Source organism: Amblyraja radiata, chromosome 29, assembly GCF_010909765.2.
Source record: "Amblyraja radiata isolate CabotCenter1 chromosome 29, sAmbRad1.1.pri, whole genome shotgun sequence".
Classification (NCBI taxonomy): Eukaryota; Metazoa; Chordata; class Chondrichthyes; order Rajiformes; family Rajidae; genus Amblyraja; species Amblyraja radiata.
This window is the reverse complement of record NC_045984.1, coordinates 22,260,228-22,475,939: the sequence shown is the minus strand read 5'-3', so window position 1 is coordinate 22,475,939 and position 215,712 is coordinate 22,260,228. Positions and strand designations below refer to the sequence as shown.

General features: G+C 39.5%; 2 protein-coding genes across 17 annotated transcripts; both read right to left on the bottom strand.

The window, feature by feature from the left end:
- Positions 1 to 6,171: 6,171 nt before the first annotated feature.
- Positions 6,172 to 175,477, bottom strand: unc13a (unc-13 homolog A). 10 transcript variants are annotated; one of them, XM_033046858.1, is made up of 43 exons: positions 175,282 to 175,477; positions 150,753 to 150,782; positions 149,309 to 149,408; positions 142,661 to 142,778; positions 139,876 to 139,999; positions 138,369 to 138,442; positions 136,469 to 136,523; positions 130,669 to 130,704; positions 125,517 to 125,739; positions 102,489 to 102,842; positions 99,943 to 100,036; positions 96,713 to 96,768; positions 91,773 to 91,851; positions 79,674 to 79,679; positions 78,187 to 78,258; positions 75,764 to 75,983; positions 73,921 to 74,148; positions 65,902 to 66,043; positions 65,091 to 65,260; positions 57,797 to 57,912; positions 55,696 to 55,859; positions 53,572 to 53,722; positions 51,744 to 51,812; positions 48,848 to 48,937; positions 47,724 to 47,858; positions 45,628 to 45,761; positions 43,974 to 44,059; positions 43,068 to 43,194; positions 39,287 to 39,383; positions 37,296 to 37,439; positions 36,182 to 36,259; positions 35,328 to 35,405; positions 34,290 to 34,378; positions 31,985 to 32,137; positions 29,673 to 29,796; positions 28,816 to 28,821; positions 24,129 to 24,158; positions 23,931 to 23,987; positions 22,412 to 22,492; positions 21,202 to 21,349; positions 11,106 to 11,198; positions 9,951 to 10,110; positions 6,172 to 8,688 (listed from the first exon to the last, which is right to left on the bottom strand). In XM_033046858.1, exons 1-43 carry the CDS (start codon positions 175,301 to 175,303, stop codon positions 8,403 to 8,405), a joined length of 4,899 nt encoding a protein of 1,632 aa, XP_032902749.1. In that variant the 5' UTR covers positions 175,304 to 175,477; the 3' UTR covers positions 6,172 to 8,402. The 10 variants fall into 10 exon arrangements, with proteins under 10 accessions (XP_032902749.1, XP_032902747.1, XP_032902750.1 ...); XM_033046856.1 differs by lacking the exon at positions 91,773 to 91,851 and adding an exon at positions 91,523 to 91,610; XM_033046859.1 differs by lacking the exons at positions 24,129 to 24,158; positions 91,773 to 91,851 and adding an exon at positions 91,523 to 91,610.
- Positions 175,478 to 189,650: 14,173 nt separating this feature from the next.
- Positions 189,651 to 209,377, bottom strand: hmg20b (high mobility group 20B). Of its 7 annotated transcripts, XM_033046849.1 has the most exons (12): positions 209,220 to 209,377; positions 207,419 to 207,551; positions 206,923 to 206,970; positions 204,557 to 204,608; positions 202,176 to 202,320; positions 200,419 to 200,628; positions 199,988 to 200,108; positions 197,579 to 197,616; positions 196,788 to 196,866; positions 193,610 to 193,825; positions 191,934 to 192,066; positions 189,651 to 190,952 (listed from the first exon to the last, which is right to left on the bottom strand). In XM_033046849.1, the coding sequence occupies exons 4-12, from the start codon at positions 204,592 to 204,594 to the stop codon at positions 190,940 to 190,942; spliced, it is 993 nt and encodes a 330-aa protein (XP_032902740.1). In that variant the 5' UTR covers positions 204,595 to 204,608; positions 206,923 to 206,970; positions 207,419 to 207,551; positions 209,220 to 209,377; the 3' UTR covers positions 189,651 to 190,939. The 7 variants fall into 7 exon arrangements, with proteins under 7 accessions (XP_032902740.1, XP_032902745.1, XP_032902742.1 ...); XM_033046854.1 differs by lacking the exon at positions 204,557 to 204,608; XM_033046851.1 differs by lacking the exon at positions 207,419 to 207,551.
- Positions 209,378 to 215,712: the final 6,335 nt, after the last annotated feature.

Sequence of the window (215,712 nt, the reverse complement as noted above, 5' to 3'; positions counted from 1 at the left end):
ATTTCCCTCTATTCCTTGCATGTCCATGTGCCTATCCAAAAGTTTTTTAAACACCACTAACGTATCTGCTTCAACTATGTTACAGGCACTCACTCTCCCTCTGTCTTTAAGTCCTTGTCCTGCACATCTCCTTTAAGCGTTGCTCCTCTCTTAAAGTAATATCTCTTGTATTTGAATTTTCCATCGGGGGGGGGGGGGGGGGGGGGGGAGGAAGAAGGAAAGATTCTGATTATGTATGCCTCTCATAATTTTATTAACTTCTATCAGGTCTCCCCGTATGTATGGGAATTAAGATTTACAATTAAGTTCTCTTGTATGTTGCCTCACGGTTCAACACTTGGAATTGGAATTGTTCCACTTGAGCAGACAGAATATTGTCTGTCTTTAAAATTGTAGCTGAATAGTCTCTACATTTCAGGTGCCTCTACACGTGTGGGAACTCCTGGATCTCAAGTCAAACTATATGTTGGAGCTTTTATATTAACTATTTGGAATTAATGCGGCACTTTCTACAACTGCTACAAGCAGCTATGAATAACAAGATGAATTTGGTGAAATTCTCATAATTGTCGAGATTATTATTACTGTTAAAGTACTTGCCGAGCTGTTCAAGATCCTGCTATAATTTTTGATAACTTCACTATCTGTGATACCACCCACTGTCATCTGCAAACTTGCTATTCATGCCTTGTACGTTCTCATCCAAATTGTTGATATGAATCACAAATAGCAACAGGCCCAGCACTGATCCCTGAGGCATGCCACTGGACACAAATCTCCAGTCTGAAAAAAACAACCTTCTACCTTCCTCTGCTTCCTTTCTTGGAAACCTTTAACCAATTGGCTAGCTCTCCCTAGATCCCATGCGATCTAACCTTCTAGAGCAGCCAGCCATGTGGAACATTATCAAATGCCCTGCTAAAGACCTGTAGATAACATCTATGGCTTTGCCCTCATCAACCTTTGGTTATTAAAAAAAAATCCTTAGATTTGTAAGACAATATCTCCCACATACAAAACTATGCGAATTACCCCATATCAGCCAATCTATTCAAATGTGCATCCTTGAATAGAAACATAGAAAATAGGTGCAGGAGTAGGCCATTCAGCCCTTTGAGCCTGCACCGCCATTCAATATGATCATGGCTGATCATCCAACTCAGTATCCTGTACCTGCCTTTTCTCCATACCACCTGATCCCTTTAGAATAAATTGTCCACCACAGATGTTGGGCTTATGGTCTATAGGTCCCAGGGTTTAAATAGAGGCATTACATTAGCCACCCTCCAGTCTTCCAGCACATCGGTGTCTAATGATTTGTGCATCTCAGCCAGGGCACCTGCACTTTCTTTAACTTTCCACAGCTCTACTCTCACATGGACACTTAATTCCACCCCATCTTCCATCACCTACATTCCTTCCTCTGGCTTCACAATTTGCAACTCTCATCCTCTGGTCTCCCCCCTTATCTTTTCATCTCTGGCCTTTGTCTAACCATCTGTTCATCAAAAGCTCCACTCGCCTGTATTCACTTATAACTTGCCATGCTTTGTCCTGCCCCTCGTCACCTATCTATGTTCTCCAGAGATGCAGCCTGACCCAGAGTTAGAACCTAGCACCTGCACATCCTTGTTTCTGCTCTTTAAATGCACCTGCTCTGTCACGTTGATGCAAAGTTTCTTGAAGCTTTTATGCTGACAAGTGGAAAAGTAAATGGTTCCAATATCATAATGGCATTTTTCCACGGTGAAATCAGATGAATGCTCTTGCTTGCATATTGTAACTATTATTTATTATGAACCCTTAAAACACTTCCCTTCTCCCTGCCTTCTCTTCAACTTTTAACTTTGAGCAAAATTGCTTGAGTTTCACTTTTATTCCCCTTCCGCCTCTGCAGCTGAACAATACAGAACTTGCTCTGGCACCACTCCAAGTGCTGAGTAGCTTGTGAATATTTTTACACATTACAAAGTGACATGCTGCTTTAGTGACACATGGCTTAAAAATATACTGATATGTTAACTACTGGTATTACCTTTTTACAAAGTAGATTTTAACAAAACATTCTAGGATGCTTTTCTGTTTTATAAATTGTTTTCATTGTGGCAAAAGGTGCAGTTAGAAAGCAGATTGAGGCTGTACTGGTGTTGAATATAGACACAAGCTGGAGTAACTCAGTGGGACAGGCAGCATCTCCGGAGAGAAGGAATGGGTGAAAAATATTCACAAGCTACTCAGCACTTGTAGTGGTGCATGGCTTCGGGTTAAGACCCTTCAGACTAGTTGTTGGTGGGGGGGGGGAGAAAGGTAAACGAGAGATATGGACAATGATGTAGAGAGATCGCAGAACCATCCATTTTCCTTCTACAAACGCTCTACCTGTTGAATAAACAATTTGCACAATTCCTATTAGAAACATGTCCATCTAAAACGACTCGCTGCCAACTGTCACCAAGCCAATGATAGACACAAAATGCTGGAGTAACTCAGCAGGACAGGCAGCCCCTCTGGAGAGAAGAAATGGGTGACATTTTGGGTCAAGATCTTCAGACATATCAGGGGAGAAGGAGAAGCATAGATAAGGATGTGTAAGGTGTTAAAACAGGACAAAAGGGAATAAAGATCAAGGAACATGTAGAATAGATCATTGTTATCATTGTCAGCTGGGAGAAGGTCACAACAAAGCAAACAGAGATAAAATGTAGTCTGAGACAGTAAGACTGGCCAGAGGACTGGGAATGGGGAGGGATGGAGAGAGGGAAAGCAAGGGTTATTTGTCATTTGAGAAGTCAATGTTCATACCGCTGGGGTGTAAGCTGCCCAAGCGAAATATGAGGTGCTGTTCCTCCAATTTGTGCTGGGCCTCACACTGACAATGGATGAGGCCCAGGATTGAAAGGTCAGTGTGAGAATGAGAGGAGGAGTTAAAGTCTTTCGCAACCAATCACCAAGCCAATGTTCGATCCAGTTCACTTGTATCCTTTGTGCTTTAACCTTCTGGACCACAGTGGCGCATTCGTTGATTAGATCTCATCAGTGAGCGTCTAGGTTACAAAGAACGGGCAGCATCTCTGGAGAACGTGGATGGGTGAGGTGAGACCCTTCAGATTGCACGTCTTCAGGTTAGGTGTTGGTGTCGGCACTAGTGTGTTAATGTTGCAAAGGGCACATTTCCATATGAACTATTGGCATTCTTGTAGTCTTGCTCTTGCCTCTTGTTCATTAGCGATGCATCTTTCCTCACATAATCTTGGTACTTTCACACATCTGTGGCAGTTATAACATGTTGCTCTATCCCTCCTGTGCAAAGTTTGTCTTTAAGGGTTGGCAGCTAATTAGATTGCTGCGCGGAAATGTGGCAGCAGCTGTGATAAATTTAATGCATCCATCTGGTGAAATTATGCTAACGTTGCTACACATTTGTTTGCGGACAATTTTATGATCTCTATGGATGACCTGATATGGAGCTGGTGCTACATGCAACATCCTGGTAAAGTGCACCAGAAATTAGTTGGTTGTTATCATTCAAACCCAACCCAGGCTGTTTAAGAGGAACAAAAAGATCCTGAATGTTGTGATCAGTGTTGTGAACTGTTGTCACACATTTCTGGTTGGAAAGAGTATCGTGCACACCTACACCCCATATGCCAAATATGCATTGTAAGAGAATCGATGTAAAATAGTGGGTTTTGTCCCACAACCATTCAAAAGCCATGACACAAAAGCCACAAAGCGCTGGAGTAATTCAACAGAACGGGAGTCATCTCTGGAGAATATGGCAAGGTGATCATTTGGGTTAGGATCCTTCATCTGACTGCCATCCATGTTTTCCAGAGATGCTACTTGACCTGTTGAGTTACTCTAGCATTTTTTGGAATAAACCAGCATCTGCAGTTGCTTCCTACACTGACACGAGTTTATAAATTCATCTGCAGAATATCAGATTTGTTTTTATTTATTGGAGAAATGAGGAACTGCAGGTGCTGGTTTGCAAACGAGACAAAATGCTGGAGTAACTCAGCGGATCAAGCAGCATCTCTGGAGAACATGTCCAGGTGGCATTTTGGGTCGAGATCCTTCAATTGACCCACTGAGTTACTCCAGTACTTTGTTTTTATCTATCATTCAGTATGTTGGTCATTTTGGATGTGGGATGAAAGACTGTATCACCATTTTTGAATCATATACTTTAACATTTAATCTGGTAGTGTAGTTAACCACCTATGCTGAGGATGTTGAGATGTGACATTGATACCATGGTGTCCTGCATTAAAAAAAAAATATATCCATTTATGCCTTTGTTTATTTTGAAGCTTTTGAAAAATGCTATTATATACTATCAGATTAATCCAATAAATTGAAACCAGTTAATATGTGAAAAGAAATTGGGTTAAAAGTTTATTTTAAGAGGATGCCAAACTTGGTTGTATGGCACAAATTCCATATCTGCTAACCAATAAACAAATGTTTATACTTTTAAAATACAAACTATATAAAAGAAAAACCCATGTGCGAAGACTTGTTCAGAATAGGATCTTAAACATGAATGTAGTAATAGTGCAAATCATGCCACACAATTCATCTCTGAACATCAGTCACGTGTTGCAATGAAATTGCCTCTGTCGTATGTGCTATATTATTTGGAAACTATTTTCAGCATGCTGGGTGCTGAAAACTTATCAAAAACACCATTTTGATAAATGACTTCACAAAAAAAATTATTTCATGCTGTTTTCCCACATCTTCAATAAAATAATTATTCAGCCATAAAGTGCCATATCCCTCATTGAATTTTACTGTCATGCACTCCCTCAAAAGAAAACAATTCTTACACTTAACTTAGCACGTAAGGCAGCAAAAACAAGTGTCACCCATTGTGAACAGGAGAATACCACATTTGGCACTGCAAAGTGGTTTTAAACCAAAAGCAAAATTTATTTTGAGGTCCCTTTAGGATTAGACACCAGTTTTTTTTTTCAATACATAAGATCTGTAAAATAAATTGTGGCGAACATTGCTATTTTTCCATGATCCTGATGTAAAATTAACTAGGATAACTTGATCTGTGATGAGGTGACATTTCTGCTCCTATAGAATGCTAACCGTATCTATAAATGATTCTAACTTTTATTTCCTTGACCACTAAACAAAAGGGCAGTTTTTGCCTGTGCACTGAATGGGGAGTGCATGACATCACTAAAGGTAAGAGATATTAAATATTTAATGGTCTTTGTTCCTGATCAAGAGAGCCAAGAGTGAATGTTTAGAAGTGGGTATGTATTTTTGATAAAATATAATGAAAAATGGCAAGGGGGTCAAGATAATCAGCATCTGACTAAAGTGCCCTTTCAAATCTGATCAATTTTAATTGTGCTTTGCCTTGATATTGTTTCCAACATTAAGTAAATGTTTGTGTATGATTTAATCAATTTAATGGCTGTAATCAATTACTGATGACTGAAAAGTTTTGACTTGGGACTTTGCCCCTTGCTTATAGAGATAAAAATAGAAATTGTGGTTTAAATTGGAGATATTATATATTAAAGCTTGCCAGGGTGTTTTACTCTGAAAATACTTTCAATGTTGACTTGCTGCTCTTGTTTCAAGGTGGTACATGTGCAAGCAGATTGGATCATCATTGTGTTGGACAGGCATTGTGGAGCAACAGGGCTGTTACTTTGCTGTTCCATATTCTATCAAGATACTGGCCTGGGTTTCCCCCGGGGGATCTGATTCTTTTAACATGACATTTTCCTTGTAACTTGTACTGGGAAATCTACATGCTGAGCCTGGCTGAGTTCAGCAGGGAGCGTGGCTGAATGTTAAAGCAGTTGTAGAAAGAACTTGCCCTTTACAGTTGTTCAATTGTGGAAAGGGCTCACCAGAATGGAGTCAGCTGTGTTACTAAGTATGGATTGGTCAGTGCTCGATCTTTTTAATCTTTTGTGTTGTCTTGTAATCATTTAGTTACTTTAGAGATACAGCGTGTAAACAGACTCTTTGGCCCACAGAGTTCAGCGATCACCCATATACCCTAGCATTATCCTACACACCAGGGACAACTTACAGAAGCCAATTAACCTACAAACTTGTACGTCTTTGGAGTGTGGGAGGAAACCGGATCACCTGGGAAAAACCCACGCGGTCACAGGGAGAATGTATAAACTCTGTACAGACAGCACCCGTATTCGGGATTGAATCTGGGTCTCTGAGGCTTGTAAGGCAGCAACTCTACTGCTGCGCAACTGTGCCGCCCCATAATCTTGTAATCTTTTGTTGCATGTATATTTCTACCAAAAGCAACTACAGTAAAACTCTCCAATAATTTGCTATCCCCCAGCTTGGAGATCCTGATGGTTCAGTATCTTGCTCATTGGGGCCTCATTCCCACGTTCTCCTTAAGTGCACCATGTTCACTGGAAAAATGCATTATAATATTATGTAATATCTTAAAAATAACATGTTGGGGTACAGTATATAAGTGTAGTAGCATTCACTCTTGGCCAGTGGTCTGGAACATCTGGCAGATTAGCACTGCTGGTGCTGCTGCATTAGTTTTACTGTATGCCTTGGAATTTGAGTGGAGCTGTGATATTTTTGCATTCCATAACTACCTGATCCACATCAGGAAAAGTAATCTTGTTGGAAGGAGCTTGTCTTGAAGCTGATCAATGGTAGGACAATGTTTGGCATGACCCATGCATGACCTTGTTCACAGCACTCCTGGGGAAATGCAGGTAGGGAAACTGCTTGCCACAGCCATAAACCCAGCGTTGTCATCTGTCAAAGCTATCAACATTTTTCAGTGCTTCTGAATATTTCTGATATTCAGATGCATTCAAAACTTAAATGTTTTCATTTAAAAGCCCTTTTAATTATTTAAATATTATTGCAAGCAAATAACTTGTCATTAGAATGTTTCCTTGTAGGTATGAATTCTGCATAGAAATGAATAGGCTTATAGATCTTGTGCCAGGTCAAATGAGAGTTGATATCCCAGCTCAAGTGCTGTGCTATTCCAGCAAGCTCCTGCCACACCATTGAGGAGTGCTGTGAAAGCTTGGTCAAGGAAATTCAAGACTTGTGCGTTCACCAGGTCTCCTACACTTGTCTGTAGAAATGTTGGCTAAGTCCAGGCCAATGGAAGTCAAAAAGGAAACACTTGGGAGCTACAAGGAGTGTGTACATAAAGATGTAGTTAACTTGGGTATAAATATGAGGTTATCTTAACAGTCTGTGTAGCAAACCGTCAGTCATTTCAGCACCAATTGTTTACAGGAAAGCGTTTGGTTATAGTAACTCCAAATCCCAATATGTATACATGTTGGTTTTCCTTCTCTTGTTTTGTATGTGTGGCAGGGGCAATTGTTTCAAATGTAAATAGAATATTAGGATCACTATCTTTTATTACTAATATACACTCCAAATGCTTCATGCATCTACTCATCTTCTGAGCCTTGCATCTAAAGCTCTCTTTAGTCCTTGGTTTCTATATAAAAAACAAATAAATCTATAACTAATTAAATGTCCACCAATTTATCTCTGGCAGCACAAGAAATGGATGTGTTGAAACAAATGGTAAGAGACGATACGTGGTGGCTTACATTTGTAAACCTTTTGTGGATATTATTACAATAAGTTGGTCATGCTTATTACAGTAATTTTTCAGATTGCATGAAACAGCTTGTCATGATGACTATTCCCTGCTACTGGTTCAAGAGTTGATTAGCTTGTGGATATTTAACTTCGCTCACATTCGTCACATCGGAGTTATTGTTTTACAGACATTTTGCAAAGCAGTTAATTAAACCCCAAAACTTGTGTCTAATCTTAAATGGTACGTAAAATACTGAGCCTGTTTGTGAATACAGCTCACATTAACAATCTATTCAGGAAATACTGTGGAATGTGTCAGAAATTAGTTACACCTGTCAATATAAAGACACTTTGGCAGTTTGGTGTTGAAGAGAAAGGTTAACTGAGGCTTTTCACAAGAGGTATACAAGTTCTTTCAGCTGTAGGTCTCTCCACAAGAACAGGATCACAGTGCTCATTGTACACAGGCTCAGTAGAGTCATGTGGGATTTATTTACTCGAGTGACATTAACCATTAAAGTTAATCCGGTTGTAACTCCATAAGAATACTCTGACTTCTCCGGGGCTGGGTGCTGCCTCTCATGAACAAAAAGTAAAATTAATTGTCCACACTGGCAAAGAAAAAATAAATTAACCACAGAGACATGCACAGACCAAAACTTAAATCGGGCCTCCTGATTTGTTATTTTTTTGCTTACTTAATTGGGGCATGTGGCTTCATTAAGATGAGAGAACTGAAGCTCCAAAAGCTTAAGACATTAAAGTTTTTAATTCTGATCTACCTTTCTGATTTTTGGCCACCTTTTTCAACTGCCTTCTTCAGCAGATCGTATGTCAGATTTCAATTTTACAAATTCCTTTGCCACCTCATCATTGTTTCTTTGTGAAAGTATCCTGAGGACAGTTAATCCTGTCTCATCCATGTGAATCCTGCGGCCCAGAGGTAACCAGCAGGCACAACTTCCCTTCTGGATAATATCTCGCAGCTGCATCATGGCGATACCAACACTCCGATCTTCTCTTGCAAAGCAGTAATCTTTCACGCAAATCTGGATCTCATAACATTCTGGACCATCCTCGGCACTCAAAGTGCTGCAGAAGAAAAAGCAATTGGTTGAGTGAATGATATAAATTTAGAGGCGATGTATGCATCTCATTATCCTTCCCGCACGTGATATACAGTATCTCGCTCATATTTTATCTATAATTATGATTGCAGTTGTAATAACTTGCATGCATAGACAAAATTACTTTAAGTTGAAAAAACTGAAACCAGATTTGGGAGAAAATATAATTTTGATGCATAGAAATTAGACCCATCTGCCTGATTGTGCCAGATATAATCCCAAATTAAACTAACCTCATACCTGTGTGTGATCCATGTCCCTCCATTTCCTGCATATCCATGTGCCTATGTAAAGGGCCCTTAAATGCCACTCTTGTACCTGTCTCCACTACCACCCCAGGCAACACTATCCAGGCACCCACCGCGTTTAAAAACCCCCCAACTTACCCTGCACCTTAAGTTTGCCCCCCTCATCTTAAAGCAATATCCTCTAGCCTTTGACATATCCACCTAGGAAAAAGGTTCTGACTGTCTACCCTATCTATGCCTCTCATAATGTTGTACTTCTAGATGAATTATAATAATGGCTGTAATAACATGGACTTTCTGAAGACTAGGCGGATATATGGGAAGAGGATAACACGTTAGATAACCACCATAAATTAGTTGAACAAAGCAGTTATTTTGTATCTGAGCAAAGCACAGTGCTAGAGGAACTCGGCAGTTTAGGCAGCATTTGTGACGAGATGGACTGGCAATGTTTTGGTTCGGGTCTGAAAGAAGGGTACTGACCTGAAACATTGTTTGTCCATTCCCTCCACTGGATGCTGTCTGACCTGCTGAATTTCTCCTGAACATTCTTTTGCTCAAGATTTGAGCACCTGCAGTTTCTTGTGGATCTAATTTGTAACTAATTTCTATTTCATTTTGCATGCATCTTGAAATTTCACTATTTCTGCTCCAATGATCCCTGCGTAGGTTAAATATATGACCGATTCCTGTGAATAATTCATGTGGGGAAAACAAAACTACAAAAAATTCACTGTTGACTGAAGTTGAGCAATTGGGGGAATAAGGTGAGTTACTGAAATGGCTGCCCACTACTCAAACAAGAAATGGCTACATTTGACATGCTTTTCAGAGTAACCAACTATGGATCACGGGACGTGGATCACACACAGGTATGAGGTTAGTTTAATTTGGGATTATATCTGGCACAGACAGGCAGATGGGTCTAATTTCTATATTAAATGGCCCATTGCTAAAAGCAGAATAAAAAGATACATACAATTGAAAGGTTTCATTAAACTTTGGAGCCCAGCTGTTGTTCTTGGATTTAGTGGCAAACCTCCTCTTCTTGTCACTCAGGTGAGGGCCAATCATATTAACTTCGACAAATGGACGGAAGATACCAGTTGTTTGCCACTTTAGATCATTGGCAGCCACAACTGCAAGGAAGGAAAAGAGATTAAGACTAGAGTATAGATTTAATTGCAGTATAGATATGGTTATATTAAATGTTTTTTAAACCAGGCTGATCAAGAATGAACATGATAAATGTATATTTCTGGTAAAATTATCAAAAAAAATACTAAAAAGTCTGAAGCAACTGGGCTGTTGCATCTTCTAGTGTCCAGGAGCTTGTCCTATAAAAAGTGAGTTTAAGCCTATACGCACTGGACATTACAAGAGTGCAAAATGAATTTACCGAGATGTGGAGGAGAACTGATGGGATAGATGCTGAGATTTATTTCTGTCTAAAACTTTAGAGTATAATTTCAGGATAATTGGGAAAAGAAGATTTTCTCTCTTCCCCATACATACACACACAGATGGTTGTAAGCCTGTGCATTCATTCAGTATATTCAAGGCCGAGATCAAAAGTTGCACAGGTATTCCAAAGATGTGGGTATTGGGTGGCAATGTATGCGTTAAGGCATATGATCCATCAGTGGTGGGACAGGCTCGAGGGATGGCGTGGCCAAGTCCTGCTTCTGTTTCTCTCATTATTATGATGAATGTATTTGCTGAGAAAACCTATAATTGTTTTTGAAGTGGTAGCATAGCAGTAGAGTTGTAGCCAGAACTCCTGCTACAGCACCAGAAACCCGGATTCGATCCTGACCACGGGTGCTGACTGTACGCAGTTTGTACGTTCTCCTCGTGACCGTGTGGGTTTTCTCCCACATTCTAAAGATGTACAGGTTTGTAAGTTGATTGGCTTTGGTTAAATTATCCCTGGTATGTGCAGGATAGTGTTAGTGTGCGGCGATCGCTGGTCGACGTTGACTCAATGGGCCGAAGGGCCTGATTCTGCACTGTATCTCTAAACTAAACTAATCAATGCCAAAAAGCTAGGATGTGGATGATGTTCATGGATTGTTGGCAGACCAATTTCCCTCTGGGGATGAATAAAGTTCTATCGTATTGTATTGCAACCAACCTTTCACTGTGATTTTGTGCTCTCCAGTTCCTGGATGAGTGAAAAGCTCAACGTGGATAGATACTTCTCCCACCGGATCATCCACACCAGATCCTATAAAATTATAAAGAAATATGAAGGCCCTCTTAATTATGATTATTAACTGTGTGTAAAGCATTCAGTGCAAAACTCACTGTATGCGAAGTGAGCCCCAGTGAACGACTAATTTATTAAGTGGGATAGCCATGAGTGACATGCATAAATCTAACCAGTTAATATTTCCTCTCCCTCCAACCCAGTGCAAGCAATGTTTCAGCCACCATAATGCCACTGGTTCTGTTCTGGTGAGTTTGATGCAATTAAAAATAACAGACACCAGTCTACATTCGAATCTGCATGACAAATGCTTTAATTCAGTTTGTTGGGAGCTTAAATCCAATTGGTGTGACTTCAAAAATTAGACTATGTAGCCAAGCAGTGATATTATCAAAAACAATAGATTTTGTAAATCTTCTAAAAGCTACTATTCCTCAAAAGATATTCAAACTTTTTTTTCTCTCCTTACAAACTGAATATTATTTCAGAGGAAATTCCATTTCAGGGTCTTGCAAAGACCTTTTCTTTAACCCAAATGAAAAAATCCTCCCTAATTATAAATGTAACAAGCAAATCACTACTTTGTGTGTTGATTATCTGTAGAAAGCTGCTTGCTGCAAAAACATGCACAAGGACTGCTCAGTTTGTGTTGCTTAGTTTTAGATTCTTTTATGCCCCACTTAGGTATCAACTGAACAGTTGTTTCAAGCCCAGACATTCTAATGCTGCCATTAATGGCAACATTACGCTCAGACATACCCTTTTCAGGATAAACCTCCTCGCTATGGGTAAACCTAATACCCTTCCCACCATGCACTGAGTTGTGATATCAAAGCCAGACGGCAGGCGACAATGTAAAGAAAAAGAAATTGGAGTGAGAATATGCACAGAAGACAGACATATCAGTTGACCTAAGAAACAGATTTAGACACAAGATTATTGGAAAAAAGTACATTAACTTTTGAGCTAAGAGCTTGTAGAAATCAAAAACAAAGAAACTGAAATTTCCGTTACCTTTCAAAAAATCACGTTATGGATTTGTTCATGTAGTTGTGTAAGAGATGAAGTAATATTTGAAAATGCTAATTCAGTATATTTGGCGTACAAAAAATGAGACACCTGTTTTCTGGATATATTCAACTAAATATTATCCTGAATGATCTCAATGTTTCATAAAGGAGCCAGATGTTCCAAGTCTTACCACTATCCAACACAGTTAGCATTAGTCTGAGAAAACAATGCAGAGAATCCAATATACATACCGATATTTCAGATTATATATATCGATTAAGATATTCAAATAGTATACAATAATTTTCATCCACATCTTTAAGAACATTAACTGATATAGAAAATCAAATTCACTATTTTAGATTGGTCTAAAATCTTAAATTTTAATTAAGATTAATCTTAATAATCATTGGATGTGAGCATAACAGGTGGCTAATGTTTATTATCCCTGGTGCCAGGCTGCTGTGTTACTTCACAGGGCTGGTAAAATTTAACCATTTTATTGCAGATCAGGACTCTGTTGTAGGTCAAGTGCGAATAAAAATAGCAGATCCTTTTACTTAATTACCAGAATGTGATTTTCCTAGCTTCCCTAATGAACTGTTAATTAACCAGAGTAACCGCAAAGCTACCACACTCTTGATTCTTGTTTTACCTGGTAAATTTAGGATGATTGTGAAAATGTAGAAGGGAGAACTTATTACTAAATTGGATTAAAAACATTAATTTGAATTAATTGCTAACTAAAATATGGATTTATTGCAAATGTCCCACCAGCTTTCATCTACATAAATTCTGTTTTGTCCATTTAACCCTCATAACAAGAGGATTTCAGTGTAGGAGTAAAGAGGTTCTTCTGCAGTTGTACAGGGCTTTGGTGGGACCACATCTGAAGTATTGGGTACAGTTTTGGTCTACTAATCTGAGGAAGGACATGCTTGTGATTGAGGCAGTGCAGCGTAGGTTCACGAGATTGATCCCTGGGATGGCGGGACTGTCATATGAGGAAAGATTGAAAAGACTAGGCTTGTATTCACTGGAGTTTAGAAGGATGAGGGGAGATCTTATAGAAACATATAAAATTATAAAAAGGAGTGGACAAGCTAGATGCAGGAAAAATGTTCCCAATGTTGGGCGAGTCCAGAACCAGGGGCCACAGTCTTAGAATAAAGGGGAAGCCATTTAAGACTGAGGTGAGAAAAAAAGTTTTCACGCAGAGAGTTGTGAATTTGTGGAATTCCCTGCCACAGAGGGCAGTGGAGGCCAAGTCACTGGATAGATTTAAGAGGGAGTTGGATAGAGCTCTATGGGGCTAGTGGAATCAAGGTATATGGGGGGAAGGCAGGCACGGGTTATTGATTTGGGACAATCAGCCATGATCACAATGAATGGCGGTGCTAGCTCGAAGGGCCGAATGGCCTCCTCCTGCACCTATTTTCTATGTTTCTGTTTCTATGTAACCCCTATTTTGAAACAAACTAAATTCTTGGTTTTAAAATAAAGTAGATTTTGAGTGGAGAAACTACAAAACCTTCAATCATAACAGCATAGGACAGATGAAAACATTTAGACACTAAAACATTCCAATTGTGTTTTTACCACAGTCATGGGATGCAAACACTTTAATGCCAATTAAGACAGAATGAAAGGTGGTTTGTGCTTATAAATTACAAAAATACAGTGACTACCCAACCCCATTTGAATCCAAGAAAGAAAATATTTATCCAGAGGCAGATTGTTGTTACAAATGATATTTAAATGATCTTGCCATTGTAAACTGGTTTCTAATTATTTGTTAGAATAATTTGACATCATTTGAGAAAGTTTCAACACTTCTGTTATCCAGCAACATGGGATTGCATTCTCATTTATCTGCAATAATCAAAGAATCATCTGCAATTATTTTTTCCTGGTCCTGCACTGGTAACTCTGATGTTTTCTAGAAACTAAATTTTCCCCCTTTTTTTTACAATCCAGTTGCTACCACTAACATCATCCAAACACACATCTGGTTCATACATATGATGGCATCAAGCCTCAACTTAAGCTTACCCCTCTCAAACTCTCCAGTGCCTAATTTATCACTTTGTTTGCCTGACATTCGTTCCTGGAAGAACTGAAAATTATTTCAATTAAATCACACTCTCACTCCTTGGCAGCTGTCCAAGGCTGAGATGACCATTCACAGCCGTATCTTATGAACCAGCCATGAATGCCAAACTACAATCTCTAACATCGCCTACTTACACCTCTAAATCATTGTCCAATGCTGCTCCACCTTCACTCATCTTTAACTGAAACTCTCCTCCATGATTTAACACCCATTTAACTCGTCTAAAATTCTGTAACAAGTTCCTTGGATGTATTTCCTCATCCTTCTAATTCTAGTCTCTGACTTCCTGATTTTAAATCCTGCCTGGGTATTACGGCTCTGACATTCCCTCCTTGAAGCTGTCAGGTAATTTGTCTTTCAGATTAGAATGCTTCTTTGCTTGCTGCCAATTATGTTTGATAAAAGGTGCTCAAACTGCAAATCGTCTTTCTTCAAAATTGAGCAGGGTCCTACTGCAACTTATTAAATCACCCAGTACCATACCTTTATTAATTTAACTGACTAGCTTCTAATTAGATTTCTATTATATTTCACAAGAGTCTTTGAAGCTGCATGGTAGATGTTCATGTAATTTGAAGAGTACCATGCAGCTGTTTAAAGCGATGTTCATAATCAGTTTCAATTTGAAGCTGTTGAGTAACTGAAGCTTTATTCTCCTCAATCACATTTTGTTACTGGTTTTGTAGGGAAATTTAAAAAAAAATTACTCAATTCAAAGCTGGAGTAGAATAAAATATCTTAATATCAGGCCTAACCAATCTTAGAGTTGATTGTATTATAGGAAGGATGTGGGGTTTAGGGAGGGTGCAAAAGCAATTCACCAGAATGCTACTTGGATTAAGGAGTGGTGGAATCAATATGAATTGTGTTCCACTGGGCTATCAGAGACTGAGGGGAGACCTTCTTCCCTCAGATAGAAGTATAAAATTATGAGGTGTAGATAATCAGAATCTTTTTTCAGCAATGTCAAATACCAGACAGCATCAGATTAAGGTGAGATGGGGGAAAGTTTAAAGGCAGGTATTTTCTTGCATAGTAAGTGCCTTGTATGTGCTGCCAGATGAGGTTATAGAAGCAGAGAGAATAGCAACATTTAACAGGCATTTGCACAGGCACATGAACAAGGAAATGGAGGAATATGGATAATATGCAGACAGATGGGATTAATTAGACTGGCATTGTGGTTGTCACAGAAAGTGGGGTGCTGTACCTTTCTGTGGTCTCTGTTTCTATATAAGGCGAGGGAAACAGGGAAGCATTGAGTTCAGTCGGAAGAAGGGTTTCGGCCTGAAAAGTTGCCTATTTCCTTCGCTCCATAGATGCAGCCGCACCCCCTGAGTTTCTCCAGCACTTTTGTCAAGCATTGAGTCAATGTTAGCTGGCTCAGGGCTGATAAAGCCCTAATTAACAAGACCAAGAAACTCTACCAAAGATTAACAATAAACAGACTACCTCTGGAACTGTGACAAAAAAAAAACCCATAGTAAGGGCTGAAGCCACACTATGTATTCTTGGGGAAAGATTAAATGAGTTAATGTCAGGCATGATGTTGCAAGCCTTGAATATGAAATCTTTGCCCGTGGACAATGCAATCAATATCAAACACATAATGAAATTAAAAAGAGCTTGCCCACAATGAATGCCATTACTATTAACCATTTTTACCAACAAGCAAATGGTATTCTAATATGTGAATGGATGAAATGTGGAAATGACAAGTGTACCTATGCTGACAACATGCCAGCACCAATTTTCAAGACCCTTCTGCACTGCTCATCTTGTTCTGCGCCCCGTGCCACATTCACTCGTACATTGCGCGGCAGACCACCATCATTCTGGAGACCTACTGTTGTGTAATAAAGAATACCTTCCGATTGCTCAAGGCATCTAAAGCTGATGGTTTGCCATGTTCAAAATGGCTATCACTCTTATTTAAGAAAACAGCTGCTAACACTGTTTGAAGACATGACGCAGATGGAAGGAGAATTGCAACAGGCATCATGGCAGCAATCCAAATGTTGTGCATCCGTACAGAAAGGTCTACTTGCCCTGCTGTTTGGTGGATTGGAAGCCCTTCCACATGATAAGAATTGCTGTGTGCTCTGAAGGAATCCCCATTACACTGTATAAGCAGTCAATAAGCACATACACTTGCACTGATCAAGCCAGAGCTTCAACTCTAAATGGCCACTTACTTCAACTGCAAACAGTCAAAACAATTGGCAATGCTAGGGCAGAAAATGACAATGGTCACTTGTCTGATGCAAAGGTGCACCACTGCCGAAAAGGTGAATTTGGCATGGACTAGAAGGGCCGAGATGGCCTGTTTCCATGCTGTAATTGTTATATGGTTATAAGTATATTCCCTGTTGGTGCCCCAAAAGGTTCCAGGGGCAAAATAGTTAGGAGTAGCATGATGCTCACCAAATGCTTCATTAGGGAGATCACCCAAGCTCCATATAGCAGAGGGAAAGAAGACATCCATTTTAACTCCGGTCCAGACGATACACAGAGCACTCACGGGAATTTGCTAGTACTGCAAGCTTCCACAAAAGGTAAACACTCATAAATTGCAAGAAAAAGTGCTGGAGTAACTCTGCAGTCAGGCAGTATATCTGGAGAGCATCGGGTTGGGATCCTTCTTCAGACCGAATGTGGGGAAGGGGTGGAAAGAAAGCTGAAAGAGAGGAGGGGCAGTTCAAAGCCTGGTAGCTAACAGGTTGATACAGGTGAGGGTTTTCTTTGATAGGCAGATGGTAGACAAAGGCCAAAGATGAAAAGATAAATGGTTTGAGACAAAAGGATTGAAGAGTTAAGAGTTGTGATGCTAGAGAAAGATTTGTAAGTGGAAGGGGAGAAATCGACTAGTATGTCAAGGTGGGGGAGTAGAAGTGACAGGGGGAAGGGTTTGTAGTTACCAAAAATTGGAGAATCATTGTACAAACCGTTGGGTTGTAAGCTACCCAAGCGGAATATGAGGTTTAGTTCCTCCAGCTTGTATGTGGCCTTACTCTGGCATTGGAGGAGGCTCAGATCAGAAAAGCCAGTATGGGAACGGGAAGCACAGTAAAAATGGTTAGCAACCGGGATATCCAGTAAGCCTTTGCAGACAAGTGTGTTGGACAAAACAGTCTATGCTTGGTCTCGCTGATGTAAAGAAGGGAACATTGGACACTAGATGGAGGTGAGGGAGGAGGTATAGGGATAAGTGTAACAACTCTTGCAATTGCAGGAGAATTAATAAATTGTACTCATTTCAGTCAGAAATGTACACCACATAGAAACAGGCTCTTTGGCCCACCTCAACCTAGAAACTGTGATGTATACGTACATTAAAACCATTAGCTTACGTTAACACTGTTTCCCTCTATGCTCTTTCTAGCCAAGTACCTACCAAAAGCTGATTCTATTAATTACAACCCTGGCTAGCTAGCCGCTTTTACAAGTGCCTGGCTGTCTGAAGTCCTTGAGGATCTGTGTTGCTCCTTTGTACAAAGAACACATCTCCTATGGGTAATGTCTCCAGGTCCTTCCACGCACTCGTCCCTTCTCTCCTCACTTCAGTTCTTGAAGAACCAATATTCTCCTATTTGTGGAAGAGTACTGCTTATATTGTTCAGTTCCCTTTACAGGTTGCCTCCTGTGCTGCAAAGCTATGTGCCAGCATCTATGTAATCTTGCAATAGGTCAAAATGATACCACATTCTGAAACTGATACATCACAGTAATGTAAAATAAAGTCCAATAAGAGTGTTCTTGGAACTTAGAAAATGTTGATTTGAATTGTCACAACACTTTTAAAACATGATTAAGGCAAAACAAAATGCTGTTTAATGCCATTAGATAATAGGAAAGGAATTACTCGACAGCTATTTATTTTCAGATTTACAACTGGCATTTTCCAGCTACCCAGGAAACCAGTTAATATTGGTGTTGATAAGTCCAATTGCTCCAACCTTCCCTCCCTTGTGTCATATAGCACTAAAACAGGCCTTTGGCCAACTTATAATTGCACCTGCCACTACCCCAATTTCTGACGGATCTTTCCATGCACGTACCACCCTCTGTGTGAAAAACTTACCCCTCAGTTCCACTTTAATCCTAACGTGGAAAAGAAGACTGTGACTATCTACCCTATCTTTGCCCTTCATATTTCATAAGCCCTTAGAAGGTCACCTCTCTGCCGTCTATGTTCTGGGGAAACAGTTGCATATATTTCATCCATTTGTTCTATATCTCTCTGCATCACTGTCTACACATCTAGTTTTCCATTCCCCCGACTCTAGTCTGAAGAAGGGTCTCGACCCGAAACATCACCCATGCCTTCAAAGATGCCACCTGTCCCGCTGAGTTTCTCCAGCATTTTGTGTCTATCTCCAGCCTAACCAATCTCTCCTCATTACTCAACCCTCCGGTCCAGGGAACATTCCTGTGAATCATTTCCGCACCATCTCGAGCTTAATCACGTCCTTCAAGTACCTTATAAGTTCACAAGACATAGGAGCAGAATTAGGCCATTCGGCTCATTGAGTCTGCTCCACCATTCAATCGTGACTGATCTATATTCCCCCCTCAATCCCATTCTCCTGTCTTCTTCCTGTAACCTTTGACACCCCTTACTAATCATGAACCTATCAATCTCTGCTTTAAAAATAACAAACACTCTGACCACTGTCTGTGGCAATGAAATCCAGATTCCCCAGTATTAATTTATCAATGCTGTCCTTTCAAAGCAAGGTCAGAAGTAGGATTTTGCACTGTGTTGAAATGCCTTCAGCACTCAGATCATCCTTGCCTGCAGCTAGAAACATTCAACATGCGATAAAAAGTGGGAAATAACATTGGCACTAGACATGTCTAACCATCTTCTCCTGACATTCAACAATATTTCTAATGCACATATATCAAGTTAAAACCTGGGTACCCCGAGGCACAAATTGCTACTAACAACTAAAGCCATTCCATCAACTATAATGAATGCACAAGTGCAGTGGAATATTTCCAATTTGATCAAATGAGTGCAGCACCATCTCAAACAACCAACAGATAGGGTACCAAACCAACACTGCTAATCATTCATTTCCTCCACCACTGCAACTCCAGGCTGCAGCTCGCACTTTCTACAAAGTGCACTACAGCAATTTGGTAAGACTTCAAAAGTAGCGACCTATGATCGCCTTGAAGTAGAAGTCCAGTAGCCATGTGAAAATGCCACCACTTGGAAAATGAATTGCAAATCATTCAGTGTTGCTGGATCTAGATACAGGCAATGCCCGACAAAACCTTTCTCTTGCTCTTGCATCCACAATTTATGTGGCAAATGACTGTGCAAATCAATATATTTTACACAAGTTGCTTTGTTTCTCTCTTAATCAATCAGTGTCTGATGTGCTGAGTATTTTGCAACTTTTTGCTATTTCTATTTCCAATCTGTGCAGTATTTTTGCTCTAGCATCATGGAGTAATTGTTTCTATGTTAGATCGCACTGCTTCCATTGATTCTTGGTCAACCCTAGACAAAGAATTCTTCTCCTATTAGCATTATTGATTTCACATTGGTTAGAATAAAGTAGAGGATACAAAAGGAAGATACAAGCAAATGATGTAAAAATGTTGTTAGCAAGTTAGATTTTTGTCAAAAACTGATGAGCACAGTATAATTAAGATACGAACATCCAGATGAATAGATATTGTATGAAATTGACATACTGTGTAAAATAAATCTGACAGCATCTTAAAATCTCTAAAATATAATTGTTGCAGCCTTCTCAAGGGCACAATGACTTAGATACACTGGGACCTCGATGATCATAATGTTGGCACCACGTCTATCAAATATCAGGTTTGGATTATCAATCGGTAACATTATCTAAGTTTTCCTCACTCCAGAGGGCATGCTCAACATTTCCAGCATTTTCTTTTTAGATTTCCGGTTTCAATAACAGTTCTGGCGTGCATTTCAGAACTTTAATAGGTCCCTTTGTTTTCTGTCTCTCTCTTATTGCACATTAATTTATTCACTAGATAGTTCATTAAACATTGGGATCTCCTGATTACACCCTATCAATGATAATCTCTGTGATTATGCAACCCCATCTCATCTGCCAAGTGACCCTCTCTGTAACCCAAAGCTAATGTGTTTTCTCAGCTTCCTAGTTTTGATGAAGGAGTCACAAACTGAAAAGCTTATTGTGCTTACTGGGTTTCTCCTTCCACGGATGTTACCAGACATGCTGAGCAATTTCCGATTTTTATTCATATTCCCAGCACGTGCAACTTTAATTTTCTATTACTGTCGACATCCAGTGGTTTTCCTAATGAAACTAAGCTTTCTCATCTTCCATAAAGGTGTACATTAGTTGGAATTACACTTACTCCACCCATCTGCCATCTCCACCCTGTATCCATTTAACACTTGCCACGCTTTGCCTCCACTTCTCTTTTCCAGGTTTCTCCCCCTACTCTAATCAGTCTGAAGAATGGTCCTGACCCGAAATGTCGTTTGTTCCAATTCCCTCTACAGATGCTGCCTGACCCACTTAAATCCTGCAGCACTTTGTGTTTCAGTCAAGATTCTGGCCTCTGCAGTTTCACATTTGTCCATATTTATTCATATGTTTTGTTTTAACTTTACTTTTGTACACACTTTGCTGGTAAAGTAATAATGAATACACCAGTACAATTTTGTTAGATTTTCAAACAGGAACAATGATAAACAATGGGATTTCAACTATTTATGTTATGCAATCAGTTATATAGATCAAAACAATATCTACATTAATCTGAAAATATCCATATGCTACAGAATACACATTAAACACAGAATAAAACTTGAGAAGATAATGCCAGATAACATGCATCTAGCATACAGGAAGGAGTCACCAAAGCTGTACTCACCCTGAGATGACTGAGATTGGATGAATGTTTTAATGAGGGTGTCAGTGGCCTGTGTATACAGCGACAGAGCATACCGTAGAGATTGCAGATCAAGGCTCTTTTCCAAAAAGGTCTTTTTTAGGCCAACTCCACCAGCATGGAAATATTGCTAAATCATGAGAGATTCTCAATCAGCTCCACAAGACATCAGAACTAAAATTTCTTCCAAGATACAATGCTAGGTTAAGTCAATTGCAAGATCACCGTGTGAATTAGGTAAACGTATGGAAAAAATATTAATAATGCGCAAGCAAGAAAATGAAATTACGGTATAGAGTTATACAGTCTGGAAACAGCCCCTTCCACCCAGCTTGTCTATTCTGACCAAGGTGCTCTATCTACACTAGTCCCACCTGCATGTATTTGGCCCATATCCCCCTAGACCTTTTCTATCCACGTAGCTGTCTAAATGTCTTTTAAATGTCATTATAGTTTCTGCCTCAACTATCTCCTCCAGCAGATTATTCCATATACCATCCATTTAATAGATTCCTATTAAATCTTTCTCGTCCAATCTCTGGTTCTTGATTCCCCTACTCTGGATAGAAGACCCTATCTATTCCCCTCATGATCTGAAACGCCTCTATAAGATCACCTCTCATCCTCCTATGCTGCAAGGAATACAGTCCAAGCCTGCCCAACCTCTCCCTTTAAGCTCAGGCCCTCAAGTCCTGGCAACATCCTCGTAAATCTTCTCTGCACTCTTTCCAGCTTAACAACATCTTTCCTATAGCAAGGTGACCAAAACTGAACATGATACTCCAACTGTGGCCTCACAATGGTTTGTACAGCCATAACATAACATCTGAAGTCTGAATGTATTAGATTGCAACACAATCTTAATACATGCCCTTGTCCCAAATAGTGCCCTGACCCACTGAGTTCCTCCAGCACTTTGTGTTTTGTTCAAGATTCCAGCATTTGTAATTTATTATGTCTGCAATATAATCTCAATTTACCACTCCAACTAAATGATATGTAATGATGCACAGTCTGATACTAGATATTTCACCAATATCTCATGTTCCTGAACATCTAACATTGTTAATTTTACTTTTCTCTGTAGAATTTCTATATTGAATAGCGCTGCTTCGAAAAACTTGTAGTGTAAGAACGTCTACACATAGAAACTATAAGGACAAATTGTTTATGAAATACAAGTATTGATTACCTTAATAGTATCAAGTGCAAGCTCCACTACAGCACACTGTTTGGGGGAAAGACTTTTGGCTTCTTCTCTGACCATATGATCCTGAAAAGTACAATCAGACAATAATTTATCATAAAGGACAATAAAGCATACATCAAAATAAAAGTCATAAAACTAATGGAATTTCTCATTAATTTTTGCTATTTCCTTATTTTTTCCAATAATTTTCCTATCACGTTAAAATGAATAAAGGTACTTGAATTAAAGTACCACATTTCTTGCCCTCCAGTCACAAAGTACCTCATCTGCAGCTAGTAAAGTGCTAAAAATCTATCGTGGCCTCACCAGTCCTTTCTCTTGTCTCCCTTATCAGCAGGTCAATACGTCTCATCTGGCACTAGGGATTATTTTACTATAATGTCCTTCTCCTTACTGAATAAAGATGAGAAGTATTAATTTAAGACGATGGCGCAGCAGGTAGAGTTGCTGCCTCACACGCCAGAGACCGGGTTCAATCTGACCTCGGGTGCTTACTGTGTGAAGTTTTCATGTTCTCTATGTGACCACGTAGGCTTCCTCCGGGTTCTCCAGTTTCCTCCCACTTCCCAAAGACGTGCAGGTTTGTAGGTTAAATGGGTTCTCTAAATTGCCCCTAATGTGTTGAGAGTTTATGAGAAAGTGGAATAACATAGAACGTGTGATTGATGGTCAGCGTGGACACGGTGGGCCAAAGGGCCCGTTTCCATGCTGTATCTCTAAACTAAACCTCACTTACGTCCTCTACCTGCGCACACATAATACTTTGATCCCAAATGGGCCTTATTCTATCGAACACCACAACAAAACCTTCTATGAGCTTTTAGGAGATTCTTATAATTGAATGATCAAAAACAAGTTAGCAGAATGTGTATTAAAATAGACTAATAGGATAATATTGGAAAAGTCAGCAGTTGCAAAGAAAATTAAGACACGATAGCACTTCATTCTTACATTTAGTTTTCGGTCTCGAAAACAACTAAATCTTTGGAAGTTTAGACTTACAACAAAATTGTGTGATAAATAATAATAATAATAATAATAATAACTTTATTTATAGAGCACTTTAAACAACTACAGTTGCCACAAAGTGCTGTACATGAGAAATCATGAACAAAAAGCTATTACAAACAATTAAAAACCATTAAAAACCGTAAAACGAAGGACTATAAAAAACACACTAAAAATTAAAAGCACTAAAAACAGGAGCAATGCCTCAGCCAGTGTCGAAAGCCAAAGAATAAAAATATGTTTTTAGGGAGGATTTGAAGATGGACAGTGAGGGGGCCTGTCTGATGTGCAACGGCAAGGTGTTCCAGAGTGCCGGAGCAGCAACAGAAAAGGCTCTATCCCCTATAAACTACACTTGTACTTAATATAATTTAAAGTACTGGTTGGAATCACATTCACTAAGCAATAGAAATATTAGAGTTTATTTCATCTGATGGATGCTTGCCATGGTTACACTGGCAAAGATATAGATTAAGATGCACTGTACTCCTACCTTTAGTTTTGAAAGTTGCCCGAGTTCTTTTGCAGCGTTGAAAATAAGTTGCGTTCCCTTTGAAAAAGAAACATATACAATGAATGCCAATACTCAGCTGAAATAATAGTATTAAAAAAAGCTGTAACAATCTTGCACTTCACAATACTTTTTCAAAATACAGTCACAGACACATTCAACACCAAATGATTTTCTTACATCGCTGTGACAGACAAGCTTCACCCTTCCCTGAAAAGAGAATATTTATTACCTTTTCACACATTGCTCATCTATTTATTGCAGAATGTTATTGACAAAAAATATATAATAGTAACCACTTATATATAGGGAGAGAATTATTTTAAATTAAAACATGAAACGGCTGTGAAATCCATCTTAAATATCTGATAAAGATACATGATATTATTATATTCAAACTGGAGTTGAGGTTCTACAATACAAATGTTTAAAACAGCAGCTGATAAGATTGACAGACATAAAACTAGGCAGGAAATTCAGGCAAAGCTATGCTTAGGTTGACTTCAATATAATAGAACAATATGCGTATTGAGAATCTCAAAAACATGATGTAGCAATACCGTACTACATGAATGAACTGAAGAACAGTGACATGCATTTATATAGCATCTTTAACATAATAAAATATCCCAAGGTACTTCACAAAAGGACTAGTAACTAAAATTTGATACAGAATCTTACACAGAGGTAATGTGCTGAATTGTGCTGACTGATATTTCCAAAGGAAAGGAAACTGCTGATTATCCATCATTTTGAATTTCTGCGCATGTGTTAGTCACATGCAGAACTCTGGCATATGCTAAAGGTCATGGGCCAGCACATCAGACTGTCTACTATTTGGCTGCAATCAGCATTTTGCCCCTGTGCAAAATAAAAGTGCAGAGAAAGGCTTTACTTATTCATTTTGATTTAAATGTTTTAATTACGTATTGATATTTTAATTACATTTTGATCATTATAAATTTGTTTTTAACTATTAATAATTAAAATGTCTATTAGTTGTAATTAAAAGCCTTTGACGGCTGGTGAACTGCATGGGGTCTGAACATGGTGTCTGAGATATAATGCTGCTTCAAGCCTGCTGCCACACTGGACGTTTACTGGGTGTAGGGGCTCGCAATCAGTATATGAACAGGCGTATGGGTCCGCAGGCAGACGGTCCAGTCAGAAGGCCTGGTCTAGCCTGATCTGACCCATTAGAGCAGGTGAGCAAAAGCTTCAACAAAATTGCATCTGAAAAGTATAGTATAGTATATCTTTATTGTCATTTTCCTGGGTACTCACATACCCTGAGGAAACAAAAAAACGTTGCTCAACCAGTGTCCATTCAGTGTGCAGTAAAAAATAAATAGAAATAAAAATACATATATCATGAACAAATGAAACACTCTACTCTCTACTAAACATCACCAGCGTTCCGATCGGCAGCGGCACGACAGTGGCTCTGCTGCAGTGTGTCAAGGTTGGTGGTTGGTGCGCGATACTTTGGCAGGGGGCAAAGTCCGTTTATCAGTCTTATAGCCTGCGGGAAGAAGCTGAGGAGCATCCCGCTGGTTTTGCAGCTAATGCTCCTGTACCTCTTCCCAGATGGTGCAAAGTACAGAGGTGAAGAGACAGGAAGAGACAGGAAAGGAATTAATGGGTAGCCATCTTGAGAGCATGAATTCACAGCTGTCCAGAATGGAACAATTAAAAATCGGAGCTGTGCTAGAAATCAGAAGAGGCATAAATGTCTCAGGGAGGAGTGGAGACATTAGCAGAGGTTTGAAAAAACAAAGAACACAAAATGTAAAATCCTAGCAGTCCTTAACCAGGAATGAGTGTAAGTTCGGAAGATAAGGATGATGAATAAACACAATTTGAATGAACAATTGCCCAAATTATCCTCATTTAACACACAAGAACAATTAGATGCAAATTTTAGACAGAGTGGCTCATGTCTGCCTGATGACAGAAATGTAATGGCACTGTTGTTTAGATTCCATGCCAATCTATACCAATTTATCCTCTGTTCTGTCAGAGAATCTTCATTTACATCACAATATATATTTTTGGCTTGCCGACTTAAATAATTGAGAACTGAGAAGAGACTCTGTGCTTTAAAATGTTAATGAACATTTAATTGTACCTGCTATATATTCTGTGATCTGACAAGGCAACTTTATCATGTTGTGAATTTAGTGGTAACTGGTAATTTGTGTAAACATTGGAAACAAAATAAATGTTTTGTGGGAGAAATGTGTTGCTGGGTACTCACACAAGCATATCTATTTTCACCACATAATTGTAGAAGGCATTTGTATTTTTTTGGAATAAATTTGTATTAAATCCTCTGTGTGCTCAGGATGGTCGTGACTATCTTCCACACTGTTTATTTCATCTCCAGGATATCGCTTGTCAGAAAAAAATAGACAATGGAGATAACACCTAAATTAATGGCTGTTATTATTCTACAGTAAAACACAAAGTGCAGGAGTAACTCAGCAGGTCAGGCAATATCTGTGGAGGGAATGGATAGGAAACATTTTGGTTTGAGACATTTCGGGTTCAGATTCAGACCGATTTGGATCTCGACCCTAAATGTCGCCTGTTCATTCCCTCCATAAATGCTGCCTGACATGCTGCATTTCTCCAGCACTTTTGCTCAATTTTATGGTGCCTCAGTTTTACACTACAAATAAACAAAGGGAAGTGCAAACAAGAAACTATAGTTGACAGACGTCTGGGTGAGAACATCGGTAGCAAACCTGGGTCTGAGGAAGGGTCCCAGCCCAAAATGTCACCTCTCTAGGGGTCCTCCAGAGATGCTGCCCGACCTGCTGAGTTACTCCAGCACTTTGTGTTCTAAACATAGGGAAGTTATTGATCATAAGATCCAAGTTATACCAATTCAGAAGAACATGAACTGCAATGACACTAATGGGCAGCAGGCGTACGGGAAGACGTTCCCTTTGTTCCCGATGCTCCCTTTCCTTTTTTGCTATGTGATCATCACTGGGTCTAGATCGTAGAACTCCTTATCCAACAGAGCAGTGAATGTCCCTTCACCAGAAGGACCGCAGTGGTTCAAGGCAGTGGCTTAACCATCTCTACATGGCAGAGGGATGAGCAATAAATGCTGACCTTGCTTGTGTTGCCCAGATCCCCGAAAACAAATTAAAAGTTCAGATTATCTCAATTAGAAATTAGATGGAATACCTAACATTTTATTTCTTTCATTCTGCAACATCTATCTATCTGCGTTTAATTGTGCATGTGTGTGCTCTATAGATAATGACAGATTGCATCCATTTTAATGAAAAGGTCTGCTTTCTCACAGTAATTATTCATTACAAATTGCAGACCATAGTTTCAGTAGGACAAAATTATGTTCGGTATGTGGTTCAGCCCTCTGGACTAATCTCAATCAAAATTAACATGTCTAGAAACATTCTATCACCCGAGTCTGACAACTAGTCTCAAGGAAGATTATGCTTAAGGCTAATTTTGCAATATCCTTTCATTCAGTCCATGAATATTAATAAAGGTAATAGAATGTTGGAACATTTTCTGAAGTTAGCTGTTCTTAGAGAAAATTAGTAACAAATAATAAATCTCTTCTTTGCGCTTAGCCACTACTTACGATCCTTTAGATTATGCTATTTTAGATGCATTTCTATTGTGTTGAACAGGAGCTGGCAAAGCACCTCAACATTCTTTTGGTTTATGTGTCGCATAGAACTCAATTTATCTTACAGTCTGGATCAGAAATGTTAGTATTTTCCTAATTTATTTAAAGTCAAAAGAAGCGCTGCTAAAGATCCTATGCATACCAGAATACACCATTTAATGTACAAAAATAAAATTATTTTGCATTGTGACCAAATATCAAAACTATTGCTTGTAAGAGGACATTTTAATTTGCAGATTTTCTTCCTAAAATCATTTATATTTGGTTTAGTTAAGAGATACAGCATGAAACCAGGCCCTTTGGCCCACTGAATCCACGCTGATCATCAAAAATACGCTGATACAACAAAAAAAACACACTTTAACAAAAAGTTATCAAACCATGGTTGAAAATATCCAAGGAGAATCTGATTTCACAATTGCAATTTGTACCCAAATTGGGCTGTACACAAGCGTTGTACTCCAATGCATTTTTTGTTTTGAATTTTTTGTCAAACTTATATTTATTATCCATAGTGCTTGCTTGAAGTAACTTCTTACAAAATTCAAAATTACTCGGTGTTTGTGAGCATCAGTTGTAAAAGGATCCTTTAATCACAAATAACCTGCATATGTTCCCTGCCTATCACCTAATCTTGCACCTCCTCAATGATCAAAGCAAATAAGAGGTAAACGGTTATATTCCGACTGTACTTAAAAAACAATTTTAGATTAAGATTGCAGCATTTTTCATTGTTGCCAGCTCTTATTACAAATAATGAATAAAACATAATTGCAGATACATTTCAGACAGGGCATCTCTTGCAGAAAAAGAATCAGCCAGCAGTTTAAAACACATATACCGCAGCTATTAATTAAATAGTGGTAGCAAATGATACACAAAATACCATTTCAACAAATACAAGCAGTTAGCTTTTACAAAGATAGACATTTCCTTGATGTACACATCCAGAATTGAGCTGTAAACATACAACACACTTTTGACAGATTTAAAAATAATCCAAAAGAGCAAACATTTAAGTGACAAAACAAGGGGAAATTTCAGGTATGGGAACCCAGCAGAGGTTGTTATTATTAACCAGAGTCAGCCATGTGCACCAGCTTGTGGCAGCATACACTAACGAGCGCAGCCACACACATTACTGACTAATTCTATTAAACGTACAGCAGACAGACAGACACATAGTGCTGTACTTACAATCATCTGCCATAATCAGAGAGCAGAACAATTAAAGAAAACGATAATCAGACCAGTGTACTTAAATTACTTTTCTAGTTTTATGCAACTTTTTAAATTAGTTGATTTTATAAACATTAAAAAAACTTATTAGATTCTGTGGCCCTTTGGTAAATTGCCAAATCTTAATTATTTAAAAAAAAAATCAATAAAGGCACTGTCAATAAAGATCAGAGATGTAAATATCTGAATTACTTAAAATATATTCTTTCAAATGGATCTTAATTGCACTGCTTTAAAAAACATTTACATGGTAAAGAATGTAAAATTCATCTGTGCACATAATGCTTTTGTAACAACATTTTATATTTTAATGATGCAAAAATGCCTAAGATCCTGAAAGAATTAAGCAATTACAACAATGATTCACATAACGTTTGTTCCCATTAGTTTTTAAAGCTAGCAAGATATCTAGAGCAAAGGAATTTCATTATTTTTCTCCAGCTCAGGCCTTACTTAAGGAACCTATATAATGTAAGGAACAGTCAGTTTTTCGTTTTTTTTCCATCATAATTGTGGCATTACCAAGTAAGAATAATGTTTGGAAGAGTATTTTAATTTTACATTTATCAATTCCTTAACTGAGATAATACATTAAGAACTATCAAGTCGGCAACCCAATCCACGTGGAAGATTTTCCTCCTATGATGCATCTAAATCATGATGTAATAAAAAGCATTAACAATACATTTGACATGAACACTTGCACAGCCATTGCAGATCAATCCTGCAATTGGCTGAATTGGCCCCTGCATGAATTTGTTGCGATATCGCACTAAATCACAAACAATGATTGAAATGTAGAAATTGCTGCTTACCGTTTGATCGGTTAAAGGTGGCAGGACAATAGTTTTCTCCATTATGTTCATTACAATCTTCCACAATTCTTTCAGAACGCGCTTCAACACTGTTTTCTCGCAGATCTTTGCGAACAGGGTCAAACTGGAAGAGGAAGCAAGTGTGTGCACCAGTATTCAAACTAACACCTAGTCAATGACTTTTTACGTAGCACCTTCAACTCAGCCACAGTATACGTAGTCTGCTATTACGCATTAGTTGTGTTTCTAAGTAACCTTGTGTTATATAAAATAGCGTTTTAAAAATCATGTCAATGGTGGGGGAGAAAGGGGGTTAGTGGCTAGAGTTTCATATTTGCCATAACAAAATTCGTTTTTTCATGCAGGATTTAAAAAAATGATGGTCTTTTCAATAGCAATACATTTATTTTTGTTATTGTAAGCTAAAACTACTAAAGGCTGAATGTTATATTGTTTAATGGAGAAATTGCCCGTGTCAATAGAAGCGATTATGTGGCAATTTTAATGGGCAACTACGATGAAACTAGTGTTCTAAAGAGACAATGGTGGGTCGTTTCTGCGGGGTGGTTACAGGAAAGGTTTTTCACCTGCTATACTGTTTAGAGGTGCAGAACTTCTAAAATGAAACTTGATACCACCGGTCCAAGGCAGGTGAAAGTGCAAAGATGTAGTGAAGCAATCAGGATTGTGCAAAGCCACACTTGGAGATGTACAAAGAACACAGAGAAAGGTTGGGTAGATAAAGTTAAACGGACAAAAGACAGGAGAGACAATGGAAATATTTGAACACAAAAATGAGTTTTAAAATTTGAGAAAGTGAAAGCCTGAGAGCTGCTGAATGAGAGAATGTATTCTGGAATAAAGAATTTTGGATGAGATGTAATGTAAATTTCACCCTAGATTAGAATAATTGAATAATTTCAGCAGTTGGCTGAGCTGGGTAAAATCTGTGCAACATCTGGAAGGTAGATGAAGCTAGTGCTGGGATCAGAAAGCCTTTAGATCTATCGAACAGCAGTTTCTGCCACTAAAATATATAACTAATTGATGCTGTTTATGCCCTTCATTGCCATAAAGAAGTTAAGCAACACATTTATACACTGATTTTCTTGATTTCAGAAAAGCCCTTCATGAATGGCTTTTTTTCTGAAATATAATCACAGTTATAATCCAGGAGACAAGCCAGATCAGTATAAACTTATTAAACAGTGGAGCAGGCTTGAGAAATTGAGTGGCCAACTCAAGCTCATAATTCATATGCTTATAATAGCAATGCGATCATCTGGCTTTTATGATTTTAGTTGAGGAATAAATATTAGATTAATTATTGAGGAGCATATCCATGATCTGTGCAAATAATGATCACCTCAGGGACAGATGCAACTTTGGTTTAACATCTCATCCAAAAATCAGCATCAGCAATGCCACATTTCGTCAGAACTCTATTAGAGTGTCAACTTAAATTTTCTGCTCAAGTCTTTTGAGTGGGAGTCCACAATCTTCTCAGTGGGAGATATCAGTACTACCGCTGAGACACAGCCTAAACCTATCAGAGTATATGCATGATACATTGCTTATATTTAAATATAATTTAGAGACTTCTCTTTTGCACTATTTCATGCATTATTCTCCCTTTGAATATATTGTGAAAGCTTCAAAAGGATAGAATCAAAGTAGATTTCATGGTTTTTTAATTTCATTTTATGACAACTAACATGTAAAAGTAACCACTTGGGTCCTTTGGATTCTAACTAACTTTAGTTCATTCAGTTTTGAAATGCAGATGGCATGTGGTATAATGCCTTTCTTCCCCAAGATCGCCCTGGTAACTTTAACCTTTGGTAACAGTAAATAAAAATGACAATGTCAATTTTGCTCGCTGTGTCAACACCTCACTAGATTTTTATTTCCATTGACATCAAGAAAGCAAAGATTGCTTTTGATTGATCGATTGATCGATTGGAAGATACAGAATGGAAACGGGCTCTTTGGCTCACTGAGTCCATGCTCACCATTGATCACCCTTTCACATTCGTTCTGCGTTATCCCACTTTCACATGTTATCCCAATCCCTACACCCTAGGGTCAATTTTACAGAGGACAATTAACTTACAAACCCATGTCTTTGGAATGTGGGAAGAAACTTTAGCACCCAGAAGAAACCCACGCGGTAACAGAGAGAATGTGCAAACTCCACACAGATGGCTTCTTTTACATGTTAGCTTTGAAGGAGGAGAGTGCAGTGCAGGTTCAGTGTCCATGCCGAACTCAGCAAACATGCTAATTTAAAAATTGAGAAAATGTTGACTAACTTGCTATCTAGTAAGTCCATGAGTGGCTGGAGAACATTGTCAGCATCCTGGGCCACACTGTTGCAAGTACTGGCAGGCACATTTCCAGTTCCTTTCACCTGGCTGAGAATATCTCCCATCTGCTTTACACATTCCTCAACATGAGGCTGAAAACTGAATATAAGCAAGGATGTTAAATACAGCATTAAACATAAATCATTCTTTAAGAAAAACAAAGGCATAAAATGTTGCACATTTGCCCTTTTTGATATACTATTGCCTTTGTAACTGTTAAAGTAAAAGTTAAATACCAAGAAAATAATATGAAATAAATGACCAGTAGCTCTCATTGAAATATTATTGATTGACTGAATGGAATGGACTAAAATGAGTTAGATCCCATCCACACGACACACTCCTGCCCGCACTTGCTTGATTAAGATGCAAAGAACCAATCAGGTTGATGTATCTAGCTTGGGAGATTATATAACTTTTTCAATTAATTTTGCAATTAAATAACTATACAAGCCAAATTCTGATGCTTATGATTTTTATCACTTATCACCCGATTAGATGGTTTTCTGATGTCCCAGGTTTTTGCAGCAGCCTCTTTGGTCACGTGTGAAATGTGTCATGTGTGAACCGTTTTTATATTTATTGTTTCTTTTTTTATTGTTTATATTTTGTGTTTAAGCTTTCCATTAAAATACTTAATATTGAACAATGAATAGAACTTAAAATCATGAAATAAAAATCTAGTTTGCTCGCCTATTTTAGCGATGTCTCATTCTGTAGTCCCTCCCATTGTCAATGCTATTCATAGCGCTATAACGGGGTTTTTTTGCACTCGTTGCGATTTATTTTTTTAATTTAAACAATGCGATTATATTCAATTCAATTCAACTTTATTGTCATTGCACAAATACGTGTACAGGTACAACGAAATGCAGTTTAGCGTCTGGTCATAGTGCAAGATAGTAGAAATAAAAATACTGGTTAACAATGTGTGGACTGTGGATGAATTAAACTGGTACATAGGCAAATAAATGTATACAAATGGGAGAGTCTAAAGATAGCTAGCGACGGGACTGTGAGTTCAGCAGTGTAATGTTGTTATTGAAAAAGCTGTTCCTCAGCCTGCTTGTGCGAGACCTGAGGCTCCTGTACCGCCTCCCTGATGGGAGGAGGGCAAACAGTCCATGGTTAGGGTGAGAGGGGTCCTTGATGATTTTCCCGGCCCGTCTCAGACACCATTTGCGGTGGAGGGCATCCATGGCAGGGAGCGGGGCACCGATGATGTGCTGTGCGGTTTTCACCACCCGTTGCAGTGCCTTCCTGTCAACTGTGGTGCAGCTGCTGTACCATACCGTGAAGCAGGTGGTCAGGATGCTTTCGATGGTACAGCGGTAGAAGTTGGGTCTGGGGGGACAGGTGAGCTTTCTTAAGCCTCCTCAGAAAGTAAAGGCGCTGCTGCGCCTTTTTGATCAGTTTGGTGGTATTGAGGGACCAGGACAGATCCTCTGAGATGTGTACCCCGAGGAATTTGTAGTTGGAGACGCGCTCCACCTCAGTTCCGTTTATGTGGATGGCGGTATGTCTGCCACCTCTGGTCTTCCTGAAGTCAACGATGATTTCCTTCGTCTTCTTAGAGTTGAGGACGAGGTTATTATTGGTACACCAGGCTGCCAGGTTCTGGACCTCCTCCCTATAGGCTGATTCGTTGTTGTCCCTGATCAGTCCTACCACCGTGGTGTCATCGGCAAATTTTATGATGGCGTTGGAGCCATACTAAGGGACGCAGTCATGGGTGAAGAGGGAGTAGAGGAGAGGGCTGAGCACACAGCCCTGTGGCATGCGCGGTGTTCGGTGTTAGAGTGGAGGAGGTGAGGTTGTTGATCCTAACAGACTGTGGTCTGTTGGTGAGGAAATCCAGTGTCCAATTGCAGAGGGAGGTGGTGATGCCAAGCATTGACCCTGGCATGAACTAGGGGCCACATGGTGGGTTAGGTGCTGACATTTTGTAAGGGAGCTTCAAAATCAGTAAGTGTCCCATGTCTTGTTAGTTTTATAAATTAAAAAAAAAAAAATTCAAATTTTGTAAAATATTAAATTTTGGTCAAATTTTGATCACAAATTGGCTCAAAAGGCCCATTTTTATTCCTGTGATATTTCATTGTGTTTTAATAACTTTCAAATTTGGCCAGGTTGGCACCCTTATTTACAGAAACACCCATATCTTAAATATCTTTGCCTAAGTTTCTTTATATACCCGATCATGATTAATTGCACGTGTACCTTAAATCCTATAAGATTTTGATATCCCTACCTTAATGCAAACACTCTGCTGAGATCATCAAGCACATTGTTGAGTTTTATTTGCAGCTCTTTTAAAATGTCACTGGCTTCTGAATTCAGCTGCAAATACAGACATGCATTTACAGTACACATAGCAATCATTCTGAAATACAGGCATGCATTCTGAAAACCATTAGCCAAGCTGAACATGGTGATTCAGCGCACTGAACTAAAATAAAGAATGAAGTTGAATGTCAAAAGCAACTATCATAATGAGCTTAACCGCATTTAGTATACTACTTTCTTAGTGTTTTACCTTCTTCATAAATGTACAAGCCTATCAGGACAATGCATCCATGCATGGACTTGTATCTGAAGCACTGTTCTGGAATGAGCAATGTGCATTATTTATAGCGATTACTGGTGCAAGAACCATTAGAAATCACATATCAATCAAAGGAAAGTGACAATAGTACAGTAACATTAAAAACAAATGATACCATGCTAATGGTATCAACACTAACAGTTGTCCTCCAGTTTAATTTAGGTCAGTTATATTTTGATAGTTGGGAACACTCCAGCTGAGTGCGTGTTCATGTTTTTGTAACATTAAAAATAACGTACATAGGAGACAATATTTTCTTTCTATGGACCAAATATACCAAAAGGGACCCGAAGGACAACTTGTTCACATAGAGCCAGCACGTACGGTACTATTATAACATTTAAAAGATTCTTGGCCAGGTAAGTGTATTGGAAAGATTTGGCGGAATATTGGCATTGGGCAGGCAATTGGGACTAGCTCAGTGAGAGAGCTTGGCCAGCATGGACAAGTTGGGCCGAACCACCCGTTTAGCCAATGAATGCTTAATTCATCAATCAATGTCATAGACGGTAGAATTTGCATGGTAACACCATTATGACACTCGCAATCTTTGGATTTCTTTTGACACGTGAACTATTGTGGAACATAACAGGAGATTAAAGGTTGATAAGAAATGTAATTCGTTAAATTAGAAACCATAAAAGATTTAAAACTAAAAATAAATTAAGAATTTCATAATCTTACATCTTTTCCTCCCATTGCTTCAAACATCTTCTCCAGTTGCACTCGTAGCTGCTGAATGTTGTTCATCAGGATACATGGCTATAAAATGTTATTGTATTAGTAATTATTTCTATGGTTATAGGCTTTTAGCTTTACATAAAATGCCATAGATTGGCTTACAAGTACAATCAATGTTGGCCTGCCCCGAACAAATAACAATGATATCTAAAAATGCATTACAGTTCTATTGAATGTGTAAAAGGATTATAAAACTCATGCGCATTTCTTAAGGATTGAGAAATAACTTAAAATATGAAATGGCAGAACACTAGCAAGGTGTTGGAGACTTTATTAGAATAGTAGAGTCTACCTTACTGGTGTCCCCATGATCATTTTTAGGGGCATAAAGAAGTGGAACTATACCAAGATACCAATGATCGAATCATGGATTTCTAATAGCTTTCTACATTTTCTATTGCTGAAACAATACTTTTAAAGATAACATTTGTTGAAACTTCTGCAATATTTATTTCCTGGCCCAAAGTGAGTCCCAAGAGAACTTTCAGCCAATTTTTGCTGTTGAATTTTGCAAACGTTCAAAGAAGAACAGAGGGATGACTTTTTGTCTTAAAATGTCTGGCATTAAGATACAACAGTGCCATTTTATTAAATATTAGTAAAATTAGCACAACATTTTAATACTAGAGTGGAAAACATTAAACCAAACATTCAAAGAGGAGAAAGGTAAGAAATGGGAGAAATAATAAAAACGAAATAATTTCTTCTCATAGATGCTCATACAAGTGCAGCGTTTACCAATATTCCGACTTCAATACTATAGTGCTGATAGGTTACAGAATATTAGAATAGATTACCACTTTCTCCTTTGAACAATACGATGCGTAATCCTTCGCTATTATCTCAGAATACTGCAATAGCACATTGCTAATTGTCTGAAAAATAAAATTTATATTTATTTAAAAAATTGTTTTCTTTGCAAACAAACTATAAAAATACTTTAAAAGGGAGATAAATGTTGATATTTGAATAATGAACCACAGTGCAATTTGTTTATCATATTCTTCAATGAATATCATGCCACCTAACATTTTTGGATGTACAGATATTTAAAAGGAATCATCAGTGTTTGTACCAGGCATCTATCATTTCTAAGGGCAAAGAGAAGGGATGGGCGTGCATGAAATTTAAAAGAATATTATTGCTGGTACATTAATTATATGGTGATCATTTCCATTAAGCCAGGCTTATTATTTAAGAAATAATTCTTAGTTTAATTTAAAGATACAGTATGGAAACAGGCCCTTCGGACCACGGAGTCCACGCCAACCATCAACGGTACACTAGTTGAATGTAATCCCACATTCGCTAGGGTCAATTTACACTAGGGTCTATTTACAGACGGCATTTACCCTATAAACCTGCATGCCTTTGGAATGTGGAAGGAAACTGAAGCACCCAGAGAAAGCCCACGCTGTCACAGGTTGAACATACAAGCTCCGCATAGACAACACCCATAGTCAGGATCAAACCCAGGTCGCTGGTGCTGGGAGGCAGCAGCTCTACCGCTGCGTCACTGTCTTATTATTGTAGCTCCAGAAATCAGAGTCGAAGTGTCAGACAAAAAGAACCTACGTTACTCTTCTCTACCCCAATCTGAAGCAGTTTGCACAATGGCACCAGTATAAAATCAGGAGCTTGCATTAACAAGATGGCAAGCTTAAACTAAGATCCATGGGGTGAATCTTCTGAGAGACAAACAGATGTATCATGCTCTACAATCAGGCAGTAATGCTAGTAAAAAATAATAAAACTCTGGCCAATAGATATCGATGATATACAGAAATATTATTGTAGGAAGAATGTAAGTCCTTGTATTTGATAAGGAAAGCCTCGATAGCAGTGAGGCTGAAATTTGAATATAGTTTGATGTCTTTTCACCTAATATGTTCATAAAGACTCATTCTTTACCTTGGCAAATCTTCTCATGTAATGTCCCACTATTTTAGGATCAGGGCATTCTAGCTTCTTAATAATTTCAAAACTCTGGTTCAATTGCGAGAACACATCCACGACAGAACAGGAGAAGAGGGCATGTTCTGATGTTTGCTGGAACTGCGGTTAAAAATAAAGGAAATTAATTTTGATTTTCATCTGATCATTTGATAATAAATCTATTTACACAGCCTGCTTTCATTTTGGATGGAAAATTGGCTAAGTAACTTGAAACAGATAATAGAATTGAACGATTGTTCTCAGAATGAAGGAAAGTATACATCAAAGTTCTCCAGGTGTTGGTACAAGTACCTCTGCTTTTGTTAACTTATTAACTTTACTTTAGAGTTGGGACTACGGAAAGCAATTTCTAAATTTGTTGAAAAATTACTTAAAACTTGTATACATGGTGAACTATGAAGAAGAATGTGATAAATGTCAAAGAGATATACAAGATGGTGAAATGGGAGTTGGAGTGATGGGAAGATATGAGAAAACCAGACTATTACATTTTGGTGGGAACAATGAGAAGAGGCAATATAAACAGGTGGATGTAAGTCTATAAGAGGCACAAGAGAGAAATTTGAAGGTACAGTTTGTACACTGTTTATGGAAAATGGAATCACAAATTAAGATAGTGCTTAAAAAAGCTTACACGAACAACTGGACAACAATGGAGGTTTTAACAATGAAAGTTAAAAATGCACAAGAAGTAGAAGGTTGGACACAATAATGGTGGCCTATGTGTTGGCTCTATGTGAGTCTGTGGATGTGCATTTCTGGATTTCTGGAACAATTACAGCAAAAGAGTGGCCATTTGGCCCAACACATCCATGCTGGCTCTCTACCAGAGCAATTCACCAGACCCACCCCACCTGTCCTTTCTCAGTAACCGTACAATTATTTTTCCACCTTTTCCATTTTAATTGAACCTGCTTCTATGACATCTATAGGCAGTGTGTTCCTGATTCTAACTTCACTTGATAATTTCATTGAAAATAAAGTTATGTTCTTTTTTTAATCTGCTCACTTCTTTGTGGGCATTACAGAAAGCAGTCCTGTCAATATTCATAGAAACATAGAAAGTAGGTGCAGGAGTAGGCCATTCGGTCCTTCGAGCTGGCACCACCATTCAATATGATCATGGCTGATCATTCAGAATCAGTACCCTGTTTCTCCTTTTTCCCCATATCCTTTGATTCCGTTCGCCTTAAGAGCTATACCTAATTCTCTCTTGAATACATTTTAATGGATCCTTTCCAGTTTTACACAACCTACCCACATAGCTGAGTAAACTCGCATCTGACAGTCGTAATGATCTTGACTGAACCGAGACCCATTGTTTTAACCATTGGTATGTCCATGGCGATTGGTTGCCATTAAGGTAACAAAATTAATAGTGAAAAAAAATCCAAATTCCTTTGAGGGATCTCAGATGGCAGCAAGAGTTGGTCTACTTCCATTGGGGTAAGGTGTCACAATGATACCCCCTCTCTCTGCACACCTCTGTAATGCTAAAAATGGGTGGTGGGTTCTCATTAAAGCCATTTCAAGCCGCTTCAGATAACATGAAGAGCTAATGTTGTTGTTTTGATGTTGATGTTTTGCCTCTTGTCAGATCACTTATCACAAAGCTATCACAGCAATTTTTAGATTACGATGTGAACAAATATTGGTGATGAATACATTTTCATATATTTAAATTGATATCTGGATTATTTTTCTTTGAAAAGCATTCAATAATAACTTACGAATGGACATTACATAAATATATGAAGAGGAAGAAGCTTTAGAACAGTGGTTCTAAATAGCAGGTGAGTGGAACCTCCTGGATTGCTCTTTCAACAGGTATGAGTAGAAAGGCAGTTTCTGACCTGTGTGTTTTTACTGCTAAATCAATATTCTCGCAAATGTACAAGATGTAGAAACAACTTAAGCCCACAGTTAGTTAATACAATAAGCCTTACCCCATCCTTCTTGTCACGTTCTAGTGCACCATGCAAGAAGTCTCTAGATACCTCTTCATTCTCATCCAACCATTGTATAACAAATGGTTCAAACCAACTGTGGGGAAAAAGGATCAAAGTTTAAACTTGTATTTTAGAAATATATTACATCCATGCACAATGTCATTGATAAGCTTTCTTCCTTAAGAGTAAGGACCCAATTATTTTCTAGATATAAATTAATGATAAGTTAATAAAAGTAATTTATGCTCAGCATAAAAATATCAAAAAATGCAGCTTATATCAGTTCAATTATTTAAAGAGATGTCATTTTCAATGTTTAACTATTTCAATTAAGAGACTTCCTACTGAGTACATGAGCGGGTGAATATTAAGCAAAGAAAAAAGCATATTGCAAATATATAGTGGGTCAGATAGTATCACAAAAACTGAACAAAACATTTAATGAAATAATTGAATAGAACAGCAAAACCATTGCAATAATAATGCTTTGCATCTAACATATGATAGCAAACGAAATAATGAACGAACAGCTTGGATTTTTCCACCAGCCAGCAAATCTGTTGATTTTGCAACCGATTTGTGGGTTTTTAAAGCTAATGTCGAGGAGCACCCATCGCTGAACCTTGGGTTGACATAATTCTGCAGACATTTCGGCCAGGCATAATTACAAAGGATCTACAGTACAGATATAGATCTTTTGAATCAATCAAATCGTGTCTGCCTATGTGGCCATGGCCATGAAAGATCACCAACCTGAAATCTTAACTTTTTCTCTCTACAGATGGAGCCCACTAGGCTGATCATTGTCAGTATTTAGCTTCTATTCCATATGCCCAGCAACCAAAGTTATTTTGCTTTCACACACTTGGACATAGATTGGATTAGTTGTATGATACATGTGCATGCACACTTTCATATAAGAGCACTAGCTTGAGATGCACACACCCTCATCTGGACCTTTGAGTGCTCTGTTTTGCAACAAAGTGGGCTTACTGTTTCAGGGAATAGTAGGTAATTGAAAAATTGTCAGGGACAGTGGGTATCTAAGTGGAGGATATGGTCAAAGTAGGTTCATTTCTCACCTACTGCAATTCGTATCCATGTGCTGCCTCGTTTTGAGATGGTAGTCTCAGCGCACATGCAGATGGAGTGGTCTATGGCAGGGTACTTATCAGCAAAGCCTAAATTACATTGTTGCCCATGGGTATTTCAGCAGTCAAAGCAAGAACGTAAATAGTTGGCTCAATCTCTGCTAAAACAACACAGATTGGATCACATGGCAGTGCCAGAAAGTGAAATAGAAGAATAAGCGAAAAGAGAAATAGCATGCACGAGTGTTCTTACAGAGTATTTAGTATATATTTTGACTGGCATAATAATTTTTTTTGTGACTTGTTTACTTTTTAATGTGTAGTCAATGTTGCAATTTGGTATGGTAACAGCATTTACCGTATAGGACAGGGACATAGATAGGAAAGGTTGAGAATGACATGGTCAGATGCAGACCAGTGGCACGTCGTAGTCCTCCTAGATAAATTGAGCTGAACGGCCTGTATGACTATGTAAGTCTATGAATGGTCTTGAGATCAATTTGTTTGGGAAAGGGGCTAGGGTCTGAGGTTTTGACAAAAACCTAGACTTATGTAGAAAAATAATTTAATTTGACCATTTAACATAATAAAATTGCCAACCATGCAAGTTCCTTGCATGACTCATACATTCAGATTATGAAGTCGGTGGAATGGAGAAAGCTTCCAGATATGTAGTCACTTTCACTGCAATTAGAATTCAGCCTTAAGTTTAATGGTGTACAAGTTTAACACTGCCCCAGTAAGCTTCTGCATTTCAATGAGCTTTGGTAGTAGTTTGATACTTCATAGCTTCATCAACTTTTATTACTACATTTAATTATTTATGCGCTTACATTTTCATTTGTCTTTACTGTTCTACCTTAACTCTTAAATAAATGACTAATTCTCCCACAAAATGAACCATTTCAATATATTGAAGTAATTTGTCTTCTATCCACCAATCTTTTTGTACTTTATTGCACTCCTCAACCTTATGTGCACTGCTCTGTCATTTGGTAACAACTGTCTTCTGGTCCCATTTTCTGTTATCCTGTGAACTTAGGGTAGTTATAAAACAACTGTTGAAAGGAGTTTACAGTATTTTTGATATTAATAGTCTAACTTGGGGAATGCTTATTGACTAAAATCTGCTGATGCACATAAGGCATGTGGTTTATTTTGTGATTCTATGACAATTAACTTATTATATGTATACTGATTATTTTCAAGTGTAATATTAAAAGTCAGCCCTGAGATTGGAAAGGCAAATATAAATTTTGTTTAGAGATACTAAACAGGTTAATAAATAGGTTTTAACTTTTGGCATCATTCATCAGAAGTAAAATACATTTGAATCCACAATGTATTTCCATTCTGATAAGCAAATGCCAAATGTTGAAGTATATTTTTTGTGGCAAAATTAAAGAAACATTTGACTAAATTGTTTTTGATAAATAAAAACTGAATGAAAACTAAATTCTATAATTACATAATAAACACTATTGTTCCAAAAGTAAATTGTGAATACCTATTATATTACTCATTTGCAACATGATTGTAAGATTTGATATTACTGAATCATTGTGAATGTGTGAATGAGAGAAATTAGCAATTTCTAAATGCCATTTGGAGATATTCGGATCATTGTTTAAAGACACTTTTTCAGGTTGCTAAATTTCTTGGTGCTCTTTAATCCTATGCTAATCCCATTTATTGTCCCCATATTCCCATCAACTCCCCTCAAATGTTACCATTGGCCTACATTCTAGGGGCAATTTATAGTGGACAATTAACCCATCAACCTGCATGTCTTTGGGATGCAGGAGGAAACCCAGAGGAAATTGGTGTGATCAAGGGAGAATATGCAAACTTCACAAACAGCATCAGCAGCAGGATTGAACCTAGGTTCCTGAGCAGAGGATGCAGCTCAATTAGCTATACCACTATGCCGCCCTAACCAAAGAGAAGTACCAAAGAGAAAGTTGTGCACTTCCACTAGAGCTCAGTCCTCCTGAAGATAAGGCCCCATGCAAAAGGGTCTTCAGTAGAAACATAGAACAAAATAGGTGCAGGAGTAGAATATATCTTGAATATATCCAGTGAATTGGCCTTCACTGCCTTCTGTGGTAAAGAATTCCACAGATTCACAACACAAAGTGTTCCCTCATCTCAGTCCTAAATGGCCTACCCCATATTCTTAAACTGTAATCCCTGGTTCTGGACTCCCTCAAAATGTTTCCTGCATCTAGCCTGTCCAATCCCTAAAGAAATTTGTATGTTTCTATGAGATTCCCTCTCATCCTTCTAAATTCTAGTGAATATAAGCCCAGTCGATCCATTCTTTCTTCATATGTCAGTCCCACCATCCCGGGACTTAACCTGGTGAACCTTCGCTGCAATCCCTCAATAGCAATAATGTCCTTCCTCAAAATAGGAGACTACAACTGCACACAGTACTCCAGGTGTGGGCTCACCAGGGCCGTGTACATCTGCAGTAGGACCTCCTTGCTCCTATACTCCAATCCTCTCGCTACAAGGGCCAACATGCCATTTGCTTTCTTCACTACCTGCTGTACCTGCATGCTTACTTTCGCTGAAGTACTGAAGTACTGAAACTTTAGTGTCAACTAAGTGAGTGTTTCTTAAAAATAGCAATTGTACCCAAATACTGACCACACTGGGAGATCAATTATTAAAGGAACACTTACGCTGGGTACTCTGGGACAGAATTCTTGAAAGCTGGGAGGTCTTTTACATATTCATTATACAGCCACTTGACTTTGAAGTGTAAATTCATATAATCTGCACTTTTGCAAAATCTTTGTTTCTCATGTTCTGAAAGACAAAAAATGATCGCAATGTTTGTGTCGTGCTTTTGTCATAAGAAAATGAAAATGTTGTACATAATTAGAATCGTTTTTCTCCAAAACTAGAAGTGTGTGATGCCTTACGTATACAAGTCATATTTTAATGTGTAACAATGATTATGTAGGCAACAATCACATCTTGCGAGTGCTATATATATTCAGATGCAATAGATAATACATGAAAACATTTTATTAATCAAAAAAACATGTCATTTAAGACTTACTGCATTGTTTTTAGTTTCCATTTAAAGTCCAGTTAGTATATAAACAAACTAACAATATTTTTTTAGCACTGAATGCATTTTGTTTTGAAAATAATCAAAAGGTATCAAATCCTTAGCCAACCATAATTATATTTTGTATGTTTTTTTATGAAATCCCTAATACTTTGGTTTCTCTCTTTGGTAAATTTGCAACCAAGAGGTATTATTTTTCATTGTGATGATTCTGAAGTAGCAACTAATTCAATATGAACCACAGATATTGATTGCTCCCATTTTGATATTTGTCTGATATGTAATAATTTTTTTAAGCCACAATTTACATATGGAAGTTACTGAACAAAGATCTCAGAATTAAATACAATATTTAAATTGAATATTACACATTAAACAAATTATTTCCCACAACTAAATGAGAAATAAAATAATATTGTGGCTTGTATGCAGACAGAAGATTTTCATAAATAAAAGAACAACTTGCACATTGCCATCTTGTAAGCCATAAATATTAATCAAATAGTACAACCTTCCATTGCATATTTCATGTCCTGGGCAAAAAGGTTCCACATTACTTCTGCACTTATCTTTCCCACATTCAATTCCTGTGGAAACCTAAAAACAACAAAGAATGTATGGCAGACTTAAATGATAAAGGGTGAGACTCTATTAGATATAGTATTGCATCTTTGTGTTTGCCAATTTAAGATCAATTACTCATTGTATATTTCTACACTTGTAACATAATTTAACTTTATACAAATACTACAAGAGTTAGTCAGCACTTCTTCTAAATTGAATTGGCCTACAAAAACATGAACACTTTTCATCCCCTAATTGTTCTTTCTTTCAGCTGTAGCCATTAACGTGATGGGAATCACCAGCGGATCATTCACTGGTAACTTCACCAGGTTCCCATCAGACAATAAGGAAGGTCCATCTACATGACTGCTGCTGGATAAATTACCCTTCAAATCTCACAATATTCCACCTTGTAAATAATTGGCTAATCCTATATTGGATTAAAAATCAAGTCAGGAGTGTTTAAATGTCATATATATGGACAAGGAACAACGTAATTCTTATTTGCAGCAGCCTAACGGGCCTGTAACACAATACACATAGATAATATACAATAAATTAATAACCCGAATACTTGTGCTAAAAAAAAGTCCAAAGTCTTTTGTGCAACCCAAGACAGTCCATAGATCATTGGTTAGTGTCATGTCGTCTTCAGGAGCCTGATGGTTGTTGGGAAGAAACTATTCTCGAACCTCGTGGTCAGAGTTATCAGACTCCTTTACCTGCCGATGGTTGGCGTGAAATGGGAGCGTGGCCAGGGTGGTGTGTGTCCTGGAACACTCTACCCAATGGCACAATGGGGGTACATTCACCTCAAGGGCTACAACTGGTCTAGAATCAGCTCATTTCACCATTTTTCACCACTTAAGAGATTTGCAATAAATGTTGGTCTTGTCAGTCAAACCTCTGAAACATAGCCAACATTTTTCTGCAATCGTGCCTCTTGAGAAACTTGTGGCATTTATTTTTATATGCGGATGAATACTTTGTCACATGTGACAAGTCACAGTGAAATTCTTTGCTTGCATACCCAAGGTGTGCAAATAGTTGCCCATAAAGGGCTCTTTCAAAGTTACAAAGAAAAGTTACAAGTCCCCCTTTGTTCTCCGCCTTCCCCCCCTCACGGCAGTCCCCCCCACGTCAGGTCCTCCATTGTCCTTCCCTCCCCTTACGATGGTCCCCCCATGCCGGACCCCATTGTTCTTCCCCCTCCCTCATGGCGGTCCTCCCACGCCGGGTCCTCCTTCATTCCTTCCTATACATAGGAAGGATATTATTTAAATGTGCGCTGCCAATAAGTATATAAAGTGTAGATAAAGTAATTGAGCAATTAAACAGAGGGTTTTCTGTTATCTCTTAATTTAAATATTGCTGCAGCTGAATAGCAAAGATGTTTAGCCCAGATTGCACCATCAATATTTTATAGACAAAAATCACATTTATCACTTCCTGCTGATTTTTAATATGGCAGATGGCTAACTAGCAAAAACTATCATCTGAGGCTAGCAGGCAATTCAACACCTACTTTAAGATCCATACATATTAAATATTTTATAAACAGCACTTATTTTATCTGTAAACTAACAAAAATATGAACTTACTGATTGAGGCAGTGAGTGTATGAATTCTTGTCCTCTTCTATGATTGAAACAATCAGTGTGATAAGTTTGGACCAAAAGTCCAAATTTCTGGTGCTAGGCCCTTGCTCTTCTGGGGGAACCTCTGCCTTTTTATTCTGAAGAATCAAACAGAATCAGATGGGTATAAAAACACCTTTTTAAGCCTGATAGATTACCAATCTAAATACACCCATGAAATAAAACTTCCAATGTGGTGAATATCATGTTGAAATGCGAGTCTTACATCTTTCTACTCTTTCAATGATGTGGAATTCTAATTTTAAAGTTGCCATAGCTACCCAAAGATTGGATTTTTCTATTCCTACTAAGTATCTAAATATATTGGAATAGAACATGAATAACACAGATGGCTTTTAATTAACACTTGCACTAAAATCTTTGCAAAATTATTTTTATTAGATGCACTACTTTTGCAAGGACTCAGGATTATTCATTAGTATAGCTACACTTTAGTTATATTATATTGCCTAATAAAGAAATCCATTTCCAGATTCTTGCCTAGAAAAGCAAAAAAATATTCTTTATTAAAATGCTATATAAATCTTTTCGTCATTTAGTTTAGAGATACAGCATGGAAACAGGCTCTTCAGCCCGGCGAGTCCACGCCGACCATCTTCACACTAGTTTCCAGGTTATCCCACTTTCTACGCACTAGCGACAATTTACAGAAGCAAATTAACCTACAAACCTGCACGTCATTGGAATGTGGGAGGAAACCGAACTACCCGGAATAAAGCCACACGGTTACAGGGAGAACGTGCAAATTCACATCCAACGTCAAGATTGAACCCGGGTTTGGTGCTGTCAGGCAGCAGCTCTACCACTGCGCCACCCCTTCTTGCATTAATTCAATAGATATTTGCCTCCCATAGCTGAACTAATAAGTATAAACTTACGGATTGGCAGGCATGAAAAATGCAGAATTCTATTCAGTTATGTCATGCAAAGATCCTAGTACCCAAGAGAAATGCTAAACTTATGCAACAAAGATTAAATTTTATGCAAATTGTACATTAAATCAATAAGCAATAATCAAAAAGATAATTGACTGTGATTGACTACCCCTTACTCCAATTTGGTCGACTTGAACAAGGTGGGCCGAAGGGCCTATTTCTGTGCTATACAGCTCTATGATTCTGTGAAATTCTATAAATAACCAAGAGAAAATAGATGTTAAAAGTTTGGTTTATTATCTTCAGCCAATATTACCTCAAGATATTTGGGATTCTCTTGTATTCTTACCTTTCCTTTCCTTCTCATTTTCTTGATACTGCTGAATTCTTAAATATTCCCAAATCCTTAGCTTTACTGCTCATGCCTCATACCTTTATCATTTGCTTTGTTCAAATTTAAGACCCTAGTTTCAGATTGAACCAAGTCACTTTGAATCTTTATATACATTTGACATTTTAATCATTGTTTGCTAAATGCCACACATTATTAGATTATTAAGTAACAGATCTGTACTCACAATTGCTTATCAACTAACAATGCGATCTTCCAATACTTCTTACTGATGCTGTTCATTAGATAGACGGCATTTGGCACATTTCATGTGATAAATGTTCTGGCATGCACACTGTACTAAAGCTGTATGCTCTGAAATTGAATTTTAGGCCCCGTTGCATTGAACTATTATTGATGTGTTATATGCAGGTTCAAAGTCTAAGGTTATAAAGGCAGCCTTAAGGGAACTTCAAACATTATAAAGAAACCATCTAATTATTTTTTATGTAATGAGGCCAAACCACCACAATCCTTGAAAGTAAATGGCCACTGCTGCTAATGAGGTATCATTTTATTATTATGAGCTTTCCAAAATATCAGTGTATTTTAATAAGAATACTGCAGTAAATTAATTTTATCCAAGTTCTTCCATAGTTAAAAATACAAGTATGGGCTGAAAGGATATGCACCTCTCAGACTAATAAAACCTAATTGCATTTTAAAGTGTGTACCTCTGGAAACATGAGCAGTTAAGGCTAAAGTGGTGTATCAAATCACACAAATGCTGATATAATTTCTTACTCTGTATCAAATAACAGATATAAACTTACTGGATCTGTCTGGTATTCTCGGCTGTACAGTTCATGACAGTTGTTGAAGATGTATTCATAAGTTGAATTCAAGCAAGCCTTCACACAATCTTTCACAACCTGACTGGCCCTTGGAGGGCTCTGCAATTCCTGGACCTATGAGAATGAAATATGTTTGAAGATTTCTAAGATTGCTTTTTGTCCTTTTAAATACCTTCATCAAACAGCACTCTAATAGTGTTGCCCTGTAGATATTCCATATGTATAAGAATCATTTTACAAAGTTCAAAACCTTACTCAGCAGCATTTTATTTGTTTTAATGAAAACCTTTTTTTCTTACATTGAAAAACAGACATAATTCAAATCTATGTTCTCAGTGGGCTGCTCTGATCTATTTTAAGTATATAATTAAGAAACCACAGCATGCTAATATCGTGAAATAGCTATTCATACAAAATGGAGCTGATTTACCAACTTTCATTTGGTTTTCTGTTCCTCTCCAACCTGAAATTTGCTTAAGATAAACACAAAATGCTGAAATAACACAGCGGGACAGACAGCATCTCGGGAGAAAATGGATCGGGTGATAGGTTTTCAGACGCAAACTGCTTAATCGTCCAAAAGTGAATTCTCTTAAATACCCTTATTTTTGCAATTCACGTCGAATCGTCATTATATAAATTTGTCCCGAATGATTCAAATATTTTATCCTCACCAATTATAACATTATCTTTCCAATTTAAAAACAAGATCTTTCCAAAGATTCCTATTTGGTTTCTTGTGCTTAATTTTGAGAGCATCTCTTCAACATCCTATAATTGGACAGAATTGCAATGTTGATTGATTCAGTTAAGGGATCAGGCTACACAAAATTGCGGGGGAATCAGGCTAGTTGTTTGGGCAGATGGTATTCCAACAAAAGGTTTTTAAACTAGATTAAAAGATCACATAAACATTATTTAGAAGTTATTTATGCTTGATATTCATGACCTTTGTGCTAATTGGTCAACGTAGGGTAACCAGCCTCTAATCAGCAATAACTCCAGATGATACGTCTTAATCTATAGGAATGCATTTTGGTCGACTTTCACTAGTTTCAAACTACAAAATCTGTATTCATTAAATATTAATTCTATTAACCTACCTTCATCCTAAAGAAAGTAATGCTGGTTAGAAGATCAACAGTTGACTTCAAATCTTGTAATCTTTCAGGACTGCTTGCTGGGAAGTTATTCTGGTTAAAAACAAATATTACATCTCCAATTTCAAAATTACAGCCATAAATGCAAAAGAACAGACCATACAAATATGATTGACCTTGAAGAATAGAATACAATCTAATGAAATAAAATATGTTAGATTGACATTCCAGTTCTATGGTAGAAATTTATTCTCAGTCATTGAATTGAATTGAATAAATGTTATTAGCCAAGTATGTATACATGCAAGGAATCATATGCTCATTGTACTCCATTCTTAAAATTAGATTCCAGATGGAACTAACATGTACGCTCAGGAAGCATTATTAGAACATCCACTTAATGGACTCAGCAGAGGATGAATTTTCACTTAAATATTCAAACTAGGAAATTAATTTAATGTCATTTTTAAAAAGGTAAATTCTTATTGGTATTGAACTCATCCCAGCATTTTGCTCTCTCCAACGTGTTGTAACACATGCACATAAGGAAGTTATGCAAAATCTGAAAATAATATAATTTACTTTCAAATTTCGAACTTAGCTTTACCAGCCAATTATATTTCATTCCTACCACTAATGCATGGAACAGGTGACATTAAATTATATGGCAATATTATAAATTTATCAGAAACCTTGCTTCTGTGCAGACATCATTGTTTATCAATATTCTATGGTTCAGTAGATTCAGTCATAGAACAAAAAAAATCAACTTTTATAGTGGTAGAAGGAAAAAGATTCAACAAGGCAGTAGGACTGGAAATTGATCTCTGTTGTGACCCTTATTAATCAGCAAAACCGAGGAGGCTTGAAATACAATCAATTACAATTTGTGCAGAATAGACACAGTCCCTTGTTAAGTGTTAAACTTCTTTCAAGACAAGTTCACAAAATAACTTACAACCTAGAATTGACTAGAGTTTTACTTTTGGTGTTTCAGCAGCAAAACCCAAGGGTTTCCTGCACTTATTGGAAACACTGGGGCAATCAACAAAACCGATTGATTGAATTGAGTGAAAGATAAAGCAGAGAGACAGACCCTTCAGCCCACCGAGTCCACACTGACTATTGATCACCTATTTGCACTAGGTCTACGTTATCCCACTTTCTCATCCACTCCCTACACACTAAGGACAATTTCAGAGGTAAAATCCACACGGTCATAGGGAGAATGTGCAAACTCCACACAGACAGCACCCAAGTCAGGATTGACCCGGGGTCTATGGTGCTGGGTGAGGGCAGAACTACCAGCTGGTGCCACTGTGCTACTATAAAAAAAACCTTTATGTGGTGCTGGAAGGAATGAGAGTTCCCCTGCCTCTACTGCGAGTGTTAACAACTGCAGTGAGCTGTTGCATTAGTTCTCCTCTTCCTGAACTTAACGATAACACCAACACTCACCTCACCACAAAAGTCTAAACAGTCACTGAAAGCACCTGCCGCAAATTATAGAAACCCAGGCTGGCAAGTTTTTGACTTCACGACTGTATAATCAAAAACGTGGATTTCAAGTTTAATTTGAGAACTTCAAAGTAATAGATCTACCTCATGGGATAATTGATAGATAAACAATTGAACAAAAATACTAATAATGTACTGCATTGCTGACTTAAAATTGAAGTGCAACATTAATTTTGGCTCACACATTGTTTTCCGCCTGCTATGTTAAATGGAACGTGCAATATGGATAAATGATTCTAGCCACTGACGTTTTTTGTTATAAAATACTTCCAGCTGCCATTTTCCACTTATTGACAAAGAAGATTTTTAATGACCCTTTTCATTAATGATAGTCGTAAAGATTAGCTGAGGGTGGAGTAATATTAGCCTTTTGCACTGCCACCAAAATGTTGCAATTCAGTGAATAGGTGGAAATTTAGATGCAAAGTACAAGCTGGACAACTTGCTCAGTACTTGAGAATTCTGTGTCTGTTTAGTGATTACAGTGGATAATTCTGTAATGAAGAGAAAATTGCACAAATTGAAGCCTAATGTGCAAATGAGCATCCCATTTTGTCGGCCAAACTCAAGCTCAAATACTAATTTCGTCTTTGCAATTATACTTTCCGTTATTACAGCCTTCACATTATTACGAATTAATTTACAAAAATAGGTAGATTCAAATTTGAGTAAGTTCAACAAGGATTCCCATATTATTAGATTAAAGGCAGTTCTGCTATAATTCAATAATTATGGTCTTAACAAATCCTGTGTTATAGAAAGTCGCATTATAAAAACTATTGTAAAGTGGGGAGAGAGGGGTTAGGGGATAGAGCGTTTCAGACTCCAATAACAAAGGTTTTTTCGAAGGATTTTCAAAAATAAAGATCTTTGCAAGAGCAATACATTTATTTTTTATTATTGCCTACTAAAAATACTAAAGGCTGGATATTACATTGTTTAATGGAGTATCATTGCACGATTGCCAACGGAAGCGATTGGTCGACAATTTAAATGACCAAATTTATAGTTTGTGATACTATAAGTGGCAACTGTGTTCTTAAGAGACAATTGTATCTGATTATTATGACAACACTATCAGAAACAGTTTTTTTACATGTACTATCATTTTCACAAGGCAGCTTTTTTTCCCACTTGCCAAATTCAAAGTAATTTTGAAATGGTTCTCTCATTCCCAACTGAAATCGTGTTACATCCAATTCGGCTTGGCAATCCAAATACTGTTCCCTAATTCATTAGTCTTTATATTCAATTTGCGCCATGGAACTGCATTATAGCAGAACAACCAAACATCTAAGCATGCCTTTAATTCAAACTTATATTTACGACTTCATTTTCCCCAGGCTTCAATGAGAAGACATTACTTTGTGCAAAAACTCACCCTATACATTGACAGATCAATACGAAGGGAATTATGCAGTTGGTCCAAGAGTTTTACAAACCTCTCTTTCTGCAAAAGATAACAAATAATTTAACTTTCTTTCATGAGAGTGAAAAACATTTAAACATATATGAAGGTAATAGATTATATTTTATAACATATCTCATCACAAAAAAACTATAACAATTATTCTGAACTGAATATGAATTCTATTTTATTCCTCTATGGCATTTGTCACAATAAAACAATTAAATAACTAGAATCACACTATTAAAAAATGTTTGCCACACCAGCACGGTGGCATTGACATGTTTGCAGTTTCCTTAAATGTGTCACACCCAAGTCTATTAGGAATAGCTGAACATTAATCATTATCTTCTGCATCAAAATGGACCATGTTCTTTTAGAAGCATTTCAACATATATCATTTATTATGTCTCAGAATTTTAAATATAGATTTATCAATTTCAAAACATAATTAAACTTGCATATTTGTTACATATTGTATCTTTAGAGTAAAAAATAAAATCACAAATCATCCAATTTGCCTAACGGCATTCACTGACAATTGATGGATTGAATTGAAGCATACAATGTGGAAACAGGCCCTTCAGCCCAACAAGTCCACTGGTCATCGAACACTAGTTATCAAACTTTCTCATGCACTCCTGACAAATTAGGATCAATTGTCAGACGCCAATTATCCTACAAACCCACATGTCTTTGGGATGTGGGACGAAACCAAGCGCCCGGTAGAACCGCACACAGTCATCAAGAACATGCATACCACACAGCATTCAAAGTCAGGATTGAACCCTGGTCTTCTGGTGCTATGAGGCAGCAGCTGCGTAACAAGATAACATAATTTATCTTACCTGGCGTCAAATATTTCAAATTGAAACCCTGATTTAACTAATTTCGGATCAAACATTTTTAAACAGGCAATAATCAATTCGCCCATGAAAGCACATTTACACAAATAAAAATCATGTACTTAAAAAAAAAAATACACACCTCCCGAGTACATGAATATGCATAGTTTAATTGTTTTGAAATTGATAAATCTATATTTAAAATTCTGAGACAGAATAAATGATATATGTTGAAATGCTTCTAAATTCTTCAGCAAAGCTCAATAGCCAATAATGGGATAACATCTCATGTTAATTACATGGATTCAAAATAACTTACATTGAGGAACCCATTGAGGAAGCTATATTTAATTACAAGCTTTCTAAGTTGTTTAGCTATGTGTAAGAGATTGGTGCCCAGATACTATAAGACTTGACACATTTTGCATAATCAGTAAGAGTGCTGCATTCATCTACATGACAAGCATGTTCTTCTATTGCAACTTTCTGGAGAAGAAAATAAAGTTTCAAGGAAGCTACTTCAGCTACCATAAATACCTATATATTCATTTTGTCATCCTCAGTTCAAATGAGCGCCAAAATATTCATGCGGCAAAACTAAAGTATTATAAAAGGCAGCTCTACAATTTTTAGCCAGCACAACTAGCAATGCAGAAAGATTCCGATCCATGGAAGAATCAAAATGACATCAGTATAAGGACAGGACATATTGACTGTCTTAAGTTGCCACAACAATGGATTCATTTTTTTGCATATTATACAAATCATGCATTTCAGAAACATCAAAGTATGTATGTATTCTCCCAATGCTTGGATTTTTCTGCATATTTTGCTTAATTTATTAATTAAGGCTTTATATTTTTCACAATTTTTGTTCAAATTTCATAATGTCAACATTCCAGAGAATCAACATGAAATGGGAGAGATTTACTGCAATGCTCTATATTAATACATACCCCAAAATTGGAGGCTGAAAAGCGATCAGAGGCGGAAACATTGGTGGAGGCAGTGGTATGCGCATAGTAAGCGTTGATATTTGCCAAAAGAGTGCTCATTACAGCAGGTACTCCAGGGCACATATACTTTGAAGAGAGGCAGGCAAAATGTCTACAAAAGCACAAAAGTAGTAGCAACATTTCAGTAAACTTTAAATTGTAATTTATATAAATAAAATTCACTCGAGATAAGTGCACCTCGAACAATACTTTAACAAACAAATAAGTTAGCTAGCTGAGAAGCCAAAAACTGCAAATGCTGAAAATCTGAAAGAAAGATGGAAAGTGCTAGAAAAAGAGATGCTGGTTTACAGAAAAACACTCAGCAGGTTAGTCATCTGTGGAGGAGGGATAAATAGCCTAACATCTCCTATCCATGTCATCCAGATATATGCAGCCTGACCCACTGGGTCACTCCAGCACTGTGCTGGAAATAATCAGGTGGTCAAGCAGTACCACGAAGAGAGAAATCAAGCTTTCAGGTCAATGACACTTCAGCACGATTGGAATATAGAGGAAATAAGCATTTGTGGGGACACTGTGCATATGAAGCACCAATTCACATCTATTTCTTTAAATCTAGTGTATCACATTTGGCTTTCAGAATGTTGTTTACCGAATGTAAATCAGGTGACTTCAAGAGTTACTGCCACAAGGTGCCTCATCTTCCTTATCAGGAGTTACTGCCTCATCTTTTATCTCGTTGCAGCCTTTGGACTTAATATTGAAGTTGACAATCTTTGCCATATAACCTTTCCTATTTGTGTGAGATATGCCTGATTCTGATATCTACCTCAGTTTTTCTCTGCATAGATGCTACTTGAACTGCAAGGATTCCCAACATTCTCATTGGTTTGAGATTTCCAGCAACTGCCATGCTCTGCATTTCTTGGTTATAGTGTGTTCATTTGGTTATTTTCCCCTCTATGTACCCAGTCATCTAATAACCAGACAGCACCAAAAGTATTGTCATCTGCATCCAGACCCGATCTCCACTCTATGTACTGCCAAAGATATTTCTTTAAGTTCTCTATACTGGTCTCCTCTTTGTGCAACATAAAATATACCTGATTTTTTGTATTTTCAATTCTGAAGAAGGGCATTGACTGATATTTTAATGCTCTTTTACCCCTCAAGAGATTTTTTTAAACCCAACTTTCTGCATAGTTATACCATTACTTTAATTTTAAATAAATGACCTACATAATGGACCTAATAGGTCCCACTTATTAAAAATGTTTTAAAATAATACCATTTGTATCTGCGACATATGGTTCCACACATGGCCTCATTGCTTTTGGTTGGAGTACAGTGATAACTATGCATTAAAATCTGTTGCACTGAACGGGAGAAAAAAAATGTTCAATTATATTCCACGGTTTGCCCAAACTTTTCCCATCCATTGTCCCTGATTTATCTCCACTTTACTGATACCCACTATCACAATAATAATGATGGCTAATTCAGCAAGAAACCCAAGAGTAGCTTGCTCACAATTCTCCAAGTACCTCCTTCAAAACAATTATCCAGTAGAGCTTAGATGCCAGGGAATGTTAAAATTAAAATATAACCTAAATTGAGGGATAGCAACCAATGCCGAGTAGTTGAATGTTCAATTACTATGATGTGAAACCAAGGGATCCAAGGTCTTATTTAAAGCACATACCTTGGCTGTATCATTTCCATTATGTCAAAAATTCACATGACAAAGAATAAACATCCCCTTAGCGCCATTCCATAAAAAATCCTTGCCAGCCAATTAATTTATTTTTAGTGATTTGAAGTGATGTTGCAGGTTACTGTTCTTTTACTGGAGAACCTAGTCTGAAGAAGAGTCCAGACCTGAAACCTCACTTATCCATGCACTCCAGAGATTTGCCTGACCTGCTGAAATACTCCAGCTCTTTGTCTTTTAAAAAATATATAGAATGCAATATTTATAACAATACTGGCCAGAAGTACCAGTTTAAAATGCTCTTCCTTATATTAACAAAAATAATAAAATAATATTTGTGAAAACGCTAATGTATTTTACAATACATACGGTATTCAACAATTCATATTACAACAGCTGCATGAACTTACGTCATAGCCTGATAAATGGATTCTACACCAAATCGCATTGCAAACTCATCCACAATTTCTTGTGCAGTCTCATCAAAATAAACTTTCCAAGCGTCATCTCCTTTTGCATCTGCGATTTTCACAACTCCGTTGTTTTGTATATCCGTCAAGAAATGAAATAAATTCTAATCCATAAGTACACAAAATCAGAACATTTTAGCAGAGTCACAATCAAAATGCGAACATTTTACTATAATTAATGCAATGACTATTATTGGATCTTGGTAATATATTGTACATGCGTAATTTAAATAGCTACAAAATGTCTGTAAGGCAGGTCAAAGTATTTGTGGAAGAGCATGAGAAAACAGGCTTTTTTGTTCCTTCCAGCCTGCGAAACACTCCACAGAATATAAAATGGAATACTAAGGCAGTTTGATGATGGGTTACAACCGTAAATTGCTAACTCTGTTTTCATCTACATGAAAGCTAACTGGCCAGAGAAGAATCTTCAACATTTTCTGTCTTTACGCGTCGAAGATAATATTCACCAATGACATTTTTAACACTGTCATTAATTGGCTGTGATACAGGTTGTACTCATAGAGAGTCACAGAGTCATATAGCATGGAAACGGGCTCTTCAGCCCAACTATTCCACGCTGACCAAGATGCCCCATCTAAGCAGGTTCCATCTGCTTGCGCTTGGTCCATATCCCTCTTCTATCCATCTACTCTAGTTAACTCAAAAATGAAATGCACTAAAAAAAATGCACAATTTTCTGCTAAAGAAAATGGAGGTTAAACTTTTCCAAGAAAAGCCAAGTTTCAACAGCATTAAAGTTAGAATGGCCTAGAGCATTACTGTCAATCAAAAGCAATTACTGTACTGAATAATGTCAACAAATAGAGAACAATCCAAGCAATATATACCACCAAATCAATTTATTACATTATAGTTTATGAATCCTTCCTCAAATACCAGAACTCTTCCAAGTAACTACTTGGAATTTATGGTCATTCACTGTAATGTAACCATTTTAACTTTACCTGGTTACAGCTAATTGTAATAACAAATACAAATGTAATATAATTACAATTATATAAGCAAACATTTCAATTTCATGCCTATTTAAAAAAAATACATATGCATAAATAATCCCATTTCATCAAAGTATGTTCAAGGTTGCTGATAATGTGAGTTTCAAATGAATCAATCCATATTACCTTTGGAATTTAATAAAAAAACCTTGTATGCAAAGAATGAGACTTGCAGAAAAGATGCCATCTTAAACAATGCTATATATCCAGAATAAATACACACACAGACACAGGTAGAAACACTGCACCACAAGGCATTAATCCTGGATAGATACTTTCAAAGCAGGTGGAATGTGGAGATGTAGGTGACAGTCGAGGTGGTTAAGACAGAGGCTATTTGGCAAAAAATATAAACCTGGAAGCTTTAATTTGTATGGAACCCATTATTTCCTATTTTCAAAGGAGGTGACCAATTTTCTTCCAATTTAAATATTAGTAATATTAATCATTATAATTATATAAATATATTATAATGATATGAACATTAAATGTAAATAAACATTACCATATTCAATATTAACTATATTAAATATTAAATGAAGACATCCAATCAGAAACCCAGGATCATCAGTTAACCTTACTGATCACCAACTTCTCCCAAGCCATCAGTGGGACCAAACATTTCTTCTCACCAACCACTGGATTCCCACATGTAACATTTGCTCACCCACTCCTTCAAATGGAACTGCCCAACATTTGCAGCCTCAACAACACACCCTTCCTCGTTATATCTAGAATACAACCCTATGTCTCAATGATCAATCCCACTCCTACTTACTTGCTCTACTAGTCATCAGCCTTAGGAAACACGTCCCATTCATTTAGATTTCCCATGCAGATTTAATCCATCTGCAAAGCCCTTCCCTCCCAAAGGCCCCTTGGGCTTAACTATGGTAGGACATGTAAGAAACCATTCAACCAAGCTGGATGATCACCGCAGCCCACAGTTCATGTCAGTGGATTGATTCTTCCTGAGGGAGAATGCATATATACCATGTAATTACCAGTGCATAACCAATTACCTCATGTAGACATGTATACTGAACATGGTAGGGTGCTACTTTCTCTTCTCCTTTTATCTCCACACTGATATGTAATCGGATGGCACCAGATACTGCAGATTTGTCAGTACGTTTATCTGGATGTGGAAATTATTATCAGAGAAAAGGTAGTTAAACATGACATGAAATTCTAGTTTACAGGCATTTATTTGAAAAAATACACTAAATAATAATTTTATCTCTCAACTAGACTAAGAATTTATAATTTCACACTGAAAATTATTGGAATAATATTGGGAAAATTCATCCATTTTCAATACTTTAATATTTTTCTGGAGAACTGTTTTTAGTCTTTTATTAGGTTACTATGTTGGTACATTTTTTTTTAGATGTGCATCCTTGAAATAAAGACACATAAGAGAAATACAACAAATTTCAATAATGGAAAAATAGCATTGTACACTTCTAGCAAGGTCCAGATGCATGAAGATTCATGGTCAAAGACAATGCGATCCTTGCCCTTCTCCAAGCTTGTAGATGTGGCTGCTACACATAGAAATTTCAGTAAGGATGCCATTAATGAAGCACAAACATCTTGTCCATTGCTTCTTGCTGAAGTTGGAGCACTTCCTGGTCACATATGGCTCCCGTTGATTCTCATCTCTACCACTCAATCCCACCCCTCAACCCCATTCCCCATCTTGCAGCTTGTTCGACTTGCCCAACCCCTGCTCATTCTTCCATTTTTACTCTTTCTTGGAGGACTACTTATGCATCACCCACACCACCCACATCACCCACACCAAATCCTGGCATCACATCACTCCAATCCTCAAACAACTTCACTGGCTTCCCATCTCCCACCGGATCACCTACAAAATCCTGGTCCTCACCTACAAAGCCCTCCACCATCTGCCCCCCCCCCCCCCCCCCCATATCTCACTGACCTCCTCTCCCCCTACCAACCCTCACGGTCCCTCAGATCCACATCAGCCGGTCTCCTCTCCATCCACAAGTCCAACCTCCGCAGTTTTGGGGACAGAGCCTTCTCCAGGGCAGCTCCCAGGCTCTGGAACTCCCTCCCCCAACTGATCCGCAATTCCGTGTCCCTCACCATCTTCCAGTCCCGCCTCAAGACCCATCTCTTCACCTCTGCCTATCCTTAGCCCCACGTCCCCCTCCCTTTTCATCTGTGCTTGAATTGCCTCATATTGTGTTTTGAATTGAATTCTGTCTTTAATTTGTGTACTAGTCATGTCTCTACTATTTATTTCATTCCGCTTACATGTTTTTCCTCTACTTGCTAAATTTTTGTAAGGTGTCCTTGAGACTCTTGAAAGGCGCCCATAAATAAAATTTATTATTATTATTATTATCATTGTACTCCCACCATTGGGTGCAAACATTTTTTATAGTTGAATTGACATCAGAAGTCTTTCAAAACCTGCTATATCCCGACTTCTTTACCTTGAAACAACCACAGCATTTACCTTGAAACATACCAGCACCTAAGGCATGTAGAACTGTAGCAGCTATCAGCCAATCAACCTATAATTAGTATGATCCATTTAGATAGTGTTACTGGCATGGGCACATGTTCAGCCATGCAAGATTGAGTGGGTGCTTGCTGGAGGTGTTAGCTACAAAATGGCATTGCTAGCAATACATCAATGTATATATTACTCAATGGGCAGGGAAAATATGGTCCCCTTCAGTTTGAAAGAAGTCTAACATTTTGATCTTTAGTAAAATAGCGTGGAAAATAACATTTAATATACTGTCAATATATAAAAGCTACATTTGGACCACCACTCATTGCAGAAGTCACCAGCTTCTGAAATTCCAAAAATAACCTGGATTACACATTTGGTTGATAACTACATGAAAAGAATTAAACTGAAGTGTTTATTACAACACAAATTCCGCACTTTGGAACTCTGACTCTTTTGCCTGACCATTTCCCATCAGCGGCATGGCAGGCATGATTTACAGAACATCTTTGAATTGGGTTGATTCAAAATTACTCTATATTACGTTGTACAAACAGACATTTTATATTTATTTAAGATGACACTATGGGCAGGTTTACTTAAAATTAAACATTATTCAGGTACTATTACAACAAAGCACTTAAGAGTGTAGCTCAGTGCACTCATAAGTATATTTATTCCAATTAAAGTTTGGGCATTGGAACAAACGGAAAATAAAATTAAGAATTTACTTTTACAGAGCATCTTTTTCTCAAGTTTACATCAGCGATTGTTTTTATTGTCGTAATACTCAAATAACATGTCCTCATATTGGTTTCTTACTTCAGAAATAAAGTATTTCCAAAAGCATGGGCCAAATGGCCTAATTCTACACCTATAACTTGTGAACTTGTGAAGATCTAATCAGAGTTTAATATTCCCTATGATACAGACAGATATCAGCATTAATATTGCTCTTGGATAACTTCAGGAAGATGTTTATTGTGACAATTTAGTACTCAGATATCATCTAGTTCATTACCAATTTCTAGTGTTTACAGTTTCCTTTAACTGTAGAAAGAAAACCCATATCAATTTCAAGTGCTAATTATTGACTTTCTGATACAATTCAAAGCAGCAAAACTGATTCTAAGATTTAGTGCACTGAATTATGGAAAGCGACAGAATTAATTGATTTCTTTCCACATGAAACTCTGAGTGGACAGGTAATCTGGGTTTACATAAATTTCTAGAAATGTAGATAAAAGTTAATGTCAAGTTAATAATATCAAATTAACAAATGTATCAAGTGCATTTGTGTACTGTATTTGCTGAAACATAAATGATTGTTTACAGTTGTTATTCCTTCTACTGGTAGATATTTTTAAACTTTTACTTCAGGAACCTCCGGAGCATTTCTATCATGGATCAACAAAAGCAATACAATATCAATTACAATGCTATCAGATACTTATTTCCACAATGGCTTAACTATGCTCAATTAGGTACTTCTGTTTAAATATTAAACAAAAGATGATTTTAGGACACGGTATGAGCTGTGAAAGACAGTAGGCAAAATGCACTTAAGCAATGAAAGAGTAAGTAATTAATGGAGCAATAATTATGCGCTAAGTGGTTAAAAAAAGTAAACAACAGCTCCATTTAAGCATGAACACTGAGCAACACCACAACCTAATTAAAGATCATATTTGCTGACAATAACATATTGACTATTTTGGTATTCATTAAATGTTATTTAAAAGCATCTGTTTGAACAGTTACAAAAGTGAGGCAACATTAATTATTTGGTTGGCTACCTTCCTAATTTGCCATTATATCATATTTTCCAAGTATGTGGTATGCAGATGCCAAAAACAATAAATTACCCCAGATTCATAGCAAAACTTGTAACTAGACCCTAACACTGATTTATAACATCAGAAAAATGTGATTAAATGTCATTAAATCAGCCACAGAATTTAAAAGAAAAAAATGTCAGAACCTCTTTCTATTAAGGGTCCACTAGATAATTTGATATCAGATTTTTCCTGCTGGACAATTTCCCATCAATTCAGCAAACCTCATACCAAATTTGGTTTAATAACATGGTAATCTTTTGCAACACAGTACAACTGTGTGGCAGAAAATATTGTTAATACTGTGGAGTGAAAAAAAAATTTGATTCACCAAACATGACTATCAACATAATTAATTAATGGTCATGGAATCATTAAGAAATTTACAACACGAGATGGTAATTTGACCCACCGTGTCTGTGCAAATTTGAAAATAAAACTATATGACCTAATTCCATCTTTCAGCCTTAGCCCCATATCCCTATAGACCATGCCTCTTTAATAATATATGCAGGTACTTTTCAAATATAATGAGAATTTCTGTACCTATCACCTTTTCAGTATGCAAGTTCCAAATCCTTATCATCGCTTAAGTGAAAAAAAAGCTGTTCCCCTCAAATCAGTCTTCCATGTCCCCTAGTTATTGGTCCATCTTCCTATTAGTCTACCAGAGTCTTTCACAATGTCATACACCTTAACTATCTCATGAGGATATTAAATTATGGTACAATAAAATATAATCATGGAAAATCAATATAATGAGCAAAAAACAAATTAGCTCCTAATTGTTATTCCCTAACAATTTAACATATGTAAATAAAATGCACTACACAGTGGTGCCAGTTTCATCATAAGATTGTGAAGCAACTAATCAGTATCTAAAATCTATTTAAGGTACTTCATTTTCTGTATGCCCAATATGATTACAGAGGCTATTTTACAAGCTATCAATGCCAACCAAACATTCGCAAAAACAACCCAGTGGCTATGCCATCAACCAGTAATGACATAACATGGTTATAAAACACACTGGATTTTTTGTCCAGTTTTGGCAACAATTCCTTGGTAACGGCATAAAGTTATCATTATTAACTCTGCTCACAGCATTGACCATACATTTCAGTCTTCACTGAACCTTTAATAGCTTCCATCCTAGAAATCCTTGCATTCCAGAGCTCGATTCAATGTTTGGCCTTAATTTTTATTCTTCTGCTCAGATGCTGCGAGGCTCACCTCGGGGTCCATGCCTTTCTGCCTCCAGTGGCCAGGTAAGGGAAACGTGACCCATTTTACACCTGTTGTCCAGAGGGCTTTAATTTTGTTCAAATTCCCAGATCTGTACAACTATTCCACAACCCCCTTCTGCATTGGGAAATGTCTGTTGCTATTCAGTGCTTTCCCCAAGCACCCTATTGTGAATCAAAAACTCTCAATTGGAGAAATTCAACGATACTCCTACGCAGCACAATGCGTGAATAGACAAATATGCTAACTACAAAAACTAACCCCGTGACCTAAAAGCGCTAACTTTATTAATTAGTTGAATTATTTAATATAACTTGCATTTTATTTATTGATTTACACTCATATACATTCTATTTATAGTTACCTCTCTAATCTGTTATTATTTTTCTGTATTTCAAGGATATAGATTACATTTTTTATAAGAGATTTAGTAACACAGATGCTTTTGTTCATAACTAAAAAGATAAATAAAATTATTACAATTCTATGTCAATAAAACTTAAGATGTTTTTGATGATTTTTATGTTAGCCAGAATCTGTTGAATGTTGTTTAGGAAATACAGACAAGCATATGATCTTTAATTTCTCTAAGCTTGTACGCTACAGACACACTGTTTAAAATAATAAAAACCTGTATGGTAATGTATCTCAGGTCTTGTGGCATTTTCTTTTGACTGCCTTCACACCAACATTCAGACTCTTAAAAACAGTAACTGAAAAAGGAAATGAAAACAAAAGATTTAACAAACTTTTTCAACTGCTCAACTCTGAAATGTGTAAGATGCATTGTGCACAACTGTTTTTTTTTTAATTGGTTTCTATGGAGAATTTCCTTACAATTTTTACACTTTCGTCTGAGATGTCCCCCATTCTTAGCCATCTCAACTTTTGTTCTAATCCACTGGAAGGAGCAGATATTTAGTTTTCACTAGTCACCATCACATTCCTTGGTATGGGGGTAATATTGTGCAATTATCACGATCGGATTTGTTGGGGTAAAACTAACGTGACAAGAATTTTCTGGGTTGTACCTGAGTACACTTTTCATACAATTAGTTTTAATCTAATAAATAATAACAATGTGATTAATCAAATTCTATGAAATCAAGTGGGACCATCAGCAAATGATAATGCAGGAGAACAATTAAGAAACATCAGCATAAAATAATTAGGTTCAAGATAAAAACATATTAAGAAGGAATCAATGGTAAAGGGAGAATATCCAAATGAATTGGGAAGTATACAGAAGACAGTGGAAAATCAAGAGACACAACTGAATTTCTTCGTAAGAGATAGAGGGATGCAGAAAAATTGCTCAAATTACTAAAAAATTCATGATAGAGAAGTGATGGAATTTCAACATGATTGTGTGAGTGTGTGTCTGTTCGTAGGATTAAACTAAAAAATATAAAAAGTTAGTCATTAAGATCTTTTGCACAATCCTAATCAAAGCCCATCCGGAGAACATCTTTGAGCCTTGTACCCGAGCTCATAGGCTCACAGAAGATAGACTGGAATTTTTCATCTCTTGGCAGATTATTGGCCTGACCCTGGGCTCCTTTCCTCCTTGTTAATCTGTTAGAAGTAATCCCTCTTTAGTTACTATCCCCCAACCCAATCCCACACCCATCCCTAGATCCTGCCTCCAATCTCAAATGCAGAACAGGGGCTGATCCAGCCTATGGTTACTGGTCACTTTGCACCTCTGAACCTAACTTCACTCCTGACTTCCAAATAGCACATTAACACTTTTACAGGTTCTGATGCCTTGCAACAAATGCTTGTAACCGTGGACACGGGGGTCTACTGGCAGTTGACATTCTATTGCAATGCCCAATTGGATACACTAATATATCTAGAGCACAAGGTGCTCAAAGTTCAAATGGTAGGTTCACAATTTCACTTCATATTAGCTTGAAAAATGTTGCAACTTACACATTTCTGAGAATGATCACTGCAGCAATAAATTAAAATAAAGCCTAAAGCAGTTCAGCAGCATAATGGCAATGTTGATTGACCTCCTCTGTCACAGCTCAATTTTGACCTTAAATGTTATGTGGAGTTCTTCCTCTGACCACATGGGTCTCTCCCGGGGGCTTCAGATGTGCTGGATGAAAGGTTAATTGGTCACTGTGAATTGTTCTGAGTTTGCAGATGAGCAGCAGAATCTGGAGAGAGTTGAGTGGGAATGTGAGGGGAATAAAATGGAATTAGCATAAATGGGCCTGTGATGTTCAGTACAGGCATGGCAGGCCAAAGACCCTGTTTTCATGCTGTTTCATTGATGTGTGTTGTTTAAATTTAAATGTGGTGGGTACGCAGAAGAGGCTATATTCTTACTGATGATAGATGTTGGATGGATTTTTAGTGATATGAGAGCAGGGATGGTAAGAGAGGAATAGCAGATAACATTTTCTAAACTACAGGAAAAGCTCAATTTAACTGTGGCTGTCTTTTCTGGTTATGCAAATATTTGTCATTTATCACCCTGTGTATTTCTGCTTACATTCACAAAAAAGACATAGGATACATTTAAAATAAAATCTCAAAGCTGTGAAAACAAGTTCTAAATACAGCTGGGTACAAGTTATTTTTGAGAATGTTAGATGATGTAATTGCTATAAGATATTCAGAAATGTGGATAGACGTATTGGAGATGTGGCTGCTTTGCCCTTATTGTAGCATTACTAAACGTCTAGAGGTAAAACAGCATTCGACAAAACAATGATAACTACTGGAACTTACCCAAGTTATACCAGACATCCATTTCACCACTTAGTGTTCGAACTTCAATAATGGTCTGACCCAAAAAGTCATCAGATTCTCTTTTAAACCTTTGTTTTACCCGTGATTTGATATCATCATCTTCATCCCATACTCGTACTTTTATTCGATCAGATGAATTATGACATTCACTGAAATAGAACAAATGTTATTTTCTGAATCAATATAGTTCTGTTTCATTTTTAACCTTTGCTAACTGATGGAACCATTTTTTAATGTACTCATAATTGAAGAAAAAGTACACACTCTCTTCTCTGTTCTCTTGGGGATGAAGCAATTTAGATGCACACCACACTTTTTAGATTTTTGTTTTTGTTTCACAGGCACTGAACCAGTTCTGAAGCCGTATTACTCCTTCAATGTTGCAAAATGGGCATTGTGTTCCACCAAACAATACCACAATGGCTAACATATCAGGAACACAAGGTTTAGAGCCACAGAGTGATACAGCATGGTTGATCTGATAAAAACAAAAAGGAGCATTATATGCATGCTATGGAAATACCATAGGATGAATTTAGAAAATTGGGTAGATGATGTGGTCAAACGCATTAAATACTGACAAATACTTTGGTCTGGGCTGCACAAAAGGATTTGACAAGAGGGCTGGGGATTTGTTCTGCAAGTCGATACGAATGACTCATTGAACATTTTTGCCTTTTCCTGCAAATTTCTACATTCTGTTATAAGTGCTTGGGGATAAATGCCTCGATCAACTACAACAAATTTGAAAGTAAAATGTACAGTATGTTTGAAATTCAGAATTACTTACAAGTTAAAGTTCTCCTCCCAGATTGGATTAAGGTTCCCATAGATAGTCTTAGTACGTTTTTTAGTCTTCCCAACTTGAACTGTAACGTAAGGATCACTGGAACCAGTTTTATCCTTGGCTTGCAAACCTTGGGCACACACCACTGTAAGCAAAGATTTAAAAAAATATCACTGGAATTGCAAATGAACATTTTTAATTATGGTCTCAAAAATGGTCTCGACCTGAAACATCACCTGTTCCTATTCTCCAGAGATGCTGCCAGCTTTTTGTGTCTATCTTTGGTTTAAAAAAGCATCTGCAGTCCCTTCCTACACATTTTTTACTTTTATTTTGATATATTTTAAGCCAGAACTAAAAGACAAAAATGCCTTCTCAAATACAATTTACATAACGCTAAGATAAAACTTTGAGGAAAAATAAATTCAACAAAATTCTGAAATTTCATAAATGATTGATTCAATTCTGAAATGAGAAAGGCAAGTCTCAGAAATGTTGGCTATGATACTTTTATCATAATTTTCCAAGTTATACTTGAAAAGACTATCTTGACTTTTTGTGCTGGCTTATTCACTTGCAATCTATTTACAGCGGACCAGTGTTCTATGACAGCCTGTCCTTTATTTACACAAATATTCCATTCTAGAATAAGATCCATCTATCACTGTTTATGAACGTAGATATGGCTTGTTTGGCTTCAAACATCTGATTTTTCCTTCATTGTCATTGTCATACTCTTTTGGCTCCAGTGCATACAAGGCTAGCCGATCCAACCTTTCCCCATAACACAATCCAGCCATTTCACAAACTAGAGTATAAACAAGACACTGAAGATGTTGGTTGACAAAGATATAAAGCACTCAGCGGATCAGGCAGCATCTCTGGAGAACATAGATAGGTGATGTTTCAGGTCGCGACCCTTAAGCATTGAGTCTCTATAAAGGCGAGGAAGCTTCTTATAGCTCATCAGTTTCAACATAATCCTGGAATGGAGACATCATTCATCAATCTGACAATCTTTTCAAGGAATCATTTAAGTAAACACTAGTACTCCTACACAGTTAGTTAACTGTACGTAATTGTGTCTCACAGAATGCTAATAGTACCCTCTGTCAACTTCGCTTCAGTTTCTTTTTCCAAAGGCAATATCATTAAAATAAATTCTAAGACTTGTTCATCCACATAGAAAATCCCTTCAGTATTTTTATCTCTAAAATCGACCCCGGAAATTCCAACCGCGGAGGTCTGCGGACTTTAATAACGTGGAGCTCGGGGTCCTTGGTTAGGGAGCGGCTTCGGGAGCTCTAAGCTGCAGGAGCTTCGACCGCCCCAATCACGGGAGCCTTTATCACCCCGACGTGGGAGCTCCGATCGCCAGCTGCGGGAGCTTCAATCACACCGACTGCGGATGGTTCGACTCCCCCGACCGTGGGAGAAAACAAGAAGACTTTATTGCCTTCCATCACAGTGGGGAATGTGGAGGAGCCACTGTGGTGGATGTTTATGCCAAATGTTTATGTAGTTGTGTGTCTTGTTGCCTTTTTGGTATGACTGTATGGCAAACCAAATTCCTCGTATGTTGCAAAACATACTTGGCTAATAAATTACGATTATGATTATGAAATGGAGACACAATATAGTGACCTGTAATTCAGATGGAATTCATATTTCTGTACCATGACTGAAAAATAAAACACAACAATATAATGCCCAGAGCTTATTTCAGTATCTACATAGTCCATTTATGGTTGATATTATTTACATCATCTGATTAGAATCACATCAGGACACAGCAAGAGACATATGAGAAATGCCCCAAAGCTCAATATGCTTAAATAATCTATGAGAGATAATAAGTTGTTTTATTAGATAATCAGATTTCACGCTACTATGGAAATATATTGTCTCAGATTTAAAGAGCATGAGATAATAGGCCTGACCTTGCTGGCAGGACCTGCTGCCCACAATTACTCACGTGGTCCTGATGCTTATACTCAACTAAACTAGATGCTGATTTCTTTAAACTAATGATATAAAAAACTCAAATTAGGAAGTACTTAAACATAGATGAATAAAGACATAATATGCACAATTTAAAAAACCAACCTCTGTTCTCTGCAGATCTAAAATCCTCATTGAAATCAATTCCCCTTGAGGAGTTACATTAAGTAGCAAAATGTCTTGCTATAGATCTCACTACTGCCAATTGAATTCAGGATATTGCGATTGACTGCATGAAGTGTATCAGTCCTGAAACTGATTCTATTAATGGATAATTTCTAGCTGATCCATTTGGAATCATTGGTTTAAATCCAATCTGTGGCTGTTCCTTCCAGAGACCTTTAAGTATTTGTTACATTGGAACAGTCTTATTGCAACACTAAATCTGCAATATTAATGCAGTCATTAACAAAAGACAAAGGAAACATATCCTCGGCATCCATTTCGTCAAGACATTGAAGAATTTCAATGAAATTACCTCTCCACTAACTCAAGGGAATATAGCACCATTCTATTCAATCTTTCCTCAAGGGTCAACCCCACTCTCCCAGGACTCAACCTAAATCATTATTCACTCATGGGATATGGACAAGGTCAAGATTTTTATTCGATGTAATGGCCCTGCCCCACGGTACGAGTTTATTCCAAGAGCTCTCCCGAGTTTGCCCTGATTCGGACTCGGAGATTAATGGCCCTGTCCCACAGTGTGAGTTCATTCCAAGAGCTCTCCCAAGTTTAAAAAAAAATCTAACTCGTGGTAAGCACGAAGAATGAACGTAGCGGGTACGTCGGAGCTCGGGGACGTCTCTTAGCGGCTCGTAACACTAACGGCAGGTACTCTGGAAGACTCGCTAATGGCAGGTAAGCTCGGGAAGACTCGTGAAGATTTTTTCAACATGTTGAAAAATGTCCACGAGAGCCCCGAGTACCGACGAGCGGCCATTACCGTAAATCTTCGAGTTTGAATCAGGGCAAACTCGGGAGAGCTCGTGGAAAGAACTCGTACCATGGGACAGGGCCATTGCATTAATGGCCACTCGTCGGTACTCGGGGCTCTCGAGGACATTTGTCAACATGTTGAAAAATCTTCCCAAGCTTACCTGCCGTTAGCTTACTTATCATCAGCAAGTTTGAATATTCCCATTTATACACTCCTCTCATTTATAAAAAGACTAGACCAAGTGCAGACCCGTTGGGTCTGTTCCCCCAACGTGCGGTTGTGGGGGGGGGGGGGGGGGAGGCGGCATGCAGCATCACACACACTAACTATCCCCCCCGCACTCACGCTAATTACCCCCCTTGATATTATATTAATATTATTAATTTGCTCCTTTTACCCCATAACCACACTATCTACTGACGCATAGCCCCCAACTTGCAGTCACATCTAGAGAGGGGGGGGGGGGGTAGAGAGTGAGGGCAGAGAGAGAAGGGGCAAAGACAGAGAGAGAGACAGAAACAGAGAGAGGGGCAAGAGGGAGAGGGGGTGGAGAGGAGGAGAAGAGGAAGGGTGGGTGACGGGGGAAAGGAGAGGAGGGGAGGAGAGAGAGGGGTGAGAGTGAGGGGGGGGAGAGGGGGTGATGAGAGGGGGGTGAGGGGGAGAGGTGGGGAGCAGGGAGGGGGAGGGAAGAGGGTAGGGGGTGTGGAGGGGAGGGGAGGGGATTTAGGGGAGGGAGGGAGAGAGGATGGAGGGGAGAGAGAGAGGGGGGAGAGAGGGGGAGGGGGGAGGAGAGAGGGGGAGAGAGGGGGGAGGAGAGAGGGGGAGAGGGGGAGCGGGGGGGGGAGAGAGAGAGAGGGGGAGAGAGGGAGAGAGGGAGAGGGAGGGAGCGAGGGGGAGGGGGGGAGAGAGGGGGAGGGGGGAGAGAGGGGGAGAGAGGGGGAGGGGGGGAGAGAGGGGGAGGGAGGGGGAGGGGAAGGGGGGAGGGAGAGGGGGAGGGGGGGGAGGGGGGGGGGGGTGGAGGGGGAGAGGGAGGGGGAGGGGGAGAGAGGGGAGAGGGGAGAGGGGAGAGGGGAGAGGGGAGAGGGGAGAGGGGAGAGTGGAGAGGGGAGAGAAGAGGGGGGGAGAGGAGAGGGGGGAGAGGAGAGGGGGGGGAGAGGAGGAGGGGGGAGAGGAGAGGGGGGAGAGGAGAGGGGGGGCGAGGAGAGGGGGGGAGGAGGAGGGGGGAGGAGTGGGGGGGGGCGAGAGGAGGGGCGAGGGGAGGGGGCGAGGGGAGGGGGGGGGAGAGGGGGGGGGGCAGAGGAGGGGGGGGAGGAGGAGAGGGGGGGAGAGGAGAGAGGGGGAGGGGAGAGGGGGGGATGGGGAGAGGAGAGGGGGGGGATGGGGAGAGAGGGAGAGAGGTGGGGAGAGAGTTGGGGAGAGAGAGGGAGAGAGAGGGGGGGAGAGAGGTGGGGAGAGAGGTGGGGAGAGAGAGAGAGAGAAAGAGAGAGGGATAGGGAGAGAGAGAGAAAGAGAGAGGGATAGGGAGAGAGAGAGAAAGAGAGAGGGATAGGGAGAGAGAGAGGTGGGGAGAGAGAGGAGGGGAGAGAGAAAGAGAGTTCCTTTTTACTTCAACCCAAACCCCCCAAACAACCATTTGCAGGCAGTGCTCTTTTATTTCAAACTAACCATATTTTCATTTTCAAACCACATTAAGGGTACTTACTCACAGGTGTGAAGAGATTTGTTCAGTGTCATTCAGAGCTCAGAGTGACAGAGACTAATTGGCAGAGCTCCATCTTGAAGAGAGACTGATTGAGGCACACCACTTCCTGGTTTTATAGTCCCTCCCCCTCCCTCCAGCAGGGGCAGCAGAGAGAATGGGGAATTTTGTAAAAACATTAATATCTCCGTCATTTTTCATCGACTGGAAAAATCCTCGGCACACATGCGGCGAATTGGGGCTCTGAGCAAGGTGGCCAAAAATGACGGCCGTAGGTGGCGGCGTTCTCTCGGAAAACACAGCACAGAAGGCCAAAAGCGGTCAAGAACAGAGATTTAGTAATATAGATAGATAGATAGCAAATATCCAAGCACTAATCCTGAAGGCAATTAACCAGCTGCATCCTGCCAACCTGAAAACATCTTGTCTGCTTTCTAAGCACTAATTAATTCATAATGATTGTTAATATGTTACACACCATGAACCATGATTTTGCAAATTTTTCAAACTTTAAAATATTTTAAATCCATTGTTGACCCTCAACCCTGTGACATAACTTCTAAATATTAACCCGTTTAACAAACCATCTTCTAATTCGATAACAGTTCTGCTCAATGACATTAGGATTTCTAATAATATTAGTAAACCTTGTTATTATATCGCTGACACCATGTTCTAGCATTTCCTGTGCTACGATGTGTTGGAACGAGTCTGCAGCTCTCTACCGCTCTCCTTTCTCCAACTCAATGTCAAGTAGAGATAGAGCCTTTTCATATCAAATCTTCAGAAAAAGACAATGCTTTATTTGGCTGTTCAAAGTCCTTATGAATATGGGATAAATTTACAATAGTGGACATAATCTACAATTATCACAGACTGATAGAATAATGCTGTGAGAGGTCCTAGAGGAAGTGGAATTGCCATCCAGTGGCTTCCCATCTCCCACTGGATCACCTACAAAATCCTGGTCCTCACCTACAAAGCCCTCCACCATCTGGCCCCCCCATATCTCACTGACCTCCTCTCCCCCTACCAACCCTCACGGTCCCTCAGATCCACATCAGCCGGCCTCCTCTCCATCCACAAATCCGACCTCCGCAGTTTTGGGGACAGAGCCTTCTCCAGGGCAGCTCCCAGGCTCTGGAACTCCCTCCCCCAACTGATCCGCAATTCCGTGTCCCTCACCATCTTCCAGTCCCGCCTCAAGACCCATCTCTTCACCTCTGCCTATCCTTAGCCCCACGTCCCCCTCCCTTTTCATCTGTGCTTGAATTGCCTCATATTGTGTTTTGAATTGAATTATGTCTTTAATTTGTGTACTAGTCATGTCTCTACTATTTATTTCATTCCGCATACATGTTTTTCCTCTACTTGCTAAATTTTTGTACGGTGTCCTTGAGACTCTTGAAAGGCGCCTATAAATAAAATGTATTATTATTATTATTATTAAACTTTGCAACACCCCATTCATAGTGACTACCAAAATCATTACATTTGACTTTAGAGCTTGCATCGCATCTGTAAAGGCCATTAAGAGAGATTCTATGACATGGAGAGTGGGGAGATGGAATGGGTAAAGGGGAGGAAAGGAATAAATTGCAGTAATGCTGGAGCTGACCACTTTGTGAATACTAGATTGTTGGAAAGGATGTTCTTCAAGCTCCACACTCAGCCATGAGAAGTGTTAAAGTCAAGCACCTCACAAGGTCGGCAATCAGACGTCTCTGACAGCCTGAGAGCAAACATCTACGTAACTGTGAATACTTGCAAACCTAGTGTGCAGTCACATCCTAGCCCTGTGCCTTGCTCCCTTTGGATTTATGCCCAGTGATTCACCTCTCCTAACCTAGCTCCTGAAATACTTGTGGTGCCAATATCCAAATATGAGCGAGAAAAATTGACAAGGAACCTTCCCGAAGATTGGCAGAGAAGCTTTCACATGTTCAATAAAATGAAAGGAGGAAAGGACAGAAAGAGAGGCAAACTTGGCCAAAGTATCTTAACCGTGTCAGCCAGTATATATAAACTGACACACATGACAGAGAACTATGTATGAAAATAAATCATGCACAAAACATCTTCCACCATTGCTAGCTGCCACAATAACCCTTCCCTGCCTGTTGTTGGAATACTTTCTCTTCTTACATGGCTGTACCGTGCAGAGCATCTCCAACCTTCTGCTAAAAGGTTGCAAGTAGTGAGAATATGGAGAGACTTAAAAAAAACTTTAAAAACGGTGAACTAAAGGTAAACTGCCAGGTGGAGAAATAGGAATAGAAATAATGAAACTGAGGTGAGTTGGAGTGAAAAATGTTGAAGTTATTACTTGAAGTGCATTGTAGAGCAAGGAATGACGGTGCTGTCATGGGAATGAAGAGTGTGAACAGACAGCATGACAACAACATTCTTGCCATAACAATTTAGGGCACTGACTGCCAGATCTGTCATGGAAACACATTTGGTAATGCCTTCTCACTATCGCTAGATTATTCTTAAAGAGCTTCTTAAAGGAGAAAGAGAGAGATAGATGACATTCCTCCTTGTTGCTGCCTGTAGCATGATTTCCAAGGCAGCAAGTGTGAACTAATTGTATTAATGCACAGTATATCTGATGTGGCATCAGGAACGCTGCCAAGTGTGACAGTGACCACACCGACACTCGCAGATAGGCACCAAATGCTGGAGTTACACAGCGGGTCAGGCAGCATCTCTGGAAAAAAGGAATAGGTAGAGGTTCGGGTCAAAACCCTTCTTCAGACTGATAGTGTGATACAGACTCAGTCTGAAGAAGGTCTCGACCTAAACATCATCTATTCCTTTTCTCCAGAGATGCCTGACCCGCTGAGTCACTCCAGCATTTTGTGCCTATCTTCAGTGTAAACCAGTATTTGCAGTTCACAAGGTAATTGTTAACAATACACCCAAATTATCTTCAGTTGAGTTCTTGATAGCCTGGAAATAAACTAAAAGGCAAGATTTGGTTATGCAGAAGGAAATTAAGCTATCCTAGTAATAGCAGAGAGAAGAGAAAATTATCTGTTATCATCTTCCATCCATTTAATCATTGATCTGTTATTTTCCTGACATCTGCAGAATTATTGCATAATTTGTTTGGAAACCGTTATGAATCCAATGACGTGACCAAGAACGCAAAATAAAATAGGTAAGTGCAGGCAAAGACTTTGTATCCAAATAATATGAATCTTAACACTTTCTTCATTGCAATTGTTAACAGAACTTACTAAATCTGCAATATATTGCAACTTTTGGAAAACTATAATATCAAAGGACATTTATTAACTGTGATAAAATGTCTATTACTCGAGTGGGAAAATAAAAAAAATGGTCAAGATGTGTCCGACAACTAAATTTAAAAGCCTACCAGTGATGTTGATTTTTGCTGACCATTTTGATGTGCCATCCAGGACACTTTGCTTAACCGCCTTCATCTGTTGCACGTGTCCTGACTTTGCAAGTGCAAACACCTCCTGGATAAGTTCAAAGATTTCTGGCTTATTTCTCTCTCTGATTTTCATTCGATCTTTCAGAACCATAATAATATTCTGTGTTCTATCCTCCGCTCCATGTTTTGAACTCTTTTCAGCAGCCCCTGAAATTAAATTGGTGATAGTGGTATTAAATTTAACAAATATTTTAAATATAATGTAAAATTAAATCATTAATCATTCAAATGAAGTATAATCTTCATTCCATCACATCTATTCTTCCACTATAATGACATGGTCCAACTTGTAAAATCAGTTACAATCACTGATTTAGCGAGAAGTGGTGATTTATTTTATTGAATGGTGTTTTCCCTTAATGGGAATAATCAATGAATCATAAATGCACAGAAGCACAATGAAGGTAATAGAACCTCTTGACTTGGAACATTGTAGACTTATGTACCAAAACATGGTTTCAGACTAATAAGGTCCAGATTTGCATTCATGGTTTTTCAAACAAGTTACCCCCATTGTCAATGTCAATCAGTGGAAACAATGAGTTGAAAATATATCTGATTCAAAGGTTAAATAAGATTATCAAGTTCTGCATCATAGGCAATCCCTTGGAATTGACAATGACTTGTTTCTATTCTGTTTTTGTCGGTTCCAGGAGGACTGATGAAGTAAAAGTGGAAACGCCAGATTCTTGCATTGATGGGAGAAGGTGGTACCTGATGGGTAGTTTGTGAGGTGGTGAGCCTCAATTGCCATTTACATAGGGCACACGTTCCACAATGTCATCTTTTGTCAGTAGTTGTCTTGCTATGGGTGCTGTTAGAGGTATTTGTTGTCCCTCACTTGGATCATGATCAACCAGTGCCAATGATTGGACCAGGGGTTTTGTCATGAGCTCTTGATCTTTCTCATTGAAGAAAACAGGATATTTGTCTACGGAAAACTAAGCTGCACATTCACTGAATGACATGAGCGTTTTTGCTATCACTACACAATCATGTGCAAGTAGATTGTGCATTAGTAGATTGGCATTATGCAAAAGGCAATGTGTAGGGCATCAGGAAGCTAGATCACAAGGAAGGGAACATGCAACATGTAATTCTGAAAATCCATAAAAAGGACCATATTGTGGACATGCAATCTTGACATTTCAATAGATTTTTCTAGAATGTATCTGTTATTAATGATATCAACCATCATTGCCACCATTGTCAATAAATAACTCATTAATGTAGTCAATTTTCTCCAAACTCAATTTCAATAATTGCACTTTCCATTTCTTATAAACAATAAATATCTGTACTTTTAAATAATGATATTATTTACTCCATACTACTGTTTGACCCTTCAATTTAGCACAGTAGAGCAGCTGATATTTTTTAATCTACCAAAAGCAATTTGTGTCCCAGCAATAATTTCAACATAAATATGACATTCTATAAAGGACTACTCAGCAGTCCTGTGTGGAAGCTACATATTCTATCTCAAGAAAGAAACAGCTGCCTCATCAAACCGTTAGCATTAATATATATTCCATTTAGCTTTGAATTACACTTAGTTGTTTAGTTTAGTTGGGTTAAAAACTATGTCATGGCATACTGCCTGGGAGTACCTTCACAATACTAAGATGAAATGCACCTGCATTGTGTTGTACGTCTAAAAATTTATTGATTCAGACAATCCATCTATTTGAATACCTCCAGTCAAAGAACATCAAGCATTAGGCAGCTCCAAATGAGGGAAGCTTCCATACAAATAACTTACGTTGTAAACAATCTGCATTGAGAAGATCCTGGCACTTTTCGTGACATTTGACCCCGCATTCAGTGCAACGCATTCCCTGGCGAGCAATCCCCCACAACAAGCCTTCACATTCGTAACAATAGGTGGGAGTGGTTGCTGTCCACACTTCAAAATTGTGTGGTGTTGTGCAAGAAATTGGGTAGATTAAGGCTTGCAGGGTCTTCTTGTAAACATGGTTTTTCTAACAAATAAAAAAATTCACTTTAGTAATCATTTTACAGCATGAAAGATCGTGCCAAACTTTGTTTCGGTACTGCATTAAAATAACTTCATCTCTTCTCCTGGTTGTTTTAGCTAGACCCTCACCTTAGCTTGATCCAGAATTTAACTGTTGCAGTGAGTGATCTGATGCCAACTCTGGGAAATGAACTTCTAAAGTCTTTCAAATGAAGTATAATCTTCATTCCATCACATCTATTCTTCCACTATAATGACATTAAACCAATTAACTTCATGCATGGTGGGATAATCTAGTACATTGTTTGGCTACCCTTGCTTTATATTGAAAATCTATTTCACTTCCAGCACTGAAGCTTGAAAATAATATCCATATTATGCCACAATAATTTTCTGTTTAACACCTCAGAATGGTATACAACAGTGGAACTATGATAGTGGAAAAAGACTCAGCTCATCTCAAGCTTGCTGAGCTAGAATGCCCATCTACATGTTGAATTTGCCTACATCTTGTCCCATAAGTGTTGGATTTGCTAATTTTCTGCATTTTTGGATATCACCCCAATTAATACACCCATTAGTTTTTTGTAAAATGTTGCACTGTAGTATGATACATTCTTCATCAAATCTGATCGTTTTAGAGACCACTGGAAAAGGAGCCTTACTGAGTTTAAAGGAATTTAAATGGTGCCCTGGTGAGCCGTGCTTAATCACTAGCATTTCGGAACAATAGAGTACAGAATTATTGGAGTTTTACAGTAAATCATTAAAATCAATGCAAAATGAAATAGGTTACAATAGTTCACCAAAAAAATTGGATTTCTAAATAGATACGAACTATTTCTTTGAATAATGCATTCTGAGTGCTCTGACTTCGGCTGTAGGAAAAACTCTGTGGCATTGAGTTGGAGCGGTAGCTGTGGGAGACAAGGTTCGGTGCGTTCACGGGATGACGTGCTTGCGTAGATGTGTTGGTGGAATGGGCCTCTAGAGGATCTGCAGCAGCCGGATGATCGTTTGGATCAGACGCCGCTGGAGTTCCCACAGAGGTTGAGTGCACAGATCAGACGTAGCCTGCAGCAGTATGTAGCGGCGAAGCAGCGGTGGAGAACATGGAAGTCACCGACCACAGCGCCTAGCCTGGCCGACTCTTGAAACACCCACCCAGTGCCACCGCCAGGACATTGGGCCTTTAAGGCCCAGTTAAATTCTATATTTTTAAGGACTTTGAAACTTGAAAGATACAAGATGGTGCCTGAAGTGTGGCGACTTTTGCGTACTACCTCAGTGTACTCTTGCATTTAAGTAAGACTGTGCTTATGTGTAGTAAAATATTTATTGAATTGTATGAGAAAGAAATTTCACTATACCGAAGTGTATGTGACAATAAAGTACCATTGAACCATTGAAAGGTTTTGTAAATGACATCTCTTGGTAGCAGATTGGCTGTCTATTTCTTTGAAACTGATTGGGTGTGAGATATGTTACAGTCAATGATTTGATTTCTAAAGACCCTTTAAAGGAGTAAAGCATCTTATGGCACCACACAGAATTGTTATCAAACAAATCCTGTGAAAAAAATTGATATCAAAGAGGTAAGTTCATAGTAGTTTCTCGAGCAGGAGAGAATGATAAGAAGATGAAAAGACTTTGAGGTGTTTAAAGAGGGTATTCTAGAGATTAAGCTCTTGGTTGTGATTAGAATCAGAGGTGCACATGAGGGCAGGTTTAGATAGCGGGGGGATCCTAGGATTAGAAGCAGTTTCAGTTAAGGAAGGTAAAAGTGGCCATGGAGAGATTTGAAAACAAGCATCTGAAGGTTAAAACTGGGACAATGCAAGATCAGAAACCAGTGTTGGTCAGCAAGCACATGGTCATGAATGCATGGGGCTTAGTACATATTCTCATTTAGACAGTCGAGTTTTAGTCCAAAGACAGAAGGATCAACCAGGGAGGATTGAAACAGTCAAGTGCAAAGAAAGCAAAGGATTTTATCGAGGTAACATTTTAACATCCCACTCGATTACTTTTTTAGTTCTGTCATCTTCTTAATCCTTTCTTGTGCTACATAATTTATTTTTCCAGTAGAACAACTGAACTGATTAATTGCCCTTCTATATCTTGAAAAAAAGTTGTATTCATTATTCAAAGATCACAACTTTAAAACAAAAATATTTAGCAAAAAATGATGTAGAAACTCATCTTACCAGTTCTTCATCATTAAGAGTACGAGTTGCCAATGCAGAGGTAATACCAGCTTTCCTTGACTGCACCAAAGACTAAATAAATAAAGAGATAAATTACCTGCATAATACACGGCAAATGTTTTTTGGGCAAATAGTACATTTTTAATAGCTAGAATTACACATAAAAATATTATAGGGAAACCAATTACCATCCTCACCCTTAGTTCACAACCAGGAAGCAACACTGCTTATTGAACAAACAGCAGAATCATAGAGCCAACAAAACAAAGTTATGCATTTAAAGGTGTAAAAAATTCTATATCAAGTATTGCAATTTCACATTAATGCATAAAATAATCTTGTTCAATGGATTTTTAAAATAACATGGTACCTATGACACCGGGTGTACTGTTATGTAATGGATTACCCAGAGATGGAAATAGTGACTCATTTTCCTGTAATCAGCTAAAGGAAACCTGGAGGCAGAAGATTGAGGCATTTTCATAATTCTGCATTTGGGATATGAATATATTTCTATTAACTATTTTAAAAAATTGGGAAGAATTCAAAAGAGGCTAGACCCAAGGTAACTGGAGTTGTAATAAGAATGCTTCTTGACAATTTCAGTAATTATAAAAACTGTTGTTTTGGAGTGCAAACATCAGAAGCAGTTCTTTGTGCCAGGGACATCTGAATTAACAGTTTCTGGAATGAACTGCATTCTAGAAAGTATACCACAGCAGAATATTGTGGGTGAAACAATGGATGGTGCAAGGTTTGATCAGTCTTGATTCCTACAAGTTCTAGCAGGAATCAAATATTATTTGGCACATCACAACATACACACATTTTGCAGTTAAAATAATGAATTTTAACATTTGCTATTACTTAAATCACATTTAAACAGTATATTTAAACAGGTTCACTGGCACTTGCTCAGTCATTGTTGAAGCAGTTTTGCTGCCCGTATTGATACAATTTAATCCAAAAATATTTTACACAAAAAATATGGCAAAAAAGATGCAACTAGAATTGGTAGTGTATGAACCCTGAACCAAGATGATCCAATTAACAAGAAATATAATTTGATATAGATCCTCTTACAATAAAAGTTTCAATGTGTAGCCTCCTTCAAGTCAGATCATGTGTTCATTATATCTCATAGCTCACCAAATAATAAAAAATTCCATTGAACGATGTGTAGCTTCATGAGAACCATTTTCTAGCTCTATTCTAAAAGAATAGACTTTCAGCATTTTGTTATAATAGAATTTGGATCAGATATTGGCAACAATATATTTATGTTTATGAAATTTAGCATCCAAAATGTATTAGGCTCTGAATTACTATGCTGCAGTAAATCTCAAGTGTTGTGACTAAACAATTGCCAATGGGGATTCATAGCACACTTCATTATCTGATTTAGTTCAATTTACTTTGGTTCATTGATTGTTCATCACTACCAGATCTTCATCAGACCAAGAATAGACCACATATAAAGCACTTACCATAGCCTGCACAAAGCGAATGCAATGATGAAATAAATTACAAAACATTAATACATGGATTAAAAAAATACCAAAGGCTTGACATTGTAGGACAAACCACAAGGTCAGTTATCATGGACATCATTGGCAAGTTAGAAATACTTTTTGTATGTTCATTTAAATAAACCGAGGCCAGTTTTCACTTTCATAGTCAACATGCTTTTGTTTCTATTTGATAATTATGGAACTAAAAGAAAGAAAGTTTCTCTAATTATCCACTGACTCGTTGTAGAGTAGTTCTTTATTATATTATGGATAACCCATTTCATTCTTTATTTTTGACTTAATTTGTTATATTATACCTTCTTTAATATTTTGAGTTTATTTATAACCTCAACCTGCCCGTTTGTTATACCAGAATCAAGAATCATTTGAATAACCTAAAGGCTTTGTAGGCTTAAATTAACAAGTGCAACTACTAATACTGCTTTCCATTTGGTATGGAAGAAGGTTCTCTGAAATAGGATTGGGGTAAAGAGTGATGAAGGTGATATTGGAGGGAGGAGGAGAGGGGAGTGGAAAGGGAGGAGGTTTTGATCTTGTAATAAAGTCATGATTTGTCAGAAAGACAGCTTTACCAAATATCCTGCAAAATTGAACTCAACAATGAAAAAAATAAAAATAGAAGTCCTAATCAGAAATAGCCTGACTGACAGAACTGATAGATATATTGGGCCAGACATCTGCAAAAACAGATAAGTGTATTGGAGAATGTGAATGATTGTTGGGGTAGGAGGAACAAATGGGAGTAATGTTAGTCTGATTACAGCAATGAATGTGTCAGAGGTGCACAGCTCAGAAACAAGTTCCTTCAGCCGCACTCCTCTCTGCTGACCATTATGCCTGCCTAAGCTAATCCTACTTGTCCGCATTACGCTCATATCCATCTACTCTTTTTCTCAATGCCAAAACCATTTTTCAACTCCTCTGGCAGCTTGTTCCACATAACTACCACCTTCTGTGTACAAAACCTACTGTTCAGATCACCTTTAAATTTCTCCCCTCTCATCTTAAAACAATGCTCTCTAATGTTAGACTTTGGAAAAAGACTATTTGCTATCAACTCTATCCATGCCCCTCATCATCTTGTAAGATCATTCTTCAGTCTCCTATGTTCCAATGAGAGCAAACCCAGTCCATCCAATCTTTTCTTGCAACAAAAGCCTTCCTTTCCAGGCACAACCCTGGTGAATCTCTTCTACGCTCTTTCTAATGTTTTGAATAGCAGTAACATGACGCTCTAACCCTTACTGGCTTATAAAGGCAAGCATGTCAAATGCCTTCCTCACTACCCAATCCACCAGTGCTAATATTTTTCGGGAATTTTGAATTTGCAACCCAGGATCTCTCGTTACATCAATTCACCAAAGGTCCCACCATTTACTGTATATGTCCTGTTAGTATTTGATGTACCAAAATGCAGTACCTCGCACTTGTCTGGAATGAATTTAATCTGCCAATGTTCTGCTCAATATTCCAGCTGATCTATGGCCCTTTGTATTGATCCATGTTCCTTGGTATTGATCCAAGTTCCTTGTTTGCTATCTATAACTCCACCAATTATGTGTCATTAACAAACTTGCTGATCAGACCGGCTACATTCTCATCTAAGTCAACGACAAACAACAAAGATCCCCATACAAATCATTCTGGCACACCACTGCTCAGAGACATCCAGTGGGAAAAATCATTTTGTATCTAGTACACCAAATCCCCTTGGACATCGTGCGCTTTAAGTTTCTGGACCAGCTTATTAAGTGGGACCCTGTCAAAAGTCTTGCTAATGTCCACATCTACTATCCTGTCTTCATCAATTTCCTGGGTGGAGAAGTGGTGAGAGGAAGAGCGGAAGAGTCTAATTGATCAGATAATGGTGTGGACTAGCAGTCACATCCTAGGGAATTGGATGTGATAAGACATTTAATGACAAGTGTTGTGCCTGGAAGAGGCAATCCTGTTTCCGACAGCCCACAAACTGTTCTGACAAGCACTTAACTCCTGGTCTGCCTTCAGCTGCTGGTTTCCCTTGCAGTCTTGAGATAAAATTTTGAATAATTGTTTAAGCCTGGCAGCAAACTTAATTATAGTTAAATGACCAAGCCTCTCCAAGAGCAAATGGTCACCTAAATCTCACACAATCTGTTAAAACCAGAAATGCCACTTGAGGTAAACACAATTCCAGTTTCAGATTTTGGAATTTCACCCCTAATGACAGTATTCTGTATTACATTTAAAGTATTTTCTATAAATGCATAACAGTATAGTTTGGTTACATTAATTCATTTAAAATTAAATTGTCAACTCCTTCAATTGATAAAGTATTCTCCTTGACTATCTGATATTCTCTACTGTCCAGTTTAAAAGGATATCATCAGCCTTTTTATAGCTTTACGAATCATTTTGCTCGTGGAATAATGAAATGTCGCCATGAAACCTTTCTGGTGATATTACGTCTAAATCCATGGGAAAACATCCTTGGTTGTTAGAACTAAAAGTGCAATGCAGTAGAAGCTACAGTATGTGCTTCTCTCTGCTTCCACAAGTCAGTTCCATTAACTTCAATGGAGTCCAATTTCAGGAGCAGGTTTATATACATGGCTGCTACAGCAATGCACATATACCAGCATTGGGCGTAATTGAGTACCTACTTCTTGCTAGTTTTCATTGTTCTACAGCAATTTGGTTGAAATCAAGTGTAAAGTAGTCATAATCTTGTATTCAATAGATAGAATCCTTTTGTGTTCAATCGCCATCCCAACATACTATTGTTTGATTTGTTCATATTTTACCTCAGCTAGAATGTTTTCAAAATTGTAACAGTCTTTTTTTATGAACAATGAAATATTTACAATTTCTGCTGTTAACTTTACTTATCCAAAAACATTGATGTCAAACATTTAAAAAATTATGATTTGTAAGTAATATTTGTATTTTATCTTTAGTGCTTTCATTATCAGTTTTAATCATTTGAGGAGGTAGGAATGCCCATGAGAATGACAATTCTACAACCATCACAATTTTATGCATCTACATTAATCAACTCAGCCAGACATTATGCATGAGCGATCTAAAGAGAAGCATATGAAAAAGCTACATTCAGAATTTGAGTATAAGAGGATGGCTCATGGAGTTAGACACAAGTCATGAATAGTCACAAAACAGGGCATTTAGCACCATTATATGATGATAGCATTATTGTGAATTTCTTGTGCATTACATCTTATCCACAGTTAATAAAATACAATAATGTCAACTATCATGCCCTACTTAGTAGAACACTCCTCTTATCTCCTTATATTTGAATAAGTGTTTTTTCAGTAATTAACATACCATGGAAACAACTGTTCTTTGGTGTCATACACTGAAGCCAAGTATGATAATCTTAATTTTACCATATCTATTTAGAAAACAAGCATCTCTAACTGTATGCAGTAATATACATGCGTATACAATTTACATGTTTTACTATCAAATGCCAATATATTGAGATCATTAAGCTAACATGCATAAACGACTTCAAAGTTCACACTTATTTTTGTACTGAACCAACAGTTTTTTAGTTGAATCATAAAAGGGCTTAATTCTCACAAACTGTAAATATCTATCATCATTTAAATTTTGCTAAAAGTACACTGACTTCAGTAGACTATTAATGTCTAATTCTACAGGGAGCATTTACAATAATTGTCCTCAAATTAAGTGTGACTTTACTGTGGTCAATAACTTGACCATCCTTTGAACACTAACTGATGTTTCACTTTATGCACCCGCGTGTTTGTCCTATCAACATGAGCCAACCTTGCGATTAGTTTTATAGTGCAGCACACATCTGGTATCTTCCAAACAGAATTTTTGTTGAAATTTTCCAATAAACTTAATCACAAACATTTGATATGTTAAAACATTTGTTTAAAAGGGTAGTGCAAATCTGCCAACTGAAATTAGTTTCCAATAGCACCAAAAACATTTGTTTGTAGTCTGTATCATACCATAATATGACATACAAAAGATTTTATTCTATCGAAGTAATTTGTCTCATTAATTTACTGCACCATCGATTAGTTCAGTCTCTCATGTCAATTCCCAGCCCTACCATACGTTAATTCCTAACCTATGGTCATAGGAGAGCTCCTAAACGTCTCCCTCTGGCCAGATATTATAACAAACATGTATATCACCCTGAGGCATCTATTTTTCTGTACATTGTAAAGCTACGAATATTGTGTCATCGATCATAGTGCTGTGAAACCTCATATTGTAGGTGAAAATTTTGCTTTACTTCTTTACAACTTTAAAATCAAAAATAACGATATTTTAGCTAAATATACATTTCAAAATGTTAATCGTTAATAATACTGACTTCAAAATTCAATGATGTGATTTAAAGAGGTCCACAAATGGAAATCTTTTGAATAGTTAAATTAATTAGGTATTGGATTTAATTCTGAAATTGACCATGTGCAATAATTACATTTCATTATCAACATTATTACTTTGATCTTCTTGAGTTATATCCGAATTTTAGTGCTGTGATCTGACACTTTGATTAAAGAACTATGTATTATTTCTTGCTATGCAGTGAGCTGGTGCAATTGAAAAAACATATAACAATGCTCTGAGAAAATAAAACTGTTCAGCACATGTAAATACAGGTTATAATGCATTGCTCAGTATTAAATAGAATAATTTAAATTCCCATCTTACGTACACACTTGACATTTTCAGAGGAGTAAATACACATTATATTTGAAAAATGTATTAATTACCTCAGTGTTTAATTACCAGACGTTATAAAGTAAAGGTTTTGCATTTAGCCTCTCAATATTAGTAGGAGAATGTTTAGGGATAGGGAAATGTATCAGCTTGGCAATCACCATAAAACTGGGGAGGCGGGTAGTTCAGTATACCCTCCGGCAAATTCATCATGCAGAAAAGCTTCACTTGTGGGGTTTTTTAAGCTGTGGATCCCAACAGGCTGCTGCAATGATGTCTGCTTTACTTTTAATACACCCTGTAGGAGCAATCGTTCCAAGATAACTGCTTTCAACAGCAAAGCTAAATGGGCCTCGTTAACTGGATACTGACTTTTAAAAGATTGCTCTTCTGTTCCTGTTGGCGGTTGCTCACTGAATATGACCTTCTGATTTGTTAATATTCTGACCTTATCAAAAATCCCTTCAGCCCAACTTGCCCATGCCCCATCTGCAAGCTGCCCGTGTTTGGCCCATAACCCTCTAAATCTTTCCTATCCATGTACCTGTTGAAATGTCTTTTAAATGTTGTTATAGCACCTGCGTCCTCTGGTAGCTTGTTCCATATACCCACCACCCACTGTGTGAAAAAGATGCCCATCAGGTGCTTATTAAAAAAATTTCCTCTCTCACCTCAAACCTACGTTTTCTGGTTCTTGATTCCACTACTCTGGGTAAATGACTCTGTGCATGCACCCTATCTATTCCCCTCATGATCTTATACACCTCTGTAAGATCAACCCTCAGCATCCTGCACTCCAAGGAATAAAGTCCCGACCTGCCCAACGTCTCCCTACAGCTCAGGCCAAGTCCTGGCAAAATCCTTGTAAATCTCTGCAATCTTTCCAGCTTAACAATATCCTTCCTGCAGCAGGATGACCAAAAACAAACAGAATACTCCAAATACAGCTACGCCAATGTCTTGTACAACTGTAACATAACATCCCAACTTCTATTCTCAATATCCTGACAGATGAAAGACAATGTGTCACTGTAATTCCACTTTCAAGGAACAATGTACCTGCACTCCTAGATTCCTTTGCTCTACAGCATTCCTTAGGGCACAACCATTCACTGTGAAGGCCCTGTCCTGGTTTGACTTCCCAAAATACAACACTTTGCATTTATCTGCATTAAACTCTATTAACCATTCCTCAGTGCCATTACAGTACCATTCAACAGAAGTCCATTAGGAACTAACATGATCCCCTTAAATAACAGAGGTCAAGGGTGTTCTTGTAGCTGAAACATAGAAACATAGAAAATAGGTGCAGGAGTAGGCCATTCGGCCCTTCGAGCCTGCACCGCCATCCAATATGATCATGGCTGATCATCCAACTCAGTATCCTGTACCTGCCTTCTCTCCATACCCCCTGATCCATTTAGCCACAAGGGCCACATCTAACTCCCTCTTAAATATAGTCAATGAACTGGCCTCAACTACCTTCTGTGGCAGAGAGTTCCAGAGATTCACCACTCTCTGTGTGAAAAAATGTTTTTCTCATCTCGGTCCTAAAGGATTTCCCCTTTATCCTTAAACTGTGACCCCTTGTCCTGGACTTCCCCAACATCGTGAACAATCTTACTGCATCTAGCTTGTCCAACCCCTTAAGAATTTTGTAAGTTTCTATAAGATCCACCCTCAATCTTCTAAATTCTAGCGAGTACAAGCCAAGTCTATCCAGTCTTTCTTCATATGAAAGTCCTGACATCCCAGGAATCAGTCTGGTGAACCTTCTCTGTACTCCCTCTATGGAAAGAATGTCTTTCCTCAGATTTGGAGACCAAAACTGTACGCAATACTCCAGGTGTGGTCTCACCAAGACCCTGTACAACTGCAGTAGAACCTCCCTGCTCCTATACTCAAATCCTTTTGCTATGAATGCTAACATACCATTCGCTTTCTTCACTGCCTGCTGCACCTGCATGCCTACTTTCAATGACGTGTACCATGACACCCAGGTCTCGTTGCATCTCCCCTTTTCCTAATCGGCCACCATTTAGATAATAGTCTACTTTCCTGATTTTGCCACCAAAGTGGATAACCTCACATTTATCCACATTATACTGCATCTGCCATGCATTTGCCCACTCACCCAGCCTATCCAAGTCACCTTGCAGCCTCCTAGCATCCTCCTCACAGCTAACACTGCCCCCCAGCTTCGTGTCATCCGCAAACTTGGAGATGTTGAATTCAATTCCCTCATCCAAATCATTAATATATATTGTAAATCGCTGGGGTCCCAGCACTGAGCCTTGCGGTACCTCACTAGTCACTGCCTGTCATTCTGAAAATGACCCGTTTACTCCTACTCTTTGCTTCCTGTTTGCCAGCCAGTTCTCTATCCACATCAATACTGAACCCCCAATACCGTGTGTTTTAAGTTTGTATACTAATCTCTTATGTGGGACCTTGTCGAAAGCCTTCTGAAAGTCCACATATAACACATCCACTGGTTCTCCCTTATCCACTCTCCTAGTTACATCCTCGAAAAATTCTATAAGATTCGTCAGACATGATTTATCTTTCGTAAATCCATACTGACTTTGTCCAATGATTTCACCACTTTCCAAATGTGCTGCTATCCCATCTTTAATAACTGACTCTAGCAATTTCCCCACTACCGATGTTAGACTAACTAGTCTGTAATTCCACATTTTCTCTCTTCCTCCATTTTTAAAAAGTGGGGTTACATTAGCTACCCTCCAATCCTCAGGAACTACTCCAGAATCTAAGGAGTTTTGAAAAATTATCACCAATGCATCCACTATTTCTGGGGCTACCTCCTTAAGTACTCTGGGATGCAGCCTATCTGGCCCTGGGGATTTATCGGCCTTTAATCCATTCAATTTACGTAATACCACTTCCCGTCTAACCTGGATTTCACTCAGTTCCTCCATCTCATTTGACCCGCGGTCCCCTGCTATTTCCGGCAGATTATTTATGTCTTCCTTAGTGAAGACAGAACCAAAGTAGTTATTCAATTGGTCTGCCATGTCCTTGTTCCCCATGATCAATTCACCTGTTTCTGACTGCAAGGGACCTACATTTGTTTTAACTAATCTCTTTCTCTTCACATATCTATAAAAAGATTTGCAGTCAGTTTTAATGTTCCCTGACAGTTTTCTTTCATAATCTATTTTCCCTTTCCTAATTAAGCCCTTTGTCCTCCTCTGCTGAATTTCTCCCAGTCCTCTGGTAGGCTGCTTTTTCTGGCTAATTTGTACGCTTCATCTTTTGTTTTGATTCTATCCCTGATTTCCCTTGTTATCCACGGAAGAGCTGAATGTTAGTTCAGCTCTACAAGACTGAGAGAAGACATCATCTGGTATACTGAGCATCAAATCACTGCACTAGCATCAAGAACAACCTCACAAACTGCTTGAAATAATGATCTGAATGAACTCCATGCTCCCTGTAGGAGATGGGCACACACATGCCGATGTTCTGGGAAACAGAGCAAGTAATGTGACCCCTACCACAAATGTGGGAGCATGTATTGAAATTAATTTGGCTTCTATGTGTGCCTGACATAAACCACAAATTGAGCCAACGTTTTCAGCCGAAAACTCCCAAGACGTTAAGGTTTTTTAAACGGATAAGTGTAGCAGTTCCTGATAATAGTAACCAATCAAAAATTTCTTTCTGAAATCCTATTTACTACTTGACTGATTAAGGATTGTTTACTGCTGCACCAGAGATTATTTTGAAGTTCCAAAGATTACCCTCCTTCCTGAATGGAGCTGCGCATTGTTGGGCACATCTGCTTTGTGCAGATGTTTGGTATAACAACTTGAAGCCCATACAGGACCAAATAACTCAACTCTTAAGACTAAAGCTATAACAGAAGGCGAGATGGTGACAGTTTTTGTGCTGCATCGCTACTGCAGAACTAGCAAAGGAGAAACCTGTTTGTTTGTTTGCAAGCCCTATTCTTCTGCATAACTACCTTTGGCCTCATGCATAGTAATTTTTTTGAGCACTGAACCTGTAATGAATTTGTTAGCTTATAGTGTATTGCTCATTCAGTGCAATTTTCTAGGCACTGAAAACTTTCTAAACCTCATGGAGAGTCACCAGCTATCTGCGGTGTATGGATCAGTGCATTCCTGAATTCTGTGGCTGCACATTCTAACTAGGGTAGGGGGAGGACAATGGATCCCATGCTGATACATCTAATCTCCCATTGCACCATCTGTAAAGGATCTTAGTCCTGCTAAACTGAGGGGCTGGATACACTTTGTTACTGGTCCCTACTTTTATGCCATGAGTACATGTGCTTTATGTGGCATTACATTCACAGATTAAATGATTTTTTTCTTCTTCAGATTTATTATCTGTTTGATTAATTTCTTCACGTGTTTTATCTATACCTATTATTATTTTAAAAAAAATTTATTTTTAGGTTTAATTATATCCATTTCAAATGATCTCCAATGATCAATATAATTTAGCACGAGCTAGGGTGACATTTGACCACATGAGCTATCAAAAGACCATCAGAGCTGCCAGGGGCAGGGTCTCAAGATCTGCCGCCTGATAACTTATTGCCTCCATATTCAGCTGACTAAGTACTACACCCCTGCTTAAAAAAACTCAATACCAGTAACAATAAAGTTCACTACTCATAAGCATTTTCCTTGTCTCGGTAGAGTTGACTATAGTTAGTTGGCACAGCTTGAAAAGTAATAACTCTTGGAAATGCACTTAATTTTGCACATGTGCCATTTCAAAAGCAAGATGAGACTGTAATTATACTTTGCTGTACTTGGTAAAGCATTCACACTCCACCAGTTTAATGTCAGCGTGAAGAAGAAATGGAGTGTGAAACAGGCATGCAGGATCAGACTAAATTTGAAGCCACAAAGAAATACAACTGAAAATGTTGGAAATATTTAGCAGGTCAGGCCATATTGTGGGAAAAGAAACCGAGCTAATGTCAAAGACCCTTCTTCAGAACTGGGAAGACAACATAAAATTCAAGGAACTGCAGATGCTCGTTTACGAAAAAAGATGCAAAGTGCTGGAGTAACTCAACAGGTCAGGCAACATCTCTAGAAGACATGGATTTTCTTCATGTCGGGACCCTTCACAGACTAACTGACAGAGGATGTTTGTTAAGCTGTAGGATGGGTAAGGAAGGGGTAGTTCTCTGATCGACATCCAACCAATAATGAGCTTCATACTTCTTGCTCCCAGTTCTGTTAAAGGATATTTGACCTGAAACATTAGCCTTTGTTTCCCCACAGATACAGTTTGACCTGCTGAATATTTCCAGCATTGTGTTTTATTTTGAGATTTCCAACATTTGCAAATTTTTTTTTTTTTTCAAGAAAGAAAATTGCATCTTCCAGTGATAATCACCCAGTTTTCTTCCAGTTTGAGGTCAAACAACAACCCTGTACTCTGATTGCTAGCTGGAGCTTGGTTGTACCACAAAGCCACTTGATGATAAGACTACTGCTAAAGTATGAATATGCCATTACACGCTGGTGTGGTTTTCTCAGAGCTTACCCATTCACGTGATATTTCAATGTAGATTTATCTAGTCCATTCTGGGCCATTATAATACTAATTAGTCCATCCAGGATATCCAAGTTATTGCCAACTTTCGTGATAAATCAAAGCAGCCTACTGTTATAATTATTTTACTATTACACCTACCATTGTTTATGACAAAATTCAGTGCTGCGTGTTGCCAGAGAATCATACCTGTCATTGCCAATTGTCTTGAAATATACCATACATTTTTCAACATAATTGGCAACTTCTACTGATATTTGCCAATTATTATTTTTCTGTGAAAATATTATTCTACTCAATTTAACATGCTTTGGAAATGTTTGCTTTGTACTTATATTCTTCAGTGTACATTTGTATTTCATTAGAAGATGCAAATCTGCACAAATATTCTTTCATGTGTAAAATTTATCATGGTGCAATACCTTTTAATGACACCTCTGAGAGTACATTGTGGTTTAATTAATAAAACATTGCGTTTGGCTTACCTTTAGTCTTCAGAACACTGCACAGTTTCTGGTTATTCTCTCACCTTGTATCATTATTAAAGTAAACTATTTTAATAGGACATTGAGATGCACATTCATCCCTACTTGTACCTCCTGTTCTAAACATGCAGTTCTTAGATTAATTTCATGGCATACAATCTTCAAACAACAGATGGCATTCTCCATTATTTTATTTTGATATTTTTCCTGGATTTTTAAAACTGGCTTCCTGAATTAAAAGTTCCAATTTTACTATGCAAATTCCAATAAGATTTAATTTTCGCTTTTTCCACTATTAAAAAAAACACTATCCATTATTGACTGTTTCAGATTTTACATCCTAGAAGACTTCAGTTGGCAGAGATGCAATATAACATTTTAAAAATTATTCTGATAATGATCAGAGTTTAGAAATCTTTAATATCTATTCATTCAAGTATCTAAACTTGAATAATCCTTTCACACCAACTTTACAAGAGAAGGCTATTAGGGCTTCAGGGGTCAGACTGGAGGACCGAATAAACAAATCAACAGGCAATACAGAAGTCTGAAAGGGCCAGCATTGAACAGAAAAGGCAAAATATATTTGAAAAAAAAAAATCAGAAAACAATAGAAAGTGAAGCTAAGCTGTGGCAGTAATATTTAAGAACTTTGGTTTCTAATTTGCTGCTTGTATTTGTTAATTATTAGATCATTGACATTTTGTACAATTACATTATTTTAAATAAAACAAGCCAGCTTCATACTACAAAATGCATTCACCTACTAGAACGTAAAACAATTTGGAGAGAAGCTGGAAATGGAATTCGGCATTTATTTAATATTGCTTTTGGGAAGACTGATTGGAACATAGATTTTACACACAGGCCTGGATTAAATGATTGCCATATCCAGATATTATTTGGTAATTAAAACCGTGCCAAAATGTTAGAAACCAAAGTCTTTCGGCCCAGTACTGAACCCAGAAGCCTGTGTAATATTGAAGAAAACTAGTTGCATGTGAAATGGTATTGCCCTCCCTTGAATATAGCAGTCAAGGATTTTCTCACCAGGTCGCTGACCAGTGGGAGGGATTTACGCCGTGGCTTAATATCAGGCATGCTGTCAATGCTACGCAGAAATTTAACGGCTGCTCCCCTACAGTTACAAGTGAAACAAAAGACAAAAGAAAGAAACCAAAAGTAAACAAAAAAAATCAGAGAGAATTACTAGCAAGCAAGGCAACAAGCAAAATTCCTTAACCATTAGATGCCTCAGAGCATAGTGGCAGGTCACTGTGGGAGAAAAGAGATGTCTCACCAAATCACTAACAAGATTTTTGGGTTTTTTCTTTCGAAGATCAGGCATACTGTCAATACTGTAAAGCCCACCGCCAGGCCTAGAAAAGACAGCAATAGCAACGTGAAGTACCATTACACAGTGGGGCAATGATCTCCTTGAGGCCCTGGTATTGTCTTGAACAACAGTAATTCTGTATATTATCTCACAAAATACAAATAATATTCTCGATGCTGCACACGTCATTTACTGAGGTAGAAAAATGAAAACATCAATACTGGTTGTCACTCTTTACATTTTTCAAGGGCATTTTGTGAATAATTGCTTTGGAATCTCCTATTTTCTACAAGGAAAGGCACCGTTTTAGAAACTCCAACAAAGTCAATAACATTCAACAGGAATTGTGCATTTTTAAAAGAATCATCTTACCACAGCTGATTGGAATTTGAGACTTGTGTAAAGTTATATTAAACAAAAATACAATTAATAGTAACTGGACGGTTTTGGTGGTCTTACGTTTTCATACATTAACTCCTTAATCATTTACAGTATATGTCCATTTTGAAACAATTAATGTGTGGTAGCATTTAATGCAATGGCTTTATTTCAATAAAACTGCCTATTTGCATACCAAACATGTTACATAGGTAAATTAAACATTTTTAAAAATAACCATTAATCATATTACCAATTACTTCCATGTTAACTAAATCTGCCTCTAATTTGGTTTATTGTCCGCACAGCATAAACTTCAGAACATACTGCAGTGGCTTGGGGCACATATATGTTGTTATAAACCATGTTGTAAAGTTTTGTTACATGCAGTGTCTACATAAACAGAGTCTTTGTGAATGGGTTATCTGCTGAATCTGGATTTGTGCTTCCCAGACCAAGCAGAACTTCCTTCAAATTAGAGTAAGCAAACACAGATTGGGTGTATTCATTTTAATTTTAATTAACTTCTACATACACCCCTCCTTTCCTTTCTCTTCCAACCCCTTCCCCCTTCTTTTTCCCTCGTCCCCCCCCTCCCCTGAACCCTGTCTCCCCTCATCCCCCCTCCAGCTTCATAATTCACAACTTTTCTATCCTCGAGCTTCACAATTTGGCAACTCATTATCTTTATGGCTTGCACCATTTTTTTTCACCTTTTCCTTTGTCCAACAATCTGCCTTTCAAAAAAAACCCTCGCCTGTGTTGACCTATTGCTGAACACGCTTTGTCCTGCCCCTCCTCTCTTCCAGCTTTCTTTCCCACCCCCTGCAATCGGTCTGAAGAAGGGTCCCGACACAAAACATCACCTATCCATGTTCTCCAGAGATGCTGCCTGACCTGCTGAGTTATTCCAGCATTTTATACCTTTCTTTGGTAACCCAGCATCTCCAATTCATTGTTATTATAGATTGGGTGATTGTTTTATGGATCACTATGTTCAGTCCACAAAAGACTCTCACGAGTCTGAAGAAGGGTCCCAACCCGAAACATCACCTATCTATGTTCTTTACAGATGCTGCCAGACCAGCATTTTCTGTATTAATAATACCAGGGTGTCATCTATCGAGTAAAAGTGGTTACAGTGGCTCCATAATATTAGAAGAACACTAGCTATGTGACAACTACTTCCAAATTTCACAATATAAAGAAGGCTTGGGTTAGTTACTCATACACCTGCCTTTATTCCTCTCTTGACAAGCCACATTTGTACAACAGTGTCAAATGTGGCTAAATGACTTTCAAAGTATCCCTCAAGTAGTACATTCAACCCATTCCCAAATCAAACTAAGTTAATGGTCAATACAATGGCTGTGCTGATGCTTATCAACAGTAAACCCTTGTACAACAACTGTTTATTGATCTTTCTCATTACCTACAATGGTTTGGTTACCTAGTATTACTGACAATTTATGGTATTATTGATTATTGTATATTTATGTGTTGTGTAATTGCGTTAATGGGCCTGTAAAGCTGCAGAATGTGAGGATTTAATTGTTCTGTTTATGGGCGCATATGATAATTAAACACTCTTGAATTCTCTTGAACTATTGACCCCCCTAAAGAATTAAATTAAGTAATGACTTCACACTGTCCATGAACAGAAGACAGAGGTAGATTGCAATAGAGAAAGCAATCTACCTTTTATAGCTATCAACTTAAAACAGCTGATCAACTGGTCTCTAAATTTGCTAATTTACCACCACACTTCAAATTATTTATTTTAAAATCTGCGTGCCCTGTGTGAAAGTATATGTTATACATGTTAAGAACCCTCTTAATTTGGATCAGGAGGCATGAGTTTGGGTCGTCATCAAAGGCTTCATAGTTTTGCTACATTAACTAAACACTAAAAGGCCAAACCTAGAGGTGTTCTATCTAAATGCATGTTGCATCCACAACAAGGTGGATAAATTCATTCCACAAATAGTCACAAACTTGTATGACACAAGCAACAATACAGGAACATGATCAAAGCTATTCAGAATTATCAAAATTTATGAGTGTCTAGACAAAAGTCCAAGGAGATGGGGGTATCTGGTTAAATGAAGGATAACATCGATATACTTCAAAAGTATATTTGCTCTGCAGGTGGAAATAAACAGTTTAGGTGAAGCTGAGAAGCAATTGAGTCAGAAAATACCTTTAGAGTGATTGATATATAGGACCCCATTCAGTGGTGGTGATGGAGGGTATGGAATAAATAAGGAAATTGCTCCAATTACAACAGGGATAATATAGTAATCATGGGTGACTTAATCATGGGAGTTAATTAATTATCCTGTTCAAAAGGGGCCCTTAGGATAGAATGGCCATTAACATGGTTGCATTAAATTCAATAGTGATGTAGTTCAATCTGAAACGATTTTCAATGTAAACAAAGGAAACTTTGTATTTTCTTTTACAGGAATAAATGGAGCTTTCTCAGTTGGAAGGAAGAGATTGCTGCTGAGGCCCCAAAATTCACATCTGTATTTGTGTAGATGGTTGACATGATCAGATGTAAAATTTCCAAGGTTGTTGATGATACAAAACTAAGTGGGAATGTGAGTAATGATAAAGATACACAGAGGCTTCAAGTAATGTAGAAAGGCTAAGTAAGCAAATGGGTAACAACAAAGCACATGAAATGCAATGCGGCTATTCACCACTACGTATGCTGGGTATTTTGATTTTAAATAGTGAGAGGTTGGAAAATCTGGATGCCCTTGTACCCAAGTCTCTCAATGGTAACATAATGATGCAATAGGCAATTAGGAAGGCTATTGCCAGAGGATTAATTTAACAGGAGTAATGTCTTATGACAATTATATAGGTCCTTGGGGAGACCACATCGGAGAGCTGTGTATAATATTGGTCTCCTTACATTAAAAATAATAGAGGGAATGCAATGAAGATTTACTAAATTGGGTCCTAGAAAGGCTTGTCTATCATGAGGGGTAAAGATCGAATAGGCCTGACCCATTTCCTAGAATTTAAAAAAAATGACCTTAGTGAAATATATAAACGTTTCAGAGTCCACCTAATGGATACAGGGAGGATCCTAGTGTGAACAGGTGATTGATGTTCGACATGGAATCGATGGGCTGAAGGACCTGTTTCCTTGCTGTATCACTAAACTAAACTGAGATCAAGAGAATTAGACAGTGTGGATATAAGACAGGAAAATTGTGTTGAGGTGATCTTGCTGAACAAGCTAGAGAGTACACATGGCAGACTTCTGCTTTCTGTTTTTCCAAAGTCGACATCGGTATTAACTTTACTACAAGAATTATTACTTCAGTTGCTATTGTATGATACCTGAAACAAATGGCAAAACTACTGCCTGATTTTATACAACTATATTTGTCTATCAAGGGTAAAATAAAGCTCTGTTTGCAAGACTTCAAACTATCAGAATAATTACCCTTTGTTTTTATGCCCAAACTCCCGCCTTTCCAGCCCTTTTGATTTTCACATTCAGCAATAAAACACAACCCACAACAAGATTGACATAAAGAAAATATGCACTTTACTGAAAAAAAACCTATTCTCTTGTGCTGTGGAGACAACGATAATATTTAAATCTGATAATCAGGTCCGTTGTTTAAAGTTCAGAGTATTCATTGCCGATGCATTCAATTTTGTTACTGGACAACTGTACTAATCGACCCAATGAACTGCTCGGAAATGGGAGAATGAGAATCATTGCAAGTATTTTTTGACAGATCACTTTCTGTTGAATCATTTTATCAAAATTTGGCCAGAGAGAACCATGATATCCCTATGCATTATGACTGATGGATAACATTCAGCTAAATAGTGAATTTTAATTATTATTTCTGAACAGGAAATAAGGGAATATGTATAAATCAACCTTCTGCTACAGATGGTTGTTTTCCTATTCATGTTAGGTACTAGACTAATATCTTATATTAAATGATCGCAGATTAGTGAATTTGGAAACTGCTCAACACAGTTGATGATTCATTCCAGGAAGATAATTAATATTTAATATTTAAATTTAATAACATTTAATAATAATTAATTATAGTTTCTATGCAGCTCTACAAATATTCTCAAAGCAATAACATCTGCAGCTCCCCATAGCAGTAATACAACTGGGTACATTTCCAACTTTTCATGTTAAAGAGTAATTGTTGATTGACTTTTCCATTGATGACATGCCCAAATGTAATTTCCACTAGTAAATTAAAATGAAACTAAGATATATTTTTTTAAATCCAGAAGTTCCTATGAACTCTGGCTAGTCCACAAGCCCCACAAGTTTTATGCTGTCATCTGAAAATCTGCCTGTACGTTTAAACAGTTGAGCAAAATTATTATTAAATAAGCTAAAAATTGAACTAACTTGAAGGTGTAGAGCAGTACAAACATTTTAATACAATGTAAATGTATTTTGTATTTTACAAGGTGTAGTAATCAATAAAATATAGTTTTTGCTACATACATTATGACATTGTACTTACCCTCCTTTAAACCAAAGTGGTTTTGGCAGATCACCAACTCCTTCCCCAAGTTGTGCCTGGAGAGAACACAAATTAATTGCTAAATTTTAAACACGATGTTATTTCCACAACAATTTCTCCAAAACTCAACAATTCATATTGCAGCTGATTTAAAAATCACCAATATTCTTTAATTACACATTATCAGTGACATTGATTTGTCACTTAATATCGTTAAGTGGCTTTTACTTGAATAATGATGCTATGGAAACACATTATATTTTAAAAGTTAAAGTAATAAGATACTACTGGAAGTGGGTGGGCGGCGCGACTCAGGCCGTCTGTCTTTTTATTATTTTTTGTCTCGTTTGAATGTAGTTTTTATTTTATTTTTAACTAGGTATGTGTGTGGGGGGCGGGGGGTGGGGAAACTTTTAAAATCTTTTCCCTGTAAGGAGAACCCGACCTTTTCTCTGTCGGGTCTCCGTTGTCGTTGGGGCCGAGCACCGTGGAGCGGCCTCCAACCGGAACGACCTGGGGCTCCAGTCGCGGAGCTGCGGACCTACTTACCATCGTGGACCTGGCCGAATTCGGAGCGGGAGGAGCTATGGTGGCGCGCGGCTGCAACCCGACCCCGGAGATTCGGAGGCTTACCGGAGGTCTGGTGGACAGTAACACCGGGAGCCCGCGGGTCCCTGCTGGGAGACCGCTTTTCGGGGCTTCCGCAACGGCGACTTCTCCCGCCCGAGTTGCGGGGTTGAAGAGTACCTGGAGCGGGGCCTTACATCATCGCCCGGCGCAGCTTTGAATGGCTGCGGGACTTGCTAGCGCCCGCTGGGGGCTCCAACACCAAGACCCGGAACGTGGCCTTGCATCGCCCGGCGCGGCTTTAATGACCACGGGCCACTTACCATCGCCCGCCGGGGGCTTTGACTGACATCAGGAGGAGAATGGGGAGTGCAGGGGAGAGATAAGTCTTTGCCTTCCATCATAGCGAGGAGGAGATGCGCTGTGATGGATGTTTGTGTAAATTGTGTTGTGTCTTGGTTCTTTTCCTATTTCCTTCGCTCCATAGATGCTGCTGCACCCGCTGAGTTTCCCCAGCAATTGTGTGTACCTTCGATATTCCAGCATCTGCAGTTCCCTTTTGAACACTTTTTATATATAATTGTTTGATGAAACATGCAGAGTAGCTTAATTCAGACATAAGAAACAATGTTTAGAAAGTGGAAGCGTACATTTGTCAAGCATTATCTCAGTGTGTACTTCCCTTCTGTTAGATATATGCTGATCTGCTAATACTTCAAAAAAGCAGTTTGCTCTTCATTCTTGTAAAACTCAATGGGTAGGAAAAAACTGCAGATGCTGGTTTAAATCGAAGGTAGACACAAAATGCTGGAGTTACTCAGCGGGACAAGCAGCATCTCTGGAGAGAAGGAATGAGTGACGTTTCGGGTCGAGAACCTTCTTCAGACTGACGTCAGGGCTGCGAGCTCCACGATGTTAAGACCGCAGGTTCCCGCAGTTGATGCTCTAAAGTCGATCCCTGACAAGGGGATCGCAAGCTCCATGATGTTAAGCCCGCAGGCTCGCACGGTTGGAGCTCCCGAAGTCGATCCCCAGCAAAGGGTCCGCCAGCTCCACGATGTTAGGCCGCAGTGCCGATGGAGATATGATACGGAAAAAGTCGCATCTCCGTCGAGAAACGAGATTAAAAAAAGTTTCCCTCACCTCCCACATAATACAAAACTAAAGATACACTAAAACATACATTTAACAACAGACTAAAAACAACAAAAGAAGAAACGGACGAGACAGACTGTTGGTGAGGCCACCATCGTAAGGCGCCAACCTTTTAAGAATTCTGGCTGGCTGAGATAACTTTCCAAAACAACTTTTCTCTAAACTAACCTAAACTAAACTAAACTAAACATGTCTTAGTGACTGGAAGATTCTATACAGTGGTGTTCTGCAGGACTTATTACTAGTTTACTTATAGTGAAAAGAAAGTTGACTTTCCTCCTTTAGTTCCGTTGTTATCGCTATTTCTTCAAAACCCCTGAATCTTTCTTCAATCATAAGGTCCCTTTAATTCCCTGTCTCAAAAGGTAGTGGAGTCATAAGCCTTCATGATTTTTATAAGATTCCAGGAGGATCCATAATGTGTTTATCTGTTCTGTGAGTTTCTATGGTCTAAGACAGAATTGGGAAGATACTGAAGTACAAGTGAGAGGCTTTCACAAATCACTTTTTTAATCTTGCACAATAAGTTATGAGAGCTTGTCTTATTTTTCATGTGCTCATGTCTTTTCTGGATTCCACAGATTGTGCAACATTTATGATCACAATAACAGGGTAGCAAAGTGCTTTCATTGACTTATTTCAAGCAGAAAGAAGCATTAAAAGTAACATATCCTAAACATTTTTTCCTCTGCACAGGAATGTACTTATGCTCTGTTCAAATTTTCTCATACATCTAAGAAAGAAATCTATCTCTGAAATACTATGGGTTGGGAGCAGTGGGAGTGCAGTGACAAGCCAATTTATTACCAGGCTCAGACAGTGCCTGAACTTAAATTAGCTAATATGGAGAGAAAAAACATGCACAAGACAAATGCATTTTTTTTAAATTACAACTGTCGGCATGCATGGATTTAATTTAGTTTTGTTTCCATAATCAATTTGTTTTTCCATTTGTGAGCTTGTCATCCATATTACACACATATACATTAGTAGCATGTAAAGGAATAGGCCATTTAGTTCCTCAAGCCTGCTCTGTTATTTAATGTCTGATCTGATTGCAACCCAATTCCATATTCCCATCTACCTGCAAGAATCTCTCATCGCGGCTTATCAAGCTTACGGTTCACCCTTTGTTAGCAATATACAGCTTCTTTAAAGAATCCCGATAAAATGGTCAAATGTTATTTCCTATTTTCGATGCAGGTTGACTTTGCTCAATTATTTCGAATTTTTCTAAGTGCTCTGCTTTAATGTATTTCAACAACAGCTTTTAACATGTTCCCTTAATGGGTATTAAGCTAACTGGCATGTGTTTTTCTGCTTACTGTCTTTCCGCTCTCCCTTTCTGAATAAACAGGTTACATTTGTTCGGTTATTTTTCAACTTTATTTAGCAATAGTTATAAATGTTTTAAATGTTTTTAAAAATCATTTCCAATAGATGTAACAGTTATTATCTTCAGTATAATTTGTGCTTAAATATTTACTTTGTGGAAAAAATAGACTTACCTCTTGAAGTTGCATACGAACTTTGTTAAAAGCTCTAAGCCAATTGGCTTTGGCCCTGGACATATTAGGATGCCCTTCCGCTTCATTTCTGTAACTAAAGACATGAAAATACATCAGACGTTAAAATAATTTTCACAAATAAAAAGTCTTATTTAAAATTTCTCAATAAATTCTGCTAGGAAATATAGACACGTTCATCGCTTTAGGACTCAAATGCTAGCGACAGCTTTGGATATTTTGCTGTGAAATTTTTTTTCTCCTAATTTCTTCCTTTTATACTTTTGTTAGGGCATCATTCAGTGGGAACGTCAAATCTCCCTGAATTTACTTGAATGGATTTACATACGAGGATTTAGAGAGTAATATTATACGTGGAATAGACACAAGTAACTTGCTGGTTTACAAAAGTGAGTATTGAAATCAAATCGAGTACACATGAGTATTGAAATCAAATACATTTCAAGATGAAACATATCCTTTATCTACTTAACAAATTAGTAACAGTAAAATCCTCTTTACTTCTATCTGACTTTTTTTTAACAATCCAAATTACTGTATCTCAGAAGAGGAGGAAACTGAATAAAGTTTAAAATTCAGCATAATTGCAAGCTTTATTTATGCTTTGGTTTTTATTAAAAAAATTATTATACTCTTGAAAACTGAGGAAATACTTAAGGGGCTGTCCCACTGCGGCGACCTAATCCGCGAGTTCAGAAGAGTTTGCCCTCGATCCCCTCGCAGCATGGTCGACACGAGGTCCTAGGAGGTCTTTGTAATTCTCCTTCATGCTCGAGAGTAGTGCCCGTGACCTCAGCTAGGTCGCAGCATATTTTTCAACATGCTGAAAAATACCCACGAGTAAAAAAAGGTCGTCATGGAAAAAATCGATATTTTTTTTACTCGTTGGTTTAGTCGAGGTAGGTCGTAGTAGGTCGCCATGTTATTCGTAGGTAATCGAGGGTAGTCGAAGGTAATCAAAGGTAGTCGTAGATAGTGTTCAACATAGTCGAAGGGAGGTCGAAGGAGATCGAAGGAGATCGTCTTCACTCTCCATTATGCGGTGTCCAATTTTCCCGAAGCTAGTCGAAGCTAGTCTTCAACATAGTCGAAGGAGGTCTTCCACATAGTCGAAGGAGGTCTTCAACATGATACTTTTTCAAACTCTCCTAAATTCTTCTAAACTCGCCAATTAGGTCGCCGCAGTGGGACAGCCCCTTAACAACTGAATGATCTTTTCATAAGCTAGGATACAGTCCCAATTCTCTACCCTATCTCTTTCTCTGGAACTGTTACACTATAATGTTGAAAACAACATCCTGCGTTTTGGTATCTTTCTCTTCATTCTACCTTTTATATGTGTTTGGCTCAATTGTACTCATGAATAGTATTATCGAATTTGATTGGACAGCATGCAAAGAAAAGCTACATACAGAAAAAAATGTCAAAAGGTCATAAGTGAGAGGAGAAGAATTAGGCCATTTGGCTCATCAAGTCTACTTTGCCATTCAATCATGGCTTATCTACCTCTTCCTATCTAACCCCATTCTCCTGACTTCTCCCCATAACCCTAGACACACGTACTAATCAAGAATCTATCAATCTCTGCTTTAAAAGTATCCAATGACTTAGCCTGCACAGCCTCTGTGGCAAAGAATTCCACAGATTCACCACCCTCTGACTAAAGAAATTCCTCCTCATCTCGTTCCTAAAGGAGCATCCTTTAATTCTGAGACTATGATCTCTGGTCCTGGACTCTCCCACTAGTGAAAACATCCTCTCCACATCCACTCTATCCAAACCTTTCACTATTCGGTAAGTTTCAATGAGGTACCCCCTCATCCTTCTAAACTCCAGCGAGTACAGGCCCAGTGCCGTCAAACGCTCATCATATGTTAACCCACTCATTCCTGGGTTCTGGGTATATTTGACAGGGTCTTTCAAAAAGCTGACTGAGAAAGGGTTGGCTGAATCCTTGCATGGTGTATGACTCTCACTTGTGTTGTGCCAAAAAATAATTGATTTGATTCAACAGCATGGAATTATTTTTCCCTTAGCTGTTTCATTAACAAGATGACTTTTCTCTCTAATTATGAATCCGTTCCATTTCGCTACCTATATTTTACTCGTTACATGTAGTTAGCTTAGGTACATGCTGTTATAGTGAGATCTTAGCATGTTAAATTATTGCAACATAAATTGAAGGGAATTGGAAAAGGACTTCATTTTGTTAACAGAAATTCAAACAGTGAGTGGGTAATACTATTGTAATTTTAGGTGTTTAATTTCATGAAGCAGTGAAGCATATATTCTGCAGAATGTATTCTGCCATACTACATTTTTAGTGATAACATGACTGTTGAAGATGTAGCAATGCAGAGTACATTCTGCAACATATATTTTCCAATGCTTCATGAAATTAAACACCATAAATTACAATATTATCCACTCGGTATCAGTTGCAGCATCACATCTATATTGAGTCATTTAGGAAGTGGGCTCAAAGTGAAAATATGCAACAGTATTAACAAATAATTTAAAATCCTTACATTTCCACTGGTTTGACTTCAGGTTGCTCTGGTGGAATCTCTGCTTCAGGTGGAGCTTCATCTGGAACAGCAATTTCTTCCTCTTTTGGTTTTTCCTCAATTATTTCTACCTCCTTCTGAAGCTCTTCAGTTTCATTATTACCCTCCAATGGCTCATTATCTTCTTTTTCCGAGTCCACAGGTTCTTTCTGACAGCTCACTGAGCTGTGGCAAGAGTGATAAGAATCACCATCGCGTTCATCTTCTAAATCCGAGGCTTGCAGACTCTCGTTATCTTGGTCAAAGTCCTCACTGAGCTGGGAGCTACCCTGGCTCAGTTCTGCAGATGAGGCATATCTGCTGCTACCTGTCGGACTGCAAACACGGAGAAACATTTAGGCTTCCAAATTCAAAAAATATATATTTTAGAAAGCAGATTTTTTACAGAAAGCAATATCAAACAACTAAAAAACATATAATGTAAATTTTGACTGACAATCTGTCCTATGCAGACTGAATGAGAATGACATAACAAATCATACACACCTTAGAGATATAAAAGCACATTAAAATATCTAGAAGCTGTTAATTTATTTTGTGTTCCTAATTCTTTATCATTATTGTAAAACATTATATGTTGCAGGAACAGAGGAGCAGAGGTGAATCTTGGGCAATCTCCAAAGAAGCTAGGTTTGAATGGTGCTTTACTGACCAGTGTAAATGCAAAAAATTCTCAAATCACAGCAGTGTGTTCACATATTTAACCTGCTTCCCAAATTGCTGCAAAGTAGTACAGTGAAGATATGAATAAAAGCACCTCAGCTGGGAAACCAAATCATCCCATGAAAATGTTCTAACACACAAGCTTTCTAAAGAAGTTTTCATGGGAATTTATTCTTAAAAAACAGACTGCATAAGCATATTTTCTCAGTTACATAGAGTGCTTGTCAATTTGCCAAGTCAAATAATCTTTTCCAACCCAGAAAACCTACTCCTAAGATTACTCCAAGTGCTGCATTTGGGACCAAAGAGTAATACTCACAAGAGAAGACTGAATGTCTCGTATTTTATTCATTTTCACAATGGATGGGGATTGTGAAGGTGGGGTTCATAGGGAATGAATGTGGTTTTTCACTTGTCTTTTCATTTTGTGTGTTAACAAACAGAATTCTACATATTGTATTTGCATACTCAAAACAGCAATCAGGAAACAAATAACTTTATATTGGAGACCTATAAATTCTAATTGATTGATTGATTGATTGATTAATTATACCTTTAATAATCCTTTACAGGAAATTACAGTGCCACGACAGCTTCAAGACAGACATAACACCATAGAACGATGGTATGAAAACACTCATTAAAAGTGCCTATAGTAGGCAGTAGGCCATATGCCATCTAAGCCTGCTTGACCATTCAATGAGATTATGGCTGATCTGATCATGGCCTCACATCCATCTTTCCTGACATCGAACGTTCTGGTCTTTTGATCAACAGCAATAGCAATTTTACAATACCAAAGAGTTTATAAGGATATCAAATATTTTTACTAACTCTTATAAAATAACGCTGCCTTTGCACTATCTAATGCCATTCCATTTAAAATGAATCACGAACAATAACTGCCGAAGTCCAAGCACCTCCTAAGTGATTAGCATTAGGTTCAAGTTACATTATTTCTTGATCAGACATCTGGAACACTTCAGAATATTTGATAAGCTTGCAAAACTATCTGAATGTAATATTTTTACTTAAAGGAAGAAGAGGGTAACAGATTTAATATTTAGCTGAACAAATTGAACAAAGATCTACAACCCTTTTATGCACTCTTAAAGTTGAGACCAATGATATTAATACACACAAAATAAAATGAAATTAGGCCATCAGACCCCTCAAGCCTGCCCACCATTGAATATGATCATGGCTGATCTGCCTCAGGCCTCGTCCCTTCTGTGCTAGTTCCTTATAGCCCTAAATCTCATAATCTTTTGAATATCAAATTCCACTGCAAACTTACATTTACTGGGAGCCTCTCTCATTAACTCTCCATACCCATACGTTGTAAGGTAAGGTCTGGATGTTGGGATGGCGCTGAATCCCAAGTTTTTTCACAGGAAGCATTTTAGAAAGCAGATGTTTTACAGAAAGCATTTTAGAGGTGCAAATTTTGCTTCTACCAAAGCTGTAAGATATTTTAATAGATTCTAAATGTCTCTGACATTCACAGAAATTTAGCTACTAAAATTGAGTAAAACTAATAACAAAAAAGTTAAAAAATGCAAAAACATTTAGAAATACCGTATTTCCCGGCAATGAAGACGCACCTGCGTCAAAGACGCTCCCCCATTTTGAGTTGCTAAATTTTGAATAAAAGGCTGGCGGGACATAGAATTTCTCACGCTCAAAACCCCCCCCCCCCAAAAAATTTAAATAAAGAAAGTAAAATTCAATTTGCCCAAGGCTTCCAGATCTCCTCCATTCTGAATGACTGAAAGGGTGGGGGGTGGAGGGTGACGGCAGGTGGAGAGATGGTGGGAAAAACGGGAGCACACCGGGACAAGTTGAATCAGTTGTGATCTTATTGAATGACAATACTAGTTCAAGGCACCAATTGAGGTTACTCGCGCTGACACAGGACTAAGCGCCACTCCGCTCTATGATCTTTGCTCTTGAGCTGGTCCCCTCACTGTCTGGTCTCCGGGCCAGGTCAAAAATAGGGATAATGAGAATTTCAAAACTAATGCCAACTGCTTTTGTGCGCGTCTGTTGACAAGGCAGCAGCATTCTTATTCTCTCTGTTATTCTCACTTGACTGACAACCGCCACTCACCTCCTAAGCATTTCCCTATGCAAATTTACATTGAAAGTCGCGTACCGGGGCAGTGAATGTCATGCAGTGTCACCCAGTGCAGCAAGTGAGGCCATGTCCAGCTCCCGGCGGCAGTTGGAATTTAAGGATTTGCGGGAAGCGGCAGGAGAGAGGTGTTCTACGGAGAGCACTGCCAGAGGTGAGCGGGTCGGCAGAAGGTGCTGAGGTGGCGGCAGGTTCCGCTGTCCGGTCCCGGCGGCCGCTTGCAGCCACCCGAGCTACTGCCCTCCCCGGCCACAATGCAGTTGCTCCGCGTCCGGAGCGCCGCGGCAGCAGTGAGTGAGTGAGTTGCTGGCATGATCCCCAACCCCCTCCTTCTTAACGCTCCTGCCCTCCCTGCAACTTTACCCCTGGCGGCCCAGCCAATTTGTGCAGCCCAGGCCGTGCTGACCCGGGCCAGACTCCCCACACGCTGTGATGTCCTTTTACAGCCGCTTCCCATCAGCTGCCAACAAAGAGGGATAGGCTTGGCTATCCCTCAATACAGCAACATCGTTCTTGGCTAACAACCTAACCTTCGGCTTCCAAGACGCAGGTAAATTTTCGTGTCTTATTTTTGGGTAAAAAATAGCGTCTTCATTGCCAGGAAATATGGTAATCAAGAATATTAAACCCAGATAATGAAATTGAAAAGTAAGTCATGCACAAACTTCCAGTACCAATTGAACTCAATGGAATCTCAGACCTATTCCATGTCTTGAGCTGACTGCCAATTTCCCAGCAGTATGATTTTTCCATGCCATTCTGCCTATTAAAACACCCACTTAAAAGTGAACATGAAAATCCCAACAAGATTGAGCTTAGTCATTAAACATGGTTCCACTCCACTGGCTGAATGCCAAAAGGTTTTTTCTGATCCACCTGTCACAGGCAGCAAGGTTCAGCTCAATGTTTTCGCATCCAAGCTGCACCGATCAATATAATAATTAGAAACATACCAGTTAAAGGTAGGCTGCACTGCTTCGAGGCATCCTATGGCTTAAACAGAAAGTGATAAATAGCTGGAGCAGGTTTGATAGCCATTCTACAGGTGATCTAGTCATTTTACAGATGATCTGACCCAGGGAAAATGGAGAATGGCACAAGCATGTGAACGAGCACCGAAGTTTCAAATGGTGACGCAGATACCAGAATATTGTAGCTTTCAGAACAAGAAGTCAGTGAATGCATCAATAATGTCAAATCCCTCCAACTTAACACTGACCTCAGAACATCTCAATCAATCAGTTAACAACAGTTTAAATCTTTCAGGGTTCATTGACAGACTTTTATACTTTCCACTGCATCTTCACACTATCAAAATCTCACATTTCATAGCTTGCACACACTGTCTGCTATTCTGCCATGGCATTGCAGAATATAATAAATTTCAAGCAATCCTTATTAATAAAAAAAAACTGCTGGAGGAACTCAGCAGGCCGGACGGACAACATCTGTGGAGGGATATGGACAGAAGACATTTCTCTTAATTCTTTCTTTGATAATAGGTATAAAGCTAATCATAAGCCATGAATGAAAGCCTTTTTTTCCAAACAAGGTGCAGGAGAGAGGCGACGTTTTGCAGGCAGCATGCAGGAGAACACTTGTATATGTTTTGACCTTTAAAAGTTGAAATCTGCAGCTAGAATTACAGTACCTGTAATAGGAAACCAACTTTTAAGGCATTTAAATGCCCAGATCCCCAGAATGTAGGCATAATGCCATTTTCTGCATTTATAAAGACTTTTAGCATCTGGAATTATGATTTTCAGAAATAATTTTGTGTTGCATACAATGAGTAAAACTAGATGTGTAAATTTTTTAACTAAAAAGAATACATCAATGCCAGCAGATATCTTCACTACATTGGAATGATTACAAATGCTGAACACTACAAAGTTGAATAATGATTCAGCTTTAACAAGATGTTAGCTTGTATTACTTCAGTCCTTTGATATGATAAAGGAGAATCATCAGGTGGGATATACTAGTACCTAGCAAAAGCTGGTTAAATATCAACACAGTCCATGGTTGGTTTAATTTGTTAAAACTGACCAATGTTGCAAAATGGATAGACGTTCATTGCAAACATATTTAGGTGATGCAGTATCATGGCAGGTTATTGAGTGTTCAGTCTGTACTAATGAAAATCTAATATGGAGGTAGTTCTAGTTTGCGTTAGTTACATTCCTAAGAAACCTCCTGTAAAATAAAATTGCGTCAATAGGAAAAAGGGAGTAAGGGATTAGAGAGTTTCAGACTCAGAATATCAAAGTTATCTTCATGCAGGATGTAAAAAAATATATTTTAATAGCTACAAGTTTATTTTGTTACTGGTAAGAATACTAAAGCCTGTTTGTTACATTGTTTAATAGAATATCAATGCACATGTATCTGGCCTCCCACAGTGAAACTGGCAGTCGGTGTTCTTAATACATAGAACAGTACAACACGAGAATGTGACATATTCGGCCCATAATGTCTATGCAGAGCATGATGCCAAGACTATCCCTAATCTACCTGCACATGATCCATATCCCTCCATTACCAGCACATCCAGATACTGTATCTATCCAAAACCACTAATGCCACTATCATATCTGCCTCAGCCACAAAACCTGACACCACGTTCCAGGCACTCACCTCCCTTTGTGTAAAAAAGATGCCCCACACATCTCCCTTAAACTTTTCCCTTCTCACCTTAAACTCATGTCCTCGAGTATTTGATTTTGCCTTCCTGGGAAAAAGGTTCGGACTGTCTACCATTTCTATGCCTCTCATAATTTTATGCACTTCTATCAGGTCTTCCTGCAAACTCCAGAGTTCCACAGAAAACAATCCAATTCAATCCAATTCTATATCTCCCTATAGCTAATGCCCACTAATCCAGACATCATTCTGGTAAACTTCCTCTGCACCCTTTCCAAAGCTATATCCTTCCTGTATTAGGACAACCTGAATTGCACACAATACTCCAATTGCAGCCTAACCAAAGTCCTATGAAGCTGCATCAAGACTTCCCGAGTTTTACACTCAATACCCGGCCTATGAAATAGGGCATTTCATGACACAAAGTAACTAAGCGGGTCAGGCAGCGTCTCTGGGGAACAAGGATTGGTGACATTTCGGGTCAGGACCCTTCTCAGACGTGGGTCCCGATCTGAAATGTTGCCAATCCATGTTCTCCAGAGATGTTGAAATAAGGACCTGTAGATGTTGGTTTACAAAAAAGGATCTAAGATGAAGCTTTTCATTCTAGAACCCAAGGTGAGGCTTTCCATTCTAGGATCCACCACACCTGCTCCCGAGCTGAAGCTTTTCTTTCTTGGACATCCAAGATATCCTCTTGCTTTAGTAGACATGGTTTCCCCCCTTCTGTCATCCCTGATCCGCATCTCCTGTGTCTAATGGTGCTGTTCTTGTTCCCCCTCCTTCCAGATGGAACTAGGATAGAGTTCCTCTGGTCCTCACCCTTCACCCCGCCAGCTTCCGCATCCAACACATCATCCTCCAACCTTTCCGGAAATGGCAACATGATCCCACTACCAGTCATATCTTCCCATCTCTACCCCTTTCCACTTTCTGCAGAGACTGCTCCCTCCACAACCCTTTGGTTCACCCATCCCTTCCCACTCAAACCCCATATACATTTCCCTGCAACAACTGTCCCTATACCTCCTCCTTCACCTCCACCCAGTAACCCCAGCAAAATGTGTCTAAAGGTGAGGCAAAATTGCAACTCCTGTAACATCATCTACTGTTTCCACTGTCTGCGTTGTGGCCTCCTGTATATTGGCGAGACCAAACATCATCGGCGGTCACTCGAAACGAGTATGACTGTCCTCTTTTGGGAGGACGCCTGTGCGTGACTTTGTTTAACGTGGGGAGACTGGTGCACAGACAGCTATCACATGGTTCTTGACAGATCTGGGTCAGCTTCCAGTGGCATGGAGTCCAAGACAACTGGGGACCCTTTTCTGCTGCAGCCTTCATCCGCCTTCCTAGCCGTTGTGACGCTCCACTAAAGTCAGCCATCATCCTCCGCCAGTTCAACCATTGAGGTCTTGGTTGGATTGCTATTTGTCAGGGACCTTCCCCTCAACCTTGCCGCCATGGTTGGCCCTACCAGGAGCATAGCTCCAGACGGCATCGCTCTCAGGATCACACAAGCTTCTCCACCACGACAAGGTAACAATCCACAGAGACCAAGCATAGACTTGCCGACCATTTCGCTGAAGACCATTTCGCACTCAGTCCGCCAAGGCCTACTGCATCTTCCAGTTGCTAACCATTTTAACATCCCTTCCCTTTCCCATACTGACCTTTCTGTCCTGGGCCACGTCCATTGCGAGAGTGAGGTTACACGCGCACTGAAGGAACAACAGATCATATTCCACTTGGATAGCTTACAACCCAATGGTATGAATATTAAAATCTCCAATTTTAGGTAACCAACAATCCACCATGTCGCCCCGCTCCCCTTTCTCCCTCCCCGCCCCTGTACCCCACTTGGCCTCTCACCTATTTTTACCTTCCCCCTTCTCCTATATTCCTTCCTCTGGCTTCACTATTCACAACTCTTCAATCTTGTCTCACATTGATTGATTGATATTGATATAATTTAATTGCCACACAACCAAGGTCGGTGGTATTTGGGTTGCCAGCAGCGGTACAATAATAAAGAACACAACCACAATAAAATTTTTACACAAACATCCACCACAGCATTCATCACTGTGGTGGAAGGCACAGAGCTTGGCCTCCCCCGTGGTCGGGACCACCACCCTCCACAGCCGTTGCTGCGGGCGTCCAGATGGTAAGGGACAAAGTCAAAGTCAAGGTGAGTCCAGGATCGGCTCTTCCCAACCAGAGACCATATTCTGCTTTTATCATTTATATTTATTCCAATGATCTGCCTATCAAAACTCCCCTCACTGGTGTCCATCTATTACCTGCCGAGCTTTGTCCTGCCTCTCCTTTTTTCCACCTTTCTTCCCCTCCCCTATAATTACTGAAGGGTCCAGACCCGAAACATCACCTATCCATATTATCCAGAGATGCTGCCTGATCTGCTGAGTTACTCCAGCACCGTGTGCCTGATGTAAATTATTCTTTCTCTTGTGTTTTCAAAATTCATGTTTATCAGCTTTGCCAATGCACTGTGAACCTTAATTGGCCAAAATAGATAATGAATGTAAGAGTGAATCTCTCAGTGAATGCTTTAATCTCTAAACAATCACAATGGAGTACATTAAATATTGATCTACTTAATAGCTGCCAGGCAGGTCAAATGTGAGCTTCATTACTGCAATTGCAGAATTGCCTGTACAACAAAATAAACCATAGTTATTGAGGAATTGAGGAAATTTGGTATAAATTGTTAGCATTCAGAATCACTGAGCATACAGAAGGCAATATTGAGCCAAGCTGTCTTTTAAATAACTTCAAATTACAATGTTTTCCCAAAAGGCTAAAAAGCAATAAAATTCCGGATGCTGGAAAGGGGGAACAAACTGAAAATGCTACAAACATTCAGCAAGTCAGGCACAATATGTGGAGATAGAAACAGAATTAATTTTGTAGGTCTCCAACCTTTCATATGAACATACGACGACAGGTTATTGACCTGAAACATTAACTTGCTGAATATTTCCGGCATCTTGCTATTTTAATTTCAAAGTGCTAACATTGGAGTCAATCCACTCTAGAGGGCGGAACTAGCCCAGTATGCGAACTTGACACAGCCCAATTATGTCGAGGGACAGTCCCGTGCTGTGTAACTGTAGGACTCTGACATTCATATATATTCTTCCTAGTTTGGCTGAAGTTTCCTCATCCTTTCTCCCATTTAAAACATCTGGTACGTTCCTTAGATCATTAGTTGAAAGGATTTTTTCAACAAAATTGAGCTAAACAACAATTGCTATGAGAAGTATATGTTACAATACCAAAGGCAGCAAGAAACTTAATGAATCTGTTATAAAGTTTAACATAATGATGGCCAGCAATCATCATCACCGATATAAAACATAGATAGTACATCACAGGAATGGGAACTTCTACAGGTGCACAGTGGAGAGCATGCTGACTGGTTGCATTGTGGCTTGGTTCGGCAACTTGAGCGTCCAGGAGCGGAACAGAATGCAGAAAGTTGTGACCACTGCCCAGTCCATCATCGGCTCTGACCTCCCCACCATCAGGGATCTATCGCAGTCGCTGCCTCAAAAAGGCTGCCAGCATCATCAAGGACCCAGACCATCCTGGCCACACACTCATCTCTCCGCTGCCATCGGGTAGAAGGTACAGGAGCATGAAATCTGGTACATCCAGGTTCATGAACAGCTTCTTCCCCATAGCCATCAGGCTATTAATCTCGCCATCAAACTAACTCTGAACTATAACATCCTTTATTTATGTGTATATATATGGTCTATACTATATAGACACACTGTTCTGTATTTATGCTTACTATATTCTGTTGTGCTGCAGCAAGCAAGAATGTCATTGTCCTATCTGGGACACATGACAATAAACTCTCTTGACTTGACTTCAACTCACAATGTCTGTGCTGAGCAAGTTGTCAAATTAAACTAATCCCATTTCCTGCACATGGTCTATGTGAGGGATAAGATGATTAAACCACCATCATTGTGAGGGGCCGAGTGATTCTAGTCACCGACCTTGTGATGGGCCGAGTAGTTGGAATCACCAACCTTGTGATTCGAACAAACAGTCAGACCTTCAGAGCTGTTGATAACATTGTAGAATAACAAGATGAGGTAAGGAATGTAGCTGACAACACAGAAGCTATTCTTTAGGTCAAAGGCAATTAAGTAGGTTAGGGCAACAGCTACTGAGCATGCTTAATAAAATAAATGAATATTAACTTTACGCCCCTCATGACAAAGAACCTAATTTAAATGTACATGCGATGTATGATGTGGGAGGAGAGGGAATGATTGATGACGCACGGAGGGGAGGGTTGGAAGATTGTGAACCTCGGTACCCTGATTGGAAGGGGTCAGAAGGGGAGGCGTCCGATCAATAAAGACTGTATACTGAATTGTATAAAAATAGACGTTTTTCCTTTGCTCGGTGTGTCTCAACTTGGAGAGGCACCCGATTCTGCAGACTCGCAAATAAAGCATTTCTTGTTTCCACGATTTAGTCTCTGAGTAGTGATTGTGAGCACAAACCATATATCTCACAAGTTGGGGGCTCGTCCGCGATCGCCACTCCGGCCGCTTGACGGAGGCACGAAAGGAAGGGAAGGTGCACCCTGCTGATTTCAGCAGTCTCTGATCTCCTTGCTTGCCGTCAGCGGTTTGAGCGAGTGATATTCGGACAAGAGACTCTGGAAACAAGAGGGAATCCGGTGAAAGGGATCAATCAATCGAGCAATTCCTGTGCACAGGACTCGGGTAAGAATATTGACTATTAAGTATTACTCGGGCGATTGGGTTCTGTTGGACGGGAAAAGGTCTGACAGGGATGGGTAACCGGAACGGGCAAAGTAAGGGCCCGGGGAAAAAGGCTCAAACTGGTGAAGAGCCGCACATTCCGCCTGATAGTCCATTGGGGCGGATGTTGCACGGATGGGGTGAGGGGGGGACTCATGGTAAAAGTAAGAAAGTCATGATAAAGTATTGTTACTTTGAATGGCCAAAGGAACCCACAAAAGAGGAAGGGGTGAATGGAGGGACCAAGGCTAGGGTCCCCCGGGAAATAAAGAACAAGGATCAGGGGGATGGCATCCCGTGTTATCATTGTCACAAAGAAGGACACTTTAAAAGAGAATGTCCAAAGATAAGGCATGAAGTACAATCGTACACACTGATGGAGGAATAGGGGGGGCAGGGGTTCCCCTCCTTGGGGTGTGTAGGACGTACACGGGAACCCTTGGTAAACTTAAAATTAGGTCCCCAAGGAGAAGACACGGTATTTTTGGTGGACTCAGGGGCGGAAAGATCAAGTGTAACCAGGATACCAGAGGGAATGGGATTAGGGGAAAAGCAAGTCAAAATCTCTGGAGTAGGGGGAAAGGTAATGACAGCTCCCGAGATAGAAGGAGTAATGGTAAGATATGAAAATCGAGAGGCCATGGAAGACTTAATCCTGGTGCCCCAAGCAGGAATAAATCTGATGGGAAGGGACTTACAAGTTCAATTAGGAATGGGCACAGCTCCCGTAGGTGGACAGATTATAGTACAACTATATAAATTGACGACCGAAGATGAAGAAAGAATAGTCTCACAGGTGTGGGCAAGAGAGGGAAATAGGGAAGGGCTAAGAATACCACCTCTGAGGATAGCCTTGCGAGAAGGAAGTGAAGTAGTACAAGTAAGACAGTATCCGATTTCAATGGAAGGAAGGAAAGGGCTGCAGCCAATTATAGAAAACTTACTGAAGGATGGAGTATTGGAGAGTTGTATGTCCCCCTACAACACGCCAATACTCCCTGTAAGAAAGACTGATGGAACGTTCCGACTGGTCCAGGACCTAAGAGAATTGAATAGGGTAGTTAGGGCTCGACACCCGGTAGTCCCAAATCCTTATACCATAATGGGACGTATACCCCCTAACCATAGGTGGTTCAGTGTGGTAGATCTGAAAGACGCCTTTTGGAGCTGCCCCCTGGCTGAGGAAAGTAGAGACCTCTTTGCATTCGAGTGGGAAAACCCAGACACACTGAGGAAGCAACAGTATCGATAGACTGTGCTTCCTCAGGGATTTACTGAATCCCCGAACCTGTTCGGGCAAATATTAGAACAAGTATTAGAGGATGTTCCCAGGACCTATGGGACACAATTATTGCAGTACGTAGATGATTTGTTACTCTCAGGCGGAGAAGAAAAGCCAGTAAGGGATGCAACCATAACCCTCTTAAACCTTTTAGGGGAAAAGGGATTGAGAGTGTCCAAAAATAAACTACAATTTGTAGAACAGGAGATTAAATATCTAGGACACCTGATTAGTGACGGGAAAAGGAGAATAAACCCCGAAATAATAGCCTGATCACCGCACCGGTACTGACCCTCCCGTCCATCGATCAACCATTCCATCTCTTTGTTAATGCGGAGAATGGAATTGCGTTGGGGGTACTGACACAAAAGAGAGGAGGGAAGTGACAGCCAGTCGCATTCCTTTCTAAACTCTTGGATCCGGTATCACGAGGGTGGCCTGTATGTATTCAAGCGGTCGCAGCAACAGCAATATTAGTGGAAGAAAGTAGAAAATTGACATTTGGAGGTGACCTGGTAGTATCTACTCCCCACACGGTCCGGACAATACTAACTCAGAAGTCCAACCGGTGGTTGACTGACTCCAGGATCCTAAAGTACGAAGTGATACTTATGGAAAAAGACGATTTGACCATTCTGACCGATAAGAATTTAAACCCTTCCCAGTTTTTATACTCGGCGGACGACAAGCAGGAAGGGCAGAGACCAGAACACTACTGTAGCGAAGTTATAGAACTACAGACCAAGAGCAGGGAGGATTTGGAGGAGCAGCCTCTGGTAGAGGGAGAAAGGTGGTTTATAGACGGTTCTTCCCGCTGTATAAATGGAAAAAGATATAGTGGGTATGCCATAATAGGAGAAGGATTTGAAGGAGTGGAGGCGGGCAGGTTGCCAGGTAGTTGGTCGGCTCAGTCATGTGAATTGTATGCCTTAATACGGGCGTTAGAATTGTTGGAGAGGAAGGAAGGAACGGTGTACACCGACTCCAAATATGCATTTGGAGTAGTGCACACGTTTGGGAGAATATGGAAAGAAAGGGGGATGATTATAGCAAGAGGAAAGGAGTTGGCACATGAGCAATTAATTGAGAAGGTGCTGGAAGCATTACATTTGCCAGAAAGGATAGCGGTGGTCCATGTGGCGGGAGACCAAAAGGAGAATTCATTAGAAGCAAGGGGAAATGAAGCGTCAGACGGAGCCGCCAAAAAGGCAGCGACAGAAGGAACAGTGAGGATGTTGTCTTTAATACCATTAAGGGAAGGAGTAGGAAAGATACCTGTATTCTCACAGGAGGAGGAGGATAAAATGAATGAGGTAGGGGCTCGGCGTTCCACTGACGGGAGGTGGTGGACGCCGGATGGGAAACAAATGTTAACCAAAGGATTAACTCGGGATTTGATGACACAACTGCACTCCCAGTCACATTGGGGAGCGCAGGCCCTGTGTGACACACTACTATGGACCTACGCTTGCCGAGGTATCTATACTTTGGCTAAGCAGACAGTCTCCGGTTGTGTGTTATGTCAGAGGGTTAACAAGAAGGTAATGAGAGCTGTCCCTGGTGGAGGACAACAATTGGCTATAAGACCCTTCCAGAGAATACAGGTAGATTTTACAGAACTTCCAAGAATACAAAGGTGGAAGTACCTCCTAGTAGTTGTAGACCATTTCACCAGGTGGGTGGAAGCATTTCCCACGATAAATGCCACCGCTCAGGCAGTAACCCGGATATTATTAGAACAAATCATTCCACGATACGGGGTCATCGAATCCATAGATTCCGACCGAGGAACACATTTTGCCTCTAAGGTTCACCTGTTGGTTTGCAGTACCTTGGGAATAAATTGGAAATTGCATACACCCTGGCACCCCCAGAGTTCTGGGCGAGTGGAAAGGATGAATGCAACCCTTAAAACACAGATAACTAAGTTAATGGAGGAAACCAGACTACCCTGGACTAAGTGTTTACCAATTGCATTATTAAGAATACGAACGGCACCCCGTAAAGATATTGCGGTTTCTCCCTACGAAATGTTGTTTGGGCTGCCCTATCTTGGAAAGGTAGAGGGCACGCCGACCTTCGAAGGCAGCGATGTGTTCCTGAGGAACTATTTACTGGCAGTGTCTCGTTCCCTTGCAGAATTAAAAATAAAAGGACTGTTGGCACAAAGTCCACCACTCGACTTTCCAATACACGCTATAAAGGCCGGTGACTGGGTACTGATTAAAAGTTGGAAGGAGGAGAAACTGCAGCCCCGGTGGACTGGCCCATACCTGGCATTGCTGACAACGGAGACAGCAGTACGAACAAAAGAAAAAGGGTGGACACATGCGACCCGGGTTAAAGGACCCGTTGACCTGCCGTCAGTTCCTGAGAAAGACGATCAGTGGACGGTAAAACCAGGGAATAAGCCCCTGGCATTAACTTTCAGTAAGAAATAAGTGTATGAAACTAACAGCATGAAAGGAGCAGTTGTAGTATTACTAACTATGTATGTAACCATTATAAGAAGTGTTAATAACTGTGATAAGTGCTACCATCCTATCAGATATGGAGGGCGAACAACCAGATCATTTACCTATCATTCCCATGTAAGTGATGATTGCTACTAGAGGACTAGAGCTGTTTGTCAGGATGGAGGGAGGGGGTATTATGTAGTAGAAAATAAGGGACATGTAGGAAGTTTTGGGCACATTACCTGCCCAAAAGGAGAGAACTGGGTCTGCATGACCAAGAGAGGACAGTTAGGCATCCCTTCCCGAGCCAGGGAGGAAACATTAGACAAAATTAAGGAGGTAGTGATAGGGAAGTTAGCAGAAGCAGTAGTCAACAAACCTCCCCCACCTTCCCAGCCTCAACTGCACCAGACTATGTATGATGAAATAAAGCAGCAGATTGAGATCCCGGAAGTGGGGAGAAACCTGTTTGTGGACTTGGCCCTCCGGATAGCCAGAACCCTGAATGTGACTAACTGTTGGGTTTGTGGAGGACCGCTGATGAGCTCACGCTGGCCATGGAGAGGATCTATCATTGAGGTATGGGACCTGATAAAGTGGAATTTGACGGTGGGAAGAGATCGAAGTCCCCAGGAATGGGTCCTGACACACACCCCGGTTGGAACTGAGTGTATCGCCAGGCCCTGGGCAAAGGATGCCATCCTAGTAGGCAGCAGCCCCTGCCAGCGCATCATCACCCAGTGGCCAAATCAATCCCGAGTGCGGTGGCCAGAGGAACCTCAATGGTATCCCACTGTAAAGGATGAAGGAAACTGTACTATCTGGATGAAGACTGATGGAAGCGAATCGACTGGATTATGGAATTGCACCGGGAACAACCCTTACCAGGGAATCCCAGTGTTGCAGGACATATGGGACAATGTTACCTCTAGTGGACCGGCCCCTGAAGGACTGCTATGGATATGCGGACACAAGGCATACTCGGTATTGCCAGAAAAATGGAGTGGGACTTGTTTAATTGGACTGGTACAACCAGGGTTTTTTTTTGTTGACCACTGAGGAGGGGCGGTCGCTAGGAACACCCATCTTTGACGATCTACACCGAACGAAGAGAAGAATGGACATCGGAAAATGGGAAAATGATTAGTGGCCACCTGCAAGAATCATCTCATATTATGGACCAGCCACTTGGGCACAGGACGGATCCTGGGGCTACCGGACCCCAGTGTATATGTTAAATCGGATCATAAGACTACAGGCAGTGCTGGAAGTAATTACTAACCAGACTGCATCTGCACTAGAGATGTTGGCGAAGCAGCAGACACAGATGAGAACAGCGATATACCAAAACCGTTTGGCCTTAGACTACTTACTAGCCGAAGAGGGAGGAGTATGCGGAAAATTCAACCTCTCTAATTGCTGCCTAAACATAGATGACAACGGGCAAGCAGTAATGGATATATCTGAAGGAATCAGAAAAATAGCACATGTCCCGGTACAGAGATGGAACACAATCATGGGAGCAGGATGGTGGGATTACATCTTAGGAGGAGCCTGGTGGAAAGCGGTGGGACTGGTGATTTTATGGGCATTAGCTGCATTGATCATTATCCCCTGTTGTATACCATGTCTCAGGGTTCTTATAACTAGAAGTATAAGCCAAATGCAGGCAGTTGTAGTCCCCATGGGGGAGAAAGGGGGCGTCCAGAAGATAATGATAATGAGGCCGAGAGAGGACCCAGAGGAAAGAGAGATAAAAAGAATGTTATTAGCTTTGGAACAGCAGGAAGTCTAGGAATGGGGTTTAATACAGGATGCGTAGCAAAAGAAAAAGGGAGGATTGTGAGGGATAAGATGATTAAACCACCATCATTGTGAGGGGCCGAGTGATTGTAGTCACCGACCTTGTGACCTTGTGTCACAGAAGCTATTCTTTAGGTCAAAGGCAATTAAGTAGGTTAGGGCAACAGCTACTGAGCATGCTTAGTAAAATAAATGAATATTAACTTTACGCCCCTCATGACAAAGAACCTAATTTAAATGTACATGCAATGTATGATGTGGGAGGAGAGGGAATGATTGATGACGCACGGAGGGGAGGGTTGGAAGATTGTGAACCTCGGTACCCTGATTGGAAGGGGTCAGAAGGGGAGGCGTCCGATCAATAAAGACTGTATACTGAATTGTATAAAAAAAGACGTTTTTCCTTTGCTCGGTGTGTCTCAACTTCGAGAGGCACCCGATTCTGCAGACTCGCAAATAAAGCATTTCTTGTTTCCACGATTTAGTCTCTGAGTAGTGATTGTGAGCACAAACCATATATCTCACAGTCTACATCCGTCCATTCCCTGCCTGTTCATGTGCCTATCAAAATGCCTCAAATAATGCTATTGTATCTTCCACTACCTTAACTGGCAGCATGTTTCAGGCAGCTACCACTCTGTGTAAAAAGAATAGCCTTGCAAATTTCCTTCAAGCATTCCCACTCTCAAAGCTATGCTTCCTAATATTTGCCATTTCCACCCTGGGAACAAAAAAGACTATCTATCCTGTCAATAACATTACATACTTCTACCAGGTAGCCCCTCAGCCTCTGTTGCTCCAGAGAAAGCACCCATTTTTGTCCAACCATTTCTTATAGCTAAAGCTCTCTAATCCAGGCAATATCCTGAATAATTGCTTCTGCATCCTCTCCAAAGCCTCCACTTCCTTCCTGTAATGTGACCTAAACTACCCACAATACTCCAAATGTTTGAGGGTTGCAGTTGCAACAAGACTTTCCTACTTTTATACTTCAACATCCCAACCAATGAAGGCAAGTATGCCTTCATTATTACCCTATCCATTTGTGGGGTCACTTTCAGGGAGCTATGGACTTGTACCCCAAGATCCCTCTGTACATCAGTGCTGACAAGAAAGGGTCCTGCCATTTACTGTATACGTTCCTTTGTCATTTAACCATAGAATGCAACACCTTGCACTTGTCCAAAGTAAAATGAAGCAACAGCAAATACATCTTTTATGAAAATAACTGTGAAATGGGATTTTGCTGTTGCACAAACTATATTTTTTACTTTTTAGTTTCCAAAGATGTTATTTGATATAATGAAAACATGGCTATGAATATTTGAGCCACCTTAGAGGACGCATTCTCCTTTGTACTAATGGACAGTAATATAATATATCCACTGTGTTTCAGTTGAGAGCTATTAATAATTCTTAATTAAAATGTTTAATGCTGCTGTTGACATTATGACCTGACCAGTTTGTTATAATAAAACTAAAACAAGATTTTTTTTAATGTTAAGAAGTCTTTTGGCTTAAAATGAACTTTTAATGTCCTGCCAATAGCCAATTTAGAGTCTGTCAAATTCAGTATCTTGGCAGCATACATCAGTTTTGGAATGAAATATTGGGGCTAATGGTAGATGGTTATAAAAGACTAAAGAATTACTTACAATTATTGATTATGTATCAATTTGTGGTCAAGCATAACAACTGAAGATAAATAACACATCAGGCTTACAGCATTGTAAAATAATAATTGTTTACCATCTGCAAGTACTCCAGCAGGTAGCTAAATATTATGATAAGATTCAAAGTAAAGCAAAATTGACAAAACATTTCCTCCAAAGTGGAATGAATGTTTAACTACTGTGAACAAGAGTTTAGAATCATTTCAAATTGTAAACCATTGCTGGGTTTTTTAATATGACACATCATATCCAGAAAGGAGCAAATAAAAAACAAAACAGACAAATGCCTGTTTGCAATATATCACTTTTCCCTATAAACTTGAAATTAGTCCCGTCATGTGCTAGTGCTAGTGCACATGCATGCGTGCTTGATTAGGATCTTTGATAAATATTCCTTCTCTACTTCCCAATGTACAATTCAAAAATCACCTTGTTGCCCATGAATACCTAGTTGACCACTTTACATATGACACTGTCTTCAAGTTAAGATTGTACAGAACAGATAGTTCTCATAATTAGAGGCTGAATCTCCAAGTAACTTTTTGCTAAGGATTAAATAATGGTTCATATACCAGTACACTCACAAATGCAAAATTTAAAAAAAACAGGATCTTAACAAACAACTTAATTCCCTAGTACACTCGAAATACACAAGACTTATTTTTCAGAGCGAAACTGCTTATATTGGTAATCTGTATAAATGCCTGTTAAAGAATGGGTTCATCTGATTTTTATTGATGTTATTGCCAGTGCACTGATTACCTTACAAAAGCAACACTGTCCAAGTAATTTACTTTGGGAATCCTCATAATGTAAGGAGGCTTTCACAAAAATTAAATTGATTGTAACTCAATAATAGTTCTGCTATTTGTCCAAAATTGTCTTTGCATTAATTCAGTTTGCTCACACCATAATTTACGTTGTTTTATAATACAAACAGTACATGATGCCACATGCTAAGTGTCAATGCTATCCCACACACTTTCATATCTTCTGGGAATCGGCATTCTATTCAGTAGTCTTCTGCATCAAATTTAAGCTCAATAATTTACTGTAATAACAAACAAGCATTCAAACCAATAATTACACGTTTGTCAAATTTAATTTGGCACACTAAAACTGCTGATTGGTTCATTATTTTGGAAAACAAGGCTCAGTTTAGTTTTAAAATATTGTTGGAAAACTTCTGAGACATTTCTCTCCAACCCCAAAAGCAATTTACAAGCAGCAGAAGACTGCAGTCAAATTATCCAAATATTAATAATGACCACCAATATTTGAATAGTTAGAAGCTAACAGTGAAAGATTTGACCTCAAATTCTTATTTAAATAAATCTATTGACATTTTGTTGCAATTTATCACTTAGTAATATGAAAATCTGAATAACAGGAAACTGAACATACTTTGAGGTCATATATATAGTCATAACACTTATTTCCTGAACAATTATATACTTGTACCGTTTAATCTTCTGATATTACACCATTGAAGCCACCATGTTCACAAATACAAAAAAAACACTTAAGCAAGCATGCACACAACTACCAGACAAGAAGCCACAGCACATTGTAGACCACAAATGTCTAGTTTATGAACAAGGCAATAGATTTGGTTAAAACCCACCTATCCGACAGATCTAGAGACTGCCTACTTTCAAGGGAACACTGACGACTGGTTAGCCTGCTAGAGTCTGACGCAGTCTCTAGGTCACTGCGTCCATTTGTGGCAGAGTCTATGCTATCATAGCGTCTACCAGAGAAAGCGGAAAGCACAAAGAGGAAAAATGTGAGGGAAGATTAAATAAACAAAAAAGTTACTTTTTAATTGTATACTCTACTGAGAAAACAGTATTTCGATCACTTATGAAATTAATTTATATAATACTCAGATATATTACTGATCATATAATACTCAGATATATTACTGATCAATTACACAACACTTTGTTGCAAATATGCCAAAAGAGGATCGATATTACAAGCATTTGACCTCTCAGCCCACTTGTTGATGGATTCTCAACCAAGTGTTTTGAGCACAGAGGATTATTTTTAGGGTAATGACAAAAAGACTTATACCATCATAATTATTATTAGCATAAGCAAGTCAGTCTTTTCATTGGCAAGAATTCATAGGCACAGTGGTCTCACAACATAGTACACAATAGTTCCTTCATTTTCTAACGTTCATTCTCATATTGTGGTGTAAGAACATTTCAATAGCAAACCAAATGACAGGGAATAAAAATATAACAGTCTGTTATATAAAAATGAGTAGCAAAATTTCCGGTTTGAAGTTATAAACAAATTTCACTGCAGTAAATATCAATTAATGAGAACAGATGTTTGATGAATATAGCTGTGAAGGTAACAACCATGTAACCATAGTATATCTGTATAGGATTTTCCAAAAAGCAATAGCCAACTGAACATAAAGTTCCCATTAAAAAGCTTTTGAATGCTTCAATATCTTAATATGAATTATAAAAACTAGCTCCCAGTAACGTGTGCATCTTTACACATTGATTTTCTTTGGTATTATTTAAATTACAGATATGTTACACTCCACATATTTCCCACAAATTGTTAAATTTGTAATATTTTAACCAAACTTCAAATTACACATCATTATATTTCAATTTAAAATCAAAGAACGCTACCCCTAAAGCATTTTCACACAGTATTCATCTCCTTATACTGGTAAAAATAAATACATGGTTACCCTGCAGAGAATTAGAAAGAACTCTGATGTCTAGTTAAAAGAAATGAAAAAAAACTGATTAATTTAACATGATATCAATCAGCAAGGAGCAACCTAAGAGAGAATCACCTTCATAAACTCAGTGAACAATAAATGCACTAATAGCTTACAGCATAAATACTAATATTTAAACTCATTTACATTAATGATGTTTATATTTCTACAATATTTTAAATATAGGTAATAAAATCAAGTAGTAAATATCACAATTATAAATGCAACATCATGCTGCATTTATATTACTTGCATTGTTTTATAATACAATATATTACACATTTGAAAATGTTCAATTACATGCATAATAAAATATAATTTTGGCTTAGCTTGTGAAAGTGTGTGCTATTACAGCCATTCAAAATGTTTGCTTGCCATGAGAAATGCTTTGGCTAATATAATGCATGAATAGCTTTGCACTAGTCAAGTTATAACGTATCAAAATATAACGTTAGTTTTCAAATTACAGGATGGAACTGCAACAGCTTAATAAATCACATTTGCACATTTAAAGTTAAAAAAAAGGTTTAGATGTAATGATAATTTCAAGGAAGTAATTGTGGGGTTTTTTTTAGGCATGTTGCAAATAATATTTTGCACTTTCAACATATCCATGCCAAGAAGGAAACCAAGAAACTACTACCTGGCCAGTCATATTTTATTTCATGTTGTGTGTAAACTAGTGGGTGTATTATACATTCTCTTTTTTTTCTTCTTCCAGACCGTGGATACAGTAAATACTTAATATATTTGATTGAAAGAAGCTGAAGCTTTGAGAATTACAATAAAAGATCCTAAATTACATTATAATTGAGTCTACTAATATTGTTTTATTAAAAGATTACGAGGTAATGAATTTTATAAAATAGCATCAAACTTTGTTGTGCATTTTGCCTATAATGTGCAGAAAATAAATAATGAATAGGTCTTGCCATGTTGTCTGGAAGCAATCAAATTATTAGCAGCTAATCAACCTAAAGGTAGAAAAGAAACTTATCAGAAAGTGGTGAAATATAAATAGAAAGGCTCCACCAGCAACTGCAAAATGAAGAGCAGGGATCCTGAAAATTATATTTAGTTATGTTGAGAATGAACATACACTGTTGAGTGAAAACAATGTTACATAAAACCCATTTTTCAAAAGTACGGTTGGGTTAACCTGGAACAATTTGTTTTAACATCTATTTTAGAGTCGTCGTATAAAGATAAAATTACTAAATCTACAAATGAAACAAAATACGAAACAAGCAACTTAGATGTTTTTTTCAAAAAAGAATTGAGCTTGATAAATCTTTTCTTTAGTAAAAATAACAAATACTGAATTATGTGTAATGGAGAGCGTCAGATGACTATGTGAATTTTCGGACTGCCTGTGCATAGAGCCACACAGACTCACTACTGGAGAAGATTCAACCTACTGTATATAATTAGGAGGAGAAACAAATAGAAAGAATAATTTGTTCAAAAGAAAGAGATAAAACCAGAATTTCTCACAGCAGTTGCAAATGCCCATACATTCTATTATAACAATATTTTTATTAACTCCCTCTAAATGAATATTTTAGATCGTATCTCCAAAATCATATCTCCAAAAATATTGTGAAATTGGTTTGTAAATGTTGTTCTCATTACTGATAATCAAAACAATGTAAATATATTTATGGATCATTATTCTTCACTCAAATAATTACATCAAGTTGCTAACTAACATTTTGAAAGCTTTATGCATTTCCATTATAGACAATTGTGCTTGTAGAATACTTTCCTAATTACATTCACATAGAGGTAAATATCATATAAATCAAAAAATACAATGATTAATTTTATTTTAAAAAATAGTAATTCAAGAATTATCTAATGACATCATAAAACAACATTTCTATCAAAGAATTATATTTAACTTATCTTTCATAACTGTAGCGTAGCGCATTAACTTTTTTTCATATATTTAAACTGATTCAAGTTCACATTAAAACCACAATCTCTCAAAATAGGAAATCAGCAATTGTGTACACCCTTTTGCAAATTTATTCAATTACTCTGGCGGCGAGTGGGAAGAATATCTCTTCCAATGGACGAAATATATTCAGCCAGGTACCTCTCACTTCTTTTCCAGGCGATTTTTGTTAACCAGTGAACATTATTAACAGTGGAGCTGACAAATTAGAATGTTAATTTACACCAATGTGCTATCACTTCGGTATTAGTCCTCTCACACCCTGGTCAAACTGTGCTCCAGGCCAGAGTTCAGAACTATTTACAGGTTAATTTAAATACTGGGAGAGATACCAAGCAATTATTAGATTGGCAGTCAGAAAGGTATAAACATGACAAAAAACACAGATATTTTCATTTTAGAAAATAAATCTCAAAAATCATTTCAGAATGAAAAAGGCCTTAATAACAGAATAGCATCTAAGTACTGTAAATATTATTTTTGATTACAACCTGTTACTTGTGCTCCCTCCCCCTATCCTAACAAGAAAGAAAGCATTTTACACCTCCAATCATATATCGTCATTTTAAAGAGGCATTTGTTCTCTCTCCGAATTACCTCCAGTATATCGGAACACTCCCAATGAACTTAATTAGACCAGAAATTAATCACATCAAGAATAAACCACAATCTCATCTACAACCACTGTGCAGTCTCAGGATATAGCACAATGCTTTTACTGGATAACCCACTTTTAGCTGAAAACAACAATCAATATCGACTGAAAATAATACTTGTTTGTAAAACCAAACAGCCATCAACAAAATAAATTGTACCTTATTGGCCTCTGATGATCTGAATAATCTAGCTCATAACTGTGAATAGAATCAGTGCAAGAATCCCGCGATCCATTCTGTTGATGCCGTGAAGAAATGGAATACTGATGGACTGATGCATTAGGCTGAGATGTTGTAAAATATGGAGGTGGGATGCTGTTGCTAGTTTCACTTCGATAGTCGCTGTCTCTGTCATCCACTGCACTGTCAGGATCTTCATTGTCTATAAACAATGAAAACCACATTGCCACAATGATGAATTTACAGAATTGTAAAATAATACCAGCTTCAAAGAGTATTATTTCCAAAATGTTTCAAGATCTTCAATATTTTCACAATTCTCACAACTTGCACCCGATGGATAGCATTGTTTAATATATACCTGGATTCTGTCATGTTTGGAAAGATTTAAAAGGATGCAACAACAGCTAATAGCACAAATTAACTGGGTAGCTCATTCCTCAAAGGACAGTTGGTCTCAGATTAAAGGAAGTTGTGAAGATCTGAAAACTGTATAACACTATTTTAGAAGAAGCTGAAGTTCATAATAATTTTCCTCATTGACCTAGCAGTTTGTAGCATAAGCAGCAAGAGCATTAGATACAGGAAAGCATTGACCAGGAATTGATCCTTGGGGCTAAGTTATGAAAACAATGGGTCAGATAATGCCTGACCCATTTTGCACCTCAAATTCACTTCCCATCTTAAACACCCCCATGTCGGCACAAATGAATTCAATGTCTTGTCAAAACAGCCAACTCACAAAGCCAAAAGGGCGACAAGTGGTGATTGAGACAGCAGGCTCCACAAGTTGTGGCCCCCAAATTTGTATTGTTTAGATGCCATTTTTGTTTGTTATGCTGTCAAAGGCCATGTCAATTGTTGCTAAGTGTCAATTATCAGTATAATAGAAATAAACCCAGATTCCACAAAACAGAAACACAAGACTAATTTTAATTGATGCAGCCCACTGACCAGACTTGCACTCTCTCCATGAGTTACTGACTTTGTACACATGCATGCTTTTGACTGTCCTTGATTCATTGACTGCGACTTAGTGCAAGATAATTAGATGAGGCAGAATTTGTTGGGTATATCCAAGGTGGACTCCTTAAACAGTATGTAGACAGTATGTAGATTTGAGGAGGGGAACTATACTGGACCTTGAAGATCTCGGCAAGCCACAGCCATACCGACAGTATCAGATACAAAGAGAGTTTGATAAACTTGGATTGTTTTCTATGGCGTGTCGAAGGTTGAGGGGAGACTTGATAGAAGTATATAACATTATGAAAGGCTAGATAAGATAGACAACCTTTTTCTAGTGTGGAAATGTTCCTTCACTAGAGAGCATAAGCTAAAAGATGAGAGGGGAGACGTTTAATGGAGAGATGTGGGGCAATTTTTGCTTTTACACACATGCCTGGAACACATTGCAAGGGTGGTGGTGGAGGCAGATAAAATAGTGGTGTTTAAGGGGCTATTAGAGAAGCACGTGGAAGTTCAAGGAATAGTGGGATATAGATCGTGTACAACTAAATGAGATAATTTAAACTTGGCATCATCTTGGCGGCGCCGACTTTAACATTGGGAACCTGGGAGCTCCAAACCGGCGCGGCCTTGTCGGCTTCGGAAGCCGCGGTCCCCAGTTAGGAAGCGGCCGTTCCAGGTGGCCCAGCCGCTGAAAGGACTCTCCTGACGCCGGGGCAACAGCACCCAGCCAGAACGGCCAGGAACATCGGGCCTCCGTAGAGGCAATAGCGGAGGCCTCAATGGGCCTGACTTTGGGAGAACTGGGGATGGGGACTGGACATTGTGCCTTCCCCCACAGTGGTAACCATTGTGGGGGGATGATTTTTTTTTTTTTTGTGTGTAATGTGAATATGTTAGTTTGTGTCCAAGATGGCTGTCGGAAGGGAGAGTGGACGCTGGCGCGGTTTAGCTGCCGCTGCTCTCTCTTCACATTGTGTTTTTGATTTTTTGTCTTTGGAGCGAATTCTGTCTTTAATTTGTGTATTGGTGATGTCCTTATTATTTATTTTACTCCGACTATATGTTTTTTCTCTCTTGTTAATTTCTGTAAGGTGTCCTTGAGACTTTGAAAGGCGCCCGCAAATAAAATTTATTATTATTATTATTATTATGTTTGGCACGAACATTGTGGGCCGAAGGGGCATTCCTGTGCTGTACTGATCCCCGAGTCAAATGGAGACCTTATTGCAGACCCTCAGACTATCTTAGATTGGACTTTATCTTGCACTTTATTCCCTTTATCATATATCTCTACACTGTGAATGGCTCGACTGTAATCATGTACTGTCTTTTCACTGATTGGTTAGCATGCAACAAAAGCTTTTCACTGTACACGTGACAATAAACTAAAGGATAGGTGCAGCAACAGTCTGACTTTATTGACAATTAGGCTTCAGTTGATTTAGTGCTTAACACTGGCCCCAGGACCCTGAGAGCCTCTGACAGGAATCAAGGCAAAAAATTCTGACAAAAGTCTATGAGGCTTTTCAAATATTTTTGAAATCATTGATATCCAAAGACATATAAAAAACAGAAATAGTTTGAACGGGTTAAAATGACAACATTCTAATAAAATGTATTTAAAACAATGTGCTCTGATCTCTATTTCAGATGCCGTGCCCCTTTGTATTCTCACTCTCCCTCTATCTCTATTTTCATCCATCTATCAATCAGATGACTCCAACTCCATCAACAACTCATCATCAGGAATCTTTATCCACCCTATCAGAGAAAGTCCCTTTGTATTTCCCATCCCTCCTCCACCCTTCTTGCAACTGAAAACTACGGTAATTTGTTTTCTCTTTCCCAATTCTAATAAATGACTTTTGATCTGAAGCATTATACCCGTGTTTCTCTTTCCTGTTGAATGTTTCCAGATTTTCTATTTTCATTTCAGATTTCCAGCTCCTGCAGTTTTTTTATTTCCAATTTCTTTCTTGAACCTAAACTTTTTTTTCTGTTATTGTTTTATTTACTATTGCACTAAACTATTGTAAAGAGTCTGCCAACCACTTCTCTATCCATGTCAGCACTCTATCACCAATACCATGTGCCCTAATTCTGCCCACTAATCTCCTATGTGGGACCTTATCAAATGCTTTCTGAATGTTCTATATTCAGCTTTCAGAGTACTATGTACAATCCACAAAAATATTTCTTCCCAGTATATTGTATAGAAGTTACCCACTCAAAAAAATTGTTTATTAGACACTGTGCCTGTCACAAAAAAAGTAATGGAACCATGGTAATGAAGAATGATGATAAGGGAATTAGCTAAAAAATGTGAATGAAAGCTGAATTTCACACTCAACCATAATTTCAGGTGGATTGATTGTGGGAATTCATCAACCAGGCATGAATCTTAATTGTCCAAATGCCCTTGATGCAAGATAAAATATTCAAGATGGTTTCAATTATGAAGGGATTGGTGCAGGTTCATAAATAAATAGACTACTTTTGATTACGGGCAAGTTTTAGGTCGCAGAAATATTATCAGAAGAAGTTAAAGTATTGGCATTTGCTTTCAGAATAAAACATAGATGGACCATGCTTTGTGCATTTGGGATCTGGATATTTCATGAACTAGCTAAAAATTTAATCTCAGCAGATTTAAAAAAAAATGAAGTAACAAGGATGACTGATGAACGTATTATAGTTGCTAGTTTAGATGGATATTCAATATTTGTTTTTGATCAAATGCCACTAATAGATCTGCTGGAAATGTTAATGCCCAAAAGTAAGGAAGTAAGGGTTGGACTCAGGCTTTAAGAGCTGTAAGCAACCACTGTTCTAGCAGCTGGACTATTCGTCCATTGAATTATAAGATTGCTCTTTCCCAATGCTTAGCATTAAACCTATGGAAAAGTGACATTTGAAAATATCTCTTCTTACATCCAGAAGTTGTCACTGTGAGTTATGCTCAATTTCTCATTTACAAATTATAATTTGCCATGTGTATAATTAACGATAATTAACTGCAACCTACTACGTTAACAAACTCATCCACCATGTGTAGAGATAAATATCTCCTAAAAAGTTATCGTAATTAGTTTCTTACGTCACATATTTATTTTTTAATGTAGGAGGCCTTTCAACCCATCGAGTTCTCAGAACATTCCCAATTAATCACATTGTTGCACTTATTTCCTTGTTCTCCCATCAATTTCAACCAGTGCTTCTATCTTTCATCTTTTGCTGAAGCAATTTACAGTGACCACATGAAATTAAACTAAAACTCCCTTCAAACAATTGCCGGTGATATGATACTATTACTGAAACTATTTTCCCGAAAATGGTTGGAAAGAATGATCTTCAGAATGAAATAACTATTTAACTACATGTCCTGAATAAAAAAGATTAAAAGATAAGTAATTTACTTGTGTATAATGCAATTTCTTTAAAAACTTTCAACATCTTGCAATTGTTCAGATAATTAAAAGTTCAATATCACAAAACTGAAATCACTTAAGTGCCTGCATTTATACACGCACGCATACACATCCGTGCACGTGTACACACACACACACAAAGACAGAAAATACTCAGCAGTTCAAGCAGCATCTGTGGAGAGCAATCCATGATCTTTCAACAGAATCATCAACCCGAAATATTAGCTCTCCCCACAGACCCTACTTGTTGGAGATACCCAAGTATCTCCAACATCTGTAATGTTTTGCTTTGGCATATTACATTACTTTACTTCAAATATCAAGGCATATTTAATTATATGCCACAGAACTATTTGAAACAATGTGTGTGATCAATATAGCTAATTTTGATTAATAAAATAATTTTGACTAATTAGGAAACAAAAATGATCAACATTTATGTTATCTTGTATTTAATAATGATAATGTATAATCTCAATATTTGTTCTTTAGGTTATTCAATTTCCTTGCAGTTAAAGCCAAATTATATAATGCTTGTGTAAAGAATATGTGGTGCAAAGCTTGTTAAAACAAAAAAAGTAGCCTGGTCTATCAACCTCATTCTGTATCATAAAATCTGTTGACCTGTTAAAAACGTTATTTACTCACTGAACACGATAATCTATATTTGACTGAATTTGCAGTCTAATAATAGATATATTGTCAGTAAGAAGCAACAAATAATTACATACTTTGATTTTCTGCCCAGCCGAAATAGCTCCAGTTGCCTGTGGGGTAATAAAGGATAGCAAACAATTAAAAAAAACTACATCACAATGATGACTAACTAAGCAATAAAAGCAGGTAGTCGTGTTATCAAACTTACATCACCACTCAAAAATGTTTTTCTTCCTAGGTTTTATTTTGAAACCTACAGTGGCTTGCAAAAGTATTCATACCCCTTGAACTTTTCCACATTTTGTCACGTTACAACCACAAATGTAAATGTATTTTATTGGGATTTTATGTGATAGACCAACACAAAGTGGCGCATAATTGTGAAGTGGAAGGAAAATGATACATGATTTTCAAATTTTTTTACAAATAAAAAACTGAAAGGTGTGGCGTGCAAAAGTATTCAGCCCCCTTTACTCTGATACCTCTAAATAAAATCCAGTGCAACCAATTGCCTTCAGAAGTCACCTAATTAATAAATAGAGTCCACTTTTGTGTAATCTAATCTCAGTATAAATACAGCTGTTCTGTGAAGGCCTCAGAGGTTTGTTAGAGAACATTAGTGAACAAACAGCATCATGAAGCCCAAGGAACACACCAGACAGGTCAGGGATAAAGTTGTGGAGAAGTTTAAAGCAGGGTTAGGTTATAAAAAAATATCCCAAGCTTTGAACATCTCACGGAATACTGTTCAATCCATCATCCGAAAATGGAAAGAGTATGGCACAACTGCAAACCTACCAAGACATGGCCGTCCACCTAAACTGACAGGCCGGGCAAGGAGAGCATTGATCAGAGAAGCAGCCAAGAGGCCCATGGTAACTCTGGAGGAGCTGCAGAGATCCACAGCTCAGGTGGGAGAATCTGTCCACAGGACAACTATTAGTCGTGCACTCCACAAATCGGGCCTTTATGGAAGAGTGGCAAGAAGAAAGCCATTGTTGAAAAAAAGCCATAAGTAGTCCGGTTTGCAGTTTGCCACAAGCCATGTGGGGGACACAGCAAACATGTGGAGGAAGGTGCTCGGGTCAGATGAGACCAAAATTGAAGTTTTTGGCCTAAATGCAAAACGCTATGTGTGGCGGAAAACTAACACTGCACATCACCCTGAACACACCATCCCCACTGTGAAACATGGTGGTGGCAGCATCATGCTGTGGGGATGCTTTTCTTCAGCAGGGACAGGGAAGCTGGTCAGAGTTGATGGGAAGATGGATAGAGCCAAATACAGGGCAATCTTGGAAGAAAACCTGTTAGAGTCTGCAAAAGACTTGAGACTGGGGCGGAGGTTCACCTTCCAGCAGGACAATGACCCTAAACATACAGCCAGAGCTACAATGGAATGGTTTAGAACAAAGCATATTCATGTGTTAGAATGGCCCAGTCAAAGTCCAGACCTAAATCCAAATGAGAATCTCTAGCAAGACTTGAAAATTGCTGTTCACAGACGCTCTCCATCCAATCTGACTGAGCTTGAGCTATTTTGAAAAGAAGAATGGGCAAAAATGTCAGTCTCTAGATGTGCAAAGCTGGTAGAGACATACCCCAAAAGACTTGCAGCTGTAATTGCAGCGAAAGGTGGTTCTACAAAGTATTGACTCAAGGGGGCTGAATACTTTTGCACGCCACACTTTTCAGTTTTTTATTTGTAAAAAAAATTGAAAACCATGTATCATTTTCCTTCCACTTCACAATTATGCACCACTTTGTGTTGGTCTATCACATAAAATCCCAATAAAATACATTTACGTTTGTGGTTGTAACGTGACAAAATGTGGAAAAGCTCAAGGGGTATGAATACTTTTGCAAGCCACTGTATGCAAATGAGTTCCCTTGTCCTTAAAATGTTAAATTGAGTGGTTCATTAACTTTTATTTACTGAGGGGGATTGCCTATTTGTGACACACTAAGCTTACATTGTAAACTACTGGAAGAACTCAGGACTGTTACAGGGTCTCGACCTCAAATATCGACCATCGTGTTGCCTCCACAGATGCTGCTTGATCCCTAGTATTCTTCAAGAAGTTTCTTTTTTTGCTCAAGACTCCATAATCTGAAGTCTCTTGTGTCTCCTAGCTTACATTTATTTCTTGCATCCCTGATGTACCTTCTATTTTATGTTAGTTTTTAATATTCCCTTATATTGGTTATGCTCTGGAAACAGACATGTAGAGAGGAAATATCAGATATTGGCATAAAAATGTGTTTCTAACACTAAGCTTCAAATAGGAGCCTAGACCTTTTATGTTTTGCTAATGAATTGCTTCAAAATTCATTTTGGTGATATATTAAAGCATTGCAGAATGTAATAAATAAGAAGGGGGCTCCTGTTTTTACAGACATCATTTTTAATGTAATTTTTTGATAGGTAAAATAAAGCAGAGCTGCTTTTTCAGGACTGGTGTTCATTCACCAAAGCATTAAACTATCCAAGCTGCAGAGAAAGCACCCCTTGAAAGCAATTTTCTCTCGTGCAACATTTAGAATGTTACCAGTTTCATAGCCTATCAATTATGACTGTAGAAAATAAAAAAGATAATTGACTTGAGGCATATTTCCCACCCTCATAGTCCTCATCAATGTGGCTGGCAGTATCTTGCGAAGAGTAAGCAACAAAATTACTTGAAAATGCTACTTAAACACTGTGGCTGAAGGATAGTTTTTCTGCTCTGTGTCAATTCCCTTCCCAAACCTCCAATGCACGAATTGCTACTCAGAGAAGAAGAAACTTCACAATTCCCATAAAATATTCATGCAATGACTGCCACCTTTCATTTTTGCAACTGCATGAGCCTCAGCTACCTCAGTTCATTATTTCAATTTTTGAATTTGATATGGGGGGAATAATTGATACCCGAACTCCAAGGTTTAAAAATCCAAGTACACCCCAATGATCAACTCCTGTTTGAAGAAAGGTCTAACTACTAAGTTGCAGAGATCTGATGAGATAAATGTGATTTCTCTCCCTCCCTCGCACTCTTGTAACTGTATACAATTTGCATACTAGCTAATCCATTCGAATTGGCTGTGCAGTTTCTGAAAACAGGTTGATCACGGCAACCATGTTAGAAAGCATGACACCAGTTGCTGCAGCATCACTCAGAGAACAGAGGCAAATAGCTACACTTCACAGGTATATATCCAAGAGTCAGTCAAGTCATTTTCTTCTCTCAAACAAAAACCCAGCATCTGGAGATTAGGTTGGATCCACTGGCCCAATCAGTGCACACAAACACAAACTCGAAACTCAAAAGATAGCAAATATACTGACTGTGATGTCAATCTAACCCAATCTCATTTGTCTGCATATGGTCCATATTCCTCTATTGCCTGGCTGCTCATGTGTCTGTCTAAATGCCTTAAACATTGTCGTAAACATTGCTATAATATCTGCTTCTACCAGCTCCCCTGGTAGCATATTGCAGCAACCTACCACTCCTGTGTTTTCATTGAAACCTTGCAAATTTTCTTTAAACATCAATTCTCTGGGACCACAAGCAAAAATGGAGATTTCCCCACATGTGCCCTCTTTAGTCACCATCCTTATGTTTACCCAACTGCATTGTGTGGGTGTTTTGGTGAAAGTCATTACAACATTGCAATGCCAAGACTACTGATCCAGTATGTGTCAGCCTTTTTAGTTTAACACACACTTTTCTTTCCAGTCAAGATGTAAAAAATTGCCAGAAGTGATATTCAACTGAGATGAGATTAAATTATTGCATTGTCCTATAATATTACATCACTCACGGTCAAGGCAGACTCCTTCACTTTCTCTGCAATCATGATCAGAATGCTTGGAAATGCTGTTAGTAAATAATTCATTCTCTTGCACTTGTCCATGATAATTCTAATCATTGGTTGTACCCTGAGGTATACCATCTGTCTCCAACAGTGCATAGCTTGGAGAACACTTGCCACAGAATCATCATAGCTACCTCTATCATCATGAGCTACTCTATGACTTGTGAAGTATGAGTCACCAGGTGAATAACTACCTATCCAACTCACCTCACTGAGCTGCAAGCAACTGAGCTGTGCATGATATCCACAAATCCTGCTCTCGCAAGGATTCAACCGAGGAATCAACCTCCACCCTCTTCAGTTGGATGTGCAAAAATGTGCATTACTAGTGCCAAGTTCAAATTTGCAAGTTAATGTGACATGATCACATTTCACTTGCTGTTCAAGTGCAGTCAACATGATTCACGGCTGCATACCAATGAACCTCCACAACTCCCCCTTCCGTACCTGCAGAATTTATGATGACCTGCACTTCTTGTTGGAATGAGAGGTAGAGAACAAATGAAATAATAGACCAATGAGCATTTGTAAGGACAGATTGAGGTTGAGGTGGATGCTTAGTTTAGTTTAATTTATTATCATGTGTGCCAAGGTACAGTAAAAAGCTTTTGTGTACATTGGAGAATGTGCAACTGCAATGTCCTATTGTTGCCCTGAATTAATGTGCAGGGCATTACATTCTTGCCTCAGAGTTGACTATTTCTGTGCAGTCCTGGCGAGCCTCCCTCATGCTCCACCCCTTAGTTGAGAAATCATCCAAAAGCAAAATTTCATCCTTAACTACCCAATCTCTTGGATTAACATCCTCCAAAAATCTCTACTCTGCTCTGCTATAATTCTATGATCATCCCCAAATGTAATTTCTCCACCACCATCATCTGTGTGACCAGCCTTAGAGCCCAAAGCTGTTGAATTTATTTCCTTCTCTACTACCTTCTTAAAAACCTATCTCTTGACTAAAATTGCTTAATATTTTTTACATGACTTGGTCAATTTTGTTTGCTAATTGTTCTGAGAAGCAGCTTGGGATGTTTTTGCTAAGTTTAAAGCACAATATCATCAAAGGTTTTGTTGTGCTGTTGTCAGTTTTCAGCTATTACAATAGTGTGCAGTGATTATTTCACCATTACTCTCACCAGAAATTCTGGACTAGAATAATTTATTAACTGGGGAGTCAGGCTCTGGACTATGCAGCAAGAAAAGTGGTCTGCTGTCGTTTCAAAATTAAGATTCAAGTTCAAGACATCAAAAATAATTTAGATCAATACCAGGGTATGATAAACCAATTGCTGATGGCACAAAAATTGAAGAAAGTTCACATAAGGAGATTTCAAAGTGACATGTTTAGTGACCAGGTAAAAATTTGGAACATGGAATATTAAATGGGAAAATACACAATGGCATATTTTAGCAGGACCATTTCTGTTGTATGCAATTCTATGATTCCAACCCAATGACACTATGAAAGATAAAAACCATTGTACTTAAATAGTGAGAGCCTGCAGAATTCTGAGGTGCAGAAGGATCTGGTGCCCTGGCGCATGATTTGCAAAAGGCTAGAATGTAGATAGAGCAAATAATTAGGAAAACTAACATTATGCAATCCTTTATTGCTGAAATGTTATGCTTCAATTATATAGGACATTGCGAGATCGCATTTAAACCACTGTGTACAAGACCAATCTCTTTAAGGGAGAATATGCAGGTTTGTAGGTTAATTAACCTCTACAAATTGCTCCTACTGTATAGGGAGTGGATACAAAAATGGGATAACATAGAATTGAATGGCTGAGAAAAAGAGACTCCAATATCAAGATAAATGAGGAAACATTTGCTCTTGGCGTCATGTATCTTTGGAAACCTATTTCTCAAAGACAGTGGAGGCAGAGTTTTAAATTTGTTTTTAAAAGACAAGCAATGTGTGTAGGGGGGGGGGGGGGGGAGCAGCAGATTAAAGGTTAACATTAATAGTTAGACTTAAATACAAATTTTTTAAACTTTGGTCATACTTACAACATTGAGAGCCCGGAATAGGTAAAGGCCTTTCCCCCTCCTCTTGGAATGCATACTAATTGAAACATCAATTAATTCATACATCAATATTACAAGTCACATAATTTGCAGCTGTAATATTTCGAATTTGTCTTTATTTTGCATTTACAGTATTGGAGTTTCACATAATGGCACCAACTCTGTTACTGTCTCCGAATTACCCAGATTTTACAAAGGAACATTCTCTTCTCATAGAAACATAGAAAATAGGTGCAGGAGTAAGCCATTCGGCCCTTCGAGCCTGCACCGCCATTCAATATGATCATGGCTGATCATCCAACTCAATATCCCGTACCTGCCTTCTCTCCATACCCCCTGATCCCTTTAGCCACAAGGGCCACATCTAACTCCCTCTTAAATATAGCCAATGAACTGGCCTCAACTACCTTCTGTGGCAGAGAGTTCCAGAGATTCACCACTCTCTGTGTGAAAAAAGTTTTTCTCATCTTGGTCCTAAAGGATTTCCCCTCTATCCTTAAGCTGTGACCCCTTGTCCTGGACTTCCCCAACATCGGGAACAATCTTCCTGCATCTTGCCTGTCTAACCCCTTAAGAATTTTGTAAGTTTCTATTAGATCCCCCCTCATTCTCCTAAATTCTACCGAGTACAAGCCGAGTCTATCCAGTCTTTCTTCATATGAAAGTCCTGACATCCCAGGAATCAGTCTGGTGAACCTTCTCTGCACTCCCTCTATGGCAATAATGTCCTTCCTCAGATTTGGAGACCAAAACTGTACGCAATACTCCAGGTGTGGTCTCACCAAGACCCTGTACAACTGCAGTAGAACCTCCCTGCTCCTATACTCAAATCCTTTTGCTATGAAAGCTAACATACCATTCGCTTTCTTCACTTCCTGCTGCACCTGCATGCCTACTTTCAATGACTGGTGTACCATGACGCCCAGGTCTCGTTGCATCTCCCCTTTTCCTAATCGGCAACCATTTAGATAATAGCTGCCTCACTCGCATTTTGTAGGCTTCTGAACGTAATCCTTCATAAAGCAGAAAATGCTGTAAACACTCAGCAGGTCAGCGAGCACCTGCAGAGAAACAATGTTTCAAGTTGATAGACTTCATCAGAACAGGACTGCAGATTATATCTGATCACCTGAGTATTTTCAAGATGTTCTGCTTTTATTCCAGACTTCCAGCATCCACCATACATTGCTTTCACTAATATAGCATGCTTAGAACGTGAAATTAAGTTTGGAGAAAAATACAATCTTTTTTAAGATGGTATTAAAATACAGAACTAAAGAGATTGAGCAAAAGATTTAAGAAACCGTTTTAATTTCTCTAATACAAACTAATGTTTAAAGGAATAAAATTGCATGTTTAGTTATTTAAAAGCAAATCTTGTTTCCCATAATGGTTAAAAACTCATGTAAAACATATTGTAAGAGGCATAAATTTTACTGGAGTCTTCAGTGGGAAATCAATGGGCAAGTAACCTCTCTGTATTTAAATGCAGATGCTGATGATAGATGCTACTGCTCAACTTACCATTTTAGTAAAGAGAACAAACTCCCCAATGCCATGAAGATTTTGCAAGGAAAATTTAATAAAATAGTACAATAATTCAAACTAAACAAGGATATTATTTTTAGCACACCAAAATCTTACACTCTGGCAAATTTTAAATTTGTATGTTTATCAACATGACGCAAAGATGCTTGTACACAAAATCATAATTAAAAATCTGTAAAATGTTGTGTACTGTTGGATCCAAATATTTAATCCTGATCATAAATTGCTGTAATTCCAGGATTACATTTTTTTTTAAATGGTGAGCATCTAAAATGCAATATCATTCAAATGTTGTACAGTTAATACACCAATAATGCCCGTTATTAACACTTACATCATCGTGATCTCGCATCGCATTCAGCTGTTCTAATTTTTTAGCCCAGTATCGTGCTTCTTCTTCTGGGATATCTGCAATGGAAAGTACATTTCTTCATACATATTTAAAGTAACATCTTAACTAGAAAACAAAATGAAATGAAGCAACTTCACAACACCAACAACACTTTATGCGATTATCATTTGAAAAGTCTAAATCTGTTGTACAATTTCACTCATATTATTCCGTCCAACAATTAAACTAGGTGCAGTTAAATCTCATTACACAGAACACAATGTTTCTTCATTATTCTGTGCAGTTGGCAATAACTTTTATTGCAGACATTACAGTATTTTAAGGTCTCTAAACTGCTCACAAGATGTGCAAGAAACATTTTGTTTTTCACGTGAATTTGTAATAGGTTCAGTTATTTATTGACCTGTCGTTATTTACTTCATCAATAATTGCTATTCCAAAGTGCCGTCTGATTCCCCAATGATGTTGTCATGAATATATGCAGAGATATAGATTTTAAGGTGTCTTCAATTTGATCAATTTTAGCAGCATTTTTTGCTTTAGTCACCAAACTAAAACAATTGAAAGATAGCACATACCCTGGTATAGTGCCTAATCATTCTCATCCTAAATAGTCCATCTGTTTATCAGCTCTTCACATTGTTCCTGCTATGACTGTATGCACCCTACTAATTTTGCTAGTCAGCACGATTCCCTCACACCAAAATATCAATTTCTGAAATTTAATATGGTGTTGATGTTGAATAGCAGCAATTATTCCCTTTCATTATGACTCTGAAAATGTGTTTTTGTCTCATAAAATTAACATTTTCTGGTCTACACTGTATTAGTTATTTGCCTTAATAAACCTGTGAAGAAAATTAACCTGAATAGGTTGGGATCAAATGGGGTAACATATTGAGGTGGTATAAAGGTATTCAAGCAGTCAAACAATTGATGAATAGTAGTGAAGCACAACAAAAATCTTGACCATTGAACTTAAAATATTGGAAACTTATTTTCATGCTAACGTAAATTCTGAATATTTTTAAAATCAGTAATGCTTATCCACTCGGCTGAAATCCATATAATTTAGAACTATTCTTACAATTCTCCCAATTGTAAGTTGTTGTCTAATATGTTTTACTTCCAAACATAAATACTAAAATATGCACTACCCAAGCATAGAGTAATTTGGTCACAATAAAGTGTTCAACATGAAGAAAATAACCTGCAATAGAAATTGCCAAAGAAGACAAACCAATACCAAGAATCTGATTCATTTAATAATGTTATTAAATATTAATTATTTTAAGTGGTCAGTAAATGTTTGGGTGTCAATGTCATTAATAATTATCATTTTTAACAGCACAGATAGTAATAAAAAAAATAAAAACAAGAGTGTTTAAAAAAAGTATAGTTTAGAGAAGCAACCACTTTGTGTTCATGTGAAAGGTGATAAGTATAAATCAACCTTAATGAGACAAAGAAAGAAAAAAACGAAACCTACCAAGTGGTAATTCAAATCGAGTATCCAACAAAATCCTGTGAAATGTTGGGTCTTTTGTTCCACAGATTTCATTGTCTGTCATTATGACCTCTGAATCAAGAGTCAACCATTCACCAGGTCCCTCCTTCAAAGAGAAAGTGGAAAGCAAGTGATTGATAGCGAAAGATGACACAACACAAAATGGAAGCTACAGTTTGGTTTTGAATTTGCAGTTTAGAAGGTACAGAGAATCTTAAGGGAAGAATTATTCATTACAGCTGATCCATGGCATGCATTTACCTATATAATAAAGTACAAAGAATAGGCAGCTGAGAATGTAGGACCCCTTCAAAATTGAAATAATCCCAAATCAATTTCCAACATTGTACCTTTACAAAAATGGACACTGTTTTCAGCCAGCGTATCATTTATCATATAATTAATATATTATGATTTTTTTTCCTGAAAATATTTCATTTGACTTAATCTGGTTAATTTATCCAAAGTATTGCAGCATTATACCATCACAATTATGAATTGAATGTTTTATTTATTAATAACCAACACCTACTTAAAAACATAATTGCTCTTCAAAACCGGAATAGTTTGTGCTATTTACTGAAGAACTGCACCACTCAGGAGATTCCATTTTAAAATGATCAGGGATGGAGTCAAGGAGGAAGGTAAAGGGACAGGTGTTGCATCTCCTGCAGTTGCAGGGAAGTACCTGGGGAGGGGATGGTTTGGGTGGGAAGGGACGAGTTGACCAGGGAGTTTTCGGTGGGAACGGTCTCTGCGGAAAGCAGAAAGGGGTGGAGATGGGAAGATGTGGCAGATTAATGCTGTATGCAATGGCTGATGGGGTGGAAGGCGAGGACAAGGGGGACTCTGTCCTTGTTATGAAATGGGGGAGGGGGAGTAAGAGCGGAGCTGTGGGATATCGAGGAGACCCTAGCCTCATCTATAAAGGAAGAGGGGAAACCCCGTTTCCTAAAGAATGAGGATCTCCGATGCCCTGGTATGGAACACCTCATCCTGGGCGCAGATGGGACAGAGTTTACAATTATCGAATTAGAGATGTAATTAGAGATTAGAGATTGGGAAGCTTTAGACCACATAGATTGGCCACAACAAATTAACAGTAAGATTGTGGAGGATTGTGGAGGATTTTTCATGGAATATATAAGAGATGGTTTTCCAAAAAGGAACCAAGGAAGCAGCAAGCTGTTTAGATCTCATTTTGCCTAATGAAGAAAGATTAGTTGAAGATTTAGTAGTTAAAACTCCTATTGGGAACAATAATCATAATAGGATAGGAAGCAATTTAGTTCAATCTGAAACCAGGGTCTTAAATCTGAAGAAAGCAAACAACAAAAGCATGAGGCATAAATTGGCAATGGAAGATAGGAAAGCTACATTAAGTAGTACAGTTAGCAAACAATCTCTAATTTTAGAAATATACAAGTTACAGAGAGCTAAACAAGATAAACAGCTATAGCTATCAAGGGAGGTTTAAAATAATATTATTTCTTCTATGATAATTTAGGATTTAAGTTAATACATCTGTATTTTATTTCAGGTACTAGTGTTGGTGCATTTTAAAAATTCTTCAGTCTAAAATGCAGCCAATTTTTACACTAAACCAATGGGAAATACTTCCTTGATTTACAAAATTTAACAAAATGTTTTCATAAATCCTAAACTTTCTGATAATTGAAGAATACCTATACAATATGGAAATGCAATGTTATTTATTATTATTTTAAACCTCCCTTGATAGTTATGGCTGTTTATCTTGTTTAGCTATCTTGCCTATCTGCTTTGTAAGAAAGTATAAAAAACAGACTTTTTGTTAAAAGATGCCAAGAAACTTGAAAATTGCAGAGGAATGTAGATGTCCTAGCATTCAAATCAATTAAAGTTATCAGGCAAGTTTACCAAGGTTTAGAAAGGCAAATTATGCGTTAATTACAAGAACACAGCCATCTTGCTCCAAATATTTTGAGGTCTCGGTGGGTCGACACTAAAAGCTGGAGTAACTCAGCGGGTCGGACAGCATCTCTGGAGAAAAGGAATAGGTGACGTTTCAAGTCGTGACCCTTCCTCAAACTTTCAGTCCCGGTGGGAACTGAAAGACTATGTATAAGTTTTCCCTCCCTGAACAAGGAAAGACATTGCAATAGTGGGAATGCTGCAAACATTTAGCCAGATTAATTTTTTAGGTGAAGATCAAAACAAAACTGCAAATGCTGAAATAGAAAATGCTGTAATGCACGCTGAAGACATCTGCCTTTACAACATCACCTATGCGACAAGTTCACTGTATCTAAATTGTCATAGATAGTCTTGCCTCATATGTAATAATGGATAAGCAGAGATTTCCTAAATGAAAGATTATAGAGATCAAATGAGCCATCTTCATTCCAAGCCATCCACCTTCTGAGGTAACTATCCAAAAATAACTGGATAGGGAACAACTTTTGCCATCTTTTTCTGGAGTTAAGTTAAAACATCATATCTGTACTCCCTCTGAACGCTGTATTCCCTCATTCATAACTCTTCCCTTACATCAGTTCAACTGGTTCTGAAAACAATAGAACGTAAGCAGAAAAAACTTGGCATCAAAAAAATCAATTGATTGCAACCTGTGATGTTCTTTCACGAAATTCACAATTTCCCCTTTGTGCTCCTGATACATTCTTCCCCTATCCTTACGTGCAGGTATATGGAGACAGGATATGACACTAGCATGTTAGAAGTGCTGATTGAGGGTTAGGACAATTAAACATTATTTCAAACTGTTTACCTCATTTGATTGCCGTATACTTCTTAAAGGAATCCACACTGTACCAACCATTGTGTCCCAGATCAATCCTTTGTTCCACACTTCAACAGTCAGGCCTAGGTCTAAACGATTGATTTCACTGTAAAATAAAGGAAATAATTCAGTATAATAACATAATATTTAAATTAAGGATAAAATTGATATAAACTGATTTGAAAAAATAATATTTTAAAAAGTCAGTAAATTATGGTCAGTGCAAAGTGGATGGATCATGTGCCTGTACTGTGTACATTATCATTTTCTATGATTCAGTTTTACTTTCACACTTATAACATCTTCCATATTGCAACAACTCTCGGTTTTTCCTCAGTCACCCATTTCCCCAACTAAAAGCAATAGTTGTTTTTCAAACAAAAAGCATTAATTATTTTGAAAAATCCTATTGAATCTCTTTTGTCCCCATGCTAATAGGACATTAGAATGTAATGAAAATAAAGGGGGAGGTGGGGAACAGGCACACGTGAGATTATACTTGAGCAAATCCTAATACCAGCATGGCATCAGGACAGAAAATCTTACTCTATATTTCTCACAATGCAATACTATTTACATTTCAAACTAGAGTTTTAACATTGGCACACACCACTGAGAGCAACAAGCAGTGGATGAGCCAACTTGGCGTACCCGCATAAAAAGTAATACACATTCACATGAGGAAGCTCGAATGAAGGAATCAAAGAGGAAAAGAGAATCTGGAACATCAAGAACCCCAGGATCTCTACACTCCTGTCTTCTGTGTGAAAGGAACTTTGGAGCCCAGATTGATCTGATCAGCACTCCCGGTATACACAACTCAGCACTTTAAACTAGATGTCATGGTCTTACTCCAGAAGGAGTGAGAACAGCAACAACATAATTTCAAATTACTGTGTTAGCTGCACAATGTTTATTGATATCCTGACGACACCAATCATACGAAACCTGTGTTTTTGTTTTGCTTTCTCAATTGGACTGGTTCTATAATTAATATCCATTCTTTCAAGTGAAGACGGTCATACCATAGTGACAGACTGGTTCTTAGTTTGTACTTCACATTTAACAAACAAATGTACATAGAAACATAGAAACATAGAACATATTTTGCACTGAGCATAAATGCTGCTTTAATACAATACAATACAATACAATACAATACAATACAATTCAATTTATTGTCATTTGGACCCCTTGAGGTCCAAACGAAATGCCGTTTCTGCAGCCATACATTACAAACAAATAGACCCAAGACACAACATAATTTACATAAACATCCATCACATTGCTGTGATGGAAGGCCAAAAAAACTTATCTCTCCACTGCGCTCTCCCCCCCGATGTCAGAGTCAAAGTCAAAGTCAAAGCCCCCGGCGGGCGATGGCGAATTGTCCCGCGGCCATTAAAGCCACGCCGGGTGATGCAAGGCCGCACACCGGGTCTTGGTGTTAGAGCCCCCGGCGCGCGCTCGCAGTCCCGCAGCCATTCCAAGCCGCGCGGGGCGGTGCTGTAAGGCCCCGCTCCAGGAGCTCTTCAACCCCGCAACTCGGGCGGGAGAAGTCGCCGTTGCGGAAGCCCCGAAAAGCGGTCTCCCTCCAGGGACCCGCGGGCTCCCGGTGCCGCCCGCCAAACCCGCAGTTGCAGCCTCCGAATCTCCGGGGGTCGGGTCGCAGCAGCGTCCACCACAGCTCCACCCGCTCTGGACTCGGCCAGCTCCGCGACGGTTAGGTGAGTAGTCGGCACCACAGCCCCCGGTCTTCCTGTTGGAGGCCGCTCCTCGTTGCAGCCCCAACGACAACGGAGACCCGACAAAGAAAAGGTCGGGTCTCCCGTGCAGGGAGAGATTTAAAAGTTACCCCCACCCCCCCCCCCACACCACCCCCTCCCCCCCACACACATACCCCAACAAAAATAACAAAAACTACATAAAAACATAGACATAAAATAATAAAAACGCAGACGGACTGCAGAGGCCGCTGCTGACGAAAGTCGCGCCGCCCAAATCAAATGTACAGCCGAAATATGGCAAGCAGGAGGATTTAAGGTGGCAAACAAGTTATACATGAGCAGAGGAGTGACTATTAAAATTTTTGGATTTGCTCATGTGTTATTTGCATGCTTGTGTAGTACTAGCCCCTCGTGAATAGACAATTCTATATTTAAGGCAAATATCTGCCAGTCTAGCTTTTGGGCAGCCCGAAATGTAACCGAGTTGGCGCTACTGTTTACAGGAGGAGGCGGAGGTAAATGTATTTCTTGTTAGGAAGAGCCTCACCATAGTATGGCAAGTCAGGTGCACTTCCAACTACTAACTGCGGCTTGGATCAGCTCCCACTGCCCTAGATCAATGTCCCGGCACCAATCTAGGCACGTGTCAGGGTTTAAAAAAAAAATATTGAGCCAAATGGCCCAAGCCGCCTTTCAGCTGTTCTATTCCACAGAAGGTGCGATTGCTACAGTTGCGCTAACACATCATTCAGGCCCCTTGTCTAACTTCTGAAGTGAGTGGCAGTCCTGCACTTCGACGAATACAGAGATTTGATGACTGGTCATCCCAACAGGTGCATTTTACTTCTGAACTGAATTTGCAAACTAACTTATCTATATATTACTAAAACTCTGTTCTTGACCGGTTTTGGCGATCTGTGCTGCGATTTCCAAGAGAACGCCGCCACCTACGGCCGTCATTTTTGGCCACCTCGCTCAGAGCCCCCCTCCGCCATATGTGTGCCGAGGGTTTTTCCCGTCGATGAAATATGACAGAGATATTAATGATTTTACAAAATTCCCCATTCTCTCTGCTGCCCCCGCTGTTGGCAGGGGGGAGGGACTATTAAACCAGGAAGTGGTGTGCCTCAATTAGTCTGCAAGCTGGAGGAGGGCAGAAGGTCACGTTTCTCTGAGCTGTGATTAAAATACTGAACACATGTCCACACAACTGTACCCTTAATGTGGTTTGAAAATGAAAATATGGTTAAAGTAAAAAAGCACTGCCTGCAAATGGTTGTTTAGGTTGAAATAAAAAGGCACTCTCTCTCCCCTCCTCTCCTCTTCCCCCCCCCCCCTCCTCTCCTCTTCCCCCCCCCCCTCCTCTCCTCTTCCCCCCCCCTCCTCCTCCTCTCCCCCCTCTCCTCCCCCTCCCCTCACCTCACCCCCCTCTCAGCACACCCCCTCACTCCCCCGCTCTCCTCTCCTCTCCCCCTCTCCTCTCTGCCCCCCCTCTCCTCTCCCCCCCTCCTCTCCATCCCCTCCCCCACCGTCCCTCCCCTAAACCCCCTCCCCTCCACACACCCCTACCCCCTTCCCTCCACCCTCCCTCCCCCTCCCTGCTCCCCACCTCTCCCCCTCCACTCACCTCACCCCCCTCTCATCACACCCTCTCTCCCCCTCCCCCCTCTCCCCCCCTCCCCCTCTCTCTCCCCTCCTCCCCTCCTCCCCTCCCCCACCCTCCCCTAAACCCCCTCCTCTCCACACCCCCTACCCTCTTCGCTCCACCCTCCCCCCTCCCTCCCTGCTCCCCAACTCTCCCCCTCATCCCCCTCTCTCTCCCCCCCTCTCTCTCCTCCCCCCTCACCCACCCTTCCTCTTCTCCTCCTCCCCACCCTCCTCTCCCTCTTGCCCCTCTCTCTGTGTTTCTGTCTCTCTCTCTGTCTCTGCCCCTTCTCTCTCTGCCCTCACTCTCATCCCCCCCCCCCTCTAGATGTGACTGCAAGTTGGGGGCTATGCGTCAGTAGATACGATGGTTATGGGGTAAAAGGAGCAAATTAATAATATTAATATTATATCAAGGGGGGTAATTAGCGTGAGTGCGGGGGGGTGGGGTGGGGATAGTTAGTATGTGTGACGCTGCATGACGCATCCCCCCCCACAACCGCACGTTGGGGGAACAGGCCCAACGGGTCTGCACTTGGTCTAGTTAATTTATAAATGTCAGATTACCTAACTCCTAGAACTGCAACTCTGCATTTGTCTCTCCATGTCCTTGAGGACTTTCTTTGGTGTGCAAACGAGTTTATCCTTTACTCATCTGTGTGCCTCTTAAGTTTAAAATAACCTATCATCAATCTTCATTAACGTAGTACATGCCCAGTGAGCAAGGAGCAAGCTAGTACTTTCAAATCGTGCCGACAGCAAACTGATATCACGATAAGCATCAAGGACAATTCCCAGCACTTGTTTTCCGGTGCATTCAAATGAGCATAAAACGTTGTTTATTTCCCCAATGTGATGCCAAAAGCAATCACATCTGTTTGTGTAGAAGTGAAAAGTATAAGTACGATGGAACTAAATGAACAAATTTCTCAGAACCAAGAACATACACCAGTTTAAAAAGAATTGTCAGCACTAATTGTGTTTGGCTGGGTTCAGTTACAATCCAAGTCAGAATGTAGAAAAGTACAGAACAAGAATAGGCCCTTCGGCCCACCATGTCTGTAACGAATGTGGTGCCAAGACCAACTCATATCTACCTGCGCATAATCCATATCCCTCCATATCGATATGCCCATCCAAAAGTCACTTAAATGCCACTATCATATCTGCCTCAACCACCACCTCTGGCAACAAGTTCCAGGCACTACTCTCTGTGTAAAAAATATGCCTCGCATATCTCCTTTAAACATTGGCTGTTTCACCCTAAAACTATGCCCTCCAGTATTTGAATTTTCCAGGGAAAAAGATTCTGACTTTCAACCCTATCTATGGTTCTCATAATTTTATTTACTTCAACCTGGTCTCCCCACATCCTCCGGCATTCCAGAAAAAACAATCCCAAGTCTGACCAACCTCTCCCTGTAGATAATACCTCCTAATCCAGGCATCATTCTGGCAACCCTCCTCTGAACACTTTCCAAAGCCTCCACGCCCTTCTTGTACCGGAGCGATCAGAACTGCATGCTATACTCCAAACGCGGCCTAACCAAAGTCCTATAAAGTTGCATCATGACTTCCTGACTCTTATACTCAATGACCTGATTTATGAAAGCAGGCATTCCATTTGCCTTCTTTACCACTCTATTTATTTGTGTGGCTCCTTTTGGGGAATTATGGACTTGGACCACATGCTTTCTCTGTTCAAAAGGGAACTGCAGATGCTGGAATATCGAAGGTCTGAAGAAGGGTTTCGGCCCGAAACGTCGCCTATTTCCTTCGCTCCATAGATGCTGCTGCACCCGCTGAGTTTCCCCAGCAATTGTGTGTACCCACATGCTTTCTCTGTTCATTTATGCTGTTAAGGGTCATGCCATGAGTTGTACATTTTCCCCTTACATTCAACCTCCCAAACTACAATACCCCACACTTGCTCAGATCTGCCATTTCTACAATATCCCACCCAAACTCCATCTGCCATTTCTCTGCCCATTTCTGTAGCTGATCTATACTTGAACAGCCTTCTCACAGGAAGTAGAGTATCCAATCACTGTACCACAAAATACAAATGGTACTCTTCTTGGTATTCTTCAAATTACAGTCATTTTCAATGTCAGAAAACTAGCCATCCTTTTCACTCCCCCAAGTATTCTTTCATTTTTTCTCTTTCTTCTCTTCTCAATCCCAATTTAAAACGATCACAAAATAAAACTATCCATGACAGATTTGGTTGTATGTATCTGGATACCAAGACATTTTTGTTTTATGTCCAAAATACAGACAAATATAATTTACTTTCAATCTCATTCTTACAGTATGGTTGCTTTTTAAAAAAAGGTGAACTTTTCATTCAACTTTGAATAATGGTTCAGAGATATGTAGAACAGTGAAGTACACCCTCAAGCATGATTTTCAATGGGAGAGGATGGTGCATTCCCCTGCTTAAAATGTTTAATGGCAACAGCCTCTGAAAAGTAGGTATGTTTGAATATCCAGCTTGTCTTGACATTTCCCCGTAAAATTTGATAAAGTTGTCCCTTCGAAATACGAGATCTTATCTGTGGTATCACCTGTGGAAAACCTTTACTAATCAAAGAAACAAGAGCAAAGGAAACAGTAATCTCTATAAAATATTTCACACTCAGCAAGCCAATATTTTTACTTTGCAATTTCACTTTTACATGAAGCTTTTGACACCACCTTGAGAATCCATGCCCTTCTTATTGCCAGGTGTGGAATCGGCAGATGATGTTTTGGTTTGGGACCCTGCTTCAGACTGATCTGATACCAGCATGGTATTTTCTGGGCCAGTGGGAAAATAATCTAAGAAATAATACCAACTCATAAAATGGATGCTTAACATAGAGCTTCCAAATGTTGCACACAGCCACACATAAAAGCAATTCTCTTGAAATTTTGTAAAAACTCAAAAGATCAGCCGGCTCCTGGTCCAGAAGTATTAATTATTACAATTTAGTGATCTACAAATTATTACTACATAGTTACACATTGAATATAAAATTTCATTCAAAGGTGTGAACAAGGTTGACCCAAAGCCTTACAACGACATAGTATTTGGCATACAAATATATTCATCCCTGCAAATCTAATCACCAACCATAATATGTTAATTAAAAAATAAATATTAGATCTTTGCTTTAGCGAGATTGCTTTTACATTCTCATTTTGTGGTATTGTACTTTTTAACTTACCATCAATGGCAAGCCAATGGGAATGTCATATTACCATGTTCACATTTAAAACTTACAACATGAAATCCTGCTCCCAGCATGGTAGGCTCCCCCGCACTGCTATGGTCGTACTCTTGACATTTTGAACTTTTAAAGTCACATAGGTATTATATCTTTCTGTAAAAGATAAATTGATTTATGTCAGTAAACATTGATTAACTGAACATCATGGACATCGATTACAGACACTGGCCTTTCTCTAGGCTATGACATTGCAAGGGGGACTACGGCATTCCAAAAGGATAAGAATTAGGTGAAGGTAATTATACTACAGTGCTATTAAAAAAAGCACATTTTCTTCTAAAAAAAAGTGGATATTAAATGAGTCAGCAATCAACATACAGTCTCCAAGTAATACTACAATTAGATAGCAAGGCTTTATTCTGGTTGGAGGTCTTTTAGCAATACCACAGGATATAAAGTGAAAGGCCTCTTGATTGGTATAGGAAGAAGGGTTTCATGAGATGTGGGTTGTGGAAAACTTTCTTTAAAATGTATTTTACAGGTATAGTGAAACAGCAGAAAATACAACTGTTAACTTTATTTTATTAACAGGCCATTCTATAAATACACAGGTAAAATCGGTCTCCTCCTTTTATGATCACCGATTCCCAAAAAAGCCTACAGGCCACCCCCAGTAACAAACAAATTCCCCTTTTTTTTTAAACATTCCTGTCAATTTTGCCCATATGTCAGCAAATACACAAAAATTACCTGATAGTAGTCACCATATCTCCACAGTCATGAATGTTATCTAAAGCTCAAAATTTACTTAATGAACACTTGGTCTACTATTTATAGGAATGTATGTACGTATGTTGGCCGTTTGAATGGAATAATATTATGAGTACGAGTGTCCACAAGTCAGGTGTTGGTAACCCAGGGATAATCCCTTTCATGAAAATTAATTTAATTGTTATTATGTCATCCATATCCAGGTATTAACAGTTTACAACAAAATCAATTTTGGAACCAAATGTTTGTGCTTACAGAAGAAATGAGGGTGGGATGGGGAGAGGAGCTGGTAATAAGAGCATTTTCTTAACAGAATAAATGCAGTGCTCGGTGCCGACGCCAGTGATGTGAACTATTTACAAAATGAAATTTGGTAATGGTATTTTCCAAAAGTATCTGATTAATAGTGCTATGGTTGCTGTGAAAAACTGTATCCAATTGTCAGAATATTTAAATTTTGACATTACAAAATATTGTAAAGGTGGAAGGTAGACAAAAATACTGGAGAAACTCAGCGGGTGAGGCAGCATCTATGGAGCGAAGGAATAGGTGACGTTTCGGGTCGAGACCCTTCGTTCCACAGATGCTGCCTCACCTGCTGAGTTTCTCCAGCATTTTTGTCTACCTTCGATTTTTCCAGCATCTGCAGTTCTTTCTTAAACATTGTAAAGATGGATGCTTGCATCAAATATCCTCAGCAAAACAATTAATGGAATCAAAATTTACCTTGTGGACCATCAAGCTTTGCTTTCTTAACTGAAAAAGAAAAATTGGGATAACATTTAGAATATTTTTTTACTTCATTCACTGTACTAAAACAAATAATTCTGGGATCATGCACTCACAGGAAGCTAGACCAGAAATTAAATGACCTGTTCATAGTAATTTTATTAAAACCATGCTTAATTCTTAACAAATGGTCATGTGCTCAAAGTTTCAGGTAAATCCTATAGATCATAAATCTAAGCTGACACTCCTTGTCGTACAGTGGTACTGCTACAAAGTCAGATAAGACAATGAAGAAAGTTGTTAGTTCTCTCAGCCAGCTGTTCAACGATCCCAATGCAACATTTCAAAGAGGAGTAATCCCTAGCACCTAGACCTCAATCAATATCTCAAATATTAACTGATCATTACCACACTTAGAGCTTGCTATGCACAAATTGTCTGCTACACTTTCAACCTTACAACAGCGACAACACATCAAAACGATACCTCGTAGGGCTGCAAAATGCTTTGGGACATCTGAACAGTACTTTGTCAATGCAAGTCCTTCTTTAAAAAAACTACAATCACTGCAGATTTCGATTATTGAGTACACCACCTGTTCAGCAGAGCAGGATATTAAACACTGTCCTTAAATATAGAACACAAACTAGCACATGCATATTTCCAGCCTAATTTAGGTCCCCTGTCACTTTATTTCAGAATGCCAAATGTAGTGTTGGCAGGTCTGGGCTAAATTTTGCTGCATGACATTAAAAAATTGCAGACATTTTTTAATATCACAAATGCTTCTCACACATGCTCTTACATGGGGCAAGTATGATGATAGCATCTGCTTCCCTTGTATAATGCAAGTAGTAAAAATAGACTTTTTGTTGCAATAATCAATATTAATTTACTATTAACTACGTTCAGATGCCAAAACCTAAACTGGATTTGGCTGTTTGGGTTAAACTCTTTAGAACCGCATGGTGCTGCAGAAGTTAGTACTGTGGCCTCAGAGCTGCAGGAACCCCAATTCAAACCATTTCTCAAGTGCTATCTGTGGAGGTTGCATGCTCTCTTCCATGTGCTCTGGTTTCCTCTCACATTACAAAAATGTATTAGTAGTTTAATTGACTAATGTTAATTGCCCCTAGTGTTGAGAAATGGCAAAAGGAATTAATAGGCAGTTGATGGGCATGTGCGAGAATAAAATGCAGAAGCGTGGAGAATTGAGAAGAGAAATAGGATTAATAGAATTGTACTACAGTATGCTGCATAGATCTAATGGGCCAAATGGTGATCTCCAGGGTTGTTAAATTATGTATAATTGAAAAATTCAAACATCAGGTAACCATATATTCTCCACTCTGTATCTTCTCCTTTGCACTATCTATTGTACTCGAGTTTGAACTGATTGTATCCATGTATGGTACATGTGATCTGTTTGGATAGCAAAACATAGCTTGTCATTGTTCTTGTAAATGTGACAAAATAACCCTAAACCCAAACCAACATTGAGTAATATTCAGAATTGTTTTCCATTTTTCACATTCGGCAGGACACGATGTCATTAAAGATACAGAACAATGAAATCAATCAATAATCATAATTCTAAATATAAACTTATGTGCCAGAGTAATACAAATAAAGTGGGGTTTTTTAAATTCATACACAAGTATCCGGATAAGTTATGCTTCTCCAGAAACAAAGCATCACTGCCTCCTTCAGTGTAAATCTATATTTAAGATGATGTATGAAAGTATGCCTCCATTTTTTGACTGAACAGCACATCCAAATGTCATTACCAAATTGACACGTCAGCTGTCTGCCCCGAGGGTTTTAATTCAAAAGCTAGAGTTTGAGCCATAGTGACAGGAGTTCATGAAATCCCAATTTACAAAGACTCTTCCGAACAAACCTCCATGTGAATTAACTCATCCCACTGCACACTTTTAGTTATGCCTCATCAATTCAGGGGGAAAGCACTGTAAAAATGCTTTTTTTTTTAGCTAAACATGTCTAATTTACAATCACAGATTTTGATAACTTCCAAAATATTTACAGTAACTTTATAATTGATTAGAATACACTGATTTAGAAAGAATTATGTCAACAGTTTACAGAATGGAGTGAAGACAATAAGGACATGAACTGCTAATTAAATATTGAATTGCTATCTATGAATTGCTATATATATCACAAACAGCAGAGGTCCCAGTACAGATTCTGTGGAACTTCACTGGTCACAGAGCTCCAGCCAAAATATCTACCTTCCACCACAACCTTCTGCCTTCTATGAATAAGCCAGTTCAGAATCCATTCGACAAAATCACCATGAATCCCATACATCTTAATCTTCTGGATCAGCCTATGATGAGGGACCTTATCAAAAGCCTTACTAAAATACATGTATACAACATCCACCCCCCTACCTTCATCAATCTCCTTTGTCATCTCCTCAAAAAAAAATCAATCAAGTTAATGAGACACAACCTGCCGCGCACAAATGTGTGCTGACTATCCCTAATTAGCCCATTCTCTTCCAAATGAGAGTAAATCCTATCTCAAAGAATTCTCTCCAATAGTTTCCCTACCATTGATGAGAGGCTCACTTGGGCTATATTTCCCTGGATTCTCTCTACTTCCCTTCTTAAACAAAGGAACAACATTGGCCACTCTCCAGTCCTTCGGGACCTTGCCTATGGCTAAAGAAACAAAGGTTCCATCAGGCACTAGGGAGTTATCCACCTTAATGTTCTTCAAGAGACTCAGTTGACATCACCAAATTTGGAGGAGTTAAAAACAGTGTGGAATGCAGTCAGAAGATATAGATGAGCTGCAGAACTAGGTGGAGACAGGGCAGAAGGAGTTTAACCCAAGCAAGTATGAGGTGTTGCACTTTGAGGTTGAATGTAAGTAGGGCGTATACAGTTAATGGCAAGACCCTTAACAGCATTGATGTGGAAAGGGATCTTGGAGTCCAAGTTCATAGCTCACTGGAGGTGGCAGCACAAGTAGATAGGGTGGTTAAGAAAGCATATGGTATGCTTGCCTTCATTGCTAGGGGCAAAGAAAACAAGAATTAAAAAGTCATAATGCAGCTCTATTAGACTTTGATTAGGCCGTAGTTGGAGTATTGCGGTTCTTGTCGCCCCATTACTGTGGAGGTTTTAAAGAGGGTACAGAGGAGGTTTACCAGAATGCCGTCTGGATTAGAGGGTTTAAACTACAGGGAGAGGTTAGATAGACTTGGATTGTTTTTTTCTGGAACATTGGAGATTGAGGGGAGACTTGATAAAAGTATATAAAATTACGAGACGCCTGGAAAGGGTAGACAGTCCGTTATTTTTCTCCAGGGTGAAAATATCCCATACTGGAGGGCATAGGTATAAGGTGAGAGAGGGAATGTTTAATAGAGATGTGCGGGGCAAGTTTTTGTTTTACACAGAGTTTGGTGGGGGCCTGGAATGCACTGCCAGATGTGGTGGTGGAGGCAGATACGATAGTGGCGTTTACGAGACTTTGGGATAGAAACATGGAAGTGCAGGGAATAGAGGAATATGGATCATGTACAGGCACTTGAGATCAGTTTAACTTGGCAGTTTAACTTGGCACCCGAAGGGCCCATTCTAGTCTGGTACTTCTCTATGTTCTATATTCTAGGTAACCAAAAAGGATGATGAGGGCAAACCAATAGACGTTGTCTGTATGGACTTCAGCAAGGCATTTGATAAGGGTTGGCTGCTCTGGAAGGTTCAATTGCATGGAAACCAACGAGAGCTAACAGAATGGATAAAGAATTTATTTCATGGAAGGAAACAGATAGTAATGGTGGAAGGATGTTTTTCGGACTGAAGGACTGTGACTAGTGGTGTGCCTCAGGGATTGGTGTTGGTGTTGTTTGTGGTTTATATCAATGATTTTGATGTGAAGGTTGTACTGTATTGCAAGGATGGTTATCAAAAACTACAGCAGGATCTTGATCAGTTGGGCAAGTGGACTGAAGATTTGTTATTAGAGTTTAATGCAGTTAAGTTTGAGGTGTTGCATTGTGGAAAGTAAAATCGGAGTAGTGAATGGCAGGGCCCTGCGGAGTGTTCTAGAAGGGTTGACAGAATGGTCCCAACCCGAAACATCACCGATCCATGTTCTCCAGGAATGCTGCCTGACCCGCTGGGTTTTGCATCTTTCCTTGATGAATCGGCATCTGCAGTTCTTATTTTCTGATATAATTCTGTAATTTTTTTACTTTGAATCATATGTTAGCATGATTAGTGGAAGAGGATGAATCTTAATACAAGGGAGGCACGGTGGAGTAGTGGTAAAACTGCTGCCTTGCAACACCAGAGGCCCGGGTTCGATCCTGACTATGGGTGCACGGAATATCTGTACAGAATTTGTACGTTCTCTCCGTGACCTGCATGGGTTTTCTCCGAGATCTTCGGTTTCCTACCACACTCCAAAGACATACAGGTTTGTAGGTTAATTGGCTTGGTATAAATGTAAATTTGTTCCTAGTGTTAATGTGCGGGGATCGCTGGTCAGTGCGGACTCGGTGGGCCGAAAGGCCTGTTTCCGTGCTGTATTTCTAAACTAAAAGAAACTAAACGTTAAAAGGAGGCTTTTAAGTTATCCTTGATGACATGGATAAAACCTAACTTTTTAAAAATTCAGTTAAAAAGTTAACAAACCCAAATATTTCTATTGTGGTGTAAAATTTCTCACGAGAAGCATGCCTCAGTGTGCTGTCCCGTCATCCCACTCCCAGATATTTATGCATTGGTGAAAGTGTGAGTCAACACACATTGTGTATACCTACACATTTGTGTTACCGATTAATTACAGGATACACATTTTGAAACTTATCAAGTTATGCAAGCCAGAGGAAACCCACTGAAATTAGTGATTTATTGCAATAAGGTGGGTACATTTGAGCAAGATTATTCATTCAAATCCATAGACATAAAAAAGTTATTTTAAATAATTTCATATGTAGATGCTAGAATGGAATATATAATATTTGGTGGTGTGTAAATGTTAATCTGTACAATATATAGTTTTAATTAAATGGGAAAGGGCACTCTGTACAATCATTCATTTCACATTTATAAATAAGCCTTTCAAAATTAAAAGTCGCAAAATTCAAACCTGATGTGCATTCAACTTCTGAAAAGATTAACCATGAACTTAATTTTCATTCCCCCTCTCCCATTATCATTCAAGCATACCAAAATGACAGCAAGTCAGATTTCATTCAAATCTGTATCCCAGATTTTATTCCTTCCACACTCTAAACAACATTCCTTCTTCGTGAACATCAACTGATCTGGGAATTGCAGAATTATAGCCTATCCTGCATAAACCAAATTATTTGGCCCAATTTTATGCCACATCTAAAAGAAATTCCCATTCATCTAATCCCCATCACAGATCCCTCCTATTTCCGTCTCACCAATATGTTTCTCCATCTTTTCCTTACACAAATTGGTGTTATTTGAAAAAGGTACTAATTATGGTGTGTTTCACATTCTAACTGGCATCTTGGATTAAGTAATTTCTCCAAATTTTAGTGACCACCTTCAATCATTTTTTAAAAATCTCAAATCAGTTAACAGGCTGAATACCAATGATTTAAGTACCTGTATTACAGGAATGAATAAAAGACAAAAAGTTTGTTCAGTGGAATAAAAGGGTCAAAAGATAATGAAGTGAAAACACAGTTCTTGGTTAAAAATCAGAGTAAATATTCTGAACTTGCTTTAAAGCAACATTACTGATGTTAGAATTATTCACAAAACGACCTGGGAGAAAGGTCCTGATTATCTACCCTATCTATACCTTTCAGAATTTTATAGACTTCCTCAGCCTCCGACACTGTGGCAAAAACAATTATCTTTAAATCAACAATTGATGGTTACCAACCTATTTGTTTTTCCAAAATATGTCCAAAGATTCCAACGAACTTTGGAATACTTGTTAGATTTGTTAAGGGCCTGTCCCACTTAGGCAATTTTTTAGGCGACTACCGGCGACTAGGCTGTTGCCACATGGTCGCCGGGGTGTTGCCTGTAAGGTCATGAGTAGTCTCCTCAGTCGCCCAAAGAGTCGGAGCGTTTTTCTGATCGCTGCTGGATTTTGAAAGGTTCAAACATTTTCGGCGACAATCGCTGACCGTGGGCTTGCCGTAGCTTGTCTTCTCCTGACGTAGGTGCTGTCGTAGTCGCCGGCAGTCGCCTAAAACAATCGCCTGTGGGCCAGGCCCTTTAGATTTTGTTAGACTTTTAGTTAGCATTCACTGTTCCAAAAAACAAAGTTTGTCTTCTCTCCGCGTCTCAGAACTGTACAGTACTACAGTGATTTTTAAGGGGTTTAGCATATCTCCTCATTTTGCAGCTATCTGCCAAGGATTCACACATGCCTTATCATTTGCCACCCTCAAGTTTGTGTAAGGCTCATTATTGATTTGGTTAAACAGGTGTGCAACATTTGCAATCTTCCAGTCCTCTGTACACCTTCACATGAAAGCAGGTCAATATCACGATGATTGTTATTGGACTAATGATCCAGAAACATGAGCTCAATTCCCAGCAGAGCAGACGAGGAATTTAAATTCAATTAATTAATTCTAGTATTATATAGCTACTAAATTGGTGAAAGCAACAATGAAGCCACCAAATTGTAGGTATGTTGCAAAACCTACCTTCAGCGGCGCTGCAGATCTGTCGCTGCCCGTGTGCGCGATTTTGCCGCCTTTGAGAGGGGGGCGGGATTAAAACGCGATTTTCTCTAGGCTATTCAAATCGAGGTTGTTCAGCCTACTTAGTTGCTGACGAAAAATCGCTGCGAGGTTCGTTCGCTGCAGGTATTTTTAAACTATATTGGTTAATTTAATTGTTATAGTAGGTTAAAAATCTTCCTCTAAACCCGCGACCGCCGACAACGGGACGGATCTCATGCAGGGGACAACGGAAGGTAGGTTGTTTATTTTTACATTAAAAAGCGCTTCTTAAGATCCCTTTATACAAAATTTTATGTTGCGAGTAGCTAATTTGGGGGCCCATTAAATCCTGCAGTATTTTTCTGGGCATATGGGGAACAAATCCATCGCAATGGGAACGTTCCAAACCAGCGTGTTCCACAGAGTTCCACAGGATCCCACTCAAAAGCTGATTTAAATGGCCATTAATTTACAGCAATTGAACACTAAATTCCTTCCATTTGGCCTATAAATTAATGTAAATGAGATTTAAAAATCATGTTTTATCGTGAATTCTTTGTGAATGTTATTTGGACACTTAGGCTATTTAAAAATGTTCATCTTTTCTTAAGAAATGGATAGATGTTTAGATCTAGTAATTGAAGTTTGGAATTAGCTACAATTGGGAAACTAACTAATTATATGCTTTAATTTCAGGTCATCCAAGTAAGATTGTTCAATATTTGTTTCAGAATGCTTCAATCTATAATAACTGAAAATTTCTTTCAGTTCTCTTAATTTCTAATAAAGTTATGGCCATTTCACTGTCCTCGATCACAGCTTTTGTGTTAAGTCAATGGAAAATCAATAGGGAACAAGATGCTAATTTCCGAGTATGAAAATGGCTATAACTTTTTTAATACTGAAGATATGAAAGTGAATTAGGTGTCAAATTAAACTTATTTTTGTGCTTTATCTGATGGGATAAATTGCAGACTTGATTTTAAAAATCTCAAAATGTTGTAACATTGCTACAGATTGTTGTAAAACCCATCTGCTTCCTTAATGATCCTTTAGCACCTTACCCAATCTGGACTATGATAATGTGGTCAACTCTTAAGTACTCTCAAAAATGGTTTACCGAGTCATTCATTTCAAGAACAAATAGATCTGGACTACAAGAACACATATTTTGTGAATGATCTTTAAAAAAAAACCCACCAATGTTTAGAAGATCATGGATAGGGATTTCACTATCTTCACTCTCACTGGCTTCAGCAACCAAAACTGCACCTCATATAGACTACATCTCAATCTCAATTCTCTCCCCCCTCCTCCGATTTATGTTTGCATTCTATCCTTAAATTCATTCTCTTTTGTGAAGTCATTAAAAAAATGTAAATGAGATTCGGGATCCCATTGGACGTCATTGTGAAGGAAAACTGAATAATCTGATAAAATGTTTTTTTAATTTTAAAGCACGATTTTTTTATGTAAATGAGTTTCGCGATCCCATTGTGCCGTCATGGTAACGCGGCTGACGGGCAGGGCAAGTGCAAAAGTCGTCTGCAATGTGATTATTTTTAAAAGAGCAATCTTTTATGTAAATGATATTCGGGATCCCATTATGACGTCATAAGCTGCTAACTGTCAGTGCATGCAAGTGAATTTTGTCAAAGTGGGGTTTTGTAAAGTTTAAAATGTGCCAACACAACCCATTCCCCCAATGCTCATTTCTCCTCATCCCCCAGCACTCCATCCCCCTCCTCTTCACCCTCTTCTTTCCCCTCTCCTCCTCCCCTCCCCACTCCCTACCCTCAGTCACTCCCTCCCTCCCTCCATAACCCCTATCCCCTCCCTACCACGTTTGATGTCATTGTGAGGTGAAAGCTGCTGTGTTTTTGAAAACAATTTTTAAAAATGTAAATGAGATCCCATTGTGATGTCATTGTGGGCTGGAACATTGCTGATGGGCAGTTATGTAAATGAGATCCCATTGTGACATCATACGCTGCTAACTGCCAGTGCAGATTGAAGACATTTTTTGTGGGGTTTTGTAAAGTTTAAAATGTGAATAACTTGTAAAGTATACCATCAATCTGAACGAAGCCTGATACACCACACACCAGGCCAATGGTGAGTAAGGTGGGCCAAAATTGTAGCGCTATCTTGTACTGTTTGCCGTAATTGCGGGAGCACAGCCCGCACATATATAGAAACAAACAAGATGAGAGTTTTAGAGATAGATAGATAGATAGATAGATAGATAGATAGATAGATAGATAGATAGATAGATAGATAGATAGATAGATAGATAGATAGATAGATAGATAGATAGATAGATAAATAATTTATACTCAGTAATTCCATTCTCAAAACATTGTTATTTCTTCACAACCAAGCTTTGCTTCCCATTCATTTGAACAAATGACAGAAATTAACATTTTTTTATTGAGGATAGTTGCAATTTTTTTTATTAAGGATAATTGCGATTTTTTATTAAGGATAATTGTCCCTAGTGTGTAGGATGTGAAAGTATTTTACGTGGTGATAAATCAAAACATGAAGGATCAAGTCTTTTAGGGCTACGAGGAAACTGTTAGAGGAGTTGAGACCAACATATATGAGCCATAATCATATTGAACAGTTAGGTAGATTTGAGGGGCCTGGTGGCCTGCTTTCTTGTGTTTCATTGTGAGCACCAAACTCAACATACTAGATAGATAAACAAGTGATTTTATAGCTTCATCCAAAAGGACTGCTTAGGTCCCTGGATGGCAAGATGGGAAGAAATAAAATTATAGGTGCTGCATATCCTGCAATCATGAGAAAGTTCCACTAGTAGGTATAGATGGAGCAGCGAAAATGCGGGAAAAAAGGAATGGTTTTGAAGATGGCAAAAATTGAAATAGATTGTCCACTGAATGCAGAGGCATGCAAGGTGGGTAGCGAGGGCAGAACAATCTAACCTTGCTCTAACACAGAAGAAAATGGAGTGAGCATAGGTTGAGGAGTAGGAGGGAATGCAGCCAAGCTCTCTGTCAACTATGTTAGGAAACCATGGTTCTGGAAGTATAAAAAAAACAGAAGTATGGAACAAATCAGAATATACAATGGAGACGAAGAACTGAGAAATGAAATGAATTCCTTGCAAAAGGCAGAAGAAGTATTGTTCAAACGGGAGGTCGTGTATCAATCCCTAGAATAAGGTCCAAAACAATAATAAACATATGCAGTTAAAAGACTATGCACAGCTATTCTACTCTCAATACATGTACTGGAATCATAGAATCATACAGCACAGAAACAAACTCCTGGCCCAGCCAGTCTGCATTGACAATCAAGCGCCCAGTTACATCATCATCAAACTCTCCCAAATTCCACCATTCACTTATAAACAAGTGGCAATTTATGGTGGTTGATTAACCTGCCAACCAGCATGCCTATCAGACATGGGAGAAAACCCATTGAATATTGGGAAAAAATGCAAACTTTGCAGACAGTACAATTGATCAGGTTTGAACCCGTGTCTCTGTGCTGTGAGACAGCTTTATCAGCTGCACTACTATAGTCCGCGGTAAAACATTGTGTTTATGTTACAAACATCTAAAACGTTTTCTGTCCAGTTTGATTTTTCTTTACAGGCGGATTTTTTCCCCCATAATCATCCGGCCCGCCGAGCGCCCGCCCCGAGCCCGACCCAGCGCCCGCCCCGAGCCCGGCAGAGAGCGCGGCCGAGCTCTGGCTGTACCGCATCCTGCGCAAAGCCGCCGGCACGGCTGCGCACCTTCTGTGAACATGTTTGAGAAAGAACTGCAGATGCTGGAAAAATCGAAGGTAGACAAAAATGCTGGAGAAACTCAGAAGGTGAGACATGCAAGGATTGCATGAGTCTGCCTCACCCGCTGAGTTTCTCCAGCATTTTTGTCCCCTATAATCTTTGTTTTTGTCTACCTTCTGTGAACACGTGATTTGATGTCTGCCATCCGGAGCAGGATGGGGGCGGGATCCATTTGTACACATGATAGATGTGGCCCGCCATCCGCTCACAGACATGCGCCCTGGCCAGTAAGCAGAACAAGGTTGCCGACCCAATTTAGATCTTCATTCCAATGTGATGACAGATTGCCATTCCCCATGGTTCATCTTAATTGACAATAGTGACAAACTAGACTAACTGGTCTTCACCATAAAATAATAGGCCTTCTTGCTGGACTCTCCCAATTTTGAAACTGATGATACTCCAGAAACCATTACAAAGGCATGTTATAGCATGAATCATTCCAATATCATAGGTTTGCTTACTTTGCTATGTACTAAACTATTTTTGAAAATAGCAGATGGGCAATTCAAATACACTAAAAGGAACCACTAAAAGTAACTAAACCAGAAAGTTCAAACACTTGTTTGTCTGAATGCTCACCACTGTCTACATAACGTAGAGTTGAGTCAAGTCTATTGTCACAGTATGGTGAGATACAGGTATAATGAAAATGTTGCTTGCAGCAATACCAGTCTATTAGACTCAGACAAAACACATGAAAACAAATTACACATAAATTACATGTAACATTTCTAAAAGAGGTGCATTATAGTGTTCCGTTGTCGACATAGGATGAGGGTTATGCAGGTTGATTGAAGGACCTGATAGAACCAGAAAGTAACTGTTCCTAAACTTGGTGTTGTGCAACTTCAAGCTTCTGTACCTTCTGACCAAAGGTAGGAGTGACAAGAAGGTATGGCCCAGATGGTAGGGATCACTGAGAATATATGCTACCTTCTTGAGACAGCATCTGATATAGTGGTTTTCAATGGAAGCAAGTGCTGTGCTCTATAGCCTCTTGTGTTCCCGGAATTGCCATATCGGGCCATGATACAACCAGTCAGGATAGTTTCAATGGTGCATCTGTAGAGGTTTGCTAGAGTATGGTGAATCTCTTAAAATTTCTAAGAAAGTAGAGGCGTGCTTTCTTCGTGATTACATCTGTGGCTGGGCCCAACATAGGTCATCTGACATGATATCACACAGGAATTTGAAACTGCTAACTCTCCCCAAACTTGACACACCAATGAAATCTGGTGCATGGTCTCCCAATATCCCCTTTCTGAAGCCAACGATTAGTTCCTTGATCTTGAGCAAAAGGTTGTTGTTGTTGTTGTTGTTGCACCACTCAACCAGGTGTTCTCTCTCTCTGTGTTGTATGCTGATTCATCACCATCCAACACAGATATTACTAGTTTTCTTCCTTTTTACCCATTTATAACATTTTTGATTACAGAGTATTGTGTTATAAAGCCAAAGTAGCTCACCTTTAGTTAAAAATACAACTAATGCCTAGTAATCATCTCAAAATAGTGTCATGAACATTGCATGAATCAAGATATACTTTCACAACCATTTATACCTATGGATTAAAAAAACTCGAGTGACTTCAAATTATACTCACAATTTCAGTCAACTCCTGCCAACATCTGAATGAATTATAGAGTACAATGTATACAATGCAACTGCTAGACTGAATAGGATGTGACTTGTTTTTATCAAATAACCACACAGCAAGAAAAACTTTGAAATATATGCATTGTGATGCTTAACAATTTGTAAAATTGTGATGGTGCAGTTGGATTTCAAGGAAACCACCCAACCATTTGTGATTGAAAATCGTATTCAACTGTACTATAGAAAGCAAGTCATTATACTAAAAAATGATCTAAACATCTTTTTTGGTGTGCGCATGCACTGCTGATAAAAATTTATCAAAGTCAGCCTTGCAATAGGTTTACCTCAAAGTTCATAATTCCTCAACTACACTAGCACTGAGCATTGACAGTCAAGTGACATTTCTTTCTCCATTTTTCTCCCTTTGAGAAGCAGCATGGCTTGTATCATCTGAACATACCACAAGTACACCTTCCTTTCTACATCTAAGAAAAATTGCCACACAGGGCAACCTGATAAAAAAATCTAGACAGTATTAACAAAATATATTTGCACATCAACATATTGTGCAGTCTCAAAATTGTGAAATACGGGCTGCCATTAATGACATTCCATTACACTAATTAACTGATATTTAAGCACAGTTGGAAAGAAAGATGCCAAAGAAACAATGACAAATCGCAAACATGTCAAAACATCATAAACTAGCATTAATGCGAAGCGTCCTTAACATTTAAGTGTTGAAACCAAGCCACAAGGAACTGTCAAGTCATTTCAAAAGCTCAGCACTATACAGAGGCATAGAGTTATAGAGTCAGAGATTGATAGTGTGGAAACAGGCCCTTCGGCCCAACTTGCCCACACCGGCCAACATGTCCCAGCTACACTAGTCCAACCTGCTCGCGTTTGATCCATATCCCTCCAAACTGTCCTGTGCATGTACCTGTCCAACTGTTTCTTAAATGTTAGGATAGTCCCTGTCTCAACTACCTCCTCTGGCAGCTTGTTCCACACACTCACCACAGAAAAAGTTACTCCACAAATTCCTATTAAATCTTTTTCCCTTCACCTCAAACCTATGTCTCTGGTCCTCGTATTCACCTACTCTGGGCAAGAGACTCTGTGCATCTACCCAATCTATTCCTCTCATGGATTTATACACCTCAATGGGAGCAACCCTCATCCTCCTGCACTCTGAGTCCTAGCCTACTCAACCTCTCCCTATAGCTCAGACTCCCTAGTCCTGGCAACATCCTTGTAAATCTTCTCTGTACCCTTTCCAGCTTGACAACATCTTTCCTATAACATGGTGCCCAGAACTAAACACAATATTCTAAATGTTGCCTCACCAACATCTTATACAACTGCAACATGACCTCTCAACTTCTATACTCAATACTCTGACTGATGAAGGCCTATGTTCCAAACGTCTTTTTAACCACCCTATCTACCTGCAACTCTACCTTCAAGGAACCTTGCTAATGCACTCCTAGATTCCCCTGCTCTACAACACTTCCTATAGTCCTAGCATTCATTGTGTAGGTCCTGCCCATGTTAGACTTCCCAAAATGCAACACTTCACATTTCTCTGTATTAAATTCCATCAACCATTCCCCAGCCCACCTGGCTAATCGATCGAGATCCTGCTGCAATTTTTCACAACCATTTTCACTATCTGCAAAACCAGTTTAAGGAGCATCCTGGGGAAAAAAGATGAGGCAAAAGTAATAGGTTTAAGCAAAGAATTCCAAACAGATCCTAGCCACATGAAAGCAAGGCTGCAAATGGTAGAACTATAAATAATAGAATTAAGATATTAAATATAGACAAGTATAAAGCATTTCAAATGCTTTTTTTGTGGTGAGGAGGGTATATAGGTAAGGAAGGGCAAGATCATGAAAGATAAGGACAGCATGTCCCAGCTTACCAAAGCAAGAGTAGGGGGTTGGGGAAATCATGGGCAGAGGACGTTTACCAAAATAGCTACTCTCCTTTCGCTCTAGCTTTCATCTCCTACATTCTGTGCTCCTGCACATTCCTTCAACAATAAGGCTACTTTCAATATTCCATATCTCAGCCTGCTTCAATCCACCCACACAGCAGCTGCATAATTTCTTATTCCTGGAACTCTTAAGTGTAAATATATGGATGGTGTTGCATTCTACACATCTCTTTTATGCCACCTCACTACAACAGGACTCAAATCCAATATGAATTATTTATGCAGGTGCCGAGCTTTGCAACCAGGTATTAAAATATAGTCGTGTTAAACCAAATGAGGACACTTCATCCTGGCCAATTTTTTTTTAAAAGGAGATGCGTTTATGTATCATCTCACTTCTTGAGATGTTGAATCACTCCATGCTAATACTTGTTTACTCAAGTTGATTGAAAAGAAAATGTGCAACAGATTCAATACAAAGCTTTCACTTACAATCAAGCATCTCTAGAAATAAAGTCATAACAATTAAGATACCAGCAAAAACATTGTTTTAATTACAGGTCTAATTATAAAACCCGAACATTACAAACAGAGGATACAAGTTAAGGGGCTGTCCCACTGCAGCGACCTAAGTTCAGAAGAGTGTCTTCGACCTTCAAGCTCGAAGGCACTCGCCTGAAAAACCTCGAGCTGGATCGACCGTAAGCGATGAAACCGCGAGCTGGATCGACCGACCGCACACACAAACACATCGCAAAGGCGGGGGCCACGGAAAGCGTTGCCTGAAATTCGCACCCGCGATGAGGAGGAAGGTAAAAGACGGCTGCACAGTGTACGGTAAGTTCTTTAGAGAGCACGGGGGGGGGAGGGGGGGGGGGAGAGAAGGGGAGAGGGGGGGTGGGGAAGAAGGAGAAGGGGAGAGAAGGAGGGAGTGAGGGGGGGGTGGAGGGAGAAGGAGTGGAGACACTTTTAAGAAGTATAATAAAGTTTAGCGGGCATTTAACCTACCGGTCGGTTTTCCTTAGTCCTGAAAACTCCAATGAGCCAATTAAAATGCCCGGTCAGGGAAGGAGATTGCCTACGGCTGCCCTCGACTGCCTGTAACTACATAGCGACCCCACTCCACTGCACTACGAGTTCAAAAGAACCATGCCGACCAATTTTTACTTGCGTAAAATTTTTCAACATGCTGAAAATTTTCCGCAACCTAGCTGGGGCCACAAGTATTCAGGAACTTCCCTCGAACATGAAGGAGAGTTCCAGTGACCTCCTAGGACCACGTGTCGACCATGCTGCGAGTTTGAGTCGAGGGCAAACTCTTCTAAACTCGCAGATTAGGTCGCCGTAGTGGGACAGGATCCAGGATCAATAGCACTTGAATGCTAAGCATCAATGTTATGGAATGGAAGAGTTCTGTGGATCTGCATCAAAATGCGAAAAATCATTGTAAATATCAAAAAAGAAGAGTTGTTGAGCTTCCAGAACAGAAAATAGAAATTCTTAAAAAGGACTCAATGAACCAAAATATGTTCCTAAAATGCACACCAAGTATCAACAGGAATTGTACATGCTCCCTTATGGAAAAAGTAAATAGACATGGAGTGGTTTGACATTTATAGTAATACATCACAGTAATATACTTTATTCCTATAGTAATATACTAACACACAATGTAGAATCTGTTAGATTACTGAATCGAGAATAAAGTGAAAAGAACACAATGGATGGGGAGGAAAATAAAATCAAACATTAACATTTTTAACGATGTTATTAAAATCAAAATAACTTGCCAAAAGTAGAAAATTATGGTATATTTGAATTAAGGTATATTTGAATTCACAAAACAATCAATTTTGTTTGGTACAATTAAAATATATTGTGGCGGCACGTGGTGGCAACCCAAGGGCACAGCGTACCATCCCGTCAAATGGGTTGGTGGAGCGGTTCTACCGCTGTCTGAAAGCCGCCCTGAAGGCTCGTCTCACGGGCCCTGGGTGGATGGACGAGTTGCCTTGGGTCCTGTTGGGGATTCGGACGGCCCCCAAGGAGGATCTGTCATCGTCCTCCGCGGAGTTGGTATATGATGCTCCGCTCACCGTCCCCGGGGAGTTTGTCCCTGCTGCTGATGGGTCCCAGGAACCCCCGTCATCGGTGCTGATCCGCTTGCGGGAGAGGGTTGCCGCCCTGTCTCTCATCCCAACGTCGCGTCATGGAGTGGCCCCTTCCCATGTGCCACTGCCGCTGATGGGCTGCCCGTACGTTTATCTTTGCCGTGACTCCCACGGGCCTACTACATTTGATTTGGACATGGGAGGCCGGCGTGAAACTGTGTCTGTGGCTCGTTTGAAACCGGCCCACTTGGACCTGAGTGAGCCAGTCCATGTGGTTCAACTACCCCGTCACGGGAGTCCGCCGTCCAGGGCTCCCGGAGATTCTTCCGGCCCGAGCAAGCCCCTGAGGCGTGGGATTGTATCTACGAGTTCGGGCCGCCTCGTTCAGTATCCCGTCCGGTTCAGTGCCTCTGATTCTAGGGGGGGGGGGGGTGGAGGGGGGTCATGTGGTAGCACCTGGTGGCAACCCAAGGGCATAACGAATCATCGGCTCTGGAGGGCGGCGTCTTGGTGTGGGAGGCGCTATTAACGGGGTCGGTACCTGAGTTGGTATTTAAGGCCGGGCAATGCCCGTGACCTGGGAGGAGTAGGGAGCTGTATTGGAGAGAATAAACATGTCTAGTTCACGCAACTCGTGTCCGATTAGTTTTTGGCTGGACTCCTTCGAGTCCCCGCCACAATGTATATAATCTCTCATATTTAAGGAAATGCTTATGAGAAAATTATGAAGCTGCTTCAAAGTTTCTGATTTCTAACTTTGAATGTGCCTGTGTGGCAATTATGTCTGAGTTGTTTCCATTTATTCCAATGAGCTCAAATACGTGCTAAGATGCTAAACAAAATTATTTAGATTTAAGATCTCGTCTTCGCACTTCAAAATTAATCCAAAACTTTCCTTGTATTATAATATTGTGTTTCAATTGCTTTCCTTCACCTCCTGGTCTGAACGGCGACAATACAACAATTGTATTTCATAATAAGAACATCGATGAAATGATGCATGAACAAATGGGGAAAATCACACTTGTTCCAAATCACTGAAGAACTAAAATGTTGTATATTATTTATACAGGATGAATACTCAAAGCAGAAAATATTCCTGTTACCCAGTATTCAAAGTATCTGCCATAGCTGAGTGATAACACACTTGAACTTAATTTGTTAAGTTCTGGGTTTTGGGTGAAATGTTAAACCAAAGCCACATCTACCCTCTCAGCTAGGCATAAAGATGCAATGGCAATATCTGTATAACAAGAGTTAACAAAATTCAAAGCAAAAACATAAAAACACTGCAAACACTTTGCAGACTATGCAACATCCACAGGAAGAGAAACAACACCTTTGTCAAAACGTTATCTTAGTCACTTAGCCAAAATTTATCCCTCATCCAGTTTATCTTTTGAAAATACATAGCGTCTCTGACAGATGCCCAAAATATAATGCAAGGTTCATTTACAATAGTTGAAAGCTTTGAAGGAGAAAAAGAACAGTCTTTGAAATCACAAACGAGATAATTCTGAAAAATGACATAGGGTGAAATCTATTCTACAGAACAATACAAGAGGCAAATGCGCACCAAGTTACTCGAGGAAGTTTACCCTGTGCCTTTCAGGTGATTTCCCTTCTAATCCAAGACTCATTAAGACTTATTATTATGCTTAGATGAATTTGAAGAGTAAACTGCCAATTCGTTTTGACCAGCATTGTAAAGCATTATGATTTGGTAAGCATAATAATTGTTAGATTTGAACATTGTAATAATGTAATTACATAATGCCAAAGACAGATGTAAAAAGTAATAAATTAAAGCAAGTTCGCCAGTCCTTTTCATTTAAAGCTTGAAGACAATACAAATGATTACAGAGTGCAGCTTGCAAGCTAAAACGCCACAGATAACACACAATTTACCAATTCAACAGCCTGCCCTCATCAACGTATCTTCACAATTGAAATAGAACCTCAAACTATATATCAATAGTAATTTGTAATCCTTCCTTCTAAGGGCTCAAACACAAAAGTAAGGTAGATTGTGTGAGAGAGCTTTGTTTCCATACTGTTTAACATGGGGCATAATATACCATTCCAAAGGGAAAAATAAATTTTCAGACAAAACACAACAGCTTCTCAAATGATGCAGTAGTTAGTTCACAATACACCAATAAGACTCATAATCCAAAATGGTTCTCTCTCTCAAATTGAATATGCATATTCAAAAGAACATGCAACATCAATGAAACCCGGAAGTGTTGAGTCTGAAGAAGGGTTTCGGCCCGAAACGTTGCCTATTTCCTTTGCTCCATAGATGCTGCTACACCCGCTGAGTTTCTCCAGCACTTTTGTCTACTTTCGATTCCAGCATCTGCAGTTCCTTCTTAAACATCAATGATAATTATTTTGACAACACCATCACCACCATTATCTGCAGGTTCCCGTCCAAGTCACACACTACTATAACTTGGAAATATATCACAGTCCTGTTATTGTCGATGTTCTAAATCCTGAAACTGCCTACCAATATTATAAGAATGCCATCATTAGATGAAAATTGGCAGAATTGAGGACTGCGAGGAAGATTGCCAGGTACAGATTAATTTGAAGTCCGATACACCAACGTGCAATGAAATTGCTTGTTCACATGAAGTTCAAAGCATAAACAGTATACGTGCAGTAATTATTAACAATAAATAAGTTCATGTCATTATTTCATTCGTAACTTCATAAGTTCATTAGTTATAGGAGCAGAATTAGGCCATTCAGCCCATCGAGTCTATTCCGCCATTCAATCATAGCTGAAATATCTTTCCCTCTCAACCCTATTTTCCTGCCTTCTCCCCATAATCCTTGACATGAATCAAGAATCTGTCCATCTCCATTTTAAAAATACCCAATGACGACCTCCACGGCCGTCTTTGCAACAAATTCCAGATTCGCCAACCTCTGACTAAAGAAATTCCTCCTCATTTCCTTTCTAAAGTTATGTCCTTTTATTCTGAGATGCACGCTCCACACAAACATCACGGCTAGGATCAAATTTGGATCACTGATTAAGTAACATCACCAACTGCTGTGTTGTTCCATAGAAATCTGTTTTGCTGAATTACTTTAGTTAAATTATTACTTGTCTCATTTAGAGAATGTTGTTGAATCCAAGAGCAATTAGAATAGTGATATTCTAATATGGTAACATTAAATATGCTTTTAACTGCTTATCTCAAAAAGATACCACATTAGCTACCACATTCTGAAATTTGGCATTTTGCAGGTAGAGACTTTGTTACTAACCAAATGGAATTTTCATTCGATTTAGTTTTTTGATTTGATTCAATTTATTGTCATTGTCTTCAATTAAGAGACAACGAAATTCTCTTTCCCTTACAGTCATATCAAAAATAAAATAAAAAACCCCCACAAAAACACAGAACACGGTAGTCCACAACACAAACATCCCCACAGCGGCACCAAAGTTCCCCACTGTGAGGGAAGGAACCAAAGTCCAGTCAACCTCCTCACTGATATCCTCCAATGTTCACCCGTGGTCGGGGCCTCCCGAGCACCCGGTAGTCGCCGCTACGGGCAGCCCAATGTACAGCCTTCTCGCCTGGAACGATGGAACCCCAACGTCGAATGGGAGAACATCCTCAGGGACCTGGACCTCTGAATCGGCCACCTTCCACTGGAGTCCGCGGCTCCCGATGTCCACAGGCCACGTTGGGCGGAGACTCGCGCTGGTGACCCCCGGCAAAGGGTCCCAAGGACTCCGCGATGTTGAAGTCAGTGCCGCCCGCGCTGGGAGCTCCATTAACTACGGCTCCGCGATGTTGGAGCAGCGGCCCAACACTCCGGAGCTTCAACGGTGATCCCAGGTAAGGCCTCGCCCGCTCCGAGATGTATCCAGTGCTGCGCCGCAGCTGCGAATCTCTGGTCCGGTCCCCGGCAAGAAAGCGCGCCAATCCAGTTGGTAGGCCGCGAGGGGGGGACGCGATTCGGAGAATAGCCACATCCTCGCCAGGAAGCGACTGAAGGACGGTTTCCCCCTTACCCTACCTGCTTCGCCCCACATAAAATATTGAAAAAAATAAAAAAAACACACTCTAAACATAACAAAAAATAAAAAAGACAACCAGACTGTGGTCGGAGGCAGCCAGTAACAGCGCCACCGGATGTCCAGGAATTTCCATTAGCATATTATAGTTACATTTTTAAAAGGATTTAAAGAATTAAAGTTATCAAAGAAGCCTAAATGCGAGCTTTCTGATCTATGAATTTCTGTTCTCTAGCAATTTTAATTCTTGCAATCTGTCAGGTGTATATCATTAAATGATGAATGAAAAAAAATAATGAACTACAAGTCAATTGGATTTTTAATTTTACACCCCAGAAATCTGAAAGATATTTTGAGCATAACTTGAAAAAATCATTTTCATAATACGCACAATTACATTTTAAACACAATTAAATTGATGTGAATAACTCTGAATCCAGTTTAATTTAATAACGCAATTTAGGATCAAATAATGGAAAAGCATAAAAATTACCAATACTGGAAAACATCAATATAAAATAAAACACACCGCAGGTCAGACACCATTTTCACAGAAGGAAACAGAGTCAACATTTTAGAACTGAAATTGACCTGAAATAGTATTACTAATTGTCTCTCCAGAGACGCGGCTTGATCTGCTAAGCATCCCCAGAGTTTTTATATTAATTATGGGATCTTGGGGTCCAAGTCCACAACTCCCTGAAAGTGACAAGTAGATAAAATGGTAAAGAAACATATGGTATGCTTGTCTTCATTGATTGAGGAATTGAGTACAAGAGTCAGGTAGTCATGATGCAGGTTTATAGAACTTTGGTTAGACTGCATTTGAAGTACTGCGTGCAGTCTGGTTGCCCTATTGCAGGAAGGCAAGGGAAGCTTCGGGAAAGGTACAGAGGTTTACCAGAATAATGCCTGGATTTTTGCTACAGGGAGAGGTTGGACAGGCTTGGATTGTTTCCTCTAGAACATTGGAGGTTGAGGGGAAACTTGACATCTATATTACTAAAAGTCTGATCTTGACCTGTTGTTCTGTATATTGATTTTAGTTTTTTTTTTTAAACGCTGCCACTTACGGCTGTGATTTTTGGCCATCTTACTCAGAGTCCCCCTCCGCTGTGCAGGACAAGAGGATTTTTCCCATCGATGAAAAGTAAAAGAGTTATTAGTGTTTAAAAAATGTTGAGATTCTCTCTCCTTAAGGCCACGCCCCTTCCGGAGGGACTATAAAACCCAAAAGTGTTGTGCCTCACTCAGTCTCTGCAAGATGGGGGAGCGAGAGGGTCACGTCTCTCCGTCTGAGCTGTGAATAACACCGAACACGTGTCTACTAAACTGTGAGTGGTTTTACTGACCTGTCAGTGCCCTTAATGTGGTTTGAAAAATATAGTTTGGAAATGCTAAAGCTGTGTTGCCTTTGGTTTGGAAATGCTAAAGCTGTGTTGCCTTTGGATTGGAAATGCTAAAGCTGTGTTGCCTTTGATTTGGAAATGCTAAAGCTGTGTTGCCTTTGGTTTGGAAATGCTAAAGCTGTGTTGCCTAATTAAAGTTGCCTTGCCTAATTAAAGTTGCCTTGCCTTCTATATAAATTAAAAGTCTAATCTTGACCACTTCCTGTTTGCGCTTTATATTGATTTTAGAAAAAATGCTACCACGCACGGCTGTGATTTTTTGACATTTTTGACCCCCTCCGCTCATCAGGTGCCGAGGATTTTCCCATCGATGAAACATAAAAGAGTTATTAGTGTTTTAAAAATGTTGAGATTCTCTCTCTTGTCAATCATGCCATGAAGGCCACGCCCCTTCTGGTGTGAGGGACTTTAAAATGCAGAAGAGTGGGCGAGGCTCAGTCTCTGCAAGATGGAGGAGGGAGAAGTCACGACTCGCTGTCTTTAGTGGCCTTGCACCCTGCTTGATATGGTATGAAACTGCATTTGAATTTGGTGGCCTTGCACCCTGCTTGAAGTGGTAAGAAACTGCACTTGAATTTTATGGCCCTGCACCCTGCTTGATATGGAATTTCAAGGAATAGCCTTGAGTCAACTGCCAGCCCACCAGCCATGAGTGAGTGAGCTGCTAGCACAACAGGCTTGAGTGACTGAGCCGCCAGCCCAAGAATCCATTTGGCCCACAATGTCCATACTAGCCCTCTGGAAACCAGTCCCATCAGCCCACAAAGCCCATACTAGCGCCCCCCCCCCCCCCCATATGGATATGTAGGGAATAGAGGGATATGGATTATGTGCAGGCAGATAAGAGTTCGTCTTGATGTGATGTTTGGTTCAGAGATTGTGGGCCAAAGGGCCTGTTCCTGTGCTGTTCTATGTTCTATTACAATATTTAGTATTAAAATAGTTTTCAAACTTGATCGAATAACCACAAAATTGAATTTTCCAATTCCCAAATTTTGCAATACCCCTGCTCTAGTCTAACACCAACACAATAACTCATGTACATATGTCAACATTAATCTGGAAATCCAAATTACAAGGCTATATTGGTGTGGCTACCATTAAATTGCTTCGCTGATCAACCAAAGTAAAACTCAAAGCATCATTAGGAGGAAAGAAATAACTGCGCATCTAGGAAGTGATTCACTACCTCATTTGAGTATGCATGCATCAGAAAAACATGAGTATTGTTTCCAAATTAATTACCTTTTATATATTGCTGCAGTATAATTCATACAACTTCACAAATTCCAAAATTGGTAGGAAAGTCTTAACCATTCCTATTGTACAAATCCCATCTCCTTCAAAATATATTTTCATACGATCATAAACACCACTATTAGGTGATGAGCATTAAGACTAACATTCCACAGTATGAATCAAGACATGCCACAAATCACAGGTTGTAGACCCTTAAAGAAAATGATGTTGATATTAATTCAATTTGAATATTCAATTTTTTGGGGATAAAAACATTACAACCGTCTTGAAAACCCCCCACTATATTCTTTTATCACAAGAATTGTGTTTGCTATCAGCTTTAATACCAAATGTGTAGCAATTGTAATGACTCCTTCAATACGCAATATTGTCTTTTGTAAAATGTGTTACTTTTGTAAAATGTCTCAATTTGCTCACATGAAATTATCAAGCCCCTTCCAAAACAAGGTATTGCATAAAAAAAATCAAAGAATGCACGTGTACTTTGAAATGAACAATTCCCAGTGAGGCCGAGAAGAAAGAGCTGTCCATGGTACTGTACTACACTGCCTGACGGGTTGCAGTAAGGTGTCGTGACGTTTCCGTTTATTCCACTTCCACACCCCAGAGCGCTAAGTACACGAGCTCCGATAAACTTCACTTGTATCAGTTATGTGTTTCATTTAACATTTAAACTGTCGACCATTTTATATGAAAGCAACAGTCTTTAAAAAATATATCTCACAAAAAAGCTGCAAGATTTGTAAAGCATTCCATGAATAATTTAGCTTTTAAAAAGAATCCTAAGCAATTTAACATGTTTTTAAAATAATCTTATGTGGTCAAATCATCACAATTATTTAAAATGATTTAGGGTGAGGTATTCCGCAGCAGGTGTTTTTAAAAAAGTACCACGATCTACTATTCCTTATAAAACAGAACCGTTATTTAAGGAAAGCTGACATGTCTTCATTTCCACAGGAAGATCTGAAGCAACCCGCTACTACAACGCAAACCACCACCGCCACCCCATCCCTCCCACCTTACGCACCCGCCTCCCTCCTGACAGACCACCCTCCCCCCTTCGACAGGCCAACAACCCCCCCCCCCCCCCCCCCCCCCTCCCCGGCTCCCTCTCTCTCATGACAATTCAAACATCGTCCCCCCCACAGGTACAACCCCCTCCCCTGAAAACTAAAGGGATTGAACAACCGCAACCACCACCCCCCCCCCCCCCCCCCCTCACGACAGTTTGAACCCCCCCCTCTTTGAAACCCCCCTCATTGACAGGTCAAATACCCACCCCCACAACAAATCAAACAAAACCGATCCCAGGACGAGTATTCCCCCCCCCCCCCCAAAAAAATCAACCGCCCCACCTTTCCTCGCGGAAACCCCTTGATCTCTCTACAAAGTCGCCCCTCTAATTGTGTAAGAGCTGTCGGAGTATTTTGTGGGCTTGGGAACGGGACCTGAGTGAAGGTGCGAGATGCGCCCTTACTCTATGGAGGCCGCTGATATCCATCCATTCATTCATTCATTCATTCGTTCATTCATTCATTCATTCATTGATAAGTCAGCGCCGTGCCGAGGGAGCGAGTGGAGTGGCGAGTGGGCCGGGCCGGGCGGGGAGGGGAGAGACAAGTAGAGACAAGCAGCCTTACCTCCGACACAAAGCAGAGACATTGCTCCTCTCTGGGGCTGCACGCCGCCGAGTCACTGGATCCCCGGCCCGCCCGAGTTACAGATCCAAGCCCTTTGACGAGAGGCTTCTTCCTGCCGTTGGTTGTGCTCTGGTTGACGGGCGGACCGCGACTCCTCAGCTCAGCGATTACTCGGCGCCGCCATTTTGTCGGGAGCAGCCCCCGGGTCCGGCTGACGTCACGGCCAAGCGGCGCGCGCGGGGAATTGGCGGGATGACAGCGGGGGGCGCGGGCACGATGACAGCGGGCGGCGCGGGCACGAGCGCGAGGCGGGTTGATAGTTGACAGCGGGCGGCGTGGGCACGATGACAGTGGGTGGCGCGGGCACGTAGCGGGGTGACAGTTGACAGCTGGCGGCGCGGGCGCGAGGCGGGTTGACAGTTGACAGCTGGCGGCGCGAGCTCCGCCCGGGATGAGTCGAAGGCTGCAGATGTTGCAATCCCGAGATAAATACAACGCTGAGCGCCGGAGGAACTCAGCCGGCTGGGCAGCGTCTGACGTGCCAGACATCGGTGAGTCCGCATTTGGAGTATTGTCAAGTCAAGAGTGGAGACACTTGGAACTGCAGATGTTGGTTTACGAGTGATAACACATGTGCTGGAGTAACTCAGCGAGTTGGAAGAAAGGTCTCGATCCGAAACGTCACCCTATCCATGTTCTCCAGAGATGCTGCCTGACCTGCTGACTTACTTCAGCACTTTGTGTCTTTTTTCAAGTCAAAAGTGTTTAATTTCCATATAGTCATGCAACATGAAAGCAGGCCGTTCGGACTCATCCATGCCAACTGATGCCCATCGAAGCTCGTCCTATTTGACCCATATTCATATAACCCGTTCATAACCGTTCATGGCCCAGTCCAAGTGCCTTGTAAATGCTGGTATTTGCCTCAACTACCTCCTCTGGCAGCTCGTTCCATATACCCATTACCCTTTGAGTGAAAAAGTTGTCCCTCAAGTACTTATTAGATCGTTATCCTCTCGCCTTAAACCTATGTCCCCTGGTTCTTGATTTTTCTACTCTGGGTACCGAACGAGAAAATGGTAGACAAATCTACACTTGGTCTCGCTGATGGAAAAAAGGCGACATTGGGAACATCAGAGCAGTAGATGAGGTTAGAGGAGGTGCATGTGAATCTCTCTCTCCTGGAAGTACTGCTGTGGTCCCTGGATGGAGGCGAGGGAGAAGGTATATGGATAGGTGGTATATCACCTGCGGTGGCAGGGGAAAGTGCCTGGGGAGGGGGTGTTTGGGTGGAGAGTAGCACAAAGTACCAGAGGGAACGGAAAGGGGTGGGAATGGGAAGATGTGACTGGTGGTGGGATCATGTTGAAGATGGTGCAAATGTCAAAGAATGATGTGTTGGATGCAGAGGCTGGTGAGGTGAAAGGAGAGGACCTGCTGTCCAAAGCCTCCATATCCTTTCCATAATGGGGTGACCAGAATTGCACACAATAGTCCAAAAATAGCGGAGTCAGGGGATATGTGGTGAAGGCAGGAACGGGGTACTGATTGGGGATGATCAGCCATGATCACATTGAATGGCAGTGCTGGATCGAAGGGCCGAATGGCCTACTCCTGCACCTATTGTCTGTAAATGTGTAAAAGGAATTCAAGACAAAACCAACTTGTATACACACACACATATATATATATATACACACATATACATATACATATACACATATATATATATATACACATATATATATATATATATACATATACATATATACATATACACATACATATATATATATACACACACATATATATATATATATATATATATATATATATATATATATATATATATATATATATGCCTTCCATGTAGAAAAGGTGTCAACATACCTAGTAGATGGATTTGGAACAATGATCAACACCCCCAAAGTAATGGGAGTGGGCTAAAACATTGGGCAAGGTGATAAGACTTACTGATATATATATATTTAAAAGCTGGAGATAATCAGTGTGAAGGGGAATAAGCAATAGCCATTAAAACACATTATTGGTGAGAAATATACTGTTTGATGTTAGATAAACCTATGAATATTTATTGGTTTACTGACAAGCACTAAACAGGCCTCTCAGCTCACCTTACCCATGCAGACCAAATTGGCATTTTGGGCCAGTCCCATTTGCCTGCATTTGGCCATATTCTACTAAATAGTGTATAAGTTAACAAGATGTACAAATGTTAACTAATGTCAAATTCATCAGTGAGAATGCCCCGCTGGCATAATTAGGAGTCGATACCCCTCTTTTCCATCTTTCTGTTGACCAATGCAACCTTGGTTTAAAATAGTATAAGTATCATCAAAATTAAGATTTGCCTTAAAGTGATTGAGTGAAGTGGTATAAAAGATGCATTAAGTTATATATTTTGGCATTTACTGTCAGGACAGCTTTGAAACTTTATATTTTTCATTAAGCATCTATGTGAAGTACTGAACATTAAAACTAGATGTTACATTTGGTTTGTTGCCCACTAAATACTGTTAAAAGTGAAGCACTGTTAGCATTTTTGAATTCATCACTTGTAGCTTTTGGCTGCTTGGAATCTGGTTCCAGTAAGCTGGCTTACATCAGACAGTAATTCTACAACAATGAATCAAAATGTCAATGGACTCCAATTCCTGGAACAAATCATCTTAAAACAGTGAAAGTTAATTACAGTTAAAAGTATAAATCCAAAAAATACATCTAATCAATTGTTGAGTGCATGAAATGTTTGATTTCCCTTACCCATTTTTGAACTTTATTTTTTTAATTTCTTTATTGTAGTTATCTGTTTTATTTTATTTTTTTGAATATGTATTGGGGTCAAGGAAAGAGCGTTCACATCGCAGCCCTGTTTCTATCAATCTTTCCACCACCACGCACAAGAAGCGCAAGACACACACCATTTTATGCAGATGCCGAGAAGTGTGTTCACTCTGGCTGAACAACTTCTAATCTTGTGTGTGGATTCAATAAGAAGAAGAATGTGTATTATCATTTTACTCAATAACTAGAAGTCTGAAATCTATCATATTCTATTCTGTTTGATTGTTTACTGTGATTTGGGCTGAAATTTACCAGTAGGGAATTCCAGAGTTCAGGTAAGAGTGGCTGCTCAGTATCAAGAGTGGCATCAAGAACCATTAGAAAAATAAAATCAAAGTGGAAATTGGAGGGGTGTCTGGGGGGTGCATGGCGGGGGGGAGAGGTGTGTGGGCGGGGGGGAGAGGTGTGTGGGCGGGGGGGAGAGGTGGGGAAGGGGGGGGTGTGGGGAAGGGGGGTGTGGGGAGGGGGGGGGTGTGGGGAAGGGGGGGGTGTGGGGAAGGGGGGGGGTGTGGGGGAAGGGGGGGGGTGTGGGGAAGGGGGGGGTGTGGGGAAGGGGGGGGTGTGGGGAAGGGGGGGTGTGGGGAAGGGGGGGTGTGGGGAAGGGGGGGTGTGGGGAAGGGGGGGTGTGGGGAAGGGGGGGTGTGGGGAAGGGGGGGTGTGGGGAAGGGGGGGTGTGGGGAAGGGGGGGGTGTGGGGAAGGGGGGGGTGGGGAAGGGGGGGTGGGAAGGGGGGGTGGGGAAGGGGGGGGTGGGGAAGGGGGGGTGTGGGGAAGGGGGGGTGTGGGGAAGGGGGGGTGTGGGGAAGGGGGGGTGTGGGGAAGGGGGGGTGTGGGGAAGGGGGGGTGTGGGGAAGGGGGGGTGTGGGCGTGCGTATATACACACTGAACTTTTTTTTCTCTCTCATATTATTTAGTGTACAATGTTTACCTATTATGTTGTGCTGTAGGAAGCAAGAATTTCATTGTTCTATCTGGGACATAAGACAATAAAACACTCTTGACTCTTGAAGAATGGGTCAACTGGGCTTGTATTCACTGGAATTTAGAAGGATGAAAGGGCATCTTATAGAAACATATAAAATTCTTAAAGAATTGGACAGGCTAGATGCAGGAAAAATGTTCCCGATGTTGGGGGAGTCCATAACCAGGGGCCACAGTTTAAGAATAAGGGGTACCCCATTTAGGACTGAGATGAGGAAACATTTTTTCACCCAGAGAGTTGCAAATCTGTGGAATACTCTGCCACAGAAGGCAGTGGAGGCCAATTCACTGGATGTTTTCAAGAGAGTTAGATTTAGCTCTTAGTGCTAAAGGAATCAAGGGATATGGGGAAAAAGCAGGAAGCGGGTACTGATTTTCGATCATCAGCCTCGAAAAGCCAAATGGCCTACTCCTGCACCTATTTTTCTATGTTTCTATTTAATAGGAACATGGGGGGCAGTTTTTTCGCCTAGAGGGTGGTGGGTATATGGATCGAACTGTGTGCAATATCAAACTGTATTAAAATCTGGAGTCAAGTAGAGCTGGCAAAACCAAACTGAGCATTAGTGAGCAGTTTATTGGGACTAATTGTCACTCGAGAGCAATGTCAACAACACATTCAACTGCTTTGCAGATGATTGATAGTAGATTAATGGTTTTATTATTTATTTTCTTTGGAGAGTAAGATACTGATGGGTTACCTTATTGAATCATGAAGAGCACGGAAAAATTGACGTTTAGTCTTTACTCCAGGATTGGAGGATTATGAAACTAGAAGGCATAGGCTTTTGATGAGAGGGGAGTGATTTAAGAGGGACGTCCAGGGCAACTTTTTTACTCAGAGGGCAGTTCATGTTTTATATATGGCAGCAGTTTGCTGCTTGGTGTGGGCAGGGAACACATTGCCTGGGTGGTCGTGGAGGCAGATATGATAATGGCATTTAAGAGGCTTTGGAAATGCACAGAATAGAGGGATATGCATTATGTACAGGCAGATTAAATCAGTTTAACTTGGCATCGTGTTTGGCACAAACACTGTGGTACAAAGGGCCCGTTCCTGCACTGTACTGTGCTATGTTTAAATGAGCTGCTGGACGAAGCTAGAGAAAAGAATACAATCTTGACTCGAAAGGCATTTGGACAGATAAATGGATAGAAAAGGTTTAGCGGAATATGGCCAAATGCAGGCAAATGGGACTCGCCCAAAATGCCAATTTGGTCTGCATGGGTAAGGTGAGCTGAGAAGCCTGTTTTATGCTGTATAGTCTTTGACTTGATTTAGCCAGATTGTTTGGTCCTGTTTTAGAGACCAGGTACACCTAGAAACTTCTCCATATTATTGGGTAGATGCCAGAGTGGCAACTGCAAGAGAGGCATAGTCATACAGCATGGAAACAAGCCCTTCAGTCCAACTTGCCCACACTGGCCAATATGTCCCAGCTACACTAGTGCCACCTGGCTGCATTTGGCTCATATCCCTCTAAACCTGTCCTATCCATGTATCTGTCTTTTTCCTAAATGTTGGGATAGTCCCTGCCTCAACTACCTCTGGCAGCTCGTTGCATACACCTACCACCCTTTGTGTTAAAAAGTGACCCCTCAGATTCCTATTAAATCTTTTCCCCTTCACTTTAAACCTTCACTCTGTTCCTCGATTCTGGGCAAGAGACTCTGCGCATCTATCCGACCTATTCCTCCCATGATTTTATACACCTCTAGAAGATCACCCCTCATCCTCCTGTGCTCTAAGGAATAGCGTCCCACAGCCTACTCAACCTCTTTCTATAGCTCAGACCCTTGGGTACTGGCAACATGCTTGTAAATCTTCTCTGTACCCTTTTCCAGTTTGTCCCTGTATCCTTTCCAGCTTTCCAACTTGAAAACTCCTGAGGGCGAGTCCAAGATAATAATTTGGCACTTGGTTCCAAAGATTTCCCCTCAGCCACCTGCGTTCTAAAACCTCCCATAGTCATGACTTCTACCACCCATGGTAATAGACACATGGGTGTACTGCCACCTGCAATCATGCCCTATCTGCTAAACCTGCCCCTAGCTAACACAGATTACAAATCATAACACTATAGCAAATTCCATCCCTGCCAAACAGTGTGATTGTTAAACCGCTGTGAGCACATCTAAATCTGTAAATGGCAAAGCATTGTAGCACTGGAGACACAATGAGGCAGATGCTGAAATCTCCAAAGTGCTGGAGTAACTCAGAGGGTCACACAACTACTACTGGAGAAAATAGTTTTGGAATCATCAAGAACCCTGTCATGAGTGAAAAAATAATTACCATAATATACCTTGGACAATATATTATCAACAACTTGGCTCAGTAATCAAGAGCTTTAATAATTTTAAAAATGTGCTGTGGCGCCACCTTTTGTTAAGCTGTATCATTGCAAAGAAATATGTTAAAGTGAGGTACAAGATGCTGAAATCTTGAACAAACTAAGCGCTGGAGGAACTCAGCAGGTCAGGCAGCATCTGTGGAGGGAATAGACAGATGACATTTCAGGTTGGGACTCTTCTTAAAGTGAGTTAAAATATCTCCTGCGACTGGGTTGCAGAATGTTTTCAGAGAGGATTTTTAAAAACAAAATGGTTTACATACCTCTAATTTGTAGCGTGGGATTGTTTTAGTCATCACAGCATTATGTCTAAGGATTGTTTTATTTTCATTTAATAAGCATGATAATTTTTATGTTTCAAAAATCTTGTCTGTTATGTCAGTGAAATAAATATTTTAGTGATGAGTTTTGATATCATGCCATATTGGAACTATGAATAATTTGATAATTTTTATTTTTTACAAAGTTACATTTTACCTTGAAAGGCCAGTTCCTGTCCTGTACTTTTCTATGTTTTCTATTGACAAAGAAGTCCAATTGCTCATTGCACTTTTTGTCAGTGATGAACATAGAACATAGAAAAGTACAGCACAGGGATAAGCCCTTAGGCCTACAGTATCCGTGCCAAACATGATGCCAAGGTAAACTAATATCCTCTCTCCGCTCATGGTCTATATCCGTTCATTCCCTACATATTAATGTGCCACAACCACTGGCAGGGTGTTTGAGGTATCACACTTTGTGTAAATCTTTTTACCACACACATCTCCTTTAAACTTTGCCCCTCTCACCTTAAACCTATGTCGTCTAGTCATTGAAATATCCACCCTGGGGAAAAGGCAATGACAGTCTACCCTATCTATGCCTCTCATAATAATTTTATATACTTCTATCACATCTCCCCTCAGCCGCTGACACTCCAGATAAAACTATTCAAGTTTGTCCAACCCCTCCTGTAAGGATACTAAGGCCATCTGACCTAATGTCCATCATGTGGTTTCTTTCTGAAATTATATTCAAATTTTTTGCTTCTTGGGACTTTTTCCAAGTTAAAGGCATTATTTAAATCAAATTGGTTGTCAAAATCTGAGAAATTCATAACACGGGTTTATTAAAAAAATGTTACCTAATGCCCAAACTTTTTCCACACGAAGGAAGACATATTTAGGTTGCTCATGTTAAACTCAAAGAGAAGATATTCAGCATCCAGGGTTAGTTGTGGAGATCTCCAATGTACCCGAGATGGTGTGTAATCAGCGCTTCCTATTATGATTTCAGATTAACTGCAACTTAAGGGTTTATTTTTCTGTTTGTTCCGAAAGCTTGTGGTCATTTCTACAGGCCATGATGCAGAAGATTGGCAAGAGGCTTCAGATGGTACCTGAAATAAGATGATTGTTAATTTTCCATTGGAAACTGGAAAACGATTGAGAGTGGCAAAAAGGCGAGGGATGAGGGAGCAAGATTTATAAACAATGTAAAAATGTGGGGAGCAAGATCCTAAGGGGCAACGTTTACATTCAGTGGGTGATGGGTATATGGAATGGGTGAGGAGATAGTAGAGGGAGGGTACAATAACAACATTTAAAAGACATTTGGACAGGTGCAAAGTTTTCGTTATATTATTTATTCTGATTACATATTCTGTGCTGCAGCAAGGAAGAATTTCATTGTCCTATCAGGGACATATGACAATAAAACACTCTTAACTCTTGGATAGGAAAGGTTTAGAAGTATATAAGACCAGGCGAGCAAATGGGGCAAGCCTCGATGGGGTATCTATGTCGGCATAGATAAGTTGGGTTGAAGACCCTGTTTCCATGCTGTATCTACAGAGTAGTTTCAGACCCAACTGGAGTGATATTAATTTCTCTAACTTCGAGTAACCCTGGCATTCCCTCTCTCTACATCCCTCCCCCACCCAAGTTGCACCAGCTTCTCGTTTTTACCCAACAAACAGCTAACAATGGCCTGTTTCCTTTATAATCGTTACTTTTTTTGTGTATCTTTCATTGATTGTATCTCTCTACATCATTGTCTATATCTCTCATTTCCATTTCCCGTGACTTTCAGTCTGAAGAAGGGTCTCGACCTGAAACGTCACCCATTCCTTCTATCCAGAGATGCTGCCTGTCCCACTGAGTTGCTCCAGTTTTTTGTGTCTTGCAACTGGAGTGACTATCGTTTAGAAACTTCTTGCACATAAGCAATGTTTCCATACTAGTGTGGCTTAAATCTACAATAAACTTTTTCTTCTTCTTGCGTATGGCGTGCACAGCCTAAAGTTGTTCTATTTGATCTATTTGTTTGTGCACATTGGGTTGATTGCATTAGTCGAAAAAGGGTGGGCCACGTGAAGGTTGCATTCTCCCACCTCTACAATAAATTGAACATAACGCTCTTGCCAGCAATTTAATTAGGGTTGCCGATCCATTCTCTGTTGGCCTGTGGTGAATTGGACTGGGGTGTACAACTCTTAAACATTGCTTGTAATAAAAAAAAAACACTAGAGTACTGGATATCTGAAACAAAAATGGAAAAGGCTGGAAACAGTTAGCCCGTTGGAATCTTCCTCCGGAAAGATGAAGATGTTAATCATTTCCCTTTCTGATTAGTTCAGACATTTTAAGATTCTGCATTATGTATTTACGTGTAAAATTAGATATTTTCAAAGAAGCACTATTAACAGAATACATATGGAACAAAGGATGCCTCAACTTTTTAACACAAATGGAAAAAGTGGATATATGCACTATTACAGCAAACTCACCTTGGCTGTAATGGGTTAATTTTGTCATGTCAGTCCTTTTCACTGGTGAACGAATGCCTGGCACTCACTGTCACTGGCAAGTTACGTTTAATCATTTGTGAGCAATTGCTACTCACAAAAATGTCATTAAATTATTTCCAGAATGTCAAGCGAACCTATTAAGTGACATTTCATTACTTTGTGAATAGAATTTCGGTTTTTGCACTTGTTAATTATTTATATGGTAATAATTCACCCTTTTAGTTCTTGGTCAATCACCATTCCTGAAATAATGCCTCTTTTTGGGGGGCTCTAATGTTGGAACTACTTCCATTTTACGTGACAATATGATGTGAATCCTCACAATAACGATAATGTAAATAAAATGTTGAATGATTTATCTGAATTTACTGCTGTACTTCATTTCCCCACATTCCCCCAAGAGAGAAAAATAATTACATGTTTGGACTGTTAATGCTACCACACCCTATAAATAATGGTTATAAGAGATGCCCATACTATGTTGCCTAAAATACTGAAAACACAGCCATTTCCCGTGTTTAATGTGGGAGCCATTTGAAACGCAGTCCCAGTGGAACCATTTTAAAACTGTCAAATCCTACACTCTTTATACTCCTTCACTGCACCAGAGGTCTCCAATCATATATCGTGACTGCTGTTGATATCTTTGAAACACCGTGAAAGCAATGAATCAAGGTTTATAGTTATGACTATAGACCTGTCAAATGTGGTTACATTCTTTTAAATTGATAAATTATGTTATATGAGTTGCAGATGGCTCAGGATTTGCAAATTGAGCTAAAATGACAGTTTACGATGTTTCTGATTTATGCAATCATTTATACTGTAACTTATCTAAATTAACATAATGCAATTCACAAAGAAATGTTTAATTCATTTGAAACAAACTGCACGAATGCATCAGAAATAGTTGCAGTATGCCCTTAAAGGTACCCTTTATAAAGTTTCAACGTAAACATACCTCGATGTATTGGAATTTGAATACGCAGCAGCACAGTAGGGAGGAGCTATGGCTAAGTTCTCCTCAGCTCCAAGTTTCTGATCTAAGCAGAATTGGGAACCTTCTCTGAAGATGCTGGGGACAAAAGCAAAAGGTCCTCCAGATAGAAGTATATAAAATTATGGGAAGCATTGATAAGGTAAGCAGAACCTTTTTCCCCCAGGGTGGAAATGTCAATGACTAGAGGGCATAACTCTAAGGTAAGAGAAATATAAAGAAGACGGGCGGTGCATGTTTTTCTTAAACACTGATGGCGGTGGATGCCTGGAATGCGCTGCCAGGGGTGGTAGTGGAGGCAGATATTATATTGGCATTTCGGTGGCTTTTAGGTAGGCACATGGATATGCAAGATCATGCGTAGAGATTAGTTTATTTTGGGATTATGTCTGGCAGAGACATTGTGGGCTGAAGGACCTGTTCCTGTGCTGCACTGTTCTATGTCAGCCAACCATGGACCACCAGTTTTAGAGTATCTGTCTCTGGTTTTCAAAAGTTGAAAAGTGTCTAAGCAAAGAAACCACCTATTTTCTTTGATGCATGCATTCCCGGGGCAAACCATTGAGGAGAAAACCTGAATATTTTAGCAAAAATCTTGTGAATTGCTGGTACAGAAGTCTATATTTCCACATAGACATTGAAACTTGTCCCATTCACAGTATAAAGTTAAAGTTTATAAAGTGATTTACTTTTTTAAATTTAACTAAAATTGACACTGCACACTGCAGACGAATGGTGAGTAAGGCGCCCCTAAAATTGTTGCGCTATCGTGTACCATTTTGGCTGTATTTCGGGAACATAAACATACATACAAGATGAGACTTGTCGATAAATAATAACTGGGGTCCCAGCACCGAGCCTTGCAGCACCCCCCTAGTCACTGCCCACAGTTCTGAAAAGGACCTGTTAATTCCTACTTTTTGCTTCCTGTCTGCCAACCAGTTCTCTATCCATGTCAATACCCTACCCCCAATACCATGTGCTCTAATTTTGCACATTAATCTCGTGTGGAACCTTGTCAAAGGCTTTTTGAAAGTCCAGATACACCACATCCACTGGCTCTCCCTTATCCATTCTACTTGTTACATCCTCAAAAAATTCTAGAAGATTAGTCAAGCATGATTTCCCCTTCATAAATCCATGCTGACTTCGACTGATCCTGACACTGCTTTCTAATTGCGCTGCTGTAACAATCAACTCAAGCAGCTTTCCCACTACCGATGTAAGGCTGACTGGTCTATAATTCCCCGTTTTCTCTCTCCCTCCTTTCTTAAAAAGTGGGGTTACATTGGCTACATCAGTCCACAGGAACTGATCCAGAGTCGAGAGAACATTGGAAAATTATCACCAATACATGCACAATTTCTAGGGCCACCTCCTTGAGTACTCTGGGATGCAGGCCATCAAGCCCTGGGGATTTATCTGCCTTCAGTCCCATCAATTTATCTAACACGACACAATAGGTGACGTTTCGGGTCAGGACTCTTCTTCGCAGATTGGGGGGGGGGGGGAGAGAATTAAATCTGGAAAAGTGCCTGGCAGGTAATAGGTTGATACAGGCGAGTAGGGATTTTTTTGATCAGCAGGTGGTTGGACAAAGGCCAGGGATGAAAAGACAAGGCACTGTGAGACAAAATGATTGAAGAGTTGCAAATTATGAAGCTACAGGCAGATGGAAGGGGAGGGGGGGGAAATGGGTCTAGGTGGGGCACAGGGAAGGGGAGGGGGAAGCTACAGGCAGATGGAAAGGGAGGGGGAAGAAGAAAGGTGAGAAAGGGGGTAGTGTAGTTATCCAAAATTGGAGAATTCAATGTACATTGGGTTGTAATCTATGGAAAGCGGAATAATGAGGTGCTGTTCCTCCAATGTGCGTGTTACCTCCCTCTGGCAATACAGGAGGCACAGGACAAAAAGTTGTGGATGGGTAGTTTTGGATAGGTTTCTTTTTTCTTTCTGTATTAGTTCTATATGTTCTCCATGTTACCTAGAATATTTGCAATTTTGCATCAGTCAGAAAATTAAGAATTTTCAATAAGTTCTGGACATATTCAGCCCAGGAAATTTATGTCCTCTATTCCAGAACATGATTTTGACTAAAATCGACATTGTTACTTCATTGCAATAATCAAGGAGTCTTGAAGAATGGTCTCGACCCAAAACGTCACCTATTCCTTTTCTCCAGAAATGCTGTCTGACCTGCTAAGTTACTCCAGCCTTTAGTGTCTATCTTCAGTTTAAATCAGCATCTGCAGTCCCTTCCTACACATTAAGGAGCCTTGCATTGACTGGGGTGAAAAATAGGGATCTTCCTTTACTGGTGAAATAAAATTTCCCTCTGTTTATTGTTAAGGAACAAGGGGTTCTTCAGCTGTCTTTGCAGGTATCTCCCACCAAACATAAAAAGTGGACAACCTTCCACTATGGCATCACTTAACATGCGGAAGAGACAACTCGAGTTTCCCAAGAATTTATCACTGTTTCAGTGCATTCTTCCGTGATATAGAATGCAGTTGACATCCAGATGTATACAGGCAACACCCACATCCACCTTTCTACCATTTTCCAATTTCTTGACAAACTGACTCTCTGATACTTGTAGTTGAGTTATAAATTTTAGCAATGCCAGCAAATATATTTGTTTTCCACCATGAACACCGACCTTTTATTATCGACTCCCTTCATCTTGGGATTAATCCTTCAACATGAATAAGACTGAAAAAACGTATTTATTATTCAGACTCTTCATCAAGATCCACCGCAATAGAAAGTTTTATCCCGTTTCACACTGCTGAAAGATTACTCATGCTTTTGTCACCTAACTTTAAAAAAAATACCCTCCATGCCAGCTTCCAACACCAATCTTGTAACACAACCTTCACCTCCACCACCAACATTCAACTGGAAGTGCAAATGGGTGAATCATATTGCATCTTCAAAGGAACCCCACCATCACAGAAACCTGTCAGCCAGTTTTATTCATTCGGTGAACTGTAAAGAAATTGCTGAGAGCACTGAACAGAGTTCAGAACCAGATAACATTCCGTCAACTGTACGGAAGATCTCTGGAACTATCATACATCTGCTGCAAAATAAGGATTTACAAAAAAGTATATTACCTACCTATGAGCAAAGCAAAGTGCTGGAGTAACCTCGAGTAGTCAGGCAACATCTATGGAGAGGATGGATAGGCGACATCTTTGGAATGTGGGAGGAATCCAGAGCACCAAGAGACCAAACTCCATATAGACAGCACCTGCGGTCAGGATAATAAATGGGACTCTGGCAGTGTGTGGAAGCAACTCTACCGCTGCACCACTGTGCTGCCCTTCTTCAGACTGAAAACATATAACATAAAACAGCACAGGAACAGGCCCTATGGCCTTTTGCACTGAACCATATGCTGAACCGATCTCATCGACCTGCACGTAATCCATATCCCTCTATTTCCTGCATTTCCATGTGTCTATCCAAAAGCCTCTTAAATGCTATTGTATCTGCCTCCACTACCACCCCACTGCAAGTGGGGTGACTTGTGCACGGACAGTCAGCACATGGTCCTTGACAGACGGACCTGGGTCCAACAGCCTGGTCTCCTCCACTGTTGGGCGTCTGTCCCAGCCAGACTTGTTCCACCTTCTCAGCCGTTATGGCGCTGTACCTGTCAGCCAGCCACCAACCTCTGTGTGTCGTACCGTTGTTGAGGTCTTCTTCTTGGGCCACTGTTTGTCAGCACCTCCCCCCATCGATGACCCTGTCAAGAACATAGCTCCAGGTGGTTATTTCTGAGGATGTGAGGCACAAGCAAGCTTCTCCACCATGACAATGTGATGACTCTCAGAAAAGCTGGATCAAGCTTTCATATCTTGGAAATAAGTATTGTGTTAACCTTTCTAAAAATAGCACAAGAATAATTGAGGCAGTTTATTAAAATTAAATGAAGCCTTGCGCAATCCTTCATGTTCAGTACATTGCAAAACATACAAGACCTCATCTTCCCCATAAGATTGCCTTGTTCCTCTTCAGCTATTTTTTTTTAAATCAGCAAGCTTTGTTTCCTTTTGATACACAATGCTAATTATGTGCAAAAACTATTACTCCCTTTACTTCCATTATACTGTGTAAATTAATCCGATCATTGATGCCTTGGCAATAAATTTGCAGAATTATCATTTTAGAATTTACACCAAGAAATAATCCAACTGGTATATGCCAGATCAAGAACCTTGTTCATGTTTTTTCTTCTTTTGTGCTGAATTATTATCCTCTTAGAAGTCTCTGCTAATATGTCATTACCTTGTACTTAAAACATTTCAACCTAATCATTAAGCAGAAATCCATTACACACAACTATTGAGGTCTCTTTCTGTCCAAAAAGGCAAGAGATTTGGGTGCACAGTTGTTTATTTTACACTTTTTACAGTTACACAAAAGAAAACAAGAGCATGAACAGTATAGTGTCCTAACTTAAAAGTTAAATGATGCATTTTAAAAATACAACATTGTGGTAAGGAGAGGGGGTGGGGGGGGGGGGGGTTAAAAGAGGAAAATACTCTAATATTACAAAAGTCTTAATAGGTGCCAATGGAAAGTTAACTAGCCGTCTTTAGCATCTCCATGGCTGCTTGGAGAGCAAAAATGTGAAAAGGGAAATAATTAACGGAAACAAAATGTAACGGGATATTTTAATTTTTCATTGTTCCTTAGGGAATAATGATTAACAGCATTCAAAATGAATTTCCGACTTGTAGAGTTGTAAAAGTTAGTGAAAATTGGTAACGGTCTCCACACACAAGGACATGTCAGTAAACACTATCATGAAGTGTTCTAAATGTCACCGTAGAACTTGTTTACAGAACTTGATCGTTAATGTAATTAAACAGATATCATATAGATATTTTATGGATCATTTCCGATCAGTTCAGAGTACAAACTGTACACCATTTGCAATCTGTTCAAGGATTAAAAAGGCAACATTTCTGAAGGACAACTGCATCATTGTACCAAATGAAAGATTCCACAGTAAAACTTGAGATAACTACTGGCACAATCTCCATGTCCTGCTATATTTTCATGAAATTTTGAAGATAATGTCACAGGAACTGTTTTCTTTCATATCCTAAGACGCATCAGGATTTTTGTGCTTACTTTCTTACAAAATAACATTTATACGGGACGTAAAAATATTCTAAATGATTAGACACTTTTCTAGCATTCTTACACAAGGATGATAATGAACCGTGTAAAGTACCATCTCAAAATTAAAAATATCGAGTTATACGTCTGAATTAAGAAAAAGTGAAATGCTCATGGTTTTGGTTGTAAAAAAAATCCAAGTTATTTAATGGAAATAGATATATTTATAAAAATGATACAATCCAAACCCTTAGTCATGAAAGCCCAAAAAGGTTTCTACTTTTCCACATAATTCACATAGCCCAGAATACCATGCACTGATAGAATTCAATCATAACTTCCATACAAGGCAATATTATTAAAATCACAGACATCCTAGTATAATAGCAAATTCGGATTACCAAAGGTGTGCAATAATCAAAGACCAAAAAGATAACAGTTTGCATTATTTCCCACATTTTTCTCGGGTTCCTTAAATTGGATGCTGCAAGTAATCCAATACCAAGGACATGGTCATTCTGGGAGTCTTCTTCCCATGTTCATAGTTTATCACTGAAAAGGCAGAATTAAAAACAGTAATTTCCATCTTTTTACTCCATTACACTATCTACTATTGTAACGGCAAATTTCCGACTCTTCCAGTGTCCTCTTTTCCGTTGCCATTACTACACAGGTAAGTAGGAGTGACCTTACATAGACCAAATAGACCAGATCTTCCAGTGTTATTTCCAGTTTAATTGGTTGTTTATTGAAGTAATTGTACAAACAAAGAGATGAACGTACCAGGTTTTCCTTATCCTGCATACAAGTTGTAGCAGGCTGTTCTCCCGGGTCTGGTGAGAACTGTATGCTCTCCCTCCCCGTGTCTGTCACTTCCAGTCACTTATGTCCTTATATATATATACGCTACTCTGTGCATCTAATGACCGCCCCAAAAGTGTCCAAAATAATACTGCAAGATATATCTAGACAAAATAATATAATATGCCAACAGTAGCTAGCCTAAACATAAATGGCTCCTAAAACTATGATTATGCTTAACACGAGTAAAACATTAATCCCAATTTATATGAGGAAAGCTTAGATTTCAGGAAATTACTATCTATGGGGCCTACCTATTCTAAATCTCATTACCAGAAGCTGCATCTGAATGGTGATTTCTTTAAAAAAATGATTGTTATAACATAATTAAAGACTTGTCCCACCCCTGGTTATTCCTTCTCCCCCCCCCTCCCCCCCTCCTCCCTTGGGCAGAAGATCTAGAGGCTTGGAAGTACGTACCAGCAGACTCAGGAACAGATTCTTCCCCTTAGGCTTCTGAACCTGTTGCATAAGATAGGCTACTGTCTGATTCACCCCCACCCCACTGTAGACTTTACAGCAACAATTTGCTCAGGGTGATAACACCATATTATGAAAGTTCTGCTCCCACAAGTTGACTCAATACTCTGAAATGGTATCTGAACTGTGGAGGATGGGAATGGACAATGAGTTAATAAAAAGTAGATTTCTCCATTTGCTTTTAAAACTTACCTGTCTAACTGACTGATGATCTCTTGCACCCTTCCAACTAGTTTTTCATATTCTATGGGGCTGCTCTCAATGATATTGTGAAGTTTGGCCATGTAAGCATCCAGTGTTCCTTCAGTTGGCGTTTCTCCAGTGCCTAGTTACCAAACAAAAAGTAATAGATAGGAATGTCTAGTCATTCTGAAATTGCAGCAAGATTAAACAGCTGCTTCAAAAAAAATTATGTTTTCTCTGCTAGGCTGGTAGAAAGAAAATGGCTTGCCTAAATACTTTACAATTTATGTCATCAGGTAGTAGACAAAATACAAATCCCAAATCAATGTTGATGAATTTGACAAAACAAACCAAAAAGATGGATAGACACATGGTGGCACAGGTGTCTCTATCTGGTTACCAGGCACCGCCCTGCCTGAGGTCATTTGTGGCCAGCCCTGATTTGTCCTGGATTTTTCTCACCTTCAACTATTCACCCCATCCCCACTTTCAGTCTGAAGTAGGGTCCCGACCCGAAACGTCACCAATCCTCAACATGGAAGTAGCTCTCCAGTGTGAGAAGCTGCCATTTAACTTCCTCAAAAATTACACAATGCGAAAGAAAATACCAGGCAGTTATAAATTTTGATATTTTAATTCCACTTCTTAGTAATTCATGAATGGAACAATTGCATGAAAGTTATCATGCTCAGAGACTGGTGGGAGATAGGTAGAGACAAAATAAAAACAAAACTAGAAGGGGGGGGGGCGCAGATTAAGCCATAAAGCCAGATAGTAGGGTGAGGGCAGAGATGGAGACTGAAAGATGACAGGTGGCTGCAGATGCTGGAGTCCATTAAGTAAACAAGGTGGACCCAGAAAGGGAAGGCAGATGGACCAGTTGATTTAACCTTATCTTGCACCTGTGCAGTCTACAACCTAACGCTATGACACAGCATGTTCCAATTTCGGGTAACCCACACTCCCCAGCTCCTTCGCCCATTCTTTCACTCCCTTCTGATTAACCACATAGTTCATCTTCTGGGACTCCAAACCCCTCCTTCAACTGACCCCACATGCCCATCATCCTTCTCTTAGCTGGACCCACTTATAACCTTCCACACTTATCTGATTCCAACTACTGCAGCCTCTTTTATCCACTTATCACATTTCAATCACTATCCTCCACCCTTCCTTCCTCCCTCCCTCCTGGGATGTGCGCACTTTTTTCCTTGCTTCTACTCATCACCCACCAGTTGCTGTCTCGCGACTCCACCTCTTGCCACTCTAGCTGCCCATCAACCCCTCCTAGCCCTGTCCAACCGGCACTTGCCTCAGCCCCTCCCTCTCACCTCTTTATAATGCCTATCTCCGTCCTGATACTCAGTCCCGATACAGGGTCTTGATCCGAAACATAGACTTCCCCTTTCCCTCTGATGCTTGACCCAAGTTCACTTGCAGCATGTTTTTTCTTGCTCCAAATATTCAAGTTTAGCACCACCTACCTCTCTTCGCCTCCCGGATGAATACAATGCAGCGATAATAGAGCAAATACCGGGAATGTCCAACCAAATTTAAAAGGCTAGTACCAAGATAAAAAACATACTTCTATCTACTCTAGTTATTTAGAAAGATCTGAAAATTTACTTAAGCAAATGGTTGCTTCTTTTAGTACAATTTTCTTTTAAACCTACTCTGTTTCTCACCTGGAATGGGAACAGACGCAAAGCTGACAGTCAGGGCTTGCCGTACAGCTTGTAACTGGTGTTGCAGTGTCAACGTTTGTCTCTCTTCCAGTGCCAGCTCCTGCTCCAGTTTCTCTTTGGCGTTGTTCATACTCTCAATGTGTTTTTGTAAGATAATATTCTGCTCTTCAAATTCTACATTTGACTTTCTTAATTTTCGCAATTCTGATTCACGCGCTTCAAGAAACAGAAACAAATATTCACATTTTCAGTTTTAAAAAAACAACTTTTCCATTAAATATTTGCATGTTCCAGAAGATGAGTGTCAGTTTCCTCAACATTCTGTCCCAATTAAATAACGTACCTTCAAAAACAAATATACTGCCCAAGTAAAAACCAATAGATTTGTGTTTCAGACACTGCAAAATAACATAGCAAGTACCAGTTTAAAGACAAGAAAATCCTGAAGTAACTCAGCAGGTCATGCTTCTCTGGAGAAGATGGAAAGATGACGTTTCTGGTCAGGACCCATCTTCATATTGATTGGAACAGAGGGTAGGAGGGGATTGAAAGCTGGGAGGGAGGAGGGGCAGGATAGAGCATGGCTGGTAATAGGTGAACACAGGCAATGGGGGAGGGTGGGGTTGATAGGCAAATTATTGGACAAAGATCAGCAATGAAAAAGATCAGCGATAAAAGAGATGACAGTCAGAAGAAATGTCTCGACCCAAAACGTCATGCATTCCTTCTCTCCAGAGAAGCTGCATGTCCTGCTGACTTACTCCAGCATTTTGTGTCTATCAGAGAAGAAAAGACAGGTGTGGTCTCAAAAGCATAATTGTGAACTGTGATGCTCAGGGTCAGAGAAGTTGTGAAGCGAACACTGGTGGACATCAAGGGTAAAACAGTAAGGATTTGGAGCTAGCAGTTACTACTAACAACAGCTTTCTCACACAGATCTGGCCAGCTCGGTGGCAAGAATTTAGTTTCTGACCACAACTGCTATCAGTTTAATAGGCTCTATAAATTGCCCAGCAATTGTAATATTACACAAGAATGTTGACAGACTGCAATCACCCTAAGCACAAACTATCCGTTTAAGTTGTGCTAAATATTGAAACAAAACACACACACAATTCAAGTCGAAATTGAAATATTAAAAAAGAATTTTGAAAGCAACATTGTTCAAAATCAGATTATGAAATCAGATCATGAGAAGAAATTGCAGACATAAAATTGTTTATTTGAAAAAGGAGTAACAGGCTGAAAATCAATAATTATGGCTCAATAGTCTGGCTTTGTGACAGATTTGATGTCACAAAACACAAGATTTTCAGCGTTATATGCCATAGATCATAATTATCTTAATCTAAACCAAAAACACGACATATGTTGGAAATCAGGTGAAAACAGAATATTCAGTAATTATCCAGCATTAAGGCAAACGCATGCTCCTTTTTTTAAATTCTAATGAAAGGTTATCAATCCAAAACAGTTTATTTTTTCATTTGAAGGTAGACACAAAATGCTGGAGTAACTCAGCCGGCCAGGCAACATCTCTGGAGAGAAGGAATGGCTGATGTTTCCGGTCGAGATCCTTCTTTTATTTTTGCTGATTGACATGAGTATTTCCACCATTTTGTTTTATTTCATAAATTCTTAAAGAGCTCTATCTAACTCTCTCTTGAAAGCATCCAGAGAATTGGCTTCCACTGCCTTCTGAGACAGAGAATTCCACAGATTCACAACCCTCTGTGTGAAAACGCTTTTCCTTATCTCCATTCTAAATGGCTTACCCCTTATTCTTAAACTGTGACCCCCGGTTCTGGTCTCCCCCAACATCGGGAACATGTTTCCTGCCTCTAGCGTGTCCAAACCTTTAATAATCTTATATGTTTCAATATGATCCCCTCTCATTCTTCTAAATTCCAGAGTATACAAGCCCAGCCGCTCCATTCTATCAATATATGTCAGTCCCGCCATCCCGGGAATTAACCTTGTGAACCTACGCTGCACTCCCTCAATAGCAAGAATGTCCTTCCTCAAATTTGGAAAACAAAACTGCACACAATACTCCAGGTGTGGTCTCAATGGGGCCCTGTACAACTGCAGAAGGACCTCTTTGCTTCTATACTCAACTCCTCTTGTTATGAAGGCCAACATGCCATTCGTTTTCTTCACTGCCTGCAGTACCTGCATCCTTCCTTTCAGTGACTGATGAACAAGGACCCCCAGATCCCGTTGTCCCAACTTGACACCATTCAGATAATAATCTGCCTTCCTGTTTTTGCCACCAAAACATATAGAATGTTTTACATATAGAACATTGCTCAACTGCTTTATTCACCACTTTGATCAATATCCCACACAGCTCACAACATGGACACTTGAAGCCCGACCTTCTGAACTGCTGCAGATAACTGCTGAAGACTGATGAAATAGGGTGTCAAGGTTTCAAATTATTTTAATACAAAGGAAACAAAAGTATTTTAAATACAGCCTCCAGGACAATACTGATGTTGCAAAGTATAAATTCATCCCATCCCAAAGTATAAATTCATCACATTAAGGAATGTGGTTATGTCCTTAACCGCAAATTGGGAACTTTTCCCAATATTGTGCTTTCCCGCATTTTTTTTATAGCCTCGGACCTTGCCTTCTTGTTGGAAAAATTATTAATATTTACTGTATTTAAATAAGAATCTCACTTGCTTTCTAATTTGCTGTGCTGCAATTACTGAATATTATATATTTTAAAACTGCAACATTTATGGTTGTTACGAATTGCTGGGCGAACTCAGCCAGTCAGGCAACATCTGTGGAGTGAATGGTCAGACGACATTCAGGATCGGGACCATTCTTCAGACTGCCATTTCCCTCCACAGATGCTGCCTCACCGATTGAGTTCCACCAGCACATTGTGCTTTCCACCACCTGCAGCTCGTTACATCCCCTATACCACTGACAGCAGTTTATTTTTCTGACAATGAGAAGTTTTAGCCATCTTGGACATTTAAACACATCCCAGCAATATTTCAATGCTGTGGAAGAGACCAGGAAAATTGATCAAGCACAAATCGGCAGTCACCTTGGCTTGCATGCCTCAGTTTCATTATGTGCATTGGGCCAAACTCCAAGCAGAATTGTTCTTAGATTTCCAAGAGAGCACACAATGCATGATCAACCCGTCTCAAAATACCTTTGGTTTGGTCAAGGAACTCTTCTGTAAAAATTGGAGTGTCAAACATGGAAATCCTGTCTGGCGAATCATCGGTGATCTAAATTACAAAAACAGAAATTGATCTAGAAAACTGATGTTTTGTTAATAATTTTTCAAACTTAACATACCAAGCTATCACCGAAGTGAATCAACTGTAAAATGAGTCTTAAGCCAATGATGTACCAAAACCAGATGGGAGAAGTTGTCAACTATCATTAAGTTACTTCTCAGCTGCTTGTCATGATTAAAGCTCCCATTACATCAAGTTTACAAACAATTTTAACATAATAATTGATGTAATGGACAAACTTTCATAGAATGAAAGCATTAAGGCAGAGGGAGAAAACAGGGCCCAAGCCATCACGGATTTCAGTGGGAAGCCCATCGTACAGGTTAGGAGGTAGTGGTGAAGGCAACTTGTTTGGAATTATTTTACTTTAAATTTGGCAATTTTCAAGTCTGTGCATTTTAATTAACTTTAAAACATTTAATAAATTGGAGACATGTTTACAATAATTGCAGAGAGGTTTTGAAACTGGTAAAAGCTGAACCCTGTGCTTTGCCTTCAGTTCAAAACCTCTCAGGAGTGTCCCATGAGAGGGTTGCTGCAGTATAGGCTCATAGCCTAGTTGCCATCCAGACTCCAGGGTGCAGAGGACCAGTTCATTGTCAAGGGATTGCAGGGACTGGCTGGTCCAGCAAGGTCTGGCCCCTCATAAAAACAAACAATTTTATGCTGTTTCAGTTAATCAAAATGTTTTATAGCTCACCTTAGGGACTGGTCCATTAACACCTGACCATAATTCTTCTGAAATTAATAAATAAATAAATAGAAATCAGATCTCTTTTAAATTAGAAGCAACATAACTTTCAATACATCCTTAAATTCAACATGCTTTACAGCGACACTGTATTATAAAATGTCAGATAATGAACAAAAGCTTGGTCAAAGAGGAAGGTTTCAAATTGCTAAAGAGGAGGAAAGAGGAGGAGAAATATTTGTAGGGAATTTTAGGGCGTATAACGTAGTTTGCTGAAGACACTGCAGCCAAAATGTGGAGAGAATTGGGGTGCAATGATCACTGATGATTGCTGGTTCAGAGGAAGTCTGACAGCGAAGGATTTGAAAACAAAAATAAAATTTTTAAACTCAATGCTACACAGGGAGACAGTGGGAGTAGTAATGAGGTGAATGCATTGTATTTTACCCAGGCTAGGGAAATCAAGAACCAGAGGACATAGATTTAAGGTGAGAGGGGTAAGATTTAATTAGAACCTATTTTCACTCATTGGTTATATGGAAAGAGCGGCCGGAGGAGGTAGTTGAGGCAGGTACAATCAGCTGGAAAGAGTGCAGACAAGATTTGCAAGGATGTTGCCAGGACGCAAGGCCCCAAGCAGCAAAGTAGGTTGGGCAGGCTCGGACTTTATTCTTTGGAATGCAGGAGGATGAGAGGGTCCTCAGGAAGCACAACCTGGACTCCAACCTGCTGCTGACCTTCTACCGCTCGTCCATTGAGAGCCTGCTGACATACTGCATTACAGCATGGTACGGCAGCTGCACCATGGCAGACAGGGAGAGGCTTCAGAGGGTAGTTAGGGCACCACAGAAGATCATTGGCTGCCCTCTCCCCTCCCTGATGGACATTTACACCTCCCGCTGCCTCAGCAGGGCGAAGAACATCGTCAAGGACAGCTCCCATCCTGCATTTGGCCTGTTCGACCTGCTGCCCTCAGGGAGGCGCTATAGGTGCATCAGAACAAGGACAAACAGACTCAAGAACAGTTGCTTTCCAAAAGCCATAACCTCCCTGAACTCACACATGTACTGACTTCACAGCCTAACCCCCGGACTTCCATCTATCCACCTACTGTAATTTGTACTGTAACTGTAATTTTTTTAAATATGTGCAATAACCCATACTGTATATAGGAATCCTATTTATTCACTCTATTCATCCATTGTCTTTTTATAGATATGTATATAGCGCCGCAGAACTGTGAACATTATCCCCCCCCCCCCCCCCCCCCCTTTGTTTTGTTTTTTGTTTTTTGCACTAATTACATGTCTGCACTGAGTAGGAGCTGCTTTTAATCTCATTGTACATGTGTATAGTGACAATAAAATGGCATTCTATTCTATTCTATGAGAGGTGATCTTATAGAGGTGTATAAAATCATGAGAGGGAATAGATTGGATGAATGCACAGGGTAGGGGAATTCAACATAGGTTTAGGGGAGGGGAAAGATTTAATAGGAACCGGAAGGGCAACCTTTTCCATACGGAGAGTATATGGAACAAGCTGCTTGAAAATGTAATTGAGGTAGATACTATAACATTTAAAACACACAATCAGCAGTAAGAGAACACTCTTGCCAGTAAGAATAGTCCATATTCTTCGCAAAGAATATCCCAAAAATGTTTTAATCAGCTCCCAAAGAATAAGAATTTTCATTCTCAAATTTTGCCCCTTCTACAGACTTTGATATTTACCAATACAGCAGATTGCTGTACAGGAAGTAAAGATGGTCCATGGAATACAAATCTTTGTACAGACGCACAAAGAGATTAGAACAAACAGGATTGAAGGCAAAAGGTGTATAATAAAATGCAAAATAAATCTTCAATTGTCGATGTCTTGTTGCAAGAATAATACTGTACTTTTAAAAAGTCAGTGCTGTCACTGAGCCTGTATAAAAATGGTTAATTGAACAATGCTTTCTTGTACCCATTGCTTCATGGAAGTTCATCTTAAATCAGTGATTTAAATAATTCCATCCACAAAAGTTGCAATAGTGTACACCGTTGAGGACCAATGAGTCCCAGTTTCTACATTCAGCTCCACACTTGTGGCTGCCTTAGCAATCACAAAGATAAAAGTCTCCCTAATAGCATAGGAGTTTCACTGCAATGTTAGTGATGTACAGAAAAAATATTCTCACTTTAAGTTCTCAACGTTTTGTACTGCTTTACATTTTCCCAGATTTAAAATTGAATAACAGCTGTTGTTTTACCTGTTAAATCAGAAGTTACAAGTGGAACAACCCAATGAATGCTAACAACTCAAATGATAAATGTTGGTAACAACTTAGTTGCGAACCAAAGAAACAGTTGTGCAAATGTGAAGATGATTTAGCAGTGTTGATTGATAATACTGTATCCCCATCCAGAATCTTACCTTTCTTCAGTTTCTTCTCTTGGATTTTTTGTGCAGTCATCTTGAATGCTTCAGTTAGCTGAAATTCTTTGAGTTCCTTTAGATATTGTTGCTTATCTTTTTCTGCTTCATCCAGATAACGCTAAGACCGAAGAAATGAAAATTTTCAAATCACAACTCCATGGTGAATGAAAACCATTACTGTAACATGTATAAGAAACGCAAGCCTGTTTTCATTAGTTTTCATCCTGTTCAACTCACAGGGAAAGCACTTGGCATTCACAGAGCTTTCCACTTGCCATTTGTTTCTGGTTGTTGCCACTATAAACTGTTGCTTCTTGATTAATACCACAGTACAATAGCAATTGTGACTTCTCATCACAAATGTCATTTGTGTTTTCTTGATTTTACATTGGAAGGCCTTAACTACAATATAATTGTAACACACATACCTGCTTTTCCAAAGGAGGAAGTTTGCTCCATTCATTCCCGAGCATGCGGGTGATTTCTGGGAACGGCAGGTCCGGATACTGCATACGAATTTGCTCCCGGCGCTCATTGAGAAACCTGACATACCCAGTTACTGGGGCTTTAGGACCATTAGGCAACACTTTCTTCCTCTTCTTTCCTTTTGGCCAGCCCCGCTTTTTCACTACACGTTGCTGTAAGACATAGTAGTAAAACTCTGCAATAATAGTGGTTAATTTCCTTTTTTAAATCTCAAAAATAAGATAAAATCCCTACATTGCATCTCTAATCAGAACACAGGTGCTTAGTTGTAAAAAATTGAAGCAGCATCTTGATCAGTTGGGCAGGCAGACTGAGGAATGGTTTATAGAATTTAATACAGAGAAATGTAAGGCGTTGCATTTTGAGAAGTCCAACATGGGCAGGACCCACACAGTGAATGGTAGGGCTCTGGTGAGTTGTCACGCAGAGGAATCTAGGAATGCAGGTGCATAATCCCTTAAAAGGGGCGTCATGTGGTAGATAGGGTGGTCAAAAATGTTTTAGGCACATTGGCCTTCATCAGTCAGAGTATTGAGTATAGAAGTTGCGAGGTCATTTGCAGTTATATAAGACGTTGGTGAGGCCACATTAAGACAACTGTGGGCATCATGTTATAGGAAAGATGTTGTCATGCTGTAAAGGGTGCAGAGAAGATCTGCAAGGATGTTGCCAGGACTCAAGGGCCTGAGATATAGGGAGAAGTTGAACAGGCTAAGACTCTTTTCCTTGGAGTGCAAAACAAATAAGAGTGGTCTTAGAGGTGTACAAAATCATGAGAGGAATAGATTGAGTAAATGCAGAGTCTCTTGCCCAGAGATGGGGAAATCGAGAATCAGAGGATATGTGTTTAAGGTGATTGGGGGAGGGGGGCAGGTACTATGCAATTTTTAAGAAACATTTAGACAGGTACATGGATCAGGCAGGTTTAGAGAGATATGGGCCAAAGACAGGGAGGTGGGACTAGTGTAGATGGGACATGTTAGTTGGTGTGGACAAGTTGGGCCAAAAGGACCTGTTTGCATGCTGTATGACTCTACGAAAAGATCGCCAGTCAAAACTCACAATCAATACCCACAATTTTGTAATTTGATAAACTGTGGACGGTTCCGACAAATTAAAGAGCACATTTCAAGGAATAGAGCCTAATTCTATTTATTCATGACAATGGAACGATTACAGGAATGCACTGAAGTCCTATATTTAGGTTTTCCTGTAACACTTAGAGGGAAATGGTATGCAGATTAGCTAATGCAAAATAATTTGTATGGAAGAATATTTGAGTATCAGTAGGACAATATATATAGAACACTCAGACAGACCCAAATCCTTTGGTAGTCAGAAACGGCCAAGTTTTCTTTCCTCCAAAAATAGAGGATGTAAAAGATTGCTCAGAATAAGATAGGTATAGGGTTGTAGATTGTGTTTGAAAACTATAATGTTGTTAGGTGCCCAGTGGGCATAACAATCAATATTAACATAGCAAGTAAATCTGACAAAGCCTAAGTCAGCACATTGAAATTACACTAGATCTGATTCAACTCATTCAGGTTTAAACTATTACTCATCAGATCTTACACACACGACTGTTACTGGGCACCACCCAATGATAATGATGTACATTTAGACAAACAAAATGCTGATATACAGAATTAAAGGATTTCAACATTCTAAACAAATCAATTTATTTTCATTTATTTACCTCTTCCTCCCCATTATTACCACCCCCAGCTACATTTTTGTCAGTTTGCTTGAGAGACGGTTGACTTTTGGAACTCTCAACAACTTCTTGCTTAATGACAGCCTGCAACACTCCATTGTGATTGAAGGCTTTAGTGGCCAGGCTCCTAAGGATTAAATATACACAGATAATACATGTAATCTAATACTTTAAAGCAAAGTAAAACACTCTTCACAGCACACATCTCACTCTACAATAAATTGTACTCATAACTATCACTGGACATTCATATGCACAATTAAAATAAGCTAACATTGCTTAAACTTATTAGTTGGGCCACTTTTTTTTTTTTAAAGTACAACTTAAAAAAAAAGCTCTGCATACCACTAAATGGTGCAGTTTAGCTAAACAATTCAATGCGGATCACATTCAAAAGCATCTACATGTGCTGTCTCAAGAAAGAGATATCTATCATCAAGGATCCCCATCATCCAGGCCATACCCTCTTCTCACTCCTACCATTGGGCAAGAGGTAGAGAAGCCTGAAGTCACCAGGTTTAGGAACAGCTATTTTGGTACAATCATCAGGTTCTTGAACTGACCTACACAATCCTAACCTTACATTAGCAAAAAGAAAAACACTACAGACCACCTCTTGCAATACTGTGACTTGTTTTCTAATTCTGTTTTGCACTCATGTGCAAAAGGATATACTCGAAGCAGGGTAGGCGCAGTGGAGTTTTAATAGCCCAATTTCTGAGACAGTGGAACTATCAAATAACGATAGATCAAACTAACGTGGTTTGTATTCACTACAGCTTATAAGGGGTAAAAAGGTCTACATTTTGACAGTACACACAATTCCTTTAGTGGATGTGGTGAGAATGCTCCCTGGCAGGTTAGTCATGTACAAGGGGGTCGGTCACAGTCTCAGGTTACGGGGAACTATATTTACAACTGAGATGAGGAGAAGTTTCACCACTCAGGATTGAATTCTCTGCTTCAAAGAACTGTAGGAGGCGAAGTTTCTAAATATTTTTTGGAAGGACGCCGATACATTTTGCAGTGTAAAATACATCAAGGAATGGAGGAGGATGGGAATATGATAGAGATGGGTGTTTAGCCATGAACATAGTGGAAGATAAGGTGCAAGGCACTGACCAGCAAATGTACAAATTCCAACTTTATTAACGTCTCTTTGTATCTTCTCTGCATTTATCTTTTCTAATATTTGGGAAGGGATGTACATCCTTTGTTCACTGTCAAAGTGGATGACGTTACATTTGACCATATTTAAATCTATTGCTTAAATTCTGCCCACACACCATCACTACGTCTAAAATGCTTTCCCCCTTTTAGCATCAAACGTATTATTCTATTGGCCATCTGTAGAATTAAGGCTTTTGACATCCGTAGAATTCATTATTTGAAATCTGTGATACAAATAGCAAAACCACTCTCAAATTGCCTGTTCTATTTCTCTCCATCCTATGCCCCCAGTCCAATCTCTCCCGACCTATGTCCAAGATACCTCATATGCACTTTGTCTCTTCAATTACTTCCGAGCCCCCACTCCCTCATCTTTACTATGGACGTTCAGTCACTCTACACTTCTATTCCCCACCAGAAGGCCTTAAAGCCTGTCAGTTTCTTCCTCGACCGCAGAACCATCTAATTTCCCTCTACTAACACTCTACTCCACCTAGTGGAGCTGGTCCTCACCCTCAACAACTTCTCCTTTGACTTCTCCCACTTCCAAGGTGTAGCTACGGGCACCCGCATGGGCCCCAGCTATGCCTGCCTCTTTGCAGGGTACATTGAACAATCCCTGTTCCAGGCATACACTGGCCCTATCCCTGAACTCTATCTCCGTTACAATGATGACTGCATTGGTGCTACCTCCTGCAACCATGCAGAACTCATGGACTTCATCAACTTCACAACCAATTTTCAACCTGCACTGAAATTTACTTGGACCACCTCCGACACCTCCCTCCCCTTTCTCACAGTCTCCATCATAGGAAATAGACTATAGACTGACGTCTATTACAAACCCACTGACTCCCACAACTATCTCGACTACACATCTTCCCACCCTGCTTCCTGGAGTCTGAAGAAGAGTTTCGACCTGAAACGTCACCCATTCCTTCTCTCCTGAGATGCTGCCTGTCCTGCTGAGTAACTCCAGCTTTTTGTGTCTATCTTCTTGTTCTATTTCCTACTTGTTTAGCTTTTAATTTTTATATTAAGTCTTTAAGTATTTGGAAATGTTTATCCTCCAAAACAAAAATGGCAATCAATTCAACTGACAGAAATCTTTAAAAATGCTACTAAATCTACACACAGCTTAAACGTTTTCAAGAATTACAATATCATAGAAACACATAGAAACATCTACTTACCCAGCCATAACTATAGATGCTTTATTATTTTGCGACATTGTTATAGAAGAATCTATGGCAATAAGAAATTTAAATATTAAATATCTACATCTCACGGTGTTATTAATCAGAATAAAATATGTTCATGTCAGAAATAGGCCATTCGGCCCACCGAGTCTACTCCGACATTCAATCATGGCTGATCTATCTTTCGTAGGTCGACACAAAATGCTGGAGTAACTCAGCAGGACAGGCTGCATCTCTCAACCGCATTCTCCTGCTTTCTCCCTATAACCTTTCACACCCCTACTAACCGTGAACCTGTCACTCACCACTTTAAAATAATCCAAAAACAGCCTTCACAGCCACCTGCGGCAATGAATTCCACAGATTCGCCACCCTCTGGCTAAAGAAAATCCTCCTCATTTCCTTCCTAAAGGCACGTCCTTTTATTCTGAGGCTATGCCTTCAGGTCCTAGACTCTCCCACTAGTGGAACCATCTTCTCCACATCCAGGCCATCATCTATCCAGGCCATTCATTATTCGGTAAGTTTAATTGAGGACTCCCCTCATTCTTCTAAACTCCAGCGGGTACAGGCCCAGAGCTGTCAAATAATCAGCATACGTTAACCGTATCATCCCTGGGACCATTCTCGTAAACTTCCTCTGGATCTTCTCCAATGCCGGCATAACCCCCTCCTCAGATTTGGGTCTAAACTGCTCACAATACGCCAAATGCGGTTTGACCAGTGCATTATAGTTTTAGCATTACATTCCTGCTCTTATATTCTAGTCCTCGCAAAATGAATGCTAACATTGCACTTGTCTTCCTTACTACCGATTCAACCTGCAAGGAATCCTGCACCAGCACTCCCAAGTCCCTTTGCACCTCCGATTTCTGAATCCTCTCCCCATTCAGAAATAGTCTAGTTTACTCCTAGTTTACCCAAGCACATGACCACACATTTTGCTATGCCCTATTGCATCTGCCACTTCTTTGCCCACTCTCCCAACCTGTCCAAGTACTTCTGCAATATAAACTATAATGTTACAAAAATCTCTCTTCACTTTCTTAATTTCCAGTTCCTAATGCAAGTACTGCTAGTTATTAATCAGGCACCCTTGTCATTAAATTTTTTTTGCCACCAGGTGGAGCTTCGATGACAGCCTCGCCTTCAGTCTGTCTGTCTTTCTCTGGTTATTTTTAGTGTGTTTAAAAAGTATGTGAGGTCTTGATAGAGGTCTTTAAAATGATGAGAGGGATAGACAGAGTTGACGTGGATAAGCTTTTCCCACTGAGAGTAGGGAAGATTCAAACAAGGGGACATGACTTGAGAATTAAGGGACAGAAGTTTAGGGGTAACATGAGGGGGAACTTCTTTACTCAGAGTGGTGGCTGTGTGGAATGAGCTTCCAGTGAAGGTGGTGGAGGCAGGTTCGTTTTTATCATTTAAAAATAAATTGGATAGTTATATGGACGGGAAAGGAATGGAGGGTTATGGTCTGAGCGCAGGTATATGGGACTAGGGGAGAATACGTGTTCGGCACGGACTAGAAGGGTCGAGATGGCCTGTTTCCGTGCTGTAATTGTTATATGGTTATATGTGTTAATGTTCTCCGGTTTATTTTATGTGGGGGGTGGACGGGGGAAACATTTTTTCAAACTCTTACTTTGCCGGAGATGCGATTGTTTTCCGGATCTTATCTCCAGTCGCTCTACGACCTTACATAATTGAGCTGGAGTCCTTGCTCGGGACTGACTTTGAGCCCCACCACGGGGCGTGGACTTACCATCGGAGCCAATTCCTTGCCTGGGATCGACACTCCAAACGCAGGCTGCGGACTTTAACATCAAGGAGCTCGCAGTCTCGGGTTGAGACCTACGTTGGGAAGCTCCAAAAGCCGCACGACGTTCGACTAGCCCCGACCCGGTGTAGATCGCCCGGTGCGAGGGAGCTGAGATTCCCCCCCCCCCCCCCCCGATGCAGGAGCTTGATTGCCCCAAAGAGGAGGCCCTCTGCCAGCTACAGGGGTAAGATCGTCCCATCAACTGAAGGTTAGAGGCCCCCGACCGCTGGAGGACAAAGAAGGGTGAGATTAAACTTTTTTCGCCTTCCATTACAGTGAGGATTGTGGAGGAGTCACTGATGTGGATGTTTATGTTAAAATGTATTTTGTGTGATCTGTTGCTTTTTATTGGTATGACTGTATGGCAAATCAAATTCCTCGTATGTTGCAAAACATACTTGGCTAATAAAGTATGATTATGAATTATTGGAACACTGGGATAAGGAATGCCAGGTACAGATTCAGTTTTTAGATGGTGATTAACAAACTGCCACAATGGATTTCCACACTCAGACTAGTAGCAAAGAGCAGAAGTTACCAGATCAATCTCTCTCCTATATTCAGCTCCATCCCACAGGATAGTTTCCTGCAGATATAAATGAGAAGGGTGAAGGAAGAATGAATAAAACGGAACGTTATATTTGATTGCTATCAGGAAATAGGTATACTTGTACTGAAAGCAGAAAAGTCTAAAATAACACTGATGCTCATGTAGTCAGTTTAGTCTTGCTAAGTTATTCTGATAGGCTAAAGTAAATTTTTGCTTACAAACATTAACTCAAACACAAAAGTCTCCACTATTGGCCCAGTACCCAAAAAGGCAAAAACAGTGCACGATTTCCATGTCAAACATGACGCCAAATTAAAAATAAACTCCCCTGCCTGCACGTGATCAATTTCCCCCAATTTCCTTCACACTCACGTCTTCTTAAATGCAAATTTCAAATTTACAAATCACAACCAGAAAATCTGGGCAACAGAATAAAAGATTAATTCTTGAAATTTGTGAAGTAAACAAAGTATCTTTATTTCACCTTTAATTTCTTGACACAGACTTCACCACTTTGCATGAAAGAACATCATCGTACGTTACATTTTCTTGGAATGCACCACCTCCATGGTCTCCCACCAGCACTGTAATGCAGGAGTTACCTGCATTCTTAAAATCTTCAGATCAAAAATTATCCAAACAAATATTCTGTCAATTTTAGAGTTCATTCAAATCTAATCAGAGCAGTGAACACGTCACCCCTTTATTCTATCCTTTTCATGTTTATATTGTAAATATAAATATTAGAGAAAACACTTTTATACCATTAATACTAAAAACATTAGCATGTTATGTTAGACTTGACTGTTGCAACTTTCTCTATTCCCCTTTTTTTTTAGATAGCCTTTATTGTCATTCAGACCGAAGTCTGAACGAAATTGAAGCAGTCATACATACAATACAATGCAATAAAAAACAACATATAAACACATATTAACATCCACCACAGTGAGTCCACCCAACATCTCCTCACTGTGATGGAGGCAAAAGTCTTAGGTCTCCAGTCTCTTCCCTCCTCTTCTCCCTCTGCGCTGATACACTTATTCCAAACTCTGCTGCCTGCAGCCCAACTCTCACCAAGTCTCAAAGTGTTCAAGAAGGGACTGCAGATGCTGGAAGATCGAAGGTACACAAAAATGCTGGAGAAACTCAGCGGGGGCAGCAGCATCTATGGAGCGAAGGAAATAGGCGACGTTTCGGGCTGAAACGTCGCCTATTTCCTTCGCTCCATAGATGCTGCTGCACCCGCTGAGTTTCTCCAGCATTTTTCTGTACCCTTCTCACCAAGTCTCAATCATCCACCAACATTGTAATAATCATTTACTTAGCTACATGTCATAAAAACATTTTAATTTCAAAAACGTTCAATGCCTAGATCCTTCCAACTGTTATAAATCCACACGGATCTCCAAAAGAAATGCTCCTCAGATTCTGGCCCCAAATGCACACCACAATTTGACTAAACCGCTATTGGTGTCTTTGTCTTCAGCTGTAATAATTCCAAAAAGTATTTGAGAAAGCTTCTCCCTTGATAGGTATTCACCGTTGTCCTTCTATGTGCCTCGGCATCAAATTTCAGATCAATAATACTTGAGGTGAAGCATATGTGGGATAGTCTGAAGAAGGGTCTCGACCCAAAACATCACATTCTCTCCAGAGATGCTGCCTGTCGGGAGTTACTCCAGCTTTTTGTGTCTATCTTTGGGGTAGTCACACCTCATTGTCCTATGAACACCACCCATGGCCCTGCCTGATCTGCTGCAGGCTAACAGTGTTCTATGTATGTATGTCAGCATTGCCCCATGCTCTGGGCACCACAATCCCAGCTTTTAATCATAATAATACTTTATTAGCCAAGTATTGTTTTGCAACATATGAGGAATTTGATTTGCCATACAGTCGGGGCTTGTCGAATGTCTGGCATTACTACAGCCAGGCATTAACCCAATCATTAGCCAGGCACAGCTCTTGGCCTTTATCGGATATCACCCCAGCACTATCACAGCATTTACCCCGGGAACATCCCTAGCCTTTACCCCAGGCAATGCCCCAGCCTTTCCCCTGAACTCTACCGGTGACCTTCTGAACCCCCGACCCCGCGCGCATGCGCGGCCCGGCTCGGCCGTTAACTCACTCTCCTCTCGCCGTCCCCACACAACCTCGAGCCTTTTTGTCCTCATTTACTCAAATAAGGACAAAATAAATCAGAGCCCGTTCGCAGCCGCAAAAAAAGGTTCCTCCCCGTCGGCCCTGACTCGGTCTATAATTACCGATCCTCCGCTTACCGCTCGTTAACACGCGCTGATTCGGCAGCTTCTTCGTTGCTCGCCGTTAACTGGAGGTTGCGGGTTCGTTGCCCTTCAGTGGCACCGACTACCGACCACCCGCAGCGCCGCGTCTGTGTGCAGCGGCTCCGTCAACCAAGTCGGCGACCGGAAGCACCCGCCCACCCTCGCGCCGATTGTTTAAACCCGCGCCATGTATTTACCATCGCCCGGCTTTCCTTGCCTGTGAGTGGACGCTCGGGGTGCCAATTATTCGACGTCAGCGCATGTTTAACAATCAGATTAGGGTTGCGGCTCGAACCAATAGGAATCCGTCATGCAAATAGGGCTGGGCCTGGTGCCCCGCCCACCCCCTGCTGCAATCCAACAACCTCAGTGTTGATGCAAAACACATCCTCGGTGGGCAGCTGAGATCAGTACCCCTTTGATAGATGCTGCTCCTAGTCTAGCTATGATAGACTCCCAAAATGGTCACTCCATTCCGAGATTTGCCCTCGGAGGAGATTTAGATATATTCACCAGAGCAAAATGCCCAAAGCATTGCAGATTAGTAAGGGTCTCAGGGGTTATGGGGAGAAGGCAGGAGAATGGGGTTGAGAGGGAAAGATAGATCGGCCATGATTGAATGGCGGAGTAAACTTGATGGGCCGAATGGCATAATTCTGCTCCTATCAATTATGAATTTATGAAAAACCTCCAAATCCATTGGCAGTATATAAACTGCTGCAGGAAGTCAGTGTGTCAGCAGGCATCAATGGAGACAAAGGGATTGATAGATTTAAGTGGGATTATCGTATCTACAGAGGCTGCCTGACCCACTGATTTCTCCAACAGCCTGTTTTTGTTTAGGTCCAGACCCCAGCATCTTGCACAAAAATAAAGTGCTAGAGTCACTCAGTGAACACACACGTGATGCTTCAGGTCGGGACACTTCTTCAGCATCTGCTAGATTGCAACAGTGAGTGGGAGGATAATCTGCCCAGCCCTTTTTGCATCTTCTCTGGCAGCATTTTTCTGAGATCAACCACTTTCTCTGTGGAAACCTTTCCCTTAGGTCTCAATATCTTGCAGTCTCTTGAGTGGCAGGATAAGTAGCATCTTCTACCGGAACAACATCCCCAGCATTGTGACATTCAGTAATTAGATCCCAATTGGATAGTCAGAATCTTTTTTCCCCCCATGGTAGAGGTATCTAAAACAAGAATGCCTGGTGAGAATAAGGGGTTTTAAAGGGAAAGAGAGTGTTTGATATTTGAAACATGTTGCCAGAGGGAATGCAAAAAGGGCTGGGTTGATTTGCCTGCCACTCACTGCTGTATTCAATAATTTCAGAATTGATGCAACAAAAAAAAACCATCTACTCTGGTCTTTTACCCAAAGTAGGGTAATCAAGAACCGGAAGACATAGGTTTAAGATATGAGAGGAAAGATTTAATCGGAACCTGAGGGGCACCTTTTTCCACACAGAGGGTAGTGGGCAGTGGGTATTTGGAACAAGCAGTCAGAGGAGGTAGTTGAGGCAGGTACATTAACAATCTTTGAAGGACATTTGGACAGTTACATGCATAGGAAAGGTTTAGAGGGATATGGGCGAAACATAGGCAGGTGGGACTACCATAGATGGGGCATCTTGGTCGGCATTGGCAAGTTGGGTCAAAGGAACAGTTTCTGTAAAGTATGACTCTATGATGGAATCAGATACAACTATTAAATTTAATGGACATTTAGACAGGCACTTAAATAAGCATGGCTAGGTTGAGCAGGACATGTTCGTTGCTTGTCTTACACCAGACTCCCAAAATTCACCAGAACAAAATGCCATTTTTGTCAATGATTTAACAAACTTCGTTCAGTTTGCTTTTCAAATCCCCTCAATAATTCTGAGCCTTCCATTTCCAGTTCTGCTTTGCCTCTTCTCAATCTGTGCTCGGCTTTCTATTCCATAGTCAATCCTCCTGAACTACCAAACCTACTTGTGAAGTTAAAAAAAAGTGCTGGAGTAACTCAGCGGGTCAGGCAGCATCTCTGGAGAACATGGATAGGGTCCACATTCTCCAGAGATGCTGCCAGAGTTACCCCAGCACTTTGTGTCTTTTTTTTTTGTTTACCAGCATTTGCAATTCCTTGTGTCTACCTGTGAAGAGATTGGTATCAGTCCTGTTGAGGTTAAATACATGTCCGAGCTACTCCAGAACTGGTTCCAGTGTACCAAAACTCATGCCCTCCCTCCTTCCTTCTCAACTGCACCCAAGTCTGCACTGTCCTCTGATTCAGTACTCACTGGGATGGGGAGGAGTTTGGAGATAACTGCCATTGAGGTTGTGGTTCTTACATCTGCTCACTATCCTCCTCCAGAATATTCTGCAGTTCCTCAAAGGTATCCTGGACTCTGGTACAATAGAGAAAACTATTGTGGAGTCACTTCCATAACTGCAGAAGCACCTGGGGGCACAAGAAACTGCAGATGGCAGAATCTTGACAAAACACAAAGTAAAGGAGGAACTCAGCGGGTCAGGCAGCATCTGTGGGAGGAATGGACAGACAATTTTTTCGGGTCAGAAGGGTGCTGACCCGAAACATCGTCTGTCCATTCCTTCCACAGATGCTGCCTGACCCTTTGTGTTTTCTGCAGACACACCTGCCTGGAATCCTGAATAACAATTTCTCACGTGATCCTTTACCTCCCTCCCTAAACACTCTTGCTGATTTCTCTTTTGTATCAGAGTTCCAATTGGTTCATTCAACTATGCAGAGGGTATTATGTTGACCAACTAGCATTAATGCTTTTTAATTCATTCATTGCAAAACTACACTAGGTGATATTTACTGCAACTTGAATCTAATATAATTTTGCAATAAAGACACCATCTGGCAAGTTCAGATGTGGAAACCACAATGAGGTAAGCCCATATGGTGTCCTTCATTGACATTTTTTAGATGTTTTCTAAATTTCCATCTGTTCCCAGTCAGGGAGTCATTATTTGTGATTATGTCTCACTTCTCTTTGCAGTTTTCTGAGACAATTTTAGGCTCCTAAAGAATTGAGCTTGTAAAAGCAAAGAATATTGCAACCTAGATTGTCACTAATGCTTTTGGAGGGATGTGTAAGATTAATTATTTTGTGCCACTCTTGGCATCATTCCTCTACGATTGATTTGATTAACACTAACAGGATACAACACCGTATTGACTGGTTGCATCACGACCTGGTTCAGCAACTCGAATGTTCAGGAAGGAAGGAGATTTCGGAGAGTGGTAGACACTGCTCAGTCCATCGTGGCTACTGACCTTCCCCCCATCGAAGGCAGCCAGTATCAACAGAGGCCACACAACCCTGGCCACGCTCTCATTTCAATCCTACCATCGGAAAGAAGGTACAGGAGTCTGAAAACGCGACTACCAGGTTCAAAAACAGCTTCTTCCCCACACCATCAGGCTCTTCAACACAACATAGAAACATAGAAAATAGGTGCAGGAGTAGGCCATTCGGCCCTTCGAGCCTGCACCGCCATTCAATATGATCATGGCTGATCATCCAAACCAGTATCCTGTACCTGCCTTCTCTCCATACCCCCTGATCCCTTTAGCCACAAGGGCCACATCTAACTCCCTCTTAAATATAGCCAATGAACTGGCCTCAACTACCTTCTGTGGCAGAGAGTTCCAGAGATTCACCAGAGATCTGTGTGAAAAATATTTTTCTCATCTCGGTCCTAAAGGATTTCCCCTTTATCCTTAAACTGTGACCCCTTGTCCTGGACTTCCCCAACATCGGGAACAATCTTCCTGCATCTAGCCTGTCCAACCCCTTAAGAATTTTGTAAGTTTCTATAAGATCCCCCCTCAATCTTCTAAATTCTAGCGAGTACAAGCCGAGTCTATCCAACGCAACATCAACCTCAATTATGACCCGAGGGCTTTTTTTGCTCAGGTATTGCAGTTATTAATTTTTGTTTGCTATGCACTATCAAAGTGTATTGTATTTATAGGCCTGCAAGATCAGCTTGGCTAGTTTTCTCATGATTCCCAGGTCCCCACTCCGAGCTGCCTGTCCACAGTCATAATTAACTAGTCACAATGTATAAAACAACTAAATGCACAAATACAACATGTAACAATCGTATTTTAAATATGCAATATCTATGTAACTAAACAGATTGTTTTAAGTACACTTGACTGCAAAAAGTGTTATTTATTTTTCAGTTTCCTGTTGCAGTTGCTATGGGAACCTTGTTGGTAACAACCAATCAAGCAAACATTTCAGGTTACAGTGAGCAGTCAGCACTATTGTAACAGTAAGCTACCTTTCTGTCTAAAATGAATTCTCTGGAAGGCAGCCTTTACATCCCACGAAGAACATTAGAAGCAGACTTTCCACGGACTTCCGACAGGTATGACAAGTGTTGGAAGGAACTGCAGATGATGGACACAAAATGCTAACCCAAAATGTCACCCATTATTTATCTCCAGAAGTGCTGCCTGTCCTGCTGAGTTACACTCCAGCATTTAGTGACAAGATTACTTGTTGCACCTTATTACTTGAAAGGAAAAAGTAGTCATTTTTAAAACGATACACATAGAAATGTTTTTCCTAGTAATGTTGGTCAAGGTATTTCAATATCTTGCACATGTATTTTACCCATATTACATCTGTAGGGCAATGTCGGGTCACGATCGATACTGTTCAATCAGCCACAATATGTGTCAGCCTCTTGAGGGAAAACCTAAAGTTCAATTAGCTTTTCCTTTTATCAGATTAATCAGCCTGAGAAACTGTCTCAATAAACAAAACACAACAAGGTGCTGGAGAAACTCAGCAGGTCAAGCAGCATCTGTGGAGGGAATGGACAGTTGATGTTTCAGGTTGGGACCCTTCCTCAGACAGATTCCGAGCATCAAAACTTCCCACCTCCCCCCCACCTCCAAAGGATCAAGCTTTGCCGAGATTTTATTAATTTAGTTTAGTTTAGTTTAGAGATACAGCACGGAAATAGGCCTTACAACCCACCGAGTCCACGCTGACCAACGATCCCTGCACACTAACACTATCCTACACACATTAGGGACAATTTACAATTTTACCGAATCTAATTAGCTTCCAAACTTGTATGTTTTTGGAGTGTGGGAGAAAACAGGAATACCCGGAGAAAACCCACGTGGTCACAGAGAGAACGTACAAACTCAGTACAGAGTAGTCAGGATCGAAACCAGGTCTCTGGCGCTGTAAGGCAGCAACTCTACTGCTGCACTACCATGCCATCCTATTTTCTTCAAAATACATCACCTCTTGATTACTGACGGAATTTGATTATGTCATTGTTAGGGTCATTACTCCATCTTATTAATGTACCTTTGCAGTGTTTTTTTATCTTCCAAAGAATTGACCATTCCACCTAAGGAGAGCAAAATAGAATTAATATTTCATGTCAATAATACATAGATGTGGAGTTTGGCCATTTTTTGCTAGTAACTGCTGGCAGTTGTTAATGAAGCCATTGACATCTATTTGTTTGTGTGCCAGAAATTCAGGACTCTCACTCATCTACTGTCAATCAAGAGAATCTTGAATTTATGTGTAGGAAGGAACTGCAGATGCCGATTTAAACCGAAGATAGACACAAATTGCTGGAGTAACTCAGCGGGACAGGCAGCATCTCTGGAGAGAAGGAATGGGTGATGTTTTGTGTCCTGAAGGGTCTCGACCTGAAACGTCACACATTCCTTCTCTCCTGAGATGCTGCCTGTCCCGCTGAGTTACTCCAGCATTTTGTGTCTAATCTTGAATTTATCATCAGTAAACCTCCAGCATTTCAATGTACCCTCTTCCTAGGTTTCGAGTAAACCCCACTGATTTCAGAGAGGGTTATAGGATTATAGAGAAAAATATTTTCCTGTTCCCTGTATTTTGTTTAATGTGACAACATAGTTGTTATGATAACTTATGATTCTATTTAAAGGTCAGCAAAAAATAACTAAGAGATTAATTAAGACGGGGAAAATAGACTATGAAAGGAATTTAGCGAACAACATAAAAACTAATAGTAAGAGTTTTTATAGCTATATAAAAAGAAAAAGGGTGGCTAAGGTGAACGTTGGTCCATTGGAGGGTGAGACTGGAGAGTTGTTGGTGGGGAACATGGAAATGGCAAAGGCATTAAACGAGTATTTTGTATCAGTCTTCACCATAGAAGACACAAAAAATATTCCAACGCTGGATAAACAGGGGGCGGTAGGAATGGAGGAGCTAAATACTATTAAGATCACCAAGGAGGTGGTATTAGGGAAATTAATGAGACTGAAGGAGGATAAATCCCCTGGGCCTGATGGATTACATCCAAGGGTCTTGAGGGAGATAGCGGTGGGGATTGTGGATGCATTGGTGATAATTTTCCAAAACTCCCTGGAGGCAGGAACGGTCCCAGTGGATTGGAAAATGGCCAATGTAACACCTATATTTAAAAAAGGAAGTAAACAGAAGGCGGGTAACTATAGA

Bases quoted from the DNA above. Each gene is read 5' to 3' on its own strand.
- hmg20b (XM_033046849.1), bottom strand. From the start codon at position 204,594: ATGTCGCAAAATAATAAAGCATCTATAGTTATGGCTGG. The intron at 202,321-204,556 runs GTAAGTAGATGT...TTTAATCCTTAG, and splicing joins GCATCTATAGTTATGGCTGG to GAGCCTGGCCACTAAAGCCT. The intron at 192,067-193,609 runs GTGAGAAACAGA...TTTGGTAACTAG, and splicing joins TGCGTCTGTTCCCATTCCAG to GCACTGGAGAAACGCCAACT.
- unc13a (XM_033046856.1), bottom strand. From the start codon at position 175,303: ATGTCTCTGCTTTGTGTCGGAG. The intron at 37,440-39,286 runs GTAAGGCTTATT...TTTTAACCGCAG, and splicing joins AACGTGACAAGAAGGATGGG to TTCCAGCAAACATCAGAACA. The intron at 32,138-34,289 runs GTAGGGATATCA...GCTTATATTCAG, and splicing joins AGCAGAGTGTTTGCATTAAG to TTTTCAGCCTCATGTTGAGG.